At 45.2% G+C, this 225,064-nt stretch overlaps 1 protein-coding gene across 3 annotated transcripts; it reads right to left on the reverse strand.

Annotated features, from left to right (window-relative positions):
- Positions 1-2,034: 2,034 nt before the first annotated feature.
- On the reverse strand, positions 2,035-223,741 carry FAM168A (family with sequence similarity 168 member A). 3 transcript variants are annotated; one of them, XM_074918970.1, is made up of 9 exons: positions 223,609-223,741; positions 168,311-168,403; positions 115,492-115,579; positions 35,418-35,498; positions 21,550-21,675; positions 14,319-14,461; positions 10,120-10,294; positions 8,390-8,520; positions 2,035-7,155 (listed from the first exon to the last, which is right to left on the reverse strand). In XM_074918970.1, the coding sequence occupies exons 3-8, from the start codon at positions 115,559-115,561 to the stop codon at positions 8,408-8,410; spliced, it is 708 nt and encodes a 235-aa protein (XP_074775071.1). In that variant the 5' UTR covers positions 115,562-115,579; positions 168,311-168,403; positions 223,609-223,741; the 3' UTR covers positions 2,035-7,155; positions 8,390-8,407. The 3 variants fall into 3 exon arrangements, with proteins under 3 accessions (XP_074775071.1, XP_074775082.1, XP_074775060.1); XM_074918981.1 differs by lacking the exon at positions 168,311-168,403 and having other exon boundaries at positions 223,609-223,735; XM_074918959.1 differs by lacking the exons at positions 168,311-168,403; positions 223,609-223,741 and adding an exon at positions 122,246-122,401.
- Positions 223,742-225,064: the final 1,323 nt, after the last annotated feature.

Here is a 225,064-nt window from a genome sequence, read left to right on the forward strand (position 1 = left end):
CAGGCTCATGGGCATTGTCGCCATGCTGGGGAAGCCTGAGGGAAAGGTGGAAAAACTCACCGTGTTAGTCTGATGGGTAATTACTAATTTTGAACTTGATGGCCAGGTTCTGAGCTGAGGCCTAGTTCTGGTTTTTTGGTTTGGATCTGGGAGGAACAGATGACTTGGGCATCCTGCTGGGCCGTGGGGATCCCTCCAGACTTGGATGACAACGTGGTGGCGAATGAATCTTGTGCGATTGGCAGCGTTCGGAAGAATGTGATTGAACTTGGTGGTGTTGTGTTAATGGCAATTTAGGTCAATAAATGAAGAAAGTGGCAAGAGACTTGAGGCAATTATTGCTATATTAAGCATTAATTGGTTTATTAGATATGTCTGGATCTTCCCTGTTCGAATGGTTAATCAGCTTCTTTCAATTTTATGGTGGGATTTATTTTTTTTTAAGATTTAAATGTATAAACATCTAGGAATGATAATACACAAGGAGTATGGAGACTCACCAGGACCGCACTCACTTTTAACCTTGGAGGCAAGAATTGACGACACCACCGCTTCAAGGAAACCAACTGAATCATGGCTGTAGCCACGGGGTGGATTGTGTGGAAGGTGCCCCCTGAGTGAAAACAGGGCTTTGCTGAAGGGCAGCAGCTCCTGACTGCCTTTGCTCTCGGGGCTTCACGGTGTCGGGGCCTTTGGCCAACGGGAGCCGCTACTGACTCCAGGTCAGATTCATCCTGGGTATAAATGGAGTCCCCTGGGGGAGCCATTTTGGGCTCGTCCCCTGGAGCTGCGGCCGAGGCCTCTCCCCCGGGGTCAGGACGCTGCCCATGGAAACTCCTCGAGGTGCCTTGGGTCTGGACACTGCCCTGAGCAGGTCCTCGAGGGTGAGAGCCCTCACTCGTCAGGTGAGTGAGGGAGCGTGTCGGGGTGTCCTTAAACCCTAGGAAGTCGTTCTCTTCTCCTCTCACAGACATTCGAACCTGTAATTTATGGAGAACTAGTTAATTGTGTTAATAATAAATTTTCAATTTTTGGTGGTTGGTTGTTTTTGAGAGTCTCCATAACCGGGAGCCATGACACTGGTGGTAGTGGCCATGGCGTGGTGGCCTGATGGTGAGCATCTCGGGGAGCCATGATGCCAGTGGCAGTGACCACAGCGTGGTGGCCTGATGGAGAGCATCTGCAAGAGCCATGACACTGATGACGGTGGCCTGATGGGCAGCATCTCCAGGAGCCACGACGCCAGAGCACAGCTCCATTGGAGGCACCATGCAATGGAGGACGTTGCATGGCTGGGATGCCATCTCATGGTCACCTTCTGGGCTTGTGGAACTGAAGCCACTTCAGGAAGGTCATAAGCTCTTGATTTCCCTCCATCACCAGGTGCCAGCGTTTACTATCACAGGCTAATGAGAGTCTCTGGGTTATGGGCCAACTCCCACTTTACCAACAACCCAACCAGGGCATGGGTTGCTCTGGCCAAAGATGGTCTCCTGCATCCACATGTCCTCTATCCACAAGCTCAATCGGCCCCGGAGAACGTGGTGGTGATGCTCTGCTCACCAGGAAGGTCACACACCCCACTTGCCATAGAAGCTGCTTCTATAGGATCATGTTGGCTTGGCCATGTTGGGGGCAGTGGGACAACCCACCCAAGGTTGGGTTGGAGACCATCAAGCTCCACCACCAACCTAGAAATGGGTTTATGGCCCATCCCCTGCACTCCTCCAACACATCACCGCACCAAAAAAGCAACCACCAAACCCTCTTGGGCTCTTTTATTTATTTTTTTTTTGGAAACATTTTAATAGTTATCGAATGTTCTACATCTTACAGTAAATATCGTACAGTTACAAACTCTTGGCTGAAATCTGTCAGGGAGATCACGACCTGATCTTCAGAACCAAAACCAGAACAGAAAACAAACGGAAAAAAACCCCAAATTTACACTTCAGATGAACAAACCGAGGCTGTGGGGCTTCCAGGGCATCAGTTCAAGGCCATGTTCCCTACACACCTTTGAGACTTAGACTTGGAAGACATGGTTACACTTGGTTTTAAACTTTTTTTCTTGATTTTTTTTTTTGTTTTTTAAAGATTTATTTTTGCTTAAGAGGTCCAATAATATTTAAAAATAAGCTGGCCTGGCGGTTGAAATGAATTAAAAAACTAATTACAGATAAACAGGGGTAGGAGCTGGTGTAGGTTTGCTCTGTGCTATGGGAATGGGAGGGTTTGGGTGCCATCCCGCACCCTGCTGTCTCATTTTCCCTTCCTCACTGTGCTTCCCCACGGCTGCTGACCCTACAAATCGCTCCCCACCCGATGCCCTCCTCCTGAACCCCCTTTGCCCCGGGAAAAACGCAGCTCCCCCAGCTCCATCCCTTGCAGCAAGACACAGAGATGCTGCAGGTGGCTGCGTTGCATCAAGATTTTTCCCTACAAACAGCACAACTGAGTGTTTCCAACTGGGAATTGCTGCCGTTCAACCATGTATTTTTCTATTCCTGCTTTGCAAACATCCCTGTAACAGGTTATTTTACCCGATTACAGGTGAATCTGTTAAGTGCCATGGTACAACACACCACAAAAACGCCTTTTCCAAGCTCTCCTCCCTCCCAAGCCCCTTAACAGGCTTTATTTTGCTTTTTTTCCCTATGGGAGCGCTAGCACACAGCAGAGAAAATAGCCAGAGCCTGATCCTGCCCACAGCCTGGCACTCAGGGCAAAGCAAAGATGGGCAGAGGGTTGCCACGTTTCAGGGGATGATAGATGGAGGGCCTAAAAATATTGACAACTAAAACAAAAAAAAAACCAACAACAAATCAAAAAACCTGGATTTATGGGTATCCATCGGCTCTTATTGCTATTGTCGGCTGGTTGGGTTTTCTTATCAAAAATAAACCCCCAAATGTGGTTTTTTTTCTCCCTCTAAGAAAGCAAGACCCAGCTTCACGCCCTCTGGCCGGGGACTGCATCATCCCAAATCCCCGTGAAGGGAGGAAGGCAATGGCAAAGACAGAGGTCTCTCCAGGAAGGACCATATTCAGCAGGATACTGGGAAAAAAAACAGGATACTCTAAAACATCCATCATGAAAGCAAACCCCCTAAATAACACTTTACGGTAGTTACAGCTTGAAACTGCAAAAAGCTGGACTGGGTTGTTATTATTCTTCATAAAATAAAGGAGCAAATCCTCACCTGGAGGGTTCAGCCACTTGGAGGCGTGATGGGAACAGGCTCCAAAGGGCTTGCTCAGGTTGGGGGCTACTATCACTATTAATATGCCTTTTTTCCCCAAAAACTTTTGCATTACAGCTCATGTTTTAAAGCAGAGATAACGGCAGGGATGGGTTAATGGTCGTAACAGCGGTTTGAGAATTATTTTCCTTGCTCTTTAGCTGGAATTTTAATCTCCAAGACACTCTGCCTGCTGCTAAGCATGGTTTAACCCCTCCTGCTCTTCCCCGCTAACGCCTGGTGTGATGATCCTTCACTGGGGGAAACCCTTTTCCTTAACCAACATCGGCAAAGCTTTGCTGGAGTGAAATATTCAAGAAGCTGGTGGCCTCCATCAGTGTTCCCCCCTGCTAAGGGAGTCCCTCACTGGGCTGTGACCTCCCCAGGACCTTCACTTAAGCCATGACTTGGCCAAGGAAAGGCCTTGGGATCATGGGCTTCTCTCCCATCCTTCCATCTACCCAAAATAACATGTTCCTCCATGGGGAAGGGGACAGAGCTGCAGGTCATTGCTGGCATGAGCTGGGCCACAACAAGCCCCACATGGTGGCCAGGAGCATCTTGCCACGACCACAGCCCCATGAAGCCTCTGTGGGAAGGAGCTAACCAAGCCTGGAGCCATGCAGTGGCCCTGGAGCCATGCAGTGGTCCAAGTCTAAACCCAACACCAGCTGCCAAATGTGCTCACCAAAGCCTCGTGCCCAACAGATGGTGAATTATTTCACCTCTTCACACCCCGATTGAATTAATGAGTTTTGCTGCCTGGGCATAACGGGATGAGGAACCTCACATCTGCTACTGATCCAAGTGAAGGAATTAAAACTAAACCACCCCATGCCAGATCTCATTAGGGGTAACACTGGGTGATCCTCCACCATTAGAGTTTTCTTTCAGGAGAAAGCCTAGCATCTCCTTCGTAGCCCTGGGACAAAATTTTAGCAGTTGTTGCTAAAGCAGTTAAGGGTGAAGGGTGCCTAGGCCAGTGGTAGGATGGCGTCTGCTGGGAAAGGTCCTTCTCCACAGAGTCCAGCGTGTTTTAACGAAGCTCGCTGGACTCTGCAATCCGTAGTGCCGGTATGTTGGCTAGGGCTATCGCTATCCTGCGTGTTTCAACACTGATAGACAGCTCCTAATACATAACAAGAAGTCAACACTGAGAGCAAAAAAAGGGTTTCTGAGAGGTCTTCAATTCCTGTGATCTATTGGGCTCTTCTTTTTTGGCCTGGGTTTACTGTAGCGTGCTGCAAACAGCAGAAGGATTATTTCCAAATGTCCTGTTGCTCTTTACATGCTTAACCCTTGGCTTCGCTATGCTGAATGGGGAAACCCTCTGATTACTTTTTTTTTTTTTTCCCCCCCTTCTCTTTTCCTTTTATATGAATGCAAAGCACAGCCCAAAGTCCTACACGGGCAATATCCACCTTCCCCACCCCACAGCACTGGTGTTCAGTCTTCACCCGCTTTGTTCTCCTTGAGGTTGGGAAGGTCAACCAGAGCTTTGCTAGATTTCCTTTAAAACCAGCAGAACCCACCAAATGACCCCCATACAGAAGCGCTGGTGCCAACACCCAACCTGACAAACCAACCAGCGACAGGAAAAATCCTCTTGGGTCCCTAAATTTGTTTCTCCTCATTTGGATCGTCCTTATGAGAAGGAGCTCCAGCAGCTCCTCCCAACAGCAGCAAAAGGCAAGCTGGGAGACCCCACCAAGAGCAAGGAGGTCTCACCCAGGTGCCAACAACTGGTCACCTTGCTCTTCTGAAAGACCTTCCAGTCTGACCTCTACACGACTGTGTCCCAGTCAAGGTCTCCACTGCGCTCACCTCCATCTGGAGGTGTGACACGGGCATAACCAAAGCAGAGCAACCAACAGAGACATCTGGGCACTGACTTGACACCACGTGTGGGTCGGAAACCCAAGCCAGGCGGTGCCGGGAGGGGTTCCCATCCACATCTCCTAACCTGACCTCTTTAAAGGCTCTGGAGTTGGTCTGTTGTGACAACCTCAGAGCCCAAGCGATGTGAGAGTTGCAAACAAGCTGCTGGGTGCTTGGAGCTCTTTTGGCACGCTTGAGGGAAAACCCAAAACCCAATGATATTATTGTCTTCGGGGGGGGGAAAAAAAAAAAAAAAAAGCAAAGCCTTGTTTCTATGCTGGGTTTAGTGATAAGGATTTAAAAACAAACTGGCCACAAGCATTGTCTGCAAATATGAACTCTCTCTTTGCTGCCCTCAAGACAACTTATTGCTCTACGTGGGACACCCCGAGATGGGGGTGTCACTGGCCGCAGTTGGCTTCATGTCCTTGCACCCTTGGGTAAGCCAAAACCCCCAGAAATTACCCCGATGCCCACAGCCTCTGCGTGCCCATTGTCTCCCAGGCCGGTCCACGTCACCTCCCCTGCTCTTGATTTTTCTCAGGTGCCTTCCCATGAGGAAGGCGACATGTTTATTGCTATTGCTTCCTCTTCCTTCCACTTCTCTCCACTCACCAAGCAAAGCAGCCGGACATCACCCCCCTCTCTGACCTTTCTCTATGGTGCTGGGATTTGTGCTTGGATGAGTGTTTCTCCTGGAAGTCTCCAAGCCCAGCTGTAACCCGAAGAGTGGGGGCAGGGGGGCACCTCAGTTGCCACAGAGCCATCACAGTTTGGTCTCATCCCTGCCAACGACACAGGTGCAAGGTGAAGCAACCCATCTTCCCCCTTGCCCTGCCTCGAAGACTATTCTCCATCAACCAGTCGCCCTCATTCCCCACACGATCAGACTATGGAGGAGCCTTTCCAAGCAACCCCTGGACCCCGAGAAGCTCTTCAGACCAACTCCTGGACCTAGAGAAGCTCTTCAGACCAACCCCCAAACCTGGAGAAGCTCTTCAGACCAACCCCCAAACCTGGAGAAGCTCTTCAGACCAACCATCGGACCTGGAGAAGCTCTTCAGACCAACCCTTGGGCATCTCCTTGCTTCCTTCAACAGCCGCCCAGCACATGTCTGCCTGCTTATGGTAGCCATGCAAGGAAGGAGCTGCCTTCTCCCTCACGCAGCCCCAGGACGTAGCTGATGGGGAGCAGCTCGTTTTCCCAAGAGGTGCAAGATGCTACCAGGGCAATTCACCCCTCTGCTGCTCTCTTCCCATCATGCAAGACCCGTTTGCCCAGTTGGAAAAAGCAGACCAAAGACCCGATGGTGACCAGTCCTCCTACTTCCTAAGACAAGTGTGTTACATCGCTAATTATATTTATATTCTCTTACTCCTACAAAAGAAGGGATGAGTTCAGAATTTCACTGCAGATAATGCATTTATAATCTATCACGACAGCTATCTGGAAGACACCAATTTTCTTGTAATATGTTATGGAAGATTAAATAATTTATATTATTCAACTAAAAATACCCCAAACCAAATCGGATAAGCCTGCCTACCAGCGCTGTGCTTTTCACATAGTACCCTGAACATCAACCACTCTTACTAGCCAAAGAAAATCTAGGCTCTCGTCAACAACAACGACAACAGAAAAATAACAAAAAGAACCCAAACAAACAAGAAGTGGGGGATCTTTGCACCACTCAGCTGGGCAATGCTGGAAAAGTGAATATTCTGAGCTTTCAAATGATAGGACCAAAGAGAGAACTTTACTATTGCTCAGTGTCAGTATGTGTGTTACACAATTTATGTGGGTTGGGGAGGAGGAAGGGGGAGAGGAGAAAAAAAAAAAAAAAAAAAAAAAAGGAGGCGGAAGATTAGAAAAAGCAGCTTTTACAAAAACCACTAAAGAATGCATAAAGTGACCCTTGCACTTTTTTTTTCTTTTTTTTTTCTTTTGTTCTTGCAAACAGACGAAGTGCTGCAGTACAGTGGCCACAGCACCGATGTAAGACTTGTGTAGTTGCATACAATGTTTGACTCCGGATCTGGAAAAGAGGAAACATATTAAAAACAAGGAGTTAGAAGCAAGCGGTGGAGGATCAGACAGGGCTGTTCTCCTCTCCTCTGCACCCCTGCGCCGCGTGCAGCACGTACAGCTGATGCTTACGGGATTTAACCATCCCTCGCGCCGCTCCGCGGAAAATTTCTTGGGTATGGAGCTGAGACAGCAGCAGCTCGCTGATGGTATCCAACGCACAGGATTAAAAATATGCAGATGGGATGCTCTCTGCTAATTGCACAACAATTTGTCACGGGTAGGATTAACCCAGTGTAATGTATGCAGCAAGGAGAGATTTCAGATAACCCCCGGGGCTGGATGAGATCTGCGCTGCCTCCCCGTGCAGTGTCATGTGTTCCCATCAGCTGCGCTGCCCGTTAATTGGGCATGATGGACCAAGGGCTCCCGCGACACGCGGAGGGTGTTTAACTGAGCAGCTGGGATTGCTGGGATCCAGAGCACGGCACGAACCTGCAGCTGGTTGCAGGCAGCTGCACGCAACCCTGGTGTTAATGAACAGGATGATCTCCCAGCGTGTTTTAGCAGGGAAAAAAAACCCAGGATAGTCAAGTGATGTGAAATCTGGGGAGGGACTCTTGATCAGGGAAGGTAGTGACAGGATGAGGGGGAATGGTTTTGAACTGACAGAGGGCAGATTTAGATGAGATCTGAGGCAGAAATTGTTCCCTGTGAGGGGGGTGAGGCCCTGGCACAGGCTGCCCAGAGAAGCTGTGGCTGCCCCCTCCCTGGAAGGGTTCAAGGCCAGGTTGGACGGGGCTTTGGGCAACCTGGGCTGGTGGAAGGTGGCCCTGCCCAGGACAGGGCGTTGGAACTGGATGATCTTTAAGGTCCCTTCCAACTCAAACGAGTCTGTGATTCTCCAGAAGAGTGTGATGCATCTAAAACCTAAAAGCATGAAACTCTCCACCCTCGCCAGTGCCCGACCGCACTCAGAGCAGCTTGACGCTGCTGAGGTCACTCAAGACAAAGCCTCGCACGCACCGAGCAGCAAGAGGGAAGGTCAAGGTACGCCGTGCTTTGCTAACACCCTCCGTAGGGCGGGGATAGCTGGGGAGCAGTGCTAAATGGCTCTTCCCGAGCCAAAACATCGCCTAGACAAAGGGATTCAGCAGCGTTGTAGGAAGGAGAGATGGGACAGCAGTGCTCGGTGGCTGATTAATCAACAAGGGCAGAGCAAGACCTGCGAAGGCAGCACTCACATGAATTGGCCAGTGGGTTTACCAGTGTGGAGGTACGTAGCTGTAGGTGGGGGTTCCTTGAGCCCTGTACGTTGGCACGGAAACTGGATGTGCTCCGATGGCGGTGTGTTGTGGGGTGGTCAACAAGGTTCCTGCAACGGCACGAGAAACACTTAGCAAGGAGGAGAGAGAGCTCGATCAGGGGAGCAGTACCCAAGGGTAAGGTGCTGCAGACCCCATCCGAGGGGCAGGCACAGCATCAGCTGCCTTTTCTTTCTTATTCAATTCCCCCAAATACGATTCTGCCCGTGAGACCTGAACCGAAGGCGACTGACTCGTGCAGTTGGTATCAGCCAGCACCATGAACAGAATAAACCCACCTGAAGCTCCAGCATATTTTCCACTCTACTTTCAGCCCTTAACTCATCTTTTTCCAATTTTCCTTGTTTCCAAAGACCAGCAGCACAGATAGCCACTAACCTGCTGACATCTTCCACCCGCTGAAGGCACCGGGTTAAACTGCAACTGCAGATCACTGCAGCGAGCTGAAACATCTAAGGACCCAACTGGAAGGGATGAGGGTTGCAAAAGTAGGCAAGAAAAAACCCAGACCTTCCAGGAAAAATTAAGATGAGTTTTGCCACTCATCTTCCAAGGGCAGTGGAGCTGTTTTGCTTCATTTAAACCCACAGAGCCAAGTTTGAGGATGCAGCAGAATCAGAGGGACTGTCTGGTGCAGCCTCTTTGCTTTGAGTCTGCAGCTGCTAGGCAGAGGGATTTTTGGTGAGAATTTGCAGGGTGCCTTCAGCACCCACAGGGAGGGAGAATTACAGCCCCAAACTACTCTGTTCTGGGAGTAACTGGGTGCTCAAAACAACTTCTCAGCTTCTGGGTATCTCTCTACAAATGCTACTAATGACATTTTAAGACATGCCACGTGCATTAATTACATCTATCCACTTCTCAGTATAAGCAACAGTAAATCTCTCAGAGTGGTTCTTGTCATACTCAAGCTGCAATATCTCTGCTTGCACCAGGGATTGTGTCCCATAACAAAGCCTTTTTTTCACAGCTAATGCAGATGCAAAAGGATGAATGATCCATTTCTTGGCATAATTCAATACACAATCCTAAGAATTGTTAATGAGAGAAATAGAGGCTTTGGAAAAAAATAAAACCAGCCCATCAGCCCATATCCTTACTTAATGTGCTATCAATTAATTGCAGTTTGAAGCAATCCCACACATAAAATGCAGAGGATTTGGGATACATAAACCGAGGTTAATGTTCATCAAACAAAAGCAAGACCTAAGTATCCTAAAAAAGGAGATTGAGGATAGAAATACAACAGTATTTGAGGATGGACAAACCTGGTTACCCCTCTACTTATAGAACAGACAGAGGAAAGAATAATGTATTTAAGGATGTATCCCTCTAGAGTGAGCCAAACAAAAGGTATCCCCTGCTAACCTAAAAACTGAGTTAGATCCGTATCAGGAGCAAATTAACTGATTTTTGCCTGCAAAGGAACGGCAACCAGCAAGCAAAACTAGCAGAAGAAGCTGCAATTAGCTGTGTGCAAGGCCCTTCTGCAGCCACATGCCAGATAACACCCCACAACGCTGCCAGCAGCACCTCGGATGCACAGAGAGTTTTTCATCCAGGACAAGTCTCCTGCGCAAGTTGTTTGGATACATCCCATCCAAGTGACGAAACTATGGCTCGGCACATGGAAAGATTTTCCTTCTTACCTGCTGACATTGCCATGGTGGTCCCAGCGACCATGCCCATGGCCACACCGTTGGTCCTGGGCGCAGCGACCGGGGCCGGGTAGATGGCCGATGGGATGCTGTTGGGCTGAACCACGGTGGTGTGATGGATAACGTGAGGCTGTGCCGCGTACACTGGCTGGGTATAATAAGCTCCCTGTTTGAAAAGGGAAAGAAAACATCATCGTCTTTGTCATTCGATTGAAAGCACAAGCCAAAGCAGTAACTTGAAGCCCAGTATTTTATTTCGAGGCGATCACCAGCTCTGTGTACAGCAGTGACACAGACTGTGATGTCAGCAAAGGTTCCCAAATCCAGTCCATATCATAAGCCCGCCTGCCACAGTCCTTCCCTTTAAGACTTCAAGCCCTCAGATACTCCAGATGTGTGGCAAAAGCAATATTAAGACAAGCAGAAGTGACGCATAGCTGTGGTACAAAGAGCTGCCCATGGGACATCACAGAACCCCAGAATGATCTGGGTTGGAAAAGCCCCTGCAGCTCCTCCAGCCCAACCATGACCCTCCCCCTGACCGTTCCCAACTCCCCCAGATCCCTCAGCGCTGGCTCAGCCCGACTCTTCAACCCCTCCAGGGATCCCGGGGACTCCCCCCTGCCCTGGGCAGCCCATTCCAACGCCCAACAGCCCCTTCTGCACAGAAATCCTTCCTCAGAGCCAGCCTGACCCTGCCCTGGGCAGCTTGAGGCCATTCCCTCGGGGCCTGGCGCTGGGGCCTTGGCTCCAGAGACTCATCCCCCCTCTCTGCCCCCTCCTGGCAGGGAGTTGCAGAGGGCCAGGAGGTCTCCCCTCAGCCTCCTCTGCTCCAGACTGAACCCCCCCAGTTCCCCCAGCCGCTCCCCAGCAGACCTGTGCTCCAGACCCTGCCCCAGCTCCGTTGCCCTTCTCTGGCCACGCTCGAGTCATTCAATGGCCTTTTTGGGGTGAGGGGCCCAGAACTGAACCCAGGAATCGAGGGGCGGCCTCCCCAGTGCCGAGCCCAGGGCTCAGATCCCTTCCCTGGCCCTGCTGGCCACGCCAGTGCTGACACAAGCCAGGATGCCGTTGCCCTCCTTGGCCCCCTGGGCACACTCTGGCTCATTCTCACCCCCCCCAGCCCCTCTCTGACCGGCAGCTCTCCAGCCACCCCTCCCCAGGCCTGTAGCCCTGCTGGGGGTTGTTGTGGCCCAAGGGCAGCCCCTGGCATTTGCCCTCAGTGAAACTCCCCCAGTTGGGCTCAGCCCATGGCTCCAGCCTGGCCGGGTCTCTCTGCAGAGCCTCCCCACCCTCGAGCAGACCAACACTCCCACCCAACCGGGTGTCACCTGCAAACTGACTGAGGGTGCCCTCGATCCCCTCGTCCAGATCACCAATAACGATGTTAACCAGGAGCGGCCCCAGCACCCAGCCCTGGGGGACACCGCTCCTGACCGGCCGCCAGCTGGATTTAACTCCGCTCACCACAACTCCCTGGGCCCGGCCATCAGACAGTTTTTACCCAGCGAAGCGTGTGCCCATCCAGGCCTCGAGCGGCCAGTGTCACCAGGAGAATGCTGTGGGAAGCGGTGTCAAAGGCCTTGCTAAAGTCAAGGTGAACAACACCCACAGCCTTTCCCTCATCCAGTAAGCAGGTCGCCCTGTCGTAGGGGAGATCAGGTTTGTCAGGCAGGACCTGACTTTCATAAACCCGCTGACTGGGCCTGAGCATCTGGTTGTCCCACATGTGTTGTGTGATGGGACATCACTCAAGAGCTGCCGAAGGGCTGGGCCTTCACACAAGCAAGGTGCTGTGCTTGGAGACCTGGGCAAGCAAGGATGAAGCCGAACCTGTGGATATGGGGAATGGTCCCCAGGATGGATGAAAGCAACGGGACTGGGAGGGGGATCAGCATCACAGCTCGGAGAGTCAGTTTGTCAAGAGCAAACAGTGCTGTCTCCGTTTGGTGGGATGAAATGGGACCCAGAACTTTGTCTGCTGGTGTAGAAAATGAACAAGAGATGGAAGAAAAAGAGACGCTCTGGTCCTTGGCTGATCCCAAGGTGCTTGCTCGGGTCTGGGATGTGTGTTGTCTTCTTGGATTTCTGACAGGAGACCAGAGGGGCTCGGAAATCTGGAAAGATTCTCTGAATCTGTGATTCTGTAAAATCCAGGCTGCCAAGACCTGCGGGGTTTTGAAACAAAGGGGGGAGGATGGCTGGGGATAAAAGAAAGAAGCCAACAGAAAAAGCTCTACATCCAAAAAAAAGAAGGGCCTGAAATGTGAGCAGCACAAGGGCAAGAACTGCCATCCTGGGACAGGCAGGGACACCACTGCTACATGCAAACCAGGGATAGCTGGAAAGATGAGAAGGTTTAAAACAGCAAAGGGAGATTTTATCACGTGGTAGTGAAAGCCATTAGAGATTCTCTAAAGGTATGGATTAAGGGGAGGAGATGCAGGTGAACTATTAAATTACTTCTTTCTTTCAGGAGTTACAAAGGTTGATAGGACAAATTGCAGATGCTGAAAGGCATTTCCTCAGGGAGCAAGAAGGACGTGCTAAGATAAATTAGGCCTCGTGAAGAAAAGGTGACTGAGAAATCAAGTATGGAGAAGGAACATCCCAGGCGGTGAGCGCTGCAAGCACAACGTGCTGAAAGGATCTACCAAAGCATCTCCTTCTCAACGTTGTTCCCTTCCAGGCTACCAAAGACTTTATTTGTTGGTCCCTGGGAAGCAGAGATGAGGAAATGGCATCTTCAAGCCCTGCTCCATCTCGGGCTTGCTGGTGGGCACCGCTAGCAGATGCCAACCTCCTGCTGCAGCTGGGATTGGAGAGGAACTGGCAGACAGGGATGGGTTTGGTCCCCAAGTGTTTATGCAACACTGCTCATGGAAGGAGAGGTGGCAGCAGACAAAATTGGCAAGAGGAGATGCTCCGGTCTCAGCAAGGCATGGAGAAACCACTCCATGAGGTTGTAGCTGCTGGAAAAGTTGGCTTATTTGACATTAAAGAAGAGGAGGAAAGCTAGGAAAGCCATAAGGACAGAGTGCTCCGAGAAGCTCGTGATCTTCAGTGGGAAGAGGCATCAAGGTGATTTTTGGAGGACATCTGCCCTAAATTGCATCCCTGTGGAGGATCTTGGCCCCAGCACAGAGCTGGAGGCGGTGGCAACGCGGGAGAAGAGAAGATGGTACTGAAAAGCCAGCCAGGTGCTCAGGGAGGAGCTCCTCCATGAGGCATGAATCTGGGTCATGCCTGAGGTAGCTTGTGCTGGTGAAGGTGAGACAGGGGCTTTTCCAAGGGAGGGGGCAGGAGAGCGATTCAAGTCACGTGAGATGCCAACAGCCACCACCAAGTGGACCTTGTGGTGACCCAGACTCATCTGTAGCCTTGGGGACGTGCAGCATTGAGAGCTGGGGATTCGGAGAAGAGGTGGGTGTAATGACCATCCTGCAGTCAGCAAACCCTGGCAGTTGGGTATGTGATTCTGGGGGAAGGGACCTGATTCCCAACCTGCCCGAGCCACAGGGATGCCAAAGTGTTGTGTCTGCTGTGCACCGACAGCCACGCAAGACTGTGTCTCATCCAGAGGATCACAGAATCCCAGAATGATCTCGTTTGGAAAAGCCCCTGCAGCTCCTCCAGCCCAACCATGACCCTCCCCCTGACCCTTCCCAACTCCCCCAGATCCCTCAGCGCTGGCTCAGCCCGACTCTTCAACCCCTCCAGGGATCCCGGGGACTCCCCCCTGCCCTGGGCAGCCCATTCCAACGCCCAACAGCCCCTTCTGCACAGAAATCCTTCCTCAGAGCCAGCCTGACCCTGCCCTGGGCAGCTTGAGGCCATTCCCTCGGGGCCTGGCGCTGGGGCCTTGGCTCCAGAGACTCATCCCCCCTCTCTGCCCCCTCCTGGCAGGGAGTTGCAGAGGGCCAGGAGGTCTCCCCTCAGCCTCCTCTTCTCCAGACTGAACACCCCCAGTTCCCCCAGCCGCTCCCCAGCAGACCTGTGCTCCAGATCCAACAGAGGAGGCAGGAGAGAGACCCCAGCATCCCAGAGACCCACCATGAGCACCTCCATCCCACGAGGACATGGGTGCTGAGCCCTGAGAGACAAGTACGAAGCCCTGCAGGAACCTCGGGCTGTATTTGTGCCCCGTGGAGCGAGGCGCTGAGCTGCCACGGCGGCTGCAAGGCACCTACCTGGGTGTACAGGTTCTGCTGTGGATAGGCACTTCTGATGGGGTACATAGCGGTTTGGTACGGATTCGGAGACGGCGAGTAGGGAGGAGGTGCGTTGTTACTCTGGGTCGGTGGGACCTTGTAAGGAGTCCCCGCAGTGTACCCTGGCAAAGACGAGAGTATTCCGAATTAGAGTGAGGATTTACAGCAGGAGCAACCCAAGCTGGGCATCACTCAGCGTGGAGGAGACGTACCAAGATGCACCAGCACTGACTGACACCCCATGAAACCCACCAAGCTGAGACCTCCGAGTCCAGCATCCAGCCCCTGGTTAATTGATCACAGCAGCCCCAGCTGAACCCTCCACCCAGCCTGGCAGTGGCTTGTCCCGTGCTGCCCACACCGAGCCATAGAGCTGATGGGTATTCCCAAAGGTCAAGGCATGACTTGATGGGACTCCACCAGCACTTAAATCACCTAAACCAGCAGTATCCCCACACCTCCTTACCCATCTCTGTACATCTACTAGGCAAAAATAATGTTTTTCCTTCTCTCCTCCCCAGATTTTTTGTCCTTTCACCTTTTTTGCTCGGGATGTGATGGGCAAACCCAGAATTTAATTGCTGGAGGATCTAATTTCACGGCACAGTATTGCTGTCCCCTGCCTATGTTCCCAAGCAATGACTGGAAAAGCAGCAACACCGATGGTCCAAAACTTAATATTAAGGTGAAAATGATTGATGCCTTGAAGTATTTCATCAAGGTGGATCGTGCCGAGCCGTTTCCTCTCCTGCAAAGGAAGGCTGTGACCATCAGCTCACCCTGCAGGTGGGAGAGGCAATCCCAAGTGATGCTCCAGCACCTTTACACCCATCCCGCTCCCCCCAGGCTAGTTGCCTTAACGACCAAAGCAGCAAATTTGCTTTATTGCCATTAAAAGCTATGTGCTGTGCTCGGTAAACAGGCACAGCAGGCTGCTGCCAAGCCAGGAGGAGCAGCGGGGGCTTGGGAGGGCAGTGGTTAGGCAGGTGCCAGCAGCCAGGGAAACATCCCTCGCAATATTCATGATCCTGATACGGCAGATTGCAATTTTTGTCTTTCTTCTGTCTGGATGTAAAGAAAAAAAAAAAAAAAAAGGACGTCATCATCCCCCAGTCTTCCCCATCATCAGGCTGTTTAGCTGGAGCATCCCAGATTTAAACTTTATTGAAGATCTAAAGAAACCTTAAATTATCTTGCAGCATTTAAGAGAGATGCTGAGTATATGGGGAACGAACTAAAATGAAGGATCCTTTCCAAAACATGGAAATTTATCCCCCCAAATAAGTCTAACCTAACAAAAAATAACCTAAACCTAACCTAACAAAAAATAACCTAAAAGATAACGTGACACCAGCTGACCTGCTGCCTGTGGGTGTCACTTTGGGTTTTTGCTGCTATTTGCATTAAGTTCTGAGCTATCTGGTGCTTATAAAACTAGATTTTCCTTCCAGAAAAACCCAGAAGTACCAGCTCAAGATCCTGTAATGCAAGTCTGATCACAGTGGTCTTTATTTTAAAGGCTTTCCCTGGAGTGAGGACACACTGTAAGGATTTCTGCTCTTGGGAAGGTTCCTTGAAAGGAAGGTTCCCATCTGTTGACCTGTGATGAACACAGCGTTGACCCCCCATACCCTCCACCAATTTTGCTCTCCAAAAAGAAGGTGGCTTTGGCTTTAAGCAGGTCTGTGATAATGCTGTGTAATCCAGTTCTTGTTACCAGCGAAGACCTCACGGCAAACACAGCATCTAAAGGAGGTGCGACCTCCCCCTACACCAAGGATACACGGTACCTGAATTCTCAACCTTTAGAGGCTTTTCCAAGGAAGGCTCCATGAAGCTGCCCCTGAAACATTATTACTGAAGTGCTAAACTGGGGAAAAATCCTCAAGAATAGAGTTGTGCTTTAAGGTTTGTTTTTTTTTTTTAGGGTAGACTAGAAGCTGAGCTGCTGCCATGGGATGTCCTGGACTGAATGAAGGGTGCTGTGAAGGCATCAAGGTGTTGGTCACAGCTTGATGAATGGTTAAAAAATTGAAATTATAAAAAAATCTGCTCGCATGAGAAAGGTAAAACAGGTGGGCTGGGATGGCTGGTGAGAAATGATAGCCAGCCTTGAAGGACGACTGGGAGAAATCAGCCTTGGAACAAACGACCCCTGAAGACTGTGTAGGATGGAGAGGAGAAGTCAAGGCTCAGCCTCGTGATAAGATGTCTAAACACTCAAATATAATGAACTAATTTACTCAACCAGTGTTCAGGGCAGCAATTAATGAAGGCTAAGATTTCAAGTGTACTGAAACCCCGTATCATCTCCCCAGCACTGAAACAGTGTGAAGATAACAAGGAGGGAGGAACTCCCAAACAGCATCTCACTGCCTCCTGATTACTGCAGATTGGTAGAAAGAAAATGTGTTAATTAAACAGCAGAAGAGCTGTGATCCTTTTTCTGACTTACATTAGCAGGTGAGCATCTTTAAATGAGCTAGAGGAGATGCAGATTTGAAATGACCGTATTCCAGCAGAAGTGGAGACTCCTCCATCATGAGGTCCTCCAGGAAGCCAAGGACATCACCTACAGACCAACCAACCACTTGTTTTTCAATCTCAGAGATGTTTTTTTTTTTTTTATTCTGAACTCATTTTTCCAAACAAAGACCTTGGAGGCTGCCAGTTGTCGGCATCACGCTTCATTTCTGATGGGCGCCTGGAGATGTGGGCCAGCTCAAGGCTGTCTGGCTTCACCACCTTGAATGCTAACACTTGCTATGGTTTCCTGATTGCTGAATCACGGACAATTTAGCTATGTTATTAAAAAAGGTATTAAACAAATAGTCCAGGCAGATGTAATCTTCCATGTTTATAAATTGGGGGAAAAAAAAAATAGAACAATTTGCAGGTAAAAACGACGCGTAATCAAGTTTTAGTGACACAAGATGAAGGAGGCTCCTCTCGGAAAAGCATGTCTGACAGCTAATTTTAAAGCCTAATTATGACTACCTAACACCTTCTTAGGATTAGGAGGTTGGCATGGCCCGTGCTTCTGCTCCTTCGCGGTGCAGCAGCAGGCTGGGATTTTAAAAGCAGTAGCGAGCCTTTAAGCTCCAGCTCCTATTAAAATTGCTGATTAAATCCCCCGTGCCACTCTAGAAATCTCAACCTTATTGATCCTGCAACACAGAAGTGGCCTGAATTGCACAGATAAATTTTTCTATGATGGCCTGAAGGGCGGGGGGGAGGGGGGGAAGGAAGGGAGGATCTGCAGTGAATTTTGTATCACCATCTCCTCTTGTTTCCACATGAAGGGCTCACCACAAGCATGATTCCTCAGACGGGTAAGGAATTGTCTGGATGGCCACGTCCGGAATTACAGTCAGCAGCTCGGTGTCCAAGTGGAAACCAGTTATGAGTGGTGTCCTTCAAGGGCTGGTACTGGGACCAGAACTGTTTCATGTCCTCAGCAATGACGTAGATGGTGGGGCTGAGCCCCCCCTCAGCCCGTTCCCCCCGACCCCGAGCTGTGTGGGGCGGTGACACGCTGGAGGGAAGGGATCCATCCCGAGGGACCTGGGCAGGCTGGAGAGGGGGGACCCTCTGAACCTCAGGGAGGGCAACAAGGCCGAGGGCAAGGTCCTGCCCAGGGGTCGGGGCAATCCCAGGCACAAACCCAGGCTGGGCCAGGAGGGGCTGGAGAGCAGCCCCAAGGAGAAGGACTTGGGGGTTGGGGTGGAAACTGCCTGTGAGGCAGCCCCGTGCGCTGGCAGCCCAGAAAGGCCCCGTGTGCTGGGCTGCACCCAGAGCAGGGGGGGCACAGGGCCAGGGGGGGATTCTCCCCTCTGCTCCGCTCTGGGAGACCCCCCTGCAGGGCTGGGTCCAGCTCGGGGGCACCAACAGCAGAAGGACACGGAGCTGCTCCAGCGGGGCCAGAGGAGCCACGGAGATGCTGGGGGGGCTGGAGCCCCCCTGTGAGGACAGGCTGGGAGAGTTGGGGGGTTCAGCTGGAGAAGAGAAGGCTCCGGGGAGACCTTATTGCAGTCTTTTAATAGATAAAGGGAGCTTCTAAGAAAGCTTATAGGTTGGACATAAGGAGGAAATATTTTACGATGAGGGTGGTGAGGCCCTGGCACAGGCTGCCCAGAGAAGCTGTGGATGCACCACAGAAACACAGAATGGTTTGGGTTCGAAGGGACCTTAAAGATCGTGTAGTTCCACCCTCTGCCACATGCAGGGCCACCTTCCACCAGCCCAGGTTGCCCAAAGCCCCGTCCAACCTGGCCTTGAACCCTTCCAGGGAGGGGGCAGCCACAGCTTCTCTGGGCAGCCTGTGCCAGGGCCTCACCCCCTCACAGGGAACAATTTCTGCCTTAGATCTCATCTAAACCTCCCCTCCTTCAGTTTAAAAACCATTCCCCCTCATCCTATACCTCTTCCCCCCCCCCCCCCCCCCCCCCCCCCCCCCCCGATCAAGAGTCCCTCCCCCCTTTCCTGTAGCCCCTTTCAGTCCTGGGAAGCCGCTCTAAGGGCAGGAGTAAGCAGCTGTGAGCAGCTCCGGGTTGTCCTACATGGCTGCATGACCTAGTTCAGTCTGACTGGTTCTGGGTGTCTGGTCCTGCTTCTGCCACCACCCTCCAGCTTGGCTCACCCTCCTCCAGCCTTTTTTCCTGGCTTTATTGTCCATCTGCCTTCCCTGCACCCAGGGGGCTGGAGGAACAGCTCTGGAGAGGTGAGCATGGGGACAGCCCAGGGGGAGATGCCATGGTATGGGCACCAGTACAGGCAGCTGCCTGGAAGACTTGAATTGCCTCTGCCAAATTCCTCCCTGGCATGTTGTCACTGTCACTACTTTTCTCACCAGCCAGACAAGCAAACAGGAGCCTCTGGGGCAAAATAACCAAAAAAATCTATAACCTTGCTCACTACCACACGCAAAGCTTTGTGTCTATGACACCCCGATCTCAACTGGAGCATCTAAGCAACAAAGCAAAACGCCTCAGGCAAAGCCAAACTTTGGAGAGCCATCATTAAAGGACAGAAAGCCAAAAGGCAAAGGCATGTCCTCACACTGGAGCCAAGGCCAGGATGAAGCCACCTGGCCAGCTCTTACCCAGCCTTTGAGTTCATGCATGTCTTGCCATGGTCTTTCACTGCAGGTTCACAGCCCAGTGGAGCCCTCAGCATCTTTTCCATCTTACTGGTGCAGATGTGGGGAAGTACTGAGCAGCTATTGCATCTTTATTTGTATTTATCCCTGTTCAGTGTGTGGCTGCAGTCTGTACTGGGGTGGAATCTTCACCCTGGGAACAGAAGGACTCATCTCCCAGGCTTCTTTCTCCTTAGCTCTTCTCCATCCAGAGCTGACACCTCACTGATGCTCACGAGTAAGCTCTCACCCATCTCCAGCCACAGGACACAACCAATCTGGGATTCCCAACCTGAAAATACTTCTGATTTTTCAGAGCCTGTGCTTGAGATGGCATCTCCCAGCAGAGCTCCAGTGATGCCAACCACAGCTATAAGCCTGAAGCATCTTTGCAAATCAAACCTCAAGGCTTTATCTATTAAATTTCATTTCTAAATTAAATGTGTCCTCGTTCTCTGGAAACGAGGCCAGTCTGCATTATTGATCTCCTTTATCACCCACATTGGATGGTCACAGCCAAATTTTGCCTCCAAACCCTTTCCTACCCCAGTACCTGCTCTTGCCCTCTCTGATTTCGAGGGAGGAGTCTCACCTGCACCAGCCCGGAGACGCAAGGGGGAGGAGAAATCACGTCCAAGGGAATTTTGCCAAACAATATCTAGGTTTCTACTACTTACAAGCTGAGATTTTCCAAACACGTACAACTCAGTCAAATCTGGTCTGGCGTGAAATTAGGTGTGATACAAAGCACATGCACCGTGCCAGACATACAGCCCCTACCCCAAAGAATGGTAGGGACGACCCTTTCCAAAGAGAAAGTCTCCCAAAGGCTTCTAATAGGTTTATTTTTAATAATTCTTTTTACAAAAAAAAACAAAAACCAAAACCCAGTATTTCTTCCTCTCATTTCATGCTGTAAACGATTTAATTTAGCACAAAAAGGGACTCTGGAGCAGCCAGATGGTGAGGAACACTTCAACCCATGTGTGTGCATTGGGCCCAGAGGTCCCAGCCTTGCAAACACGGCCTGTAGAATGTCACTTTAAGATTTTTTTTTTTTTTCTCCAAATACAACTGGGAGTTTCTCCAGGTCCCAGGAGTGTTTGGAAGGTTAATTATGCATTTTTCAACCTAGAAGTGGTCTCACCTCAGGCTTGCAGAACACCTCACACTAGCCGTGCCCTGGCTTTAGCAGGCAAAGAGCAGTGGGGCAGGGGACACCCCCCATACCAAGGGAAGCACCAGAAGCTTTATCAGGGAGTTTATCACCCCTCCTGGAGGCACTATTTGGCCTCTTAGGGATGAGATTACAAGGCTCTGCCTGGAAAAGCCTGTTTGACTGGGATCCCTAAGCAGCATCATCTCCTCTTGCTCAGCAAGTTTGAGTTAAAAGGTGGGAATTTCAGCGGGGTTCCTTGAATATCATGGGGTGTTTTTTTTGGCATTCTCTCACTTTTAAGGGTATAGGAAATATCCTCCCTTTCGTTTTTCTATGCATACTGTTCTGCTCAACCACAGAGCATCACCACTGCAGATATACATCTGCAAACAACCTCAGGTTGCTCCTGGGGACCAAAGGCTCAGCTGAAAGAGAAGCCTTCACCCTCCTCCACTTGACTTCCTCCTCTGAAGGAGCACTAGGAGGGTCCGTGCTCTCCTTTTTGAGCTCCTTCATGGTTTCAACACATTTTAACAGGAAGGAGCAGGGATGCTACCTTATTTTCAGAAGAAAAAAACAAAGAGCTCTGCAAAATTTCATCCCAGAAGGGAATTGGAGCAGCAGAGCAGCGCTCCCACTGGGCAGCTCTGGCAGCAGAAGGTGATGGATCTGCTCCAAGGTGCCAGTGAGCACCCACAGGACCTGCAGCCCCCTGACCTGTGTCAGGGCTCAGCACCCAGGGAAGGACACACAGACACTCGCATGGACATGAACCATCCCATTCATTGCAAACAGGCTGATCCCAAAGAACCCCATCCCCAACTAACTCACAGGAGGGGAGGCAAATGGGCACAAAACAACCAAGTAAAACCCCAGGAAAAAAAAAAAAAAAAAAAAAAAAAGGTTTTATTTACTGAATGCTGCAGAAGAAGCCTGGTAAGTTCTGTTCTCGGTCCCGGTGTCCACCGGGAGGTGGAAGGTGCCCTCCGTGGCACAGGAGGAGGAGGTCTGTGGCCAGGCTTGCTTCATCAGAAGTGTAGCTTGAGTGGAGACAGAGAAGAGGTGTCACACAGAGCAATGAAGATACAACTTCCCGCATTTTTGTCACACTTGAACCACTTCCCTGTTCTCTTCCCTCCCCCCCGACCTTTTAAGGACAAACTATCCGTAGGAATTTCACACCGTGGTTCCTCTCGCCCCACCTGCTCCCCATGGAGGGATGGTTTGCCCAGTGCATTGCAGCAAACCAGTTACCTACCCTAAACAACTGGTTTTTTGATCTAAGCCACCTGCGTGAAGATCTACGCCTGGGAGATGTGACCATCCTTCCCCAGGTACCACTGGTCACCTCTGTGCCCAGGGACCAGCAACAGCCCTCCTTGGCCTTGTGTTTCCCAGCCAGAAAACAGGCTGAGCTGGGTGTGCAAGGTATTTTATTCACAGTAAAACTCTTTGAGATGCTTGCATGGCAGGTACCACCAGTGGACAAGGTAACGGTTGCTGTGACCACCCCACCACAGCGTTGGGTGGTCTTTAGAAACTCAGAGAAGGACAGTGAGCAGAAGCAGTGGCTTTGGGCAGGTTGTCCTGTATCCCAGTTGGCAGAAAAGTATTTATGAAGCCAAGTAAAATAATCCAGAAGAATCTCAAGAGCCAAATCTTGTGGGATTTGAGAAGGGACCAACAGAATGCAGTCATTTTGTGGGTCTTAAATTTTCGGAAAGAGGAAAAGGTCTTGTACTAACTGCCATAATGAACCTCTGCATGATGAACCAGCACTGGCTATACCTTTGGCTTATACCCAAACACAGCACCAACTCTCATCGAAGAAGAACCGCCGTTACACCGAAGGCTTTCTGGAGCACATCTACAACCAGGCTCCTTCCCAAAGTTGGTGCCTCTGAGAAAGGCTTAACAGGTCTTTTCCTGGTTTTCTTCTTTTTTTTTTTTTCCCCTGAAACTATGGACCCGTCCTAACTTTTTGTTCCAGACTAATCTCAAATAATTGCCCACGCCATCCTTGGGTAAGTCCCACCACCTCCCAATGGAGTGCATACATCTTTTGAAAGCCTCGGCCAGTTATTACAGCTCGTTGCTCACCAGCTTAACAAGCTCCTTTAGCTGTCATTCTAAAAGAAATAAGCTCCAGGTTTTCCATGTATTGCAGTATGTATTTCACACACCCAGCGACTAAGGAAAGAAAACCAAGTGAGGGTTGATCGATCCTCAGCAAGTGCTTAGTGGTTAGACCTCACTGTGAAGTTGTGGAGGGTGAAGGAGGTAAAACGATGCTGCTGTTGGAATCAAAGAAAATCACCAATTTGTGGCTTCTTTAAAGGTATTTTTTGTGATCACAGAAGGTAGACTGTTGACATGCTCTCTCTACACCAAATTACTGGATTCTCCAAGATCTCTAGAAGGTTGGAGGTCAAGGTATGTCCCTGTTGTCCCCTTCTCCCTGTGCAGATGGTGTTACAGACAGGTATGATTTCCCCAGAGATGTGGTAAAAGGATTTTGGGTCAGATAAGCCAACTCAAGATATCTCTAGAGAATAAAAAGGACATTTGGATAAAAAAGGTAGGATGGAGGCGTGACTTTGTAGGCAGGGAATTGTTTCTGAGAGCAGAACCAGGCAAGGTTGGACAAAGACGATTGGAACAGAAAGAGGAGCTCTTTGGGAGGGACATCACAGCCCACAGGAGAAGGTGGTGGGTTCCTTATCCTCCTGTTGGCCCCAAGGGAGTCACACATGAAGATATTTTAAAGCTCCACTTCGTAACTCCTTCTCCCAAGCAAGTTCCTACCCCCAAGGGGTTCGGCGCTAAGCCCCACAGAAGGGACTTGATGAATTGGTCAGGGCTTGTAAACCTTTCTGCAGCCCAAAGGCAAGAGGAATGATGTTTCAAATCCCTCCATGTCTGCTCAGACTCTTAATTAAACATCTCTGAAGATGAAACTGTAAATTTGGAGTGCCACAGGGCTGGAAGTTGGGGACGAGTGATTGAGGAGGCCGAAGAGGAATCAGCGCTGGTGCCACAGCCCGCACCAGCTGCAGTGCAGGTCCTAGTGGCTGGACACCAGTGCCCAGAGAGAGCAGAGAAGCACTGCTGCAGGGCTTTTGGGCCACCAAAACCTCCTGAGACCACTCTCCTAGTGTGGGACAGAAATATAGGAGCGTGGAGGACACCCAGCAGCGCTGCTTTCCTGGACAGCGTGGTAATCACCAGCCGTGTGGAGATGTTTATGGGTTGGTTGGTGCTCTGCTACTGGAGATGTGGAAACGTGCTCCTCTCTCCTCACCTTCTCCAAGAGAAAACCAGGAGGTTTGTGGGAAGTGAGAGATTCAAGGTGAAATTTCTCCTCCACTCGAGCACTGATCACGTTCTGCTCTGAGCTTGTGCCCTCTCCCAAAGGTTTGCGTGTTATTAAGGATTTCCAAACCACCTTGCTTTATTTTCCATGGTACACTGCACTCCTGAACATTACACTGGAGAGCTAACTCCCAGCACTGGGACAGAAACAGTCTTTCACTTATGCTTTTATTTAAAATCAGATTCATTTTTGTCTCTGGATTTTGCACAGGTTTTAATCTCCAAGACTGATGAGACAATTTATTTAGATGTTATATGAATCCTTCCTCTGCAGTTTCTCCTCTCCACATCAGACCTACGAAAAAATCAAGGTAATTTGGGTCTGAGATATCTGGGAGCTTGCCATAGCTATGCCTGCTCTTTACATTAAATCATGGATCTTTGGAGGATCCATCACTTAAAACTACACAAAAGGTGAACCAAGGAAGCTTCTAAGAACATTAATATCTCCTGGTCCTTTGCAAAAGCTACAATTCACAGAGGTTACAACCCAGCCATGACTATCTAATATCATTTAAGGTTTATCTCCCACCAGTGTTTTCTGGATTTGGTTTAGTCTCTTGCCTGTGCCATTCATTGAGAAATAAAGAGCTTTTATTTGTTATCTGTTGGATCTCTGGCAAATCTAGTAGTGGGAACTGAGCATGGGTCTCTGCAGCACTGGGACTGGTCTGTCTCCCTGCCAACGTGGTAATGTTCAGGACGTATCTTGAGTGGAAAAGAGAAAAAAATGAATCAGAAGTGCCTGAGAAAATTCCGTGAATTAGCTGGGGTACAGAATTGCAACAAAAGGACGAAGCAGATGATGCAGTATATATAGTATATATATTTCTTACTTCCCTCTGCCAAACTTAACTTGTGATGGATATGGCCTTGAGCCTCGTACAAAGTTTGCAATTAGCTTAATTCCCCAGGCAGTCCCATTGCTGTGTGCCTGAGTGCCTCAAAACACTGGGAGCATTTGTTCTTAGAAAGCCCTGCAAGGCTCTCTACAGGATACTCACCCCGAGACACCCAGCTTAGGGGACCCACTGATGTCCCTGAATAGTCGCTGGGCACCTACAGAGGATGGTTCAGAGCACTTACGTGGGGAAAAACGATGCCTATGCTTTCCCCCCAAAGAGCAATGTTTCTCCGGGGAGGTCCCAGAAGCAGGAATGGGGGATCAGAGCCTCCCCCCTGTCCCACAACATCCCCACAGAGATCCCTAAATTCCGAGGCTGATTTTAGAAATATCTGTAGGGGCCCTAAAGTAATGGATACAAAGCATTATTCTCCCCTGCATTATTAATAAACGCAGTTAAGCAGCCTCCATGCGAAAAGTGTGTGCCCTACTTTCAGGAAAATAAAAAGGCATGCTTTAATGAAGGAGGCTAAAACAAAACAACCATCTCAGGAAGACAGAATGCCTGGGAGGGAACATGCACCAGGCTTAATGAAGACATTCTTTTTTTTTTTTTAAATTGGCCTGCCTCGTGTCTCTGCAGTAGAGTGATTTTAGGTGCTCATTTTTACATACTTGAAAGGATTTTTTTTTTTTTTTTTTTTTAATAACACTGTCCTAAATAACCAGGCTTATTGCAAGCATCAGAGTTTGCAATGCTGGTGTTTTGCAGTGATCCTGTAGCCTGCCTTGTGTCTCCTAACAACTGTGGAAAAATGCAACAGGAAAATCACACAAGGCAGAAAGTTGTGTTGTTTCAAGGAACTGGGATAGACAGAAATTCATTCCCTTGCTTGACGAAGCCTCCTTCAGCTGGGCTTTGCAAGCTGTGCAGTGGCTGGCTGTTACCTATGCCTTGGGAAGGGTTGGTTTGAAATAAACTGGTGAAGAATTTATCATCCTTTTGGTGCTCCAACATCAGCAAATATTCAACAGGAACCAGACACAGAGAGGGAGGAACCAAGACTGGTTCCTGGACCAAGAGGACTCTAGACCTCTCTGTGCTCCTCTTCATGCCTCCTTATGCTTCTCTGATTGAGGCAATTACAAAGTTTGAGGTGCTAAATAATTTAATTTTCCATGTGGATCCCAGGGTCTTGGCAACCATGAGGCCAACAGAAGAGCGTGAGCGTGGCATCAGGGACTGTAGTGTGAGTGTTTGCAGGACATCAAGGACGAAAGAGATGGCATTTAAGCAGAAGGTATTTGAAAACTAGACTTTGAAAATGAACCACCACCGATGCACTTCGCTTGGGGTGAACCACACCAAAGGCAGGAGCAGAGGGCAGGCTTCATCTTCGCTTGGTGGTTGATCTCTTGATAAGATTTTGCAGGGAAGCCACGAAAAACTGACAAGATTTGGGGCAAGAGCCACCTAATCAGAGAGAGCTTTTCTGAGGAACACCTTCAGGGTGGACTAGAGAGGGTGACCAAGCTTGTACAGAACAGCTTCTTTCAGATACAACCCACAGATTTAGCAGTCACAAGCAAAGGATGTTCTTCCCATCCTTTTCAACCTCGATTCCAAGTCATATTAAAGGGTACGTTTGCCTGGTTAACCCACATAAGGAGAATCAGATATCCAAGCAGATGAAACCATTTATGATTGCTTTTTTAGTGATTCTGAAGGATTTCTGCCAGCAGGTACCACCCCCCCTCCCAACCCAGCAGGCTTGAAACAGAAGAACCTTGTCAGTGGATGGGATGCTTTTGAGAGCAGCAATTCTGCGGGGAACATACAGCATCTCTTTCTGCAGCGAGGCAGCTAAAGGCTCAACATCTAAAATGCCTTAAAAATACACTGAGAATTAGTCTGCTGTTTCAGAATCAAAGATTTTAAAAATAAAGCTGATCCCCTCTGATTCCCAGTGTGTTTGATGGACGGCATGAACCTCAGCAGCACGTTCTTCTCCGCAGCGGGGTTATTTCCAGCCTCCTGTGTGACAGCAACTGATTCAATTTGAATAAACGCTCTCTGTACCGATACAGATGACTGGTTTTTAACTCAGCCACTGAACCACAGTATTACTTTAACTCGGTTCCATTTAACACAGTTGAGGACACTGCCTGCTCTGTCGCATGTACCCACGGCTGGAATATTTTATGGATCTCATTTTGCATTAGTTGTCTCTCAGAAATTCTTCATACTTCTCCTCGAAGCCTGTTTTCCATAGAGAAGTGACCAACTGACAGTGGGTGCAATGCTGGGAGGTCCTGAGCCTGCGCCTGCTCCCCAGAGTTGTTAATGTGGCATCTTGCCTGAGGCAGAATCAAAAAGCATCAATCAAGAGAAACTGGCAGGGAGTTGCAAGTAGCTTGAAAAAAGCCTGTAAATTTAAGAACTGTCTGTGTCAGGATTGCCTCTGTAGCCTTTGCTCTGCCTCTAAAGATAATGTTGATAGGTGCTGTCCTCACTCACAGAATCACACCAGCTTTTTCTCCACTAACTGGTGCTTGTGCACCCCCAGCTCCTGAGCCGCTGGCCTGAGCCACGTCCACGGAAACATCTTTCCTCCCGGCTGCACACAAAGAAGCTGAGGGCTCTGAACCATGCCTCCTACAAGATAAATCTCCAAAGAGTGGAGAAAAAAAAAATCCCTGCCATGATATTAAATTGCATTGATTTCAAGAGCTGCGTGACCGTTTATGGGGAGGATGGAGGTTTCTGCACAGAAGTTGGGTTGAGAAGCACCAATTTTAATCTTCACCATTTCCTCGGTAATTTAGTGCTTAGCTGTGTTGTCTTACACACCGAAAGTTTTTTTTTTTTGTTCTCAACACAAAATGACCTGTCAGCTTTTTGGGCATTAGGAGAATTCTAATGTGGAAATTATTAAAAGCATTTTTTTAAGACTCCTAAACAGAGAAATGAAATTTAAATGTCGAGATGGCTGCGAAGGCTTTCTTGCTTGAACGTTAAGCTGAGTAACAAAAAGATCTGGTGAGGGGGGACAAAAATGATCAGAGGGTTTGGTGGTTTTTTTTAGAGAAAGCAAGTCGGTAAAGATTAGGATTGCACTTCAGAAGGGAGCATCGGGGGAGTGAACAAAAGGCTGGCTGGCACAAAGAAGATTGACCAGGGTTTTCGTCTCCCCTTTCACATCATGCAAATCTAATGCAACAGACAATTATTTGCATTGCTTTAAAAAAAAAAATAAAATCAGTAATTCAAGCCTTAATTAATCTGCAGAACTGCTTGCTGCAAAGTATTGTAGCAATAAAATACAGCAAGAATCAAAGCACGGGGGAGGTTAAGCATCTTTAATGAAAGAGGGACACCCACAGCCACAGGCACCAGGACAAAGGTAGGGAAAAATCAAAGTGTTCGTGGTTTTGTGCTTATAAAAGCCGCTGACTAACAAGGTTTGGGGCGGATTATTCCATACTGAACAATCACAAGGAAACTTCTGAAGGCCGATCTGGCTGTTTTCAGAGAAGGGAGACCAAGGGTGGATGGACAACCCAGCCCTGGCTGAGCGTGGGGGCTCCTTTCTGCTGGCTGGAGGACACAGGCTGTAGGTGCCACTGCAGGAATGATGGGGCTCAAGAAGGGGTGTCCAAGGGCTCGCTGCTGCCTGCCTCTGCAAACCCCAATTTCCAGGCTTATCCCTGTGTTTCCTTGTTCTCTCTTGGTCTTCTTGACTGTTTCTTCGCTGTCTGGGTTGGGACAGCCACTTCTTTCTCGTCTTTTTTTTTTCTTTTTCTTGTTGTGAGTGTAAGCAACTTTATTCAAGAGGAGGCTTGTCCTCCAGCCCACTCCAGGACCTCCACTTTTACACATTTCTCAATCTATTCCTACTACCCTGACCCAGGCCAAGAAAACAATCCCATAAAACAGCATCCTCCTTCTCTGAGGGTATCTTGACTATGTACCAGAGTTACTTGAGAGAGCATCTACAACCCTCCCTTGGGTTCCTGTTCCTCACGAGCATGAAGGACATCCCAGGCAGGATTTATCTCAAGCTCTCCTGGTAGGAAAGACAAGGCACCCACGGGGAATTTTTCCCCAAAGATGGTCTAAATGTCTTTCTCTCCACTGAACACAGAGGGACCTGGGCTGGAAGGATTAGAGACCTAATGTCTATAGGGCTAAAGGGAACCAAATCTTCCCTAAATGTGGCAATTGCTGCAGCTATTTAAAATACTTTAGTATTTCCTAGTGGGTTTTACTTTCTTATTTTTAATTTGGAAAATTAAACTGAGCTGAAATAACATCTTTCCAGGGGAACGTGTAGATTTCAGAAAGATTTTGCAAAGAAAAGTATTTTGTTTGGAGAGCAACGCAGCATTTCTGGGGGTTGTTTCCATTTGTTTTCTAATAGGAACTCCAGCCTCCCAAGGATGGTGTCTGAGATGTACAAGAAGCAAGATAGATGCCCCAAAAATTCCTTGCCCTGCAGCAATTTGGTGCTCCCTCTCACTTGGGTGTTCCCTTGGCCATCTCCTCACTCAGTGGTAGAGCTCCTGCCAGCAAGGCACAAACAGTGGCTGGGGACAAGTGACATTTCATAATGTCCAGGCCAATACACAGGAACACTGCTGTATTTACATCCCTGGCTGAGCAGGGAGGACGTTGCCAGTCTTTGGCAGGACAAGCCATTAGTAAATTTGTGGATTTTTTTTTTTTTTTTTTTTCTGTGGAGCTCTTTTCATTTTACTCTTTCAGTGTTATATCCTTTAGGGGAATTTGAGGATGGCCAGCACACATCTAGGGGAACAAAACTTGTTTCATATCACACGTTAAGATTTTCAGTGGGAAGAAATGCAGCGAAAGACCCTATCAGAAGCACATAAACCCAACCAAAACACAACAGATCCCTTACAGAATCATCCGCAGTAAATGGCTTTATTTAATAACCTTGCAAAATAACAGTGAATTTAAACTGTGATGTGGCAAAGACAGCACCAAGAACTTTTGGCAATGAAACCCTCATTCCTGCTTCATCAGCCTTGGAAAGCTCCCGAGCTTGGAGATCCACTGATTTTATGACAACTAGGAGACTGAAAACTTGGCAATTCAGAGGAGAAAGGGTTTATCAAGACTGCCACAAAGTCCAGCTTTGTGCTTGTTACACAAGCATCTATTTCACTGCGATGACTACTGAACACTTAGCTGAAAAGGCGGCTTTATTCAGAAGTTTTAAAATCCTGCAGCTCTTTTGAGGCAGCGAAGCATTCAGAATAAACATCTCGGCCAACCAAAAAGCCATGAAGTCAAAACAAAGGGCAAGATATTATTTTTTCATCTCCAATGTGTGCTTGGAAATGGGTGAGCAAGAGATTTTTTCAGGCCTTTTTCATAAAAAAAAAAAAAAAAAAAGTGAAAAAAGGCACAGTTCTGATCTCAGAAATGCTTTTCCAATCAGTTCAGACACTGCCAATTCTTGCACTTGACCTATGTGACCATATTGCTTAAAGAAAACACTCTGATAACACACTACAGCCTAAAAAAACCACAGCTAGTAAATAATGTTCTAAGCACAGACTGGTTTGGGTTGGAAGGGACCTTCAAAGATTGTCCAGTTCCACCCCCCTGCCCCGGGCAGGGCCACCTTCCACTAGCCCAGGTTGCCCAAAGCCCCGTCCAACCTGGCCTTGAACCCTTCCAGGGAGGGGGCAGCCACAGCTTCTCTGGGAAACAAGATCTCAAGATCACTATTAAATAGGAGATTTCCTTTTCTTATAGCTCCTTTTATTTAATTCACTCCAGATAAGAGTTACAGCAGCAGAGCCCATGGATGAGGATTAAAGGGAGGGCAGGGACAGGTGACGTAATAGTGGGGGGCTGCTACAGACCACCCAACCAAGGAAGATGGAGCGCATGAGGCCCTCCGTAGACAGATGGGAGCAGCCTCACGTTCACAAGCCCTGGTCCTCATTGGGAGCTTCCACCACCCTGATATCTTGTTGGAGAGACAACATAGCAGGGCACGAGCAATCCAGGAGGTTCCTGGAATGGATGCGTTGATGGCAACTTCCTTCTCCAAGTGATGGAGGAGCCAACAAGGAGGGGCTGGTGGGGAGTGTGAAGCTCAAGGGCAGCCTTGGCTGCAGTGACCGTGAAATGGTGGAGTTCAGGGTCCTCAGGGCAGTGAGGTGGGCAGCAGCAAGCTCTCTACCTTGGACTTCAGGAGAGCAGGCTTTGGCCTCTTCAGGGAGTGCCATGGGATAAAGCCCTGGAGGGAAGAGGGGCCCAGGAAAGGTGGTTGATATTCAAGCATCACCTCCTTCAAGTGATGCATCCCAACAAAGAAGTCAGATAAGAACGCCAGAAGGCCTGCGTGGATGAACACGGAGCTCCTGGACAAGCTCAAACACAAAAAGGAAGCCAGGAGAGGTAGCCTGGGAGGGACACAGAGAAACTGTTTGAACAACCAGGGATCAGGTTAGGAAGACCAAAGCCCTGAACAGAATTAAATCCAGTCAGGGACTTCAAGGGCAACAAGAAAAGCTTCTATAAATACATCAGTGATAAAAGGAAGACTAGGGAAAATGTGGGCCCCCTCCAGAAAAAAACAGGAGACTTGGTTACCCAGATATGGAGAAGACTGAGGTACTCAATTACTTTTTTGCCTCAGTCTTCACCAGCAAGGGCTCCAGCCACACTGCCCAAGGTGCAGACAGCAAAGGAGAGGACTGGGAGAACAAAGAACTGCCCACTGTAGGAGAAGATCAGGTTTGAGACCATCTAAGGAACCTGAAGAGTTCAAGACCATCTAAAGGGACCTGATGAGATGCATCTGTGGGTCCTGAGGGAACTGGTAGATGAATTGGCCCAGCCACTATCCACTGTATTTGAAAAGGCATGGCAATCTCATAAAGTGACCACTGACTGGAAAAGGGGAAACATAACCCCCATTTTTAAAAAGGGGAAAGAAGGAAGAACCAGGGAACTATAGGCCAGACAGTCTCACCTCTGTGCCCGGCAAGATCCTGGGGTGGATCCTCCTGGATACTGTGCTGCTGCCCATGGAAAATCAGGAGGGGGCTGGTGAGAGCCAACATGGCTTCCCTGAGGGCAAAGCATGCCTGGTGAATTTGGTGGCCTCTACGACGGGGTTACAGCGCTGGTGGATAAGGGAAGAGCCACTGACATCATCAACCTGGACCTGTGCAAAGCGTTTGTCTCCACATCCCTGTCTCTAAATTGGAGAGACGTGGGTTTGATGGATGGAGCACTCGTGGGTAAGGAATTGGCTGGGGGGTCACACTCAGAGTTGTGGTCAGTGGCTCGATGTCCGAGTGGAGAGCAGTGACGAGGGGTGTCCTCAGGGGTCGGGGTTGGCACCGGCACTGTTGAACATCTTTGTTGGGGACATGGACAGTGGGGCTGAGCCCACCCTCAGCCCGTTCCCCCCGACCCCGAGCTGTGTGGGGCGGTGACACGCTGGAGGGAAGGGATCCATCCCGAGGGACCTGGGCAGGCTGGAGAGGGGGGACCCTCTGAACCTCAGGGAGGGCAACAAGGCCGAGGGCAAGGTCCTGCCCAGGGGTCGGGGCAATCCCAGGCACAAACCCAGGCTGGGCCAGGAGGGGCTGGAGAGCAGCCCCAAGGAGAAGGACTTGGGGGCTGGGGTGGAAACTGCCTGTGAGGCAGCCCCGTGCGCTGGCAGCCCAGAAAGGCCCCGTGTGCTGGGCTGCACCCAGAGCAGGGGGGGCACAGGGCCAGGGGGGGATTCTCCCCTCTGCTCCGCTCTGGGAGACCCCCCTGCAGGGCTGGGTCCAGCTCGGGGGCACCAACAGCAGAAGGACACGGACCTGCTCCAGCGGGGCCAGAGGAGCCACGGCGATGCTGGGGGGGGCTGGAGCCCCCCTGTGAGGACAGGCTGGGAGAGTTGGGGGGTTCAGCTGGAGAAGAGAAGGCTCCGGGGAGACCTTAGAGCGGCCCCCCAGGGCTGAAAGGGACTGCAGGAACGGGGGGAGGGACTCGTTATCGGGGGGGGGGGGGGGGGGGGGGGGGGGGGGGGGTAGGGATAGGATGAGGTTTTAAACTCAGAGGGGAGATCTAGATGAGATGTAAGGCAGAAATTGTTCCCTGTGAGGGGGGTGAGGCCCTGGCACAGGCTGCCCAGAGAAGCTGTGGCTGCCCCCTCCCTGGAAGGGTTCAAGGCCAGGTTGGACGGGGCTTTGGGCAACCTGGGCTGGTGGAAGGTGGCCCTGCCCATGGCAGGGGAATTAGAACTCGATGATCTTTGAAGGTCCCTTCCAACCAAACCAGTCTGTGATTATATGATTCCATGATTCTACATTTTGAAACTGCTACTTAGCCCTTGGGTTTCTACCACACTTTGTCATGCCAAGAGGTTCCCATCCCCCAGGTAATTTGGCTGAAAGCAGAGAACTTAACTGCACTTTACAAACTCAAGATCGTTCAGTCCTTCCAAAGGGCTGTTTTCAGTAAAGTCCTTAAATATAGGTTTGACTTCACTTAAATTATTTCCTGAGTGGGGGCCTCAGAGAAGTCTTCAACTCCAAAAAGAAAAAAAAATCTATAAGGGTTTCCAAGTTTGGGTTTAAAAGCATAAAAAAGTAAGTGATTGACTTAGCAGAGCAACTCAAAGATTCCTCATTAAGCACAGAACTTCGTTAGTCTGTGCTGTGGTGAAGACAACTCCTTGTGGACAGGTGGGAATTACTCCATGACTCTTGCTTTGGAGTTATTTCTCTGATTTAAAAAGAGTGGAAGGTTCTCCTTTTTCTGGAATAATGTGTTCTTGCTGGGAGTCATTTGACAGCAGCTCCTCAGATTAATTTACATTCTGTTGTAACCTATGTGAATCTTCTACCATTGGCAGCCCTTGGCTATGAACAATTCCCCCATCTCCCCACCTCATGCAGAAGAGGTGTTCAACCTCAAAGTGATGGACGGGGCATGGGTTTGTATTCATGCCACCCACACGCTTTGCTGCCTTTCTCCTCTCCAGCTCTCTCTGGCCAGGCAGGAAGGTCCTGGACATGTGTGTGTCCTCCATCCAGACATTTCTCTGCATCCACAGAGCAACACGACCAGAGCCGTGGGCTGGGTACGTGTTTGGCCAAGAGACAACAGTGGAAACCAGACAGAAGGAAGATGTGGAGAGATGGTGTTCAACAGCAGGCAAGGGAAGGAGCTTGGCGGTCTGGTCATGGGGTTTTGTCAAAAAAACCCCGTGGCTAATGGAGGAATTCAAACAAGAAATGGTCTTGTGAGTGATAAGGGGAAGCCTCCTTCCAGTGAGAGGAGCGGGAGGAACAAGGGAGATGCCTGACTGGAAAGGTCAGATGTGAAGAGGACAGAAATCGTTGGCTGAGCCAAAAGAGCAGGAAGGCTCTGGACACCAAGAAGGAATGAAGTGGGCGTTGTTTCTGTAAATAAAGACAAGTATGAGCAAGAGGGAGGCAAAGAGGGGGATGACACAGTTAAAGCAGTGGGCTGGGAAAATTACTTTTGTCCCAGCTCTCTGGAAGGATGGAGGGGAACTTGCCAAGGTTGGAGATGGCAGAGAGAGCAGAGCCCCGGGGTGGGGGCTGAGCTACGGGGGATGAACACATTACCCATCAGCCTGGCTGGCAGGATGGTTCAGAGGAACTGCAATGGAGGATGCAAAAAAGCACGTGGCTGGTGGGGAAAATGAAGATTTCCCTGAAAAATTAAGACCTTGTACCTCCAAGTAAGTTTTCCCATAGATAGATGGGGAGTAGTGGAGAAGGGAATAAAGGACAGAGCTTGGCCAAGCTTTCATGGAAGGTGGGAAGAGGCAGATGACAAATACGTCCCGGTGGACACATTGCAGCAGAGGTAGAAAACAACTGGCCAAACTGGGAAAGCCAAGGGAAAACAAGATTTTATGAATAAAAGTGCAGCTGGTGCTGTCAAAGATAACCAGCGCACCAAGGCTGAGGCAGGAGAGTTCCTGAGTTTGGGCAGGAAGAGCTTGCTGCATCTTTGGAAGAGCTATTTTGGGGCGATGTGAAGGGCAGGAGCTGGCCAGAAGAAGACACTAGGACAGACCCAGAGTCCATCGGTGACACAGGCAAGCAGGGGACAGTAAAGACACAGCATGGGAGATCCAGACACCAAACACGACATGGTTGCTGACATTTCTGCATCTATGACATGGAAGGAGGAGAGAAGGACAAGCAGGGGGAAAGGGAAGGCAATCTCGGGGAGATAGCAGTATTCAGAATATATTAAAAGCCATCAGTGCACAGGTATCACAGTGATGAGGATTGTAAAATTCCTGGGATTAGTATTAAAATATAATTCGTGGCTCAAAAGTACTTTGCAACACAAATATTCCCAATGGAGGGTGTGAAGTTAATGGCAGAGTTAGGAAGGGAAGAGCTTAACACAACGCCCCTTTCCTGGAAAGTCTTTGCTGACAAGCACACAGAAACTGCTGGGTTTTGTACACTGAGCAGCAAAAGGTAAATCCTCCTGCATGCTTCAACATGCCCGCTCTCGTCTCCATACACAGATTTTTCTACCTGGGGCGTAGCCGGGGCTGCTGGTTGGATACATGTTTGGGTTGTAGGCTGGGGCAGCGGTGGGATAGCCCGTTGGATAACCTGCAATGAGAAAAAGAAAATAAAGAGAAATTGCAGTTTTGTCAACAGAGAGAAAGAAGAGGACAGCATCCCTGGCAAGCAATAAACAACCTGTGGGAGCAAAGAGACCATCGGCACAGCTGAGAGGTAAAGCACAGATGTGCTCTCAGTTGGCCAGGGTATAGGAAGGACTGTGGATGTACTCAACAGACTTACACATGACATCAGTATTTCATCTTTATTCCTCTAGAAAACAAGGACAATAACCAGAATGCAGAACAAAGGAATGTTCAATGTGCTCTGAAGGAAGCTACTAAGAAAATACACACACTGAACGCAGAATTCAGCTGTGAAAACCCACCAGCACAGCTGTTTTTCCTGGCTGCTTGCAGCCATCGTAGCACTTTGCATTCTAACAGCAGAGCTCAGCACCCAGCCCCAGTCCTCGGTGCTCAGCACTTCCACTAACCAGAGCTTCTTGCTGAAGGGAAGGTAGAGACGTTGCATGAAAACATGCCAGTCCTCATATTCACTCATGGCTGCACAACTGCCATCCCTGGGGGGGACGCCATTACCTGCCAGGCCACCTGGAAGGAACACGCACGGCAGCTCGTACCCTTTGAAGCCGCACGAGGTTTTAATAGGTACTTTAGAAAAGGCTGCAGAGCATGTTCAGCTCTCATCATCTTCACTCGGAGCGGTCATAGGGAGTTCAGGGGAAATCATCTAAGCAGCCAGCTACGTCGAGGCCTGGAAATCACTGTACGCTGCAGACCCAAGTCCCTGTGTGCATCCACACACAGTGCAGATGTCATGCACCAAACTCTTAATTCATTAGAAGTTCTTGTCCTCCATGAAGACCACAAAGGACACACACACACCTTGGTGAGCCCCATTTTGCTTTTGTTTACTGCCCTACTTCCATTTCACAGAATCCCAGAATGATCTGGATTGGCAAAGCCCTTGCAGCTCCTCCAGCCCAACCATGACCCTCCCCCTGACCCTTCCCAACTCCCCCAGATCCCTCAGCGCTGGCTCAGCCCGACTCTTCAACCCCTCCAGGGATCCCGGGGACTCCCCCCTGCCCTGGGCAGCCCATTCCAACACCCAACAGCCCCTTCTGCACAGAAATCCTTCCTCAGAGCCAGCCTGACCCTGCCCTGGGCAGCTTGAGGCCATTCCCTCGGGGCCTGGCGCTGGGGCCTTGGCTCCAGAGACTCATCCCCCCTCTCTGCCCCCTCCTGGCAGGGAGTTGCAGAGGGCCAGGAGGTCTCCCCTCAGCCTCCTCTGCTCCAGACTGAACCCCCCCAGTTCCCCCAGCCGCTCCCCAGCAGACCTGTGCTCCAGACCCTGCCCCAGCTCCGTTGCCCTTCTCTGGCCACGCTCGAGTCATTCAATGGCCTTTTTGGGGTGAGGGGCCCAAAACTGAACCCAGGAATCGAGGGGCGGCCTCCCCAGTGCCGAGCCCAGGGCTCAGATCCCTTCCCTGGCCCTGCTGGCCACGCCAGTGCTGACACAAGCCAGGATTACGTTGCCCTCCTTGGCCCCCTGGGCACACTCTGGCTCATATTCAGCCAGCTATCAGTCAACACCCCCAGAACTGGGAAGACTTCCATTTCTTGGAAAGTCTTCCCAACTGAAAACGATAACACTCAAGTAACTCCAACCCTCCTTATATGCTCCTGTGTAAATCCCTCCGACAGACCGAATGGGACCTGTTAATCTTCCTTTGCTGGTGGAGAGTTTGGTTTTGCTGTGGTGAAGCTGCCTCGTTTATCTCTGCATCTCGTTGGCCGTTGTCCCAGAGCAGAGCCAACCCAACGGCAGATAAAATGACCCTTGGAGAGTCTTTCCATGCCAAACTCCACTGACGCTGTCTGCTGGTTGCCAGCAAAGGCTGGAAAGTGGTAATTAGCAGTCAATTCACACCCCATCTTTGTTTTTGTTTTATTAAATAAAAGCCAGTGTGGGTCTTTCCTCCCCATTTCTGAGCAGCAAGACAAACACATTGCAATCTCTCCCTCCCGTGCCCCAAAGCTCACTGCGTTTCGACTACATGCAGATTTCTGAAACCTGGCACCCAGCACACAGCCGACCACTGCGGCAAAATTTTGAGGTTCATTTGAATAAATCTAATTCAACAATCATGACCACTGTACTGGAATAAATGACTCTATGTTCTACCCTCTCACTTTCATCACTGATATATTTGGCTTCTAAATCAGGTTAATTAAAAATTGCTGTAGTTAATGTTGGATAAGCAGCAGTTTAACAGATTTTTTTTTTTTTTTTTTAGGCTACATAAAACTATGTTGTCATTGTACTCAGGAATATATACAGCCTTTTAGCAATCAAGAAGCTCCTCTGAAAGTTATTTGCAGATCCAGTGATTGCAAGCAGAACATTAATGATGAAGATCTTAAATCAGAAATATCCCTGCCTACTCTCTGCTTCATTAGAAGATAAGCATTTCTTTTCCAGTATATTCATCGCTCCAAGGTCCTCCCCGTTGCCTGCTTGACTTTGAAGATCCCACTTTGCCTCCTCACCAGCCTGGCTAGGGGTGTTAAACCAATTCCAGCTCACTTCTTGACCACACCAAGCCTATTTTCCCTATAATTCTCTCAACCGTGTTTCTACACAGGGTTCTACCTCCTCGTCACACAGTTTAGTAACCAATGGCTGTACGTGTGTGCCATGGTGCTGGGAAGTCCCTTGCTCATCACCTAGGGATGGGATCTGGATGATAGCCTCTTGGGGCACCAAGAGGTTCTTCTGGTCTTTACTGATGGTTAATTCCCCCATATAAGTCCCGAATCCCATGAACTGCTGCAGTAGTCCTTAACAGTCCTTAACTAATAGTCCTTAAGTCAACAACCATGACAAACATAGTCCTGTGTGGCTTCATACAGCAAATGCTTCATCTGTGGCCTCTGAGCTACCACCAGCACACACACACTATCAAATTCAGCAAAAAAACCCTTCTTTTACTCGGGCCAAAATTTTCAACATTAGGTTTATACATAAAAAACAAGCCTGAAATAAATCAGACCACTTTCAGACCACAGAAAACTGTAGCTTTGGGTAAGCTTTTCCATCCAGCCAATTATTGAAAGACTTCATGGTTATTTCAGGCAGATGGAGACAACTGTATATTTAGGTCTTCTTTCTCTTTTTTTGGGTTTAACTTCTGCTTGGTAGGACTGCATTTTGCTTACTGTGGTATCTTTTGTTGTTCCGAAAGAAAGTTATGGCCACTTTCAGAATAATTTCATTTCAGATAAATACCGTTTCTATCCAGGAAGTTTTAATAGCTTCGGATGCAAAAAGATGCAGCCAGCCCTGCTCTACTCTATCTTCCACTTTGATCTCATAAACTTTGATAAGTGCCGACCTCCGGCAAGAAAACTTGTCCTTTCTGTTTCAAGGGGAAATGGAGATGAGAAAGGTGCAGGAAAATTAATGTGGTTTGCTCCTTTTTTGGACATACTGAAAGATAAGCAAGTAGCTGAATCTGGGGCAATTTGTGCCAGGGGAAACGTGCTTGAAAATTCCCAGTGCTCAGAACCCACTGGGTTTAAAAATACTTGAGTTTGTTTATACCTTATTTGGTTTTGAGCCGTTAGGATTTATGTTGGCTCTTCTTCATCCCCCAAATGACCACAACCAAGCTTCCTCAGGAAAGCAAAAGCTGCCGTCCCCGTGATGGTCCCCATGTCGCACATCCCCTGAGGTACAAGACAAAGCCTGGGTCCAACAACCAGGGATGAGCTCGGGAGAGGTGGCAGCACCAAAGGGTCTGGCATCCTGCTCTGATTTTCCTCCTGGACACTCTAAGAGACCTCCTGTAAACCCCTGGTCCTACCACTGACCCTGCTCCCCTCCTGCCACATCTATCTTGACTCTTCACCTTAAATCAAAAATAACAGCAAGAGTGCTGCTAATCTTCATGGGCTTCCTGCTGGAGACATGAAAATGTCAGGGAGAGAAAGAAAATATCCTTTTACTTTCTACTTGTACAGATCTTCACATGATGGGACCCTGTCTCTGCTGGGGCTTGGGGCCTTATTACAGCAATGATGCAGAAGGAAAGAAAACGAGATGAAAACGTATTGAACAAAATTTATTAGATTCCTCACAGAAGAAATCAGAAGTTGTTTTCTTGCTTTATTTTAATTTAATATCGTCTCCACAATCAATAGGAAAAGGAAAGCCAGTGTTCATTTAATGTTCTCCCCAAGGAAAATATACAGCACTCCAGCTCTGAGAAGCACTAACTGAACTGCTTTAAAAATTACGACGCAATAACTGACTCGGCAAAGCAAAGAGCACACGGGGCTGCATCAAGTAGGTATTTTAAAGCCGCCTTTAATTTTTCATGTCTTTCTAAATGTTTCTATACCATTATTTCCAGCTCTGCTCGCCCCTGTCCTCTTTGGTGCAATGCGACTTCTGATTAATGGCTTTTAGACCACAAGGCCCAGCTACCTGCCCCCAATTTTTAACACGCACACCTTTAGGAGATGCACTAGTAAAGGAGGTTATGAAATAAATTTTAAAAAGAGTGGCACGCAGAGCCTTCAAATACGTTTAACCACCAGCTTTGTTTAGCCCAGGCTCCTTTGTGATTATACTCAGAACGCCCATAATAAAGCAGTTAGCTTATATTTCCAGCTATATATATTTTACTGCCTGCATGCAAGACAGATGAGTGTGTAACTGTATACACAAGCTCACCGCAAGCCTCCTCTGTATGACACAAGAAATGGTTGGATGGAGCATTTAAGACAGCTCTTTCCATCCTGGCAGCTTTCTGGAATTGCGTGTTCCTGGTCCCAAGGTACCGAGCAACTGCACGACCACTCCGCTGTGGTTGTTCCGTACGTCAGCACAGCAAAAAAATGCTGAATTACTGGGGAGAAATGAGACGGCAGGAGAAAAAAATCAGAGATGTCAGCAGGCAAAGGGCTGCCCTCGGAGGTAAGGCTAGCAGCAGGGTGGGAAGGATTAAAGAATCAAAGGGGCAGCGATAGAGGGGAAGGGTTTATCTGGGCTCTCTCCAGGATTAATTTGGTATTCTCTTTCATTCACGTTGGCGTTTGAAATTCAGAATCCTCATACCCAACCCCAGGTGCAAACTGGCTTGTCCTTCCCACCAACCTCTGGAAAAACCTTGGGACACCCTGTAGGTCAGCACTGCCAGGCTCCAGAGGACCGGGCACAAGGGACAAAGTGACATGAAAACCCCACGGCAAAGGCACAGGGAGCCTGCCCAATTTTTTTTTCTGCCAGCCGTGAAATTCCTAATGAAAGCTCAGCTGGTGTTCCGCTGAACTCACTCCCACCCCAAGCCCCTACCTCAAGTACCTGGGCACTACAGAAGACACCCGCAGCAAGTTTCAGAGGGCAGCACCCAATTCAAAAGTCTCCTCTCCATTTTTTCTGCTTCCTCTCAAGAAGATTCCAGCATACAATGCCTAAGCCATAATCTGCCACAAATGAGCAACCTCCATCCACAGAATTATCAAATCACAGACTGGTTTGGGTTGGAAGGACCTTAAAGATCATCCAGTTCCAACCCCCCTGCCCCGGGCAGGGCCACCTTCCACTAGCCCAGGTTGCCCAAAGCCCCGTCCAACCTGGCCTTGAACCCTTCCAGGGAGGGGGCAGCCACAGCTTCTCTGGGCAGCCTGTGCCAGGGCCTCACCCCCCTCACAGGGAACAATTTCTGCCTCAGATCTCATCTAAATCTCCCCTCTGAGTTTAAAACCTCATCCTATCCCTACCCCCCCACCCCCCCGATGACGAGTCCCTCCCCCCGTTCCCGCAGCCCCTTTCAGCCCTGGGGGGCCGCTCTAAGGTCTCCCCGGAGCCTTCTCTTCTCCAGCTGAACCCCCCAACTCTCCCAGCCTGTCCTCACAGGGGGGCTCCAGCCCCCCCAGCATCTCCGTGGCCTCCTCTGGCCCCGCTGGAGCAGGTCCGTGTCCTGCTGTTGGCGCCCCCGAGCTGGACCCAGCCCTGCAGGGGGGTCTCCCAGAGCGGAGCAGAGGGGAGAATCCCCCCCTCGTCCTGCTGTCCACACTGCTCTTGATCTTTTGCTGCAGCCCAGGGTATGGCTGGCTTTGTGGCCTGCAAGCGCACACTGCCAGCTCATGTCCAGTTTTTCATCTACCATTATCTCCAGGTCCTTCTCCTTTATCCTTTATTCCCAACCTGTATGGATACTAGGGGTCGTCCCCACCCATGGGCAGGAGGGTTGACCTTGTTGACCCTCATGAGGTTCACATGGACCCACTCTTCAACCTTCTCCAGGTATTTCTCGATGGTAGCCTTTCCCTACACAATATCACTCCAATCCAGATTTGAAAAAATTGAGTGAATTTACAAAAAGACAAAGCTGCAGATCCAGTATTACCATAGTCTGTGACAATGAAGACCCCCCTTAGATTAACCAGCATCTTAGTCAGGCTGTGAGCCTGCCTCCATAAACTTCGGGGTCCAGTCCTGGAGCTCTGGAGACACCGACATGTGGTACCAAGCAGGGATTGGGCCACATTTCCCCCCAGATTTCATTAATGTTTCTAACTGTGTCAACCTACTGTGCATATTCCTTACACCCATCTGACAGAGCCTTCTGAAAGCACACTATAAACCTTGATATACGGTAAGATTCATGCCCTCCTGTCCTCGTGTTTCTGGATTTGTGCTCTCCTTGGTGTACAAACATCACAAAAGTCACATCCAAGAGACAGCTTAAAAACTGCTGTGGACTTCAGGGGACCTTCCCCAGGGCTCTGCCTCTCATTTCTTCCCTCCAGCCCTGCCGAAATGGAGACACAACCCCACTGTCTGCACAGCTGGTGTGTACAGACATAAAAACATGGAGCAGACAGAGCACTTGAGAGTACTTAGAAAATTAATCAATACGGTGACCTGAACCTGTTACGCTGAACTGGTCTGGTTATCACATTCCAGAGTCCTTCTCAAAAGGAGCTCTCTGGTTTGGAGCAGCCCAAACTCAAGATGCGCACCCAGGGTTTGGCATTTGCCAGCAGCACCTACCATAACCCATCCACCCGCAATTTCACATATGGGTGAGCTTCCAGCTTTAGCTCACAACCAAAACTGTCAGGAGCATCTAAATAACATACCAGCCAATGCGGCACTGAACATCCACAAGTGCAAGGTCTCTGCAGGGCTTAGGCACTCGTAAAACTCTTGTAAAGCGATTTGCTTCTCTTTGGCTGGAGAGCCCAGGTGGTTTGGCCCATGTTTCAACCTTCCAGCAGTGATCGGGTGAATGAATTGCCACGTACAACACTGACTTCCAAAATGTGCCATTTAATTTTTCAGGAATAGTTTCCTTTGGCCATTATCTGATTAGGGCTTAAATTGCTACAAGCAGCCTAAATTAATTTACAAGACAAAATGCTCTCCTTCATTCTTTCTCCTAGCAAGTCTTGGCTGTATCACAAGGATTTTTACAGGGACAGATAATAAAGTCCCTTATCTAACTGCGGGACAAGGCACTATAAGACCACACTTCAACTCGTTGAACCCCTGCCACCAAGGGCTTCAGCTCACTGTTGCTCAGACACTATCTCAAGAGCTCATTAACTACCAACATTCAACAGACTAAAAAGCCAGAAAATCACACAAAACTGTCCGTATTGTGTCATTCATTGCTTCAAGGCAGATAAATTCAAGGGACCATTTTACTAATTCTCCCTTTTAAATCCCTAAAACACCGTATGCCAGTTTGTTTCTGCTGAGCGATAGTTTTGAAGCTACAACAGGTCCAGGAACATTTTGTCTTTGCAATCTCTTCAGGTCAGCCATATGAAGCCAAAGTATTTTCACATGCAAAATACTTTCATGTAATATTTCAAGCTAACCCACCATTTCTCATTCTTTAGTGCTTAGACCTCACAAACTCTTCATAAACAGTATTTATGAGTAAATTCTCAGGACAGAAACATGAGAAACTTCAATGTCTTTGACTTCACCCTGCTGTAAATCCGTTCCCTTTAGATTGGGAATTTTAAAAAGTCACATTATGTGACACAAACAGGAAAATTCGGTGCTTGAGGAATTACTCCAAAGATGAGAAATTAGAGAGCAGACTCTACAAATACTTCCTGGCAGAGCTCTGACAAAGCCTCCACCAGCCAGGCTTGCAGCAATGTTCTTAAACGTTGACTGCCAGTAGCAATGAAACCCCAAAATGCACCTAATTATGGGATGATTGGGGGGCACAGAGAAAATAGGTGAGAAGGACCTCTGTGAAGTAATTGCGCACTGGAAACCAAGCCTCTAGAGATGGAGAGCTACAGCGTTTCAGAAATGACTTGCAGCAGAGATTTAACCCAACCTTGCTGTCCCACGGCATGAGCCTTTCTCCATCCAGAGGATGTCTTTTCAGCTCACCTTGGTTCTCACACTGCCACAGAGCTCAGGGCTTAGGCCACGCATCTCCTCCTGCTAAGGCTAAGGGCTGAGCCCGACTGGGGGAGTTTCACTGAGGGCAAATGCCGGGGGCTGCCCTTGGGCCACAACAACCCCCAGCAGGGCTACAGGCCTGGGGAGGAGTGGCTGGAGAGCTGCCGGTCAGAGAGGGGCTGGGGGGGCTGAGAATGAGCCAGTGTGCCCAGGGGGCCAAGGAGGGCAACGGCATCCTGGCTTGTGTCAGCACTGGTGTGGCCAGCAGGGCCAGGGAAGGGATCTGAGCCCTGGGCTCGGCACTGGGGAGGCCGCCCCTCGATTCCTGGGTTCAGTTCTGGGCCCCTCACCCCAAAAAGGCCATTGAATGACTCGAGCGTGGCCAGAGAAGGGCAACGGAGCTGGGGCAGGGTCTGGAGCACAGGTCTGCTGGGGAGCGGCTGGGGGAACTGGGGGGGTTCAGTCTGGAGAAGAGGAAGCTGAGGGGAGACCTCCTGGCCCTCTGCAACTCCCTGCCAGGAGGGGGCAGAGAGGGGGGATGAGTCTCTGGAGCCAAGGCCCCAGCGCCAGGCCCCGAGGGAATGGCCTCAAGCTGCCCAGGGCAGGGTCAGGCTGGCTCTGAGGAAGGATTTCTGTGCAGAAGGGGCTGTTGGGCGTTGGAATGGGCTGCCCAGGGCAGGGGGGAGTCCCCGGGATCCCTGGGGGGGTTGAAGAGTCAGGCTGAGCCAGCGCTGAGGGATCTGGGGGAGTTGGGAAGGGTCAGGGGGAGGGTCATGCTTGGGCTGGAGGAGCTGCAAGGGCTTTTCCAGCCCAGATGATTCTGGGATTCTGCCTTTGAGGAGCTGTCCCCCAGGGAATACCCCTTGGTGCATGGGAGGTAGGGAGGTAACCTCTGAACAGCTTCTTACACGGGGCATTTTATAGACCTTTCCTGTTCAATGGAAACTATTTAAAACATCACTTACTTAAAGATTAATTGCTCTAGATTTATCCCATCTAAACTAGGCGTGTAGCTGCCTTGATACAACACAGCTGCCTACCTGATACACAGCAGGTATTGCTGCCCCGTCGCTTTAGATGTTCATGGCCACCCTGCCTACCCTCTCGCCTAAGCCATGACCCAACTCTATCAGGTCACTCCTTGTGTGGGTCCAGCTGCCTTGGTGGACGTGGGGCTGCACCAAGGTCAATGAGGAGCAGCATTTCCAGACCAAACACTTGATTTACCAGCCAGGAGCCCTTAGTCACAAATGACTTACAGACTAAGGGCTATTAGGATGCTACAGGTATGAGCAAATACGTTAGATTGTCAGTGTGTTTTAGGATGTGACTGTCCTTCAGCTAGAACTCGGGTCAAACTTGGTACTAAAACATCAAGACACATCTCTGCCATTAGATTTCACTTGCCCCCAGCTTAATTTGGCCTTGTGCATTTTAAAAGGCAAATCTGTCGTCCTGAAATGATTTTTATAGCTCAAAATGTACATTCCTCAACTCACAGGGTTTTCCAAATCAAATTTAAGTCTAGAAGCAGTCTCCAACTCAGGAGGGCAGAGCTGAAACCCTCCTAAACTGATTTCTGTTTTGTTTTATGCTTAACATTTTCAATTATATTAATCTGAGTGAATCCCGTTTTGCCAGCTCACAAACACAACTACAGCAGGAAGGATGGCATAACCTTTTCTTTCTTCCCTAACATAGGCATAACCTTTTCTTTCTTCCCTAAACACACAGAACCATTTAACAGTTGAACCAAGCACAGCGACTGCATGCATTTCCACGTCAAGCTCTACCCAACATTCTCCCTCATGCTGCTCCTCGGGCATTACAAAGGACAACCATCCAGATCTGCAAAGGCAACTTGATGCTGCAGGGAGCCCAGGGCTGGGCCAGGTTTCATTTTACACGGATCATCCCACGTTATCGCTGGTATCCCATCACTCACTCACCACCTTGCCATGAAACTATTCCAGCCCACTCATGCTAAATGGATGTAAAAATAGAGGAAAAGCTGAAAGCAAGGGTGGAACCGTTCTGAAGAGCAAGTTAATGGATGGTTGATAATCCAGCATTTCTCAAGTCTCTGAGGATAATAAATACATTCATTCCTATGAAAAAGTGCCACCCCCTTATTACTGTTTCAAGCCTCATCAGCCCAAGAGTAGAGCAGTCAAATGAACATGTATTCACCAGACACAGCAACTGTTTTAAAAAAAGATTTGCTCTAGCATTTGACAACCTGCTCGCTTTCCTGGAGACCTTTTACAGTTGGTTCGTTTTTTCCCTGAAGGGTTCTTTCTTTTATATAAGCAGCAACTTACTTCTTGCTCGTTACCCATGGCCGTGCAAAACCAATCTTTGTGTGGACTGTAAAGGTACCCGCAACATTGTTGGTACTGCTGTTATCCATTTTTAAACACTGATGACTGTACAGACCAGCCGTTGCTGAGACTTTGTACTGGACACGTTATCACAAAGCTGGAAAACTGTATCCCACGCTTGCTGCTGCTGAGACTGTAAGTCAGCACTGCCATCTGACCCTAGGAAAATTAAAGGACTTGAATTAAAAGGGGTAATTTACTGTATCTGCTCTTCAAGACAGACGGCCAAGCCCCCAGAGCCCGCAGAGGAGCAGTGGTGGGGAGGGATCTACAGGCTTTTATGCTGAAGGCAGAGGGGCTCTGGCTGGAGCAGGGTACGGCCTTCCTGTCTATGCAAAGGGCTTGGTGCCATCTCTCTTCCTGAGGCATTCATGGGAATCACGGACTGGTTTGGGTTGGAAGGGACCTTAAAGATCATCCAGTTCCACCCCCTTGCCCCGGGCAGGGCCACCTTCCACCAGCCCAGGTTGCCCAAAGCCCCGTCCAACCTGGCCTTGAACCCTTCCAGGGAGGGGGCAGCCACAGCTTCTCTGGGCAGCCTGTGCCAGGGCCTCACCCCCCTCACAGGGAACAATTTCTGCCTCAGATCTCATCTAGATCTCCCCTCTGACAGTTTAAACCATTCCTCCTCATCCTATCCCTCCCCCCCTGATGACGAGTCCCTCCCCCCGTTCCCACAGCCCCTTTCAGCCCTGGGGGGCCGCTCTAAGGTCTCCCCGGAGCCTTCTCTTCTCCAGCTGAACCCCCCCCAACTCTCCCAGCCTTTCTCCACAGCAGAGATGTTCCATTTTCATGACCCTCCTCTGGACCCGCTCCAACAGGCCCATGTCTGTCTTGTGCTGGGAACCCCACAGTGCTCTAGGTGAGGTCTCATGAGAGAGGAGTAAAGGGGAGAATCACCTCCCTCAACCTGAATATTGTATCCTTAACCAGGATATGATTGGATTTGGGGGACACAAGTACACATTGCCAGCTCATGTCCAATTTTCGCATGAAGCAAGGGAATAATGGTACTTTCCAGGACTGTGAAGACATTACACAGGGGTAGGCAGTCTCCCCAGGAGGGGAGGCAGCTCTGGACCTGCTGAGTAGATGAGGAAAGAAGAGTGCTGGTCCTCTAGCATGAAATCTTCCATAACTCCTTCCCTCTCCTTCCTCTCCCTCTCCAAGATCACAGCTTGACCCAAAGGGTGGTAAACTCCACTCGTGTGAAAGCACACACTCTTCCAAGAGTTTTTCTTATGGGTCATCCACATCTTACATAATAAGCACAACGTTTGGAGATTACACAGACAGGAGCTCTACAGGCATCACAGATGACACCACCATGCCTCTGCAACCTTCAGTATAAACTCAACCTCCCCAAAAACCCTACATGAATCTGGCAAAAAATATTTTCTTGTATTTCCTTTATATTGTACAGACTTATAAGAAAACACTATGGAAAGCCATGAGAGCGGCAGAGGTGCCTTTGGCATGAAAGCTGATGGGGAGAAAACCTTCAGTTGATGGCATGATGGCATGGGCACCTGGTACAGTCTATTTGTTTCCATTTCACAGAGTCAGTGTTGACACAACAGGGTCCTGCCTAACCGGAGGAGATTTTCCCAGCTGGAGGTCAAAGACAGGGGATGGCTGCTGGGGCCTCCCTGCCCCGCGGAGCTGGAGAATCCTGGTTTCTTGGGAACTAGGAAGGAAGAACAGTGGATTTGCACAGAGCTCTGAGCTCTTCCATGGGACCTTGTGGTTGCACGATGCAATATGTCAGCTTGAAGCTGTTGCCTTCATCATGCCAGGGAACTAAAGCGACTTTACAAGACCAAAAAGACAAGAAAATGACAGAAGCATCGTTTTGGACATATGTTGCCTTCATTTTCTCTTGCTCGGAAAAAACTTGCTTTCAGATTATTTTTTAAGGTTTGATACAGTTCCAAGATGTTGGCCAAAAGAGATGATTCCCATTTTCATTCTTATTTCAGTTCCATCTTCCATTTTACTTCCTACCTACATCCAAAAGAAACCTTCCAGGCCTTAATACAGCTGTCTGGGTACAGGACACATTTGTATGAGCAAAACTCATCTTGAAAACTAAGAGCAACTGTCCAAAAATATTAGTCAGATAGTTTGATTATTTAAGGCATACACTATAAATAAACCATAGTGACAGAACTTGACAGACTGTCAATCAATATAACTTCTGGGCAAGAGACATGTGTCATATCCTTTCCGATGCTGAGACGAGTCTCTGTGGGAAACAAGTTCTAGAAAACTGTTTAAGTCACGCAATATTAATGCTCCCTGCAATTATTTACTTCGTTCTGCATTTGACTAATCCAAAGCAAAATATGAGCAGCTGCTAATGATAAAATAAAATTGTTTGTTGCTCCAAAGAAAGCATAAGCCCTAGATAAAGAAGTCATTACAGTTTTTCTTAAATGCTGAACTGTGGCTCCATCTTATCCGATAATGTTCCACAGGGAAATATTTAGCTGGAAGGATTAAAACAAATTATGATAGCAGAAGACTTCTAAACTTGAAGCAGACCAAGTGGTATTCCTCCTATTCCCCCTAAGATAAGACCTGAAGAATAACAATTTTCCTTCTTCCTCAAAGGAATCCCAGTCGTGGTGAAAATCAGCTTGCCACCAGTCTGCAGCTAAAGCCAGGCATCCACATCAGCCCTGGGTAAGCACTAAAGTGCCTGACCAGAGCCAAGCAGAAAAGACTAATGAGACCAGGGTTGCTGGAGGAGGACAGATCTTTTATTAGAGAAGTTGACATAATTGCAAAAAAACCAAACACTTTTTCAGGCACAGAAGTCCATCTGCAGCTCTCTCTTAGGAGAACTTGTCACCATTTAGTTTCTTGCGCAGAAGACCGGGTAATGCAGCAGAAGTTTCAGAAGTAAATGTTGATATTCTCTGCGATGCTTTAACCCTGATGGCTCTGGACATGAACAAGGGGACAGACCATGCCGCCAGGACAGCGGGAGCCGTACCGTACTGTCACATAATCAAGCACACCCTTGCCTGGGATGGCGCTGGGGGAGAGCAAGAGGCAAATGTACCAAGGAAAGGCCCATAGCTGGGGAGCAAGCTGGATCCAGCAGGTTATTATTTACCAATAAGTGGAGCTGAGCACAAACACTGGGAGACACTGCTTGAACAGTAAATTCGTTCAAAGGACAGCTGTTGCTGAGGTTACACCTGAGCTTTGGGAAAAGCCTTATCAACTTCACGGAGGACGTTCATCTATTAGCAGCTGATGACGGTGTCGCTTTCCTAGCCCTGCTTGTAAACTTCTCCTCTTCTGAACCACCTACCAAAGGAATAACGCAAGGCAGTGTGCGCTGTCAAGACCTGAATAGCTTTGGTAGGGTCTACCCTGGCGCTCGTGGAGATCCCCTAGCAGTGGTGTGATGGACAAAGCTGACTTTCCCCAAGAAGCTGTGCACACATTCAATTTAAAAGGCAATGCCTGTTACGTCCCCAGGAAAATTATCTCAGCAAAGAGTGTCTCCCTTGCTCAGGTGAACAAAACTGTTCAGAAATTCTTCCATAAAGACTCATAAAAGATGGTTGTTGGGCCCTCAGATTAGTTGTAGGGCTTGGACCAAGAACAAAAAGGCAAGGACTCTGCAAAACCTCCTTTCTAAAGCAGAGCGGGCAGCACTGGGGTGCGTTGTAGGCTGGGGAAAGGTCAGCCACAAAGAGATGAACCGCCTGGTGCAGTCAGGGTGGGAGAAATATTGCCATTGGCCAGGTCATGCCAAGCTCCTTCCCCCCAGAACTGCCCTCTTGGGATGCGATCAGGAATAGATGCTCTGCTGAAGAAGAAGATGCTACTGATAAAGTGTCATGGTTTAGTAGCTAAGAAAAAAGCAGAAAGCTAAATTGTAGGTGTGTGTAAAAGGCAAATAGCATCTTTTTATAGGTAAGAACTTTAAGACGCACAGAAATGAAGACAATTTCTGCGCGGAGGGTCAACGCCAGAATGTGGTTGAAGACCCGAGATCCCAAACTGGTGGCACACCTGATGCCCAGCACTTCTCAACCTCTCAACCCAAGCCAAAGCAAGGCAAAGCATGTCCCATCCCAAGTCTCTAACCACGATAGGGCACAACAAATTCTTACTCAACTGACGGGAGGTGTGGGCTAGAGAGACTGGGACAAGACATACGAGCAGCTGTACTGGATCAAACTAAAGGTCTCTCTACTCCAGTACCCTGCCCCTGACAGCAGCCAAAACTATGCCCAGGATGTTTAGGGAAGAGAGTAGGAAAAATAAATGTTTATGATTTCCCCCCAGTCCGCTTCCAGCCTCCAGCCATTTACAGTTTGGGGAGTTCCCGTGCTAGATATTCTTTTTACCATATTTATTATTTGTTATTTATTTCTCTCTTAGTGGATTTCTCTTCCATGGTCTTGCCAGGTCTTCCCTTGAACTATATAAGCTTTCAGCTTTGGCTCTCCACAACCCAAATACTCACTGAAGAAGCTTCATCTTTGCTTTGTTCCAAACATTCTACTTTCTTTCCTTTGATGGCTCCTAGTTTTTGTACTACAGATATGGGGAGTGACTGATTTTTAGCGACTGTGTCACGCAGGGCTCTACCGACCTCTCTTATAATCCCCTTGGTCACGTCTTTCTTAGGCTGCAGCTTAAGTTACTCAGCTGCTTGCCAAATGGAAACCTTTCCAGACCTTTATTTATGCTCATTGTCCTTTTCTGAACCTCTTCCAGCTCTCCTAAAGCCTTTCTGAGACAGGGACCAAAACCACCCAGAGTGTTCCAGAGGTGGGTGAACCAGGGAGATGCCCAGACCTGTACTGACATGCTCTGGTCTTCAACTCCTTTCCCGATTAATTCCTACCATGATATTTGCCTTTTTGGACAGGTTGATCTTTGGACACATTGAGCTGATGTTTTTGTGGCACCGGCTGCCATGGTCCAGGACCTTCCTCCTGAGTGCAAATAGTCAGCTCAGACCCCAGCATTTTAGATGCGAGATTAAGACTCCTTTTCCTCACATGCATCACTTCACGCTCACCTATACTGAATTTCATCTTTACTCGAGTTTCACGAGAGGCAAACCTTCACATTCAGCCGTTGTCTTTTACAGGTCTGAATAATTTAAAATTAGTACTCCTTCCCGATTTCCCAGGTCACTTCTGACAGTACTGAACAAACCCAGCTCCCACCACCGACCCCTGCCAAATGCCATTGCCATCACCAGAAAAGCCTGTTACTTATTCCAATCCCTGGTTTTTATCTTTTAATAAATTACTTATCCTGGAAAGGCCGTTCCCTTTCCTCCTGTGATGCTTAGTCTCTCCACAGATCTTTGCTGAGGGACCTTGTTGAACCTGTAGGAAATGCCAACTCCTCCCGCAGGGGCTTGCTAACGTCCTTGGAGAGCGGCAGCAAGTTTGTGAGGCTTCAGCACATGCTGCCTTAAGAGTAAGCTACTTCTTCGCTTCTTAATCTTTGTTATTTTCAAAATCTTTACTTCAAAAGACAATGAAATATGTTTTTCTTTTCTGCAGAGTAACGGGGATGAAGCACAACAACTTAATCAGGCCATTAACTCAGCCAATATCTTAAATTTAAAGAAAAAAAATACAGTAACTGTTCTTATTGCTGCTCACAGTGACTACACACAGCTCATTTTTCATCCTGTCCAGAGGCTTTTTTCCTCTGTCTTTTCTTTAATATTGTAGAAAGCATTTTCCAGGGCTGTTATAACATCTAGGAGGTCAGCACGGGTGCACGGCAGGTGAGGAGATGCCACAGCAGGGCTTCTGAGATGGCAGCTGAACTGATCCGGAATGACAAACTAAAGGGAGGTTATGGTCAGAAAAGTGATGGGGTTGCCTTTTTTTTTTTTTTTTCCCTGAAAAACTCTGATTTCCCATGTGTACTCAGAGTCAAATCGGCTTACTTCACTGGCAGAAGTCACCTTCTGCTCTCACCGGCTTATAGATGCGACGTGGTTTGGGGAAAGTGAGTTGGAGCCTTGCTCGACTCATGTATCTTTAATGGAGTATTTACTTATAATCTCAATACTGAACATGCATTTCTGTGTCTGAACTGAAATCTGCACTGAAAAGCAGAGGTTGGAAGGGAAAAAAGCCGCAGTAAACTGAGATATGGGGAGATGCACATGAAGAGAAGGAAGAGGAGGACATCCTGTTTCTGATACTGTTTGTCTACCTTCAAGTGGAGGTTGCCCGGTGCAACTCTGAGGCAGAGAAGGCTCCACCATGGTGAATTCAGACTGGACATTAGGAAAAAATTTTTCACAGAAAGAGTGGTCAGAGATGGAACAGGCTGCCCAGGGAGGGGGGAGTCCCCATCCCTGGGGGGGTTTCAGGGCCGTTGGGATGAGCTGTGGGGGATGTGGGGTAGGGGAGAACTTTGTAGAGTCGGGCTGAGGGTTGGACTCGCTGATCCCGAGGGGCTTTTCCAACCTGAATGGTTCTGTGATTCCACGATTCTATGAATTTTAAGCATCAGATCTTCCTCAAGATCCTTCCCTAAGCGAGGAGAAGACAGAGCATCCTTCCAGCCTCAGAGACATCCCTTCTCCTCCAGCAACCCAGGACTCCAACCCACAAACACCCGCATGGTTTCATACGTGACACTGCAGGAGTGCAAATGCTTTCCATGAATTCACCACCTCCCTGCAATCCTGTGGAAGGCGAGGAGAGCCTCACGCTTTCCGAAGTGGGCACTCCGGGTCCCCTTCTGCTCTGGCAGAGTTTCTATGGCAACTCTAGATAGGTCTGGAAGGGAGGATTTTTGTTAGGCTCTTTCTGGAGGAGTTTGTAATGTAAATGGAGGCAGGCACAAGAGTCAGCCCAGGCTCTCCGTGCCCTCAGGTTATAGGTTATGGCAGGGTATTTACAATAACTGCTCAGAAAACAGCCTTTTGTGATTTCTAAAATGCACTTGTTCATCTGGCTAATTTTCAATTCATGCTTTTCAGCACTGCTCCCAAGCCAGAAGGCAAAAAAAAAAAAAAAAAAAAAAAATCATTTCAAGCCTTGGTGTTTTGTTCCAGATGTAATTTCTGCTCCACAACAGAGAGTGCAGTGTGTGCAAGACCTCTGTGCTTCCGGATACAGAAAGGGAATCAACTTCAGTGCACATCTCTGATCCTTTTTGGACTTTATAATTGGGAATTTGAACCTGTTTCATATCTATTGTATTTTCTTTCTTCTGCCTGGTTGGTGTTTATGACAACCGGGTCCAAAATATTCCTTGTTTCAGTGACAGTGGCACCTGGAAAGGGCTTCCCATGCGCTAGATACCTGCAGATGTGTCAGAAACTGGTCTGTCCCCACAACTTTGCAATTTGAAATGATTGGAAAAGCTGGAAGAAGGAAGGGGAATCCCAGTTTCACAGCCAGAGATGCCAACACACCGAGGAACAAGCTAGTTTGCTGTGAAGTCACCCAGAAACTACGAGCTGAGCAGAAGACAACCCTGTTTTGTCTGTTTGGCACAAGACTATCTTCCCACTTCATTTGTCATTGCTTGAAGTGTTGTAGAGACACAGTTTGAATGTCTTCTGGGACAAGTCGCCGTTTTCTGCATGGGAGGGTTTGTTGCTACAGACGTTGTGGGACTGGTGCCGTGTCTATTGAGGAGTTAAACATTGAGTAATACGTGTCAGAAATGCTTTTTCAGACTGTAGTTTTACAGGATGAACAGCAAAGCGTTGGAAAAGAAGTGATGACAGGAAGCTCCTTACCTGGCCACGCATTACTTCTAGTTTTTCTTATTCAAGATGCTTCAATTCAATTTGCCAGTGTTGGATCTACCTTAAAAGCGCTATTAAAGGTGTGCTGCCAAAGCCAAGACCCCCGGCACTGCTGGTTCAGCACTCCCTGGGCATCCCCAGAGCATCATCAAGGATTAACACAACAAAAACTGCCCCATGATTAAGTCTCTCCTATAGCACAGGCATTGCCCTACTTCCTATCTCTGCTTTTTACACTCCATATTCTCCTCCGACATTGACAGCATCCTCCTGATTTTACTGGAGCTAGTCTTGGTTCACACCCTTAAACAAGATCTCTGGGGACACTGAATTTCCTATTTCAGCGAATTCTAGTAATAGGCAATCTCAAGATGATCACAACAATCTTACAGAATCGAATTATTGCCTAGAAGGGCCAGTTTTAAAGGATGGACCCAGCGATTTTCACTTGCGAGGGTTAGCAAAGATAAAAACTCAAAATGATAAAATATTTGGGGGTGCACGAATAGGCCAAGCTTGAGTTAAAACTCAGGAAGACCAAGGGTTTAGGGATTACACCATCCTTAAATTAGATATTGAATTTTAAAATGCTAATTAACTTTAAAATGTCCATATGGTATTTTGGACATTTTGGACTTAGACCAGCGAAGTGAATTGCTCTCAAATACATTAGCTTTAGACAAACACAGCAGCAGATGGAGCACACACAGAATATTAACAAAACCAGTTTTTGGGTGTTAAAAGGCTTAATGGGTCTCTCGCATGTATTTGGGCCAGGAGATTAGATTCAAATTGTGCTTGGGGGAAGCTGAGAATACATAATATTTGAACTGGCAGAACTCCATAGCACTGTTTAAAAGAAGGCTCTAGCAAAAATAAAATCTAATTTCACCAGCTCAAAAGTGCAAAGGTTCTCTCGGAAAGAGAGGAGAAATACAGTGATCCCACAAAGAGCCTTTATCCCAAGGTCTTTATTATTTATCTCCCAGCCAAGAGCTGGGATGAGATACCCTGACCACCACACCAGACCCAGAGAAACCCACCAGCAGAGGCAGCTCCTGCCCAACTCACTGAAAGCTGGGGAGGAAGAGCAACAGCACCTAAATCATGGGCTTACGCAGCATTTACTACTGGTCCATAAACTGAATTTTTCAACCTCGTTACTTCCTAAAGACGGGTATATAAACCATGTTCTTGTCCTATAATCCCTCTCAAAAAAAAAAAAAAAAAAAAAAAGAAACTAATTTCAGGAAATGTTTTTAATTAGAGCTGTGTTTTTACACCAGCTGTTCCAGTAGAGCATCTCTTCAGAAAGCTTTAGGAGAGAGAAAAAAAAAAAAATATATGAAAAAGCAAATAAAAATCCCTCTGCCCCATCTTGTAAATATTTTATTCCTGACAAACAGAATTCTGCCCAGAAGAAACTACAAACATATTAAAAACCACAGCTGAGGGGTGACAGCCCAGGGATGTTTTAGCACAGTACAATTTTCATTTGCTTGCCATAAAACAATGATTTCTATGATAGTCCAACTCAGCAAAGCAATTACAGCTAATTAAGTAGATTACTTTTTATGGTTGAGGTGCGTTCTCCTGGTTGCTCGAGCAGATGTGATAAATTTGTGGCAGCTCCTCTTTTGCTTGTTTTTGACACAGGGAAGCAGTCAAGCTTGGTTTAAAAATAAAACCCAAGATTTGTGTGCCAAGACTCCCAAGACCTGAATGCAATATTTTATGTGGATAAATGGGGACCTCAGTGACTCTCGGGATGGATGGCAGATGTAGAGCATGGCCAGCAAGGTTGGGAGAATGTTGTTTGACAAAATAAAAACTTATGGAAAAGCCTAGTGCTCACTTGCTGGCATCTAACCACGGGATCAGCAGTTCCCTCCCTGTGTGCCAGAATGGCCCCACGGCCCAGAAAGAAGCCGGGCACCTACTGTGCTTCTCCCTTCCACTGCTGCAAAGAGCTGGAGGAAGGTCGAGTGGATGGTTGACATGGGAGACTAATGGTACAAGGAAAGATAAACCACAAAATGCTTTGTATGCGATTTCTCAGCTGGAGATGCAGAGGAGAAAGGTGCTGACAGCACTGTGCAGTTCACGCAGGCGGCTGGAGGACTGTAGGTGGGCTGCAGACCACCAAAATCTATGGTATGAAATCAGGGCTGCCCGTCCACGTGGAAGAACAGGAGGGATTTTAGTAACACATCTTGAAATAACGTTAGAATCACACCAAACTCCCCTAAAATGCATAATATACGTGTGGGTGTTGCAGAGGTGGCGGATGGGTATTCACGGGGCACGCAAGCCCAACAGCTCAAACCAAAGAGACAGCAAGCGAGTATTGAGCAAATAACTGTCACATGCTGTTCACATTTTTGCAGTCCTCTGACAGGCAAGCCCAAAGCAATCCCCAGTGTCCAGATTTAATTAGGTATCATTTGTTTCCCCTTATACCACATGTGTCTTGAGTTAGACTGAAAGCTCACTGAAGAAAGACGGAGTCTTCGTGTTTCATGAAGCAGAGTGTATAGATCGAGCTCACCAAAGCTAAGTATCTCGTTCCCACTTCTAAATGGGGTTTTATAGACAGGGTTTCTTCAGGATTTAAAGCTGAAATGCAGTTCTTCAGGATCGGGGTCCCCCCCCTAGTGACAGAACAGGTCACCCAGAGAAGTTGGGGATGCCCCATCACTGGAAGTGTTCAAGATGAGGTTGAGCAACCTGGGCTAGTGGAAGGTGTCCCTGCCCGTGGCAGGGGGCTTGGACTAGATGATCTTTAAGATCCCTTCCAAGCCAAACCATCCTGTGATGGGTCAGGAACACAAGGCACCGTGGATACCTCTCTGCAGATGGGGGGAGATCAGAAAAGCATCCCGACGGCACTTCCCAACACGGCCATCCCAATGACCCAACACAGCTGGTTTTCCTCTTGGTTTCCTACAACCACCCACCACACAGAGCACACAGAGCTCTGCCAAAGGAGAAATACCAAACGCATGAAATATTTAAACCTGCAGACTTAGGTTATCAGAAGAAGTAGAAAACTGTAATAAGGGATATCGCTGTGTGGCTCCCCCATTAAATCATCCTGCCCAAGGCATCACTTTCCCCCTACAAACTCGAGGCTTGCCACAGTCAGCCCCTCGTCAATCCCTCTGCCCCACGAGGTGACTCCTGACATGAAGCCAAGGCTCTTTGGGTCACCCTATGCCTCCTAATTTTAGAAGGACAGATGGTCTTGCTGTGTTGAGGGAAGATTTTGCGACTTTGTTTTACTGTTCTTAAAGGATTTGGGGATTTTATGCTGCACTCCAAACGATCCTCTCAAGAATTAAATCCAGAAGCTGACTTCTCAGCAAAAACGTAGGGGGCTTTGCAAATCCGTAATGAGTCATCGTGCTGCAGGTAGTGAGGGTGGCTTAAAAATAACACATCCACCGGCATGTCTGGGAAACGGAAAAAAGAGTCACTAGTTCCCTCCAGGAATAGCAAATTATAGGCAATGGACTGGGATGAAATAGGGAAAGAAAAAAAAAAAACAAACAAAAAACCTCAGAAGTTAGAGGAGCGAAAAGGCATTATGTTGAGCAAAATAAAACTCAGATGGTTCACATCAGCCTCCTCCTGTGCTGTGAGCTGCTGAGTAGATAAATTAGCTTAAAAAAAAAAAAAAAGGAAGACAACTAGTTATGGTTTGGGATTCAAAGTAGCTTCAGTTTTACCAGCAGAACCTGAGGGTTTTAAATGAGGAGCGTAGATAAGAAGAGGAAAGTGCCGTCCAGAGAAATCTCTCAGATGGTATTAAAAATTGTTACTAAAAAAAGCTAACAGCAGAAAACTGCCATTAATTCATCGCACCAAAATATACTTCATAAGAGATAATTTGAGACACTTGAAACTGAAAATACAGCTATCTATCTGCATAATTATGAATTTTTCCTACACTGCTTCACGTGGGAAAGGTTCCTCTCCTACAAAACGTCTGAAGCACAATTGCTTTCACACAAGTCCCTGCCCACACCTCCGTCTTGGTGAGGACCATCCCAAACCACGGATTTGGGTGATGGACTGTGGGTGCCTCACCTCTAACTCTGCGAGCTGAGGGGCACTGCAAAACCATCCATCTGCTCTGGAGCACCAAGGCCATCACAATGAAGCCCCTCGCTCTGTGTTGACTCCTCCCTGCAGACACGCCCAGAGCTACACACCCTTGTGTGATGTTGACGCGTTTAAGAAATGCGTTACCATGTCTACATTGCTTTGGGTGTAAACTTGTAAAATTCTGTATGTCCTTCAACAGGGACTGTGTAAGTCAACGTGATAAGTATTCAAAACTCATGGCAGGCTTCTGCTTTGTCTTCCATGTACGTATCTTAATGAGAAGAGTTGAGAAATGAAGGATCAGTTAAGGTTGTCTCTAAATTTAAAAAAAAAAAAAAAAATAGCTGAAATGCAACAAGTATCTATTTATCCTGACATGTTTTTCCGATATCAACATCACCAGCACAGCACACAGTCCTTCACCAAGGGTTCAGCAGACAACGGTGCTACTTCCTCCTTAGATCTCCTGAAACCCTCCTCTGCCTGGATTTCTGCCTCCCACTCCATCTCAGCGCACCAGAGACCTCCCGTCATCCACAAAGCCCTGGTCTACTTCCAAGCAGGGCAAGTATAAACAGTTATGATTATTTTTAAAGCTATGTGCAAAGTATATATTTAATTATTTTAAAGCCTCGGTGATACAAAATACGAAGGCAATCCTTCCTCATCTCACCTCTTTGTGGATTCACACATTGCAAAAAGGTGCTAGGCTGGCTCCTGGCTTCAGTGGGTGTCCTGTGATGTGGGATTGTGGCTATAGGGGCCCCGATTGAGGGATAAAAGGGCTTGCAGGAGGAGCGGGGTTGAGACGTGGTATCAGGTCGTTGGGGTATTTGGCTGCGAGGGTACTAGCAAGGTGGGATGGGACATGGTCCAACAGCCATCAAAAGACGATGGACACCAGGGAAAGAAGTTCCTAGTATCCCCTTAAGCAGGCGCAAGGGAGCAGAAGAATGGGTTAATGGTGATCAGGCCCTGAAGAACTGAAGGCTTCAAGAATCCTCAAAGAACAAGACTGCCCCAACGGGCCTAACATAAGTTGCAGGAGAGTCCAGTGGTGTGGGATGACCTTTCTCCAGTTTGGATCCGCTTCTTGCTCGATGTATTTTGGAGGGATCAGCAGCAGAGACTCAAAGGGGCCAGAAGGTTGGAGGACTGGGGCCAAAGGAGAGATCTCTGGGGGAATCTATGCTCCACATAGGGCACTGTGAAGATCTGCTAATCATCTCATTTTCAGTTCAGCTTTAAAAGATGAGAGACACTCACTTAATATACACCTATAAAAAAATAAATATGCATGAAGCTAGAAATTCCTTTTATAATGGATGCAATTTTTTTTTCACATGGTTGGAAATTGCATATTAAAAATACCTTCATGCTAAATTATTTCCTCTGCAATATTTTTTTAAGCATCATTATACAAAGCAGTTGCTAGCTTTTCAGCAGATTTTTCAAGGGACTGACTACAGAAGGATATTTTGAATTAGCATTCTTTTAATCAGCATAGCTGAAATCAGCCTCCTAGTTACCAAACGAATTAAGTCAACAAAAAAAAAATCCAAGTTTGCAGAGACTATTCCTTCAAACCCAAAGGGACATCTCTTCATTAAGTTAAAACTCACCAGAAATGATGAAACGTTTTAGCAGCATCAGCTGAAACAAAGCCCAAGACCCATCACCCGTGGGCCTGCCCATGTGTTTTTGTGTGATGGCAAAGAAGGTCTCTGAGGAAGCGTTGCCATGCACATCACGCCCTAAAGAAATTACCAACCAGATTTCCTATAGGAACCTGATTTTATCAGACTGATTCGAGATGGAGCATCCTTACGAAACCGCTCTTCAGAGATTTTGCTCCTTCTTTTAAACACAAGCAAGTGCCATTTCCAGGTCACTTGGCAAACATCAAGTGGGTCACACGTAGAGGCTGTTCTTGCTGCACGGTGACATCTCGGGTGTCCTTGCTGGCATGAGCAGACTGAAGTTTGGTCAAATAACCACCAGGCACCTGGTCAGCCAGTGCTCCTACAGTCCTGTTCAATACTAATGAACTTCTGTAGATTTACAAGTATAAAATCAATGCATTACAATTAATTCATACTGAGTCATTGTCTTTCAGTATCTCCTTGCAGCAAGCAATTGTAGGGAAAACCATAACTAAGTAATAGCTTCAATTCCTAGGTGAAATTCTAACATGTAACACTCACCCCCTGTCTCCCCGTGTCACCAATGAGTCAAATCTAAGCTTTCATCCCAGAATAAAATAGAACGAGATCTTAAAACACTGAGCAAAGCTCTGAGATCCAAAATATAGCTGAAGTTCAGAGCCCTACCACTGCTATTAACAACTGGGCTTTGTGCCCAGCCACCAGCCTGCTTGAGCTTAGGCTGGTACAACTGATCTCACCACCAGCCTGCTTGAGCTTAGGCTGGTACAACTGATCTCACCACCAGCCTGCTTGAGCTTAGGCTGGTACAACTGATCTCACGCCCAAAGCCAAGTGGTGAGCCCTTCAAGGGTCAGGCTCTTACAGAATATGCACACTCCTGCCACCCACATCCACCGGGAGCTGTGGCCATCCAGGCACTCCCCACAAGAGCACTCAGGGTTTGTGTCGACCTCAAATCCAGCGCTGCTTCAAAATACGCCCTGAGAATAAATTGGCCAACACTCAACACCTTCCCTCTACCGGTGCCTCTTGATGCCTCAGAGAAATGAGAAGTTATTGAGGCCTGCATGAAAACACCTGCGGGTCCATCTGAAAAAGCTGATCTTTTAGGTGTAAAAATAATGGTGGAATGAAAATTCCCCACACTGAAAGTTTGTTATTTCTCCATATTCTAAATATCCAGTTAAACAAACGCTGAAACTGCCAACCAAATCACCCATCCAGGAGTTTCATGATTATAAAAGATGCTGGGGACTCTGAGGATACTTTTCAAAAAAGAAAGGACCAAAGGAATTCATAAATATAACAAGAACAGAAAGACCCACTTTTAGCATTTCATTTCTAGTAAAATAAACTAATAAGAGCTCTATTAGAAGAATGGAAGTTTCTAAAATTACTATTTACTAAAATTTACTAAAACTGCATTTTAGTTGTGAAATTTCACCTCGAAGCTCCACATTTCAACTGCAAGCACACATTGAGTCTTCGCTGGTTTTCTGCAAAGCAGCTACTCATGAGCTCCAAAGACACTTGTATTCTTATGTGCAAGCTCAAATCAATGGAAGCAAACACCAAGGTGAGCAGGATCACAGCTAGAATAATTAGGAAATTCATAATCCAGTTTTCCTGATGGGAATGTGACAGAAATGCTATAAAACCCATGGAAGAGCAATAGAAAAAAATATGGACAAATGCTGACCACATCACGAGGAGAAAAATCTCAACCAGGGCATCCACCTCAAGACAGAGCACAGTAAAACATCTCTCTGCAAGGAGGGCAAAGAGCTTGATTCAGTCCCATCTTCTCATCTTCCTCTGACCTCCAACAAAAATTAAAAGTGAATTCCGAGTTGTGCCTCATCCCAAATGGGGGATTACACCTCCTTTTTGTGACTGGTTCCCTGGAGAGGATTCTCCATCCTCTTTGTTTCCTGCTCAGGATCTGGAAATCAAAATATCAGGACGTCAGTGAGGCATTTGGATTGCCAATGGTCTGGCTTCTTTGCAGATTCTTATTTTGGGGATCAATGTTTTGCCCAGTTTAGCTGGGCAAACACCCTGCTTTTGTGAAAACGAAGAGTAGGACTCCACGGCCACTTCCACAGCCCTTGCTCCACTTTCTCATGCAGAATATTCAACTTGAATGCTCAGCTTCACTTTCCATTTTTCTTTCTCAGAAATTAAGCATGACGAGGGAAGTTACAGCATTTATGTGTGTGCGTGCTGGAAATGAGGAAGATTATAAACAATTCCACATCCAGCACATGCATCTCTAACATATGTGAGAGGCCAAAGGGGATCTCAAAGCCCCCTCATAACAGACACGTTGTTATGACACCTTTGCCTTTGAGTGGGAGGACCTGCCACAGCCAGCACACCCTGGAATGAAGAGGATCTGAAGTTATTCTGGGGAAAGATGAGCATCTGTTTTATCTGCACGCATGCGTGCAAACTGAGCGGGTGTTGCAGCACCAAACTCGTTCAGAATTAAGATTTTACAAAAACGTGAGAGTCACGGAGACTCGAGAACCAAACGCTTGTTCACGGTCTCCAAAATCCAGCAAAATTCAAGTTGTTTGGCTTCAGGCTGCCTCTATTAACCAGCCAAATGGTGCTGGGCACCGCTGCCCAGCTGAAAATTCATTTTTAGTGCTGCAGACCATCCGAAGGGGAAAGACACACGCGTGCCTTAGCCAGTCCCTGCAGCCTTGGCGTCCCCATCGCACGCTCCACCTTCCAAGGTGGTCCCCGCGCCTTAAATCCATTTTATAAAGAAGCTGGGGAGACTTCAGACAATTTCACACACGCTCCCGAGCAACACCAAACACACTTGACCGGGGAAACAACACAAAATGAACCAGAAAAATCAGCCCTTCGAGATGGATACACTAGGATGGTGAAATGTGAAATCCCCCTACGACGCGGTTTCAAGGCAAGGGTAAAGATATCTAAAGCTCTTCAACTGGCTGACTTGCAAATGTCAAGGAGAAGAAATGACCTGAGGCCAGTTTGTCACTGTCACAGCTCTGGTTGAATAAGTTTTAACTTTTCCCCCAAGCAACCTCCTGCCAAAGTACAATAAAAAATGCATGAAGACAATCATCTTTTCGCAGGAGATTTTTCTCCCTATCAAAAATAAACTGATGCCTAACACCTTAAGAGTTTTAATCTAAAATAGATTTCCAAAGGGCTCCACATGCTATCAGTCACTATTAAAAATGCTTTTAATGACTTAAAAATAGGAAGCAAAGCTTTATAGCGGAATGTTTTGTGCAAAAGGAGGTTTTTTATTTCAAATAAGCTAAATTACGAAGATAATTTAGAAAGCCAGTTTTCTTCCAGAATAAGCTGCCTTTCACAAGATTAGGGCAAGAAAAACGCCAATGCGGGCTGCAAGGCAGTGGACATAGGGACGTAACAGCTTAGAACAGCTGAAATTATTGTTTTTATCAATTCCTCTTTACATGTGGTACGAGGCGATGGACTGCTCTCCCACAGTGAAGATACCACTGCTGGGATAGGGCAGGAAGAAATGGGATGCTTTTTCTTCACCAAATGTGTTATTGGCAGTTATGGCGCATGGGGAAAGCGGAAGAAAAGGTTCTGAAGGTGCTGAGCGTGCTCACCAGGCACACGGCAGGTTGCTGGAGAGATTTATTCAAATAAATAAGCTTCGTTCATTCAAAGGCAAGAGCCCTCTGGGACCCAACAGGAAGGTTTGATAACGGCGCTTCAGACTGGTCCAAGGTTATTCGCCAGATGGAAGCAACCAATTTCCACAATGGGTTTATTTAACAGCAGAAATGTATCAGGAAGAGAATTATCGTGTACAGGATTTTACACATTCTAGAGACTGCTTCTATACATTCAGTAAAAGAATAGGGCAGAGAGGAAAAGAATAGAGAAGAATGGAAAAGAAAAGAATAGAGGGGGAAGGGGAAGGGGAGGGGAGGGGAGGGGAGGGGAGGGGAGGGGAGGGAGGGGAAGGGAAGGGAAGGGAAGGGAAGGGAAGGGAAGGGAAGGGAAGGGAAGGGAAGGGAAGGGAAGGGAAGGGAAGGGAAGGGAAGGGAAGGGAAGGGAAGGGAAGGGAAAAAGGGAAAAAGGGAAAAAGGGAAAAAGGGAAAAAGGGAAAAAGGGAAAAAGGGAAAAAGGGAAAAGGGGAAAAGGGGAAAAAGGGAGAAAGGAAGAAGGGAAGAAAGGAAGAAAGGAGAAAAGGAGAAAGAAAAGAACAGCTCAGTTGGAAGGAACCTACAATGATCACCTAGTCCAACTGCAAATTGGCTTCAATTCCAAGGGTTCAGTAATTACAAAATGATATCTGCAGCACCTTGCCATGTCACGTACTACATGAGATACAGGATGAATTCAGTATATACTCGCCAGTAACTTGAGAAACTGGAGACAAAAAGACATTTATAAGAATAGCTACAGGAAACTCCTCTCTTCTCAAAGATCAAGGGCAACAGCACAGTCCTGAGAAGTTGCATCTCACACAGGCAGAGTCCATACTGCAGCAACACACAGTCACTCCTTTGCCACTTCCAAACTTACAGCTTCCACAGGATTTCCACAGACTCCATCGTTGCCTTATTTTCTCCACAACCTCTAAGCCTTTATCTTGTACAACCTCATCTAAAAGTGCAAATGTATATAGTGCAAGTTACACCTACCTTCCCAACCTATGATTTGTCCCCAGAATACCCTGAACATACCCAAATTGCTGACATCTCATAGATGATCAGGCCACAAAACCAAAAGTAGCTCCACCTCACCTCCTCAAGAGCCATTCCCATCCCACTTCTTCCAGTTACTCTGCAGATCGCCATGATCCTCCCATCACCCTCAGCCACGACAGATCTCACTTCTTCAAACTATACCCCAAACTTCCAAATTCTTGCTGTTCAGCACCTCTAAACCACAGCCTTTGCCATCCAGCTACATAGGCACGTGTCTCATCTGCCATTTTCACTACTGCAACCCCTTTTCCCTAGCTGACAGCTGCAGCCTCACCCTCCCCACATGCATTCGGTCTGCTGCTGCAACGTTCATTTTCTTAGCTCATCATTAACATCAACGAATATCCATCTCTGCAGACAGAGCTATTAATAGTCACTTACCTCTCTAATGGCAAATTTAAGACTCTTCGCAGCCAACCCTCACCCTCCTTAAAATGTCTCTTCTCATCACGTATAACCCTCTCATTCTACTGAAAGGCCAGTATTTTAATCTTTGAATATTAAAGACTTTTCTATCACACACTTCAAAAGGAAAGGAGCCAATAAGAAACAAACAATTTGAGGTCAGGGTATTTCCCTGTTCAGCTCACAAACTAAAGAGGTGATATTCCTCCCCCCCTCTCAATTCTTGTGTGCAAATTTTAATTGCTTTTCTGACATCTACAGAATGTAATCTTCTTTCTGTGTTGTTACTAGGATTAGGGCAGTACGAAGGTAAAGCTATTTTTGATTAATATGGAAATCAGAAATTACTTTCGAGAGAAAACTGGGGACTGTTCCTAATACTACTTTATCTTTGGGGAATTACAAATCTAAAGAGTAACAAGAAAGAGCTGGCAGCTCACAAAGTGTTCCAACCTGTGCAAAATATGCTTAACAATATCTAAAAATCTATTCTGATGGAAAGATGAGATTAATATAGTTAAGAAATGGTTCAAGCCAAAGGCAAAGAGAGTTGAATCCCCCCAGAATTGTGAACATCAGTTTATCAGGAAAAAAAAAAAAAAAAAAGGTAATGAGACCATATGGTGCAAGGATAGCTTCCAAAGTCTAATGGTTAAATTTGTTGCCAATTCAAATCTATTCTTGCTGAAGTTCAAATTTTCACCGTGACCATTCAGCTGAATTTCTAAAATTTGAGGAATATGGTGGCATCCAGCTCCTCTTATCTGTGCGATGGGACGAATGTGGAGATAAACGCCAGGCTATTTTGTATGGAGAACCTTAGTTGATTTCCAAATGATTTCTGCTGAAGAGCCTCTCTTTCTTTTAACCCGTATGACCTGAGACCATTTGTGCCAACACACAGGATTAAAACTTTGGCTCAACTTTGAGGTGCATCTGGGTGAATTCACCTAAATACCGAGTTATGCAGCTTCTCCCCATCTCCAGCACCCACATGCTGAGGTGAGAAAGAAAACTGAGACATGACAAGTGAGCACTCCTGGTCTTGCCCAGAGAAGCTGTGGATGTCCTTTCCTTGGAAGGGTTCAAGGCCAGGTTGGACGGGGCTTTGAGCAACCTGGTCTAGTGGAAGGTGGCCCTGCCCAGGGCAGTGGTTTGGACTAGATGGCTTTTGAAGGCCCCTTCCAACCCAAACCGTTCTGTGAGTCTATGCCTGGAGATCCGGGATAAAGCCATGTCAACGGTCCCATCTTCCTGCCAAGAGTGAGTGCAAGAGTAGGAGAGAGGAGATGATTTAGAAGGAGTGAAAAAGGTACATCCTGGCAAGCTTAAGGCTGAGAAATTTTACTCGATTTCTCTCTGAAGTACTTATGAAGCCCTGCTCTGACAGCGCCGTAGGTGTACGCTGAATAATAGAAAACCCGTGGAAGAGGAACCATATATTGTACTTTTTTTTTTTTTTTAATGTTATCGTTGGGTGCATGAGATTAATGGGAGTTTCAAATGGAATTGTAGTGCTTCAGCTACACCTGGAAACAAAGGCATTTACTATGACTACCGTAGAGGAGTGAAAAGGAGACAACTGTATTTTATCTTGAAAGCCCTCAGACACTTTCAAACAGATATGGGAATCAAACAGCTCTGTGTAAAGACAGAGAGCCCTCAGGGATCAGTTGGGCCAAGCTCCTGTGTTTTAAAATGACAAGATGTGGGAGTAGACTATTTAGTATAAAGACACAACGTCGGAGCACAAGGCTTAGTGGTATTAAAAATGGATTCAGATGTGGGAAAACACTGAGGTCTCGTGAAGTCAGAGGTTCAGCAGTGTGTGCCAGAGAAAAAAACACATGCTGACGTTGTCGTGTTCAGCGGGTATCCGGTTGTACAATGGTTTTATATATATATTTACTCTGGCACCTTGAGAGGTATCGGGTTCAAACTGGACTTTCTGCTGTATAAAAGAGAATGGGCAATGCTTTAAAATTGGCTGATGGTGAGGAGTAGCGCAAAAATCATTCACAGAGCCCTTTACAAAGGTGAAACATATTTCTTGCTGTTTTCTTCTGACCATTTCTTAGCATATTCCCTTCCATGTAAAATATTGCAGAATGGTAACTTTGGGGGGTTGTAAAATATTTTGTAATTCCATTGACCTATCCTTGCCATGGCACGCTCTTATCAACTGTGTGCTTTGGAGAGGGGAGAAAATTTCCATCATCTAAAAGACACTAAACATAGTCTTCCCTTGATTCTCCATTCCTTTTTCTAATTTCCAGTACAGCTTCACCTCCTGAATTCTCCCACGGGAATAAAAGCTATATAATTTTTTTTTTAGCAGTTGGCTATGGTGACATTTCCTGCTTCTAGGTGGCTCTGGTCCTGCTAGGATAGATTAACAAGGCTCACCAAACATTTCGTTTGGGTAAGGAACAGCTTAAGGGCATTGCCTCCTTATTCTATTAAAAGCGCCGCAGGAACTCAGCAACATTTTCCTGTTGATCTCAGCTGCTATGATAAATGGAGACCTCATCCATTCCTTCAGGAGGAGAGGAGACATTTTTAGGAAGGGAAACCAATTTCCTTTCCGTGTTATTGAGTTAAACACGGTAGTTAACTTTTCAAAGGTATTAAGGTCATTTTGTTATTCTTCCACTGAGCACTCGCTGAGCCGTCGTATCGGCCTTCAGGAATCGAGAGAGAAAAACTTCAGCTCCGCAGGCAAATTCCTACAGATCATGTGCTCCAGCAGCGAGGGTACGGTCAGTACATACATACTGACAGTGATGAAATACATCTGAATGCTTAGAGCTCAGAACAATTACTGCTGAACAGCCCTCAGCACACCATGAGCGAGAGAAAGAAAAAAAAAAAATCTTCAACTATCTTTGGAAAGATGAACAATACTTCTTGTTATCAACACTTCCTTTAGTATCTTACTTGCCTAAACCCAATTATATCCAGAAAAGGCAACTATGAATGAACAGGATCTGAGCAACCCCAGAAAATGGGACAAGATAAAAAACCACTCCAAAAGTAATGAACTGATTTGGCATTTATCAGTCGCTCAGTAATGAGCAAACGCAGATTTCAAATCTAAATTCATGTCAAATGCTTCTGGATAAAATTAACGCAAAGCATATTTCAAAACACCCATTCAAAGTGTCGCTGCCGGTTTCTCCATCCCCCTCCAGCACACCAGACACTCTCCTCCTCTGCGGCTCCTCGTGTTCCTCCTTCACCATTCACTCCAGTTTTTAAGGCTCTACATCATTGCCCCTATACCCTCACTTCAATCTCATTTTCCACACACGATCCAAGCTCTCAGGACAGTTTTCAATCCCCTTTTAAAGGACAATTTTTGGAGAAACCCAAGCCAAGTAGAGTGATAATCTTGAGGGATAGGAACCAACATGGAGGGCTATCAAGAGATGTCCCTGACAAGCCACCACCATCTCACCTCTGTTTCCCAGCAGCTCCCATTGTGCACACCACATATACAAATAATTTTCATTCCATCCAGACAGATGCAGACTTGTAATTTTTTTGTTTTTATATTGAAGGATGAACTTAGGACTTTAAAACTGCAGTGCATTACAAGCAAAGACAGGGAGCTGTGTCTTCCAAGAACAGGCATGAACTTCTTTGCGGGTGAAGCAGGTGTTTGTGTTAGCAGGAGGCTGAAATAGGAGGAAAAATCTCTCCTGTATCTGGCATCAACAACAATCCTTGAGTGAGCCTCAGCTGCCTGTGATCCATCATTGCCTTTACTCTTCGGCCGTACAAGTTTTTGTCTACGAAATGCAAAATCTGTGGCAGGCCCCAATCTGATTTAAACTACTGATTTCTTTTTTTTTTTTTCCCCAAGAAATTGGCAATGGAGATTCATTGGTGTTGGTAGCAGTGAATAGATCCAAACAAAATCACAGAATCACAGAATCATCTGTGGAAAAGGACCTTGAAGATCATCCAGTCCAACCACGAACCTCCCCCTGACCGTTCCCAACTCCCCCAGATCCCTCAGCGCTGGCTCAGCCCGACTCTTCAACCCCTCCAGGGATCCCGGGGACTCCCCCCTGCCCTGGGCAGCCCATTCCAACGCCCAACAGCCCCTTCTGCACAGAAATCCTTCCTCGGAGCCAGCCTGACCCTGCCCTGGGCAGCTTGAGGCCATTCCCTCGGGGCCTGGCGCTGGGGCCTTGGCTCCAGAGACTCATCCCCCCTCTCTGCCCCCTCCTGGCAGGGAGTTGCAGAGGGCCAGGAGGTCTCCCCTCAGCCTCCTCTGCTCCAGACTGAACCCCCCCAGTTCCCCCAGCCGCTCCCCAGCAGACCTGTGCTCCAGACCCTGCCCCAGCTCCGTTGCCCTTCTCTGGCCACGCTCGAGTCATTCAAGGGCCTTTTTGGGGTGAGGGGCCCAAAACTGAACCCAGGAATCGAGGGGCGGCCTCCCCAGTGCCGAGCCCAGGGCTCAGATCCCTTCCCTGGCCCTGCTGGCCACGCCAGTGCTGACACAAGCCAGGATGCCGTTGCCCTCCTTGGCCCCCCGGGCACACTCTGGCTCATTCTCAGCCCCCCCAGCCCCTCTCTGACCGGCAGCTCTCCAGCCACTCCTCCCCAGGCCTGTAGCCCTGCTGGGGGTTGTTGTGGCCCAAGGGCAGCCCCCGGCATTTGCCCTCAGTGAAACTCCCCCAGCTGGGCTCAGCCCATGGCTCCAGCCTGGCCGGGTCTCTCTGCAGCCTCCCCACCCTCGAGCAGACCAACACTCCCACCCAACCGGGTGTCACCTGCAAACTGACCGGGGGTGCCCTCGATCCCCTCGTCCAGATCACCAATAAAGATGTTAACCAGGAGTGGCCCCAGCACCCAGCCCTGGGGGACACCGCTCCTGACCGGCCGCCAGCTGGATTTAACTCCGCTCACCACAACTCCCTGGGCCCGGCCATCAGACAGTTTTTACCCAGCGAAGCGTGTGCCCATCCAGGCCTCGAGCAGCCAGTGTCACCAGGAGAATGCTGTGGGAAGCGGTGTCAAAGGCCTTGCTAAAGTCAAGGTAAATTATAGTTCATGGTCACTCCAGATCCTTGATAGCGTGATGGAGGTCACCTAATAGCAGTCTGCTGTGGCAGGAGATGCACATCCCTGGATAAATGTGGCCAGAAAGCCTTCCTGCCCACCATGGCCACCATTTCCAGACGCACACATAAAGAAGTCGAAAAAATTACAGCTGTCCCTTTCAACAAAACACAGCATCATCCTGCAGAATGAGAGATAATAGTGGTAATAGCTCTTCCCACCATAAAGTCACATCAAAGCGTTTGCAAATACCAAAGAACGCCTTTTATAAGCAAAGAACAGCACCTTTGCTTCTAGTCAACAGAAAATTCCCTTCCATCAATCCTGGCAGTGTGAAAAGACTGGCAAAAAGAAAAAAAAAACCAACAAAACAACCCACAAAGGTAGAAAACACTAGTAGGAAGGGATTATAAGAACAAAAATGTAGTAAGCCAACTGTTGAAGGCAGCACTCAAAACAAGCAGCTCCTCTGTGCCTCCAGAGGAAGCCTCAGTGCCCTTGTTTCATGCTGTTCTATACAATTTAACTACTTTTTGACCTTAAAGAACTTTGAAGCTTGTGGGTAATCCAGCTGTGATGAGATTTCATATTCCTTGATGAAACATTTGAAGCTGCTGTTCAGTTTGCTTATGGATCCTTTTATATATGTGTGTGCAAGGCAGAAATCGCTTCTTTTTTTTTTTTTTTTTTTTTTTTCTTCTGAAGATGAAGGGAACCCAGTGGACACCAGGGAAAGAGCTTCAAAATAACTGTTCTGCCCAAAGCAGAAAAAATCTGACAACAAAGGCTATTTCTCTCTCCATCTTGAGATGTCCATCTACTGACTCTGTCCTACTGTGGACAGCCAGGCTCCTCATCTGTCAAATAGTGAAGACTGCCAGCTTCTCCAACTTCTACTGTTTCTGAAAGGGAATTTAAAGCTCTAAACTCCCATACAGAAAACTCAAGCAGTGTCTACTGTAGGCCTGACTCCTCCTGTCCAAGCAAGATTTCAGCGTGACATCTCTTCATGGATGTCAAGGATGCCTACCCAGCAGTTGAAGCTCTCAAAGAGTAGAAGTACGTGAGCTTTCTCCACAAGCTCTTATTATGATTTTTGCATCGACTATGCCCACCATCTTCCCTGTTACTTGTAACTTCCCCACTGTCTTCAACTGCAACCTGTCTGTGCTCCTGCGTGAAACTAGGTTAAAGTCTTTAAGATTCTTTGTGCACAACATCCTTAAATCATAGCCTTCTCCATCCATCTAGGCAACCATCCACTTATCAGCTCACATCCCAACTATCACAATAATTTTTCCTCCAACCTTGACAAAAGCATTGCTATTCCACAACTCTCTACTCCCAATACTATTAAAAAGATAATTTCCTTAGTGCATGGCTTTGTCCTTGCCATTTCTCCTTTGCTCAACTTGACTGGCTCCCTTTCCTCTACCAAGGGTAAGGAATTTGTGGCCTCTGTGTGCCCTCTCTCACTCAGCTGTCCTACTAAGAATGGCTAAAATGCCCCCTAAATATCCCATGTCTCCTCAAAACAATCCTTTGGCTGTCTACCTCCAAAAACTGTCGTGACAATTAGGCTGCCGCTGTGCTCCATTACTCACCTTTATCTGCTTGTCTCAGGCTCTGGGGGCAAGTAGTACGGTTTGGCTCTGCACTTGGGTGCTGCCTGGAACATGGAGATGGTGGTGAACATCTCCTAAATCTTAAATCCCACCTAACACACACAAACTGCTATTTCCAGAATCCTCTGACAATCCTCACCATGAGGTTAATCCCTGCAGGGGTAGGAGATGCTGCAGTAGCTGTGTCAGAAGGGAGAAGAACAGAAGAGATTCACCGCAAAGATGGGCTCCTTTTACTTTTCCTGGTAACAATCATCACTGGTGCTAACTAGATTTGATCCACTAACTGCTTAAAAGTTATCAGGGACAGAATCCAAGATCATCAGTCTGCACTTAGATCATGAGAACCCAATGCCTGTTGATTGGAAATTTGCTTGTAAAAACAGCACATGCTGGGTTCAGTCATTTATGTAAGCAACAAGGAGATCCCCAAGTAACTCAAGTGCAGCCTTTGTGCTTGTTCCCTCTTGTTCCCCAAGTCTGGCTTTGCTGGTGAATATAAACTCAGGTTTCTACCAGAACTAAGCCTCACAACGAGACACAGCTACTCATCCAGAAACACACTGAACGAGAGAAACCCCCAGTTTGTAAGCACAGAGCATGTCTTGTCTCAAGGTTGCTGAAGGCACTGTCAGTTCTCAGGGGCTCAGAACATCCCTGTGAGTCAAACATCACCCCAAAGATTTGGAGGGGTAAAACGATCCACAAAATATCATGCAGTTGCAAACAAAGCCCTGAGCCGAACGTCACCTGCTTCAAATGACATCGTCTTCTCAGCAAGGTCTTTTTTTTTACACAAGCGAAAATATTTATTTCTTTTTCCAGCCTCAAACTACAGCAGAAAAAGCAATTATCCACCATGCATCAACAACATCCAGAAGGAAGCTCTCCTGAAATCCATCTGCTTGTATGCGAGTGTGGGACTGACTGTTCACTGATGCCCAGGAAGAAGTCAGGGTCAGGTCCATGAATTCCAAAAAAAAAGGGGGGGAAAAAAAAGTATAGAAAAGGAAAGTAGGTCAAGCAATTCACATTTGCTGAAAAGGGCAAAGAACACTGCAGATTTTTTTATTACCTTACGCAAGTTCTACCAAATATCTGAGGCATCCTTTTTATCTGATTCAAATCCCACATGAGTAATCCATGATTAAATTTAGTGGGTGTGAAATTTCATTAGGTCGTTCAATTTTAAGCAGATTGGATAATGAAGTTCCGTCGTCCTTCAGAATTAAGAAAAAAATTAATACTGTAATTTTTATCTCACTTCCAGCCTTCCCCCATCTGTGAGATTATTCTCATTCATGTAAGACATCAGTGTCTTAGAGTTCCATCTTTGATGCACGTGACCTTCGCGATCGAGAGAGGTTAACTGCTTGTAAACGTTGGCAGGCAGCGACGAGCTCGGCTGAACCTCCTGACTGCTCTGTCAAAAGCTCAAAACCCAAGTAGACTTCACCCGACGCTTGTTTAGGATAAATAGAGATCAGAAATGCAAGTTTTCTTGAAACAAAGCCACGGAGCAGCCTGCTGCATTTTACGGACTCCAGCAGGGATGTTTTCTAGGATATCATGATTTCTCAGACAAATCTTTGGACTAATTTCTGTTGGTATGGGAAAAATGTTAATAGGTAGCAGATGCCACATTAAGTCTTAATTTACCACTCCAAAGAGCCAGGCAATTCAAAGAGAAGCCACCAGCTCGCTTCGAACGAAAAGGCTTCTTGCTAAGACAAAACAAGAAAGGTTTGGAGTTTTTCCGGGGTTTTAAAAGCCTGCTTTTTCAAAAACACTGATTTGAACTCACACTTCATAAACGGGAAACACCAGTAGGATTTTATAAGACCAGAGGTGCAACAACGGGGAGTAGACTGGGCAAGCCAGCAGTCAGGCTTTAACCGTACGCTGCCCCGTGTTTCCCAAGCAGGATTAATAAACTCTGCTTACTGCCCCCCAAAAAAGATTATACAATTAAATTTTCCAATTGAATTGTCTAATCCTAGTGAATAGCCCAGCTGAGAAAGAGTTAAGCAACAGCCACGATTCATCTCACTGTATTTTCAAGGCATTTAGCAAGCAGATGAAGCCACTCCATGCCAGTACAAATAAATAATATCTATACCCACATCATAACAATGTTTCTTCATCTTGATGTCGTTCACCAAAGCATGATGACAAATAATTGGTGGTGAAACGGGAGTTGTCAATTCTGCCTTAATCATGTGTTTACTTTTCAGTCTTGACAGAAGTTGCAGTATTTCTCCCATTCTCCTAAATGGCTACCAGCTGTTTTCAGTAAATGAAATGAAAACAGCAAACACCAATCTGCCTTCTATATTCTTCTGTGCTTTACTGCTGGATAGTTTTCTCATGAAAGAAGGAAAAAAAAAAAAAAACAAAACACAAAATTAAGAGAAGAAGCTGAAGCTTCGCACGTCTAGAGAAGCATCAAGGAAAAGATCCCATTTGGACAGATATTACTCGACAGCACCAAGACCAATCTGTGTCAGTCTTGACATTTATTAGAAGTATAGCCCAATATCGCACATCTATGTTAAACAAATCCTGCTAGGAATTCATTTTGGAGTCTCCTAGAGTAGGAGTTGCGAGACATCAGTCAGGCATCAACAGCAAAACAAATTAAACACCACAGAATACTGAAAAATCAACAAGCCGACCTGCAGCTTTAAATAGCACCAATGAGCTTTTTCTGTCAATAGCTCTTTTCTGGCCAAGCTCCACCACATCCTCCCTCAACTTCACCCAAACCTGCATTTTTCACATTACTAAAATCCTGATCCAAGCCTGGATCAGTGTCATTCTCAGCCTGTTTATCCCTCGTGCAGTTTCACACACACTTTCTTTACTCATCTTGCCTTCCTGCCTGTCTCGGATGCTTTCCTTGATCTCCTCTCCCATGGGACTGAACACCTTCACCAGCCACGTTATTGGGTGCCTTGAGAGACAAAAGGGCAGAAGACAGACACTGTTGGAGCAGGAAAGCCAAAAGCCTATGGCCCCAAGTAGCACAGAGATGGACTAGAGATGCACCTACACCTGGGCTTTAGCTTGGGCCAGGAGTGCGCGTCCCATCACACTTTAATGTCCCAGGGTGGTGGCGCGTGCAGGCTGCGGGGAAACCACGGACCTGGAGACAAACCTGGAGGAGAACCAGGGGAGTGAAGTTATTTCATGATGTAGGCAATACTACAGCACCTACTATGAGAAGGAGAAGGAATGCAAAGGTAGGGAAGAAGACACAGTAACAAAAATGAGAAACATGTGGACTTTGGCTTTGGTCAGCAGGATCCCAGGTGATGCTCTCGCTGGCTGTGTGGGGCTGGCAGCATCAAAACCAATGTTTTGCTGGAGTTGACACTGTCAAGAATTGACAGTGTTGATTGACAGCCGGCTGAACACGAGCTAGCAGCGTGCCCAGGGGGCCAAGGAGGGCAACGGCATCCTGGCTTGTGTCAGCACTGGCGTGGCCAGCAGGGCCAGGGAAGGGATCTGAGCCCTGGGCTCGGCACTGGGGAGGCCGCCCCTCGATTCCTGGGTTCAGTTTTGGGCCCCTCACCCCAAAAAGGCCATTGAATGACTCGAGCGTGGCCAGAGAAGGGCAACGGAGCTGGGGCAGGGTCTGGAGCACAGGTCTGCTGGGGAGCGGCTGGGGGAACTGGGGGGGTTCAGTCTGGAGCAGAGGAGGCTGAGGGGAGACCTCCTGGCCCTCTGCAACTCCCTGCCAGGAGGGGGCAGAGAGGGGGGATGAGTCTCTGGAGCCAAGGCCCCAGCGCCAGGCCCCGAGGGAATGGCCTCAAGCTGCCTAGGGCAGGGTCAGGCTGGCTCTGAGGAAGGATTTCTGTGCAGAAGGGGCTGTTGGGCGTTGGAATGGGCTGCCCAGGGCAGGGGGGAGTCCCCGGGATCCCTGGAGGGGTTGAAGAGTCGGGCTGAGCCAGCGCTGAGGGATCTGGGGGAGTTGGGAACAGTCAGCGTTAGGTCAGTGGTTGGGCTGGAGGAGCTGCAAGGGCTTTTCCAACCCAGACAATTCTGTAATTCTGTGAAGAAGGGCAGCAAAAGGAGAGCCAAGGGAAACACGAGCCCATTAAAGAAGGAGGCAAGGGACCCAGCAGCAAAGGACACAGATAAAATTGAGATAATTCAGCTCTTCTTTGCTGTGTCTTTATCAGCTAGCTCTGCTCCCATGTGCCCAAGAGCAGGCTGTCTTGGCACAGTCTGAACGAGTGAAGCACAACTGCTGATAAAGGAGAGATGAGTTATGGACCACTTAAGCAAGCTGGACATCCACAAGTCCATAGAGACAGACAAGATATATCTGAGGGTACCAAGGGAGCTGACTGATGTCACTGCAACTCTCTGTCACCTCTGAAGGGTCATGGTGATGGGGAAGGTCCCTGATAATGGGAAAACGGGAAACATCACACCCGCTTTCAAAAAAGGTGAAGAGGACGAAGCGGGGAAGGCCAGCCCTGTCAGCCTCACCTCCCTACCCAGAAGTTCATGAAGCAAATCTTTCTGGAAACCAGACCCAGGCACGTGAAGGATAAGAAAGTGATTTGGAACAGCCACCATGGATTTGGGAAGCACAAATCACGCACATTTGTGACGGCCTTCATTAACGAGGCGACTGGCTCGGCGGCTGACGACAAAGCCACGGATGTCGTTTCCCCTAATGACAGCATGTCCCTCAGCATGGTCTCCCCCAGGACCAGGGAATTTATGACTGGATGGGTGGAAAACTGTCTGGATTATCAGGCTGGAAGGGTAATTGCCAGTGGTTCGTAGTTAAACTGGCACTCCCAAGGCTTGGAGCACACAAAGTGTGAGAGGAGGATGGGAGCTGGGTTTGCTCAGCCAGAAGAAGACAAGGCAAGTTGGAGACCTTAATGCCACCTGCAGCAACCTCCTGCTGGCGGGTTGGAAGGAACATGGAGCTGTGCTCTGCTTGGAGGTGCACAGCAAAAGCAGGATGTGCACAACGAGCACAAGTTGCTGCAAGAAAAATTCAACTCAATATCGGGAGAAAACGCATCCACAGGGAGGGTGGAACTGGGGCCCAGAGCGGGGATGGAAATATCCTTTCTTGGCTAAATTTGAAACTCAATTGGATATGACTCTGCATCTAACTTTGAAGTTGGCTTTGATTTGAGCCAGGGGCTGAGGAAAAAAGATCTGCAGAGAGCCCTTCCAAACTAAATTATTCTAGGATTTAATATATTAGCCAGAGTTTCTGACACAGAATTATTTAATAATTGCTATTTTATGCTTTTTCTATTCCTCTCATGCACTTCAGCTCCTGCTTCTTCCGTCTACTCTCCCCTGAAATGGTATCTTTTTGTTCCAGACTTGCAATTACAACAAGCATGGCTTTATATGAAATATATATGAGATAGCAGTCCTATTTTTCACCTGAGTTTGGACGCTAAGAGGTGCTGGATTCATTTTGGGCACCGTGCTCTAAGTGGTGTCAAGTACCTTCTGTTATTAGAAGCAACGCTGGCAGTGGAGAGCGTGGTGGAGGGAGAGCACAAAGTCAGCGTGTGCTCATTTGTCTGGTAATAGGTGATAAATTAGAATATGGTAATAGCTTTAATCATTCCTGTTGAAGCTAATTTACTCTTTATTTTTTTTATGTGGGCAGTTCTACACCTAAGCTTAATGAAAAAGGTAAATAAACCAGAGTGGAGTAATGACATATACTGACTGAGCTGTCAATCAGAAACAGCTTCTGTATTGTTTGCTAATGATGTATAGGAAAGAGCTGTCTTAGACCCAAGGATCTGAACAACAAACATAATTCCCACAGTGAATTACATCTGCCAGAAAATGACACAAAATGAAGCTTTATGATTCAATGTAAGAATCATACATCAGAAGACTTTTTCTCCCTGTCCAAGAAGCTGCAGGTACTCTGGAAAATTAACTGCAAATCAAGTATAGACAGCCTGGCAGGAAATAATAATAATACTAATAATAAAAAAAAAAAAAGATAGTGATATGAGAATGTATTTAAATTAATCCTCCGGCAGGGGATAAAGGAAAGACAGGCAAAACAAGGGTAGAAGAATAAGACTCCAAACTGATGCACACGCAAGCATCTGCCCTCTGCAGCATCCTCATCCCCTTTTGGAGGGTCCAGCCACCAAATGTTCCAGCACACGTGCTGCTGCTATCACTGGGCACTTCAATTAAAAGATATCAGCTTGCTGCCAGTTTAGACAAGGCGGGAAAAAGCTGGTTGCCTGAGCTGACCCGGGCTGGGTGTCCTGGACAGGGTGTACTTTCTGTCTCCCACTGGAACTGATTTGCGCTGTTGCTGTGATAAAAGCGTCGATAACAACAGTCAGCGTTAAACAGCCAAGAAAGGACGCTTGGTCTCGTCCTGATTCTGTGACAGGGGCCAGGGACATGGTGGGAGGTTGCAGCCCTCCATAAAAGCCAGCAATGATGCACATTAAAACCGACGTGTTGCCCTGTGGGCACAGGGGAAGGCTGGCTCATGAAACTTGGGAAAGGTAAAAATACCCCCTGTCAGCTCCCTTGGCTCATGGAGGAGGCTCTATAATTTATTTTGTATTAATCGCCCCTATTAATTTACAGAAGAAAAACAAAAAGCCATTATTACTATTGTTTGATGTATGTATTAATAATGAAAAGTGAGTAGTAAAAAAGAAAACCTGCTAGTAAAATGTATTAACAACACTAGCCAGACAAGAGAGGGCCACAGGGAATTTAAGGGAAAAAAATCCGCGTACAACGTGAATAACCGAAATGACAACCAACAAAATCCACCACTGGTAAGTGTAAAATAATACATAGTGGGGAAAAAAAGCCAAAAAACATCCAAAGTGTTAAATGAACTATATCCACTCAGGAAAGGGATTGGTGCTAAGAGTGCCAGGATGAAGAGAAACATCTGCTCAATGAACAACTGGAGTCCAGGAAACTAAATAAGATATTACTCTGCATATGGAAAGGCAGGGAGGACTCGGGTCTATTCATCTGTGCTCTCCTCTCCTCTGGGTGCTCCGTGTGGTGCCAGGCTCTCCAGCTCGACAGGAGTATTGCAAAAGGAATGGGGATTAGGGAAGGGCAGTTCGCTTTCGAAAGGAGATGAGAAAGAATATACTAGAATGATGAAATTTAAGCAATGGCTTACAGAGAGGAGGTATGGACAAGAGTAGGGAGCAACTGGCCAGAGAATCTGCAGTCTTGCACAAAATGAACAAGGCAGCATTTAATGAAAATAAATAAAAAGGTGATTCATACCAAACCAGGTGTAAGAAATAATTCTGAAAGTCCTTACCAGAGTATGTCACCGATGCAAAAAATTTAGTGTATATCTAACGCACTGGGGACAATAATTAGTATAGAATACATCCATCCTAGAAAGAGTGAGGAGATTTCATAGCAGAGAGCTTAAACCAAACTAACAGAGCTCAGGATGGGACTTAACATCCATGCACCTGGAGAGGGGGAAGGAAGAATCCTCCATGACTTCTCCTTGTGGAGGTCTCGTGCCTCTGCAGCATCTGGAGCTGGTCCTGCCACGGAGAGAAGGAGGAACCATGGGCACCATGAGGATCTGCTCTGGACTGGGAATTCTTAAGCTCACAGCTTGTCCCATGCTTGAAAACCAGATGATTATGATAACATAGGACATGAAATGAGGAAAACATCTAAGAAAATGAAGCGCTGTTTCCAGCTTTCAAGCAGAGGTCAATGAACAGTGCAACTTTTTTTTTTTTTTTATGGTTTCAGACAGCTTGGCAGGATCTTTTTGGTGTTGGTATATCAAAAGATAAAGAGATTATGATAAAGAACATGAAAGTGAATATCTGAAAAGCTTCAGCAGAATCAAAAAGTCCTCCTAAAGCTACTGCAATAACACAAGAAGTTTTCTAAACAGCACAAATACACTTCATTTAGGTTTTTGCAACTTCAGTACTTTATCTTTCTTCCAAACTTCCACCTCACGTTGTATCTGACATGGTTTATGTGCCTTGCAACGCACTGCTATGCCGGAGAACTTACTGATGTTCAGTGCAACACTTGGCTGTTTCATCACGTATGAACCTTCTTGCCTCACTGTCTGATTTAACACGCGCAGGATTTCACTGACCTTTTGACCAGAATTAAAAACATGACCCTGAAAATGACTATTGAGGGTTTGGTCTTCATATTTTTGCCTAAATTCCTTTTTTTTCTTTTGCTCTCCTTCATTACAGTACTGCATATGACACCTAACTAGCCCTCTTCATCCTCAAACTACCCTCCCCAAGATTCCCACTCTGTTGATACGTCCTATGACTTTCATCCCACTTTCACAAGGGCTGACAAATCCACAAACGTTTCTTTTACCTATCCCATACTTCATGGAATTCTGTGTGATTGCATTTTTGGCTTTTGGTGCGTGAAAATAAGTGGTCTCTTGGTACGTCTCGCTGAGGATAGTCCTCGCCAAAGCCTGTGCACTCTTCATCTAGTTCAGTCCCCTGCATTCATGACACTCAATAGTTCAAAATCAAGCTAGTTAAAGATTTCAGTTCCATACCGAACCTTTTATTTCAGCTGGTGTGTCTCAGGAGCAGGTATTTACGTACCACTTACACCCAGATCAACCATCTTGCAAACTACTGGTGACACCAACTTCTTGCATGGCATTTATCTCTTCCTAAAACAAAGAATCACCACCCTTTTTTCAGCAGGAAATTACAACTGCTGACTGCCTGGCAATCATGTCTTGGGAGCAAGTACAACACATTGTCAGGATTATTTTATATGACCACTGGCGGAAGAGGAATCACAGAATCCCAGAATCATCGAGGTTGGAAAAGCCCTTGCAGCTCCTCCAGCCCAACCACTGACCTAACACTGACCGTTCCCAACTCCCCCAGATCCCTCAGCGCTGGCTCAGCCCGACTCTTCAACCCCCCCAGGGATCCCGGGGACTCCCCCCTGCCCTGGGCAGCCCATTCCAACGCCCAACAGCCCCTTCTGCACAGAAATCCTTCCTCAGAGCCAGCCTGACCCTGCCCTGGGCAGCTTGAGGCCATTCCCTCGGGGCCTGGCGCTGGCTCCTTGGCTCCAGAGACTCATCCCCAGAGCAGGAGATGCTCTGAAGGCGCTTAAGGGTACCGGCGGGCAGTGAAGCTGCATCTCAGCATCATTACATCCCAGCTGAGCAACAAGTTATAAAGGTTCAGCTGTATTCTCATGATTCAGGGCATCAAAAAATGATCCTAGCTTAAAATTTTCACTCAGAGAAGTGAAAAAGAAGAACATACTGTACTTCCTATACTATCTGTCTCCCATAACTATATATAACCTACGTAACTCAATAACCTGTTTTATTGGAGTGTATAATAAAATCAGTGTCAGAGCTGAATTCATTTTCCATGACAGCGAAAACTTGCCTGAAGTAGCTTGAGACGTGGCATTTTTAGTCCAAATCTCAACATGCACTGATCACCTCACAACTATTTTGTCTCCTGTGCATCTTTTTGCAGGTTTGGGGTTTTTTTAAATTATTTTTACTTATTAAAATTAGCACTGAGAAACAGGCTTGCCAAGTTAAGTATCATCATGCAGAAGTCTACAGTCAGTTATTATAGAGAGGTTCGCGTGCCTTTATCTCCAATTTATTTGACAGAACATGAATTAGTTACAATTCGTTAATTATGGGGGACGGGATTAATTGCAACTCAGCGTAATTCTACGTTTACTGAGGTGAGTAACACTCAAGAAATCTCTGTTTCTCTCCAGGGAGAGACTGTGGTGAGGGGTTAACATATAGACACCCCCTAAAGACAGGTGAGATGAATCCAGCTCCTCAGATGACATCATTTTGGCCTCTTTTTTAAAAATATATTTACAGGAAACTCAGCTGAATATACATTTACCATGATTGTAAGTAGATATTTTAATTATGCTTCATTTAATTAAGTTTCATTTGAGGAGCAATATGGAGCCCAGCACTCTCCGATGAACATGACGTTCAGCAGGAAGGGTGGTGAAACCCAAGAGCTGGTAATTCTTCAGCCAACTCCTCCATCATAACAAAGCGTAGGTGCTGGGAAGGGCTAGGTTAAGATCCACCAGCCCAGTTGCCAGTCATGGTCACGTCCAAAACACAGCCATTAAACACGAAACAAGCGGGAGGTAGGAAACAGAACGGAGATAAAAATCAGTCGTGGGCTCTCCTTGCATCTCTAGAAGCTCCTGCCTCTGAGATGTCCTGCACTAACAAACATCCTACAGCTTGCAGGGCTGCTGTACATAACCTGTACTAGCCATTTATTCTGAAACACATTCTGGTTTTAGGGTGGTTTTCTGATTATTAAGCCCTAATCAAAGTATCATACCTACATGAGTTGAGCAGAGAGAAAGAGTTTGCCCTCGGAATTAATGTCCAAAAAGAACAAACGTTCTTGTATGACAAACACTTAAGCCCATGCTGCATTTTTACCTGAATAGGGATGCATCTGAGACTGAGTGTCTTCCTAAGTCAAGACCAATGCAAGACAACATGACAGGTCTTCAAAACCCCGAGCAGCTTTGCTCCCTGACCACTGGCAGGCGCGTTTGTAAGAACAAAAGAACCTGACAAATCTCCTGCGAACATCAAGCAGTCCCAAAGGGGCAAGGTACAAATTAACAAAGCAAACTAGATTAAATTCACAACAGGAGAGAAACCCAATCAGTCCTATTTGAATAAAATCAACCCTAATGACTATTACCGTAATTTTGACTTTCAAGCACAGAATAAACTGAAAGTTCAGAAAAGGAAGTGATGGCATCATTCATTTTTATTATTATTCATGCTCTCATCGCTACGATTTTCAAAAGACTGGTTTGTTTCTGAGACTCTTCTTCCAGATCAACTAAATGTCTTTACGGATAACAAGGAATGCCATTTGGTCATATTAAATAAATTATGGCATTAAGGATGTCTAGGGAAACTTACTGGAACAGCCCCTCACTGTTTCACAAAAGAATTAAAAGGATCGCTCCAAAAGATTAGTGTGATCATGAGTTGGTATCTTACCTGTTTGAAAATGCTTTCAAGCAATTTTCAAAAAAGCCTTTTGGTGTAATTTGTTCAGGCTTTCAAGAGATTAAAGAAAATGTCGATGCAAGTTCCTTTCAAAGGAAACGGAAACAGGCCAAAACTAATTTTTTAGTGGTCAAGGGCATAGCACGGCCAAGTGAGACTTAAGATTGAGCATTTTTCCAAGAAAGTTTGGGAAGAAGCACTGCAATTACTGTAAGAGTAAGCAGCTGGATCTCCTATCCCGTGCTGAAGCATATGCTTTCAAATTGTGTAATTTACATATGGAAGGAGGTCAGGAGGGATTAAGAAAGTAAATATATCACCTGATTAGGTATGCAAGTTCAGGACATTAGAAGAACTTATTCAATGAATATTCAAGAAGGTCTTTGCTTCCCAAAGGTTGAGTCATACGCATGCTATAAATTGAATATGTAGCAGAAGTCTGGTCAGAAAACTAAAGATCCCACCAGTGTGCCTCGGTATACACTTGTTCCAGGGTGAAATCAGACTTTTTTTAGGGTTTTGTTTATTACCTTTTCCATTTTACCTTGTGAAAATTAGAGAAAAAGGGGAATATACACAGTCAAGAAAGGAAAAACTATGACCTGACAGGGACATGTTCGCTACTGACTGTGTGTGAATTTTTAACAGAAGCAGATGGCACTTCCTAATTACTCTTCTTAATTTGTGCAACATTTAATACAAGACAGAATACCACACTGCACTGCTTTGGCCTTTTACTCGGGACAGACAATACAGGGAGATGATTTGACCATCATCTGCTTTCTTTGAGTCACACTCTGCTTCCTATCAAGAATGCAATTTAATTAGGAAATTAAAAGTACAGACAAGCTCAACTGCAAGACTAAGCCAGCTTTCCAGGAAGAAAACTGAGATGGACTTTTGCTCACTGATATGTTTTTACCCTAATAGCCATCAAATGTTCCTTGGATTGAGTTAAATTACAAAAATCCTTGGGTGATGCTCTCATAGGAAGAGCGCTCTGCTGGGAAGCAGAGATGGGTCCCAACTCGGACGAGCTGAAATGTCTCTAGAACCTCCCGCTTTTCTCGCCTTCTCTCAGCTGTTATTCTCTCATCCTGCTATCAAAGAAACTGTGAGCAGCACCAGCTTTTTATATCTCCACTAATTGCACATTCTAGGAAAACAAAACAACGTAATGTTCATCACACGCAACGTGCAGCATCATAAGGCATCGGTATGAATGGGGACGTGTTTCGGATGAGACGGCACTGCTGCTCCTTTCCTGTTTATGTCGGGTGACTCATCATCCTGAATTTGGGAGGATGTGGAAATCCATTGACAAAGCAGCACCAGCTGCAAAAGCTTTGTGTCCACAGATCCTGTAAACTTTTTTTTTTTAAAAAAAAAAAGCAACAAACCCACAAAAAATAAATCAAGGAACCCGGCATTCAAACTGATAGTGTAGCAAAGGATGCTGAATTTTTCCATACAAGCTGTAAAACTTTCCATAAAGCCTGTAAGGACTAAAAGGAAGATTTTGGTCCTGTCAGTGAGGAGATAATGGTTTTGAAATGCTGCTGTTTGATTTCCACTGTGCCCACCCTAATACCTGCACTCTGAGGTCAGCTCCAGTCAAAGCACTGCAGCGCTCAAAGCACGGCCAGAGGGGGAAAAAAAAAAAAAAAAAAAAAAAAAAAGCAGCAATAAAATGAACATTTTTGTACACACCGCCTCAACACCTGGAAAGAGAGATGGAGGAAAGTCACTGCTCAACATGCAGTTGAGGTAAGACAAGCCCAACAGTATATTAGGATAAAAAATGCTGGAAAAGGCTTCCTAGAGAGGGAGTTGATGCCCCAGGCCTGTCAGTGTTTCAGAGGCATTCGGACAATGCCCTTAACAATATGCTTTAACTGTTGCTGAGCACTGAATTGGCCAGGCAGTTGGCCTATAGATGATGGCTGTAGGTCCCGTCCAACTGAAACAATCTATTCCGTTCTAATAAAGTCTTCGAGCTGGCAGGGAATCAAGTCAGCACTAGGAATAATCTAAAATAATCCACACAGGTAACAGCTACGAGAAAATCACTTCAGTGAACTTCCACGGCAAGAGTCTCCAGCCAGCCTTGACCCCCGAAGCGTAGGCTCGTCTCAGGAGGCATCTCGCACACACCGTACGTACCACGCCTGGTATGTGGAAGTACATGTAACCCAGCTAAAGCCCTGAGCCTTCCCCTTCCCCATCTCTCCCCTAAACCACGCTCATTCAAAGCTCTGTCATCTTTCCAGCCTCCGGGAGCGAGTGTTTTACAACATCCTGGATCCTCTGAAGGTCCTGTCCTTTCAAAACCTGGCAAAAAGAGTCAGAAAAACCTTTTTCAGCAAAACTTGCAAACCTGCCAAAGCATGTGGCTTCAATCATTTGAAAACATTTCATTAACTTCTGTCAACTGGACAAGTCTCTGAGCAACCTGACTCGAGCTGGACCTGATGACTTCCAGAGGTCCTTTCCAACCTGAATTATTGGGTGACTCTCCTTTAAATTTATGGGACAATTTCAATTGGAAAAATATACCGAGGACCGAACCTGCTGGATATTCATTTGGACTCTATTCCCATTCCAGTGTTAATGCAAAATGGAGCAGGATTATAAATAAATAGGAAAAGCATCCCAAAATATCCTTAAACCCTGTGATCACTCTTGAAACGAGAGCCTACAGGTTCAAACCTTCTGAGACACTGGTTCTTCAAAACCCTGGAAAAAAAAAAAAATCCTAACCCTGGGATTACTGGGTTGAAGGGGAAAATTAGCACCTCTCTTCGCTCTTTGTTTCCTTTAATTTTCTCATAAATGATTGAAATTAAACATTTTGGGTTGAATGAAATAATTTGTATTAAATGCAACCAGACTGGCTGGCAGGCAAATGGGGTGTTTGGAGAAGAATAAATATTAATTATTATTCAAACTGAATTGAATTATTTTTACGTTTTCAGTTTGTTTGCCAAACTAAACATAACATGACTGCCACAGCCCAGGCTGAAGAGGCAGGAAAAGAATTAGGCAGAACTGGGAGTGAAGAATGGGGACAAAACGGGGTGATGCAGGAACCCCCAGACTGAAGCCAAGACCTCAAGGAAGCCCTGGGAAAGCTGCTGAAGCAGTGCTTAAACATCGATGGAGAAGGATTTTACTAAACTCTCTGGGCAGAATAACTACAGGTGCTGGCTATCCAAGTCTCAAACTGGAAGAAAAATAGGTTTATTTGCCCCAATAAAGTTATTTTTTCTTTCTTCCCAACATCACCGTGATCGAAAAGATTTTTCTTTCTTTTTAACACTGTGACACATTTTCCTTATTTTTCGACATCCTGGTGAATATATCTGAAATGTTTTTAAAGGAAGAAAGCCAATCTGTAACGCTCTATTTAATTTTTAAAACGGTGTCGTGCTCTGTTCTTTAACAGAATCCTGACTATTTGTTCACACAGAAAGAAAAATGGAGTGTTTTATGCAATATTTATAAAGGGTCACACAAATACATAAGCAGAGAAGGAAAAAAAAAAAAAAAAACCAACGTATCGGTCTAGAGGATTAAAAGATAAGCGAGGCTGTCAATCTTGTAACACAGGTATGGCACTGGAGGCTTACGGCTCCTGACTAATAACCTGCGAGGCAGAAGGCTCAGCTACGAGGTGATGCTGAGCCCCCCCAAACTGCTGTATAGGTGCTATAGGAAGGGACAGAAATGTATATGGGCCCACTAACCAACAGCTCCTGCCCGAGAGGGACTTTTTACAAGGGCATGTAGGGATAGGATGAGGGGGAAGGGCTTTAAACTGACAGAGGGGAGATTTAGGTGAGATCTGAGGCAGAAATTGTTCCCTGTGAGGGGGGTGAGGCCCTGGCACAGGCTGCCCAGAGAAGCTGTGGCTGCCCCCTCCCTGGAAGGGTTCAAGGCCAGGTTGGACGGGGCTTTGGGCAACCTGGGCTAGTGGAAGGTGGCCCTGCCCATGGCAGGGGGTTGGAACTGGGTGATCTTTAATGTCCTTTCCAACCCAACCCATCCTGTGATTCTATGATTTCCCTGAAATCATTATTTGCAAAGAAAACCTCCTCGAAATACCCTGCCTGTCCTTACAGGGAGTCACTCCACAAGGAATCTGAGACTTTGGAGGAATAAAATCTAGGATAACACAGCTGACTTTTGGAGTTTTTTAATACGACAATTAGAGACATTAATTTACCCTTTGATATGCACAGAAAAGCCTGGAACGTGCCAGCAGGACAGGACCCATAGGTGCCACGCTCACAGGACGTTACTGGGTGCTTTTGACAGTCTGTGCCCTCCTAACAATAATAACGTAATAATAATAACCACAACGATAATAACCATTTCCAAGAACCACAACAAGTTCATTATCTTATCACAGCAGCATCCCTCCGTGAGATTAGTCAGGCATCCCAGTGTCATGTCTTATCTCTAAAACCTTGGGTTTAGGCATAGCATGCGTCTACTCCAGAAAGCCAGGTGTATTCCAGTCAAACAGAAGAGGATCTATAAATATCTCTTTTTTTTTTTATGACAGGCACTAAGTTTGTAAGCCTGCTTTAAATCAAATACAGTTCTGCCATCTACTTAAGAGTCTGCAATAAATTGGCCAATGATTAAAAAAAGAGGAAAAACACTTAAAAGTCGGGCAAATGTTTCCTGAAAATAAATTAATATGGTTGATACATAACAGAAGTGTGGAGTTTTATTCAAAAACTCCAAAAATGTGTTGTATAGAGCAGACATTAATGAGAGTGCTTTCGTCCCATCCTCTGCCCAGCGCAGCAAAGTCTTGGAGCACCAAAAAGCAAGAACTGCTAAGCAGGACGCAGCTTAAAAGTCTGGTTTAACCATAGGACGTGGGTTTTAAACCTGATGGCAGATAAGCCCATCAAAGGGCTTGTTACAACCTTCCCCAGCTGCAAAACCCCACAACAATATTCATCCACCAGCAGCAACAACCTGCTGCAACAAGGTAGAGGATATTATTATAACAGCAAAGGTCCTGGCAAGGCTCATCAAATGAATAAATATTAAGTACCTTGTAATATCCCCTTGATGGGAGAGACGTGGCAAAACAGCCAAGAAAGGTTGAATAAGTAAAAGGCTCGTGGATTCTCAAGGGGATTCTACATAAATAGAGATGAATAAACTATAATAAAACCCACTCTGTAAAGAGCTCTTTATTGCGACGCATTAAATGAGCATATATTTTCTGCGACGACTAGTACAGCACAGCTCGTAAAAGTGTGCAGGCCACCATTTTGCTCATAAAAGAGCGCAATTTTATGAATGTTTTATTAGGAACACTTGCCCAGATCAACACATGACAGACCTTGCACTGGTTTCTTTTTCTTACCTAAGAAAATAATAAAGAAAAACCTTAAGGATGACAAAAGGTACTCGATAAACACGCAGGGATGTTTCAATAAGAAAACCAAGTGGCACTTTGATGTTGAGATGATCCCAGTGCCAGTGCAAGATGCGGGAAGAGAGGGATGTAGATGTGAGGATGCCCTTACTTTGAAAAATGCAACGTGGAGGAGAGAAGGCTGCGTTACTGAGTGAACCACAAGACAGCTGTGAACGTCTCTGCGCCTCGGTGGGAACAGGCTGATGCTCGCGTCGTTGGCTGGAGGGTACTCAACGTCTGCAGGACTATAGGGAACACAGGCTCTGGGAATCCCCCCCAGGCTTCTGTCAGCGAGTGGAACAGCCAAGCAAAGGAGTAAAATGAAAATTTAAAAGCAGTCAAGGCAGTGTACAAGTGAGTGCATCCCCAGAAGCCAAAGCTTTGAAATATGGTATCGGTCAAGAGATTTAGGATTATCTCCAAGGTGCATCCTTGATGTAGTTTGCTGCTTCCCCCCCTCCACACCCCTGTTCTGGCAGCCCTTCTGTTGAGAACTACGCAGCAAAAAAAGAAACGCATTGTGTAATTACTGAATTCATTTGCCCCCTAATTACCTTTTGCCTTAACTGGGGTAAACCAGAAATACAGCAAAAAGAAAGCAAGCGGCAAAAAGCACCAGTGGGACCATAACCCTGAGAAAAAAATAAGGGAAGCGGTGACTCAGTAAGACCAAGTACAAGTTTCATTAAAGCTCAGCCCACGCCAGGCTTTGGGGGAGGCTGGGAAAGAGCCTCCCAGCACGGCACTGAGGTGTCTCCTCATCTCCATCAGCTACGTGTTGAATTTAGGGACCTGGGGCTAGATGAGAGCACGCGATGGATGCACCTCCCATGGGATCTAAGTGGAGTTGGGGGTGAGGAACCCCGACTGCGTTGCTGATGCCCTGGAGGAAACCTCCTCGGTGGGGACAGAAAACAGAAAAGGTGTGTTGACAAAATGGGACAGAAAAGCTGCATTACAGCCACGAGCCGCATTCGAGGAGGGGGAGCTTGTGCCTGCAAAGCCAGTGTGGATGAGCAGACCATGACCAAAATGTAATTTATATGAAGATGTTTTGAATTTCTTCCAGCTACTCCGAAGTCAATAATGCATAACAGCTCCTTGCTGCTTGCGCACAAAGGTTTCTGCAGAGAATATAGTTTGATTATAATTACAGGACAGCATTTAAAATTAATCACCACTATAGCCCACATTCAGGTGCACTGTGCAATTTAATTATTACACTCCTTGCTGTCCATAGCACTTTCTTCAACCCGCAGCCTATAGGATTTCCATCCTGGCACTATGTGGCTAGCTAAATCATATTTGGGGAGTAACGCTTTTGGTTTGGTGGTTTTTTTTCCAATATGACTCCAACTTTCAGAACCCACAGTTAGCACGATACCATTTATACCTGTACAGGTGATGTGCACGGTTGTGATATAACTAAGAGAAGATGGTTATATGAAACAGAGCATTCAAAACTGGTCCTGTGGTCATGGTCTCCATCCAGGTTGAGCAAGGAGAACCACGGTGGAGTAGGGACACCTTGGCTTCTTCTCCACCTTCAGTCGTGAAACCATCCTACGAATGTGGAGTCTCTCAATGGTGTTAAAGACAGAGCAACAGGCAAAATGCACTTGTCCAAAACCTGTCTCTGAGTGAGAAGAAATATTTGCCTCAACAGAACTCTCTGAGATACCATTTTGTTGATAAATCTAATTGTGATGGTCGCTTGCCACTCAGTAAGGTTGAAATCCCATGTTTTCTTCCCTGTCATAAAATTAATTTCAATGCCCCAAAGATTTTCTTCTTTTAAAGAGTAACAAGGAATACGGGGGTGGGGCAGAAATCTGAAGATCAAATATTCAACAAAAAATGCATAGAAATACCAAGAAATTCCCGGTTTATTGATTTCACAGCGAAACTCAATTCTGACACTTTGTCCCACCTCAAGGATTAATAAACTAGCTTGATACGAACCTCAGGGAGACATGGTGGCTTCTGCAGCCATGTGTATCCGCCACTTTCAGATCAGTGGGATCCCAAATAAAAAGGCACAGTAAGTCCCAATAAATATGCAAATAACGTCAAAAGGAGATTAAAAACCTTCGTCCTGTTTATGTAACTAATGAGTTTGTGTGCCTGTAACAAAAAAGCCGGCGGCTTTCTTTTTTTAACCATTCCTTGAAGGTCATTTCTACTCAGAAATTTGTTCTTTTAAGACCTCAAAACTTGTTATATAACAAAGACAGAGCTAAACGTACAGCCTTTGGCTGGTTTGAATTACCTCACCTGGATCAACCACATTTCATCAATACGCACTGCCATAGTAACTGGGTCCTCGGCTGGAATGCTAATTACTCCCCTCCGCTTCCAGGAACAAGAGCATTAGACCTACAAAAAAAGATTCCTTTCTCCTCCTCTCATTAACTAGTTTTACTTGCTCAGCACATTAATGCAGAGCTAAGAATGATTATACAGGGGCAGCAAATGAGCTGCATAAATCTCCTTTCTGTACACATTAGCCACAGGGACTCGGGCACGACGAGGGTGATGCTGGAGGGAAACCCAGAGGTTCTCGCCGGTGGGTTCATGTTGGGTACCACAGGGGAAAGCATCATCCCAGCCCCAGGCAGCAAAGCCAGGGACTAAACCTGAACCCTGCCACTGCTCAGAGATGTTCAGGTTCAGGCCTCGACCTTCCCTTTCTAAAAATAATCTTGCCACCAGTATTAATTTTCAAAGGTGGGCACGTCTTCACCTGAAGGATCGAAATGACCTTCATTCTGCTGATAAAACGTGTTGGATTGACAGTGCAGGAAAGCAAAGGCTTGTATTTAGTAACTGAATAAGTAGAGTGAGGACATCAGTGACAGTTTGTACACATGTAGATGCATGCAAGTATCTGGAGACACGTCCCTATGAAGCCTATTGATTTACACCAGGAGCAAGAGCAAACCAAAAAATTTCTCTAAAAATTAGGAATACAAAAAAACCCTCTAACATTGCCAAATACTATGCAACTTGTACCATTTGCCAACAACATTAGAAGTCATGTCATCCACCGAATCTCCCCATCCTGGGGAATGCCAAGTCCTCCCGCTTGGCGAGGGTGGATACAGAAGTGCAGGATGACGTGTCCTGTGCCTTTTGAAGATGCCCAGCTTTGCATTTCACAGAATCCCAGAATCATGGAGGTTGGAAAAGCCCCTGCAGCTCCTCCAGCCCAACCATGACCCTCCCCCTGACCGTTCCCAACTCCACCAGATCCCTCAGCGCTGGGTGAGCCCATTTACTTTGCTCTGAATGGATATTCCAGAAGCTTTAACATCCAAGTTCCTTAGGACCACACGTTACTCTTGTATGAGTTGGGGTCTCCCAACAGATGACATTTGCTCCCGTTTTATCTCGTGCGTGATAAAAATGTCATGAACTATTTTGCAGCAGAAGTCATTCAGTCTGTCCTACAAACAACTGACAGACAGGAGTTACTGGTAGTTGCAGCATCTTGTTTTGTTTCTTGAACACTTCTGAAAGCAAAGATTTTGGGATAAACTTCCCGGGGGAAACAGGAGAGGTTCTCCAAGGCCAAAGCAGGGCCAGATGGGTTCACATTGCTGCCAGATGGACCTGCAGAGAACCACCTGGACCACCTTGAGCAGTCAATTAGTCAAGGAAGCCCCAGAGACTTCTGGGGATGATTTAACTATTGGTTAATGTAAGAGCTGGAAGGCAAACAAGTGGACAAGTCAGCGGATAATCAATTGCAGCACATTCGCTGAGTCAGCGGCTGGCAGCATTTGATACTGGGTTTACAGCAAATGCCTCCTGAACTTCCCTTTGCTTACTTCATACTAATCTTACACACCAGTTCCCTTTGCTCTTTTACATCAGACTACAAGAAAAAAATAGAAGCTCCATAAAAACACCCACCCAGTTCACACAGGCCAACAACCACTTGCTTGATAATCCTCACATCCCAGCAACTGCCTGGATGGCAGCTGAACTGATGATGCAGAGCTGAAAAGCTTCATCTACCATCATTAGTCTTGCATTTATTTCCCCAGCTCTGGTTTTTTAATAGGTACTCCAAGGCTGTGGAAGCCACCCTCGTACACCAGGAACAACTTGGTGATTTCAACCAGCTTGTATCTCCCCACAGCAAGAAGAAATTTCCCCCTCTAAAAACAACGTGAAAATTTTGTCCCCCATTCTAAGCCTCTTCAGCAAGCTCTGGGAGACATCTCAAATTCAGTTAAAATCAAGGATGAGAAATGTCTCCTCAAGCTGGAAATTTGATCTATTGTAATTTTGCTAAAATACCAAAAAGGGTAAGGAAACCAAGTGACAGATCTCTTATTTAAGCTGAGGCTTAAACTCTTCAGAACAAAATGAGAAACAGAAGAAGAGAGAAGGAAGCCAGCAACTTCAATAAAGTCTTGGGTTAAAGATGATTTCAAGTTTACTAGCTCTGATGGCAGATGAAGCACTTAAGTGATTTCTGGGGGAATCCAGAAAGAAGAGCGAGGTGTAAAAACCATTATGGGAGAAAGATCATGAGCTCCAGTCAGACAAAAAGGAAGTTGAGAAAGGTCAGATTTTGTAGTGATCAAGAAACAAGTCTAAGGGGAAAGGAAGATCCGTAAATTTTCATTTCAAAGACAGCAGCTTAATCTGTATCTGTTTATAATATTTTCTGCAACAGAAGCAAAAACAGAGCAACGACATACCCCAGTGGGGACCCCACAGAAAGCTGGAAGTGGGACAAAGCAGAACTTCTGAAGGACAAGAGGCGACAGACCTCTTAAGCTGATGGAGAAGGTGAATCTCAGACACACATCAAGGAGCCTGAAGGACAAAGCTGGAGGCAGAAAGAGATCATTGGAAATTCAGACGAGGTCCTTCACTGGATGAGGAGCAGACGCTGCACTGGAAGGGAACTCACAAAATCACAAAGAATCAGATGGAGGTACATCTTTTGGGCAGGAGTGTTGATCTGCTGGAGCATAGGGAGGCTCTGCAGAGGGGTCTGGGCAGGCTGGAGCCATGGGCTGAGGTCAATCAGGGGAGGTTCAACAAGGCTCAGTGCCGGGTCCTGCACCTGGGGCACAACCACCCCCTGCAACGCCACAGGACTGGGGGAGAGCAGCTGGAAAGCTGCCTGGTGGAAAAATACCTGGGGGTGTTGGTCACCAGCTGGCTGAACAGGAGCCAGCAGTGTGCCCAGGGGCCAAGGAGGGCAACGGCATCCTGGCTTGTGTCAGAAACAGTATGACCAGCAAGACTACAGAAGGGATCATCTCCCTGTGCTCGGCACTGGTGAGGCCACACCTCGAATTCTGGGTTCAGCTTTAGACTCCTCACTACAAGAAAGACATTGAGGTGCTGGAGCGTGTCCAGAGAAGGACAACGGAGGTGGTGCAGGGTCTGGAGCACAAGTCCTGTAAGGAGTGACTGGGGGGGTTTAGTCTGGAGAAAAGGAGGCTGAAGGGAGACCTTACTGATCTCTACAACTCCCTGAAAGGTGGTTGGAGTGAGGTGGGAGTTGGTCTCTTCTCCAAAGCAACAAGCAATAGGACAAGAAGAAATGGCATCAAGCTGCACCAGGGCAGGTTTAGATTGGGCATTAAGAAAAATTTCTGCCCCAAAAAGGTTGTCAAGCCCTGGAACAGGCTGCCCAGGGAAGGGGTTGAGTCCCCTTCCCTGGAGGTATTTAAAAGACGTGTAGATGTGGTGCTCGGGGACATGGTTTAGTGGAGGACTTGGCAGTGTGAGGTTAATGGTTGGACTCGATGATCTTAAGGGTCTTTTCCAACCTAAACAATGCTATGATTCTACAGGACAGAAATGTTCCTGATAATTCAGGGCTGAGCATTCACCCTGCAAGGAAATACATTCAGTGCTTGAGGAAAGGAAATTTAAGGCTCTGGACTTGAGACCCATCCTGATAATATATTTTCAAACCAGAGTACAATAAAATGCCCTTACACAGATGGGACCTAAAACTCTCACTGCTGAGAAGCAGCCAGAAACCCAGCCAGCAACAGAAGTAGGCCATAGTTAAATGGAAAAAATCCCCATGTTATCACAAGATTACTACAATAAATACCAGCAGTATTTTTGAGGGGCACAAACAACATCATACTTTCATAAGTTATTGTTCTACATTTTTGCTTGCTCCTTGATCTCAAGGCTTCAAAGATTTGTTTATTATACTAAAAAGAAATATTTAAGAACAGATTCCTGCTTGGGATGACTTCTTTGGTATCCAAGGAAAAAATGTCCCAGCTGCCTGGAGCTGTTTGCCATTCTTATTTAACGACAGAACGAAGCTCTTGCACATTATTTGTGGGTTTGGTTTTTTTAAACAAGAAATATTGGAAATAGCTGCAGATAGCTCATATTTCTACAAAATCTTTATAAGCCCATTCTCCAAGCAACTGTCAGTGCTTTCCGGGGCAAGCATGTAATCACAAAGAGAAAAATCTCTGGGAGATGTAAGGATTTTACACGGCTTTTTTTATCTCTAAGTCTTTTGTTTACTCCAGAAGTCATTGGAGTGGAGTCTACGTTAAGAAGAAATAATACAATCACAGAATGGCTTGCGTTGGAAGGTGGAGTTCTTTTACCATCTCATCAGCCCTCATATTACTAAAGGAACTGAACAGACTTGATTTGTATTTGTGCTGATTTAAATAAGATGAGTGCCAGTAGGAAAATCTGAAAAAGTTCCCCTCCTTTCCAAAATTATATGTTACCTCTTGCCTCTTCTGGAGCCGCTAAGTGTGAGAGGAAGGAAACTCCATTTTTCTGTGTCTGGAGATTTCTCATTGCGCTTCAATGTAGCTGCTAGTCCAAAGCTTAGAGAAAGCACGATGATGGTGTATTTTGTTAACCAACGTGTCTCATAAAATTAATTCACTGGTCACTGAAACGCAAATTAAAAAATGAAATCACGAAGCCCTGAAGAACATGCTCTAACCTGGTCAGCCCTGAATTGGTCAGGCAGTTGAACTAGATGACCACTGTAGGTCCCTTCCAACTGAAATAGTCTATTCTATTCTAAACAAGGTAAAAAGAAACAAAAAACACAAGCAACAAAACCCACTTGATATGAAAACTATCAAGAGTGTTATTAATAACTTGCATAAATTATATTAGCTATATCCTTTTTCACTAATGATAACAGCCATTCTAGCAACTATTGCTCTTGGGGTGTCGTAGAGTGACGCACTTCACTCATAAGAGAGAAGTAGGAATATGTTTACTGATATAAAACAGCAATTTAACAAGTTTGATAGTAAATGCGACAGTGGTTTAACAAGATTCGATGGCAAGGTCCGCTTGCTATTTACCACAGAGACAAGAGGGTCAGACAAAACTATCAGGGAGACCCTTCCATTGAATCACGAGGTTCAGGAAGGACCCCCTCACATTCTAAACTCCTTCTCAGAGAGAAGCCTAGGTGAGGCTGGATCCACTCCTAGTCCCAGACTTGGTCAACAGTTTATGTCGAGAGGATTACATTTGTGCAATCGACCCTTCACATCACTTACTTAAGATTTCAAAGTTTAGCATGCTACTAATCATTTACCAAGAATCTGTTGCGGCAAGGAATTTCTCAACCTCGAGGAGTAACCTTGTGAGGTGTCTCTACTCAAGGGGTGATGCTGGCGTGCAGCCCACTGCCGTGCAGGAGAGCTCAACGGGCCCTGGGCTCTCCACTATTTATGCAGTAAGATACCCGGCTCATAGCTATATTTACACGCCGACTAGAGATGTTGGCTTCTTCTCAATTTGGCTTGAGTTCGACAGTGAGCAGCACCATGGTTAGGCGGGCACCTTGTTCAAATTAGCCCTTGGCTATCAGATTGTTACCTGTCTCCCCCAAATCCCCTTTGAGTTGAGCGCAGGCATCATGACCAGACGCATCTATTACGATCACCACTGGTGGTTCTCACGTGAACAGGGTTACAAGAAATACAGGTCAGGCTGGGGTGGTGTGGAGCATACCACCAATGGGGGAAAGCCAAATGTCCTCTTAAACACACACTGAAAAGGCAAAGAAATTAGTTTGAGTGCAGCACGTGTAAAAAAATTCTGCAGAAACACTTGGATACAGCCACGCACCTTACAATCAACATTATTTACCACATGAGTAACATCAGTGCAATGTCCTCTAGACGTAGTGGCACAAAAAGTATTATCAAAGGGATTTACAGATTATCATTTCATTTCGGTGCTATGTTCCCAGCATCAGGCCTATATCTTCTTTGCATCTTACAGAATGCTGAGCAACACCACGATAAAAATCTTGATCGCCACCGTTAGTGCTAAAAAAAATCAACCGTATTTCATAACTACTGCTTGTAACTGAAAAGCAGAACTGAACCATCAACCTTCCCAGGAAATCCTGCTACCAAAATAACGATACTATGTTAGAGATGAGGGCTGAGTTATGCAGAAATCATGTTATGTTTTGATTCCGCATGGAAAATGAAAAATCAGACACACCAGAAAGCAAAAGGACTCTGATAAATACTGAGATTCTGCAAGCAAGAGACACTAAAAAACCATTCTGACTGCTCTTATCGGCTGTAAAAAGACTGAGTGACCTTAAACAGCAAAAGGCTTTAATTATCCCTGAGAGGAAAAGATTTTACACCATTTAAAAAAAGCTTTTGAGAATCAGTGATAAGCTCCTGAGCTAGAGATGCCTAAAATTACTGATAGAAATATTAGCTATATATTTGCACCATCTCTTAAAACAACCAGTTTTACTTCAAAAAATAGGAGCACTGACCAACACCAGCTTCATCATAAGAAATTCTTGATGACCCAACTTCTTGCCGGCACGACCACCTCCAGGCACGATTTGTTAGGGGTCCAACCCCATCCCAATAAAGCCAACCCGCAGGAAAATTAGTGAAGAGCACCTAAAAGGATTATGATGCCAGAAGGTCTTTGAGGAAAGATTAAGATAGTAAAATACAAGTAGTTTGGCTAAGTGATAATTTCATAGAATCACAGAATGGTTTGGGTTGGGAGTCCTGCAGAGAAAACCCAACCATTGCAGCAGCACCACTACCACTGGATCAAGCCAACAGCAGTTGCTTACAGAAATATTTTTTTTTTTCTAATGTTTGTGAAGGAAACATGATGTTCAACTGTGTCCAGTTTTGGGCCCCTCACCCCAAAAAGGCCATTGAATGACTCGAGCGTGGCCAGAGAAGGGCAACGGAGCTGGGGCAGGGTCTGGAGCACAGGTCTGCTGGGGAGCGGCTGGGGGGACTGGGGGGGTTCAGTCTGGAGCAGAGGAGGCTGAGGGGAGACCTCCTGGCCCTCTGCAACTCCCTGCCAGGAGGGGGCACAGAGGGGGGATGAGTCTCTGGAGCCAAGGCCCCAGCGCCAGGCCCCGAGGGAATGGCCTCAAGCTGCCCAGGGCAGGGTCAGGCTGGCTCTGAGGAAGGATTTCTGTGCAGAAGGGGCTGTTGGGCGTTGGAATGGGCTGCCCAGGGCAGGGGGGAGTCCCCGGGATCCCTGGGGGGGTTGAAGAGTCGGGCTGAGCCAGCGCTGAGGGATCTGGGGGAGTTGGGAACGGTCAGGGGGAGGGTCATGGTTGGGCTGGAGGAGCTGCAGGGGCTTTGCCAACCGAGATGATTCTGGGATTCTGTGAATCAGTACTGCATACTGGAAGGTGCCCTTTTTTTAAATTCTAGCAGCAAGCACCTAAGTGTAAAGAAACACAGAGTAATCCACAGTATCACCTCCCCGCTAACCCTTTCCAGCGCAGCACAAGTGGTGATGCCATCGCAATTTTTGCCATTTTTGACTTCAGAGCAGCCACACTCACATCCACTCAAGAATTAGTAAGATAATACTTCGCAAATAAAATAGTATTTGCCAGTCAGCCTCACCCAGCTTTTGGAAACAGTGCAGGATGCAACCTGTTTTTCTACTATTTATTCTTATTACTTTTAATTCCTAATTCCCGCTGATGAGTGGGATACTCCCATGGATCACATGAGCTGGCTACTTGAGAAGAAATGAAAAGCATGGAGAAAAGGGAGGTTCACAAAGTACAGTTTTATTTCCTTTTATAACTGGGTTAATTCCTAATACTGCTTAATGATATCCGAGTAAATTTTTAGCTGATTGAGCAAATGTTACTCCAGTAAAACTTCCTTTGTAAACTGATAGAAAGACGGAGAAAAAACTTAAAGTTTCTGTGAAATTTTCTTCCCCCCAAACAACTACATAGCAACTAAACCAAATTACCACTTTAAGTGTTCTGTTCATGGCCTTCTATATTTTTTCTTTTTTCCTTGTAGATTTTTTTTTTTTTTTCCAGTGTCCTGGGCAGAATCTGAAGCTTTCAGACAGAATTCACTGCAACAAATAAGGTCGTATGCAAAGAAGAATACGAGTGCTCAGGCACTATAGCAAATGTAAATGTTAAAAATCACACAAGAGAGGATAATAATAAAATAAAAAGAATAAAAAAAGAAGTGCACATAATACAACAAAGCAGTAGAAAAGCATACTGTACAGACCATTCTTGCAAGGGCTGACGGAGGGATCGGTTGACCTCAGAGGTCTCTGCCTTTACTGACTTACATACTTCTGTGAGGCTCATTAAAGGCTCCAAGCACAAAGCATCAAACACTTCAAGTAAAAGTTGGTCTCCATGGGAATAGAGAACAAACTAAAAATAACTATAAGACGACATTTTAACAATTTTGCAGGAGATTGTCATGGCAATGAAGAGAGTTGTAACCTGTTGTCATGATAACCAAAGTTTTAAATTAATGGGAAAGCATTCCGCTTCCACTTCATCTTTATTCATAATGGGTCTAACATCCACGATGGGAGAATTACACATCACTGCCTTTAAGGAACCAGACAGCTGGGGAGAAGCAAGGGAGGGATAACGCACTGTCTGGTGAAAAAAGAAATTAAAAAAACTCTTACCGCCAAACCAAAGCACTGATAGGATAGAAAAGAACCCAGAGATGAAAATGAGATGCACGATGCCTTTTTGAGGGAGACGCTCTGCTCTGCCATTTAGTGCTTAGATAATATTATTGTTACTACAGGACAAGTAGCAGAAACGTTGGCAGGGAGTGGGCAGGTCACTTGGGCCAACCGCTCCAACAGAAGCATCGCCAGCCTTCAAGGAAGCAGCAACACGAATGATTTATTGTTTTAATGGAGACAAACTAATCGGACCAAGGTAGTGAGGCCATGCTGATGCCAGCTTTTCCCTCTTTCTGCATTTTGGCAAGTGGATTTTGGTGTGGGAACACTGGGAAAGCTGGAAAGCGAATGGCAGCCCCATGCCCACGGGCTCTCCTCCCTGCGACGGGAGAGGGAACTCGACTAGTGTTACCCTTCGTACATACCTGTCACCAGCCACTCATTTTTACACTGCTTATCATTTATTTTCACTAGTTTCAACATTTTTAAGATTCTATTTTATCTCAGTGGAGGCATTCCCATGGCTGCCAAAGAGAATAACGCAGCTCTTTGTTGAAGAAATGGCAGAAGCATGGTTAAGAGAAAAGCACATGTTGATGACACCTGTGTCAGCAAGTCATTAAGATCACAGCACATTAAAAAAAAATCACAGTATGTCCAGTTTCTCAGGACAGCCAAACCAGGGGAAAAAAAAAAAAAAAAAAAAGGCCAAGAGCCATAAGACCTCCAGAGAGAGGGAAAAAGGGACAGTTAGTAAATCAGCAATGTTGACAAATAACTGACAAGAGGTGAGACAGGATGAAGAGAAATATCTCAATCACCGTCAACTCTCAAAGGGTACAAATGGCACATCTAAAAACCAGCTGGTCTTTGCCAGTCAAGGGAGATCCAAGAGACGTGACGAGGACTCGAGGGCTGCAAGGAGCCTTCTCCATCCAGCATGGATGTGGTCCTGGCGGACTCTGTGAATACATTTATCTTGGCGTTGCGAGCGTGTGAGTATGACATCTGCAAGAGGCAGATGAGGCATGTGTCGGGTTTTTTTAATAAGTCACCTTCCCCTTCTGCACGTCTCATCTGCATTTTGTTAAAGACGTTGCAAGAAGCTGCACGACACAGCCAACTCCCACCATCTTTGGAAACTGGTATCAAAACCAGCGGGTAACACACGTGGATCCTCTCGTAGCCTCCATCACTTACAGCTAGCTAGCACTGCTGACCTTCAAGTGTTCTCTTGGACGCAGAAGCAGAAATGTATTTCTGCTCTCTCCCTCCCACCAAGACAGAGAGACGTCAACCAGCTGATTTTATGATTTAACTCCCAGCACCTTGGGGTCAGGGGCTGGAATAGAAGAGACAAACTTACCAGGTTCAACTGCATATATCAAAGGTCAAGCGCCAAACTGAGGTCCCTGTGTGAGAAGTGCTGTTATCCTAAACTCTCTGAAGCCAACGGAAAGAGATAAGTAATCGCAAAGAACAACCCTCCCACCTAAGATCTGACTTGGTCTCAGATGGCTGTAAGAGACCTGAGAGTCACCAACCTGCTGCTCAAGCGTTCAATGAGATGCTGTAGATGTGCAACTGTAAGTCTGAGTCCAGCAGTCCTAGACCCGGAATTATATTCACAGGCTCAAAGCAAACCATGCCTCGTCTAAGGAATACATAACCATTATTGTGTCTTCGCTTATGAAAAATGGCTTTGTTCACCCTGGAATTACTATGATAGTTAATTATACTACTGTTTCCTAACTGGTTTGAGAGGAGAGAAAAACTATTCTGGCAAAAGAATGCCTGAACAGCACACACATCTTTACCCACACCTTCAACACATGGCACAAAATGTGTCTTCACCTCAAGAAATAGTTACTAACTGGAAATAAGAAGAAACTAGAAGTAAACAGAAGCTTGGATGCATACACACATCTTTCTGAATGAAACAACTCATTGTTAGGCTGTTAAAAATCAGTTTTTTCCCCCTATCTGCTTTCATTTAGAGTTCTCATGTGCTTTGCATCTCCTGGGAATGCCACCAAAATCGACAGCTTCTCCCTAGAGATGGATGCTCTTCTCTGCAATACATTAGGTTTCTAATAACGAGAGACAGCAACATCATTTTTGAGTATAAATGGATGGCAACAAATCAAGCATAAGGCAGGAGCTGCCTTTGGTTACTTATTAAAGAGAATTTCTTAGCTATGAGTTACAAAGATCTTCACATCATTACTCCAGGGTTTCATTCTTGTACTTCTTCCTCCAACCCTCACATGCAATACCCATTGCCCACAACTCAAGTTTCCTGAGAACTCATCTTTTCAGCCTGATTTTTTATTCTTCCTCATGACAAGATTCAGAATTATTTTGTTTATGTAGTCAAACACGTTAGACATGTCCCCAGGAGAAAGGCTGCTGGACTGAGAGCACTCTAGAAGGGACCTGTTGGGGACCAGCTTCAGAGGGGGGCATGGCCAGCACTGGGGTGCTGGTCACAGGCTGCTGCTCTTCTCTGAAATATTAAAGTGCTGGGTTCCTTCTCCAGGTCAGTGCTAAGACAAGACCTCAGCGCAGGAAGGACATGGACCTGTTGGAACAGGTCAGGAGGCACCAAAATGGTCAGAGGGCTGCAACACTCTGCTATGAGGACAGGCTGAGAGAGTTGGGGGGTTCAGCTGGAGAAGAGAAGGCTCCGGGGAGACCTTAGAGCGGCCCCCCAGGGCTGAAAGGGGCTGCAGGAACAGGGGGAGGGACTTGTCATCAGGGGGTGTAGGGATAGGATGAGGGGGAACAGTTTTAAACTGTCAGAGGGGAGATTTAGATGAGATCTGAGGCAGAAATTGTTCCCTGTGAGGGGGGTGAGGCCCTGGCACAGGCTGCCCAGAGAAGCTGTGGCTGCCCCCTCCCTGGAAGGGTTCAAGGCCAGGTTGGACGGGGCTTTGGGCAACCTGGGCTGGTGGAAGGTGGCCCTGCCCGCGGCAGGGGAGTTGGACTAGATGATTTCTGAAGGTTCCTTCCCACCCAAAGTGATCCGTGATTCCATGACAGACTGATGCAGACGTGAGAAGTGCCCGCAGTATTTTGGACAAGCAGTGGACAGCGGCTAGCTTTGCCCATCTAATGCAACTCTCACATCCCTCTCTGCCCACAGGAGACTGATCATCTCCCCCCAGCACCTGCCTTCAGTTGGTGACATGAGAAGCATCATTTGAACTAACGCCAGCAGCAAACACAGCCAACTTACAGAACCACAGAGTCACAGGATGGGTTGGGTTGGAAAGATCATCCTGTTCCAACTCCCCTGCCACATGCAGGGCCACCTTCCACCAGCCCAGGTTGCCCAAAGCCCCGTCCAACCTGGCCTTGAACCCTTCCAGGGAGGGGGCAGCCACAGCTTCTCTGGGCAGCCTGTGCCAGGGCCTCACCCCCCTCACAGGGAGGAATTTCTGCCTCAGATCTCATCTAAATCTCCCCCCTGTCAGTTTAAAGCAGTGGGATTGGCTCCTTTATACTTTACTTTAAATCACAAGTAGAGACAGCTGCCCCATGGAGGAGCCCCCCACAGTGACATGTCAGTAGGGTGACCGGGAGCGCGGTGACACCAGCAGCAGAGATGCCCAGACCCGCTCCCTTCAGTGGCGAAGCAGTGACAACACCAACATTTACTGCTCTCCCTCCCGTCCTGTGAAGAAGGCAAAACATAGTCACAAAATTAAATCACTTCACCATCAGCACATACAAGAGAAAAAAAACCACAGTGACAGATAACACATAACTCATCGTGCCTTGACCTGCGGGGACATTTCAAGCAGTAGCACAATTTTCCTCCCAGCTAAACAAAGATTTATTGGATACTATAAGCTGAATGGAGAAACCATGTTTTCCAAAGACTCTGAAAACTTCCAATAGGTAAAATACCCTCCTGGAGAGCTCAGCTCTGAGCCACACTGTCCCACAGGGCTGTTGTGGCAGTGTGCTGCCCCAAAAAGGTGCTGAGCATAGAGCTGATGGCACAACGTGCTGGCCAGAACAAGGACCACAGGGACATCTTCCCCAGCCACTGCCACGCTACGGCACCACCAGTTCATCACCAGGAGCCCAACCTTGCACCCTGCCACAAAAGCTTCATTTTTTCCTCACTTGAGGATTACAGCTCCTTCTCGGCCTCGTGCAAAGGCAACCATGGGGATTCAAAGGGCTTTTTATGATGAGGCTGTTGACAAATGCATTTATCGTAAAAAGACCCGGAGATGGCAATTCCTGCAAGGAAACGAGCACTTCTCAACATCAGCAGAAACTCAGGGGTCGGGGACGGGAGAAGGACCGGTGGGGGCAAGGGGAGAGGAAGGAAAAAAAAGGCTGTAGCACTAAAGAGTCTTTCAGGACTCATTTATTCGAGCAGTGCCAAGCCAGCTCACTGATGCAATATTTTCTTCCTGCACTCTGAGCCAGGGCTTTGGGATCTAATAAATCATCGCTGGCCGCAGAGACATTAAAATTCTAACCCAGTACTGCATGAGATGAAATGAGGCCGAATGCCAGCAAGCACAGGGAGAGGGAAAGGCAGGCACACGCGCTTTAAAATAAGTATATGAATGCGTTTGCATATAAGCAACTCCTGATTTTGGTTTCAGATGAGGTAAATCTAACGCAAACAGCATAGCAAAACAGATTAACAAGCCAAAGCTCAACCGCGCCACTTTGGGAAAGCTGATCCCCCTTAAACTAAAACTAAGATGTTAGGCACAAAGCGCAGTAGAAAAATAGACTCGGTAATTTACAGAACTGGTCCAAACCGGGAAACTATTTCTGAAGCTTATAAAAGTCTTTTACAACCCCGAACCAGATCACGTTTCTGTACGTACAGACCTCTGCACTGTATCGCATTGACTGCACACGGTGTAAAAAATAATTGTGCACCAGGAGAGGAGAAAAAAATTCAATATTTAATCTACAAACATGTTTCCAGAAGTCAAGCCACAAAATTTTAATTTATGACCTTCAGACTGCAAAAATACAAGTATCTAACCATTTGTTTGCTGTGCCAGACAAAAAAAAAAAAAAAAAAACAAAAAAAAACGGGGGGGGAGGAGGGGAGGAAAGGCAGCAAATATTAAGGGTTTTCAACAGATCATGAGGCAGTATTGGAGCTTATTTTCAATCATTTAATTGAAACACCTGGGGATTTAAGAGGCATTGAATGTGTGGTGTGCAAGTATGCACAGAGGAAAACAAGGGAGGAGATGAATTTGAACTGCAAATGGCAGGAAAAAACATGCAGAAAAAGCCATTTATTTTTGACTCGGTGAGATTTTAACTTAGAGCTGAGAGATTCCGAGCAGGCATGGGGTTTCAGTGCTAGGAGACATTTTCATTTTGTTTTATGAACAACCCCCATCTCAAATTCACACCGTGACAAGGTCACACTTCAGCTCCACGGTGCCCATGGCGGAGGCTCCCGAAGTGCTCTGCGGAGAATCACTGACCCATTTAGCAACTGCTGACAGACTTCTGCCAGCCAATGCTGGTGCTCCTCACCTCCAGAAGGAAGGATTTTAAAAACTGATCAAATATTTTTTTCCACAGTTGCTACCACTGAAAGATAAATGCCATGGTTTCGTGAAAGGAGGTGTGCTGGATCAGAAGCAAGGGGAGGAAGGTCCTTAAAGTAACCTCTCGGTAGAGGGGCTTCATGGTAGGACCACCACCCACGTCAACAGCTTTCTCAACAGAGCAAACTGGACGTCTAGAGGTAGTTACGGGGAGGGAGGAAATAATTATGGAGGTTCAGAAAGCAATGAGGCTGAAATAAGGTTAAGATTTGATGTACGGCAAATCAAACATGACTTGGCAATATGACCTAGACGCATGGAGAACCAAAGTGTCACAGAGACAATACCAAGATGGCCAACGTGATCTTTGACTGTCTATACAGGGGCTCCTTGTCGTTCAGCAGCAAAGTAAACATAAAGGAAAATATATAGAAGTGAAGGGAACGTAAATGAAAACATACAGGAGTAAAGGGAACATATAGGAAAAGAAGTGTTAAATGGTGTAAAACAATGCAACCACGGCTAAAACAAAGAAAAAGAAGATGGCTTAGAAACACACTATAAATTAACAAAGTCATCAAAAAAAGGAGTTTCATTCTGTGGTATACAGAGACTAAGAATCCAAACAAGGAAAAAAAAAAAAAAATCCACTAATTTTAAGAGTGAATATGCACTTTAAAAGCCTGAATCACTGGTCAGAATTTGTCTATGTGCTATCTGAGACAGATCTTTAGTAGGGCTCATGCTTAAAAATGAAGCTTATTTCTTCCTCAAGTGACTGAAGAATTTCAGGTTATGTGCCAGTACTCAAGACACACAAGAAAATTCTCCATTCACCTTTTATTTTTTTAAAATGAAGGAGTACTTTCCCCTTCAAAACACGTTTCCAAGGCCATCTCTTTTTTTCCACCTATCTTTTTTTTTTATTCATTGCCTTATACACGTTTTCTCCAGCCCTTTTCAGCCCTAGTCGTTTAATCTTTTTATTTCTCTTCCACTACGGGGAAAAACAAAATCAATATTGTAGCCAAGAAATGAGGCAGAGCATAAACGAGTTCCACGTAGTAACCGAGCACGTAGGATTAAAAGGCACACAATGGGGTCATTCAGGAAAACATAACATGACTTTTGTTTGCTTTTAAGATCTGAGGCTATTCTGTTTATTTACAACACAGGGAAACTCAAAAGCGTGTAAAACCTTATACAAACAGTTACAAAACAAGGAGTTAAGGATGTTCCCTGAAGTTGCTATGAAACTCCTTGGAAGGTTGACATCAGTTGGACCGACCTCCAACCCAGCTGAGTCTACACGCGTATGTACCGAGGTGTTATGAATTATTTTCTTCAAAAGAGCTTTACTATGTCTCCATTTCTAACACTAAAAAGAAAGAAGTCTTTTGCCTTGAAACAAGGGTGTTTGCCAGCAACACTTCTGTCTACCAAGACCTGTTTTGCACAGCAACCTGCGTCCATCCATAGGTGAGTGTAGTGGGGTGACCTCCATGTCCATCGTCCAACGGTGCTGCCACTGGCAGGGGAACCACCCAAATACAGCCTACGGCTATTGTACACACTCATAAATAACCCAAATCTCACACAAAACCCCTCTGCTTCCTTCTCCCTTGCTCCCCAAACAAGAAAATTTGTCCCTCATTTCTTTAGGGGTTTTATGCTTTTTATGACTTCAAGAAAGTCCATGAGTTAATTTATTATGAAGACGGTGAATTAGGCATCATTAATCAGCTAAGCAGAGCACTGAAACTCTAACAGCTTCCAACGCTGAGAAATTCAGCAAGTTGTTTGGAAGTATTCCTGTATGAGAATTATGCATTTAAACATAAAAATAACAAGAGTCTACACAAGTCAGAGCTCATTCTTCTCCCAGTCAAGTATGATTTTCCTGTCTGCTCTATACACACCAATTAATAAACATGAAGAAACGCCAGAGGAAAAATATTCACTGTACCCACTTCATACATTTTTAATCGGCCTGAAATCAATTCAACACCCTGAACACACTTTAAAATTCCTGTTCTACAGAACCAGTAAGCAACGGATCACCTAATTAAATCCAGAAATGGCATTTCCCAACCAATGGAAGGAGTAGACACGCATGAAGATCTTACAAGCAGAAGGAAAAATAAGAAGGAGAGCACCCCAACCCTGCCTGCTTCAGCATCAAAGCCATCTTCCTTGCGTTCCTCGTCACTCCCCAGAAATGTGCTGAGGAATGACAAAAAGCAAGGAAAAACGTCAAGTTTATCCTCTTCGCACACAGCAGTTCTGGTTTTCGTGGCCAAAGAACTAAGCTGTTATCAAAGGCCTAGCCTTTCCGAGAATAATAGAGCAAAATTTTAATTTTAAGTTAATAACAAAGGCTGAAATCAAGCCTAGAATTACCTTTGTCCCACAAAAAAGTACACAAAATAGGATTAAAAGCCAACTGTAGAAATCCTATCGGAACATCCTTCTGTCTTCTACAAAATTGGAGGCTACCGGCTTTCAACATACCAATAAATTACATCAACAGTCAAGTGTAAATCAGGTCAATCCTCACATGTGCATTTGTGTCTGAGGTTCAACAATGAATACAAATGACACAGAAACACAGGTGAGAATCCCACACCTCCTGTCCTGCCAACAAAACCAATGACCCAAGGGCGGCCGGGGCCGATTCCCTCTGTTAATCATTATGTCCAAACAAATGTTGTGGTTTCACCTTGGGGGAAAAAAAAAAAAATGACAACACTTGGGAATCTGTAATTTGGGAGTGCAGCAAACAGCCCGGCTTAGGCGTGCATCTTGCTCTTCTGGAGAGTGCAGAGCTCTCAAATCATGGGTGGGAGAGCTCGACGTGCTGGAGGAAGCGCTGGGGCTTTCCCTGCCCGAAGAGGACGGAGCAGGGCTCACTCCCGAGCAGTAGCAGAGGTGTGGAGGGTCCTAGAAGAAATCCACCCCAGGCGATCAGCGCTGGTCAACCTACAGCCCAGAGCAACGGCTGTGAAGTTGACTTCATATCTGTTCTCCACCTTTCTGCAACGATTTAGAGAGAATGGCTGTACAATTTTTGCTTCAGACTTGTGCAGCCCGCCAGTATGGTTCACAAACCTAAAAGAATCAGCTCGCACAAATCCTTAACTCTTTTGGGACTCCCTCTGCAAGACCTCCAAGATTTCAGACACACAAGAAGATATCAAACCAATGCCTTTCCACCAACAGAAAAAAAAACAGAAATTTAATATGTTGACTCACATATTTGCCTACCAGCCACACCTATTCTCTATCACAAAATCTTGTAACGATAACCACATGCGTGCATTACACTGTGAATTAAAATTACATTACTGTCATATATCTTTCTCAATGCTCTCAAAAATCCCACAGAGAGACTGCCACTTGAAGAAGCAGGAAAATCAATTAAATTAGAAAGCAAATGAACCCAGACCTTGCAAGACAGCGTAAAAAAAGGTTGACAAGTGACACGGGGAGACACTGCGCTTTCCTACATACAAATGATAAAGCCCTTAGCCAGGACTTCTCCTTAAATCATCAGAAATAAGACTATTTTATGCTTTATAATGAAGATGACACATTTGTTACTTGAGGAAGAACATACTGGGCCTTGCAGCAACATCACAGATGAATCGCAAATGTGATTCAAAGTCTTCCTTGCTTCAGACTGCTCCTCTGCTTCCCCGAAATACTTTGGTGAATCTTGTGCAGGATAAAACTTGCTGAGCAGCTACCCTTGAATATTTATTTCACATTGGTGTGCTGCTGAGGCTCACTAAAAACGCCTCTGGGCAGTCTAGGTTAATCCATTTTGGAAATGCAGCTAAACAGAACCCAGTCGCACAAAGACCTTTTATTAGAAGGCGTCAGGTTCCTCCTGGAGAAATAAGTCCGGCTCTTCCGGACTTGTGCAGGTGTTTGCCAGCTGGGCCTGGCTGACAGGCTGCAAGAGAGCAAGAAAAATATCTGGAATGGAGTGAAAGGCTCCAGGGAATGAGCAATGCAAGAAGAAGAAGGACCAGAAGAGCAGCAGAGGGGCTTGGCTGATAATCTTTTCCCAAACGCCAAGAAAGGGGGTGATGGAGGGTGCTACCTTCCAGCCCTCTCCGAGACAAAAAAACAACTGGAGAAGCAGCAGAAGGTCCACGGTAGAAAACTGAATGCATGATGGATACAATTAGCAAAACGGAAAAAGGACTTGAGTAAAAGGGATAAGGTTGATTAAGAAGAGAGACGAGGGAATTCCTGCTGCAAAGACACGGGAAGGGTGGGGGCTCCACCTGGCAGCTCAGGAAAAGCCCTGGGAGAAGTCATGAGGGTATCCAGCACCTTCAGATGCTGCCAGTGGAATTCCCAAGCCTTATGTGCAACAGAAGCAGGAGAGGGGAGAGTTCCCAGCCTGTATCTGGTCAGATTTAAGGATATATAAGGATAAACTGCCCCGGACAGGTGACACTGACCCTAAGAGATTTCTGGGGAAACCCCTTGAGAGTTGCAGGATGGAGATGAGGACCCTGCAGTAGCACCCACTGAGCCACACCTGGGGAAGTGAACTCCTTATCGACCTTCAGCAGTGGGTGGCTAATTGATCATGGCTAATTGACTATCAACAGGACGAGCACATTCAGTATCGGAACTCTGAAATGCACATTTTTGTTTATCAAAACTAGCGGATTAGGCCATTTGAATGCTGCCCCCCAACAAAAGCTTCTTGATGGCAGCAGCTCACATTTGTACTCAGTGATCTTCTGGTTCCTGAAAGAAACGGAGGCTCAGTTGTCTTCTCTACACCCTTTAGGAGGGTGGGACCCTCCTTCTTGAGGACTCCTTGCGTTGCTTCCTGCCACACTGTCCTCAGCTGTCACCAAACTGCTCATCCCTGACCCTTTCTTGAGCAAGACCGCAGAGGTGTGAAGATCAGTGACCTACGTGGCTTTGGACCAAGCGTCCTCACTAGTTCAAACAACCTTGATCTGATGGCCTTGAGGACAGACCACAGCAATGGACGTGGGCTGTAGGGATTAGAGAGGGCTGAAAACCTTGTGTTTGAGAAATGATCGGCCCAGCTGGCCTTCAGTGGGCAAGGTGTCCTCGTTTTACATGTGAGGGGAGTACCAGCCTAGAAAGAGAGCTACCATCCTTCCTTGCCTCACACCTCTGAAGATACAGAATCACAGAATCATCTCAGTTGGAAAAGCCCTTGCAGCTCCTCCAGCCCAACCATGACCCTCCCCCTGACCGTTCCCAACTCCCCCAGATCCCTCAGCGCTGGCTCAGCCCGACTCTTCAACCCCTCCAGGGATCCCGGGGACTCCCCCCTGCCCTGGGCAGCCCATTCCAACGCCCAACAGCCCCTTCTGCACAGAAATCCTTCCTAAAATACAGTCTGAACCTTTCCTGGTGCAACACTGGCCTTTCCCTTCCCACCCAAGAGCCAGGCACATAACCTGGTCAAGACAGAATCTCTTTAAAACCGATTTTACCATTTTAGAAGACCTGCAGGAAATAATTCAGACACAAACCCAGGGATGGGACTCAAACACTTTGAGTGTTTGTACACAGACCACTTTGTGTAGAAGTCTACATCTGAGTCAGCCATCAATACACCTTTCAATATCAGAAACAACCACCTCAAGGACACAATCCACTGGCTTAGTAAGTAAAACAGACCACATGGAAGATTCTCTTTTCTTGCCCCTTACCATTAAAGCAGTTTGAGGGATCACTCACATCCACGCTGCAGGTACCTAAAACAGCAAAACAATTCTGAATCTGGGCGACCAGGAGAGACCCCAGGCAGGGTCAAATGGTGTGTGCATCAGGTACAAAAGTACTGGTGCTTCCACAGCAGGGATTTAGGACTAGTAAGGGGAGTTTGCAATAAAAGTGTGAATTTTTGTTAAATAGCAAGCGGTAGGTCAGATGTGGGAAAAGGTGAAGGGGCACAGTCATCTGGAAAAGTTGCATCAGTAATCTGTGGTCAAAAAAGGAACAGAAGAGAATATATCCATATTGTTCAGTGATTTTTCTGAACTTGTCCTGTTCCTTCTAAAATTTCAAATAACCTATAGAATAAAAGCCTTCTTCCATTACCTTCAATAGCTGAGGGGGGGGAACAGAAATATTGCTTCATGGCACACAGAGCCTGAGCAGAGCTGTTTGTAGAAAGCAAACCAAGGGCTTCCATCAGCAAAAAAAAATCGAGCTGGAGAACATCTCTTCTGAGCAGGTTGGCGCTGCAGCAGGACCTGGGAAGTGTTGTGTGCTAGAGCGATGTGACACGAACTCCTTGGAGACTTACTAACCAGCTTCACATCTTTGGGCTCTTGGATTTTATTATCATTTATTATTTAGTAATAACTACGACGAATACAGAGTCAGTCTACTGAAGGTTCATGAATCACAGCATCTTATCAGCATATTAATCAGCCTCTGGCAGGGAAAATGATAATAGTGTGAGCTATAACAAACACTTTTATAGTTTCACGCTTGAAGTCAAACAAGCTACAGGAGAGACTGATTCTTCATCCCTGATTCCACACCAACGAGCTAATCTATTTGCTGCAGGAGTGGTGCCTTAGCAAACGTGGATGCAAGAAAATAGGAAGGATACTGTGCCAAATGAAAACCAGTCAGCTCACATTTGGGGCAGGTAAAATGAATTCTACCAATAATATAAAAGCAAACGGGAGTCCTTAAATACATTTTAAAGTTAACCTCAATTAAAACAACAGCTTACATGAAGATCTGAGTTAATTACAGTCTGGTTTAATTAAATAGTAAACAACACTCAAACACTGTTTGCTGCTGATGTTCTAAAAGACACCGAATTAGCGAAGTGGAAGCAGTCACCAGCCGAGCACAAGGAGCCTGGACTTGCACAAACCCGGTGTTGGACAGATGTAGCTCCATCTGCAGCAAGAATATTGTCTGCACGTCACCTCAGCTCAGCTCAACAACCAGCTCATTCAATAGCGAGAAAGCACCGCCAAGGTTTATTCTACTCTTTCAGTTTAGGAAAAAAAAAAAACAAAAAAAAAAAAAAACGGGAAGGAGGTTGCAATTCAACAGATCTGGGTCGTAAGGAACTGAAAAATGAGCCATACTAACTACATGACAAACCACCTTTGCTTAATAAATCTATTAGTTCAAATATGGGGAATGTTTCAATAAACATTTCTCTTAGGAACTGAACACTTCTGACTTTGTTTCACCTAATAACTCTATTTTAAAACTTCCTTTTGTTAACTTAACTATAATTTCCCCATAAAAATTCATCTAACTCAGACCTCACTTCAAAAATCATTTAGGAAATAACTGTCCTTCACGCTTCCTGTAAGGAAAATCAAAATGGAAAAATGAAGTAGCTGAATAAATGTATGGTACCTCGAGTACTTGAGGATGTGCCAAGGATTTCCCGTTCTCCCTAACACACAAGCAGCCAATTTGGTACAAATATTGGCATCTGTCTTGAATTGGGCATCTCTCCTTAGCCCACCAGGTACAGAAAACAACAAAGAAGTGAGAACGAGAAGATAATCAGATTAAAACCGATTATTTCAACCAAAAGCAAGCCGTTCTATATAGAGCATTCACATTTAGCACTAAAAAACCACAAGAGCATAGAATTCAACCTGCCAGCATCCTGATTACCATCCTTGTTTTCTTTCCACATATATCCCACATGAGTTTTATTCCACAAGGTCAGAAATTAATGGTTTATGCATGATCTTTGAAGACAAAAATTTAAGTAATACATGTGCTGTACTAGATTCGGGGTAAAAAAACCTGAACTCTAAAGCAAACAGAGAACACAGCCTAGGGCTAACAACCTTTACCCTCAACTTTATTATACTTCAGATTTTTTTCTTTCTCTTTCTTGCCATAAAGCTCGGCATTAATTTTTTTTTCAGTGCCACTACTGCAAAAAGATGGGATTAAAAAAAAATAATTATATCTTAAACTGTATAAGTTCTATATCATATCCCAAATTAGATCTCAAATCAAAATTTTAGGACAGATGTCACACTCCGTCTCATGAAATGATCATGGGAATGGTTTGCTGACGTGTTATTTCAAATTAGGGGCTCCGAGCAAACTTCCAATTCAGCTGCTGATCAGGACTGAGATACTCGTTAAGCCCCAAAGCTGTAATGAGCTCCCAGCACCACGGAAGGAGTTTGAACACGCGATGGCAAATCAACATCCCCTCCAGATCTACCATGTCATATGCTTTAGTGATTATTTTCAAAGCAATTTGAGAAGGAAGTATCTACAAACTCTTTAACTTCATGCTCCTCCTGTGGAAAGTCTATTTTGTTCATCTCTCTGAGTTTAAATATCCTCCGGAATAGCTTGTGGCTACATTAGAAGCTGATACGCAGCTAAATGACGCAAGTTAAAGCGATGTGAATGAAGTCTAAGAACAGAAAGTAAAAAATAGATAGACAGAGCCTGGCACTGGTAATGCCAGAGACATGGCAGCTTTCTTTTACTAATTGTTCATGCCACCCTCCGGAGTTGCCTGTCTTTGATATATAGAGGAAAGAATTTAATTTTTTTGCCCCCTTTTTTTGCAATAAAATTTTAGGTCTTTTATTAAATATTGAAACAAATTCATATTTGAAAGACTTTGTAATACTATTTGCCTAGTAAAGAAAACGACTCTTCGTTTAAAGACTTTGTAACTTATTATCTATTTTGGGACTTCATTGTAAGAATTCAGCCCACTGACTCCTTACCTTACACCTCTGCAACAGGAAAACCAAGCACTAACATAATTCAATTCCTGCTTCAGTGTCCTACGTTCAAGCAGTCTTCCCTTTTTTTTTCTACTGACATAAGAAAGGACCTTGTTACAGTGATCTGCCTCCAACTTTTTTCTCCCAAGGTCATTGTGCACATACACCACTCCTCCCTTCATTTACCACAAACTCTGGAAGACAAATGCCTGAAGTCTGATGGTGTGGGGGGAAACCAGTCTCATGGGGGCCACCTCGCCACGATCCCTACCGGAGCTGGCACAAGTTGGCCAACGGAGACAATAGCTTTATATGTTTAAGTGCACGGAATAATCTTCATGGTTATTAACCAGCAGGTTATTGTAGAAGATAATATCCTATTGACGTTGCCATTATTCAGAATGCAGTCATATAGTATTAATTCATCTAAACCAGAAATCGCTCTCTAAAATTCTCCTTCCAGAAAGGTCAAGGTACAAACTATCCAATCTGCACCTCAATATTTAAATTAAATTGTCTTATCAAATGCCAGAAAGCAGCTTCTAAAACATTCAGGATGGTATGAAAGCAGATATAGAAAATCTACATTCCACAGATATTAAGGTGGAGCTTTGAACACATGCAAAAAAAAGAAAGTAAAGCAGGAGAGAAGTAGAGTCTTGTCCAAACTGTCCTTGTGCTGGAAAGCACAAAATTGCTGTTCTTTCTAGTGCAGGAAAATAACTGTGCACTTATGAGCTCATTCTATCACCCAAGCACTGCTGGAGCCTGCAGTCCTCTTACAATGGTGGTATTTTTGAAGAGACTTATTCACAGAAATTTTTTTTTTTTTTTTTCCAAGCCTCTAGTGCTTTGACTGTGAGACCAAAGTTCCCTCGAGCTACAGTATCTCCAACAAAGCAGCATGCATAAATTTGATGGGGAAAAAGAAAGGGTGAATGAAAATGGGGCAAAATGCCTTTGAGGAACTCTGTGCTCTGCAGAGTACCAGACAGGTCTCCTCGCGGCGACGCAGCCAGCCCTACTGATCTACCAGCTGAAGCAGCTACCGAAGTCGATGAGAATATTTTGTAAATGAAGTAGCTGAGAGCATTTGATGTTCATTTCCATTTGCGCTTGACCACTCTCCCCCACAAAAGCACATTCCGAAGCAATTTCACACATTAGGTAAAAGTCAACTCATACAACGGGCAATGGAAATCTAAAGAAGGAAGTCTTAACATGACATGACACTTCATAGCTAATCACACTCAACAAAATGTTAGAAGGAGTCTTCCAAGGCTGGTTTTCTAAGGTGCTTACAAGATCAGAAGAACACATGGTAAACATAATCCATGGGGAAAACCACAGATACACCTCAACAGAGATTTTCTTCTTCCAAAGAAGCTCTCCCTGAGCTAAATTTTTTTCCGTATCAGTACACTTTAGTTCCCCACTAGTTACATAATTATGGTAAACATATTTCAGTGCCTTTTTCAAGTATTAAAGATGACATTTTTAGACAACTCTGTTCTAAAGATGGACTTCAAACAGACATCAGAGCTGCTGTTCAACATAAGATTAACTCAACCAAAGCATAACTTGAAAATTAAAAAATCAGTCAGTAATGTAGTTTAAATCACCATCTAGAACAATAACTACACGTTCTCCAAATAACAAGCTCTCGCCTGTGGAATCCTCATTTCTATGACAGGATTATTCCAGCACGTGCACCCGAGTCACTCAGTTCAGCTCTGGAGGCAAGGCCCCCAGCTGACTCCCCCAGCAACTTCTTGTGTGTTTTGTTTTGTCTAAAGAAAACCCCTTTTGATCCTTTTCCGTAGGATTTCCAGGGCATCCTCTTCTTATGAATTCAGATCCATTTCTTCTCACTAACCTTGCTGCATCGGCTTTACTGAAGAGTTTTTCCTCCAAGTCACGTTCCCACCTGACTCCCTGATGGGAACTCTTCCTCCCTTCGTTAGGGGATTAACCACCCATTAATGATCGTCTGCTCTCACCACCGAACATGAACATTCGCAAAAGAGCCACCAAACACTGGTCCTACCTGTATATGCCATGTTCTTCGGGTTTCCGTAGGGAGCCCCAGGTTGGACGGGGCTGTAAACAGGGTTCATGGTGGAAGACCGGGAACTCTGAGGACAAAAGAAAAGCAGAGCTCAGACAAAACACGTTACGTTAGCTCCAGAGTCGTCTTCTCTACAAAGAGTCTTCTGCTACATCATAGCATTACCACGTTATCATTCAAGACACAGAGAGCTGTGAAGGAAAGGATTTACAAGTAGACGTTACACCAGATAGCATATTTAATAATTCAAGTTTTGGATCTCTCAGTTAATTCCCCTAACTTCTTCAGCGCTGCATATTCTGCCTACAAATGTACCCCGAGCAAATTAATCTTATACATCCCTGCCTTCAGGGGGGCCCAAGACTCGTGACCCCACTTCCAGCTTGCAACGAACAAAGAGGAGAAGCCACAAATTCAGACAAGGAATTCTCCCCCTTGGAGAAGCTAATAGTTCTTAGTGACAAAAAACAACCACCATGAAGACCTGACCTTTCAGCAATTAGCAGATAAAAGACTGTTTGCTGCCGGCGAGATGGAGAGCGGCAAATATTTGTGAGTTTTCAGCATGAGTTGACTATAATAACCTCGAGCCCAGGGCTTGGGTTCTGGGCAAGGCTGTGCAGGACACCCAGTGCCACCCACCACATCCCACCGCTGCCCCAGATGGGGAGAAGCAGTCACAGACCTAACGCGAGCAGTGAGATTTTAACAGCCCTTCTGTTTCTCTCTCCAATAAAGATGATGAAGCAGTGCTGGGTTAGCTTCGTGTGAGTTTTATTTAGAGGAAAGCAAGTAACTTGGGAATTTGTGTCTACTAACTGTCAGTTAAGCAACTGGCTCAGTTAATTATCTTAATGAAGCACATTCTCAATTCTGATTAATGGGAAAATCAGTCATTAAGCTTTATTAGGCGACACACTTGTCTCCACAGCTATCTAGTATTAATTTCACACAAGAACCTCAACGATCTTGCTTCAAAATGTGGGGTTTTCTAAAATGTAGTATTTTACAGTTCATAAATAACACCATTCTTTCCAAACAAGTCTCTCCTGATGGATGCACAATTTGTTAGATCATTAACTCCTTCCGCTTTACCTCAGGATAGTAAACAAGTCAAATGTTAAATGTTAGCACCAATTGACTTGACAACAATTACTGCTTAATTAATTAGCCTTCCCTCCACCCCCAAGTTAGCACAGAAGGAGCAATTCTCAAAGCAAAGGAAATCACGGTTATAAAGCAAACTGGAAGAGAAAGCTACACGGAGACACGCATTTACACCAGCGGCTCCGGTAACGCGCGATGGAGCTCTTAAGAAGATTGACGGGAAAATCAATGCAAAACTCCACGTCCGTGAGACACTGTGGCTGGGGATTTACATTCAGGCACAAGGGTTTTATGGCCGTTTGGGCCTCCTGTCCCCAGGCAGTGCTGCGAGTCTACTTGATGAGCAAGCGGGCGTTTGCCATCTGGCTTAGAGTTACAGTTTAGAGTTAGAGTTTACAGGAGAAAACCCAACGTCATCTCTCCCTGAGAGGGTGAACACCAGCTTCTGTAAGCGTCCGTCCAAAAGCCAGGCTTTTGGCTGCCAGAAGGATGCTGTGCAACACAGGAGGCTATTTCAGTGCAGGATGTGGCTGATACAGGACACACACACACATACCTCAAACTTCACAAACACACCGTTATGCGTCCACATACGCTGATACCCACCTACCTCTACTTTAACCACATACGACTTCTTCATATGAACATGAAATTAAAAAGTCGTCTACATTCGTGGATATTTTCTTTTCTCTAGTGAAAAAGAATGTTGATTTAAGCCCAACCACCTCATCTCTATCGTACGTTATTTCTCCAAACAAATCATCGCAGACAAGGCACCAAAGTGAAATTCCTCTCCCTCTCCAAAGCACGTAGGACACGTTTCACCTCACTTTTTCAGTAAAATGACAGCATCTGAGAGGAGATGGTTTGACAGTAACAAGGTGGTGGAATGTGCTGCCCAGAAGTGCCAGCACGACACAATGCATGAGGAGCATCTACCGCTGCTCTAAACACAAGCCTGGAAGCCAAAACCTCCTGCTTTTCACCCAAATGCCTCCATCAATGACTTTTTCTTTTTTTTTTCAGTTGGATTCCACCATCAGCCTGCAATACAGATTCCACATCAATAGCGTGAATAAGACAAGAAGGCGTTTCACATTTTTGGTGGTCATATAATATTCTGACAAGGAAAAGCACTATAAAAATTCTAAGATACATCTTTGTTAACAAATACTTTGGTGAATCAGATATAATCAGGCAAAGCATTTTGTGCTGAGGCTCCTATGGCTACACCCTCTGTACTTTGAGGGTTTCCTCTGGACTAGATTTAGTCTGGGTTTTAGTCTGATCCCCACCCAATGCATGGTTTGAAGGACATCCTTTACTGGTATGTCCATCACCAGTATGGACCTGTATGTCCAATGAGAGGTTGGAGGACACACGATGGGCAACTGAAGTGAAGCTTCTGAAAGAAATCTGGTCCATGTGCACCAAAACCTCTTTGCACATAGAAACAAGAACACAGAGTTGGTGGGAGTCACCTTCAAAGTGGCCCCTGAGGTCCCTTCCAACCTCATATTCTATGATTCTGTGACACTGTTTTGAATTAAAACACCAGTAATATACATAGCCTAAGAGTTACTACTAGAACATGATGCTTTAAGTAATAGATGCCACAAACAGGACTCGAGAGAAAAAGGAGGAGAGGTGTCATAGAGTTGCAGAGACTTCCTGGCCATAATTAACTGTTAAATCACAGTTTTACAGTAGGACTGATAGGACACGTCAAGTCCAGACAAGAAATGTCCAGTAGGACAGGGAATGTGATAGACAGCTATAAAAAAAAAAAAAAAATCACAAATGACCTGAAGAAGGTGGAGAGGCAGCAATCACACACTCTTTCTTATAACCCAAGCAAGTGGAGGCATCAGAAGAAATAATTGTGTTGTAACTTCTAAACAAGCAAAGGGGGTGGCTGGTTGCTTTGCTTGTCTGAGCACGTCCCTCACTGCCAGGATGGTGGGATTTGAAAAGCCTCTCAGGGGACTGGGAAAGTTCTTTCTGGGAGAAATTCTTTCTCTCCCCCAGACAGGCTTTTAGCCAGCGAGGACCTCTGACCATCCAGCCATCCCGGTGTTCCCAGGAGAAAAGTCAATATCCCGGCTCCATTTTAGCTGCCTGGTCCCCCCAGTGACAGCATGATGCCCGACGTTGGACTACGCTCCCAACAAACACCTCCGTGGTGCTGAATGGTGGCTCCCTGCCCAGGAACCGACGGGACATCCCTGCAGCGATACCAGATGGCTGCAAAAAGCCACATCCTATCCATCAAGTCAAGCAGAGGCACGTAGCTCTTCGTGTTGGCCATTTCGAAGGATCTATGAGTTGAAGACACTTGCAACAGAGCAAGGAAGGGACAGGTCCATCTTACTCCAGATACTCTCCTCCTCACACGCACAGAGCCAGTGTCCTACCCAGCTGAGCCTTCCTGCTCAAGAAATAAAGTTGATGAGGGTCCCTCTTCCCTCTGCCTTCCAGTTGAATGCGTGTTCCTCCTCCCAGAACCACGCAGTGACAGCTGGACCTGCTCCCAGGCAAGGACTGAGTCACAGCTGCATTTATAAAATGACTTGTTCAACGCAGTCATCATTTCATTTGCACTCTTCTGGGTGCAAAGAGTACAAATAAATCATAATTTGGTGAAAATTACTGCATATGTCTGGCTTGCATTAGGTGTTGTACCAAACAGGAAAAAGAAACACTCTTATTGAGAAGGATGAAAGAAAATGCTTTTTAGCCAAGATAAAAAAATTGTAATCAGGTTAAGGGCTTGAGTGTATTGTGAGGAAGAGGTTTGTGCTTCCTCCCTGCTTGGTATGCAGGGTGTTATTTCCAGCCAGCATGAAAGAGTCCATGCAAACAGCATTTTCAGATGGATGATTTTCTTTCTTTTCAGCATCTAGTATTAAAGCACATTCAGATGAGCTATACATTCTGCAAGACAATACCATTCAAAAAATACATTTTCAATTCATTCCAGGCACCGCACAGTGGCATTCAAAAAGCTACACTGAAATGGGAATAAAACAGGATTAGCAAAATTAAACCTCCTTCACCACAATAACTTGCAGCACTTGCTTGTGGCCATGAATACACAACAAAAAGACTAATAGAAATGAATTATAAACAGACAAACACAAGTATTGCTCTACTGCACGGAGCTTCCACTGCCTCCTAATCCCCATGGTAGTGATGCTCAGTTGCTTAGAGGCTGCTGAGACTCCAGCAAGGAGCTGAAGGAGTAACTCCCGCAGGAATGCCATGGGAATAAGCTGCTAGCAAACACACTCGGGATACCTTCTGCCTGTAACCTGGTTACATTTTCATCTATTTTATCTTTCCTCTGAAAGTGCGTGACATGCTTCCATCACGCTAGGAAATTACTTCAGATGAAGAACAAACAGAAATACAAGAGAGGTCAGTCGTCGGGCGGCCACCATGCCATCAGCAGGCCAACCCGCTGGTCAAAGGAGTTTGCACAGGGGGATTTCCAAGCAGCACGAGAAGGGAAATGAAAACGTCTGCATTGTGAATGCTGAGGTGGAGCTCGCTGTGCTGTGAAGTGGCTGCAGAGCTACGCTCGGCTGCTCTCGCCTCGCTGGACCAAAGCTGGGCTTTGTGCCGCTCCGCGTCGCGCTCTCCTGCTGCTGCCGCCAAGGCACAGGACTCTTTAACCAAGTAATAAGCGATAGGACAAGAGGGAATGGCCTCAAATTGCACCAGGGAAGGTTTAGACTAGATATTAGGAAGGATTTCTTTGTAGAAGGAGTTTTGGGGCATTGGAATGGGCTGCCCAGGGCAGGGGGGAGTCCCCGGGATCCCCGGAGGGGTTGAAGAGTCGGGCTGAGCCAGCGCTGAGGGATCTGGGGGAGTTGGGAACGGTCAGGGGGAGGGTCATGGTGGAGCTGGAGGAGCTGCAAGGGCTTTTCCAACCTCCATGATTCTGGGATTCTGAGATTCTGTCCCCTCATCCCTGGTGACACCCTGGGACATCACCTACTTCATCCTCTTCCTACGGGAGCACTCAAAGCACTCAAGAACCAGCACAGGTATCCCCACTAATATAGACACTAATTATTCAAACTACAGACTCATTATTCAAACTAATATAGACACAAGACAAAAGGAACATTTTACCCTGCTGGTTTTCTCTACTGTTAGTTTACTTTGAAAACACTGTGACCAGCTTTGCTGCTTCCCAAAGACATTCACGCCTTCAGTCTTCAAATCCTGGTGGGCATCAATAATTTTTAACACATCAACAAACTTTAACACAAGTATTTCTATGCACCTGCTGGTGGATCTGGCATCTTAAACGCCTCACCCACTCTGATATACAGAAATATTGGTATTTCCCACTTCTACCATACAGTGCAGAGGCAAAGTAAGATGACATTGAAGGAGGTTTAAAAAAATCCTGAAAGAAAATAATAGGTTTACTCATGCACAGGCATGCAAGATTCAGGAAGTTTATGAAGTTGTTTTCATTTTTTTTCAGACTAAGTGAATAAAATCTTTAGAAGCAGAGTGTTACTGAGAAATAAATGCATTTTACAGTCTTCTTAAAACTGTGACCTTGACAGGTGCACGTTTCAGGGTCTCAAAAAATTAAATAGTAAGTCTAAATTTCAGTCCAATCGTAAAGAAAAGAGTAAATAATGCAAATGTGAGCTTTGCTGGATGACAGACACTTCTCCATCTTGTTTCATGTCAGTCCTTGTGTCTAGGTGACTGACCCTTTAACTTCCCACACAGCTTAAGTTGCGATTTGCCTTCATCTTCTGTGAAACTGGGATGTAGGTGCTTTCGAGAGACCCGTTCCCCACAGTTTTCTCTGGGAAGAGAGTGGTATTTTATCCTCTGAGAGAAAAATATATGTATCAAAAATTATTTATTTCACGTCAGACAGCACAGAACCAAACGTGAGAGAGCATGAACAAAGACAAAAGGCAAAGCAAAAAGATGTTTCTTCCTCGATCTGCACATCACCCCTTTAAATTCATTTTATACAAATCAGATGCTAATAGTATTCAGCCAAAGCCTCCTTGAACACGGAAAGACCTCCTGACCTTACACTGCATTCAAATTTCAATAATTTTCTGACAATCTTTCAGTTAAGTCATTTGAAGCTCGACCCTCACTTGGATCTGCCAAACAATAATTAAATTAACTTCCAATTCATCTGCTAAAGGTTAATTTAGGCAAGTTACAAGGCTGTGTCCCACCTTTCCCCAGAAAAGTCTGCTGTGATAGCATGCACAGGCTCCGAGATTCCTAACACAATGTGGTTTTCCACAATTAACACCTCCATTTTAATTTAGTCCTTTTTTAGCTACACTGTAACTAAAAGTTGATTGAACGTATCTGACCTGAAGTGAAATATTTAACCCGTTAGAGACCTTATAAAAAAGTATCAGGTCAAAATTGACACAATTTGAGTTCATCTTTTATTAATAAAATAAAAAGCACTTTCAAAAAAAAAAAAATCAATTTAAAGAGGGAAACCAAAGAAAGGCCAGACTCCACAAAAAGTTTAAGGCTTCAATTAGCAGTAAATTATTAATGGTAGCTCTTGTTTGTACAATATAATGTTCACTTTTACCTCTTCCACTATACTTCAGCTTACCTTGATGTTTACACACATCGATCTAGGGCATCATTCCAGAGCCTGAATACTGCTTGTCTTCTGCAGTTCTCCCCACTTTTCACTTTCAAAGAAAATTTCAGCTCTGCTCCAGCCTTGTTTTACCCAAAATAACGGTAAAATTTGTACCACAAATTCCAGCTCCTCAAAACCTGTAGCACCCTGCTTCATAAATTCAGGCAGCTGGAGAAAAAGGGTCATCCTGGTCCTCAAACCATCCTGCCGATACATCTATTGATTTTCATATTGCCATCTCTACTGTGATAAGTGATCTGAGCCCTGGGCTCGGCACTGGGGAGGCCGCCCCTCGATTCCTGGGTTCAGTTTTGGGCCCCTCACCCCAAGAAGGCCATTGAATGACTCGAGCATGGCCAGAGAAGGGCAACGGAGCTGGGGCAGGGTCTGGAGCACAGGTCTGCTGGGGAGCGGCTGGGGGAACTGGGGGGGTTCAGTCTGGAGCAGAGGAGGCTGAGGGGAGACCTCCTGGCCCTCTGCAACTCCCTGCCAGGAGGGGGCAGAGAGGGGGGATGAGTCTCTGGAGCCAAGGCCCCAGCGCCAGGCCCCGAGGGAATGGCCTCAAGCTGCCCAGGGCAGGGTCAGGCTGGCTCTGAGGAAGGATTTCTGTGCAGAAGGGGCTGTTGGGCGTTGGAATGGGCTGCCCAGGGCAGGGGGGAGTCCCCGGGATCCCTGGAGGGGTTGAAGAGTCGGGCTGAGCCAGCGCTGAGGGATCTGGGGGAGCTGGGAACGGTCAGGGGGAGGTTCGTGGTTGGGCTGGAGGAGCTGCAGGGGCTTTTCCCACCTCCATGACTCTGGGATTCTGTGATTGATAAAGCACACACAAAGTGGTAGCTAGCAGTAAGATATAGTCAAGAAGATTTTCTTCTATCCTGACAGAACATTTGCTATTTTAAAAAGTGTTTCCACATTTGAAACACACATTTGACTTCAGGCTTGCTCTCAGGCATGTCCTGGACCCTTTTTTTCTGGGAGCATTTCCAGTGGAAATGAAGAAGTGCAGTGAGGCAGCGGTTCAGGAACGCTTTAGCAGCCAATGTCACTGCAGGCAGGCATGCCTTTGCTGATGTGAACCAGATTTGGGATGGCACGTCTGTGTCCCTCAGGGGGTAAAGGTTTGCAGACAGCATCAGTGTCCTCCACACACAGACCATCTTCAGAAGATGCTGCACAGTTTTACTCTCCGGCCAAGTTTTGAATTAGAGAGCTGGTTTAAATAATATTCCCTTCATTCAAGAGGCCACAACTTCGAGGGAACACACAAAAAGCATTATATGAAAATATTTGAAGCGTAGTCATCGCGCAAGCAGTCAAGACGTTCAATGTATGAACACGGGTGGTGTTGAAGTCAGCAGTACAGCTAATGCAGCTGGTGATTAACACAACGTCATTTGCGTATGGCCCTTCATGAGGCTCTGAACGTGACTGGATTGCATTACTCATTAATTACTCATTAATTACACTGACAATCTATTTTCTTCATAGATACTGCATCTTTCATCCAGATCCACCTCCAAACCAGGGCAGTAGCACCCATCTATTCGCTGAGACAGAGAAAGGTGGCACGGGCTAGCTGGGAGTCACCTAGCCAAGCCCATGAAGAGCCACATTCCCATCACCTATTGCCTCCTCTCGGATAAATAACTAAATAAACCCACACGCCTTTTAACTGAGAAAAGTTTGACATCTCTAACAGGAACAAGCCCTTGCATCTTCGTTGTATGAAAAATTAAATGGCTAATTTACAAGCACGAAGCAGCTCTTGACTTTGGAATTTGCTGATCTCAAACTGACCAAAAATTAATGCTGAGGCAGGAAAAATCTTGACTTTTCATTTGCTGAAGTTTATGATCTGCTTAAAAGCCAGACGATCCCCAAAAATTTGGTGTTTCAACTATGCTAGATGGCATATTATAAAATAGCAAAGAAAATCCTTGTCCTAGCCTGAGAAAGTGAGAGACAAGACAAGGAAGACAGGATCATTTGTTGCACTTGGTAGAACAAGCACTTGCTCAGTGATCCTGAACATGGTGTGGCAAAAGATCTATATATCGAATTATTTGAATTAGGCAGAGCTTATAAAAATACCCTTATGGGCCTCTGTAAATGAGAAACTAGTTCCCCTACAAGAAACTCGGGCAATAAGGAAAAAAAAAAATGATGCTAGCACAGCTGATGTTATATTAGCTTGTTTCCAGAGAAGAAAATCTGTACACAGATGAATTCTGTGCTGTAAATTCCTGACTTTATATCTGCAAGACTGATGGGTTTCACCAGCAGGTAACCAATAAATACATGTATTTTTTAAATCATCTAACATATCTGTCCCTGTGTGTCCAAAACCATTCTCAGTAGTTCTCAAACGACTTCCTTGATATATTCCTATTAATTTCTTTAATTTGAGGCCTTGCTGACTCTTCCTTTTGAAACGAACCCTGCTGTACTCTTGTATTTAGTGCTCTCATTCTGCTCTCCGACTGAGCCATGTCCTCCTCTGGCTGGTTATCTCAATTCTTTTATCTTCACAATCCTACTTCATCGTGTTCTGCTGAAAAAACTTCCCAGGACACACAGTTTGAAGACCCTTCTCTCTGCTCCTTTCTTTCCACAAACGATGGCTTGGGAGATTCAGACTGGCATTAGGAAAAGCCTTTTGACTAGGTGGATACTGCGTTACTAGACCAGGTTGACCACAGATTTGCTGGAGGTTTTCAGGACTGGTTTGAGCAAGGCCCAACCGTGGTTGACTCAACTTGGTGCTGGTGAAAGCCCCGCTGTGAGCGTGAGGTTGGAGCGGATGGTTCCGGATGTCCTTCCAGCCAGCATTTCAACTCTGGCTCAAAACACTTTGTGCTGCAACTCGTTTCTCTGATCTCCATCTCCCTCCACAGTCTCAGCCTGTAACTTTCTTTGTCTCAGCAGTAACCACTTCCCAGAGACTTTGGATTTTCCTCATGGCCTCAAGTCAGAAGTTTCTTTGGCACGTACGTTGCAGGACACCAGAAACCATGGAGAGGTGGTGGGAAAGGGTGGCATTCCCACTTCTCCACTGATGGATATCTATACTGTAGCATATCAGTCAAACAGATGAGGTTAAGATGCTTCACAGCACCACGAAAATGTACGGACCACATCAGCTAAACAAGCACTAAATAGCATCTAACCAACATTTTTTATTAATTTAATGCAGAATTTGACCTTTCATAGAATTATTGAGGCTTTGGTTAGAAAATTTCCCTGGGTTATAAACATCTATCCTATAACATCACACAGTCACTATAAAAAAAAAAAAAAAAAAAGCAAAATAATATTCTTAGTTCTCTTTCTTATCTGAGACATCTTGAGCTGCTTCACATCTTTCTCACAGTCAGCCATTTCTCCTTCTCCTAAGAGAAGCTACACTTTAGTATCAGACACAAAAACAATATTCATAAAAAGACAATCTATGTTACTAATAAATATAAGCTTCCCCTCTTCCAAGCTCTTTAAAAATATTAAATAATCCATCACCACTGCAGCTTCATTTCAGAGATGCTGAGAAGCCTGCAGGAGAGCAGTGAGATGATGGGCTCAAGGTAAGCAGGACAATACTGGCAGGATCAAGATTCAGGTCCTGAGCATCAAACTTGTTCCCATCAGTATATTTTTCAAAAGAAAAGACTCAAGTATTTGAGCATGTTTTGGAGGTGGAGGCTCCCATCTCAAAGGGTTTAAAGCATAATTTAAAAACGGGATGTGGTGAGCCAGAGAAATACCAGGTTGGAGAGGGCTGAAGGTGACAAAGACATCCACTTGCGGATGGCATATCCAAATCACGCTGGCTGCATCAACTCTTGTTTTCATTTTAGGCTACAGTATCACATTTTATTTTATTTTATTTTCCACTGGCCCAAACTAAACTGTATTAACCAATTTCTCACAGAAAAATGTCAATACCAGAAAAAAAAAAAAAAATTCACGTTACCCTCAACAACATGTTTTAATTTATGTTTTGCTCCAAAATTTCCAACCACTACCACTAATTACTTTCCTTCCTTTTTTTTTTTTTTTTTAATTACTCCCCTCAGCGTGGGAGAATCACTTTCCAACCATATCCTGAATACTGAAAACATCGCTCCTTCCCACGCACTGCAACAGGATAAAGATCTAAATTTGTTTCTGAGTGGATTACACCACACAAAGTTGACACACCAGAAATACAGTATTCCTGGAATTAAAATCAGATGAGGGCAGAGATGTCCTTTTAATAATAGATGGGTCAGAATCCTTTCGGCTTTATTTGGTCAGCATTCAAATCCACTGCGCTGCAGTTTATGACTGGGTGATTTATGACTTCCAGTCATGGTTGTTCCTTGTCGCCCTCTAACAATCTCCTCCCAGGTCCTGTTTTTTGGCCGCACACTTTCTTCTCCAAGTCAGAGCTGGAAACCCAACGCAGGGTTCAGGAGCACAAGGACGATTGAGCCACCGATGCGCAGACAAAGATGGGTTATATAGACCAGTAAAAATGAAGATTAACAGTGCAAATGGAGGGGATCATTCCTCCATAATAGTCTCTTCTTCCTTAAATATGTTGTAATCTTTGTTCTAAAACAAAGCTGAACCAGGGAAGATGAAGGAGAGCCCAGGCTAAATCTGTTAGCGGAAAGGGAGCTTTGGCAAGAGCTCTGTTTATCATCCTCTTTTTTGTAATTTTGTGTTGGCAAGAGGTACTGTATTAACAAGCCCAGGAGACTGAAAGTCTTTCCTACCCATAGGACAGGCAGACGCTGGCATTCGTTCACTCCGTTTGGAAATCAATCCACATGGAAGGAGAACAATAAGAGACCCCAGATTTATGCTGGTCTTGCTGTGCCTGGTGCTACTAAGGACCACCAAAACCCCGTTAATACATGTGACAACTTCTTACTACTTGGAAAATAAGCAAAAGAACACCGTTGGCTTTTTCGGGTGAAAGCTGCCAAGTGGTGAACAACAGAAATCAAGTAAGAAAATAAGATATTCATAACAATCAAAGCTCAGGCAGGGTTTTTACTTCTTTAGGAAATATGGGACAGTCCGGGCTAAAAAAAACCCAGAGGGATGCACACCCAAAGGCAGTGGTGTTGCAACGACTATTACAAGCCATCAAAATAAAGATGATTCAAGCTGAAAATATTAAATTAATTTGTTGATTTAAATCCTAGAGACTTACTTAATCACCTCCATCTATCAAACATAAAGATGGAGTGGGAGACCAGAAGTTCTACAGCTTGCTCCCCTCCCCTTGCCCACAGCAGCTTTGCACTTTGGCTGAAGGTTAAGCAGCACTGGTGGGGATCTCAGTCACCATCGAATCACAGGCTAATCTGGGTTGGAAGGGACCTTAAAGATCATCCAGTTCCAACCCCCTGCCACATGCAGGGCCACCTTTCACTAGCCCAGGTTGCCCAAAGCCCTGTCCAACCCGGCCTTGAACCCTTCCAGGGAGGGGGCAGCCACAGCTTCTCTGGGCAGCCTGTGCCAGGGCCTCACCCCCCTCACAGGGAACAATTTCTGCCTCAGATCTCATCTAAATCTCCCCTCTGACAGTTTAAAACTGTTCCCCCTCATCCTATCCCTACACCCCTTGATGACGAGTCCCTCCCCCCTTTCCCGCAGCCCCTTTCAGCCCTGGGGGGCCACTCTAAGGTCTCCCCGGAGCCTTCTCTTCTCCAGCTGAACCCCCCAACTCTCCCAGCCTGTCCTCACAGGGGGGCTCCAGCCCCCCCAGCATCTCCGTGGCTCCTCTGGCCCCGCTGGAGCAGGTCCGTGTCCTTCTGCTGTTGGTGCCCCCGAGCTGGACCCAGCCCTGCAGGGGGGTCTCCCAGAGCGGAGCAGAGGGGAGAATCCCCCCCTGGCCCTGTGCCCCCCCTGCTCTGGGTGCAGCCCAGCACACGGGGCCTTTCTGGGCTGCCAGCGCACGGGGCTGCCTCACAGGCAGTTTCCACCCCCAGCCCCCAAGTCCTTCTCCTTGGGGCTGCTCTCCAGCCCCTCCTGGCCCAGCCTGGGTTTGTGCCTGGGATTGCCCCGACCCCTGGGCAGGACCTTGCCCTCGGCCTTGTTGCCCTCCCTGAGGTTCAGAGGGTCCCCCCTCTCCAGCCTGCCCAGGTCCCTCGGGATGGATCCCTTCCCTCCAGCGTGTCACCGCCCCACACAGCTCGGGGTCGGGGGGAACGGGCTGAGGGGGGGCTCAGCCCCACTGTCCATGTCCCACACATCCCACAGGCTTCCCAAACCCAAGTGCCTCCATTACCAAACCATGCTGTGCTCCTGGGTGGCTGCGGGAGGGTGAAGAAGCCAACCTTCAGCATCTTCCCTCCCTATCATCAATGCACACCTCCTTCTGCACATGTGCCCTACTGCTCTACTACATATCCAACTCACATCGTATCTGAATTCTTTACCACTCGGTATTTATTATAGACTCTGAGCCTAAGCCTCTATGGGTGGACGCTGCAAAAATACAAGGTATAACAAGGTATAACCAGTGTAAGAGAAAGAAAGTTTACATCGGATGACCATGATCAATCACTTGAATCTTTATAAATAAAGGCTACATATGTTTATAAAGCTGTACTAGGTCTCAAACACAAGTTAAACGTTCAATATAAGAATAACCCAAGGTTAGTAGCAGACACTAGACAGGAGACCGAGACCTGTGAATGTATATAATGCATGCAATATGCAGTCAATTAGCATATTTGTTTCATAATCACTGTAAAAGCCAAGAATTTTTCAGCCTGCCATTACCGAGGATTTTGCAGTGCTCTTATTCACTCATTCAGGTTTCCAGTGAATATACCCAGCCCAGGAGGCCAAAACCAGGAATGCTTTTGCAACACAGACAAAGGAAAGGGCTGAAAGGCCACAGCAAGTCAACAATTAACACTTTTCATAGGTTTCCGGACTTTTCTTCCTAAAGAGTGGGAAGAGATTCAACGAAGTTTGAAGGAGCTTACAGCTTGCAGTTTATATCAGCAAAAAAGAATGGCTAAATCCCAGCCTATGATTCAGGCTGGCCAGACAACCCAGCTTTGCTTTCTTGTTTTTCATCTGGGGAGGATAAGGCCAGTTTGGGGATTGAATGGCACGGCACAAACTAAAAGCAGAGCAGTCATTCACTTCTTCCTTAAAATAACAGCGTATGCTGACATTAGAAAACAACAAAAAAGTCTTTGAGGTCTCTTGGAAATGTTTAAAGGGAAAAGCTTACTCTAAAGAAGCTAAGCAAATATTGGTCTTCACATGTGAACATTTCTATTCACCTCAAATTGATTTCTCCTGCATGTAAGGTCAAGGATACGTGGAACCATCTGAACAGCCAGGGCTTCAGCATCCATGCGTAGGAAAAAAAAAAATCCCAGTGTTTTGTTTAAAATATTAATGATGCAATAGTCATGCGATCCAAGACGAGACAATCCTCTCTGTGTCTAAGCGTGGGGTAGGATTTCCAATCACAACTACTCATATTTTCGATAAAAGCAACACCCAAAGAATCAACACGTTCGCTTGTCAAAGGATATTACGCCACATTAAAACTCAAGAGGGCATCCAGCAATGATGTGATTGGTTTAATTCACTAATCTGTCATTCACATTTGCTTTGGCTTGAAGGATGCTGGAGACTCCACGCTAAAAGCTATGATGCCTTTAACACAGAAGTGATAAAAACCTTATTTCCTATCGGTCAGTGTCCCTTTGATGCTATGACTCCCAGACTGACAAAAAAATAGGTCTAAGACTTTCCATTTGCCACAAAATGGCTTAATTACTTACATGTTAATCCCTATTGTAAGAAATCAATTTTGCAGTTTAACAGACTCAGTGGATTTGGTTTTTAAATGTCATCTACAGTCAACAGGTTACCCCAAATTTTACATGCATGCTGCCACCACAACTCAGACTGCCTCTACAAAATCTGTCTAATTGTCAGCGTGCCTAAATTCTGCATTTTTAATATCATTTCAGTAGTATTATAGGTACAAAGGCAAAAGTTTAGTTGAAGACATAACATATAATCCTTTGGTAATGGCTTTCTCCAAAATAGACCGAAATTAAAATTTAACATCTACCTACATCTTCACACCATAATAATGTAACGGAAGACACCAAAACATACGCGTGCTGCTGCCTTGTACCAAAGCCAACACCAAAGCAAGCACTTGTACGTGTCCAGATAGGGAGTTCCTGTGACCAGTAATTAATTTTTAGAATTCAGTGCCTGCAGCTGTTTTACAACACACTTAGGCGTAGGCATGCTGAAACCCACCTGGGTTTAAGCACACAAAGATGTCTGTAGCCTCATGGTTTTACATTACAAACTCTACAGAGCAAAGTCTTTGGTATATTCTGCAAAGATCCTAGCATGTGTTAGACAGCGAGTACATGACTTACAGATGCACAGCCTTATTTATGCATTTCGAAAAAGAAAAAAAAAAAAATCTATCAGGACTTTGATTTGCAACCAATTTGTGACACATTTATTTTCATGCTGATAAGCACCATCTCTGTACATAATAACCTTTTTGCCATCATTCTTCATAACAATTCAATTCGCATCTTAAATTATCTCTATCAATCATACAACAGGTGCAAACCACCTACTCCAGAGATTTCCCTTCTCCAAATTCTTCTCTGCTCTGACAATGCCCAAATTGATATTACCTGTGATGAAAAACACACCCTGGCAGGGGACTAATTTTGGTAAGATTCACTCTAGCTTCTAATGAACTCACAGGTTTGTTTTTACATGCTTGGAAAATAAGCTCGATACTCCCAGGCAGTGTTTTGTGAAATATTGGGTGCTATGGGTTTTTTCTCTATAAAAAAAAACAATAGAAAATGAGTTCCTGGTTTCAGTTCAAAGATTAATCCAGTTTTAAGAGATGATTCCAATAGCAAGGAAGAATGATGCCTGCAGCGCTAACGAGGAACTGGGATCTAGAAAGAATTAAATATATAGTGAGCGTAGTGAAATCCCCCGCAGCCCCATCGGCAGCCCAACCCGTTAGTGAGACCAACACCAGGCTGGATGTGCATCCTCTGGAAGACCAGTCCTAAGATGCTTGACAATGTGACCGACACAGAAAACAGAGGGAGAGCACAGGGCAGGACCTAAACGATCTTCACATGAATTGCCAGGCAACACGGGGGAAAAAAAATGTCCTTGATGGAAAGAAGAGGAGGGCAAATTGTGAGAGTAATCATGACCTCTACAATCTGGAGAGCCTGGGAATATACACTTCATAAAGAGCGAGCATTACACGGCAAGACACTTCCCCAAAGTCCCCCCTTTCTTTCTTTTTCTTTTTTCCCCAAATAGACTTCTTTTGGTAACTATAATCTGCTTATTCCTTCTCAACTCATAAATTTGACTCATAATATAAATATAAAATTTATATTTAAATTTCGTCGCCAATATGAATGCATTTAAACAGAATGGTGCATGTGTTGAGAAGTCAGAGCACAGTGAATGACACCCCATAAAGCATCTCAATATTAATTTCCTGGGGCGTGGGGGTCCCCGTGTTACTGGGGCCGTGCTCCCCCTGCCAGCACCCCTCAATGTGCAAAAGGCTCCTAATCCAATTACAGAGGAAGGTGCACAACTCAGGGAGAGGAAGATGCACTTCACACCTCTCCTTTTTCTCTGGAAATAATAAAGCAACAGTGCCTAGATTTAGCTATCAGCACAATAGCATCAGACTTCTCCTAATGTGGTTGAAGGCTATAGAAATGTAATTAGAAAGCTTTCTAGGACTGGTACTTTAATTTCACCCTTAGGCAATCTGTTTGCCCCAGGCAAGCAATTAAGTGAATGTGTATCTTCAGCGTTTAAACCCTTTTGCAGAGGAAGGCCAGGTTTCCCCCAGCTACCGCTATTAGTTTTCAGATGAACAGGACACCCCGCTGAGCTCGTACCAAACCACAGGTGGTTTAGACTTGAGCTCGGTGTGGATGAGCCAGGCCTTTTTCACCTCTTGGCGAAGCTGCCACCGATGCTCGCTGGTCTCACATCCCTTCTTTGTTCAGATCAGCCTACACAGAAAGCATCCATAAAAAGATGAAGCTTGTGCCCGCACCCCTACTGTTGTTTGCTTGGTTGGGTTTTTAAATCTGATGCAAAATAATTGATATTGGCTGAAAGAGAAAGAAAGGTATGATACTGAAGAACAGGAATGACATTTTTGGAAGGAATTTATTCTGCAGAGAGAGGTGAAACCTCCAAGCGTTTCCAAAGGAGAACACAAAATCTTGGCAGAAGCAAAACATCTGTCAAAGCAGCCTTGTAGAGGGGCCAGAGCAGAATATCAGGAGGCCAATGTCACTGAACTCTGCTCCTCCTCAGCCCTTCCAGCAGCACCAGCTCCATAGCTACGCTCCTGAGCTCCTGCTATCAGCTGTCCCAGGACCTGTAATCTCCTGCTGGAGTGTGTTTGATACAAATGCTAAACTCCCTGATTTGCAATTCGCTGTTGCCATCTGATTTTGAAAATCTTCTGCAGACATTGGAAGGGGGAAACAGAAAACTGAACATGAGAGAGAGTTACTAAGTCTGTGCTGCCAGTTATTGGCAATTAAGAGGCAAGTAAAAATAGTCATCAACCCCTGTACCATCTTGCAAATCCACGTTGACATCATTGACAAAGTCAGCTTCCCATCCCTCTCCATCCTTCTGCACCACGTTGTGTCCAGCCTGCTCATCTCCATCTCACAGCTACTGAACAGTCTGTGTGGAGCGAGTTAATGATTTCAGTCCAGACCAGAGTAAATGGACATTCACATCCACAACGGGCAGTAGTTGTTGTGTCAGCACTGGCGTGGCCAGCAGGGACAGGGAAGGGATCTGAGCCCTGGGCTCGGCACTGGGGAGGCCGCCCCTCGATTCCTGGGTTCAGTTTTGGGCCCCTCACCCCAAAAAGGCCATTGAATGACTCGAGCGTGGCCAGAGAAGGGCAACGGAGCTGGGGCAGGGTCTGGAGCACAGGTCTGCTGGGGAGCGGCTGGGGGGACTGGGGGGGTTCAGTCTGGAGAAGAGGAGGCTGAGGGGAGACCTCCTGGCCCTCTGCAACTCCCTGCCAGGAGGGGGCAGAGAGGGGGGATGAGTCTCTGGAGCCAAGGCCCCAGCGCCAGGCCCCGAGGGAATGGCCTCAAGCTGCCCAGGGCAGGGTCAGGCTGGCTCTGAGGAAGGATTTCTGTGCAGAAGGGGCTGTTGGGCGTTGGAATGGGCTGCCCAGGGCAGGGGGGAGTCCCCGGGATCCCTGGAGGGGTTGAAGAGTCAGGCTGAGCCAGCGCTGAGGGATCTGGGGGAGTTGGGAACGGTCAGGGGGAGGGTCATGGTTGGGCTGGAGGAGCTTCAAGGGCTTTTCTAACCTCCATGATTCTGGGATTCTGTGTTTCTGCCTGATTTCTGGCCATTAGCAGGAGAGCACACATAAAATCAAACAACACGTGGGTTCTGCCCCACAGCTGTCACGCAGAGAGAGAAAACTGCCACGATGCTGCCCCAACTCTGTGCAACATGAAGAGCACTTCATAGCTTCAAGGTCTGTAGATCAGCCACTGCTCACCATTAAATTCACTCTGCCCTCAACATAAGCTCATACAAATTGTAAAAGAACATTCAACCCAGATGGAGTTTCCTTCCCGCGGTGTGGGACCATGGTTGAGACAACAACATTCACAAGCATCGTGATGGACTTCAAACGATGACTGCCTGTGCACGTAGCTCATGAGGAACTTTCCTCCATAGGTGCTATGTGGAGGAGAGTCTCCCTAGAGATCTAGAACAACTGAAATAACACACTTGAGTTCCATATCTATCATTTGTATTATTAAAATGCCAGGTGAGAGCTTTGTGAAAGTCCAATGGCCAACTGGATACAGTGAATCTCCTGTGCTGAATTCTTCTAATGTGGATTTATAAAATACCGTGACAACCTAAAAAATCCTGGGATCAATAGGAAAGCCATTTAAACTGAAGATCACTACTTGAGGAACACAAGAAGACTAGATTAGAAATGAAGAGGGGAAAATTACAGAGGCGGTGGGAAGTGCTACAAAATGCAAAAGCAGCAAGTGGATCTCCAAGTCCAAAACCAGGAACAGAGGAGGCTGAGTCACAGCAGCTATATTTGGTATAAATCCAGAAGAATCACTCCTAAAATAGGTTATCAAAATACTAAGAAAGAAAAAAAGGAAATTCCGTCTTGAATATAGAGAGAAAGACTTCATCTCAGAGAGTTTAACGCAGTAGGAAAAGCTCTGGGGTCACCAGCATCCAAAGCGAATGAAACACTGGTGTAGCTGAAGAGGATCTTTGTTAGACATAATCCTGGAATTACAAAAGAGCCACATAAAAATACGACTCTGTTTCCAATCTTGTAATCCAGTATTTAACACTTGTTTTCACTAGAAAAGAAAAAGCATCCTCGTTTTTTCTTTTTCTTTTTTTTTTTAAGGCTGTTTTTTTCAAACAATGTGAAGCTTTAGATGAATGCAGCACAAACTCTGATGTTTTACTTTCCCGAGGGTAATGAGACTGAGAAAGTATGTAAAGCCCAGGAAAGGTTTGGGGACTCTCAATATTCCCAAAAAGATGGGGCTCACAGCTGCTTCAGCAGCCTCTGCCCCACAGGGGTGGCCTTTTTAGCAAGCAAGAGGCTGCCGTGAAACAGCCCACGACCTCAGATAATTTCCTGCAAACCCCTTTCACTGCATGTTCTCTATATACATCACGCTGCGTATCCTGCACGACTTTGGCAAATCACTCAATTATTTGGCTGTTAATTACGGCTACACATTGCTTCTTTCTCAACATCAGACTCTTAGCAGTTATACATCTTCTTCTGGTTTAGTTTTGTTAACCTGTTGTCTACCCCCATGTCCCCCTTCCCAAGAGAGGGATGGAAGTTGTGCTGCAGCTCCTGTGGGTTTAGCTCCCTCCTGACCAGTTGAGGTGATTTTGAGGTGATTTGGTTAATGAGGTGATCTGCTGGTCCATGCCCTATATATCCTACGTATATTCCTGACAGAGGGTGGCGACTTCACTCGAGTCCCTGTCATTTCCTGACAGACCCATCACTAATCAATCCAGAGACACCAACTTCCAAAGGTTCTGGGTTAATCCAAAGCTGCTCTGCATAATCAAACTAGCCCCAATTCCTAAACTATGTCATGAATCCCTTATTGGGGAAAAAAATATGCAATAAATCAAGAATACAGACCTCTGTGAAGCACAGGCACTAGTTTACCAGGAAGGTACAGGCCTGATGGAGACATTACTGCATGATGCCCCTCAGTATGGTTGACAGAAAGCCAAGCTAGGTGCATTGGGCCCTTCGAGCCTCTAAAAACCTATTAAATCTGTTCAGCAGGGAGGCCGAGGAAAGCCTCCCCACAAAGGAAGAAAGGGAAGGCAACTGCCTGCGCCTCAGCAGCTCACCCACGCTCACCGTCAGTGACTGTCAGGGCTTGTTCTGCTCCCTAAGTTGCAAACAAGCTGAAGATGAATCATTATGGATCTGCGGACTTTCAGAACAAAGGATCATTTTTCCAGCTCCAGTCTTACGAATCTTTTGGCTGGATGGATCCACAGTACTGTGCCAAGAGCAGGTATTTCACCCACAGATACTACAAAGACATTTACAGGCTCGGATTCAGTAGGAGGACAACAAGAAGAACTAATTCTTTCCTCAGCATTGCCCTGAAATACATCACATCCCATAACCAGCATGGCTTTAAATCTGTCTCCCAAAATAAACTACCCCATGAGGAGGAGCCAAGTCTCTGTAATTTTCAAAACAGATCTCAGTAATTTCTTTTGGAGAGTTTTGCTATAAGCTTATGAATGTTTTTAATTTCACAGAATTATCCAGGTTGGAAAAGCCCCTGCAGCTCCTCCAGCCCAACCATGACCCTCCCCCTGACCGTTCCCAACTCCCCCAGATCCCTCAGCGCTGGCTCAGCCCGACTCTTCAACCCCTCCAGGGATCCCGGGGACTCCCCCCTGCCCTGGGCAGCCCATTCCAACGCCCAGCAGCCCCTTCTGCACAGAAATCCTTCCTCAGAGCCAGCCTGACCCTGCCCTGGGCAGCTTGAGGCCATTCCCTCGGGGCCTGGCGCTGGGGCCTTGGCTCCAGAGACTCATCCCCCCTCTCTGCCCCCTCCTGGCAGGGAGTTGCAGAGGGCCAGGAGGTCTCCCCTCAGCCTCCTCTGCTCCAGACTGAACCCCCCCAGTGCCCCCAGCTGCTCCCCAGCAGACCTGTGCTCCAGACCCTGCCCCAGCTCCGTTGCCCTTCTCTGGCCACGCTCGAGTCATTCAATGGCCTTTTTGGGGTGAGGGGCCCAAAACTGAACCCAGGAATCGAGGGGCGGCCTCCCCAGTGCCGAGCCCAGGGCTCAGATCCCTTCCCTGGCCCTGCTGGCCACGCCAGTGCTGACACAAGCCAGGATGCCGTTGCCCTCCTTGGCCCCCTGGGCACACTCTGGCTCATATTCACCTGGCTGGCAATCAACACCCCCAATTTGGTTCCAATGCTGTGAACAATAACTTTTCACTTGCTAACATGTGGATTTGCACTATTAGACGAGGCACAAAAAGCAAAGTAATTCGTACTTATTCGAGTTTGCATCAGCAGAGCACTGTCCATCACAGTACTGGAGAACGGTGACAGCTGTCACACACAAACCACGTACCAGCTTTATGAGAGACAGGAGCCGAGTATGAAACAGGGCAGCTCTGGGGAGCACAACTTGTACTCATCACCGTACCCCGGTATCCTGGCAGTATCCCAGCAGAGGAGATACACCCAAGAGCAAAGGCAGCCATCATGCAGGTGCCTACAGGCAGTTCTTGGCCATCAGGGCAGCATGACAAAAGCAAATGGTGAAGGAGGAGGAGGGCTTCCCCCAAAGGACGACTGGAGGTAGACATCCGCCTCTCCTACAAGATGAGAACCAACACTAAGGCAAAGATAGGCTGCAAATGACTTATCTGAGAAAAGATTGAGGAGAGCAGGCAGTTGAGGGATGTAAACAGAGTGATGGCTTGGTCAAAGGACAACCAACAAATTATTTCTGTGGTCCAAAGGGTAGATGGCACCTTCCAGAGTCCTCTTCCAGCCTATCACCATGATGGACCACCACCATTAGTCTGTTCACTAGCAGATTTGAAACTGAATAATTTGAATAAATTAACACAAACATTACAATTTCTTCCCCAGGTGTACAAATGCACCCTGCAACCCCTGTCCCGCTGAAAGGAGAAGTGTCACCTCCCTGGTGCAGGCTTTGAGCTACCAGACATGACAAATGGGATTACCTGCCACTATCCTATTTACAGAGGAGTTTGGTCAGCTGAAGGTATTAACATGCACATTACCATCCCAACACCCTTGCTATAAAACCTACACTCAGGTGTCTCCTTCAGAGATACAAGTTCCATCTCTATCAGAAAACATACAGACAAAGGAAGATTTATGGTTAAAATACCAAATTATGTCCTAAGGGATCTGAGTTTAATTCCCAGAGCTACCTCTCATTCTGAGATAGGGAAGCTTTTTTTCAAGAGCTATTAAGAACACAGGGAACAGTACAAAGTGTCACAGCAATTCCTTCTGGACGTACCCATCAGAGCTGACAACAGACCCAGAGCTCCACAGAGTCCCAGCCAAGGCTCTGCTGGGTTTTGTACCAGTGGTATTAAGAGATGCTTCAAGGCTTGTAGCTGGCAAACACTCTGTAAAGAGCTCCCTCACCTCCTGAAATGACACATCAGAAGTTTGGAAATAAAAAAGGGATACTATGGAAGAGTTTCAAGAGTGACTTCTGTTCCAGGGCAATGCACTTCCCATGAGGGTAAGCGTAATTATGGGAACAATGACTAAACTAATCACAGAATCATTCAGGTTGGAAAAGCCCCTCGGGATCAGCGAGTCCAACCCTCAGCCCGACTCTACAAAGTTCTCCCCTACCCCACATCCCCCACAGCTCATCCCAACGGCCCTGAAACCCCCCCAGGGATGGGGACTCCCCCCTCCCTGGGCAGCCTGTTCCACTCTCGGACCACTCTTGCTGGGAAACATTTTCTCCTCCTGCCCAGCCTGACCCTCCCCTGTGGCAGTTTCCAGCCGTTCCCTCTTGTCCTGTCCCTGATCCCCTGGGAGCAGAGCCCAGCCCCAGCCTCTCTGCAACGTCCTGTCAGGAGCTGCAGAGAGGGATGAGGGCTCCCCTCAGCCTCCTCCTCCTCACCCTGAACACTCCCAGCTCCTGCCCTGCCTCCTCACAGGATTGATTCTCCAGCCCTTCCCCAGCCTCGTTGCCCTCCTCTGCCCTCGCTCCAGCCCCTCCAGATCTCTCTCGTGTTGAGGTGCCCAAACCTGGACACAACCCTCCAGGTGTGGCCCCCCCAGTGCCGAGCACAGGGGGACTGTCACCTCCCTGCTCCTGCTGGTCACACCGGTGCTGACCCAAGCCAGGAGGCCGTTGGCTTTCTTGGCCCCCGGGCACGCTGCTGGCTCCTGTTCAGCTGCTGGTCAGTGAGAACCCCCAGACCCTTCTCTCCCAGACAGCTCCAGCCACCCCTCCCCGAGCCTGTGGCCATGCAGGTGGTTGTTGTGACCCAAGCGCAGGACCTGGCACTTGGCCTTGTTGAAGCCCATCCCATTAACATTGGCCACCGATCCAATCCACCAAGCCAAGGAGGCCAAACAAGGAGGGCTGGAGTTTTTCAGGTGGCCAGGATTCCTCCTCACATATTCCTAGAGAATCTCAAGACTCAGAAAGCAGTCGATCCCTCATCAAGCAATGAAACCCTCCCCGTGGACCACATCTGAGTTCTTCCACCGCACAGACACAATCAGCATCACCAGGAGGGCACACACAGAATCTCCCCTTTACCATACCTGGAATATGAACTGGCAATGGCAAACCTTAAGCAACAAGGAGACAAAATTATTCATCCTTTAAACTGGGAAGAAAATAACCCCGTTTTCCACTCCTTGCTTTAGAAGTCTCAGCAGCTGTGGCTGCACCCAGCCAGCCAGGGACACAGGAGCACAATATTAGTCATTGTTTTCCCTGCAACATGTGGGAGCCCAGCAGAGGCAGAGGGGTGATGAAGACGACTCAGCAAAACGAGGCCGCTCTCTCCTGCAGCAAACAGAGAGATCTCAGGCAGCCATAGAGGCATCAGCAGTTCCTGCTGGGCTCAGCTGCATCTGTCAGCTCGTGGGAGCTAATGCAGGTGACAAGGTATCCCTGCAACCCATCTTCTATATCCTTCTACCAGAAGATGCCTTGTCTAACCCACAGATTCTTAACTTGCCTCCAGGAAAGAAAGAGAGATTGCAAAAAAGGATGATACAGACAACTGCAGGCACCTCGCTTAGCCCCATCTTGGCACAATCCCTCTGGACCACTGTCTTGCTGTCTTGATCTTCCCCATCCAAAGTTGTACCCATTAGAAAATGTCTAGATGACTCCCATGTTTTGGGACATGCGAGATGTGTTTCTCATCATTTTTTGGGAAACACCTCCACTTTCCCTTTGTTCAGGTGAAAATGTGAAATCCTCAGTTTTAGAGTCTGGATTGTGCTGAAAGAAAAGATAAGAGCAGAAAATAAAATGGATCTGGGCTCCCAGCGGCTACAGCCTGAGCTGCAGGAAAGATGGGAGTTCAGAAAGCAGAAACTGAAAGCAGGAGATACAAATAATGCATCTTGACTCTCTTCTGTTTAACACAGGTACAATTTCATAGCAGTGCAATGAGATTTGGTGAGAAAAAAAAAAAAAAAATCACCACAGAGACTGGCATTAATTCCCCTGAACAAGACTGTGCCAGGGCAGCAGTGGCAGCTCTAACTCCATTTCAGATTAAACTCTCAAGCTCTGGATTTTGGTCCGTGTCTGCTCTCTCCAGCGTTACACAGGATGCGGGCAGGCAGCTCTGAACAGAGGCAGGACACAGCTCGATCTCATGCTCAAGGTTTGTTTTCAGGCATCTAAACCAGGCATCCTCTGGTGGGAACTGCTCATAGCAAGGGCTGAGGCTGCTCAAAAATGGTAGCCTAAGCTAAATCCATCTGGGAGTGGGGCAGGGTCGCTGCTCATTAAGACTTAAAAGGTAATTGCAGAGATGTCCATGAGTGCAGCACCGAGTGCTTGCTGCTCTTCTCAGACTCCCAGAGTCATCGCGGTTGGCAAAGCCCTTGCAGCTCCTCCAGCCCAACCATGACCCTCCCCCTGACCCTTCCCAACTCCCCCAGATCCCTCAGCGCTGGCTCAGCCCGACTCTTCAACCCCTCCAGGGATCCCGGGGACTCCCCCCTGCCCTGGGCAGCCCATTCCAACGCCCAACAGCCCCTTCTGCACAGAAATCCTTCCTCAGAGCCAGCCTGACCCTGCCCTGGGCAGCTTGAGGCCATTCCCTCGGGGCCTGGCGCTGGGGCCTTGGCTCCAGAGACTCATCCCCCCTCTCTGCCCCCTCCTGGCAGGGAGTTGCAGAGGGCCAGGAGGTCTCCCCTCAGCCTCCTCCAGACTCATCCAGTACCAGCCAGGCAGAGGTTCTGGAGGACACAGAAATCACACACTTTCCCAGGCCAACCTGAAGTATTCTTGATGATGCACTGAGAGCTCAATGAGGAACCATGCCTGCTCATGAGGAACCCTAGGGCAGGGAGAATAGCAATACATAAAAACCTAATGGCCAGACCCAAAAAATGAGACACCAAAAGACAACGTAAACTGGCATCCTACCTCTGTCAGATGCCAGGCACGTCAGGACACATGGAAAGGACAAGCGTGCCATGCTACTCCCTCACAGAGCACTCCTCACACCTCTAGCAAACTGCTGTTCTCAGATTCCCTGAGAAAAAAGGATTTAGCAGCCCTCAGAAACCTTTTCTATGAATGTTTCTCGTCACTTCTGAACCCTCAGCACCACACTGGAGCTATGAGTTCAACTGCTGAACTACATGCAACTCTATTTTCTAATGAGCCTGCTGCCAGTTTTGCTTAACATCCCTTAGTTCTTGTACCGAAGAGACAGCAAATAAGGACCGACTGCTTGCCTTCCCCACACTACTCATGATTTTATAGTCATGCAACCTTCAACTATGTCAGGAGGGTATATATACTGCCACGCCTGCCACCGTGGTATTCCTATGTCTATACTGATGGCACTTAAGCGAGAAGATAATCTATCCATTCATAACAGACAGAAAAAGATGGTTCTCAGCATGGAGAAGAGAAGCCTCTGGGGAGACTTTATTGTGGTCTTTCAATACTTAAAGAAAGTATATTATAAGAAAGATGAGGACAGACTTTTTAGTAGGTCCTGTAGCAACAGGACGAGGCGTTCTGAACTAAAAGAGGGGAGATTGAGATGAGATCTGAGGCAGAAATTGTTCCCTGTGAGGGGGGTGAGGCCCTGGCACAGGCTGCCCAGAGAAGCTGTGGCTGCCCCCTCCCTGGAAGGGTTCAAGGCCAGGTTGGACGGGGCTTTGGGCAACCTGGGCTGGTGGGAGGTGGCCCTGCCTGAGGCAGAGGGCTTGGAACTGGATGGTCTTTAAGGTCCCTTCCAACCCAAACCAGTCTGTGATTCTAAGAACAAAGGATGGCTATGTTATCCCAAAAGAAGGGCTCTTTCACCCCGTATGCAAGCCGATATGCACAGAGTCGAGGTATTTCTTTTATTTCCCATCTGCACAGAGGTGGATGATGGGGGGTAGTTCCACCAAGCTAGCACATGCACAAAAGAACTACAACCTATTTATCTTGTTACAAGATTAGTAAAAACCCATCTAAATTTACACTCATGGGTCCATAATTACCATTCCATATGCTATTGGTTAGTTATATTTAAATTAGCCTCACTTGCTATGCAAACTAGCACACATGCTCCCCACAGGTGCGGAGGGGACAAGTCCCCTCGGTCTTGAATCGAGTCAGTGGTCGTGATCTCCCCCTGCCACCTTTACCTTTCCCCCAGTTACTGCTGATTTTCGCTGACTTCACGCTTCTCGGGCAATCATCCAGCCTTTGGCTCCTTCTTATCTATCTTTTAGCTCCTCTTCAAGGGCATAGTCTTTAGCAAAGCCTGCATGGTTCATACAAAGTATGGGGCTTACACAATAGAGCCAATGTTTAGCGGTCCTCCTTCCAAGATTTAAATGCAGTATATCTAACTGTAACTTGAATAGTGTCACTATAGCCTAGGCATTAACCTGAACATATGGTTTCACTCAGTCTACAGCTAGATGTCTGCAAACCTAAGCAACCTATTTCCAAAGAAGAGATTGCATCAAAGAGTATTTTAGAGCAGTTTACAACCCGAGTTTCTTAGTCAGTAGAGAAGGGCATTCACTAAAACACAGCCGCAATATCCCATGTGATATTTTCCTCTTTAGCCAATTCTGCTCAAGCTGAACTTCACACCAACCTGCTACTGAGCTCTCACCCAATAAGGCATGAATTAGGTAGTCTAGTTCTATTTCTACTCTAAATCTCCTCCGAAAGAAGCCTCCAAAGGTATGAGATGTCATTCTAGGAAACATAAGAACAGGAGCCCACCCTGGGACACATCCCAGCCTTGTTCCACTTGGCATCTCCTTCTTCACCACTCAGAATCAGTAGCAGCTTCTGCTGCAGTTCTCCCCAGGGGTCCCTGCTGAATTAGAGCTGCTTTTAGCAAGTTGCTCCTAACATTTGTTTCTCTGTGAGCAATAGGAAGCCTTGTTCAGAGGGCAGTCAACAAGTATTATTGATCGCTTCTCACAGCACCCAAAACTCCACTAAACTCTACACAATACAGATAAAAATAGCAATGAACTTTGTTCCCAGGGAAAAAAAAAAAAAAAAAAAAAAAAGAAGAGACATAGCACACACAGCAAGGAGCAACAGCCCCAGGGCTGGTTTGTGTCCCATAAAGCAGACGGGCTCTAACAGTGACCCTGGAGCCACTTGTTGCACCCTCTTCTTCCCTCCCCTGCTTCGAGGCAAACACACTGGAAACGCAGACAGCTTTTGTTCCCCCTCCTTGTTTGCAATAACAGCAGAGCCTGCCGAGAGCTGAAATAGTTTATAGCTGGCAAAGGATTCCACAGCGAGCTGCTTGAAGGAAGGAGGAAGCAACAGAGCTGGGAGGGCGCCCGTCTCTAGACGGAGAGTTGCAGACAGATGCGAAGCTGCTCTGTTTATGCTCAAACCACTGAAAGCCCCACGAATGGTGGCGGTGCAGTGTCTGCTCCAACCACGGCGTTGGCTCCGGGCACGGTGATGAAGGCACAGGCACGAGTTTGGGCAGCTCTGAGCGTGGACAGCGCAAGCTCACGTTGGCTCGAGGATTGCGAGTTGGGAAAAACACGTGTTCTGGGGCTCCTGTCTCTGGCGGTGCCTCGCCTTTGCAACCCGTCATCTGAAGAGGGACACGGAAGGAAGCAACAATTGGAACTTCAGTAAGATTATAAAACACAGCCTAGCATGGAGGTTTTGCCCTTTGAGAAGCACCTTTCTCTGTAATAGAAGCGTGTCCTAAGGAAGAATCGGAAAGCCTTAAGAACGGAGGTGACACAAAATCATTTCAGAGGAGGCTTGCAGTGCCCGGAAGGCTGCAGGAAAAGCAATTTAAAGGTCACTTCTTACCAAGCAAAACAGAGGATAAAAACTCACCAGCCTCATCTATAGAGCAGAACGGGTGATGGGAACAGAAGCACAACCAGATTAAGCAGAGAAGTATTACCAAAAAAAAAAAAAAAAAAAAGGACTCTAAGGCTCTGGGTCTGTGCTCCCGACAAGGAGTCTTAATTCCTACCAAGAGAGTTTTAGAACAGCACATCAACACTTGGCCCTCCTCACTAACTGGTTTCCTTAGATCTGCTGAGCTGTTTGGGCTGAATGAGCAATTAAGAGTATAAGAAAACAGATGGCTCTATTTGGCAACTTCTTTAAAAGTGTCATTTTGAGACTAGCCAGGTTATATCACAACTAAATTACTCCAGATTAACTGCTTTCAGGCGACCCGTAATAAAGAGATGAAACTATTCGGGCAGCAATCTCTAAGGTTGCCAAACTGATCGCACCCATGCCACTACCATCACATTTTATCATTAACAGCAGAGTCGGTCATTTCTCATTAATAGGATCACAGAATCATAAACTGGTTTCAGCTGGAAGAGACCCTTCAAAGACATTTAATCGTTGCAGGAAAGAAGCATGCTTGGCAAACAAAGTATTTATACGCTGAGTGTGTCTGTGTTTTTTTTTTTTTTTTTATGCAAAATCCCAAAGTTTTTACACATATGGGGAAAGACTCCTCTTTTAAAATGCCTTTTGGACTGAACAGGGATGCTACTGCACAGCAACCCCAACTGAGGACTGAAGATTTGGATCAGCCTTTCATGTGTAAAAATTTAATTGCTAGTACAGGTCCAATCTGCAACCCAGGAGCAAAGGTGCCTGTCCAAGAGACATGGACACACGTGTTCAACATCACAAGTCGATAGAAGTTCTGGGGACAAATCCCTGCTATCTTCATCTCCAACTGGTTTGCTGAGAAGCAATAATTCTTTTGGGATCACAACAATCACAGGATAATTTAGGTTGGAAAGGACCTCCAGTGGGGATCTTCTTCAACCTCCAGCTCCAAGCAGGGACAACTTCAAAGCTGTGTTAGGTTGCTCGTGGGCTATCCAGCTGGAGTTTTAGCATCTCTGAGGACAGAGACTCTAGTGTACAATATTAATGCAATTAATTCCTGTTCTCTTCATAGTGATCTTGGTTCAGAGTAGAAAAGCAAGAACAAAACCGATCCTAAATTAAATCAGTATAATCTAAAGACAAATTCAGCCAACAGCATCATTCTCAAGTTCCCAATTTCAGGAATCAGCTACAATTTGAGAAGGGACTTGGGGCTGACAATGCTTTGTTGGAATTTACTCTGCCTGATCCCTATTACCTAAAATTTCTACATGACATCCAAGACATCCTTTTGGGCACTATAATGTTTCTTTGTGCTTCACGGAAACGTCAGTTCATGATAGGTTCAAAGTGACACACACCCCACACACACACTGTTGCATCCTCCCTCCCCGGCTGCAAAAGTCCCCCTACTTCAGAAGTATTAGGCAGCAGTTTGAGCAAAATAAAAGCCAATGTTTTCCAGGATGAAACCAGTGCTGATGTCAAGTAAACAGCATACTTTTCAACTGCTGCCAACATATGATTTCAATGTCCAATTTTAAATCAACAAGTACAATCTGAACTTCCAGCAACACAAAACACATGAAGGAATTTTAAGTTGGTATTTTAATGTTCAGTAGTTGCCCGTTTCATACAAACTACCAGAAAAACAGACAACACTACCCAAATCCATCTTTCATTTACTCATCTGTAGAACGGGACTGTAAGCCCATGACTAATTTCAAACCCAAAGCTGCTATTTACAATTCAGATGAGAGTCTGGCAAACACATTTTTCAAAAAGCAGGAATCCTACTTTCGCATTTCAGTTTAATCATAGATACGTCCAGTTGGGGGAAGGGTAATTAATGTTTTCTGAAAGACTGTAACTGCATTCTATGCAAATTAATGTTTTAAAAATACTGTTATAGGTGATGTGTGTAAATGAAGGTGTCTGCAGTGTAGCAATGCCACCTCAGAGAATGCTTCCTACCTAACCCCTTACCAAGTTCTGGCAAGTTGCTTAATGCAGAACTAGATGAAAATTGGATTATTTAACCTGTATTTAATTATTCATAATTAGGCTTTAACTTCAAAATGAGTTAAGGATGAAAACTGCCGAAACCAATTTTTAAATGTAATTTCAAGAAGGTATTTACTTCTGTCCTTGTCATTGTTCCAGTTGTCCAAGGCTAGAGTTTGCTGGGTTGCTATACCAGAAGCATGTCTTGCAGGTCAGTAGCAAGAAATTCCAGGGGGGTTCTAGTTATTAACAGGGTCCAGCAGAAAGAAAATTTGATCTGACAGTTCCATTTTTCAAAGGTTATCTGAAACACAGGTGGAAGAGCTGGGAGTTACTCTAGGGGAAGGATTTAACAGTTCTGGAGAAAAGGGAGTCCCCAGAGGTATTCGATTAATTTTTTTTAAAAAATATTAATATATACATGTGCTATTTAAATAGCTAGACACCTAGCCGGAATAATTTTTAAAAACTCATCCTTCCTACCTTCTAATTGCATCAGTAGCTTTGAGTCATTACATTAGTCTTAACGCTGCCAATGAACCATCACTTAGTAGGACTTATGAAAACATGATACTTAAGGCAAAATAATGTTTTGCATACATATTTGCAATTTTCTACCACTTCAAAAAAAAAAAAAAAACCAAACCACGGCATTTACAAACAGCTGTGGCCACCCAAATTACTGAATCTTTTCCAAGTTCAATAATAGTAAGCATAAATATATTTCTGGTTTGGGTATATCTGATGCTTTGTACCAGCATTATTTCTCTACATAAACCAGTTTCTGACTGAAAGACATCTTTCCCCAAGATGCTTCTATTAATAATAATAATTTAAAAACTAAAAATTAACACTGCTAGTTACAGAAGGCATTACGACATCCTGCAGCTCAACATTTTATCGGCAGTAAGAGACTTCACCAGCCTAAAGCAAAAATGTTAGTACAGCGGCACTCACCTACCACCTGGCAAGACCTGGCATAGTGTTTTCTTTAGTTATTCTCATCACTGTCACCCCCAAAATGAGGAATTTTCAGGCAAATCAGGACACAGAGTTCAGTGGTTTCAGCTACTTCAAATTTTCCTTTTCTTTCCCCACCTTGCCCCATTTTTTTTTCACTGTTTCCTCGCTAGCCAAGAGCAGCAAATGGAAAACTGCTCCACATCCCTGTGAGATAATATAAGTGGAAACTATTTCCCTATACTAGGAGAAAACAGCCATCAACAAGACAAATAGGTGGAATTGCTCATTTCTGTTTCCAGATGAGTAGGAGAAGGAAAAAAAAAACCAAACACAAAGTTCTGTCTCTCACTGAAAAGCATCTGAAAGATATCACTTCTCCTATATCCCAGAATCAAACCAACTACCATTAAAAGCCACGTGTGCTGCTCCTAGCTTGGGAATCTTGTACACTCCCTGGTTTTTTTCTGGATTTCTTATTTATTTTTCAATAGCAAGAACTGTCTTTAACACGAGGACTCCAAGGACTGAGCACGCCGTCAGTCATCCGTAAATTCTGCTAACAAATAGCACTTCACATCTTCGTGGCCAATAATGAAAGCTTATTTGGGACAGGGAAAAATTGCAGTTGAAGCTGTTTCCAAGGACTTTCTGCTTGGAGTGACATGGTTATACTTTTATGACATAACTCGTCTTGTTATATCTTAAATATCTGCTCAATTACCCTCAGTTCAGAGCTATCTCGTGGGTAGATTTCTGATCTCCACAACTCAGTGCTTGTGCACATTGTTTTTTTGGGTGTGAAGCAGTATAGAATGACTCCATTTTAAAATACTCTGTTTCAAAAATACTTTTTTTTTAAAAAAAAAAAAAGTCTTTTTTGCTTTTATTTTGTTTCCTTTCCATGTCTCTGAAAGCCATGACTCCTGAGACCTGGCTGAGTTTCCATCTGCCAAGCTCTGCCTAAGGGGTCTGGTGCACCAGAGGCGATCATCACAGCCGGGAAGGGCCACCTGCAGCACTTTACTTACATTACAGATCATTTCCCAGGCTGTTTCACCTCTAAGCACGCTGCCTCTGTCTTTGCTCTCTCTTTTTCATCTTTCCAAAACTCCGATCACTGATCTATGCCTACCTGGACCAAGCAGACTGCAAACTACTGCTGACCACACGCCTCCAAAGGCTGCGTATGCGTTGTCTCATGGAGGTGATGTGGGAGAAAGACCAACCAGCGTGTGGACTTCCCGATGAACAACATGATGACCAAAAGAGATCCCATGATCAGCTCTCCATCACACTGGTCTTCAAAGTGTTAGAGTCTGTCTATGTTCTGGTGTCTCTACGTAAGTAGATCCTGCAGTATGTGAGAACAGTTTTTCTTCTTAACAGTTTCTTCTTTCTTAACGGTCAGTGTGAGGTTAATGGTTGGACTAGATGTTCTTCAAGGTCTTTTCCAACCGAGATGATTCTGTGACTCTTCAATGCCATAAAATGGTTATGGGAAAAGGAACTGCTCAAGGGCTGGCAATATCCAACTGGTTGACACAGGAGTAGGTAAATGATGTCAACTATCACAGCAGAGTTCAGAAAAGCAGTTTCTCAGTTACTTAAGCTTTTTTTTTCTTGCAATAGCTATTCCTGTTGCATTAAAAAATTGAGGCTACTTTCATATAAAATCGGAAACAATATAAATAACAAGACTGGATTTGAAATACAGCTGTGGTCACTAAGTACCAACAGTCACAATGTCATGGAAGTCAACATTTTCAACTGCAAATAAGCACGGTGACACGGAAATTTGATGCATTTGTTTACAGGAGGATTTTTTAATAACTATAATAATATGCAAGACTCTTAAATCAAAAGGTGGGAAAATTAAAGACAATAGACTCTACCTGTTGTCTGCCTGAGGTAACAGAACCTCCAGTGGAAGGAGAAGAGGACAGCAGGGAGGAAAAGCCTCACCAGAAAACAAGATTATGGGAAGCGAATGAGTCAAAATCCAAACCAAGAGTAGCATGAACAGACAAAATACCACAAACAACCTAGAAAGTGTGTATACCACTTATAAATGTCTGTTATTTTTTCAAGTATAGAAAGATTGGGCATCTCCAGAGAGCTATAAGAGAAATACAAGATGGAAGAAAAAGTAAATATATACTAAAGTCAATAAAACCAAACATTGTTCACTGAACAGTTGAGGAAAAAGCTTTGAGTGACCTGTCCATTTTTTCAAAAATATGCTATCATATTCAAATCACTCATTACATAACAGAAGACGACTTGTACTTATCTCTAATAAGTGTATTAAGGATTATCATGGAATTACCCAATGTCTTATTTCACACAAAGCAAACTGGCTGTAATGATGCACTGCCCTGCCACACTCAGATAAACAGACACAGCATGGGAGGCTAAATAACTCAGACAAAATCCTTCAATTGTGGCTATACAGTAATGACTAAAGAGTCCATAATTGGGGGGGTGACGACCTCAAAAAGCTATTAATAAAAGCCTTAGCAAGATACTATTAAAAAACTAAAGTTGCAGGATAAGAGGAAAAGGGACTGTCGTGGATTAGAGAGCAGCTAAGCTATACGATACAGGTTAGTATTAAACATTAGATGTTCAGGTTCCCAAAAGGGTAACAGCAAGGTGCTCCAAGATCCTTTACAAGGACCAGCAGTATTTTGTGTACGGTGCTGAAACTGGAAAAGAGAGCGAAAGAGATAAGGTAATGTTTGCAGAGATGAAATTATTCATAATTGTCAGAATTAAGTTGGGAGATTCAGAGAGCCCTGACAGAAGTGCAGCCAGTGAAATCATCTACTGAGAGATGCAAGGTAGTATGTGTGTATACTGAATAAAATAATATGTCCTGCTCATATGTAATTAGGACTTCAGCTATGCAGGAACAACCTGGGTAGCAGCATCTTCCCAAATCTCTGCAAACCGAGCACGCTAGTGCACGCACAACACTGCTGCTCAACTGAACACCCGAACATCCAAGGTGCTCATGAAAGGTGGATATTTTGGGACAATCAGTAGAGGACAATGAAGTGCACGGCAGGGAAAATTCCCTTGAAAGCTGAATGATGCCGTATCTCATTGCCCTTCCACCCCCTTGCGCTGCTGAGTGCAAGCTGCTTTCAAGGTCAAGGCAGCCTCTCGCACACAGAGGCAGTAATCCTCCTACATAAGAGGAGAGAAGGCTTAGAGGAGACCTTATCACCATGTTCCAGTATTTAAAGGGTGGCTACAAAGAGGATGAAGAGTCCCTTTTTACGAGGAGTCACAAGGAAAAGATGAGGGGTAATGGGTACAAGTTACTCCTGGGGAGATTCCAACTGGACATAAGAGGAAAATTTTTTCACAACGAGAACTTTCAGCCACTGGAATAATCCCCCCAGGGAAGTGGTGGATTCCCCAACATTGGACACTTCTAAGATTCAGATGGACAGAGGGCTGGGCCATCTTGTCTAAACCGTGCTTCTGCCAAGAAAGGTTGGACCAGATGATCCTTGAGGTCCCTTCCAACCTGGTAATCTATGATTCTCTGCTAATACTGGCTTGCACTGGCAGCTGACTACAAATATAAAGGGCTCAGTTGTATTTTTTTTTAATAATTTCACAAAAGGTTTATCAAAATATGAAGATACTAGGCAACAGTGACAAGAAGAACTGGATGATGGAAGGGAGAACAAAGCAGCCAAACATCACCACCCAGAGAAGCTGAGTGATGTACTGACCCCCAATGCACCCACATCTTCCCCTTCCCTTCTGCCCTAAATCATTTTTTCCCCTTCAAGTGGCTAATGAGATGATATGGATGCTAGGAAAAATTTACCCAGGGAAAGAAACAAAAGTTAGCAACAGTTTAACTTCAGAAGAAACATATCATGCATGAAAGCAGTATCTTAAAAAAAAGACAGTATGAGAAATGAAATTAAATGTCACTATTTAGCCCACCCTACTACGAGAATAAGAGAAAAAAAATTAAAATTCAACTGCAATTTACTCCAAGTTTGCAAAACTCACTACTAAATACTGTGGGCAAAAGATTAATGTGATTCAAGAAGAGATTTGAAGTTTAAAAATCAATTTACATACACACATGCATATGTTTTAAAGGTAAAAAATCCAAAGTATCAGGACTTATAGATATCAAATAAATCTTCCAGGAGACCCTTAAGTAAAAAGGGTCTCCTAGAAGCAGGTTATACCGAAGTCACTTGTGATGGGGTTTCTTGATCATTTCATTGAATGCTGTAATTTTTGCATCCACACAATAAAAATCCAGTGGCTAGATGTAGGACTGATTAAAAACCTGCATTAAATGCTGCACTTCATTTTTGCAGAAATTAACAGCATTTCTGCATTAACTCTAACACTGCACGAAACTGGTCATTGCCTTGAAGAGCTGGGGGAGGAATGGAGGAGAGGAAGGGGACCTCCAAGAGCAGGTTTGTCCCCTTCAGATGTTACTGCCCAGGTAGCCTGCACAGCACTCTAACCCTAGTCAAGAAAAGGCACATTTCTTCTCTTATAATTCTTCTTTCCTGAAGATACTGAGTCTGAAGGTTTTCATAGCCGTGCCTTATTCTTCAGCGTGAGATGACAACTCCCCGAGCTCCCACCATACTCAACTTTGAGAGGCAGAAAAAAAACCAGCCACACAGAACAAACCAACCACGTATCATCCCATACCGAGTATTCCCAAGTATAAATACTGAACATGAAGTGCTTCGGTTTGTTGTTTTGATCGTGTTGAATTACTGGCAAAAAGCTAATATGAGAGGACAGCAGCATTTGAAACTCCAATTTGCTTCTCATAAATTTGCCAGTAGCTCCAGCAAGACACAACCGATTCTTCCAGATGCGAGACGCCCTTTCTCAGATGCACTATCTTTACATTTTAATTCCCCCCTGATTTAAATTTATCATCCTGCAAAAAACACTGAAGAGCCAGTAAACCCTTTTGGGTCCATTCTGAGGCTGACACTCATTTGCGAGCCACGGCAGAGCGATACAAAACCCAGATCCTAAACCTGGCATTGGGGTTTTCTTTTTTTAAAAGCACACCTATTTCACAGGTGGGATTGAAAAAAAAAAAAAATCCAGAAAAAAAAAAAGATGGACACAAAAGATGACAACGATAATGAGAACTGAAGGTTTAGCTACGTGTCTGGCTTTCAAAGGGAAAAGCAGAATCAAAGCAGCAGAAAGGAGGAGGAAGTCTTTAAAAAAATACATATAGTCCAAGGCAGAGCCGTGAGGCATCCTGCAACGCTCTCCCTGCATCACCGGCGAGGTCTGGAGCTGGGGGATGATTACAAGAACAACATATGTGTATGGATATTTTTTTCTTCTCATTTAACCAACACAGATATTCTTCCTGTAAACTGATGTAGTTAAATGATCAGGAGAAAAGTAACGATTTTACTGTTGCCCACACTACTCATACTATTGCCCATCTACACCCCTCGGTGAGGTATTAAAAGCAGCACATCAGAACAGTTTCTCTAAACAATATTTGACTCACAACCTCCTGTGCCCAAGCAATTCTGCCTTCTTTTTAAAATCAGTATTAGCACCAGCCAATTCCTACATGGCATTCAGCTGGCATCCTGCAGACACAAAGCCTTCATACAAAAAAAAAGTAATTTTTTTCCCCAACAAATTATTTTAAGGTAGCAAAAGGATTTTTATTTTTTTTTTCCATTAATGCACAGTGTATTTGTGTTTGAGGGGAAAAATTTAATACACATCTCCTCTTGTGTAGAAAACATTCTGATTGCACTACAGAGACCTATATTCTGCTGATGCACTTTCGGTGTAAAATAACAGTCAGGAAAATGAATTTTTAAAAACATAAAAGATGGTAAAATATATACATTAACAGTTTTGAATACCTACACCCACTCGGTAATCCCCCAGGGATAAACCCAATGAATTCATAACGCTTGTTAATTATCTCTTATTGCCTGCCACACGTAAAAACGAACAGCCTTGCTGCCACCGCGGCAATAATCTGCAGTCAGGACGCGTTTTATCATCGTATCAGCTGCAGCCACTGCCGGCTCTGACAACAACTGAACGGTCTGGCAGAGTGCCTCAAATTACTGCCGACTAAAAGCACTTTAAACCGTCCTGCCGGAGCTTGACATGACAAATAAAGCAATGATTCATAACCGAATTACAGCGAGACGCTCTGGAAGGCAACGAGCGGGCTCGCTGACAAGAACTCGCCATTCCTCCACGCCTGCAGCTGGGGGGAGGGAGCCTGAGGATGCTCTGGTGACACACCAGAGTTATCAATCTGGTCGGAGGAATTGTTGAGTGGAGGGGAGGCATCAAAGGAAGCGAGCGGTGGTAAACAAGGTGCAGTGGTCTTCCTATACAACATCGTTACACTCAATTACTCTCCATAGTCTGTAAGCTTTCTGCCTATAATCCTTTTTAAATCAACGAGAGAATTGGCTACTGATTCCCAAATCCCCTGTTATTAAATGCAAAATATTTAAGAACCCAAAACCAAGTCCACCAGAGCAACCAAACCTATCAGCTTATAAATCCCCCTCAAAAACCTTTAATGAGCTGACAAAAACAATCCTCAAGCAGTACCTGTGAAACAACCCTCACAGGCCATTGACAAATCATTTTATGGTTAACTTGTGGTGAACAGCAATTTTTTCAGTTCTTTTCCAGGCATTTTTATGGAAGAAACACCTTTCAAACCTGATCTGCCCATAGATGAGGCAATAATATCTTTGCAAATGTAGAGTGCTGCCAGGATCGTTTCCAAAATACCTATTTTGAAGTCCCTTCAGAAACAAGACTGCAGCTTACACTATGGTAATAGATCTGACTTGTACAGTTCTTGGAGAAATAGTGCACTGAAGTTCTCGTTATGATCCGCTTTCCTTCCTTGAGCAAGATCTAAGTCCTCTCAGTGCTCCCCTTAAGAAAAGAGAAATGGGATACTGGCCACCCAAAACAGGCTCAAAGCCAGCGTACAACTCCTCGATAGATCATTTCACCTACAATACTTGGTTTAGGGTCTTATAAAGAAGACAAATTTTAATTAAATGTCTTATAATAAGCACATGTGTATATCCAAGAATAACCACCAATGTAGGCAAGACTCACAGGGTACCATTTATCTTCCCTAACTATCTCCATTTAAATTTTTGGTATCTAAGCTACGTTAGTGGTCCGGATGTTCTCCATCATCAATTGGAAGAAACTTCAAAGGCAAATTCACACAACTGCCTACAGCAGGTGGGGTAACCATTTGCTGCAGATGTCTGGGTGTCCCCACGAACCATGAGAGGAGCCTAGACAACAAACAAGGTGCTTCACTTTTAGGTGGCTACAGTTATAAGAAATTAATTTCCCCAAGATTGCCCTAGCCCTCAGACCAAGGCACCTTTCACAAAATGAATGGTGTTTGGAGAGAAACCTGGAGAGAAATATTGCTGATAAAGATCCACGTATAGATAGAACAAAATGAAAGTGCCATTAGTGATGTGCAGCCCCGTTATGCTTTTTGAACTTGCAATCTCGACATTAAGCTGCCTTTTATTTTTAACTAAAAATTACACGCTCAGCTGTATATAAGACAAAAAACGTCACGTTTCTCCTTGTCCCCAGCTGTGACATCCAGAAAACTGACAGACAGGCAGGAGGCACACACTGAAGTGCCAAGGATGAGAGCTTCACGTTTGTTTAGTTTTCTCCCATTTACGTTTTCACTGTGTCTAACTGCAGCTTTTAAACTTCTAATTCACCTATTTACGTTCCTTCCTCTCAGAGTAGCACCTCATTTATTTGCAGATTCATGCCAGCCATGGGTCTTGCTGTGGGGACAACTATGGTCAGCACCTTCACAGATCCAACACAGACTTCCTCAGGGAGGCTGACAAACCGGCCAAAGCCTTTCACATCTTGCAAGAGAATCCATCAGTTGTTTTGGTTGAAGTGGAAACCATTATTTCCATCCTTTAACGTAAAAAAAAAAAAAAGGAAAATAAATATGCGTAAGGAACCCATCTCCAAAGTGAGGGAAAACAGTGGGCAAAAAGAATTTGTGACAACATTTTTAAAGGCAGTTTTTGCTCCCCTACCAATTTGTCTTTAGTTTTTTCCCAACGTTTTTGTACCCGACCTCCTCTTCATTCCATAACTAGACCGCATCCAAAGGTAAACAGCATCCTGATGATCTCTCATTAACTAAACTTCCCACCAGAACACTTCCAAAGAAAAAAAAAAAAAAAAAAGGTCAAAACCTGCCATCAGTAGAAGGAAGATTTCAAAGGACCAGGAAACCAGCTAAGTTGTTAGCTTTTCCTACTCAAAATCTGTAGCTTGTAAAGACCCACTCCCCCACTGAAAAGCTGTACAACGTGGACCCAAGGAAAGGCTGTTGAGCTAAGCAAGCCATAAAAGAAGTATGTTAAGAGCAGCTGGCAGCTGTTGTGTAATATCTTGTGACTGAAAACAGCATTTGATATGAAAAAAAAAAAAAAAAAAAAAAAAGATATTTTAAATGACAAATGCTTAGTCCGTACACCACGAGGGCCACCAGCCAAGAACTCACCACATCTTCTTTCATTGACTCTGCTCCAAAGGGGCACGGACAACCTACTCCCAAATTGTACTCTTCTGTCCCAGATTGTACACGGGATTTCATGCATCGAGCAATGGTAGATTGGGAGGCTTTGGAGACTATTATGTGGGATGAAAAGGAGAAAGAAGGAACCCTCAGCCTCGAATTAACACATAGGAAAAAGTGAATAAAATCTTTCAACCACCGATGTCTAGACAGTGCCGACGTCTTTGTCTTTGGGAAGAGGGATTATGGCAGAAATCTGGCTGTGCTGTTCCTCATTTGATATGAAAGCTAGAAGACACTTTGGGCTAAAGGCCTGGCCCTGTTCCAGAAACTACTTTATTATGAAGGAACTGAAGAAAAGGAGGTCTGTAAGACAGGAGAGTAAGATTTCTGCCTAGCAGTCATAGCAATTAAGCAAGCTGTCATGATGAAGAGGAAAAAAACACTGGAATAGAACCCAAAGGGCTCAAAAGAGCAAGAGAAAGTAATTCTGAGAGTAGGTCAAGACTCCAGAGGGGATTACCTTTCCAGTTTGAGACTTAACACTAGAGACGTGTTTCGGAAAGCTGACCAGTGAGATTCTGCCGATACCACGACGACCCCATAACGTCTGCATGCTCAAGTGCAAGTCAAGTATTAAAAGTGAATGTTGAAAACTGTGTGAGTTAGGATCAAAAGTGGCAGAGCGAAAAGGTGCCCTCTCCTTCCTACCTTCCCCTTATATTAAAAAAAAAAAAAATTTTTTTAAAAAACAGCTAAATATTTTGTATACCTGGCATTAATAGGCTATTCAACGTCTCAACGTGAAAACAGCAATCTAAGCACAGATGTCTGGAAGATGGGCAGAGTGGGCTCCACATAAAGTTTTCAAGAAAAAGGGCCTTTCCTCCTGTATTTGAATCGATTCCACTGCAGCTTGAACTTGGTTTTATTAGGCATCGGTATGATTCCACTCCCTCAATTACTGCCCTATCTGAGCAGGTAATAGCCTTAAAATTGAAGGAAGGGCTGCTTATACTTGTTGGAGCTGAAATAGCTAGTGAGATTCTCCCAAATAAAATCCCTGCTATGAGACTGCTGGGTAAAAGTGGTCTAATCGAATCCCAGATCATATAAGAAACTTCAAAGATTCACTTCAAAGTGCTACTTCAGCAAACAAAGTAGTTGAGTTAATTTAATGCTTCTCGTACTGGAAAAAACCACTTCCTTCAAGTGGGGAAGGAAAATAAATGACGGCAAGTCAAAGACTTGGTGGTAGTTGTGAATAACCATCCTCAGGCTGCAGCTGGAAAGAGATGATGGGCTCACACTTTCCTGGCTGTACCAGCACACGCTACCATGTCCCACGCACCGGTGGTCCCAACACGTTGGGCTTATTTCTAAGGATGTGCTGACTGAGAGTGAAAAACAAAATAGAAAGCTCAAAGGTTTTCATTCTCACCCAAAAATCTGTTCGGCAAACAAGGGAGACGCCGGCAACTCAGTGCCCCAAGGACTCAGGGGAAGACAGAAGGGCATCCAGCTTTCAAGCAAATGGAAATGTTTTTACCTGTCAAAACCTGAGCTCAGGCCTGAAGCGTTTTGCTTCTTCTCCAGGCAGGAGTATCAACAGCGACTGCAGCGGATCAAGGAGCTGCATTCTTTACCCTGCTTCAAGCACTAACGATGTTATCAACCGCAGTGGGAGAACCAAACTTGGGAGCCTAAACAAACTGACAGATAAGTGAGGGAAGAACCAGCTTCGTGCTGCTAAGGGTATTTGTCATCTTAGATCTGTCTGTGCTGCTGTTAGGAACCAAGTTTTGCTAAAATGCAGGTTAAAGGCAGTTTCCGTTTCCCTGAATGTGCACAGGACGTTCACAGCTCAATACTCCAAAGTCCTCCACAACCACCATCACCTCTCAAGCTGTGTAGCTGGATTCCCAGATGTCTCGTTTTCTATAATTAGCCATTCAAACACATGCGCAGGATTTCTTCTATGGTATAAACGCACTACCAAATTTTTCCAGACGCGTTTAATTCAAATAAATAAGTAAATAAACCCCAACCAAAAATGAAAGCAAGGCAGAGAGAGCTCCCCTTCTCTCTAGGTTGTCTAAGACCTGTTACAACAGCTTCCTAATTCTGCCGCCAGTCTTCCCTAATCCCTTCACCGGTCTAATTAAACCCATTAAACACAATTCTGGAAATTCAGTTTCCACTACCCTTTCCTGAAGACAACTGGACAAATTGCCAAGCAGTAGGTCTCAATTTGAGTTTTTGAAGGAAAGGAAAGAGTAAATACCTATTTTAAGGTTTCTCAGTGTATTTTGAATAGATATAATACTTCTGAAATGACATTCAACTACCCCACTCCTAATGCTCATCATCTTACCTCATCACCTTATCTTTTGATAAAAGAATATCAAAATATTCTTTTACTTTTTTCCCCGGAGAAAAAAGCTTGAGATATATGACAAATTAATGCAACAACACACAAAAAACCCCAAAGAAAACAGAAAACAAGAAGCTCCTTAAACATTGGTTTCCCATGGAGTTGTTTCTCACGTCAATTGGCTTTGGTCAAGTGGAAACTCAAAACAAAGCTTCTCCCATGACAAGGCATTTAGCAGATCAATGAAGATTTTCTGGCACCTTGTGTGTGAGTATGTGTTGCCACTTTACCCCCTTACAAAAAGCCTTCTTCCTTTAACTTGCAGTATTTTCATGAGATCTAGAAGAATTCAATCATCTTCAAGACTTCTCCTTCCCTTATCAGACTTCCAAAGGCTGCAGAATGGAAACACACCGAGAGCATAAGGCATAAGCTTTTAAAGGCATAGTTTTAAAAGAAATGGTTAAATCCTGATTATTAAGTCTGACTCCTGATTCTAAATGAATCTAAAACTAAACTCCCTGCAGAATTGCTCTGCTTTCCCCACCGCCTAGCTCTGTAATTTATTTGAAGAAATTAGGTTAGCAATGTTTACAAGGCTTATGAAAACAGAAGCATCTTCCTGCCAAGACTCAATCCTAGGACCTCCTCGCTGTTCTTCTGCCCACGTCCTCTACCTGCACAGTCCTCTTCTGCCTTAACCACACTCCCCCATCCCTGTTGAAGACTGGCTTTTCCCCAAACTCCAATAAATAAGCCCAAATTCCTGGTTCACCTCTTCTACTCTAGATTATGAGACTCCCAGGAAAGGAGAAATTTCTCCTGGATAGTCCCCATAGCATATCACATGCCTTGTCTTTCATTAATAATGATAAGCAAACTTACTATCTGAAGCAGAAGCAAATCCTTTAAACTCTTTCCGAAAAGCAAATACTGCAGAGATGTCAAATTATCATTAATGTCAAACTGAGCAGGCAAGGAACAATCTTTTTATTATAAAACTGAGCCTGCCTCATGAAAAATAAGTCTTCAGCTATTACTAATTTTCTCTTTTGCCATTATTTGATAGCAGAGAAGGAAGGAACCATTAGAAATTGTTTACATTATGAAAAGAAAAGCCTAAGCAAGAGGGAACAATGATGATAACGAGCGAGAGGATGAGACTCGGCAGGCAACTGCTCGCAAAAATCCTTCAGGAACAAAGAATAATTTGGTGGTGAAGTAGCACATGCACTTGCCAGCACTAACACAGGTATGTACCTGGGCAGGCTACGCTTTTTATTTTAATTGCGACATCCTCTTCTGAAACGTTTCTTTTTATATCCACCTCTGAGCAAACAGAAAAATCCCACCCAAGCACAAGTGGAAGCTTTAGTACCAGCTCTCATCATTAGCCTCACTGAGAGGTGCAAACCATTGTCCTGCTGCAGAGAACACGGCAATGCAGAACAACTGGGGAGCCACACGCAGTGTCTGTTTTGTCATATTATCTCCACAAAGAACCTGGAAACCCATGATGTAGTACTGGGTTCCCAAAATTTGACACCGGTTTAAATGTTCAGCGTTTTAATGATTTGTGCAGCTGAGTTTTAAATTACAACTTGTCAAAAAAATTATTTTAAAAAAAGAAAAAAATCCTAATTTGTCATTTAACAAAAAACACAGGCTAATTTCTAATCCCAACCCTTTAATGGACCAGGCAGAATGATAATCACAATTCTTTGCAAAGGCTCTCTCTTTTCATTTTCATACATAAATGGATTCAAACAACGACTCTGAACAAGAGGAAGATGATAAAAAAATCCCTAAACCCATCCTAACATTGCCTGACCACTTTGCCAAAGTGCCAGAAATCAGAGGTCCCCTTCCACCTTCACTTAGCACAACTCGGTTATTTAAACAGAAGGGAATTTTCCATAGGGTTGGAAAAAGGCAGCACCCTGACCTCAAAGTGTGGGCATGCACTAGTCCCCAGCCCAGCAGCTTTTGGCCACAGGGCCAAAGGTAGCCCGTGGCCACGTTTTGAACGGTACCCCCTAGGTTCAGGAGGCAGGTGTGAGGGTATCTGGAGAGAGATGACAGCTCTCACTGTGTCCTAAACCCCAGCAGAAGCTGGGAGGCTCTCTCCAGCAGCGACCCGTGACAGCCTCTAATAAAACCATCGTTAACATCTCCCTGAAGAGAAGGTCTCTGTTGTGATTGGGTTTCTCCTGACATCATTAATGGTCAAAGGAGGGAAAAGCATACGCTGTTACGCTTATAAAGCTGCCAAACCTTGAACTGGCCTACAGAGACCAGCAGACAACTTCACAGCACAAACATCTTTTAAAATACAAATTACAATAGAAGACATCAGGATGTCTTTATACACTTAGAGAACATTCACGAAACCAAAGAAGGCTTTTTGTTAAGCCAAGGAGCTTCAGCTGTATTCCACCATTCTCCTTCACCTAAGGACTCAAAATCTTCTGTAAGCTCTGATGCTCAACAGTGGGAAATGTGGAGATTTTCATATGCAGCTGGATATTTGCATGTTTAAAATAACATTTCTACAGTGGGTCATCGTTAGCAAGTCCCACAGTCAACTATCATAATACACACTGTTGTAGAGAGGAAATGAAGGCGGTGTTGGAGGTCCCACACTGGGCAACTATTGGCTGTTTAATGACAAGTATTAGCAAGTCTGGATGGAAACACAGTCCAACTTTCTTTTTATAGAGCAGTTAATGTGATAATATTGAAGACAGAAGGAAAGTTTCTACAGACAGAGGGAAATCTTAACCCACAAACAAACCAGAGGCAATTATCAAAATTATAGCAATGGTGGGGTTTTTTTTTTTGCAGTCAAGCATAATTATGGAAAGTCTATTTAAAAAAAAAAACAAAAAACAAAAAACAAAAAACAAAACAAACCAAAACCTTAGCTTACAATTTGCATTTCAATTATTTTTCAAACTTTTGTGTGGAGAATAGATGGCTAGAATTGGGTGCTACAGAAACTACCATACGTTATAACATTCATGAGTGTAAGAATTCCAAGTATAAAGCCCACGCAATGCTGCAAGGTCTGGTGTTTTGGTTTTTTTTTTCCTATTAGCCTGTATGAAATGGGTGAAGACATAGAGGAAAAGAAAAAAATCATCAGTGCTACACACGATGTAGTTTCCAAAACTTCCATTACATTCACATGCTGCTGAAGTACCACACAACGGGCAAATCCAAGGCTCTCAAGAATATATCCTTTCTGAGGTTTACCAAGGATGCCCAGAGCTTACAACAAATCCTCTGGATATCGTTACTGCAAATCTAACAATGCCCAGTTATCACATCCACATGTCAAAAAGAACATTTCTCTATTAAAATACATTTAAAGTTCTGGCCGATTGCTTTACAATTTCATTGCTTATAATTGCACAGGGCTCTCGCTCTTCAAGTCCAATCACTGTATTTCACACTAAACTCTAATTATACAATCTAGCACGAAAAAGCCAGAGATACAGACCCTTTAACAAGCTTAGGCAAAAATCAAAGGCCCACAAAGGGCTAAATCAAAAGCTGGCTCACACCAACTCTATTCTTTGTGCAGTCAACCAAGACTAATTAATGCTTTTAATGGCAGTTTACCCCTTTTGGCACTATAAATCAGAACACGCAGCTTTTATGAGTTAACAAAAGAATCTGTGAAAGGTGTAGCTTATTAACCAAACTCACAAATTCGAATGCACTTAATCAGAAACAGGTATATTTAGCAGTATTGTACTCAATGAGCAGAATTATCTGCAGGCTGTACACAGAGAACATTCATTTATCAATACAAACAAGGCTGGCATACCGGGAAGAGGTGGTAAATTATACATCTGAAGAAAGGCTGCTGCTACCAGCACGGCTTCTGTGAGAGCAGAAATGTGGAGGAAACACTGCGGGAAGGAGCTACAGAAAGGTGTAGGGAACATACTGGATGTTTCCCTCTAACCTCATCTCAGCCACAGAGCCTGCAAGAACTGAGCGCGCTGTTGTGCGTCTTCAGCGGGAACAGAAAATGGGTCCTTGGGTAGATCTACCATGGCCCACTGGGCTGGGTCCTTCAGGAGCTTCTCCGTAGCTGCACTCCTTTCTATCCCAGAATCGCTCAGGTTGGAAAAGCCCCTCGGGATCAGCGAGTCCAACCCTCAGCCCGACTCTACAAAGTTCTCCCCTACCCCACATCCCCCACAGCTCATCCCAACGGCCCTGAAACCCCCCCAGGGATGGGGACTGCCCCCTCCCTGGGCAGCCTGTTCCACTCTCGGACCACTCTGTCTGGGAAACATTTTCTCCTCCTGCCCAGCCTGAGCCTCCCCTGGGGCAGTTTCCAGCCGTTCCCTCTTGTCCTGTCCCTGATCCCCTGGGAGCAGAGCCCAGCCCCAGCCTCTCTGCAACGTCCTGTCGGGAGCTGCAGAGAGGGATGAGGGCTCCCCTCAGCCTCCTCCTCCTCACCCTGAACACTCCCAGCTCCTGCCCTGCCTCCTCACAGGATTGATTCTCCAGCCCTTCCCCAGCCTCGTTGCCCTCCTCTGCCCTCGCTCCAGCCCCTCCAGATCTCTCTCGGGTTGAGGTGCCCAAACCTGGACACAACCCTCCAGGTGTGGAATGCATCACTGGAAGATTTCTCATTAGGGTTTTGTTTCTTCCCCTCATCAGGAAACACAAATCTCCAAGTTGGTGTTATTTCTGAAATCCATTTTGCCCTCCATGCAAGAGGCCAGTTAGGACTTTCACTTTGCAAGTCTGCTGGCCACCAGCCGGGCCTCTAAGAGAAACAGCTATCACCAGGCTACAAAAATACCCATACAGTAACCCTCAGCCCAAAAAGAAGTCGAGGCCACTTCTTCCTCCCTTTCAAGCTTTCAAGATCTATACATATTTTTTTTAAGAAGAGCTGTAGATATGACTCACATCCTAGACTCAGAAAATGAAAAGAGACCCTAAAGTGCATCTTTCTGCCTGAGTAGACAGAGAAAAAGCATTTTGGTGCACTCCCCACATACCTCAGAGCAGTATCTACAGCACACTTAAGCTTATAGATCAAAAGTAGAAATAGAAAGCCAGTCCAGAGCATCTTGAAAAGCCTGATGTCAGAGATCCTCTCTGCTGATGTCCATAAATTTTGTTAAAACCTTCCTTTGTTTTTGAATCAGTTTTTGACAGTTTCTATGTTTTCCTTGTTATGTGAAACATCATCTTCCCAATGATGTCTCACTCCTCCAAAAATTACTGTATATCGACAGTATTCAGCCACAAAGAATCACAAAGCCACCTTGTCAATAAAATAGTTCCTCTGCGCCCCAAACTAATCACCGTGGGATGTTGAGGCTGACGTTCCGATCCGATGCTCGATGAGGAGGCATCCCTGTGACACCGCATCCATCACGCGCCACAGGCAGGCCAAGGACACTGCAGGTTTCATGGGGAGAGCTGCCGTGGGGGTGAGAAGTGCCACAGCCCAGCTTGGGGACCCGCAGTCACAGTTCACGTGGGTGTGATTAGCCGGCGACTCTGACTGCCGCCACACACTGAGGCAAAAATATTAAGAAGATTTTTTTAAGGGAATAGACCTAAGAGAAGCATTTGCACGAATGCAGGTTAGGATGAAATGCTGGGTTATTAATCTTCATAAATTCATCACCTTATGAAGGGAGGAGGTTTCCCTATGTGATATGTTACAGCATATTTAGGTACATCATGGAGGGGGGGTCCTTTCACTGATACATCCAGCACTGCAGTAGTGCTCACAAAGGAATAAAACACTTCTCAGAAAGTGAAAATTCATAGAATACCAGGTTGGAAGGGAACTCAAGGATCATCTGGTTCAACCTTTCTTGGCAGAAGCACGGTCTAGAGAAGATGGCCCAGCCCTCTGTCCATCCGAATCTGAGAAATGTCCAGTGTTGGGGAATCCACCACTTCCCTGGGGGGATTGTTCCAGTGGCTGATTGTTCTCATTGTGAAAAACTTTCCTCTTGTGTCCAATCAGAGCTAAAGTTTTAAACTTTCTTTTAAAAGAAGATTCCCATGAAGCAAGGATGGGCAAAGTAATTACCGATCCCAAAGCCTTGCAAACCCTATAATATTTGTGACTGGCATGGGAGAGAGGGAAGAAGAGGAATCCAACCAAAATCCAACACCTTGTGGGACCTGGAACAGTGTCAGTTGAGGAACGTTTAAGAGACACTTGCTGCTCCACGACTCTCAGACTGTGTGTAAAGATGAAGGAGACAGATCTTAAGAGAAAGAAAAGTACCTACATTCCTCACTATGGACCAAGAGTGTCCACATTCCTGTTTCTGCCAATATGCAACAAGAGGTTACTGAGCAAAATAAAAGTCAACAACAGCAGAAGGAACATGTTGGAAGGTTCTGTTCTCGAGGCAGCCGTTCCTGCTCGCTGCAAGAGCATCCTTAGGAAACGCCAAGGCATGTGGCACACCGAGCACAGATTTGGTGATGTGTTATTGTAGAAAACAGCCAGTCCTCCGACCTGCCCTCACAACCAAACCCACACACCCCACACAACGGCAGCTGCTTCTTCCCTTGAGCTCACCACCTGAATCAGAAAACCAGCAACCTCAAATGCAGTCTCAGCTGTTCTCTCACCAGCTACTAGCTTCAGCTCTTAGAATGTAAGGTTGAAATATCTCCAAATTAAAGAGTTCTGAAGCAACAGGCAATATTCCTGAGCCCCATTTTATGCTCCATTTACTTACACCCTACTGCAGCGTGTAGATAGAGTCACACCGAGTGGTGTGGATGAGCAGTGTGCTCCTAACACAGAGGCATGTTCATAGATACAGCTGTGTCCCGGACCACACAAATAAACATGCTAAAAGCCCATAATATGTCCAGACTAGATAGAAGGCTTAATTTTAAAACACTGTCAATCTTCTAATATGACATATTTTCCTCCTCTAGACACGATCCAAAGGAAAGAAAGGAACATGAACCACTGTCCTTGGTATCACCTTTATTAGACTCCACTAGAAACAAGGGATGGGGATTTCCTTTCACTCTTAAATAATCGTATGAGGTCTCAAAGGATCCTGGAACCTACACAGACTGGTATGGGATGGAAGGGACCTTAAAGATCATCCAGTTCCAACCCCCCTGCCCCCAGCTGGGCCACCTTCCACTAGCCCAGGTTGCCCAAAGCCCCGTCCAACCTGGCCTTGAACCCTTCCAGGGAGGGGGCAGCCACAGCTTCTCTGGGCAGCCTGTGCCAGGGCCTCACCCCCCTCACAGGGAACAATTTCTGCCTCAGATCTCATCTAAATCTGCCCTCTGACAGTTTAAAACCATTCCCTCTCCCCCTGATGATGAGTCCCTCCCCCTTTCCTACAGCCCCTTTCAGCCCTGGGGGGCCGCTCTAAGGTCTCCCCGGAGCCTTCTCTTCTCCAGCTGAACCCCCCAACTCTCCCAGCCTGTCCTCACAGGGGGGCTCCAGCCCCCCCACCATCTCCATGGCCTCCTCTGGCCCCGCTGGAGAAGGTCCACGTTTGTCCCCTACTAGAGACCCCAGAGCTGGATGCAGCACTTAACTTGGCTTAACAGAAATCACCTTCCATATCCTATGTTCTCCGAAAGGAAATTTGTTCTCCAAAACAGAGCTAGCAGTTCAGGAAAACTTAAGATCTGTGAACAAAGGATTTGATCACACAGTAGAAAAGAAAATCACGAAGTGATGTAGTCATGCCCTAACGGCAGAGAAGTATCCATCACCTGCTAGCAAGATTCTTCACTTCAGCTCTGGATTTGGTGCATTCCCAGCCCGGTGAAGACTGCCAAATGGACCTTACCAAACTGGCATGAATGGCCAGGAGACTAAAAATCACAGATTCTCCATATGAGTTCAGAAACATTGAGGTCAGTGGAGCAAAAGTATAAAGTCCAGGCCCAGTTAACCACATGCCAAATTCCACTCACACACAGTGTATAAAAATCAGCCTAATGTAAAAGCGCATTTAAAAATATTTACATCAAACCATGACATAGGAAAGAGAGGTATTTTCCCATAGACATGGATTTTATATACACACAGTGATTAACTATTTAATTGCTGGAATTCCACTTAGGATTTGGGAGAGTGGGGTACTTCCTGAGCAGGAAATAACCTAACCTAAGTAAACTAATTTAAGAGGTTGGGTACACACACATACAAGAGTTTTACTCAATTTCTTCTGCCTTTTGATTTTTGAACACTGTTTACCATCATGAATCTAAAAGGGGGAGGTTTAACCCAAAATATAGACACCAGAAAAGTAAATGTCTGAGGTGGCCGGTGGAGATCTCAAGCACGGCAGTCACAGCCTGGAGAGTAACCCAAATCAGCTTGAAGAAGACAACCAGTAACTAGTCAACCAAATCCCTCCAGGCTCCAGCGATTCCACTTGAGATCTTCAGAGACCAGGCTGGGAGCTCAGACACCCAGCACACACAAAACTTAAATTTAAATTTCTTAATCTGGAGATGAATTGGACCAGGAGCCCCTTGGACCAGAAGCTCACTCTCTCATGCAAAGCCAACACTTCACAACACATTCTCACTTGAAAAAATATCTTGTCTTCCAGCAATTCCAGTCCCAGTTCTCCAGTCTGAGCAACTCAGCCCCCATCTTTGCCTTCTCCCTACCTCACAACCCATCAAATGCACACCCTTGGCTTTGCCTCTCTTCCTTCTGTAGCCCTGGGCCTCCGTTCCTCAGGCCCAGAAAAAGCAGCAAAGCCCCAACTGTGTCTCCTACTGTTGCTTCAACTTAAAAATATGGGGGAAGTGTGTAGAAAAAGGGGATTTATCCTTTTTTCTAGCATGATATTCAACAAAAAGGGGAAGGGGACCATTGTTGCTTCAAGATTAGCATGAGCAAGGACAAAGAAAAGCTCTTCTGAAGCACTTAGCACTTTCTGCCCCATCCCACCTAAGACCACTTGAGTTGCTGAGGGTGGGATGAGAAAGAAATAACAGCCTGATTTTTTTCTGTACCCAAAAAGCAGGTATCTAATCAGGGCAGGTTCTTCCCAAAGCAGGGCTGCAACACTTCTACGTGCCAAAATATTGGGAGGAGAAGGGTCACAGCATACCTAAGTGTTCAATCCCATTGCAGCGCAGCGGATCCGAGCGCAGAGAGCACCCGTCAGCACTGTTGTTGTCTATCTGCATCTGGTTTTCAGCAAATCTGACTTGAGTGAGAGCAGAACACTCAGTGGGTATCCTGGCAGCTGACATCTAAAGTTCATGTTACTAAGCAAGCAGCAAAACATATAAAAGGAAAACAAAACAAAACAAAAAAACCAAACCCCCAAAAAACCCCAACGGTCAACCCTGTTTTTTCCATACTCCTGCAGAGGAACAGCTGGCTTGGGTCAGACTGACACTTCAGTTATCCCAGTGTCTTCTCTGCAGCAACAACCAAGTGTGAATACCCTGGGGAAAATTTAAGCACAGGACAGGCGGATGGTGACATCTGCCCAACACACTTTCTAGCCCATAACTGTGTGCAGCACAGGGATTTCCTGAAGTGGTTCGTTCGTATTTAACAGCTAGTTGGATATCACGCTGTACCACTGTTGTATTTCATTTTCTTTACATATAAATGTTTAGAGGGCTTGACCTGTTCAAGTCTCATAATGCCAGGCACCATACACAAAAATAGTTAAGACAGAACCTGGTCTAACCAATTTACAGCCCGCATTACACCACAAAGTTTATATTTTTAAAAACTGTTTCTGGTTTTTATGAAAGGCTGTAACATAAAGTATTAGAAAATAATTTGCCTTTCTGCAGGCAAATGACAGAAATTTATACCTGGAATCATGCCTTTACCAACGCAGTGATTCTGACCCAGCCAGCAAACACAAGCAGCACTTTTTTGCCTTCTTTTTAATATAAAACAAAAATAAATTATTTACAAAGAAGATATTAAGACTAATAAACACTAAAAAAAACCCTAACTCTCAACAATTCTTTATAAGAGCAGCACATACCCACTGTGTGTTCTACTCCGGTCTGCTGATTACCTTAGGTTTATTAACTTTATAAATCAACACAATAAAATATTCTAGACATACAGTGTTGCTGGAGTTTCAGCTTATGCATTTCTTGACCCAGAAATTACTTGCTTAGTTTATAAACGTAATGTGATTCTGTACCAGAGTTCATTTAATATAAACAAGGGTCCAACCCATACCGAACACCAACGCTTTTTAATCAACACTTGCAATCTCTGTGGCATCCAAAGCTTTTCTCTGTGGAGGGAGTAGGGAAAAAGGTTTTTGGAGGAGTACCTAAACTCAAGCGCTAGAATTGAAGGGCACAAATAAAACATGAATTGATACCTCCTGGATACGAGCTTCCTTCGGATGGAGATAATCTGGAGAGGAGTCTGCCTACAGCTGCAGGGCAGTGAGTCTTCACAGCATTCCACAGCTCTGCAGCAGCAACCAGAGAGAAAGAGAGAGACCCGTGAGGCTCGGTGGGCAAACCTGTTGGCCAGAAAACACGTCTCTTTCTAGCAAAGAGTGGTCTTTATCTCCACTGGAGCAAAAGGAGGAATGGGCACATGTAAGAAATGCAGTCAAAAAAGGAGGAGCAATGGAGACGCAGGATAAGAGGAGGAGAGGGAAGGGTTACGGGAGCTGGCTACAAGACGAGCAGCTACAAAAAGACAGCATGTGAATGGTCTGCAACTCATGTTTCCTACCTGCTGTCGTTCAACAAAATAGATACGCATATTTACTGCACTTTCCCTACAAATAACTACCTCGGTTTGCCTTCCCCTTAAAATACCAAGGCTACATCCTTACATCACCATAGGTATAGGAAGAAAATCAGCAAAAATTCAACATTTGCACCTTCAAATAAAGACACAAAATCTTTCTGCAGCTACATACTACAGCTCAATGACTTTGGGTGGAATACTCACACGGCATGTCTTGCACAAAGTCTACATCCAACTATGCTTTGCCTACGCTCTGCTGAAGAATCGCGTAGAAACCAGAAACAAACAACATCAGGACTGGATAAAATCAGAACTAGGATCTTCTCAGTTTTCAGTTGGGAGAAAACAAAGTTCAAGCTTTCATTTAAATACTTGTTAACCAGCTATTTGTCAGGATTTGGGACTAAACAGGTTTTAGCCAAACAAAGTTTTACACGTTACTCCTACACCCTCCCTTCCCAGCTGACACAAAAGCTCAGAGAACTGAAAACCGAATACCTCAAAATAAGCACAGCACAAAACAAAAGCTCTCAAGCAGCTCCACATGCTTTATGCATTATACAGAGGAACAGAAAACCTACTGTTCACAAACCAGGACCAGCACTCCTTATAACAGTTGTTTATTTTAATCAACCCAGTACCAAAAGGTTTGCATTAAATATTTTTTCATTGCTTCTAACCACTGACCCGGTATTAGTTTACATTCACTCAAAAAACACTCTTGGGGAGAAACAGGACGCAGAAAACGTTGAATCCAGTAAAACAACTGAGAGTTTCTTTGGGAGTGCTGATCCATTCCACCTTTCCTGCAGCATTACACCAAGAGGCCCTTCAAGCCCAGCAAATGAAACAGCATGAAATCGGAAATGAACAGGGAAGAAGGAAAAAAAAAAAAAAAAAAACACACACAAAAAAAAAAACCCCAAACCAAAACAAAAAAAAAACCACAACCAACTTCATTTTTACTGAAGTTCCCAGAATCCCCTGCTGCAGAAAACCACCACCATACCATCTGAGATGGCATCCTTGGAGAGAAGCCAAAACCCACCCTGCTGATGCTCAAACATCCAGATAATTCCAACACTGCTGCTACTAAAAGTGTGAGTGCACTCAGGGAAACGTCTCAGTAATATTTCTACCTGTTGTACAGGTGCTTGACTTCTGTATTTCCACCTTATAACAAGCATATTCATTGCCTGGAATTTAATCCTTGGTTTAGGCTTTCTAACTTGCCTTTATGGTGCACCGGTTCGAAGACGTAACAACTCTAAAATAGATAAGCAAATATCTCAGAGATGAGGGAGAGGAAAGCGTAAGTGAATTCCAGCAGAAACAACGACTTGACAAATCTCATCACATCAAGCTCTGCAATAGCAAATTAGACTCTCTTTGAGCACATTCTGTACTCAAAGTAGCCTCGGTGCTTCAGGAGGTACCAAATATAACACAGACCCGTTTTAACTTCCTTCCAGGAATACACACAGTCATTTATCAAGAAGACGTGGGCTGCAGTTTCATTTCCAACAGCTTCAGTAACATTTTGCAAAATTAAACAAATTACTCCTTTTGTGGCAAGAAAGAAGCAGAAAATAATCTGGGTCCAAGCAAATGGGGGAGAAAACCACCTCCCCCAGGTCTTCCTCCACCCTTTAGCAATTTTGCAAAAAACATGCCTTGCCAGCTACACCGTGCTCAGCATCAACCATGGGATCAGCAAGCATTCCTTCCACTGCTTTTACACAACCCCGATGCCTTTGCCCTTACTATTTCATCTAGCAGAGCCCAGGTTGACAGCTAAATTTGCTTCAAGTCCAAGTTTTGGAACATTTTTACATCTTTACACTTGTATGGCCAAGGAAGTCAATAAACTCCGCTCAGCAAATACTAAAGGTTCCCCGTACGTGTCCGACACCGCTGCGTGTGCTGAATGCAGGAGGGTTTTCAAGCATCACCTTGATTTAGCAGGAGGACAGCATTGCAGCAACCTTTAATGCCAGGGGATTATCAGCAAGTTCACTTTTTGTTCGTCTTCAGCTGCTAAAGAAACAGAGAGAAGTACTATACCCACCTCCCATTAACCTTGTCGGTGGGATCTTTCTTTAGCTGCAACAGCAGCAATCCCTTCTTGTATTGTGCTGCCACGCAGACACTCAGTAGAATCACCCTTTTGGGTTGGGGTTGGGTTGTTTTTTTTTTTGGCCTCTTTTCTGTTTTTTTCGTGACCAGAAGTCAAAACGATTAGGTTCATAATAAGTGGATGCTGCTACTGCAGCGAGAAGCTGCGATGAACTGCACAACACGCAGAGAGGGAGGTTATCCAGCTGCCTACACACACACATCACTGCCCTCAGTCACCAATCAAAACCCAGTCGTAAACCGTCAGAATTTAAGAGAAATCATTCAAATGAGCATGAACACAAAAGAAATCTAGTTTCACGCGGATCTTTCACTTAACCCGAGTGCGCGAGAAGGTGCAGGACGTAAATGTAATTGAGGCTGTGTCAGATTCCTCACTCTCTTGCTTCGTGCTCTGCCCCCATCTCCTACCCCTCCTCAGCTGGAGGCCTGGGCTGCCACGTTCTCTAACCACAGCGATGCCAGACACACACAAAATTGAGACCTATTTGCAGAAACACAGTCGGTCCCAATCGAGGCCTTCGAGTAGAAGTACAAAGACATTCATCAGAGAATACGAAATTTTAAAGAGGGAAAACATGCCAGGAGGTATTAATTTGGAATATTTAGGAAAATAGCACAACATTGGGGAGTTCTGCTGGCACGATCACATTCATCAAGTGTATGATCTTGGATTAACTCCACGATGCTGTAAAAGCCCCCCCCTGTTCAGTGTGCTGGTGCAGCTCTACCAGCAAATCTTGCTCCTCTGAAACCAGCTGGGGAGAAGCAGCAGCTGGGGAAACCTCAGCCTCTGGCAGAAAGCTGAATAAATCTGCAGAAGTCACCTCCATGCAGGACAGGAGGGGGTAGAAAGGGAAGAGAAAAGCTTGCCTCTCTGTAGATTAACAATTAAAAAAAAGCAAACAAAGGGAATAAACTTATTTTAGTGCTGAAGTCTACCAGGCATACAATGGATCTAGGATGGACATTTAAATTGTAATGTGGCATTTTAAATTACCAGTCTAAACACTCTGCACAAGGTGTTAGAAGTCCTTCGGTACACACCTGAAGAAAATATGTGCCACTCCCTGAAGAGCTAGCTGGAGCTTTCATGTGAAGCATCTAGAAATCAAAAGGAGCAGTTATCAAGCACACAAGTCCCTATCAAATCAATATTATTACTGCTTCCTTGGGGAAGAAGAGGGCTCTCCTCATCAGTGATAATATTGTTTTTTTCCTGCTTGTCCCTAAGTTTAACCAGGCTCATTGCTCCACCTGTTAAAAGAATGGAGAAAGAAAAGGGAGCAGGGAGCAAAAATGCAGAAAAAAAAAATCACCCTGCCTTCCCCAAGAGAGGCAGGTTGCCTTTTCCCAGTTGTGCCACCCTGGCAGTCTCTTGTAGGCTGTCTCAGAGCCAACGGAGATGTCGCCGTCATTCCTTGGTACCACGGGAAGCCAAATGCTGATCTCACACTGGCAAGCTCAGGCAAGGCAAACACCGATGAAAAGCTGGAGTCCGCCTCCTTTAGCAAAGGTAGAGCACCAGCTCCCCCAGTTACTGAGCTGACAACGTTACCGTAGGTAGGACTGCCTGAAAAAAATGACACAGTATTTCCTGAAATGAAATATAGAAAGAAGAAAAGTAGAAATAGTCACTAGCCAGAAGTGTTTTTCATGCTTGGCAAGAATCGTTGCTCTTTTTATTTTAAAGTTATGATCTGGATATTAAGAGGGTCTGGAAGAGATGCTGGAACTGTCCTCATCCACTCACCCACCAGGCACCCCCCTCTATGGGCAGAGGCACCACCAGCCACGAACAGCCGAAATGGATGAAAAAGGTACTTTGACCAGTTGAGATGTATGAAGAAAATACTTTGACCAGATGAGACGTTGTTTTGCCAGTTATCAGGCCTAACATAAAGGACACAGCCAGCATCAAGATGAACCGATAACCAAATTGTATTTGACACAAAAGGGTCAGTACATGGGTGAGCGCTGGGGGTACAAACAATCAGATTATACATAATCGACATCAGTCCCACTGACCCCAACAACGACACCGCACGACCAACAATGGCTGGGATAAATGGTGAAATGCAGTTTCCCATAGAAGGGAGGGGAGACAACCAGGTCAACAAACCAAATGCATAAGACCAAGGAAGCCACACACTGAATCTCCACACAGCCCGTGTTTACAAAAGCCAGACCTGACGGGAGCCCAGTTCCAAGGAGTCAGAAGGTCCTTCCCCAAGAAGAAACTCCACAAAACACACCCACCTGACAGAGACTCCACTCTTCCTGCAAGGGGTCCCAGCTTTTATCCCTCAGTGGGACCCCTGACCTTGGGTTACTCACTGCGGGACCCCTGGGGCTCCTTTACCCAATGGCTCTGTCTGCCAGGCCGCAGCACCCTGGAGGGAAGCCTGAAGGCAAACTCACCCCCCTTTGGGAAGGGCTGTGGGAATCACCCATATGTCAGCCTTAATTTGGGCTTGGGGTTGAAACCCCGGCATTTCAGACATATGAAGAAAATACTTTGACCAGATGAGACGTATAAAGAAGGTATTTGGATGCCTTATCAAGTTTGGGAGGTGCTTGTTTCTTGGTGGTGAGGGGTTTGTCCTGTGTGAGCTTTTTAGAGATACACAATGTTGCTAAACCTTTTCTCTTCAGCCCTCACAGACTTTTGCCCTCTTTGCTTGTACACCAGATTTTTGCAACTGCAAGTGGAAAACATCTTGGTTGGGAGTCAAGACTCTTCCAGTTCCTGCTTATTACATTTGACTTCCTACTAACCCTTTGTCAACTCCTTTTCTAAAGCCAGAGTTGCCTCAACTTACTGAATAAATTCATTAATTCACACAGAATACATTTTGTGCAAGTTTCCCATTAACTTCTAATTTCCTATTTATTAGATTACGTGCTCCAGCTTTTAAAGCAATTTACCTCTACCAAGTTGAGCAAAGAAACCTAACAGGGTTCCTGCAGCCTACTCCATAATGAAGCCCTCCTCCTCCCACTTTCTTCTTGGTGTTGAAAAAGTTTAAATCCCTTATAAGATTACTGCAGCTACTTAATAAGAAAACTTGTTCCCTAATACCTTCATCAACTATGTGTGGTATTTCAAGCAGTGAAACAGTATTTTTCATTTTAATTCTATCCTCCCCTCCTATGACCAAAATTTAGTTTGCTGCTTTTGTTTTAGTACCCACACCATTATGACAATGATATTACAATTATTCCTCTATAACTTCCCTTTTTTAATCCCTTACTTTTGTTCTTTCTATAAAACTGGACCCCAGTAGTAGGAGCTGGGCACACAGATTGTAAAATAGATTAAGAATTAGAATCACGATCAAAAAACCTGCCTTGGTAGATTGAAGATTATTATGATAAAATAGTGTTAGCATAATTGATTTTAAAATACACTCCACAACTACTTATCAAATTAAGATAAAAACATTCACTAAGAGTCTGGCATGCTGGAGAGTAAAAATACAGCATTATCCACTGAGAAAATAGCTTTATTCAGTTGGACAGCACTGCAACACTTCCCCCATGAGCCAATTTTCCATCTCAAAAACCTTCTGTACCGCTTGAGTCCCTTGAATTGCACGGCCATCCATCAGGACATTCACTGAGACTGGGATTTTTGAAGGAAGAGAACAACATTAGGAGTTAAAGTCCAACTGGACAAGATCTAATGATGCTTGTCTGGAGCCAGGCACCTTCCTTTGAATCTTATTCCACTACATTTTGTGTTTAACACTCTGAGAATCCAAACCCAGCAAAATGGAAAGGGATCTTCTGGGCTCCGATAACTAAAACTAAATTGACTGAGATTAGAGAATAAATGTCCCTTGGGGCAGCAGGGAGGGCTGACGTTGAGCCTGTGTAGCCTCATACATCAGGCTTGTCCTTGTATCAAACACGTTTCTAAATCCAGTAGGAAAAATTCTTCAGATGTAGATGTTGACATTATTACCTCCTATTTTCACCAATTTTTCAAAAGCAATTCTTCAGGTATTCATTTTGGATTAGTTATTCTCACTTGTGCAATTTATATAAGGTAAGACACTTAGAGGTTTCTAAGTCACAAATGACTTTGCAGTCAAAAGAAAACAATTTAATTATCTAAGATTCGTGTTAACTAAAGGAAACTTTACTGCACTACTGACAGTACTCAATCTTCGAAAAGTTTCAGTATTAAAAAATTCTATGCAGCCATCATAAAGTAAAAATAAACTTTTCGGCGATAGCAGCCTCAGTTTGACCTTTACCTCTATTTAAAAGCAATAAAATCTAAGAAAAACACTTTAACACAAGTCTTCACAGCATTATAGAAGAGGGATTAATGAGAAGATGACAGACAGTCTATTTGGACATTAAGAAAAGTACCGATGGTGTTTCATTCTGAAAGTTAATTCCGACACCTTTACTCACACAGTGAATACAATTAAAGGACTATAACATAAAGGCAATAATAAAGGGTGTAGTACTGAGTTGGTAGCAAGGAGATACCGTATAGAGGATAGCAGAGATATTTGTCATAGAACCTAACACATTTAGTAGCTAAATTAAGGAAAAATAGAGCAAAATGTCAATGAATGTACCCAGATTATCCAGAACAGAGCCAAGTTCAGTTCTTCTCAGGGCACATTAAAAAATAATAATAAAAAAAATACATTTAAAAAAAAAAAAAAAAAAAAAAACCAAAAAAACAACTGAGAAGCCAGAGGTATTGGCAAAAAAAATACCAGATGAGATCCACCTGGATGAAATGGAAGCCAAAACATCTGTGAAAATACCTAGCAGGAAATAAAGGCATGGAAAGAAATAATTTTGGAAGGCAGAAAACATGGCAGGAAACCACAGGGACATTACTGGCTGGAAGCACCTTCCCGTCTTTCCTCCCCTCAAAAACTGCCAGTTGCCTTTGTACCAACACGACTGCTATGGAGCTGTACAGTGAACTACATTAGTGAACTGATCTGGGTTAAAAATAACCTTTTTTGCTGTTCACTGATCTGGTTCACCATATGGCCGCTCAGATAGTTGTACCAGCACAGTTAAGGCAGCCCAGCAATAGGAACAGGCAGCAGAGGAGAAGCAAGAATTCCAAGAAAAACCCTTCACCCCAAAGGAAGAAGATACAAGATGCAGCCAAGAGAATTTGTACTGAGCAAAAAGGACAGAACAAACAGAAATTCCCCCCTGGTCTCCCCAGATGCCACAGCACGGTGGTGGTGCTCAGGAGAGAACATCTACCAGGACTGCTTGCACCTCCTGAGCTTCCTCCTGCCAAAAGCTGGGCGATCCCTGACACTGTCCTGTCCAACCGGTGGAAGGATGACTTTGGTCAGCATGAAGAGGAGAGAGGTTTTGGAAAAAGAGGGTGAAAAAAGACTGGAAGCAGGACGGCAGCACACACAACGTGCTTTACTAGCAACATCCTGGGCATGACGTTGAAAACTCAACATCAATATACACAACTCAACACCTCAAGGCGTGCAACAAGTGTCTAAAAATCAAGGCTTGGGTAAACAGAGTACTAAACATCATGTAGAGCCATTTTTGTGAAACAGAGATGTAAGAAAATCACAGAAGTCATTAAAAACTGACAAAGTTGGGCATCATCCTTCCTCCGGAATCATCCCGCTGTCTCGGCTTGCAAGGAAGAGAAGTGATAAACGTCAGTGCTCAGCTGCTGAGTATCACCCCGGCCCACACCTCCCTTTTACATCATTTCTTCTACTATATTGTTAGAATTACTTTCCTGCTTGAAGGACGCCAACATTTATTAGTCAAATGAAAATTAGTCAAAGACATTTATTAGTCAAATGAAATACTATATTTAGTGACGGTGAGATAAAACAATAGCACAAAACCTGCACACACTTCTCTGACCACTTCCGATGGTTTTATCCATCCTTTGTCCTGTAAAGCCAACTAAGGGCTTGTAGTCAAATTCCAAAACAAAATTACAGGTTAAGAAAAGACCTTGATCTCTTGATGATGTTTCACTGATGTAGCTACACAAGGCAGAGGTGTGATCTTTTCTCCGTTGTCCTCATGACGAGAAAAACATGACAACAAAATCAATTTGCAGACTGCTGCGCTGACAAAAAGCCTTCTTGCTGTAGTTATTTCCATTTGAAAAAACAGCAAAGCTACATTGATGAAATCAGTGTTTTACCAGCATAAGCTCCATCCTGACCAAAGGATTTTGCTAGCAAACCAACTACACCCGATTCTGCTGGCCCGTATGTCTTGGGAAAAGGAATTCTTGTCAAAAAAGTGATTCACTTTTCAAAAGATTTTTTTTTTTCATTATCCATAAAGTTTCCTAAAGTAATGACCGACTATCAGATTTTCCATCTTCCCTTATACCATACATGTTGACATATCTAAGCAGCATCCATGCACCGAGCTTAATCAAGCAATTAAGCTATTCATACAGATTAGGTAGGAATAAAAATAATTTTAAGGTAGGTAACTGCTTTTCCATAAGGGTGTTTCCAAAGTTCACCACAGTTTTTCAAGGACTTTAATTACTTCTCTTTTCAGTAACAAACCCACTTTTAAATAAGCTTTAAAGCAATTAAAAATTAGTTAAATCAACATTTCTTTCACTAGGGAGAGCAGTCCCAATCTCTCCATCCTCTGGAAGTCATTAGCAATTTCTGTCACCATAGACTTAATTTTTCTTCACTTGATTCCCTTTGCCACACAGAGAGACACAGACATTACAGCAGCAATGCCAGTGAAAAAGCTAACCCAAATTTAGAGCAACATCCACCAGTTCTTAAAAAGGTCTCCAGTTCACAGGGGACACCCCCCCCCCCCCCAAGTACTTCAGCTTCTTGAATACTGCAGATGAATAAAAAAATTCTTGATAATATTAGAGAAAAATAAAAAGCTTTCTTCCAGCCCTGTACCAGTTTTTGCAAAGGACTTTAATCACTTACTGTTCCACTACTGGCCAATCACAGCAAAGACCGTGCCTAAGAGCATTGTAATCCTTACCCCACACACTTTGTTCCTCACAATCAGGTCAGGTCACTAAGCAGGGCCAGAAATTATCCGTTATTAATTATTTAGTAACTAGAGAGTGTGGAGTTTCCCCATTTTCTGTAACGCCGTTTCCTAAGTTTCTAGTGTGTCACTGTGCTCTTGAACTTCCCCATCAACTCTAATAAACACATGGACTCATTCCAAATTATTCCAGGCTGTTCTCAGCACCTCTGCCATGCCAACATCTCCACTCCAGTTGTCTTTCTCTGTCTCACCCTTGACTCCCTCTCTACCCTACACCTTCCACCTCTGGTTTTTGCCATGCTGACTCCTACTTTAAAGACTATTTTTCCATGCACACACAAAAAAAAACCTCCAGACTTTCCTCCAAACAATTCCTAAAAACGTATCTTTAACCCGTTCTTTTTTACATAATACCCAGTGTTTCCACTCTCACATTTTCTCCTCATCATATCACCTTCTTCCATTTAAAATGCAACGTCCCTAGCAAAGGGTCATGTCAGATTCTGTGCAAAACGCATATCAAAATCAAGCAACATGTGATGGATTTTTTTTTTTTTCCTCTTCACTGACTACAGTGAGAAATATTCCAAAGCAATAGCATGCAATGGCCAGCACCAAAGCTTATCATCTTCTGCTCAAGCGTCCTTGATGTACCCTCTCACAGAGAAGCTACAATTCATCTTCAAACAGCCCTGAAAATGTGCCTGGAGAACATATTCTGAGCCAAGCCTATTACCCTGCCCATAGCTATCTAATTAATATAACTGCATAGCCTCATCTTCACAGTATCTGACCACAAAAAAAAAAAAAAAAAGAAAACCTTAAGTATTTTTCTTCATAACGTTTCTGCAAGAGAGAACAGTAGCAGTGCCCCTCTCGTAGAGATAAGAAATAAAGCATATTACATATACTACAGTCTAATCCCTCAAAGATATTTAGGAGCTCAACTCCCACTGAACCAATGAAGTTAAATTCCTAAATTCCTCTGCAGATCTCAGCAACGGAGAAGTACAGTATTCTCCTTGAGCTGGGTATTTCCCATTGAATTTTTATCGTGTCTTCTGGAGAACCTCCAAATGTGCCAAAGCCTCCAAACATGCCACAACCTCCAAACCTTTGCTTCCAAAATTTCTTCGTTCCTGCCGTTACCACGGCAGTTTCAGTTGATGCTGTTTGGTAGGGGTGAACGGTTCAGCCATTTTATGCTTTCAGCAATCATAACATAGCTCCATTTTATATCACGCGCTGCAGTGAGAGGTTTGCCCTTAGTTTGGCAGCTTTTTTATACCGTGTAATAACAATTAACTTCCTTTGGCATAATTTATATGAATCATTGATTTAATACAGATAGCTAAAAGAAAAAAGAAGATGACCTATTAAGTCATCTAAATGACCCTACCATCACCGCTGGATTGTTCCTGGCAGCACATTTTCCGTGCTTGTTTTAAATGTGCTTGCCACAGCATAAGTAGAAAAATTGTCTGCAAAGCAGAGACATGTTTCACTAACATATGCTTTAAGTCAACACGGTGTTGGAAATCTTCAATTTATGACTAAATGTTGCGCTGCACTTTTATTCCTCCAAATAGACTTTAACGTTTCTTGAGGGAGTGAAAAAGGGTTATTTGTACTTCACTGTGCAGCAAAAACATGTAGCAAATACTTCCCTGATGATTTTCAAGTTGAATTGAAGGCTTGTGTGTCCAACAAACTAGGACTTGGAATACCCTGGTGCCCATCTCTAAGACGATATGGATGCACTGCAAGAGGATGACCAGTTCTAGAAGTACAAAGAATACTGGCATGCAACATATTTTCAGGATGGGTTTTGGTGGGGTTTTTGGGTGGGGTTTTTTTTGATCTTTATAAGTAAAGAAGGTGAGACTTTCTTCGTGGAATTCCAAGAGGCAAGGCAAGAACAGCACTGGAACTATTCCTGGCAGACGTGCTATCTGAACTAAATCTTTATATATGGGGATTCCCACCTTTCCTCAGGCAATAGTTCAGAGTTTGGGGTTGCTTTTCCTCCCCCTCCATGTATAACCTAAATCCAACTTGTGTCTGTTGCCTCTTATCACTCCACACCTCTGAGAAGCATGCACTGTCTTCCCTGTAACCTCCCCTTTGGGTAGATGAAGATAATGATAGTAATAAGGTTCCCCCTGCATCGTCTCTCAGTTGAGCAGACCCAGCTCATCACCTCTTCTAACACCATGCACTCCAGCTCACAGCCATTTCAGAGGCTTCTCCAGCATTTCAGTGCCCTTCTTGTGCCAGGGTGCCTGTTGCATGGGATTATTCCATCCCAGGTGAAGGACACTTCTGCTGAGCTTCATGGGTTTCCATCAGTCCTGGTCTCCACTTTGTTAAAGTTCCTTCTGAATGGAAAGCACTGTCTACAATCACACCAAGCATTAGTCCTGATTCAGCTCCATCCATTAATTTACAAAAGGTGCATCCTATCCTATCTACCAAGCTGATGAGAAAGATGTCAAAAAGTGTTGATCCCACTATTAATCCTCAAAGAGGCCACACATCTGGTTACATCAAACCGCTGACCTTTGCAACCAGTTTTCCACCCATCTCATAGTTCATACGGCTACAAGGATGTAGAAAGCCTTGCTAAACCTAAGTAAACGACATCCACTGTGCTCATATCATCCACAGAGCCAGTCATCCCCCTACCAGAGGCAATCAAGGAACTATCACGAGCACTGTGGCAAGAAGAGAAGTGTTTGCAACAAGCGCCTGTGCACAAATGCAAATTAAATACGCTCCGTGCTTTATTGAAGTTAGCAGTGCTGGCACAGCATTACTGTTTTGCTTTTGCTGGCACGGCTTCAAAAGCTGCAACCTGAGGGGAGAGAGAGGGAGATTTGTCGAAGAAGTGATAAAACAAAGCTAAGCAAAATCATTTCAGAGTCCACTTTAAGAGCCCCCCTATGTGTGCTTCCTTGACCTACTAAAAGCCTACTGCAATTAAAAGCCAACCATACAAATGTACAAGTCCCTCCCGTGGAAGCCATTACATTCTGAACAGTACATAAAAAGTGAAAAATAAAGATGAGCGTTTCCGGGGGAAGAAAAAGAAAAAAAAAAAAAAAAAAAAGAAATGCCATGAACTTGCAAGAATTCAAAGTCCTTAATTCCACTTTATATCTCACAACACATGCTCCAAGCAGACTTAATGTCCCTTCAATCCAGAGGGAAAGGCTTTTTGGCTTCCACGTTTTCTATCAACCTTTGCTGTTCTGGCATCATAGCATCTTCCACAGTTTGTCTTTGGGTTTAATTCAGACAAGCACGAAGTACATCTTACTGTGGCACACCGAGAAAAAAATAAAGGGGGAGAAAGTCATGCACGAAACTGCCACTGTTGGTCCACCAAAGATGATTCCTGAAAAAAAACCCACAAGTCAAACCTCACTTCATCCACAAGTCACCAGAAAACTGCATCCAGTGCATTGAGATGCCTTTCAATGCCTCAACAACTGGGAAAGGAGACAAAAAATGGTGCTCCTTAACACAGACGAATATAGACAGTTGAGTGAGAACAACCAGTTGGATGGAGACAGAAAGGAAGCATAGGATAAGTAAAAACAGGAAAACAGAAGCCATACAGAAAATGCGTTTGCCTGTTAAAGCAAGAAAAGGCCTCCTGAAAAGTATATTAAAAAAATATCAGAAGCCAGAAAAATATTAACGTCATTGTTTCATGAAAAATGACAAATGAGGCACAGCTCCTTACAGATGTCAAGCACTCTCTATTTTTAAGTTATAAAGGAACAATGAGATTTTTTTATTAATTTTGATGTGTTTCTCAAATCAACGTGAAGAACGTATAAAAAAACCCAGTCCCGTTTGCATTGGGTGGTGGTGTATAAACACACACACATCCACACATATGTAAAATAACATTCCTGCATAATACAGCCGGTATCATCTTCAGGCAACAATTCAAAGAGGGGCCCCATGGCCAAGTGAAAATACTGGAACAAACCATTGGTGACAGTCTCCATCTGCACTGAACTCTTCACACAGCAGCTCTATGGCAAACATTGCTGGATCAAAAAAGGGCATCACCTTATAAAAATTTAAATTGGCTTACTGACTGCATAGGGAAGATAAACTGGAAGTTATTCTGAGATCCTGAAACTCAGAGCCTCCTGATTTTGTGAGGTCCAAGTGGTACTCACAAAGAGATTGTTTGCTCCTCGGGTAGTGGAAGGAAAATGATCCCGTGGAATAACACCGGATTTAACGTGGCAAAAGGTCTGCTTGTGGCTCAGGTCTCAAAGTAGCACAACTTTGGAACATCAACTGGTTTTCCTTCTTTCTCTGCAACAGCAGCATCTCGTGCTCTTAAAAGCTTTGGTGCCTTGAGCTTCAGGCAGTTTCTACCTGCCAGAGAGTGCCTGTGATCTGAAGTTGCCACAGCATCCCAGGCTGAGCCTTCGGCTCCTCCTTGATGCAAGGACAGAAAAGGAAGAGGCCAGGTAAATGCAACAGCATCACAAGCAGCATTCATGATAGCGTGTGTCATGAAAGAGAGGGAGCCAGATTCCACAACTTACATTTACCACTTTTTTTGTTGTTGTTGTTGGATCCTTTTTCCATAGCTAACACAAGGACACCAGTCTGTCTTCAGCTCAGCCCTAACCATGGGCCATGTTTCTTGTTTCTACTAATTCAAGCTGAGTCAATTCTACCAATTCAAGACTTCAAAAGCTCAAAGCAACCGTTCTCCTACTTAGAGAGGATAAACAGTCTTCAGAGTCAGGAAATACCATGCTCCCTTTCACTATATAAAGGCTTCCAGGTAAAGATCGGTGATTCTGCAGGACCATGGGAAGAGCACACGATGAAAAACTAGAAAACTGGGTAAGAACAAGTGGAATGTTAGGAGGACACCAGAGACCAAGTGAAGATCCTCACTTGGATTTTCCTAGCCTGGGGACACATATTAAGGTAGGATGCCTATAATGAGACCTGGGATAGCTGAATTACCATCAAATGATGAGTTATTTGGAATAAACCACCACAAAGCAACACAATCAATATAAATCTATTTTTATGGCCAGTGACAACGTAGTCCCTGTACCACTCCAGCAAACCCACAAATCTTTAGATATGGAGAGAACAGAATATTGAAAGAAGAAAAAAGTTAGTGGCTTGGGACTACAAATCCTAGGTAACACTGAATATGTGCAGCAAGGCCATAAGAAACTGGACACAATGCAGTCCTGCACTGGATAATGGGAAGAAGATATTAATGGCCCCAAAATTTTGACTGCAAGCCCAGAGCAGCACGAACAAAGAGCAAAAAGTGTCCCTGCATGTCGGGGATTCGTAAGGGTCACCATCTGCCTACCTGCTCGTCGTCTCAGCAGTGCTTCTGTTGGACATCCAACACACACCATTACCCAACCATGCACAAACACCTCACACAGCTGCATGTCAGCATCCACCCGTTGCCTTCCTTGGCATCCTCAGATCATTAACACCACCTGACTGACAGCTCCCTGCATGTCAAATTCTGTTATATGTTATCAAATTGCTTTCATTTTATCATTAATATGACTATCGATGTGCGTCCTGCTGCATATTTTTATTTCTTTCCAGAAGAAAACAAGAAGCAAAAGGTCACAGTTCACTATGGTCACTAACCTGTTTACACAGTTGGTGACCCTGAGAGAAGGAAAGAGTTGGTCTCTTGAATATAAATCATTGCCCTTGCCATGATCATGACCAATTAGCTCTAGAAAGTGTCTGAACTATAAATTTTAACACTGAAAAAAACCCCAATCCCTAAAAACCTCTCTACTCAGCTACAATAAGGAAGAAGACAGAGAGGAAAAACTTGTATGAGTAATAGGAGAGATGTTTAGCGCTACAGATAATGCATCAAAATTTATCCTCCAACCTTTTACAGAACCCAAAAATGAATAATTATGTGCCAGGAGATATCATCTGCTCCACAAATCAAGTCATTGAAACTACAGACTAAAAATGTTTTTTAAAAAAGTCAATTTATTAGAGATTACTGTGCAGACAGACATACGAGTGCTCTTGTGTACTTGCTGCATTAACAACCTCTCAAAAGCCACAGGAAAAGAAAAATCAATACTGTATATTTTTTTTACACATCAATTTATCTACTATTGAAAAAAATAACTATCTTCTGCGTATATTATGCATACTATATCCGAGGTTTCCTTCGAGCAGGGAAAATAAAACAAGCTTTTGCTGGTTTTAACCAACTAAACCCTGCCTTGCTGAACTCAGATTTTGCTTTTGATAAAACCCGAAATAGAACTTCAAAAAACCAGAGCAGTCTCAGGCAACTTGGCACTGGTACACAGAGCCTTTTGTTACCGATCCTGTGGTACGGGTGCAAATCTGGATCCCATTACCTGTGAACTGTCCACTAAATATTTCATGATTCTGGATTTCAGACATAGCCCAGGACAGGCTCTATCACTGGAGATTGTACAAACTGGCATGACAGTTGCTAAATAAAGTGTATCATGCAGAGTAGCCTCTCCAAAGCACTCACAGATTCCCCACCAGGAGCAACAACAACAAAAAAAGCATTACCAAAAGTACTTTTTTTTCTCTCCAACTATAAAACACAGGATTTCACTGTATAGTCTTTCAGACTAGTACTTTCACAGGAATCAAAATAAATCCCACAATGGCATTCCCTGTTGAGCAGGCTAATCTTGCTTCCCTCATTTTCTTTTTCCAGGTCACCAGTTCACTCCTCTCTGCCAGGAGCTTTCTGCAGACTGCGGGAGGGCATCTTAAAGAACTCTTTGCAGTAGTAGCATTTTACCATCCCATTACAAAAGTCCTAAGAGCCCCTTCAAACATTTCTGCACTTGGGATCTGCCAGATCCCAAAAAGGGGCAAATTCCTCTCCAAAACCAGTGCCAGAGCTCTTATTCTCCAGAGCAGTTATGATTTCCAAAGACACAGCCTTGCTGCTTTCCCACAGCCAGTGGAACCAGGAACGTGTGTCCACGAAGCCTGCCTGGGGGTGGAAGCAGCAGAACACAGAATCATCAAATCACAGACTGGTTTGGGTTGGAAGGGACTTCAAAGATCATCCAGTTCCATCCCCCTGCCACATTCAGGGCCACCTTCCACCAGCCCAGGTTGCCCAAAGCCCCGTCCAACCTGGCCTTGAACCCTTCCAGGGAGGGGGCAGCCACAGCTTCTCTGGGCAACCTGTGCCAGGGCCTCACCCCCCTCACAGGGAACAATTTCTGCCTTACATCTCATCTAGATCTCCCCTCTGTCAGTTTTAAAACCATTCCCCCATATCCCATCCCTCCTCCCCCAATCCAGAGTGTCCCCCCACCCTGTTCCTGCAGCCCCTTTCAGCCCTGGGGGGCCGCTCTAAGGTCTCCCCGGAGCCTTCTCTTCTCCAGCTGAACCCCCCAACTCTCCCAGCCTGTCCTCACAGGGGGGCTCCAGCCCCCCCAGCATCTCCGTGGCTCCTCTGGCCCCGCTGGAGCAGGTCTGTGTCCTTCTGCTGTTGGTGCCCCCGAGCTGGACCCAGCCCTGCAGGGGGGTCTCCCAGAGCGGAGCAGAGGGGAGAATCCCCCCCTGGCCCTGTGCCCCCCCTGCTCTGGGTGCAGCCCAGCACACGGGGCCTTTCTGGGCTGCCAGCGCACGGGGCTGCCTCACAGGCAGTTTCCACCCCCAGCCCCCAAGTCCTTCTCCTTGGGGCTGCTCTCCAGCCCCTCCTGGCCCAGCCTGGGTTTGTGCCTGGGATTGCCCCGACCCCTGGGCAGGACCTTGCCCTCGGCCTTGTTGCCCTCCCTGAGGTTCAGAGGGTCCCCCCTCTCCAGCCTGCCCAGGTCCCTCGGGATGGATCCCTTCCCTCCAGCGTGTCACCGCCCCACACAGCTCGGGGTCGGGGGGAACGGGCTGAGGGGGGGCTCAGCCCCACTGTCCATGTCCCCAACAAAGATATTAAAGATGTAAACATGATCTTCACCAGCCACACTTTAGTAGACATTGGTAGCCTGGATGGTGTGGAAGAAGGGGGCTCTGGAACAGGAACTGGCCACCAGTCACCGGTGGTGACCCTCAGGGTTCAACGCTAGGGCCAGTTCTGTTCAACATATTTATCAACAGTCTGGGTAAAGGAGTCAAATGCACCAAGTCTGCTGAAGATACCAAACTGGGAGGTGCTGTTGACTCTCTTGAGGGACAGGAGGCCTTGCAGAGGGATCTAGATAGATTGGAGCATTGGGCTATGATTAATAGGATGAAATTTAACAAGTCTAAATGCTGGAGAGTAACACTGGGCATAACTATAAATTGGGAGAGGAGTGGTGGGACAGCAGCCCTGCAGAAAGGATCTGGGGGTGCTGGTTGACAGCAGGCTCAGGAGGAGTCAGCAATGAGGGCAAACCACATCCTGAGGTGCATCAAACACAGAGAACCAGCCAGTTAAGAGAGAGGATTATCCTGCTGTATTCAGTGTTGGTGCAGCCTCATCTCGAATACTGGGTGCAGTTTTGAGCCCCACAATTTAAGAAGGAGCTGAAGGTCCTTGAATGCATCCAGAGAAGGGCAACAAAGCTGGTGACAGGGCTGGAAGGCATGTACTGTGAGAGTGGCTGAGGACTTTGGGCTTGTCTCGTTTGGAGAAAAGCTGAGGGGCTATTTCATTGCTCTCAGCAGCTTCCTGAGGAGGGGATGTGGAGAAGGAGGTCCTGATCTCTTCTCCCTGCGATCCAGGGATACAACATGTGGGAACGGTTCAAGGCTGCACCAGGGGAGGTTTAGACTGGACATTAAGAAACATTTCTTTACCGAGAGGGTGGTCAGACGCTGGAACAGGCTTCCCAGACAGAGCGTCGATGCCCCAGACCTGTCAGGGTTTAAGAGACATTTAGACAATGCCCATAAGAACATGCTTTAACTTGGTCAGCCCTGAATTGGTCAGGCAGTTGGACTAGATGAGCGTTGCAGGTCCCTTCCAACTGAAATAGCCTATCTTATTCTATCCTAAAGCATCAGAGAAAACGTGAAGACTCAAGCTGAAAAGCTCTGCTGGACTTCACCAACTTCTCTTCTTTGCTCAACCACCGTGGCTGACATCGAGGTGCTGTCTGATAATCCTCTCCCAGTGACACTTGCTCGCTCACTTGGATCATGCTCGACTTGCACAGCCAGCGGGACTAATCCTGCCCAAAGCCAGGCTCATTAAGTCAAAGCGGCTTTGTGTGATGAGAGGAATGACTCATGCCACAAACAGGTTTCCCCCATCGCCACCTCGCTGGGCTTCACTTTCACGACTGCTTTAAGCTGATCTAAGCTCCAAATAACATGGCCAAAAACATTTCCTAAGTAGTAGTGATCCACAAGTATGCATGCCAGCCCAAGGAGTGGTGGGAATAGAGCAGGAAAAGTCATTTCTTTCTGGGGAGAGCCTACCTAGTGACACAAGACAGGCCACTCTTTGAGCCAAGGAACTACTGCAACATGGTTTTCCCATCATTTTTATTCTCTAACCTGATAGTTGTATCACATCTTGCCTACCAGCAAGGCACCCAGTTCTCCACCTCTCTTGCTCCCTGCTTTGCAAGATGCCCTCTCCCTCCCGTGTCCCACCAGGCAGTCACAAAGAGATCACCACAGAGCTCCAAAGTCTGCCCTTCCCCAAATGTCACCAGCCACCAAATATCAAAACCTGGAGCAAAACTTATTTTTAAATCAAAATTTGGTTGAAGTTGACCCGTGAGCTCAAAATCTGTGAGGAAGCAGCAGACTAACAGATGGCACTGCTGCATAAGCCTCATTTCTTTAGGAAGCCGGGCTAAAAATGGAACCAGCGATCACCACCATCATCTATGTTTAGACCCAATATTCTAAACAATTCCTTCCTTTGCAGTTCTTTTTTTCTTCCCCCCTGAAACTATCTTTGGCAGAAGAATTAAACAGCTGCCACCGAGAGTAGGAATTGAGTTAAAGGATGAAGAAATGCACCGCTGGTAGCAAAGGAGACACACCAGCTGGATGCCTTCCAGGTCACTGCAGCCCGTCAGTCTCCCGAAGAGGACAACCCAGCAGATCTTAGCAGCACACAGTTTGCTTTGGTTTTTTTTTTTGCCATGTACGCAAAAAATGATAACTTCTCTATAGGTAATCATTTCACTATGCAATTCATTTTTAAAAAGGTTTGCCAATCAGATTATTATGTTCAAGCTAGAGAAAAAAAACATACAGAAAGACTTTTCCTGGGGAAAGCATTCCACTTGAGATTTTACTTGTCTTCCTGTGCCAAATTGGCAGGAGAACTGTATAATTACAGTGCTTTTGCAAACAAAATTAATTTATTGCAAGTCGGTACATGGTCACCCTTACATACATGTATTTTATGGAGAGCGGAAGGAAAGGATGTCCTAGTTTTATTCCACCCCACAGTTAAACTCTCCAAAAAAGGTGTATTTTTAAATCATTCTGTGTTGCCATGGACCATAGTTCCCTCTTCCATTTTGAAAGACAGACAAACTTCACAACACAGAGCCACAGAGAGCAGGGGCCACATCCCTCAGGTCTGTGCTCCCACGTGGGGACCGGGATGCCCCGGATTGGCATCAGGACAGGATACGCAGATATGGAGGTAGAGGAAGAGCTATTACGTGTGTCATTAAGCATAAAACATTTTCTGACGTGTCTGACCAGGAGACCCAAGCTCAAGACATATCATTTTTTAGACTAAAATATAATCAACTACACGTATCATAAAAATCGATTATCCAGAAAAGCCATGCTGTTGTGTATTAAAGGTTTATTTCCCTTCATTATAGCAGCATATCAGTTCCATTGATACACAACCGGCTTCCAAGAATGCTGTGTTGCTTTCGCAAACGTTCATTCTGTGTATCCTAATTTTCAGTTGTTTTCCCTGTCACATTCAATACATCTCCTGTTCATAAATTATAGATTTGCTTGATTTTCCTAACATTACCCAAGAGTACAGTAATGCAGGAACTCAGCAGAGGCTGAAGAGGTCCAAATATGGGATGCTGAGATTTTTTTAAGATGTTAAGCTTACAGGACAAGTTTTTTTTTAAGATGCTACCACCTAATTCCCCCCAGACTGAGCTGGCCGTCTTCTTTTCCCTTATTTTCCTTCCAAAATTCAACCTTAACAATTTACAGTTGAGGTGCTGAAGAGACGAAGACGACCGACGTGTGTGGTCCCCGGACCTGCTGGCACAGGATCACACCTCACAGCGTATGTTCCAAAATTGTCCCAAACAATTTTACAACATCAAACCAGATTCCCTACTTCCCAGCAACACAAGACACATCCCTATTCGCTCAAGAGTCACAACCCAGATTTTTTTTTTTTTTGGAAACAAGACAAGATCTGTCATTTCACCAGCACCTCCGCATGACCATAACACTGCGATAATTGAAGAAATTATTGGCTCAGTGACTTTTTAGCTGGCAGATAAGCAGACACACTTCTCATACATGAATCCCTTCCAAACTCTCGTATTAATTTTAGTATTATTTTGGACACAGTAATGCTACGGATACAACTGTAATTCTGAGCAACAAACATCAAAAACATTCCATTTCTTTCTTCACACATGTGAGAAGCTTGTTAGCTGTGCAGCAATTAAAACACACGTGTGGAGTTAAACATGTCTGAGACAAAGCCACGCAGCACAAGCTTCAGAGCTGCCATGCTTATGAGCTTCTATCCAATTATTCGTGTTCTGTTCCCATTGCTAAGAGGCTTTGTTTGTATTGTTTTGGGGGGTTTTAAGTCATCTTATATATACTTCCCTGGTAGCTCTCTTAGGGGGCGGGGGGAAACCTATCTTTAAGAGGATTTTAAATTATTTTAATCGGAAGAGCGCTATAAACATTTCCCACTATACAGGAAGAACAATCTGTTGTTGTTCATACATTAATCCTGGCAAGCACTTGAAGGGCAGAAACACAATGGGGTGAAATTGTTACAGACAGCCTCAGGGTTATTCCAATACTTGAACAACTAGAATAACGGGGTGGAATTAAAAACATAGGCCAAAGTGTAGGAAACATGTCTCGTGATAAGATCACAGTGCTCAAAAAGAGGAACATAAAACTACTGAAGAGGAGACAGTTGTAGAAATTAAAAATGAGCCTTGTAGAAGGGTAAGAAGTATTTGTTAGCCCAGACAGAAAACCATCCATCCTTTTCCACTCACAAAAAATAATCATCAGCAGGCAAATTATCTTTCTTCCATTTGGACAAGCAAAATTTCACAAGGTTACTGTAGAGAACAACCCAGAACTGGCAAGATGGAAGAAGCGAGATAATCTAATAGGCCTTTTCTATCTAACTTTTATGATTCTTATGAGAAATGACCTGAATAAGTGAAGTTATTTGCCCTTGTCCTCTTTGTTCATATTGAATTTAGTCATAAGGGAAATCCTGCCAAGGATAGTATGTTTTACTCAATTTACTAGCCTTTATGATTGCTCTATAAAATATTAGATACATGATAGAAAAGGTTATGGGGTTTTGGGGTGGGTTTTGGGTTGGTTTTTTTTTTTACAATTGAAAAAGAAGGAACACCTTGAGCACTTGCTAGTCAAAAAAATAAAGACAACAGCAACTGATGAAATTTCCTATAGAGAATGTTCATCTGTTAGTCTGTGTTCAGAGGATTATATTAAACCCAAATGCAGCATAGGGGTTTTTTTTTAAAAAAAAAAAAAGAATAGCAATTGGGTATTGAACAAACAGCCTCTTAAAACATTTCAGTTCCAAGTAGGTCACAAGTAACACTGCAGTCAGAAGCTCCATCTATCTGGTGCACAGACTTCATAATTGCAAGAAGCTGAGGCTTTTCTTTGAAGGCGCAATATTTTATTAACCTGCTACTTCTGGACTCTCGCTGTTAATCATAGAGTGCTGCTGTTATTACAGCAAAATGCAAGAAATAAGAACCTGCTCTTTCAGGGTTCGCATTTGTTGTAGCTGAAGGATACCACACCTACCCCTGCATCGTGCTGGAAGTCTCCTTTGCAAACTTCTTCCATGAAATACACCTCTAGTCCCAACATCTGTGCAGACAAAACTTAGGTCACACACAGTGCAGACTGTGAACCATAAATAACAGGCAGAGAATTATGGTTAAACCCAGGTGCAGCCGGTCACGAGCATCACTGATCAATTCTTTTGGACTCGGACACACACTGAAGTCGTATTTCTAAAGTTATAAAAGCGAACCATAATTATGCAGGATCCGTTAAGTCTTGGGAACGCATTCCCTGCACACCCCATGTGCAAGCGGGGCCGTAAGATTCCAGTAAGAGGTTTTGACATTTCTCTCTTACTATTCAATCCCTACCCCAAAACAAGGGGCTGGGAACTAGCAGCTGCACACTATTGTAATTAGCGGTGTCAAAAATGCCAAGCAAATGAGTAACACATGTCTGTGAAGCAGACCCTTTTCCTGGGCTGACCTCTGAGGCTGAAGGGCTGCCCCTTTCCTGACAAAAGGATTGCAAAAAGAAAAACATCCCGACTACCGCTACATAATCGCGCGGGTAAGACACGGCGTCCCTTTTGGCATAATGGATGTAACATCGTGTGCTCGGGGTAAGATCGGATCCAACTGCGGTGAGCACAGCTCAGCTCCTGAAATACTCCCATTTCTCAGAAGTTTCCTTAAAAGCTGAATGGACTCCCATGGAGCTGGTCTCCGTTTCCTCGCAGACAGGCTTTTGCTTTTTTTTTTTTCTTTTTAATGGGGGATTTGCTAAATCACTGCTGTATTTGTAACCCCCCATGGATTTGTTACGGCTGTTCTTGGAATGAATTCTGGGAGACAAAGTCAGAGCAGAAGCCCTGACTCACCTACAGGTTTCTGGAGGTTGGATTTTGGTTGTCACGGAGAAGATGGACATGCTCCTCTCCAGCTGTTTCAGACATTAGCATCAAAAGGCCTAAAAATTATACATGTTATTCCTTAACCTCCTTCACAAACTCCTCCTGACCCTTTACTTTGGGCTAAATCATGCACATTTACAAAAACTAATTGTCTAAGACGCATTCCAATTACAAGTCTAATTAGACTTTTCTAACCATTGCCTGACCGACTCGGTCTGAAATCTAACCGTGCTTTTTCTTTTATTCCATATTAAATTGGGCTGAAAGGCTTTCTGAAGTTCTGTAATGTTCAGAAGCAGATAAAATGTAAGCATCTGAAGACTCAGCAGATAAAAGGCTGAGCCAACACAGAAGAGCTTTCCAAGCCTACATCAGAAGGACCTGTCAAGTATTAATGAATCAGACTCTGCTACCCTCCCTAGGAGGATGCAGGAGGGAGATGGCTGAAAGCACGTACCTCTCTGCCCTCTCCTCTTCATCCTTCTACATCTTTGCTTCCTCTCTTTGGGCATGAAATCTGGCTTGGTGGAAAACACCAGCAGCTGTCTGCCTTCTCCCTGGAAAGAAGGGCCCCCACAAGGCTCCCTACTTGCCTCGGAACCGCTCTCGTTTCCTCCCCTTCTTTCCCAACCCTTCTGTAGTTGTCAGCTTCAGACTTTATCCTGCTTCCCACCCACTATTTATCGAGCATCAGGCTCTGCCCTGTCACTCCACCCTGGGCAGTACAAGCCAAAGCTCCTTTCCTGCATTTCTCCTGCCGGAAAGACAGCTCCTGCAAAATCTCCACTTGTTTCAAACCTGCCAGAAGTAGTTTTCTCTTCTTTTCTGGGTTTTCCTTAAAAAGGATAGGCAGAGCAATTAAACACTGTGAACGTTTGTTAGGAATAATGATGGGCTCACCATTGTTTTGTGTCTTCACTCGAATATTAAGTGTTGCCAAAAGACCAAAAAAAAAAACTCTCTTCCAAGCTTTGAGAGGGTTTTTCATCCAACCAGACGATTATGTCAATCCCTCCTGATCTTGGAGCCTGTAAATCCATTTTACATTTCTTCCTTTATTGAAGACTCTGAACATGTCTATAAAAATCTTGCAGCTACATATTAAGGCAATAATTACAATCAAAGATACGTGTCTAAATGAGTTAAAAACAGTCTGGAGCACTGTGCTTAAAGGACAGCAATCCATGGCTCAACATCCAATTGGCAGCCAGTAGCAAGAAAACTGGGGCTGATACTTGGGCTAGCCTTGTCCAAAAATCTTCATTAATTATTTGAATAACACCACAGGCTCACGTGAGGAGGAATGTGGCTAGCAGGTCAAGAGAAGTCTTTATTGCCCCCAGCGTGGCACTGGTGAGGCAGCACAAGGCAGGAGGTGGACACCCTTGTCCAAGAACAACGTTAAACCAACGAAAACCCAGCAGAGAGCTCCCAAGATGATCAGGATATACAGCACAGGACTTATGAGAACAAGCTGAGGAAGCTGGACTTGTTTCATCTGGCCGAGAGGAGGCTGAGGACAATCCAACCGCAGCCTGCAGCTACCTAACAGACAGCTACGAAGAGCAACAGCGTTGTGGGGTGACCTCTGTGACAGCCTCTTCTCAGGCACCCCAGAGCATCGTGCCTGACATGCTCAGGATCAGTCCGAGTATCAGATGAAGTCCAGGAAGGAAGGAATCCCCTTCCCTCCTCCTCTGCTGCACGAACTGCACTCAAGTGAACCCTGAGCAATGCCCCATCAAAGCAGACTTGGCAATTAATATCCTCTTCCCTCCCATCGTTTACTTGTGACAGAGCCTAGCTTGTAAGGACTGAAAGCGTGTATTTAGTTTACTGCTCAGAATTTGCACTGTCTAATTCACTCGTAATTAGCGCAGAGGATCTAATATTCCTTTCTGACCTTAATTTTCACAAAACCCATTAAATTAATTCTTCTTTTGGACGTGTACACAGACTACAAAAGCTCAAGTCATTACAATTCCTATCCGGTACCGTGCTGGTGTAAATGAGAGAATCAGACCCTTAAATTCCTGAAGAACTTGTAAGCAGCGTTGCATTAATGGACCTGCTGGAACAACCACATCTCTGTGAAGGAGAATGTCAACCACTTGTACGGCAGCCTTTGAAGTGCCTCTCCACAGAGGAAACAAGCCATCAGCCTAGACAAATTCACGGGCTGGGTTTTGATGGTTAGATGGATCACATGACAAACAGATCTGTACGCTGCATTTCAAACAGATGCTGAAATTGTTTTCTGCTCCACAGCTTATACTCCGAGGAATCGCTGGTGTCAATAAAGTGGAACAGCACCTGACTATTTTGCCTTCCGTAGCTGCCGTTATTGCTGCTGCGTGAGAAAAATATTCACCTTCTGACAAAGCACGGGGCTTTTATGCAGCCTTGTATTGTTGACCTCAGTCCTACCGCTGCCCTGCTCAGCTCTCCGCTCACACAGCCTGCTATAAAAACCTGAAAGCAGGTACGTACCTACTTGGGGATGCAAAATATTTACTGCAAAATCCAAGCGCAAAGAGAGCACTTACACATCTGAAGAGAAAAAGAAAAAAGGAAGCATCTTGCATTTGAGTGAGCGCGATGTTTATCTTCTGCACCAAACAAGCTGAGGCAGGTTCACACTTTTACGTACCCTTTAGTTTTCTAAACCAGTCCAAAAGCACTGAAGACTTCATCTGCCTGACGAGGAGGAAGAAAAGGCTTATTCTACAGGACCTGAGGACCCCAAATAGTTGCATGTCTGTGCCATGTCCTGGTTCTGCTTACCTACAGGGTGATCCTGCACAAGCCCCAGGCCAGCACTCCTCACCAGCAGTGATCATCTCCCACCTGGATGCACTGTGCAGTTATGGTGGATGAAGTAGCGAGCATGGGGATGTCAACAGGCTGAACCACTGAACAGGCAGAGGATGGAGCCAAGATCTTTTCCTGCCAGTGGGGATGAGGCAGTGCAGAAAAGGACCACACAAATAGCAGAAACAAGTGGCCCGCAGGGACAGAGAAGGGATCTGAGCCCTGGGCTCGGCACTGGGGAGGCCGCCCCTCGATTCCTGGGTTCAGTTTTGGGCCCCTCACCCCAAAAAGGCCATTGAATGACTCGAGCGTGGCCAGAGAAGGGCAACGGAGCTGGGGCAGGGTCTGGAGCACAGGTCTGCTGGGGAGCGGCTGGGGGAACTGGGGGGGTTCAGTCTGGAGCAGAGGAGGCTGAGGGGAGACCTCCTGGCCCTCTGCAACTCCCTGCCAGGAGGGGGCAGAGAGGGGGGATGAGTCTCTGGAGCCAAGGCCCCAGCGCCAGGCCCCGAGGGAATGGCCTCAAGCTGCCCAGGGCAGGGTCAGGCTGGCTCTGAGGAAGGATTTCTGTGCAGAAGGGGCTGTTGGGCGTTGGAATGGGCTGCCCAGGGCAGGGGGGAGTCCCCGGGATCCCTGGAGGGGTTGAAGAGTCGGGCAGAGCCAGCGCTGAGGGATCTGGGGGAGTTGGGAACGGTCAGGGGGAGGGTCATGCTTGGGCTGGAGGAGCTGCAAGGGCTTTTCCAGCTGAGATCATTCTGGGATTCTGTGAAATACTTTGAAAATCTAGTTTACGGTGACCAAAAACCACCCTGTCATCAATTCACACCTGCTGTTAACATCACAGGCTGTTTTGAAAGAGATCTGTTGTTTTCCTCATGAATCCATCAAATGGGAAGTGGCTCTATTACCATAAATACTTGTGCATCCCACACTGTATTAAACTGAATTCCAGTTTCCAAGAGAAGTTTGACATTAGTTGGTAGCACGCATCATCGTTGAAATGTATCATTCTCTGTTTCCTACATAATAAAAAATTAAAGACTCTCAAATTACTAATTAGATGGCATTGTTTAAATAAGTGTGCACACAAGCAGTGGCCAAAAGAAAGGAGTTCTAATTTTAATGAAAAGGCAACAATTTATGACTAATATTGGAAGGGTTGTACCAAGCAGGGAGTACAAAATTCTGTCCGGAAAACAGAAGCACAAAGCTAAAAAACAAATTTACAATCAAAGGTTTTAAATCAGCAGTGTGGGATCCTTGACTTAAAATCAGCAATAATATCAACTGTATTCTAATTAATCTATCGTATTAGAAAAAAGGTGTGTTCCCAGCTTCACAGGCAATATTCCTCGTCGCAGCTTTCCCAGGCAAAGCTTTTTACTCTGTCCTTGTACCTACGTGACTCCTTTGCACACTGGGAAAGCTCGGGGATGCAACGGGCGAAATGGAGCCACATATGTGCGGGCTCAGGCAGGCAGCTACATCCATTGTCTCACGCCAGCACAGGATTCAAGAAATTTCTTTTTTTTCTTTAAATACAAACTGAAGATTCAGCAGAAGTCACCCAAGGAAATTCCTGCACAGCCTAAACCTCCTGCTTCATTAAGCCACAAGAACTGCATTGACACCCAAGAATGATAATATCTGCAGGCATAAAATAAACACAGGGGTCCAGCAAAGCAAGCCTGAAAATTATAGGAATCTTGGTCTTATTTTCTAACTCTTGTTCATGGTAAAGTCAGCACCTCAGTGTGATGTGTCTGGTACCTCTGGTACCTCCTCAGCTGGGAGCGGTGCCGTGGTCCCCCCGAAGCCCCAGCATCCACTTCCAGCTCTGGCTCTGCGCTATCAGCCCTTGTTACACTCTCACACCGGTTATTTGTACATCATGGCAGGCCTAATTCTTGCTTCCCGTGTCCTGCAGCAGGCTAGCTTTTAGCAAAAATCCCCATCCTTTTCTGAAATTAACAGGAAAACTAATCACTCTCAGAAATGAAGGTGGATCTGAACCTGAAGGAAAGATGAAGAGGACAATGAAATAGCAATTGATATACAGAACACATCTATAAAAGTAGGTAAGGGAGGACAGGCAAAAATAAATCACTTCCTCTCCCAGCAGACAAGCCTCCAAGATCCCCTCTGCCAAATAAATAGGAAATTTTAAGAGAAATTCAGTATTTAAAATATGTTATGCCTACTGCAGCCCTTTCACATAAAATAGAATAATCCTAAAAATAGAAGCAGTCGAGCCTCCCTAACAAGGTTTTTACTTAAGTATTTGCACAATCATTTTTCATCTCGGATGTATTTCACTGGGAAGAGGAATAACTTCTAATCTGCCTGCAAGAGCAGCATCACTCACAACCGCAGCCCGGAGAGGGGATGCAGAGGAAGGTTTGTGGCTGCAGCAAATCTTATGGAGTTTTGTAAATCCTGCCTGTGCTGGCAATACTGGGAAGGGGCTGCACAGGAGGGAAGAGAGGAGGTATTCCAGTGAGATCTCTTGCTTTTGTCCTCCACAATTACATCCTCTTGTATCTTAGGCTTACGGCCTCACCCTCACTCAGAAATTTCAAATATCAGGCTGTGCACACACAGGGAAACCCAAGGACAGCAGAGAGATCCACCAACAGCAATTATTACTTTCTAAGAATATACTGAAATACAGCCAGAGGTGGATTTAAAGCAACACAAATAACTTCTCAGGGCAGATGGTAGTTTCCTATCTTCTAGCGCTTCCCCATTTATCCTGACTAGACATAAGCAAGGCAATAACAACAAAGTTTTATCCATTTTTTAAAAATTCTTCCTATTTCAACATAAGACAACTGATTGGGCAAGTAAACCAGAGCATATATATACGGTCTAAATGTGTCAGATACTCAGTAGTCTCATAATCCAAATTATTCTATAAGGAAAACTAAATAAGGAAGAGAAAAAAATATGTGAACTAGGAAGGTAAACGCTAAAATCCAACACTACCAGCCTTCCCCACCAAGAATGCAGTCACACACAGACTGTGTCTTTACATAGAAATACAACGGGAAAAATTAAACAGGGTGTAACAACAACAAACAGAACGAAAAAAAGAATCTATTCAGATCCTCCCACTGTCCAATTCCTTTGATGCTGATTGTTGGAATTCACATACATCCAAAGTCCAAAACTCAAGACGCAGGTTCCCTGCCACTTCTTCCCTTTGCTAGAACTCACTACGTGAGGCACCTGAAGACTTCAGCACATCATAAAAACCAGTTCTTTCTTCAGTTCTCACCATTACTTTTAAGTGGCACCAATGCCAAAACCCAGAGCTACAAAGACTTTTCTTCTATAAAATTGATCCCTGCAAAGGTTTTATGCAAGAAGCCTAAGAACAGCCTCTCAAGGGAAATATCAATCATTCCATTTCAGGGATGAGGAAAACAAATATCCAGACAAACTACAGATCTTGCTTGAAGTCATACAAGAAGTCAGCTCCTGTGTCATGCACAGTCTGTGCCTACATCCCTGCTTTTGTCTTTCCCTTGTCTTGATGGAGACTCTTCATCCTAAATCTAAAAAAATACCTTAGCAGCCTGCAAAAAAGTTCATTTCCAAGACAGAAAAACATAACTTGGCCTCCAACAACCATTTATATTGAAATACCCTATTGAACAAGAGAATTTTCCACAATCAAAGGGTTTGAAAGCTCTCTAGCTGCTTCTTGCTAAGTTTTAACCTTATTACCCAGGACTAACTTCCCAAACAGAGCTTGTAAACAATTGCTAAATGGCAAATAAGCACAGGGGGTAGCCCAAAAGTTTCTGCAAGGTTTTTAAGTAGACCTGTTGTTTAAGGGGAAAAAAAATGGGTGGGGAAAAAGGAAGAATCTAGTTAGTGTGGTTGAATGAGCACTGAAAAGGTGAGGGCTTTCGTTTTTTTTCAAATCCCACAGGTAATTCTAGTGTCTGTGCTGAATAAAACTGGTCAACTCCACTGCAGATACTCAGCAGTCTGTGAGCTACAGCGGTTACATCCATAATTCATGTCATTTACACATCTACCTGCTGCTTGGGAAAGACGAGCCCAGAGAGACATGACATAGGGAAGAGGTTTTTTTACTTCTTTTACTCTCATTTATACACACCCCCACCGCCAAAAAAAAAAAAAAAAAAAAAGGAGGAAGAGGCTGAAGAAGCAGAATAGTGATTAATCCCAGAAGCGTAAGAAAAACTTGTTGCTTTATTCCAGCAAAAGAGAATAAAAACAGCTTGATGTGGTTCAGATGGGGGTGACAAGAAATGTGTGGCCCAAGCAGCTGAAAGACAGAGGTGGTAAGTGAGTATTTTGACTAAAGCATCGTTTCCCGCACGCCATGAGGGCAGCATCTTCCATGCAAGCCCCTGGCCACCAACTGTCCACACCCACATAGGCACACACACAGAAATCAAGTCTTACATCTCATTTTGAAACGTTAAATACCGTAATTTACCTTTGCAGTTATCAGTTTGGAACCACAGGGAAACACATACCCCCTTCTAAACTTCAAACAACAGTCAAGATCCGTTTAGACGTTTCAAAACTGTGTGTTGGCGAACTTGGAAAACTTCTTAAATAAGTCTGATAAATGGGGAAAGTTGACTATAGGAAAGAAAAGTGCTTAATTAACCCTATACTAAATCAAGTAGGCTACATTTTCTTACTGAGCAATTACTATCACTATTAGCAGATGATAACTAGCTGGGGGTCATGTCGTGGAACACTCCAGTACGTGAAGTACCATGCATTTAGTTTGTATGCAATTAAGACCATTTCATTGTCTCATCAGGTTCCCTGTGACACCCAATTAAGTAATAATACAAGGAAAGTGCTCTTAATTAATGAGGAAAATCATCTGCAAGCTAGACACAGGTGTGTATCTCTCAAGTAGAGCCTGAAATAGTTGAATAGATCATTTCATCTTTATTACAAAAAAAAGAAACCCTGTCAAATTTGTATCTAATTACTTCAATAGCAGGATTCTTTCTGATTTCGTCCAACAAGGTTACATTTCCTTGCAATATTCAGCAATCAAGTGGTTTATAAAAGATTAAAACGGACACAAAAAGTGGTTGCAAGTGAGCCCAATTTGCACATCATTATTCCTGTTTTTTCACAAATTGGTTTAAATAATATTTCTTCTTGCGGTGTTTTTTTCAAAACAACCTCCTCTCTTGGCACTGAATGAGCACATTTGTATTTATTTCTAAGCAGATGCTTTTCAGTGTATTTTAAAACGTTCTCTCAACCAACTAAAAATACACCAACACAAGACCATATCACATAGCCATTGTCTCTGACCTACACAGTTACAGGATCACAGAACGTCTGACGGACAGTAAAGAGTCAGATGAAGTGAAGTTGGCCCATCTTTCAGATCCAAGCTTATCTGGAGACACAAGAGAGACTTGGTACCTGGGCAGGGGCTTAAGCCCTGTTCAACAGTCGTGTTTTTCACACACAATCGTTACTCTCATACTAGAATATTTCCAAACCACAAAACATAAGCAATAGTAATGTTCGCCTCCTATAATGGCATTTTCCACTATTTATTTCTGGTTTATTGTATGATGTCTAACTCGAATACAAAGTTTTCTTCAGAAGACTGATGAGGTTTTCACTTACAAAACTTCTACCTGAATCAAATACACCCCTTACAAACTGCAGGCATGGATGTTGTTTTTCTAAGAAGCAAAAAGATCTTTCTAAGGTCTAATCCTGTAAGTATAGATATACACGTGTGTCTCCACAAGGCCATCCCAAGAGTTGGTGTTTACATGTATTTGCACATATACAACCGGTTAAGTTCAAAAACCGGTTAAGGACAGATTTATAGATACTATCTGAAACACTCACATAAAAGTGTTCTTACACACAGCTATGCTATTTGGGTTGAGATAAATGAAAGCCCATCATAGCTAGCAATGCTAGATTAGTCAGTGCAACATCTTTAACGTTTTGTGATATCTGTCAAGGACAATGTTGTACAGAGGCTATAGCAAGAAAATTATACCAAAAAAAGTCAGAATATCATCCTAGGTCTTTTTCTTACACGCTTCAGTAAGCAGAATGGCAAAATTTAACTGCAAAGAATGACATTTCCATCAAATACAGTAGTTCTGTACCCAAATTCCTCCAGCTAAATAAAATGGACGTGTGTCTTTCAATGCATTGAACACCCAGCACCCTTCTTCATAAATGTACGTAAAATTGTGTATCCATAAAGTGCAGCTGGCATGGACAACTTTAGTAAAGGTTATCTCCCACCTTCCATCGCTTGGTTTCAGTGACATTGCAGCCTGAATAAATTTTAATTGTTCAAGCCAGTTTTCTACCTTTTGGAGTCTGACTTGTAATGTATTTTGCAGGACTTCAACCCTGAGAAGCTGGACCTGGTCTGCTGCTTCTGAGGAAATCCAGACTTTATCTGATTATTTTGTATCCAAAATTGGATTACGGGACTTGGCCAAAAAGTGAGACAAAGTTAATAGACACTAAAGACCTGTTTTTAACTGTGCTCCTAAAAATCAGCTCTAACAGGCCGAATTATACATCTCTGAAAACTGCAGCTTTTACAGGTTCATTTGCACAATTAAACACAGAACATTTCATCATCATCCTCCTCCTCCATGCAGGCCGTTTTCTACACCAGCAGCAGACACCCTACTCCATTCCCTCAGGCTCAGCACACAGGGTCTTTGTGACTCCCCATCATTAAGTTCTTTGATGACCAGAATTCAGGATTTTTCCAATCTCAGCATCCTCCAACATCAAATAAAATTAAAAAGTAAGAAACATCAGATAGCATGAGTCCCTTCTAACAGTTACTTTGCACAAATAGTATCAACCTCACACTATGTTAGAGCTGTGCTTCCTATTCAGAGTCTTAATGATAAACATATCGTATGATAAATTTTTTGTATTATAAATTTTTATTTTTCATATTTCTAGTTCATTGAAGCCTATTATGAACATACACTTGTGATTGCAAAGCCACACAACAAAAAGAAATTCCAGCACTGATAGTACATTATATTTTAGAACTGATATTTCACACTGGTTTGGGTTTGGTTTGGGTTTTTTTTTGCTGGGACAACTATCTTAACCTGTTCAAGAACCAAATTAGCCTTAAGAGTGAATAAAGCTGTTGTCTGCAGGACTCTTGTCCTCTTGGCTGAAGAAGTTGGATGGCATATAGCATAAACAAAAAGAAACTGCAAGACCAGCAGGTATGGTCTTGCCATCAAGCATTAAGATGCATATTGCCCCAAGGAACTGGTCTTTCCTGCCTTCCTCCATGGAGATTCTCCGTGATGCTCAACTGAAAACTCTTTCCAGCTGATTAACTAATTGTGTAATCTTCATTTTCTGGACACTCAAGGCCAAATCTGCAAGTTAGATGCTGAGACCAGACAATCGCATCTGTGGTCAACAGAGCTTTGTATTTAACATATGGAGTGACATGAAGATGCAAAGATTCTCTGAAAACACACGCCTCGGGCAGCTCAAGAAGGAAATGTGGTATTTGTGAGCAAATATCTTTCTGATGAATATTTAACTGTCCTCTTTGGACCTCTACTCCCCCAAATGGGGACGCATTACATGAGAATTAACGTATCACACTCCTGCTTGTGAAGCAGCCTGATCCCATGCTCAAATTCAGCCCGACTGCATGAGGACGGGATTTCTCTATATTTCCAGCATGGGTGGCCCACTCTTTGCATGTAGTTGTGCTCGGCTACACAAGAAGAACCCGTGTCCGCTGCCCAGTAATCTGCTTCCAAACAGATGGACAGCTTAGTTAATCTAGTGCAAGCACAGCCTTTATCAGCTTCCACCTGCAAGCCCAGCTCAGGGTAACACACCAGGCACTGCAGATCTATTATTCCAGCTCCTCACTCCACCTCTGCACTGCCACAACAAAACGTGACCCTTTTTATTTTTATTTAAACATCACCGTCTTGGTGTGTTTATGCCACACCGAGCAATAGGTGTGTCGCAGCAAAAAGTACGTGACTAAAACTCCTCTGAGGAAATGTCGCTCTGAGCTCCACTGTGTCTAGAAGCTCCCCTGTTTGTTTCCAGCCTCATCTTTCCTCCTCCCTGCAAGCATCTTCACTGCCAGACCACCACATCTGGTTGTCACTGCTGCAGGCGACACTGAAACATTGGGAAATCCTAAATTTCTTCCCCTGACTGAGAATAAGGTACAGAAACAAACACCTAAATTCCCACTTTAGGGGCAAACATGGGCAGGAATTGGAAGAAAGCTTATTTGCAGAAGACAGGGGAAGGGCAGGGAGGGAGGCACATGAAAATGTGCACTTGCTTTTCTTCCCAAGCTCCTCAAGCACAGCTACCCCCCCTCAGCCTTCCACCTCTTCAGCTCTTTTTCCCCCCGGTGCCAAAGGAGACCAGCTTTGTAGAAACTCAAATCTTTACAGCACAATAAAGGTCTTTGATTTTAAAAAAAGTTAAATTAAAAAGTAACTATCCAGGCTACAGTAGCCTGTCCAAAGTCTTCTACAGCAGACCCCTATAGGGAAATGTTGCTAAAGAGGACAGAGCTGTCAACCTATAATTTCATAACCTCCCACCCCAGTTTCTTTCATCACTTAGGTTCTTCCCTAAGGCCTAAAGCTCTTACCTCAGCCCCTCATTTTCAGCTCTCGCAAGTTTTGGTACAAAGAAGCCACAGAGACAATTTTTTTTTTCTTTGATCAATCATGTCCCACTGTTCAGAAAACAAGTTAAAAACCATTAGTCTTGCTTATGTTACCCAAAACGCTAGGATCTTATTTTCCCTATAATTTATTTAGCACTGAATCCCTTGACAATACATCTAAAGTATTCTTAGATCACTTCAAATATCACTCAAACCAGCAGTTTTGATTGTGAGGCAGAACAGGCAGAAACAGGTTTTAGATGCAGACAAAGCCTCATCAATGCATGTGGCACATTTTCTGAAAACTGCTATGAATAGGGTCCGACTGGCACCTCGGTGAAGCCTGGCTTCAATGACCACAACAGATCATCTGGAGACATCCAGATACTATAATACATCACCTGGAGCCAGTGGAATTAAATAGAGCCTTTGTCTTGCTGCTCACATGCCTTACAGTATTCTTCACTGCATCGTTTCAGCTGATGCTGACATGCGCTTCGAACTCCATTTTACCAAGTTTTCTGAATTATTTTCCGAAGGCACAGCACTCAGAGGTAAACACTCAACATGAGATCACTTTGGGGAGAAAGTAAGTTTACAGACGGTTTGTAAATAGCAATTATACAGGTGGTTGCATTTCATAAAGCCCTCTCTCAACTGAGCCTAAATTGAGATCGCCAGCCACCACCCATCGCCCTGTGAGCATCATCAAAATTCAAAACAGTCCAGGTTTCCACGTGTATTTTGCAGCTTTTAGAGATTCCCTGTGACAAACAAATACTAAAACCAAAACTTTGACCCTGAACTCTCAGCAATACAATGCCATTCCCGTAGTCAACATGTCCTCAACAACATTTTTAGGGCCTGTCTTCAGCTCGTAGTTAATTTGAGCTATAAGCCAAAACTGCCCTTACTATCCTGTACAGAAATTTTTTAACTAGAACGAGATAGTAATTTTAATGTAAAGGTTGGCCCGTTAAGTAAAAACTAATGTTTCAATTAGCAAACTCCATCACCTCCTCACACAGCCTCTGTAACATGGCCACAGGTTAACGGCGCCCGGTGCCTTTCCACAATTCTTTCTGCTGGGGAAGAAAAGATGTGTTCACAGTTTCATCAATTTAAAGGTCAAGAAGAGACCACAACTTCACTGAAATCCCTCTCCTGCCTACCACATGCCATTAAATACCAGCCACAAACTGAACCTAATACTCGAAAAGAACATACTCTCTATTGGCCTACACGGTTTTAAAAGAAAAGGGATCAAATAAGGGAATTTCTACAGATGGAAAGTGCTCTTTTTCTGTTTGATCAGTCATTACAACAGGCAGTCCACCTCCCTAATAAAACTATGCCTCGCTTCAACTCCAAACTGCCCAATTTCCCCTTTAAAACTCCAATTTTAGGTACAACTTCCTTGGATGCAGAGGATGACACTCAGTGCCTGGAATTTTTTCTCTGTGATGCTACTGCAGTCAAGTGCTCCCTCTGATAAACTAAACAGACTTAGCTCTAAGCTTCTCTGCCATGTTTTTTTCTAGTCCTCAGACTATTTTTGTGTTTCTTCTGTTCCCCTACAGCTTATCCAAGAGCTATTTCAAGACGTTGAAATGGAAATCATACACAATCTTCCTGTACTTAAGTCATGAGTACCAAATACAGAAATGAGATTTGTTCTCTTCTAAATATTTTCTTCCTCATAAACCTAAAAAAAAAAAAATTTGCTTTTTTTGCTACAGCATCAACCCTAGTGTTTACACTAACCTGCTTTGCCCACCACTGACCTTTTAATTCCTTTCAGCACTACTACTCGTAACACTACTTGTAATTACTACTCCTTCTACTACTCGTAATTATGATGTCTTCTTCCACCCCATTCTGTAAGCACAGTTTACAACTCTTACCTCCTGCAGCATTGCTTTGCATCTATTTTATTCTCCTGTTTGAATATAGCTTAAATCCAACACAAAGTTGCCAAACCCAAGGTACCAAGCAATCAGAACCACCTCATATGACAATACCTGCCCTCGATGAGAACATATAGGCAGGAGAGCTGAATGGTCTCCACTGTCTCTCCAGCCTGGGTAGTCAGGGAGCAGGAGACTCCACCAAGGTGTCCGTCTGCTCCCAGTGTTTAACAGGTCAGGATTTACTGCTTTGCTCCTCTGTAGGACATCACCCACAAACAGTACTGGTGACCTCAAGAGCACTAATAAAAATACTGCTGGGTCCACTGCTGGTTTGTTGAATCACAGAATCACAGACTGGTTTGGGTTGGGAGGGACATTAAAGATCATCCAGTGCCACCCCCCTGCCATAGGCAGGGCCACCTTCCACTAGCCCAGGTTGCCCAAAGCCCCGTCCAACCTGGCCTTGAACCCTTCCAGGGAGGGGGCAGCCACAGCTTCTCTGGGCAGCCTGTGCCAGGGCCTCACCCCCCTCACAGGGGACAATTTCTGCCTCAGATCTCATCTAGATCTCCCCTCTGACAGTTTAAAGCCATTACCTCCTGTCCTATCCCTACACCCCCCGATGAAGAGTCCCTCCCTCCTTTCCTGCAGCCCCTTGAAGGCCGCTCTAAGGTCTCCCCAGAGATGAAACGTTTCTAAAACTCCATCCATTTGACCACAATAACCTGTCAATGGCCATTGTTTGAACCCAACTGCTGCTCTTAACGTAATTAATATCATCTTTATACGACAACATACTACCAGTTTTCTTAATCAGAATGTCATAAATGTCATAGAATATCACTCAGTATTAAAATGCCTCAGAAGTCACAGTTTGCTGGGACACAATTTAAAGAACAGCTTCATCTGTTGATACATCCCCAGAGGTTTTAGAGCAGCACCAGGCCTGCAGGCACCACAGGACAAGGGCTACTTCTTAGTGCTGCTGCTCTCCTTCCAGCTACTTAATTTGCAAACAGTCATTTGAGCACAGTCAACCCGATTTCATTTCCTAGTGAAGAAGTAAACTGGCAGCCTATTTAGGCATTATTAACTTAATATTAACTTGACAGTAATTTGCAATGTAGATCTGCTCTAACAAGACTGAGTTCAAGTCTTTAAGCACCCTTGTTGTTTGAGGTTTGGCTGTCTCTCAATATTCTTACAGGAAGACATTTTTAAGAGGTGTTTATTGCGTGCCCATGTATATCAGGCAGAATCCCAAACAGGTAAGTTAAAAACAATAACCTTTGAAAAATGGATTTTCACAGCTTGCCAGATCCATAGCTTTTAAGAGATAGAAGTTTTGAGAAGCTGAAGAACCTGAAGTGAAAACCCACATAAAAACACAATGGTGGCTTTAACCTTTAATGATGGGTTCTCATCAGTTCTGTGCACTTTTGCAAAGACCAGCTAGTTACCTAGTGACCACCTGCCAGCTAAAAACTCAAAACTAATCGCCCAGCGCTACTGAAGGCGCGGGTCCAGCACCATCCAGGATGAAGAGCACACATCAGAAAATCTGTCACCAAAATCCACCGCAGCAGTAGTCCTGCAAGTCCGAACACATATTGTTATTTCTATGAGAATAAAATCACAGCAATTTGAGTCCTGCCAATTACACTGTTATTAAGACAAACATCCTCTTTAAACGCCTATTATCAGATAAACAGCTTTATTGTACCTATTGCCGCATCCAACTTCTACAAAAAGCTTCAAACCAGATGATAATTTCCTTCAAGCAGGAGTTGCTATGAAATTGCAGTAGGGACCTCCATCTTCTCACTCCCTTTGTGTTCTGCTAAAAGGGTCCCAAAAAAAAAAAAAAAAGAGAACGGAACTGCTATGTGCCTGTACTAACCATCTCTGTCATAACAGCCCACGTTAATACAAGTTTATTTTACTGTACTGATTCTTTGAAAAATATAGTAAAAATATAGTGCATTCAAGACTTCCAAAGGGAAAAAGAATTAGAGCATTCTCTGCAAATTTCAGTTTATCCTTTGCTGAACCTTAATATGCTTTTAGTCCAAGAGCGTGCGACTTGCTACATCACCAGTGAGTCTCTACACAGCACTTCATACAGCTGCAGTGTCAGAGAACATGTTGCACTATTGTTGCCTTTAAGACAGTCACCCAGACGAAAATCAGCATTAAGATAAAAAAAATCAGCCGCTTCTGGTCAGATCCATTTGAGATAGATAGTGCAATCATCCTGAAAACAGAGTAAACTAAGGAAACTTAGAATTATAGGTAAATTTTAGAAGGACTCAAACTATAATTAGGGTGTGAAAATGAAGATTACAGCACACAGTCTTTCCTGCTGTGGCAACAAACATATGCTTATAGCAGAGATATTTTCATGTCCATTGTCCCAGATGATCTGAAATTTATTTTTGAATACAGTCTTTCCATTTTCCTCTTCACTTTAGTACATGAGAACAAAATCCCGAGGTTCTGTTATTAATGTGTGTTACAGGCACAATGTCAAACAGGAATAAATTATCCTCGTAAACAAAAACTTCTCAGACTAAATGCTGAAGGAGCAGCACTTCTAATGGTTAAGCTCAATTTTCCAGGCATTCTGGAAAACAGAACTGGTTTTAAAAATAAAAATGCGGTTTAAAAAAATAAAAGAGTACCTGCGCACTTTTTTCTTCTGAAATTAGAGGGATACACAGTTGTCTTCAAAAAACTGTATTTAAAGGCTTCCAGCTATCTAACTTCCCTGGGTTATCTGATAACATTTTGCCTTCGTTTCCTAGTTTTAATTGGTTGTGTTTCTTCGCTTTTGTACATTGCCTACAAATACAGAAGTGAACCAAATCAGGAAGAAATCATCAGGGTCAATTATACATACCAAAGAAATCTTGAGGGCTATTCGTGGCAGCAGTGGATTTTTATCCCCTCTCTAAGTATGAGATATTCAATAAAACAAACACAAAAGGTGAACCCAGGAACTGGGTCCCTGTTGATTCAGGTACTTTTGGGAGGAGGTTTAGTATATCTAGTCTCTGAATGCCCTACACAAAGTCTCTGTTTTCTCAGGTGCTGCCCAATTCTTCTTGTTTCTTACTGTACTCAGGCTACTTGAAATGGATGTAAAATGCCTGGGGTTTTTATCATCTCTCAGGCTACTGATCATTCTTACTGTTACCGCTCTGGCAGGAAGCACGGCTCCCAGAAAGCTGCTCCAATTAAAACAGATTTCCGCTCTCAGTACCAGGAATAGACTCTGGATACTCCCCAATAATCTTAAAATGGATACTCCCATTAAATTATTTCTATATAAAAAGATTTGCAGAGACTACTGATCTCTAACAAAGCATCCGTGTTTTGTCTTGAGAACACATTTTAAGGAAATTTAATCGCTGGATTTTTTTTCTGCTCCCTCTTTACTAAAAGGCAAGATCCCTAAGAGTACAACAAGCTCCTGGTGTCACCTCAAATCAGCAAAAGAAACGCTGCACTGCTATAGCTTAAGAAAAAAAAGGAGTTGTCTTGCTAGAAGTCCCAGAAGGTGCCAGACGTTATTCCTGAGCTTATTTGTCCCCTACTAATTCATGTTTTGCAAGGTTTTCTTGGTTATTTGCAAGGTTTTCACGTGGGTTATTTTCCTGCCAGCTCAGTGCGTTGAATCAGCTTATCCACAGTCAGACAAGCATCACAGACAGTGTAGCAAAGTGGCCAGTCCCCTTACCTCAAATACATTGTAAAAGTACACCCTGAGGATGCTGTTTCAGTTCCTGAGGCCAAATTTAAGGTCATTTAAGTCAATAAACTCACAGTGTTACCCAGAAGATGCGGTCTCAACTTTCCTCCCTTCTCTTTGGCCATGTGTTCCTGAGTACAAGTTCACACCAGGTGGAAACAACTGGGCAGCTCCAAGCAGAAGGTTTTGGTACAATGGTCCCATCAGTGCCTCGTGAAATAATGCCTTTGGCACAAGGTATGTTAAAGAGTGCAGCAAGCCAGAGGGCAGAACTACATCTTCCACAGCACTGAGGACTCGCACCTGCCTAAATCAGTGACAAAACCAGGCTCTCAGCCCATCTGATCCACATTTTACAGATGGGGAACTGGGATCAACAACACTTCTCCACCTCTGAAAGCACTGGTATGTTAACTACAGCTTCTAAGTGGCTCCGACGGTCTGAGAAGGAAGCCATAAAAGTACTTTGGGTGGTTTTAGTCCGTAGTCTAAATGATCTATCATCAAAATACTATCTCCTGGTACTTGGCTCCCAGAAGAGCCTTTGCAGCACGCTGTATTTTACATCAGGAGGGAAGCAAAAGCCTTAGTTTAGAGCGGGTACGTGCTGTATCAAGGGAATGAGCTAAAATTACTGCAAGACACCTACACAAAACTTCTTGCCTTGAAAGAAAAGCATCAGGATTTCTGGATTTGGGTGCCAGTGTTTCAGGAATTTGCAGTCACAAAATATAATTGTTGCTCTGTTGAGACGTAGATGCAGACGGCAGCAAAGGGTCTCTTTGTCTTCGAGTTTATTTTGCACTACCGTACCTCAGAGTTGGGATTGTACCTTTTATCATCAACAAGATTGTTTTAGCATCAACAAGAACTTACGGTTATCTCTTCAGGTGGCAGCTATTGCTTGAGAAGTTATATAGCTGCTAGTAAGAAAATGAGTATCTTATGTCCACTGGGTGCTACCGATTCACATTTTTCTTGCTATGGATGTACCATAGCCAGAAGCAACAGTAACAGGCATAATTCAGACTTTCTAGATGAGTGACCTGACTCGAGAACAGCCCACGCTTACACAGACCCACAGAGCTGACACCTGCAGAAGTTCACATTTATTAACTCTGACAGTGAAGCAGCTTTGAAACTTGTCAAGATACAGAAAATGTGTGTTGCCATGTTGGTCCTTAAAATTTTCCACTTTTTTTTTCTTTTAAAGTTCATAACTTATTCTGATTTAAAAGACAAAGATCTCCTGCTTTCAGAACTTAATCAAGGAAGTTCGTGTGGCCCTGTTTTCTCCTCCCCCAGGACAGCCCATGCTTCTGGTACCCTGCCAGCATCTCAGGAAGGGAGGCAGAAACTAAAAGCCAAAGAATAAGGCTTTTTTTTCCTAATGGTCTTCCCACTATCCTTTGGTTAATATAAACACATATACAAAGCAAGAAATAGGAAATAACAATAAAAAGGTAATATCATAGGAAATAACAATAAAAAGGTAATATCATAGAAAGGTCAGATAAAACCTAAAACCACTGAAGACACATAAAACTTCCTCCAGTTACCACTGTGGGAAAAAAACTCCATGATCTGTAAGCCTCGTGGCTTATCTCAATAGCCAGAAAATCCTGATAACACCAAGAAAGATATATTCCAGAATCAATGCTCCCCCCTGCCCCAGGAGAAAATTCTGCTGAAGTCCTCTCAGATTTAAAAACAAGATTGTTAACGAAGCAAAGCCCAGCTAATCCTGACTGCCAGCACAGTCCTGGGGAAAGAGGTCTCACAAGGAGATAAGATTCAAATCAAGAGTTTCACAGATCAAAGGCACCAGTCTGAATTGTAAACCAAAACGAGTAAAGACACCAGAATAGTCTCTGCAGCATCAATGTTACGCACTTTCTGAGAGAACCATCTCCATGTAAGCAGAATCATTTGGTGCCGTTCTGAAATCTGTACAAAACTTCAAAGAAAAACACCATATAGGGCACAATGGAGGAACCCAACCAGGCGACCACGAGCACGGGGTCAACAACCTTTTCCTTCCTTCATGTGCTGGAGAAGAGGGAGGGGGAAGTCATTGCTGCAGCATCTCCCAACGTTTCATTTATCTATCTTGAGAGGCGCAGGCATTACCAACCCTTTTTGCCATATTCCACATGGGAAACTGAGGCATCACTTACGTGGTTTGTGAATTAGAGGGAAATTGTGGGCATGGAAAGAATCGGATGTTGTTCTCCCACGATCTGACCATGAGATCATCATTCATCACTAGCAAAACACCAGTCACAACAAAAAAGTTTGGAGATTTGGGTTCTCCAGCAGAGAGATCTCCCCTGAAGTGACAGCACAAGGCTGAACCGGATTATGAATTCATCCAAAAAATCTCCACTGAAGACAATTCTGTTACGTGGAATTTTGGATGAAAAGGTTAAAGCCAGCAAGGCTGGCCACAAAGTGGCCTAAACAGATGTGAGTAAAAAAAGCTTCCCAAGGGCTGAACACAAAACACAGAGCATCAGGCTTTGTCTTGGTAGAAGGGGAAACTATGTAAACCGCAGAGAACAGGAGAGAATACGTACACTGTCGAGCCTACTGACAGGGCCAGAAACGTCAGTGAAGAGGATCAGAAAAAGCACGAGAAAGTCAAGGACAGCCAGAGAAACACCCGTGGTGTAAGTCACAGAAAAACTCTGCGTGTACGTGTGCGTGCGGGCACGCATGTATTTAGTGCCGGCAGGAAAAAATGACCTTGGAATACTGAGCAAAACGGTCTCCTGCTGTTTGCTTCAGACTGTGTTCGGAAAAACCAGCCTCTGCAAACATGGTCTGTGGATCGGCACGATTGTCTCCGAGAAAATACCTGGCTGTCATCGATTTCCTCTTCCAACAGATGATCACAAACATTGGCTAATCACTCTGGTCAAAAGAAAGAACCGTGCATAGCGGGAGCAGCAACTCGGTGTCAGCTGGAACTGAGCGGATGAAAAAAAAGATTTCAGGGATCCTGGAAAAGAACTGAAAGGAAAGTCTAAGTCAAGTTTGGCAATCTTCGTATGGTGCCATGCCAGGCTTTTTCTTCCCCATGCTACTGCTCGAGTGTGCTAAGAGAAACCTAGCAGGATCTGGTAGCAGCTGCCTCTCAAACAGGCAGGAATCTGCTAGTCAATGGTATCTTGTTTCTACACGAGACGGTGGCTTTTGCTGAACGTAGAGCTCGGGGAGAGTCAGAAACCGCAAGGTGCTGCCTCCTGCAAAGGAGTACCTCAAAATGCCCGATGCTATTAGCCCCACACCCCATTCACAGTCTGACTGTACATCCACAGGTTGTTGATCCCCGAGCTAAAACATGCATCCACTGCTAGATGTAAGAGAAGGAAAAAAAAAAAAAAGGTCATCAAACTGAACAAGGCTGCATGACTGATGAGAGTATTTGGATTTGAGTGATGGAACGATATTGCAGGGAACAGAGAGATCATGAATTGCAGAGCCAGCATCTTTCCAACTAATAAGACACCTTCCCAGATGAAACTGCTGATGCATCCAGGAAAGGAATAAGCTAAACACAAGAGAAGGACACTTAGAAGGGGAAATGAGGTTCAAAGTCAGACAAGAGCGTCCATAAAGAAAATGAATTTTCTATTGCTATATATGGGTGCGAGGAGTCTGCATAACAAACAGGAACAAATAAAATCCTGACCGGCAATAAGAAAAAAAAAAAAAAAAAAAAGATATCTGGTGCGATGAGTGTGTGACTGGACTTTAAAATCGTTAGTTCAACGGCAGTCAGATACGAAAGGGAAGTGGTGGGTGCAGCATAGCCCTACAGAGACGGGGGGAAAAAAAAAGGCTCTGCTCTTTGACAGTTATCAGTACCGCAGAAGAACGGGATTTCCAGAGCAAGTCAGCAGTGACTCGGGGTGTTTTAATGGGTGAAGCCCAGGAGGAGGTTGTGGGAAGCCCCCAGACAGGGAGCAGGGTACATGAACTCCATAGGCACGTAAAAGAGGAAAAAAAAGATGTGGGGTTACAGTTGAAACAGGAGGGGTACGGAAACTCTCACGCAGCAAGTGATTATAGGGGATTAGTTTCCCAAAATGCAAGGTGACAATTTATAACGCAAAGTAACTATTTTGGACCTCATTACAACCAATAAAGCTGTGGTAATCACTGGACTGGAAATCTTGACAGCGGAGAAAAAGAACAGACTCGCATTTAAATATATCTAAGTCTAGTAATTCAATCAAGATTGCAAAATGTCTTGATTTAAATAATTGATTTTAACTTGTATGACGTTTGTAGTTTTTAGTTATCTTAATGAAATATCAACATAATGAAAACAGGCATCACTTAAGATGTTGATTTTTCACGAATACAACTTAGCGGAGGAAAAATTAAGGAATTTGCATATAGATGATCCACTTATATTCACTCACAAAGTTTCAAAGTGCTTTTGGGATCAAAAAGGAAATAGCTACAAAGCAGAGTTTGGAAAAGCTAAAACAAATCAGAGATTTAACTCCCCCTGCAATCAATGGGAAGATACTAGAAAAATCATTAAGCAACCTACATAAAAGCAAGTACGGGATAAAGCACAAAAACGAAACAACACTGATGCGTCAAGATCAAATTGTGTCAAATGAAAATAACCTGGTGAAACTCAATAAAGACAAGTGCAAGAGCAGCGTATGCTGTGCAGGTGGAGAACAGCTAGCTAGGCTGCTGGACAAGAGAAAATAACCTAGAGAGTATGATGTATCAGAAATTAATGTAAGTCAACAATACAATGGATTTAAAAAAAAAAAAAAAAGGCAATTCAGATTGTTTTAATAGAATGCCACATGGAAAATAGCATTACTTCATTTCATACAATGCTGACAAGGCCACAGAGTACTGAGTCTGTGTACGGAGAGAAGTAAACACCTCAGAGGAAAGCTGCAAATATTACAAAGAGATTTGGAAACAATATGATCCATGAGAACAGATTAAAGGACCGTGTTCAGCCTAGAGGAAAGAAAACTGAAGGAGAACGTAACACGCTCTCATCAGTACCAACGGAGACAACAGGGATGGGTTATTTTGCACATCCTCTGGAGTGAAGCAAAATGTCTTTATTTGCCAGAGAAATAAGATATGGGAAAAGCTTTTAACTAAATGGGTTAATCACCCACTACCAGCTACCTAAGGAGGCTGGGTACCTCCTAAACTGGAAGATTTTTAAGGAAAAATTAGAAACGTATTTGCCAGGGATGCTCTAGAGACAGCTCATCTTGTCTCGAGGAGGGGAAAGGACTGGAGAGTGTCCCAGGGTCTCTGCATTTCAGCAAGAGAAGGTGCCTCAGAGGACCAGGCTGTTAAACCTGAGAGTCTTCAAAGAATCCTCTAAAGGACCACAAGGCTTCTTCTTCAATATTTTTTGGAATGCGGGAGAAAATTTGTAAGACAAACATTTCTAACATGACAACATCAAGGGAGGGCAAAAAGATGACTCAAGTAACTATCAGGCTCTGGACAAAATAAGGGAAAACTCAAACAGGCTTGACCTAGACTTAAAAAGGACAGGAACAAAATTAATGACAGTCAGTGCAATGTTATGGAAAATAGGCCTTGTCAAACAAAGCAGCTTTCATTCTTTGATGAGATACAAAAGCAGGTTGATAAAGGTAACTGCTGCAATGTAACAGGCAAACTTTTGTTGAGCGTGACATCTTGATTAAAAAATTACCACTCTTACTATGTCAACAAAGCAGGCTAAATGGATTTTGAGTTGGCCAACTGACAGATAACTAAAAGCAGTCATCCGTGGAAAATCGCTGTCAACAACGTTAGCTGCAGTAGGGTTCTGCCGGGCTCGATACGGAGCCGGGTACTATTCACAAGAGGTCCATTATAGATCTGAAAATTAATATAATCACGGCCAGGATCTGTGAATGGTCCTCTGGATGACAGATGAAGAGGACAGGCCCACCAGACACAGCAGTTTGGACTGCAAAAGCCACTCCAGTAGATTTCAATACAGCCAAATGAAAGGTAATACATCCAGAAAACAAAATCTGAAAGCCAGAGACCCTGAAACAAAATCGGAGATACTGCCAGGCAAGAAATTGTTCCTTCCCAGCTCAATGTCACATGTTTAACTTACCCAAAATAAAAGCTGAAAGACCACTCAATTATGGAACTGTGAGTTCCCTCCAACAGAAAAAGTTATTGGGTATCAAAGGACCCTTTAATTTAGCCAAGAAAAGGCTTTTGGAAGCAATAGTTAGAAGCTAATTCCAATTAGGCCTTATTTTTTTAATCAGAGGCAGTAATTACTTGCTGAAAATATATCAAGAGAAGCAGCAGATTCTTCACAACTTGAGATCTTCAAACTAAGACTGACTGTCCTGGTAGAAGGTAAACAGCAGCCCAAAATAAATAGTCATTAGGCTCCTTTTCCAGGGAAAATCCAAGTGGTTTTGAGGAGGTCAGTCTAATTAAGCCTTAAACTCTAGGAGCCCTCTTCTAAGTCCAACACAGCATCTGAGCACATGCCAACAGCACACAAAGCAAAGCAAATCCACCTCCCGGACTCTGCAGAGGGAGAAGGAGCACAGCATCCGACCCAACCTTGCTGTGCACTGTCAGCAAGAAACCTCCAGGCTCCTTTTTTTCCATGGTGAAAACAGGGATAGTACCTCTATCCACGAGGATCTTGCAAGGCTTAATCCAGGGAGGTCTGCAAAGACCTTCCAAGAAGCTTGGACAGCTACAGGTCACCATGGTAGAGTCAGCATCAGAAAGGAAAGGGGTCACCTCTTGGAGCACCTTCGCAGTGGTGCTGTGGAACAGAGGGAGAGAACAACATGCTTCGTGCTGGATGCGTTGCTCAACAGCAATCCAGAGGCAACCAAGAACTCTGAGGGGTTTATGCCTTCTCTTCAGAAGTTGTTTGTAACATCAAATGAGGGCTTTGATTCACAAATCAACAAAAACTCTAGATAACACCGATCCGCTGTAAAACTCTCCATCATTTTACAAAGCCTAAAGCAATTTAAGCCATTATTTCTTGATGGTACCACGAGCAAACACATATGTAAAATCAAACTCCAGGAATTCTGAAAGAAAAGCTGAAACACAGAGCAGAACAGATGATACCACATTTACCTACTGAGCCCAGAACATGAGTTTACTACCACAGAAGGAGTCAGCTCAAACCAAGAATCTTTTCTGCAACTTCCATTTGTGTGTATGTGTGTTATACACAGTCAGTGAAAAAAATCTTAAGAAAATAAATATTTTATTGAGCTTCCAACTTAGATCGGTCCATATTGAGAAGACTCAGCTATCCAGGAAAGTTCAGCAGCTGGGATTCAGACACCACAGTAAAGAAAAAGAAACCATTTCTCAAATTTATGGCACTGAATTTTAAGACTTCAAAAATTCTGTTGTGACTGTAAGTCAGATCAAGAATCAACCTGAGCTTTAACCCATTTGCCTTGAGTTGGTTTCACCTCTCACCTGTGCCACAATAAGAGGCAAGGATGACTGATGGGAGAGCATCTAGGTGACCCTGTTCTCGTGGCCAAGTGACCACCCTCTGAACACAGCACTGGCCACTCTAGGACAAGAGCAGGGGATGCGTAAGACGAGTCTGATTTCCTCCTCCAGACAACCACAAGGCCAAATAGAAACCTTATTCTACCTGCTGTTGAACCTGAAAAATACGTGAAATGCCGTAGTTTTTGCAAAAAAACATTAAATATCTCGTTAAGTGACGACATGCACAGGAAGCTGAAGAAAAATATTTGCAGAATAAACTACTACAGAATAAATGTTCATATAGGGACCTATTCCAAAGTAATTGCACTTGAAATGCTCACAAGCTTAATTCAAAACACTTTCCAATGGGGACAAGTCCTTCCAGCCTACCTGTCCATATAGACACTATATTCATCTTGGTTCCAAAATTATCAGCAACTGTAATGAGTGATCTTGCTTTGTCCACCTAAATGGTAGGAGAAGATCAAACATGCTTGGAGACTTCCTTCAGTTAGGGCCAAGTCTCTCTAGAAACAGGTTGGGCCAAGTAGTACCCATCTAGGGACATTTAAACAAGTCACCTCCAACTCTGTCCTGTCAATAATACAAAACAAGGTGTCTCATATGTAAAAAAAAATTATATATATATATATATACACATTTGCACACACAGAACACCATTAAGTCAAAAATCTTGTATTGAACAGGATGACCCACAGAACAGGAAGAGACTTATCTACTGGGACTGAAAAAAGTCTTAGGAGTTTGTTATGAATAACCACATAAATCCCCTTGGCCGTTAAAAAAGCAAGTTGCCGTCGCCTACAAATTCAAGCAGAAAGAACTGAAAGGAAAATGGGGAAAAAGCAGACCATGCTCAAAACTCCTCACTAGTCTCCAGGATGTATTTCCAACATCAAAATGATAAAACCCACACGTTATCAAATTTAGAGAGTTGGGTATCTAACGCCAAAGAAAGCAAAAGCCCAAATACTGTGCTTTAATTCATGGCAGAGAAACTAAAGAGCCTGATGCCATAAAAGAGGCAGATCTTTTTTATTAAGTTCTACAGCAAATTAGAAGCAAGAAAAAATCCCTGCAGAACCCCAACTGTTATGGTCTATTTTAACTTTTGCTGCAGTTTGCAATCTTTATCCATTTTATCAAAGAATTAGACATGCCTAGCAGGCATGATGGCAACTATTCTTTTTTTGCCAGTTTAGTACTTTTTCTCTCATAAAATACTCTAAGCTTGTCTTCAATAATCCTCCCAAATCCCTAACCCTTGCTAAGACAAGGAAGGCAAAAATGTTCAGCCTACAAATACACTTCAGTATTAATCTTCCTATTGAGAAAGTTATCATATAAAAGCTATGATAAATCCTATTTTTCTGCTCTGACTTTTAATTTTCCCACCTTTCAGTTTCCCACCTAACCATTAAATTCAAGGAGAGGAAGGAAAGACGGGGAAAATACGGCCAAATACAAAACAGCATTTCCAACAGAGGACAAGGAACATGGTTCTTCAGCTTTTACAAATCCTACAGCGATAACCTCCTAAATGGTTTGCTGGAGAGCATCAACAGACCCACATTTTTCCCTCCCAGAAAGCACACAGTCACTTGAATTTCCTTTGCAGTGTTCAGGGTTTTCAGCACATCCATAGTAAACAAAACTCAGAGGAACTTTTTAAAAATTATTCAAGCCCCACTCACACTGTGAGGAAACCATCGTCCTCAACAGAACCTCGTTCCCTATACGGTTCTTTAAAAAATAAGGTATTATGCCATGAATATCATCATCATCACTTCCCTACAGGGTTCCAGCAGGAAAGAGGGAAGAAACAGAAGCACGATGAACCCTGTCACCTGTTTTCAGACTGAGAGGCAACAAGAACGAGATTTTAGAAAAATAGATAAATAACCAAACACTCATGTTTGAGTGAAGTTATATATTCAAAATCTACCTGGAACTGACTCAGATTTATGTATTCATGTTCCTGCTTGGAGCCCAAGACCCCCAAAAAATGGCCTGGTTCTCAAAAGTTGCTTCATACTCAAGAGCTTCCACAAATTTCAGAATGCTGGATATTTCCTAAGAGCTGGATCTTCCCTGACTGGGGTCTTAGTTACAGGTGTGGGATTCTTGCGTCTGACACCCATCACAAAGCCCACCTGCCTCTCAGAAAACCCTGAAAATTCTTTCTGCTGCTACCGATTCAAACCAAGTAAATAAACACAAAATCCCACGTCAAGATTATCCACCCAACAAAGCAAAGCATCAATACACCGGAACACAACAATACACAATATATATCCTCGACATATTGTTCCAAAATCAGTGAGACGAACAAGCACTTACTTCCTATTAATTTTTACATGAGGGCCATCAACCACCGCCCCCATAATATTTACAAGCTCTTCCCCACCTGATCAAAATTTCTCCCAAACTCCCTCTTTTCTCTGGGTTGGCAAAGGCCCACACGTGCTCCAGTTGCACGTGACCTAACCAGCCAGCAAGATGCTGTCTCCTAGAAAAATAAGGGGAACTGTTCCCTGGGTAGAAGCTCTGATTTTGCTCTCTCCCCTCTGCCCAGCAGTCAACTTTCTCAAAATTTAAAAAAAAAAAAAAAAAAAAAAAAAAGCAGTTAGATCATCTTCTACATCTACGCTCTTTGATCCACATTTCAGAGGGCCAAAGGGAGTGCAGAATTACTGGTGGGCAGGCAGATAGTGTGGCCACACCATCCTTACTTTCTCAAGAAATCAGGTTTATATGAATTTGCATAAACACAGCAACACCACTGACATTTTTCCTCTCATATTTAGGGATATCAATGTTTTAAACACCAAAATAGGAACAGAATGATTGAGTGGAAGGAACAAGAAGGTAACGCAAGTTAGTCACCTCTGGAGAACTGCATCCATTCGACTGGCAGGTAGTTGAGTCACATGGAAGTAATTCTTGAAAATTTATTCACAGTTCTGAGAAATGACAGATTAAGAGCCAATTTTTTTTTTAATTCAAAGAGCTAAAAGACCGTCAACAGGCCAAAAATGGATAGGTGGATTTTATTTATTGTCACTGAAACAAAATTCTTCATCTATTTATTGAGAGATGCATGATGGCATACAAGAATCCAGTATCATCAGACGGGACTAATTGATTTGCATTTGAAATCAGCAAAAAAAAATTATGCTGTTTATGTAGTTTGGAAAAATACTGTAGACGACAAGAAGAACATTTTTCTCATGCAATCATTTTGGATCGACTATTTCTATGGATGGAACATGATGACTTACGGATTTCAAGCAGCAAAATTGCATCTAATTGATTAGAAAGATCACGGTACATTAAGAAACGAGACCAACGTGAATGGCTACGAGCCTCTTCTTCACAGCCAGCTTCTCCTCAGACACACAATCTCGCCCGCAAATAAATCAAAGACGCTGCTGTACAAAAAAATTACCTCGTTTGCACTTTGGAAGCGATGCGAGAGTCACTCCTCCCCGAGCACGCTGGCTAATAACACAGTTCTCTCGGGGATGCTTCAAATACTTCTTTGTCGTACCAGCGTTGGGAGGAGGAGATTGGCAGGACATCGTCTGCCTCTCGCCTCGTGACGAGGGTCAGTCCGAGCACCTCCACGGCGCGAGGAGACGCCGCTCAAGCATCCACAGAAGCCCGAGGAAAAGCGAGACGAGCGGAGCACCATCCAGTCACACGTCAGTGAGCACAAGGGGAGCTAATTCAGGACCAAAATGCACGCTTAAGAACGCCACGGTTTAAGGAGAGGCTTTATGAATTGCAGAGGAAACAGAAAGTACACGGAGCACTTGTGCTGCGGAAAGGGAAATCGGGGGCCTCTGCAGATACAATCAAGCCCAAAAGGCATGACTGGAAGACAAATGAAGATCATAATCCGGACTGAAGGAAAGAGTGAGCTCAGAAAGGAAGATATAAAAGTTGTATTTCCCTTCTGACAGTCTCATCAACTGCTACCAACCGCCTGAACTGGAAATCAGCAGAGCTCCTGGGTGGAAGCGTGGAGGTTTCTAACTACCAGAGGATAAAGGGTTGAAATACTCCTCTGCCACAGGCAGCAGCAGAAAAATGCCTGGGTTTAAAATAAAATCGAATTATGTTTAAGCCACGGTTGCTGGCTTTCACGGCAGGTAGGACTTGGTGACCCGGGAGCTCCATCCCAGCTGCGACCGTCCCACTTCCCAGAAGAGGAGCCAGTGCCAATCTCACGGCGGTCGCCTTTGAAAACTTCCCAAAAGCGGACACTAACCTGGATTAAACACATGCTTCCCTCGCCTCAAGTGGCTGCATTTGCACCTACGCATCCAGACCAAGGTTCACAAGCTCTTCTAGACAGATCAGATAATTAAATTTAGACTCAATTTAATTATCGTTTCAATTATGGTTTCAGTTGAGGTACTGAAGGCCCTTCGCAGAGATGCTTCTCCGAAACATTTTCACTTGCCCGAGAAATGTTTTCAGGTGCACCAAGAGCAGTGTGACCTTTCTCTTCTGTTTTTTTTCCCAGTTATCTATGCAGTGGGTTACCAATATAGGGAGCATGAAAACTTCACTGCAAAGAAGGGTTTTAAACCCCTAAATAGTTCACCTACTGCAATGCAGACTTATCAATGAATTTGACAGCTGAATATCACCAAAGATCAGAAAGGATCTCTACAGTATGCTCTCCCTAAATGACCGTATCCCATAGTTATTTCACATTAATTTTGAAACAATACAGGTGTATCATTTATGTTTCTCACTCCAAGCAATATTTCCCATTACTGAACAAATCCAAAACACCTTCATGGCACACAGTCATTTTGTTTCCAATCCCTTTGTTCCAAAGGAGAAGGGTTATATATCTACCTCTCCAAAAATGTGTGTCGTTACTAACAGCCAGAGATTTTCATCAGCTAAAGAGTATACAAAAAACCTCACACACCTGAACAATATCTGAAATGCTTAGCCCACATTCACTAAAATGAAAGGCCACTATAAGCACATCATTTGGGAGAGAGAGATTCCTTCTGAAAAATGTAAACATTTGCTTTGGTAGAAAAAAAAAAAAAGTTTAGATGCATAACTAGGTAAGTTGATATTTCAACTTCCAGAACAAAAGTTAATCAGATTTAATACATATTTAATCCAAAAAGTACATTGCTAACTGATACCAGTCCTTTTAATGACTACATACATCTAGCATGAATAAATATTCACACCATAGTTGTTAGTTGGGGTTTTTTTTTAATGTACTCATCCATAAAGGTCAAGAGAATGCATGAAACAGTTAAAATTCAAAATCAAAATCAGAAAGAACTAAAAAAAAAAAAAAAAAAAAGGCATTTCACCTCCTAATACTAATTTTCTTTTTCTTTACATTGCTCAACATCACTCCTCAATTTGAGTTCTAATCAACAACCACTTCACAGTTAACATTTCATAAAATAATGCGGTTGATGCAATCAAGTCCAGCAAAATGTTTCCCTAAAGATGTTTCCATCATTCATATTCCTTAAAAAAAAAAAAAAAAAGGGGGGGGGGGAAGCTTCCTCCATTGCTATTGAACAGCAAGAATAAACACACCACTGCATCTTAAATCATTTTTTGATTAAAACATAAATAGAATCACTTGGGGTTTCTTTCTGGTTAGTACAACATGCCTTTGTCCAGGAGAGGGAAAAAAAAATCCTCAACCTGCTCATTTTTCTACATTTGACAGTATTCAGCTCTAAATGAATGCCTTTTGAATGAAATTCAGTCTATGGAAATACAAACCATCACCTGAAAGCTTATCATCACAATGTGCAATGGGGGGGGGGAAGAGGGAAAAAAAAAAAAAAAAAAAAAATTCCCCCCAAAATCCAACACAGTACAAAACCTTTTTTTGATAATGAATATTTATTTCGTTTCCATACTTCCAGGCTCCTCCGCTTTCTATAAAGGACTGAAGCCAAACACCTTTTTGGCATTATTAACCCACAATATAGCGATGGGCTTCATTGCCCTGCAAACCACAATGCCAGTAACAAAGTAGCCAAGCAATTATGACCCCCCCCCAAAAAAAAAAAAAAAAAAAAAAGCCCCAAAGAAAGAAAATAACCACCCCTTTCATAAAAATGAATAGAACATACTATTTTACACAGACAGAAAAAATAACGCCACCTTACATTTCACAACCTTGCGCTCTCCGCTTTCAGGCTACAGATGTTGCACGCTGACATCCCCCCCCCCCATCAAACCCGGGCCATTTTTAAACCCCCCGCAAAGGGGAACGGGACGGGGGAATCGGCCGCAGCTCGGCCCTTCCCATCCCATAAAGTTGCTGGCGGGCTCGTTAATATTCCCCTATATCGCTCCCGCCGTCGTCCGTCCCCACGTGCCCCTCTCGGTATTTTCCGTGGGTACGCCGTGAAGCGGTGGCACCCCCCATCTCTGGGGGGGCACCCCACATCCCCAAGCCCCACACCGACATCTCCCGAGGGTTCGGAGCTGGACACACGCAGAAGAAAATCACCCGTGAGCCAGGTCACTCCATTTCCCTTCTTCCACACGAAGAGAAGGTGAAACTTGGCTTGGACCCGGCGGTGGGGGCTCCTTGGCGGGTTCTCCCTGGAGCCAAGCGCCCCGAAAAGCGGCTGGTGAGGTGAACCGGGGCCTCCCCCCGACCCCCTGACCACCGCCGTGTCCCCCCACGCCCAAACCTGGGGGCGTCGAGCCCACTCATCCCCCGTGGGGCTGAAGGCAAATCCCGCCACCGAGGCTGAGGGAGGACAACAGGCTCTGGGGGGGCAACAGGCTCCTGGCGCTGGGTCTCCCCCCAACCCCCCCTAACCAGGGCGGTGGTCTCCCCACCGGCTCGGGCTCTTCTTCTGCCACGCGTGACCCTCACCCTCGAGGGGGCCACGTAAAGCCCCGCGCTGCGAGGATGCTCCCCCCGCTCCCCTCCACGGCCGCCCCCGGCCCTGTCCCCCTCCGGGGGGACTCGCAGCCAAACACACACACACACACCCCCCTATGTCGTCGTCGTTGTCCCCTCACCGCCCCCCACCCCCCCCCGCTGTCACCCGCCGCCTCCCACCCGCGGTCCATAGGCCCCCCCTCAGCGCCGCCGCTGCCGGCCGCCCTCCGGGGGTCCCCCCCTCACCTGCGGCTGCTCGGGCGGCGGCGGCGGCGGCGTCCCCTCTGCCGGTGCGGCGGCGGCGGCGCGTTCCCCCTCCACCCGCTGCCTGCTCCGCGGCTCCTGCTCTGCCCGCAGCCGCCAGCCGGTGGGGGAGGGGGCGGCGGCGGCGGCGGGCGGGCGAAAAGAGGAGGGGGGGGGGGGGGGAGTACCACCAGCGGGACCGTTACAGCCGCCGTGAGGACTACCGCTCCCGGCATGCCCCGCGCGCCGCCGCCGCTGCTCAGCACCGGCCGCCCTCCGCGGGGCACGCTGGGTAATGCAGTCCGCACGGCGGGAGGGGAGGGAGCTAGGGCCCGGGCGGGCGCGGGGCACGCTGGGAAGGCGGAGCGCGGCCGCGCTGCCTGCCGGGAGCTGTAGTGCGGGAAAGCGCTGTGAGGGCGGGGGGGCGCAGGGCATGCCGGGAGTTGTAGTGCGGCGGGGCATGGCGGGAGTTGTGGTCCGGGCGGGCTGAGGGGAGCCCGCGGGCCCGGGCGGGGAATCCCCACCGGGCCGTGCACGGTCGGGGCTCCGCCGGCCCCTGGGGCCTGGGGACGGTCCCGCGGGTCGCCCGGTGAGAGCGGGGCCACAGGCTCGCGGCGGGAGACACGGGGGAGAGCCTCGGGGCCCGGCCTTGGCCTGCTCCCCCCCACACTGCGCCCCGCGACTCCCGCCGCCTCCTCCTCCTGCCGTGGCCTGGCTTCGCCCCATCTCCTCGCACCCCAAAACAGCTCCTCGCCCCTTTCCTCGCCAACAGCGTATTATGCTGCGCTCCCCTTCCGCAAAAAAAAAAACCAACCAAACCCTCCTCACTCCCCCTCTCCAGCGCTGGCAGCTGCAGGATGCAGACCCCAGCCTGGGCCTCCTCCCTTCCCCACTGAAACCCTGTGCCCCACATTCGGGGGGCAGCCACCCCCTCAGTATTTGGGGAAGGCAGGTGCTGGTCCCCCATGGCCCAGGAAGGGGGACAGGGCCCTTCCCCGGGAACTCCAACGAGCGCAGGCGTGAAAAATTCACAGGAAACCTTCTAGGAGGGACCAGCAGCACCCACTGGTGTACAGAGCTACAAGGTGGGTGCAAACCACCACCACAGCTCAGTGGCCCGGTTTTAAGGTGGGAAAGGAGTATTTTGAGGAAATGCTGGTATCTGGGAGGTGGAGAATTAAATTCTTATGGGTTTTCACCCAGGGACTGACACCAACAGGGGTGCATCCCCAAATCCCCTCCTCAGTCCCTCACAACACTCATTGCTGTTTGAAGGATTTTGCTTTTTGTGAAGATTTGTGCTGGTGATTCTGTTTCCCGAGTGACTGATGTCAAACAGCCCCCTGGGGAATCAAGGAATTGGGACAGGGGTGTCCCAGGGGTGCCAAGGGTTGTACCCACGCAGCTCACTTCAGTTTCTCACCCCCCCTGCGCATGCCAAAGTGTTGTGAAAACTGTG

The sequence above is a fragment of the Athene noctua genome, chromosome 1 (assembly GCF_965140245.1).
Source record: "Athene noctua chromosome 1, bAthNoc1.hap1.1, whole genome shotgun sequence".
In the NCBI taxonomy this organism is placed as follows: Eukaryota; Metazoa; Chordata; class Aves; order Strigiformes; family Strigidae; genus Athene; species Athene noctua.

What these genes read in the sequence shown, in the direction of transcription:
- FAM168A (XM_074918959.1), bottom strand. An exon ending in GAAGAACATGGCATATACAG is followed by an intron (nt 35,499 to 115,491) that starts GTAGGACCAGTG and finishes TTCTCATTGCAG; the next exon opens with GTTATCCAACGGGCTATCCC. An exon ending in AGCAGAACCTGTACACCCAG is followed by an intron (nt 10,295 to 14,318) that starts GTAGGTGCCTTG and finishes CTTTTCAAACAG; the next exon opens with GGAGCTTATTATACCCAGCC.